This window comes from Nyctereutes procyonoides, unplaced genomic scaffold (genome assembly GCF_905146905.1).
Source record: "Nyctereutes procyonoides isolate TBG_1078 unplaced genomic scaffold, NYPRO_anot_genome, whole genome shotgun sequence".
In the NCBI taxonomy this organism is placed as follows: domain Eukaryota; kingdom Metazoa; phylum Chordata; class Mammalia; order Carnivora; family Canidae; genus Nyctereutes; species Nyctereutes procyonoides.
The window spans coordinates 20,083,969-20,333,732 of record NW_026575141.1 but is presented as its reverse complement, the minus strand read 5'-3'; the positions used below and the strand labels follow the sequence as shown (position 1 = coordinate 20,333,732).

The following is a 249,764-nucleotide window of genomic DNA, read 5'->3' as shown; positions in this document are numbered from 1 at the left end:
TTTTATGAGCCCTACCTCTTGGTCACCACTTTCAGCATAAAAGCCATAAATCTATACTCCTGTTTCTTCAGGAATTTCCTTTCCTTTTTTTTTTTTTAAGATTGTATTTACTCATTTGAAAGAGAGCATGAGCAGAGAGAGATGCAGAGGGAGAAGCAGACTCCCTGGGAGCCTGAGGTGGGGCTTGATCCCAAGACACCTGGGATCATAACTTGAGTGAAAGACAGATGCTTAACCTACTGAGCCACCCAGGCGCCCTTCAGATCTTTCATCAATGGGGTATTCTTTGACTCTCCAACATATTTCCAGCTCCCATCAGTGTTGGCAATGCAGATCTTCCATAGGATAGTCTTAACTTCTAAAAGGTGGGGAGGCGTGGTTGGTACCTAAGAGTAATTATAAGTTATTTTGAATATTGCTTTTAATGCAACACAATTCTCTGAAGATGAAGTCTAGTTGATTTACAAAAATACAATTCATTTATTTCCCCCGGAACCAACTACTCTGTGCTTTGGTTACGTCACTCTGCCCCTTGCCTCAGCTATAAAGGTAGGAGAGTAACTCCTGATGCCCATCCACTCCTTGTAAGCAATGAGCAGTCAAAGGAGACAGTAGCCAAATAGATGTCTCTGAAAAGGGGGAATGTGTGTCAACATTTTGTTCATTGTTTTTCATCCAACTCCCACCTCCTTCTCTTACATTTGTATAGCAAATCTCAGACATAATGTCTTTTCACCTCTAAATACTTCATTATACATCTTTAACACATAAGGATTCCTTTTCTTTTTCTTTCTTTTTTTAACATTTTAACAGATTTAATAGTATAAGTGAGGAAAATAATTTTCCCTCTACCCCTCTGAGTTCTTAGCTGAAACCCATGTATTAAAGGACAGATTAATAAGAGAAAAACAAATAGAAATTTATTAATATGTTTACTTCATGTTTACATGGGAGAGCCCCAATGAAAAATGAATAATTCCCCTAGGTGGCTTAGAATTCAGACTTGAATATCACCTTAATTGGGGAAAGAGGGAAGGAGTATAGGCCTTTTGGGGAGAGTAAAAGGATTTTAGGAAAGATGAATGGGTCATTGGAAAAATAGGTGGGAAGTATAAGTTTGTGAAAGTTTGTCAGAGTGTGGCATGGACTTCCAGTCTCCTCTCCTATAAGAGTCAATCCTCCCTGTTTGATGAAACTCCCAAGATGGAATCTATGACATATGAGTTCCTTTGGGAAGATCTGTACTGAGGCAGATAAGGGGAATTCAGAGAAAGGCCCTCCCAGAATTTGTCATTTTTTAAGGCCTATGTTTCAAAATAATCAATATACCAAAGCAGTATATTTGGGGGTGGCATGTCCTGAACTCATCCAGTCATATTCTGGAGTGGCACGTTCTGTCACCTTTCATCTCATACCCAGTCCATATTCAAGTTTCTGCAATTGTCTCAAAGATGTCTTTTTACAGTTCAGTTTATTTGAATCAGAATCCAAACAAAACCTTCATATTCCTTTTAGTTATTCTCTAACAGTCTCACTGTGGTTATTTGTTTTATAGAAGGTCCCGTATTCTGTGCTGTATAACTTTTTCTTCCATCCATGAAATGGTCAGAAACTGGCGAGTGAGAATCTTGGATTTAGCTTCTAAGACAAGATTTCTTTATTGTTACTCTTGTATACTTTTTATTACAACACCTTAAGAAACGCATAATGTCAGCTTGTCCCTCTTTCAGAAACAGAGTAGCAGACTAAAACTGGCCACAGGCTCTTTGTCACATCCCCCAAGGAGAGGAGGGAGCCCTTTTTCTCCCTTGAATCTGGGTTGACTCCTGTACCCTGCTTGGCCAATAGATGCCACTCTGCCAGTTACAGCCTGGGCTCCAGCAAGCCTGGCAAAGCTATAAAATAAGTTACACTTGGGGAAACTTGCTTTGCTCTCTGGCTCCTCCATCCTATTTTCGTTTTTCTCCTCGCACTGCAGGGAAGCGTTTTTATTACTTTTTAGTTTTTATCCTTCCATTGTTTATGAAAATAGAGATAAAAATGTATATTTTATATATTTATATGTGCCTTTTTTCATACTCAAAAAGGCAGCACACCATAATTAGTATACTATACATAGCTTTTTTCACTTTACAGTATAATCTGGAGGTTACTGCATATCAGAATGCAGAAACTGGTCTCATTTTGAAGGGAGCTGTGTTGTGAAAATAAAATGGAAAAGCTTTGCCCTAGTACAAGTGATTCTACTATTCTTGTTTAGATACAATTTTGTATTTTTGCCAGCACACCTTTGAGGTGGATTTCTAGGAGTGAGATTGATGAGTCAAAGGGTAAATGCATAAACTTTACTAGATGTGGCAAGCTGAAACTCAAGATAATTAAGGAAGTCCATTGGAGGCTTGAGAAGGCAATGGAGAGCGGAGACCCAGAGAGAGTTGTGAGGTAGACTCTTGCAGGGCCACAGTGAGAGCAAACAGTTCTTAGAGCCAGCTGAGTGCCTATGAGTGTTGGATTCCAATCTTAGGTCCAGTCCACCTGTATCCTTGAGAATTATTTTCTCCAGGTAACTTAGGTGGGTCTTTGATCCTTGGAACCAAAAGAATGTAACTAAAGTAGTTAGAAAAGTTCTGTTATTACTATTTTAGAGATCCCTGGGTGGCTCAGTGGTTTAGCATCTGCCTTTGGCCCAGGGTGTGATCCTGGAGTCTCAGGATCAAGTCCCACATCAGGCTCCCTGCATGAAGCCTGCTTCTCCTCCCTCTGCCTGTGTCTCTGCCTTTCTCTCTGTCTGTGCCTCTCATGAATAAATAAATAAAATCTTTAAAAAAAGTTCTGTTATTACTATCTTAATAAATTTCATCTAATCTCCAACATTTTACTAGAAAAATTTCAAACAGAAAAGCTGAGAGAAGAGTGCAATGGACATCACTATGTCCACCACCAAAACTCAACAATTGTTAGCATTTTTCATGTATACTTTTTCTCTGTAAAATAATTTGGAACTAAGTTTCAAAATCATGATACCTCACTCCTTAAAAACTTCAATATGCATCTTCTTAGATATTCTTCTAGATAACCACAACATTGTTATTAGAATAAAGATAATTAACAATAACTTCTTAATAACACCTGATATCTCATCCATCTTCAAATTTCATTATTTGTAAAATGATATTTTCATTCTCCTTTCTCTCGAAGGAGACTCAACAAAGATATATATATATATATATATATACATGAATTCATGTTAAGGAAGTATTTTTCACTGTATCATTTATTAAATTTTTATGAAAGGGTTTTAGCTTTTTGTTGAATAAATTTTAGCATTTATGGAGAAGATCAATTGTCTTTTCTCCCCCAATCCCTTAATATAATTTCATGAATGGATTTTCCAATAATAATATTTCCTTTAATTTCTTAAATAACTCAAATTAATTTTGACATGTTTTTAAAAAGTTGCTGTTGGATTTTGTTTGCTAACATCCTATTTAATATTTTTGCATTGTTAGAGGAGGGAGTGGTCCATGGCTCTGTTTATATGTGTATATGTATAATCTCCAACAGGTTTTGGTGTGACTGTTGTACTCAGTTCAATAAAAGAATTTAGAAGTTTTATTTTTCTTCTTTATCTATATGTTACATATGTTACACTTAAAATTGATCGATATTATCCATCTTTGAAAGCTGATATATTTCCCTTGTGATAACTTGTGCTTTCATGGGGGCAGGAATAGTTCTTCAGTTATTTTTGCTATTTCTTCTGGAGAAGTGATATGCTTAAACATATATTTAAAAAACTTTTTTGAGGTTAGCTTTGCTAAATTAAATTTTCCTAGAAAATTATCTATTTCATCAAGATTTTCAATGTGTTTATTGTTTGTTGGCATAAAATTGTAATCTCCTAAGATTTTTAATTTCCCCTGTTTTTTGATGGTTACTTCCATCTTGCAATTTCTTATTTTAGGCATATGTGCTTGATGTCTCCCCTTTTCCTTGATGAGGTTAGCTAGTGGTTTGTCAACTTATTTGATCTTTTCAAATATCTTTTTCTTCATTTTAAGTGTTCTTTTTAATGACATTAATTTATGCTTTTATTAATTTATTCCTTGTGATTTTTTTGTTTTTTTCCTATTTTTTGAGTTGGATATATTAATTTTTATTATTTCATTTTATTGGTATTTAATGTTATCCATTTCCTTTTCATTGCTGCCTTAATTGAAGCCCATAGATTTTGATAGGTGGTATTTTTCATCAGCATTTCATAAGGATTCTGCAATTTCAGTTTGTACTTTTACCTTGGCCCAAGAATTGTGTCATATTGAATTTTTTATTTCCATGTAGAAGGATCTTTAAAAACTTTATTATGAACTTCTGGTTTATTGCACCATGATTAAATAATACTATTTTTACTTGATGAGACTTGATGAAATTTTCTTTGGGAGTTAACATATGGTCCATTTTTATGAGTGTTCCCTGTTTACTTGGGAAACAACATGATATCATTAAGTTTTTGTTTATTCTGCTTCTCCTTGTGCTTTCTGGGTTTTGAAGTTGGCTGCTCTTTTACTTAAGTACATAGATATATTATGCCTTTGGTAGATGTGGCCTTTAGCATGAAAACTTGCCCATCTTTGTCTTGTTTACTGCTTTTTGGCCTCAATTCTACATTGTCAGGTGTCTGAATCTCAAGTTGTGGTTTGCACTCTCCTAGTGTCCGTTTGCTCACCTTTTTATTGTCAGCCTTTAGGAATCACTCTAAGTTTGTTTTATATTCTGCTGTTAATGTTTTGCTTTTTTTGTGAATTACCTTGAACATTTAAACAAGACTTTTCCTGATTATAAAAGAAATATGTGTTTACCATAAAACAACTGGGAACTAGAGAAAATATCGAGAAGCAAGCAAGCAAGCACTTTAATCCTCTACTCCAAGGACAACTGCTTTTAGCATTGTGCTACATTTCACTTAGTTGTTTTTGGTTCCTTACAAAGCATGTCTTATGCAATATTTCTATTTTATATGTTGCCTATTTTTAAAATAGCATTACTCTTCAATATATGAACTACATTTTCCACTTGTTTTCAGAACTACTAAGTGCAATGTATTCACTTTTTCTGTGCTCCCACATTCAAATATTCAGAATATCCAAGAGGTAGTCATACCTCTGTACATATAGGAGTTTTAAAAAGCTTTCATAGGATTTCTCATTACAAATTTGAATCCTACAAATTTTGTGATTATGTAGAATCTGCTTTTTGCTCTCTGGTCTGACTAGCCTCTTCAATGGTGGGTCACAATGAGTAGTGAGTATGTAAATTATCTACCCTAAGGATGCTTCTAGTCACTCCCCCTGGTAAGCTGCCTACATTCTGATACAGTTGAGAATGATGGGGTTTCAGATCATCTCTGTCTCCTTTTATGCACATGTTCTTTCTTCTCAGCAGTTTGATTCTTGCCTAGCTAACTGCTTTTGTTACACTATTCGAGAATTATCTATTTGTCATCATTATTGATCTTGCCTTGACGTTCTTCAACTTCTTTGCTGGTCTTCATGATGAATGCAAAGATTTAAAGAAGTTCTTGGGGGAACAACCTGTCTCTTCATTCATCTTCCTGGACTATCTGCTCAATATCTTCCTTGCTCCAACGGCCGTTGTCATAATCCTGGCCTCTTTTTTTACATATTCTTGTGTACAGCAGATATAATGAAGGTGCTGGAGAGACCTATATCAGATGTATTTTCATTCTGAGAAGCATCTGTGAGCTCAAACTTCTCTAGCATATTATTATTCTTGGTTATTGCCCACTCAGCTTCATAGACCTGAATGAGAATGTCAGGCTGATCATTAAATTTAGGTAATAACATTTGTGCCTACTTCATAGAATGAAGGGATCATCAGGGAACAGTGAGGGCTGCAATGAGCACCAAACCCTAGACTTAGATTTTTCTTCAACCATGATGGCTGCCTGGACATCTACCATAAGCAATGGCCTCATGAATGTTTAAGGCCCACCTTAAGTTCTTACTTCTTTAAAAAAGATTTTTATTTATTTATTAACTAGAGACAGAGTGAGAGAGGCAGAGACAGGTAGAGGGAGTTGATCCTGGGACTCCAGGATCATGCCTTGTGCTAAAGGCAGATGCACAACCACTGAGCCACCCAGGCATCCCAAGTTCTTACTTTTGAGGCAGTTGTGAAAGAGCTTCTGAGTCTTGGAGATAAGGGCTGAGCCAGGGACCAAAATGATCATGGACCTGTGACTTGTCTTCATTCTACTTCATGAAGGGTTTTCTCTACATAGTCCAGCAAGCTACAACACAGGCAGGCATTTAGACATCAAAATGAAAATATGTAAGGTAGATGTAGATGAAATTAATCTAAATGTTGTCTAGAGTGCTGAAAGAGTATGTGTTTAAAGTTCCACAAGCATTAGAGAAGCATCAGATAGTCCTCTTGTTTTCTCTAATGTCCTTCTAATGTTTCTCTTGACATTAGCATTGAAAAGGTTGACCTTTGGTTAAGGAAGTTTTTCTTCACCCTCTCAGATGTCCCTACTCCCTAGATGAAGACTAGAAATTATGAGTTGACTCTTCAAAAGGGAGGATTAATACAACGAAAATAGCATCTCCTGTGTCCAAGATTAATACATTTCATTTGACAACAACTATCTTCTCTAAGCCATAATCAGTGGCTGTGGCACTTGGCAGTGGCTCACTGACAATACTATGACCAGTGATGTTTCTAGAAGTGTTTGTACCCTAGCACTGGAGTCGTTAAAGCTCTGCGTGACGTGCCAGCTTGCCAAAGTAATCTCCTGCAATTCTGTTAATTTTGTTCAAACCATACTTTAAATAAATAGTTTTTAATCTCCTTATACTTTAGATTTTTGGCCTGTTTGTCTTACTGGAAAATTAAGTAATTAAATCTATGTCCAATTGTACATTTGACACTAAAAATCATGTGGTGGAGTTGGTTCTAACTTGATTACTTGCGGTATCTGGGATCAATCATTCTATGTCTATAAAAGTGACATAGCTATGATAATCTTTTTTCCCTGAGCACTGGCAATGAACTCAGCCATGTCTTCCTGGAAGATACTGTCTTAGGAATCTGTGTTAGAGGAGCAGTGCCCACTGTGTGTTTCTTCAACATAGCTTCTGGGGATGATTAACCTGGCTTGACAAAGAAAGACATAGACAAAGAAAGCATATGCTGCTTATGCATAAACTTACAATTTCAAAGATAAAAACATGAAAATATATAAGAACTATATGATAAGCCTGATTTGAGAATTTGTTCATGTATTTCTTTCTGCTTTACATTCAATAATTTAAAATTTTTAAAAGTTTATATATATTTTTATTGCTTATGGTCTTCAACCTGTTATTCTCACTCAATGTTTTATCTGTAAGATCTATCTATGCTGATGTGTGTACTTCCAATTCTTTCCCTGTTGCATAGCATTTCATTATTTGAATATAGAATATATCTGAATTTATTTGTTCATTTTTCTATTTTCCTGGTGATGTATTAAGTTGTTTTGATTTTTCTCATTATTACAAACAATGCTGCTGTGATTAAGAAAGGATCAATGGATTGAATTATATTAAACACTACATCAAAAGCATTTGAAGAAAGTGGAAAAGACAACCCATTAAATATATTTCCAGTGCATACAGCCAACAGAGGGTTAGTATTCAGGATGCATAAGAACTTTACAAATCAATAAGAAGAAGATTAAAAAACTCAATTGAAAAATGGGAAAAGTTAAGAGACAATTTACAGAGGAGCAAAAGAGTAAAACCTGAGTAACCAAGAGAACATTAAAAGATATTCTGCCTCAGCACAAATCAACAAAAATGTAAAAAAAAAAAAAAATAACAATACTCAACACACTACAAAAATATTAAAAGCATGAAGAAGCCCAAGTGCTAATAAAGATGTGGATTAGTGAAAACCTTTTCACTCAGCTTGAGGAAATTTGAATTGGTATCCTCATTTTGGGGAGCAAATTGGCAATATCTAGTAAACTTCTAGATAGAAAACCCCTGACCAGGTAGCTCCAAGACTGAGACGATAGCCTGGAGAAACTCTTTCCTGAGTATCCAGGGAAATGTATGCAAATGCTCTTTATAGTTTTTCAGTGAGCACAATTTAGGTCATGATGGCCATACAATTTTTTTTTAAGATTTTATTTATTTATTCATGAGAGACACAGAGAGAGAGGCAGAGACACAGGAAGAAGGAGAAGCAGGCTCCCTGCAGGGGAGCATCCTAGCCATACTAATTTCTAAAAAATTAGAATGACTTAGCTATCTCAATATTTAATTCAGCAGTGTATGTTAATATGAAATAAAATAAACTTTGATGGTTAACAAGAATACCCAATGATTCCAAGGCTACTCATTTTCCTTTACTTTTTAATTTTTTGAAAATATTTTATTTATTTATGGGAGAGAGAGAGAGTACAAGCAGGGGGAAAGGCAGAATGAAAGGGAGAAGGAGAAGCAAGCTCCCCACTGAGCAGGGCACCTGACATGGGCTTCCATCCCGGGACCCTGGGATCATGACCTGAGCCAAAGGCAGTCACTTAACAGACAATGTAGCCACCCAGGCGCCCCTACTGTGTGCTAAGTGGTATATTAATCCTTAGGTGAATAAAACATAATAGCTATTGGTTATTAATGTAAGTTAAAAAAATTACTCAAACATCCCATCTCTGCTCTTCTAAGTCTTTCTGTCCCAGAAGGCAAGTTGGAACTTGGCAGGGAGTGTAACATCTTCTGGATTAACCCATCCCAACTTCCCGTCATCTGTCTCCTGTCATGACTGTAGATGACGCTCAGTAATCCCTGGCTGATGGTGATCAGTGAGAGAGGTTTTGCTTACCTATCTCCTGGGCTCTCATCTATAAAGAGACATTAAAGACAACCATTCAGCCACTAGCAGGAAATGAATACCAGACACAGAATGGCTTGTGAAATTACAAAGCACAGACAGGAATAATTCCCTGAAGTTCCATTTTTCACAGCTATTCATTCCATTCTTGACTTCTAGGATGTAGAGGATATAAGAATAATGAAACATGGGACGCCTGGGCGGCTCAGCAGTTGAGCGTCTGCCTTTGGCTCAGGGCGTGATCCTGGGATCTGGGATCAAGTCCCGCATCAAGCTCCTTGTAAGGAGCCTGCTTCTCCCTCTGCCTATGTCTCTGCCTCTCTCTCTGTATCTCTTATGAATAAATAAATAAAATCTTAAAAAAAAGAATAAAAAACCATGATGAAGAAAGAAAAGAAGAGAAAACATTGCTTCAGTCCTCTTAGCACATTAGCTAATATTGTATTTAGAGGGATCCTAAAGTATTTCAGAAGGAAAATTAAATGTATTATTTTAAAGTTTTTTTCCCTTTAATTTAGAGAAAGATACTGACATTTTTTCCTCTTTGTCAAATGCAGTGTCCTATATATTTCAGCCTGACAAACTGATTTTTCTCTTCCACATAGTTACCAAATTGATGAACACTTCTGTCTCAGTTGGCAAATTGGATTTTAATCTGATAAACTTGATTGTGAGGCCTGTAATATTCATCTCATTAAACATGCCAATTGGATGAGGCATTACAGGCAAACAATGTCCTACTTCTGTTTAGAGATGGATACTTTTTTTGTGAATTTTGGGGAAAAATCACCTCAGACTATAGGTAGCATGAAAAATTTTCTGCTTTGACAAAATGATTCCTGCCCATAGCACATGTATCCCAACTGTGTACTTCTGGCTGGATTTCTCCTGCTTTATGTAACAGCAATGAGGAGTGACACATTTTGCTTCTTTTTGTTTTCCCCCCATTCAAACTGGCCAGACTCGGGACGGTCATCAACATCCAGAGCAGAACTTGGTTAGTTTCATAATAACATTGCAGGGCAGAAAGCATGGATAAATTGAATATATCTCCTCTAGTTTTACTAAACACTTTGGAAGAATTTCTGCCCTCGACAGTGACCTCCCTTTACCCTACCACTGCCGAAGGGGCCTACTCTTTGAGATTATGTCTCTTTTATATCAATGTGCTATGTGTTGTTAGTACTCTGCAGAAGTAGAATGGGCCCCCATGTAAAATTTAGTTTTGATGTCAAGACTGATGATGACACACACACACACACACACACACACACACACACACACACTCACGGTATAACAGGTTTATTACTAATATAATGAAACTATCTGGGGAGAGCAGGGCTTGAGGAAGTAAAGAGACCGACTTGGGGTTTTTATAGTGATTAGAGGGTGGGGCTATGGGGAATGTTCTGCACACGGGCAGAAACTTGTGCAGTTCAATTTTCAGAGAGCCAACAGAAGGAGCATCCAGGGTTGCTTCTGAGCATGCCCAGATATGGGACACACCCGAAACAGGCTTAAAAGTTGTCAGCAAACATAAAAATAAGGAGTCAGACTCTTTATTATATGATGTGTGTCCTGTACTTCTATCAGAGCAAAACCATCCCCTACCCCTTAAATAGGGAAATAAGGAACAAGTCTCCATTTAAAGACAATGACACATATTCATTCACACCTGATGTACAGAGCACATCAAGTCACTACTTCATTAACCTTCTTTAACTTGAGCTCATTTTCTCTACTTTTTAAAAAGATTGATTGATTGATTGATTCATTGATTTATAAGAGATAGAGAACACAAGTGAGCTAAAGTGGGGGGAGGGGAGAGGGAGAAGCAGACTCCCCATTGAGCAGGGAGCCTCGTGTGGGTCTCCATCCCAGGACCCTGAGATCATGACCTGAGCTGAAGGCAGTTGCTTAACTAACTGAGCCATCAGGTGCCCCTTCTCTACTTATTTGTAACATCATGCATTATATTAAGTTTTCCTTAAATTTGACATTTACTTACATTATTTTTGGTTGTTCAAATTTCTTAGCACTTAGTGCAGTCAAGTAAAGTTAAAATAAAATACATATTTATTAAAACAATCTAATTAATCAGTTTTAAAATCAGCACTCAATTTTAGGCTAAGCAATAAACCTGTTCCAAATTGTATTATTCACAGACTATTTGAGGAGATAGAGGGAGGTGTTAACAGGAAGGAAGCAGAGAGAATGCAGGGCCTCATTATCTTCTGTAGATTTGTAAGAGAATCCAAAACAGGGGAAAAAAATTGCATGCGCTGAGAAGAACATCTTTCTCTCCTCTTATTAAAGAGGATGAAGGGTTTCGAGACAGGATGGAGGAAATCATTCAAGATGTAAACCAGACAGAAGGGATTCCTGGGATTTGCGGGGAGGTCCAGCCCAGTGGCTATGGTGGGTGGAAAAATCAGTGTGCAGCCACCAGGGACAGGGAGACATGTCTGGAGTCAGTGCAGGTGAAAGATCTGCCTGGGGCTGGAGCAGGCTCTGGGACTGGCTCTTCTTCCTGGAGGAGCGGGAACAGCCCCAACACCGCGGGTGGGAAAGAACAAGCTTCAGCATGAAGATGATGAAAGAAAGCCTGGCAAGGGCTTCTGTGAATTTCATGAGGCTTAGGAAGAATATGATGGATAAGAGATTCACTGCCAAGCTTGTTAAATAAAAATATGAGGAGATAGGGGAAAATGTCCTAGGAAAAAAATATGAAATTGATCCATTGAAGTCTCATTTGATATCAAGTACCAGTAGATGTATAAAAATGAAGATGCCTAGTAATTCTTAGGAGCAAAACAGTAAAATAAATTGGGAACAAAATTCCAGATTATATTCATCTATATGTTTACCCATCCAATCATTCAATGAATCTTTATGGGGTGCCCATTGTGTACCAGGAACTGTTTTAAGTGTGCAGAATAGACAGGTAGGGAAGCTGGAGGATCTTTCTTAAGAAGTTTATGGCCTAGGTCAGTGCTTAGAAGAGGTGAGGGATGAATTCTTGATGAGGGGCAAGTCCCAAGAAGGTGAGGAGGCGGAAAAAACCAAACATACCCTGAGATTTTGTTTATGTAGGTTTTAGGAAGATGGTGTGCCTTTTTATAGGGAGCTGGGTATGGATGTTTTTCTAGAAACAAAATATACTTTATAAATTATAGAAAGGAAACTTAAACGTCAGCTTTCCTACTCCCTCCAGACCTAGGTGAAATGCATATAGAATTTAGTTTCTGGTGAATTCCTAAAGGGAGGAATGAGGATGGAGCTAATTCATTATCTTAAGGTCACTTCATCTACAGAATCTTGGATCCTCATCAGGTCAACCCTCATGTGAAATTCTACTCTTTGTTTACTTTCCACCTCTGCATACCAAGTCCTTTTCATGTTAGAAGGTTTGAGTCCCTGAACTCAACAATGGCAAGGAGAAACAACTGCTATGATTACCTTAGATCAAGGTTTCTCAAGCCTGGCCCTATTGACCTTTGGGGCCAAATACTTGTTGTCCTGTGTACTGTCAGATGTTTAGTGACATCCTAGGCCTCTACCTATGAGTTGCCAGTGGCAGCCCCCTCCCCTGCCCAATTATGACAACCACATGTCCCCTGCATGTCAAAATCACCCAGGTGAGAACCATTGGCTTAGATCACTCATTCTTCCTTTGGAGAAATGTTTTACACAGTGCAGAGGGGAGTGGGGTGGTGTGTAATGGATGTTGAGGGGTGTGCAAACATTGTCAGTTCAGCGCCATCATGTCACACAACTCCAGAGGGCACTCTTTACCGTGTGCTTTATTTGATAGCACTCCTAGCACATCTCCCCTATGAATGGCACTCCCTGAGTTATTCAACACAAAGGTACCATGATTATAACCTATCCAACACACAAAATCCCCTTTTGTCCCTAGTAGCAGACACATACCTCACAGAAGGATTAGCCCAGGCACAATTGGGAATCAGCAAAATTCATCTTTTGTGCTTCCTCCCCATCTATACCTTTTTCTTCAAATTTTCCCACCTCCCACCCTTAGGTTTCCTTGTACTCACTGCCTTCCTCTCAGGAATAAAGTTCTTCTGTGAATGAGTATAATGGGTCTGAGAAGAGGCTGATAAAGGACTGAATCTCTAATAGTGGAAGCACAGTGGTCCTATAACACTTAGTTGTAGTGATAATGGCAGCATTAGCTAATGCACTGACCACTTACTGTATGTGGTTACTATGCCAGGCACAGTCTTTGTCACATTTAAATTTTTTAAAGATTTTATTTATTTATTCAAGAGAGAGAGAGAGAGAGAGAGAGGCAGAAACATAGGCAGAGGGAGATTCAAGCTCCCTGTGGGGAGCCTGATGTGGGACTTGACCCCAGGACCCCCAGATCACAACCTGAGCTGAAGGCAGATGCTCAATCACTGAGCCAACCCAGGTGTCCTGTCACACTTATCTTAACTATCATCTTAGGAGGAAAGTGCCATGGTGACTCCCACAAAGGAAGACTTGGAGAGGTTCAGAAAGTTTTCCAATGTCAAACAGTTAATAGGTAATGCATGTGGCAATCAAACCCAAGTGGTCCAACTCTAGGATGTGGGTTTCTAGCCATTTTTCTATTCAATTGCCCCTCAAATGGTATCAAACACATAATCATTGTGCAGGTAGCCATTTTTTGCACTCATGTCTAAGGCAGGCTTTGCTCATCCTGACCACTAGATCAGAGATGGAAGAACTACAGTTAGAGCTGAGAACTACTGTTGGGGCTCGAGGTGGGGGGCTGGGGAGGGCCAGTGAGAAGCACCAGCTTGATAGATTAATACCAGAGAAGTCTCAGGGCCAGGCATAAATTGGATAGGATAAATACCTGGAGCACCTACATGTGATATGGGCCTGGGGGAGCCTGAGCCATGCTTGAGATGGAAAACAGGATATCAGACCCAAAGTTTTAAAGTCTCAAACAGGAAGCCAAGCAAGAAGTTCACAGCTGGTAGACCACAGGTGTGGTGTGGCCTCAGATGAGCACTCAGAGTCTGGGGCCTGAGTTAAAAGCAGAGTTTTGAAACCAGCTCTATTTGTTCCATCTTGTCCTGTGGCATGGCACAATCCAATTTTTCTTGGGGTGACAACCACAAAAATAGAAGACAAAGTAGGCTTCTGTCCACTCCTGCAAGGTCCACCCACTCCGTAGCCTTGGGAGCAGATGGAGTTATCAGTTACCCAGGGGTGTGATGTAGGGAAACTGAAAAAGCACCTTCAGCTCCTAAATGTCTCCCGATGGTGCCTCTTACAGAAGGTAAAATTTCACCCTCAGAGCTTCAGTTGTCTGGATTACAGCTCATAGACGAGTTCATGGATGCACAATGCGGAGTCATCATCTCTCACTGGTACCTTTAGGGAAGACAAGTTTCCATTGAGAAAGTGGAATGAACCTTTGTGGGTGGGACACAGAAGAGGTGGGTTTGATGGTGGCAAGGAAAGGAAGGACAGATTCTGGGTGTTAAGAAACATTCAGCAAGAGCAAGGCCAGAGGGGCACAACCATGGTAATTCATTTCAGCAGGAGGCAGAACACAGCAGGACAGGACATAGTGAGATGGGGGTTACTGGGAGTGAGAGGAGGAACAGAAGAGGGAGGTGGGTGTGAGGTTGGGGTTGATGATGTACCCAAACCTAACTTTGTCGAGTTTCATTTTCAATTTTTCTCCATTAACATTTTTTTTTGTTATTGTATTTTAAATTGTTTTGTGGTTTTGGGTTACCTTCTCTTTCTCTGTATGCATTGGGTGCGACACATTCCTTAATTTGAGTAACTGAGACCAAAAATTTCCTGTGAAACATCCATGCCAATTTTCTGGAAATTCAGATATTTTCAAAAACCAAAACATCCTTTGGCAGTAGTGGAGGAGTGTTTTGCAGCAAAAAACTTCTTAAAGATGATATATTGCTGTACCATTTTACCCAATGCTACTTCAGCATTGAGTATTGCACACAGAGAGGATGGGATAATAGTTCCAATGGTGGCAATAAAACTTAGAGCATTTTTGCACTTAACCATTAAACACAGAATTGTAGGTATTTAAGCAGAATATCAAGTGGGAAAGCCAGCTGTGTACAGAAACAGGGACTGTTCAAGTAAAACAGTCACTGCACAGATACCACCTGAGGTTCAGTAATGAGAACATTCAGTAAATGCCCATGCTGGGAGGAATGTTTTATTAATGCCATGTCACTGATAGTTTCAGAAATGTCTTTTAAAAATGGCTCCTGCCAGATTCCAGTTGAGATGTACCAGAGAAAAGTGGGAAGGACTGAAGCGGGTCGTGTGGGGTCCCTTTTGGCAGAGACCTGGTCGGGCTGCGGAGATGCTGTGGGGTAGGAGTGGCTGAGTAGAGGTAGGGGCAGTGCACGCTAGGGCTTGTGGTCCTGAGGACAAATGGTTGTCTTCAGGAAGGAGGAGCAGGGCTCTAGGTCCTGGGGGTCGAACACTGTGATGGAAGGCAGGAGCACGGTCACGGCCAAAGGGCTCCATACGGTGTGTGCCATGTACACTGTAGGGGCCTTACTTATTTTTTAGAAGGGGGGGCAGAGGGAAAGGGAGGGAGAGAATCCTAAGTAGGCTCCATGCCCACAGCGGAGCCCCAGGCCAGCTCCATCTCACAACCCTGAGATCATGGCCTGAGCTGAAATCAAGAGTCCCACGGCTGACCTACTGAACCACCCAGGCCCCCCACTTTATCTAGGTTTTTGAAGAAGAGTCTTTTCATCAGAAGTCCTGCCCTCCACACAGCACTCTATTTTAAGTATTCTCTGTTACTTTCTTCCTCTATAGATTTTAAACTTTAATTAAATTAATTATAAATATTTTGAATGTACAAAACGGTGCCAGCTACGTAACTATTAAGAGCTATATATTCGTGGCTCAGCTTAAGAAATGACATAACGCATACTGTGGAGGCCCATCTCCAGAGGTAATCACGATCCTGAAATTCCTGTTCATCATTGCTAGTAATGTTGTTTTATGTCTGTGGCATATGTAGATATCAGTGTACAATATATAGTATTGTTTTGCATATTTTAAAATTTTAATAAAGGGGTATGTACTTTCTCAACATTTAAAAAAGTTTCCAACATTCTCTTAACATTGTGCTTTTGAGATTAATTTGTTTTAACTATTGTATAGTATTCTGTTGATGGAATATTCCACAATTCTTTATTCATCCTCCTGCTGATGGATACACATGAGTTTTTCTAAGTAAATGCCTAAGAATTGAAATTCTAGACCATAGAATTAGTGCATCTAAAGCTTTCTGAGATGATTGCTGGGATGGAGGTGGGGGTTCTTGTTAACTTGTAGGAGTTATTTATTTATTCTAGACACTAACCCTTTATCAGTTATGTGCATAGTAATCAGTGGTTTGTCTTTTAGTTTATGATGTCTTTCAACAAACAGACATTTTTAATGGAGTTGAGTTTATTTACCTTCCTTTTAAATTGTGCTGTTTTTTAAACCTTGTGTAATATATCCTTTGCTTCTTCAGGATCATAAAGATATTCTTTTTAAATTATCTTCTGAAACTTTAATGCTACATTTGGCCCTCAATCCACTTGGAATTTATTGCTGTGTATAATATGAAGAACAAATGAACACTTTTTGTATGAATGGCAAGTCGTACCAAGAAATTTTAAAAGCCCATCCTTGAGCAGCCCAGGTGGCTCAGAGGTTTAGTGCCGCCTTCAGCCCAGGGCCTGGTCCTGGAGGCCTGGGATCGAGTCCCACGTCGGGCTCCCTGCATGGAGCCTGCTTCTCTATGCCTCTCTTTCTCTCTCTGTGTCTCTCATTAATAAATAAATAAAATCTTAAAAAAAATAAAAAAATAAAAGCCCATGCTTTCCTCACTAACCTGCAAAGATAACCTATTTCTATATATGAGTAGACATATTCTCAATATTGGCAGTCTGTGCTCTTTATATACGTATTTATTGCTTTGCCAATATCACAGTAGGTTAATTACTATAGCTTTTTGATAAATCTTGATACTGGATATATTTCTGATATATGAGTAGATTCAGCTAGTTTGGATAGTACTTATACATAAGAAGGCACCAAATTGTATATAAGTATTTTCCTCCCAAAGCTTGCTCTTATTCCATAAAATTATCTTGGTTATTATTATCTTTTGCCTTTTGCTTTCCCATGTAAATTTTATGAGAGTTTCAAAACTCTTTCAAAAATTCTGTGGTGAAAGGTTAGGCAAAGCTTTTTGTCAGAGAATGCAATTACTTCTTCTGAAACAGAAATGTGATTGATCTTAAAACAACGAGATACCACAATGCACCAATTAAAATGGTAAAAATCCAAAATACTGACAACACCAAATGCTGGTGAAGTTGAAGAGTGACAGGAGCTTTCATTCATTGCTGATGGGAATACAAAACGATACAGCCACTTTGGAAGACAGTTGGCAGTTTGTTACAAAACTAAATGTATACTTATCACATGATCCAGCGATAGTGCTCCTTGGAATTTATCCATATGAGTTAGAAATGTATGCCTAAACAAAAACCGGCACACAAACACTGATAGCGACTTTATTCATAATTGCTAAAACTTGGAAGCCAACCAAGATGTCCTTCAATAGGTGAATGGATAAACAAAGCAAAGTACCTCCAGACAATAGAATATTATTCAGCAATAAAAAAAATAGGTCATCAAACCACAAAAAAAGACACATGGAGGAATCTTTAATACATTTTGCTAAGTGAAAGAAACCAGTCTGAGAAGCTACATACTATGTGATTCTAACCTTATGACTTCTGGAAAAGGCAAAACTGGGATACAGCAAAAAGATCATTGGTTGCCAGGGGTTCTGGGAGATGGAGGAATTAAAAAAGCATTATTGGAGAACTTTCAGAATAAGGCAATTAGACTAAGCTGGATGACTCCTATTTGCTTTCGTGACACTTTGTTCTCACATAGAATTGAGATTTATCTTATTGTATTGTTCTCCATCAGGGTGTAAGTTTTTTTTTAAAAGGGTGCCCAATTTTATTTATTATTTTATTATAAGTAATGGCAGGGAACTTGACACTTAGTTGTTGCTCAAAATATTTGTGAATTAATGTGTGACTCTAACGATGCAATGTAATAAACATTTTTAAAGGAACTGAGAGGGGGATCCTTGGGTGGCTCAGCGGATGAGAGCCTGCCTTTAGCCCAGGGAGTGATTGAGCTCCACATCAGGCTTCCCGCAGGGAGCCTGCTTGTCCCTCTGCCTGTGTCTCTGCCTCTCTCTCTCTCTGTGTGTCTCTCATAAATAAATAAATAAATAAAAATAAATAAAAAATCTTAAAAAAATAAAGGAACTGGGAAAAGGCTGATAAAAGATGATAAATAGAAAACTAATGCTCATTACTATGAAGAAATGGGATGAAAATGAAACAATAAAAGTCAAACCCTACGTCACAGGATACTTGCCACTGTCACATTTTAGACATGAGGATTTTGCTTTCATAGGTTTTACCTGCTCCCACAAAAATAAACTTGCAGTTTTAATATGCTGCTATGAATTTTTGAAAGTGTCTTCTAGAAAGGGCTTAAGGTAGAGGCAAACATTCTTCATTTTAGGAGCACCTAAGTGGCTTAGGTCCTGATCTCCAGGTCCTGAGATGGAGCCCTGCATGGTTCCCTGCTCAGTGAAGAGTCTGCTTCTCCCTCTTCTTCCGCCTCTGCCCCTCACCTCTGCACTCTCTCAAATAAATAAATTAAATCTTTACAAAACAACAACATTCTTCCTTTGAGAAAAATATCCCTCCCCTAAAATAGTTAACTTGAAAATATTAATAAGCATCACATTTAATGGAAATTAAATAATGTGGATTAAGCTTTTCCACATTTATTTTTTATTTTATTTTTAAATATTATTTTATTTTATTTTATTTATTTTATTATTATTTTTAAATATTATTTATTCATGAGAGTCACAGAGAAAGAGAGAGAGGCAGAGACACAGGCAGAGGGAGAAGCAGGCTCCATGCCGGGAGCCCGACGTGGGACTCGATCCCGGGACTCCAGGATCATGCCCTGGGCTGAAGGCAGGCGCCAAACCGCTGAGCCACCCAGGCGTCCCTGGATTAAGCTTTTAGAGGAAAACACTTAAGTATAATTTTGTTCCTTCTTTGCTTAAATATAAATGCTGCCTGGTCCAGATTATTTTAACCTTATGTACAAATTGACACTATACTCTACAGTGACTTCTTATTTCGATCCCGGGTCTCCAGGATCGCGCCCTGAGCCAAAGGCAGGCGCTAAACTGCTGCGACACCCAGGGATCCCCTCGAGCCTCTCTTGATTTCTTTCTTCTTTCTTTTTGGTATTCCCGATGAATTACAACCCCCTCACTCCTCACTCCCAAATAGGATTATCTCTCATTTAGAGATGTCAAAAGAGGAACAAGACAAACCACTACATGGGAAAAAATATTTTCAAAACCATGGGTGCCCAACAGAAAGGGCACAGAGTGGCTTCTGGAGACGGTAATATTCTATTTCTTGGCCTGGGGAGTGGGCATATGAGTGTTTATTTTATTATTGCTTTTTAAATTGTACTAGTGTTTTCTATACATGTATATAAGATAGACTTTATAATTTTAACAGAAGGCACCTCTTGGGTAGGGCAGTAATTTTCCTCATATTTTAGGTCAGTTTAACTTGATCTTGATGCCATTAATTTGCTCTTTATGTTTCAGACCCTCCTTTTCCACTCTGCCAGCTCCAGGTTTATGCTCTTTTGGTATTTTGTATTCCACTGTCTCCTTGACTCCCTACTACTTTGCTGTCAATGCACCAGCCAGTGAACCTTGCCTAGTAATGTCCCTCCTTGGTCCTGGCGAGCAGTAAAATGCTATACTCCCTTTTTTTTTTTTTAAGATTTTATTTATTTATTTGACAGAGAAAGAGCACGAGCACGAGGAGCAACAGAAGGAGAAGGAGGGAGAAGCAGATTCCTCGCTGAGCAGGGAGCCCAATGTGGGCCTGGATCCCAGGACCCCGGGATCATAGCCTGAGCCGAGGGCAGTCGCCCAACCAACTGAGCCACCCAGGTACCCCAATAAAACACTATATTCTATGAACAAAGAAACGGTTCATACTTAGGCAAGAATGGAATTATAAATTAATTAATTACCTAAACTCACCTTTATTAAAGACCTGCTGTATGCCAAGCTGCCTGCTAAGTTTTGGGATAGCAGGGAACCTGCTGCCTAGTGCAGTCTGGCAGGCAGGTTTCCCCATCTTGCCGAAGCTGAGCAACAGACGGTGGAGGCCGCCGGCAGGGCTACATGGGAGAGATTTCTCTGCAGTAGGGGAAGAGGTGGAATTGGTGTAATTGAAAGGTGAAAATGACAAGTGTCTCTTCTACAAATGCTATCTGAATATATCAACATGTATATGTGTGTTAAAAATAAAATACATTAACATCACGTAAAAAAAGAGAAATTTTGCTCTCCTGTGGGCTTCTCTGGTGTCCATTCCTACTTATTTGGCATTAGGCCTGAACTGCCCCCTTTTGTCTTTGGGGTCTATTTTGTCTGCTCAACTCAACTATTAGCTCTGTAAGGAACAGAGAACTGGCATCTATATCCACACGGAAATGAACAGCTACTCTTGCATTTTATACAGCTAAATAAGTATTTATTGACTGATTTGCCTAACATGGTTTGGCACCAAATATTTGGTACTATTTAGATAAAACCACTCACAGTGATCCAAATTTACCTTGGTAGTTTATTTCTGAGGGGAGTGGCTTATATTTTTGAAAAGGAAACAGCCTCAGACCTTGAAATTGTAATTTGTAAACTAAGGATAAATTTAATAGCATGAGTGAGACAAGAAATGCTTCATATCTAAATTGCTTCTTCTTTTTTTTTAAAAAAGCCTTTTTAAAAATTCAAAATAATGTAACATTGTACATTGTGCAATGTGCATTGTACAAAAAGAAAAACATTCTTTTTATAGCATCCCACCTACGTAGTATAATTTAAGAGAAGTGTTTTATAGCATATTCCAAATACAGGCTGTCATCGTAAGTATATATCTTGCATTTTGTTGGAGAAGCTGTTAGGTGTTTGTGTGCTATAAAACAAGCATCATAATAATATCCCTCTTCTGTTTCTATTCTATTTCATACATTCCTTTGGATGGTAGTATGTAAACAGGTGATGATAAGAACCTGCCTTAGAGAAAGCATTTCAGTTTAACATAATCATTTTCTTTAATAAGTAGCATAATTACTTCAAGCAATGTTTCTGATATTTGACAGAAGATTAGGATGTTGGGAAAGCCATGCATTTTGATATCAAAAAGGAAATGACAACCTGTAAATAAAACTATGTATTTAGAAACCTGAGCTATTGATAACTTTAACCAAAGGAAACGATGAGTTTTTTCTGTGTTTTAAAACTAAATTTGAGTATAAAAAAGCCGAGTTTATTAAGTACTGGTCTCATTCGGTACATATGTTCTATGGTTTCAGGTCTATCTGGATTGTTCTCATGCTTTCGGAAAACTTTCCCCACTTGTTGGTTGATACTACAAGCGTCTACAACAGTGGACACAGTCCATTCATTGTAGTTTTGGATTTAAGGTTTAAAGTGAAGTTGCCATGGGGGAATATGACATGATGATTTAAATTCAAACTAAGGCCTCTGCTACTGGTACTAGGTCCTTAATTAAGGATTAAGTTTGGTAGATGGATGAGGAAAGAGACTGTAAGAAAGATCATAGCGGCATAAGAAATCCAAACGGAAAATGAAGTTGCATATTGTGATTTTTTTTTCATAAAACGTAAGTGGCAGTTACTTCTCCTTTAAAATGTCAATGTCGTAAGTAAAATTTTTAGTGTGTGTGTGTGTGTGTGTGTGTGTGTGTGTGTGTGTGTAATGTATCATAGCTAAAGTATTTAGGAAAAGCAACTTTGTTCCTGATATTGGCTGTGTATCCAAGATTGGAGATGTGAATACAGGGAGTCACCACTTACCTGGGCAGAGTCATGAGTGGATACTAGGGCAGGACCCAAAGCTGGAGAAGGAAAACCAGAAGTGTAACAGGAATTGCTGGGGGTTCAGTGTAGACAAGTCTAGGAGGGAAAAACTCCAGGGGGCCTAGTTGTGGGGGGCCTCCACAATATTATGAGATTTATCTCCAGGAGCTTGACTAGTTTCCCACAGCAAATAGCAAAAGAAAATCTCCTAATATTTCTACCCGGAAGAGGGGAAAGATGCCATTTTTTAAAAAAGGTTTTATTTATTTATTCATGAGAGACACACACAGACAGAGAGGCAGAGACACAGGCAGAGGGAGAAGAAACAGGCTCCCTGTGGGCAGCCCGATGCGGGCCCCCATCTCGGGAGCCGGCAATCACACCCTGAGCCAAAGGCAGAGGCTCAGCCATTGAGCCTCCCAGGTGCCCCAAACACAACCTAATTTAGTGGGATGTTACCAAAGCCTAATTGACTAAAAGGGAAATAGAGGGAAATAGGCAACTCCAGCCCACTTTAGCCATCTCGTACCATCTAAGGGGGGAGAAAAAAAGTGGAGGAAGTCTTGTGAAGTTCACAGTCCAGATGCACAGGCTCGTTAAAAAGACAGACCTAATCATAGGACCATGGAACACTTCCTTCACTCACACCTCACCAGCACATTGCTAATGACTTATCCCCAGCACTTTCTTTGAACCAATACATCATATCTAGTTATCAAGAAAAAAATTACAAGGCATACCAAACAGACCTTGGAGCACTGCTGAAGGGCTAAGGAAGGGTCCAGGAAAAAGAGAAGATGTGAAATAGCTGTAGCCATGGAAATGGTCAGATGGGACGTCTGCAGCCGCATGCACTATATTTTGTTTCTACAACGAGTGCATCTTTTACTGAGTTAGCTCAGAGAAGAGTCTTAAGATCATCATAGGTGGAGCATTGTCTTTACAATATGCAAAGCCATCATTTGTTATTATTTTTATTTTCATGATGAAGGAGAGAATCAGAACATAGCTCTTTTACAAGGAGAGCATAATTCTGAATAGTTGATTTCTCAAAACAAATTTAAAGCATTCCTGTTTCCCCTGATAATCTCATGTTATTGAGATTAGATACTTTACATAAGTCTGTGAGCTTTTGGATTTTTTTTTTAGATTTGGCAAGTAAGCAAGAATTTGTGGCTCATTAATCTCCATGGCCACAATCTCAGTTGCATTGCCCCTCAGAAATGTGGCATGAGGCATGGATTGCCCCCTTTTCATCTTTGAGACACTCAGCTCAGTGGAGCTCACAGATGGGCCAGTGCTCTGACAGGCTGTTGAATTGCAAGTGTTCCATGGTAGGGAGAATTCTAAGATGTGATCCCCAACCCTTGAGTATGAGAAGGACCTGTAAATATGGTCTGTTATCACTCTCATGATCAAGTTATGCAACATGGCACAGTTGGGTTTTAAAAAGGGAGATTATTCTGGATGACTTAATTAGGTGAGCCCTTAGAAGGAATAGTGCTCTTCCACGGAGCCTGGGTGGCTCAATTGGTTAAGCATCTGACTCTTGGTTTCAGCTCAGGTCATGATCTCAGGGCCGTGGGATAGGGCCCCACCTCAGGCTCAGCACTAAATGGCTAGCCTGCTTGAGATTTTCTCTTCCTCCCCCTACCTGCCCCTCCCCTCTCGCTCACATGCTCTCTCTCTCTGTCTCAAAAATAAATAAATAAAATCTTTTTCAAAAAAAAAAAAAAAGGAATGCAGTTCTTCCTAGAGAGAGGGATTCAAAGTCTGGGAAAGTTGAAATGTGAGAGGGATTGGACATGAGAAAAATTCTTCATTGTTGGCTTTGAACATTAGGTGATCACATGGCAAGGAGTACAGGCAGCTAGCTTCTAGGACTGAGAACATTTCTTAGCTGATGCTTAGCAGGGAAATTTGGACTTCCATACTACAATATCAAGGATCTGAATTCTGCCACAGCCACCTGAGCTCCAGATGAGAATGTAGCTGGTCAAGACCTTTATCTCAGCCTCATGAGAGCCTGAGCAAGGATGCCTCCTCCATGTTGTGCATAGACTTCTGACCCACAGAGCTGTGAGCACTTAATACACTCAGGACTTGTTTTAAAGCCACCAAGTTTGTAGTTGTTTTTAAATGGCAGGAGAAAATAAAGCAGTTTCTAACCTGAGTTTAAGAAAAGTCAATAAATCATGTTCCCACAACTATAACCAAATAATTATCTTGGATATGAAAAGGAAGAGGGCTATTTCCTCACTGTATTGCTGCCACTGAGGAATGATGTGACTTCTCTGGGTGTCAACTTCCTTAGCCCTAAACAAAGCCATGAGTTAAGATCTTATCTGGCTTCTCTAGTTCAAACATTCTATAATTCCCTCCTGGCCACTTCTACCTATAACTGACAAAATGAAAGTCATTGCTAAAAGAGTAATCCATTATCCACCTGCAGTACTGTAGGGGAAGGAGGAAGTGCAATTTCTGGAAATAATGCCATAGTGCTTACTAAAGATATGGTTTTATCTTTCTATTCCTATTTCTGGGCTTCCTGACCTGTGCTACACTCTTGAGGCACACATGGAACCTGGGTTCAGCGTTCTGAATAAACATTAAAACTCTTACGGATAGCTTGGCCCTAGTTGAGGAATTTATTAATATAAGTCCTTTAAAAGTTAAGAGTTTTGTGTTTTAAGTCTATCATCTCAGCAGAATCATCCTCACATTATTTTATTTAAAACAAAATAAACAAGGCCAAACTAGGCAAAACAAGAAAACAAAAACAGATCAGTTGATTCATACAAGACACATTGTCTCTGCTGCATGGCAGACTGAATATACAATTTATTTCCAGTGTAAAGCTCTTCGGCCACTGCTATAGGCACAAAGACATGTGAGATGCTCTTCATACCAATTCAGTGCCAAGGAAGAATAATGACGCCATGGTTATTGTATTGCTTTGGAAGACAGGCTTCCTGATTTACAATAAACTGGTTTTGTGCTACAACTTAATGGATACTAATCATTCATTGCACTCAATGATTCCAGTTTTCCTATAAATGAATAAAATTTCCTAAATAAAATCCTAAATTATAATATCTCTATGCCTGTCACACTGTGATTTGGGGCTTCTAGTAACATAACAATCTTAAGAAGAGTCTTAGTATTTGTTTCATGTACTCCCCTTCTTAGTTTTGAAGACTAAGAGGAAATTTTTTTCTTTTATAAATTGTAGAATTCATTCAGGTTTATTGTGGATTTATTAATAATACAAACAAACATGGAACTAGAGGGTACTATGCTAAGCAAAAGGAGTCTGAGAAAGCCAAATACCACATGATTTCACTCAAATGTGGAATTTAAGAAACAGAACAGATGAGCACAGGGGAAGGGAAAGAAAAGTAAAATACGATAAAAACAGAGAGGGAGGCAAATCATAAGAGACTCTTAACTCTAGGGAACAAGTTGAGGGTTGCTGGAGGGTGGTGGAGGGGAATGGGGTAACTGGGTGATATAATAAGCACTGGATGCTACATGCAACTGATAAATCACTAAATTTTACTCCTGAAACTAATAATACACTGTTAATTAAAGTGAATTTAAATAAAAAATGTAAAAATAATAATACAAACAAAAAAGATATATATATTCCATAGCCCAATTTGCACATTCATTCAAGTGTAATTGGCTCTGATAGTACCTCCTTAAATTTTCCATGCTGAGCATTTCACTCACCTCCCCTAAGTCTGATACTACTGAGGCATGTGTATTCAGACCCCTAGGTTTGATACTACTGAGGCATGTGTCACAAAGAAAAATCTCTGTGGGTCAAGAATGTCTACAAAACGCTGTTGTAGATCATTCAAATTTTAATGTGTACGAGGCACCTGTGTATTTGTTAAACTACAGCTTCCGAATGAGCCTTAGATTCTGCATTCTACCAATGCTGCTGACTCTCAGACTACTGAGGAAATTAATAAGCCCTTTAAAGGATTGTGATATATGCTATCATTTCAGAATCACTTTAGTTCTGTTTAAACATTGATGCTGGCCTCTACTCCCAGAATTACTGATTAAGTTTAGGAAGGGGCTTAGGAATTTGCATTCCTAACATGTTCCCATGTGATGCTGCTGCTGGTCCGGGGACTATACTTTGAGAACCAGTAGGGTGCTCTGGGCCATTGGGCTGGAAACTTATTTCCCAGTCTGGAGTTCCTACTTTCTTACCGGCATCACAAGATTTATCTTAATTTAAAAGCATATTTTACAATATTTTCCCCTGAAAAATGTTTTAAGATGGTTTGAGGCCAGATGATTTGGGCTCTCTAGTATTCAAATAAATTGACCAAAACTCTTATTTCTTTCACTTCAGTGTTTGTCTCAACTCAATTCATTTTACTGAGGAGCAGTAGGGTTCCTTTTTAATTTTTCTTGGTTAGGAAGCTAAGTTAAAATATTATAGTTATATGTCGAATATCCTCTCTTCCCTTAATTTCAGTAGGTTTTGGGGAGAGGAAGAACATACTATATCTGCAAACTGCCATCTTTACCAAAGCTTATGGCTTCGTTTCTGATCCATCTTCTTAAAACCTACAATTTTCTATTCATCCCCTTTATCATACACACAGTGTTCAGTATATGCATATTAAATAAAATAAGGAAGATGTTCAATAATCTTAAAAATTGCAGTGAATTTTGAGTTAAGATAAAAAACACTTAATAACTTGTCATTTGTAGGAGTCTAATATAAAACAGCAATTCAACATTCATGGACATTCAGTAAATCCATCAGTAAGAGACAGACTCCTCATTTGTCTCAATAAGAGGCCGGTGCCCATCAAGGAGCCTCTTTACTTTAAGCTCTTAATTGAATTGCTGGTAACTCAGAAGTTCCAATGGATGGGTTGTTAGTATTTTAGTTCCATTGAGCTTTTTAGAAACACAACATTACAAATTCTCACACACTGTTGGTCAGAATGCAAGATGGTGTAGCACTATCAAAAAAAGTATGGAGTTTCCTCAAAAAATTAAAAATAGAGCTACCATATGGTTCAGCAATCCCATTTCTGGGTATTTATCCAAAAGAATTGAAATCAGGATCTCAAAGAGGTATTAGCACTTTTAGTTTCATTACAGAACTATTCTCAGGAGCCAAGATGTGGAAACAACTTACATGTCTATCAACAGATAAATGGGTAAAGAAAATGTGGTATATTCACACAGTTGATTACTAGCAAGCTTTACAAAAGAAGGAAATTCTGTAATATGCGACAACATGGATGAATCTTAAGGATAAGTATAGAAAGTGAAATAAGCCAGTCACAGAAAGATAAATACTGTGTGATTTCACTTATAGGAGGTATTTAAAATAGTCAAATTTAGGGGCGCCCAGGGTGGCTCAGTTGGTTAGGCATCTGACTCTTGATGTCCACACAGGTCATGACCTCAGGGTCATGAGATGGAGCCCTGCTCCGTGTGGAGTCTGCCCGAGGTTCTCTCTCAACATCTGCCTCTGCCCCTACCCCATCCACTGTCTCTCTCGAGATAATAAAATCTTTAAAAAAACACTCAAATTTATAGAGTCAAAGAGTGGAATGGTGGTGGTTGCCAGGAGCTGTAGGGAGGGAGAAATGGGGAGTTGCTAATCAATGAGCATATAAAGTTTTAGTTAAGCAGGAAGAATAATAAGCCCTAGAGATCTGCCATATAACATACCTATAATCAACAAAAATGTATTTCGCACTTCGAGTTTTGATAAGAGGGTAGATCTTTTTTTAAAAAAATATTTTATTTATTCATGAGAGACACAGAGAGAGAGGCAGAGATGTAGGCAGAGGAAGAAGCAGGCTCCCTGCCAGGAGCCCAATGTGTAACTCATCCCAGGACCCTGGAATCACAACCTGAGCCAAAGGCAGATGCTCAACCACTGAGCCACCCAAGTGTCCCAATAAGAGGGTAGATCTTATGTTAATAAGATAATATTCTTATGATGATATGATAATAAAATAAAATTTAAAAAACCAAATTGTGAAGGAAAAAAAATCATTGCTCTGTTGCTGAAAATAAAAATATGCCATTACCTTATAGTGGGTAGTTGAGATTGAAGATTTTTTTAAATAAGTAGTGTAACCTTGTAACCAGTCTTCTTTTCACTTTATATGCTTTGTCATCATGTAGAAGAAATATTCTGTAATTGTGGTTTCTCTTTAAGATATTCAAGAATCACCTTACTGGATCTATTTGTACACTTAAGTGGAGGAAATATCAGGACTCCCGAATATCAAAACCACAATTAAAGGATAAACACGTAACCATTGTGGCTGTTAAAAAGAGCTGATGCAGATTATGGTGGCAACTGAATGATATTGAATAATGTCAATATCGTGGAACTGAGTGCATAAGCCTCAGGGTGACTCTTTTGAAAAGACAGCGCTCATTTGATGGACCACGGTTCAGCAAATTTTCCCTAGTTTTTGGAGCCCATTTGTCCTTATGTTCATGGGTGACTTTTCATGTGGTTGTGATAGGACGGTGTGGAAAGGGAGATTTGGAGCCACATGGAGGCCCTAACCATCATCTGGGAAAGAACTGATGTAGAGCAATCAGAAGACTCACAAGGGTGATCTTGGTTCTTGAAATCTGCCTTTTTAAGTCTTCCCATAACCAGATCTTTCTATCACTGAAGCTGATGTTCCTTGCCTGCCACCTCCTTTTTCATTCATTCCTTCCTCTCCTCCCCCATTCCCGAATATGGGCGCTTACTCAGCAGTGGGAGCCAGCACTGTCCCAGGTGCAAGGCCTTAGCGCAGAGCCAAAGGGGACCCGTGTCTGCCGTCCCATGCTAACCATACTTTATCTGTATTTCTCTCACGCAATTGCTATACTTTAGTCATTTGGGCTTATCTCAACCTCCTATAAAATAGCGAGTGCTTTGATGTCCGTGCCATTGTCTAATTCACTTATCGCAAGGTTTTACAACTAAAAGACAACTGACATGTGATGAATGAATGAAAGAAAAAGTGGCTGAATAAATGAGCGAGTGAATGAATCAAACTTTTGGACCTATTATGCCCAAGTAATGCAACTTAATTTTTATCTTTCTGAAATGTTGCAGCACAAACCCAACCTCCATCATGATGTATGGGAGTCACATAAAATAGTTGGATGCCAATGGAGCCATTAGAGTGGAATTTTTAAAAAACCATCAGAAGATATTTCTGTGGAGTTATAGAACACATGTTTTATAGCCTAACAGAATTGAATCAGGATCCCATTGGAGGGGGCTGGGTGCTGCAAATGCAGGATGATGTCTTTACCTAACAGACTTAACAGCTGCTTGGAAGAGGCCACTAATGTGTATTATGAAGGAATATCGTTTTAGGAATAGCAGTAGAGGAAGTAGAGGAAGTTTTTATTTTTTCTTAAGATTTTATTTATCTATCTATCTATCTATCTATCTATCTATTTATTTATTTATTTGAGAGCGAGGGACGACGAGAGCGTGTGTGTCAAACACACAGGTGCTGGGAGCAGGGGGGTGGGGTGTGGCGGCAGATGGGGAAGGAGAGGGACATGCAGACTGCCTGTTGAGCACGGAGCCCTAGGAGGGGCTCAATCCCCCCACCCTGAGATCTTGACCTGAGCTGAAATCAAGAGTTGAAGGTTTAACTGACTGAGCCTCCCAGGCACCCCTTCTTTGTTAACTTTTTATCAACTGTAACCACTAAGATATTTGAGAAAAGGTCTGTGTAAGATATTTTTTTTTTTAACTTGGAATGTTTGAAAATATCTTTAGTCTACCATTAAATGTAAATGATAGTATAGCTAATGTTTCAGTCTGGGTTCTTTTGAAAACAGAAAACACAGTATGATACCACCACAGCTTTGCTCCACAGGTACAAGCCCCTCAGAGTAGTCAGACTCGAATGTGTGCGAAAGTGCTGATATTTTGGTATTGACATACAATCAGGCAGTGGCATTAAAAAAGCTATAGAGGCGGCCACCCTTAGGTCCCAAAGCAGAGGCCAAGTTTCTGCCTAGGCCCACAGTGAAAGGCAAACCAGATCCTACTGTGAGAATCTTCAAAGTGCTTTTTCTTTTCTGCTTCATGAGCAGAAAATGTTTTCTTTCTCTTTCTATGTTTAATTCTTCTTTGTTGTTCTAGAAAGATTGTCAATGAAATGCCCATTCTTCAGAGAGCAATTCGGGAGAGGGAGTTGAGGGGGAAATCTTCTATCCCAACCCAAAGGTTTCATGGCTCAGAAAAGCACATCAGGCAATCCTACGTCCTCCCAAGTCTGACTTGTTTTGTAATAATACTACACGTGGGAGAACAATCCCGTTTGCAGTATGTCGAAAACAGACCAGTTCCTCTTCATAGTCTTTGCTGTCCAATGGTATTTTCTAGGCATAGGGCTACCAGAATTGTGGAGAAATTCTAGGGAAAAAAAATGCTAACCTTGAAAGGAAATAGTTCTGCTGAAGGTGTGTTTAATTTGCCTCATTAGAACATAACTTCTTAGTATGAAACGTCTAAGTGCAGCTTAATGGTGACTTCGTAGCCATAGTATGTAAGTACATACACTCTGCTTAAGAAACAGGGAAAAAAAAAGGGAGGGATGAGGGAGAGAAGAAAGGAAGTCAGTTTCTTGTTATTAAAGTGTTAGCAGCTGTACTTAAAGGCTAAAAGTCTATCTATCTATCTATCTATCTATCATCTATCTATCTATCTATCTATCTATCTATCTATCTATCACCAAACCTACTGTTTTCATACCTCTGATTACCAAGAAAAAGACGAAGCCCAATCTTGTTATATTATACCCATAAAGTCACTTTATTTATTATTTCGAATGTTTCAAAACATCATTTAGGTAGATTACCAAAATTATTAAAATAATGCTTATCATACAAATTATTCATGCCTCAACTATTGCAACAGCAGATGTAAATATTCATTGGCGTGCTTGTGAAGTTTTCTCAAGGATGCATTGTGTCCAAAGTCCACAAAAACTTCAATTCGTGTTATATCTATGGTGTAGAGAGCTAAGCTGCTGAAGTAGTATTTCTTAATACAGCAGCTCCTGATGTTTCCCGCATAAAACTCAGTCTAAGAAGCTTTTCCTTTGATACCACTATTTTTCACATGACTTTGACCAAGGTCAGTGCTGCCTAATAGTTCTATGATAGACAACCCATTTTGGTTTTATTTATAAAGCAAAGCAAATTTTCTCCCAAGTTACATTGAGCTTTTCATCTTTAGAAAGATAAATCTAAAAAATAATAATAATAAAAAAATTTAAAAAAATTAAAAAAGAAAAAAAAAAGAAAGAAAAATCTACTTATAATTTTTTTTTCCTCTTCCGGCACCCGCACCTGGGCAGGCTCCTGGGAGAGCAGAAGGGCAGCCTGGAGATGCACTGATACCCAGGGGGCCCCGCATGCCCCCGACTGCGTGCCACCGTCCTTTATTTAGAGAGCTTCAGCAACATTTTTCCACCCCTGAAAATAATTAAAAAACCAACCAGATACTCCATTGGTGTTGATACGAAAGCAAGAAAGACCCTGTGTGGTCTCATCTGAGCCTGTCTCTCCAGACTCGTCTCTTCCTACTTGCTCTGTGCCGTGATCAGACTCAAATATTTGAACTCCTTAGAGCACATCCTCATCCTACTGTGGTGTGGTTTGGAATGGTGGGGTTCGGAGCTGACAGCCAAGAAAGAACTCTTGAGATGTCTTTGGTGCAAAAAGGTGGGTTTATGGGATCCCTGGGTGGCTCTGTGGTTTGGCGCCTGCCTTCAGCCCAGGGTGTGATCCTGGAGTCCTAGGATTGAGCCACACATGGGGCTCCCTGGATGGGGCCTGCTTCTCCCTCTGCCTGTGTCTCTGCCTCCCCCACCCCTGTCTCTCATGAATAAATAAATAAAATCTTAAAAAAAAAAAAAGGTAGGTTTATTAAAAGCAGGGGACAGACCTGTGGGCAGGAAGAGCTGCTCTGGGGTTGTGACCGGTGATTTGATTATATACTTTCCCATTGGGAGGAGGCTAGGGGTAGTGGTGGTCCCTAAGGAAGTTAGGAAGCAAGGTTTCCAGGACCTTGAGGGGGCTAGCTGTTACTAGGAAAAGGTCATTTATTACTGTCTAGTAAAACCATAGTCATGAGACCCTTCAGATGTATATTGGTGGGCCATATGCTTGGGGGAAGATTGCTAACATACATGTTGTGGGGGGCGGGGGGGGGCTAGAAATAAAGGAAGTTTCCAGACGAATTTTTATATGTTAAAGCAGACTCACAGGATCCTGGGGGTGGGGATAACATTTTGCTAAGATGCCTTTTGCCCTTAGCAAAGTTATTAACATGGAGGCAGCTGAGTTCCTAGAGGAATGTCACTGCCTGTTTCAAGGACTTGTCAATGGACTGTAATTTGTAAGGAAATTTAATTTTTTTCTTTTGCCTTTGTCTCTGTTCACATTTATTCCTTGCTTCCAAGTGCTTTTCCTTCCTGATTCTTCTGGCAAACTTCCTGTTTTTCAAGATTCCCCTCTCTCATACCTCTTAGATGATACCCTTTCTGCATTCCTAGGATACTTCTTACTTCTCACTGGTATTGCCTTCTTGCATTTTAATCATTTTTCCACCTGTGTATCCCCCTCCCTCCACTTGCTGTGAGCCTCTTGAGGTTGAGGACTGTGATTCATACATTGTTTAACCATAAATGAATGCAATGATAACATCTAAATAATAACAACAATTCTTTATTGTCATCAAATATCCATTATTCAAACTTCTGGGATTGTCTCATAATTTTTTTAAAAGTTTATTTGTTTAATATAAAACAGCTGATTGATGTATCTTTAAGTTTCTTTTCAAACTTCCTGAACGTCTCTGGCTGGAAACCAGTTTTTTTTTTTTTATGGTGAAAAAAATTATATTTAGATTTATAGCCGGCTGGACTCATTTAGATGATCCCGATTTTGTTGGCAACATCCAAAGCATCATAGTCAGGAGCCAGTCAAACGTATGCTTTCTTCTCTCCATCAGGCCTGAGCAAGGTGTTGACCTTGGCCACATCAATGTCATAGAGCTTCTTCACAGCCTGTTTGATCTGGTGCTTACTGGCCTTGACATCCACAATGAACATGAGTGTGTTGTTGTCTTCTATTTTCTTCATGGCTGACTCAGTAGTTAGGGGGAACTTGATGATGGCACAATGATCAAGCCGGTTTCTCCTGGAGGTGCTCTTTCGAGGATATTTGGGCTGCCTTTGGAGACACAGGGTCTTGGGTCGTTGGAATGTAGGTGACATGTGGATCTTCTTTATTTGTGTGACTGTGCACGCCTTTCAGCACCGCTTTCTTAGCTTTCAAAGCCTTTGCTTTGGCTTCAGCTTTGGGAGGGGCAGGGGCTTCCTTCTTCACCTTAGGTGCCATCTTCCAAGGGCCACGCGGCTCCTATCCTGTACGCTGTCTGGGCTGAGGCCGGCTTCCTGCCCGAGGAGAAGCTGCTGAACCTGAGAAAGATCACCTCTGACTTGGATGGGCACCCCTTGGTGAAACAAGCTTTCACCGACGTGGCCACTGGCTCCCTGGGCCAGGGCCTTGGAGCCGCTTGCGGGATGGCCTACACAGGCAAGTACTTTGACAAAACCAGCTACTGCATCTACTGCGTGATGGGAGACGGGGAGCTGTTGGAGGGTGCCATGTAGGAGGCCGTGGTGTTTGCCAGCATCTGCAAACTGGACAACCTGATTGCCATTCTTGACATCAACCGCCTGGGCCAGAGCGACCCCACCCCACTGCAACACCAGGTGGACATCTACCAGAAGCGTTGTGAGTCCTTCGGCTGGCACGCCGTCATCGTGGACGGACACAGCATGGAAGAGCTGTGCAAGGCCTTCGGCCAGGCCAAGCACCAGCCAACGGCCATCATCGCCAAGACCTTCAAGGGGCGGGGGATCCCAGGGATCGAGGATAAGGATGCTTGGCGTGGGAAGCCCCTCCCCAAAAACATGGCTGATCAGATTGTCCAGGAAATACACAACCAGATCCAGAGCCAAAAGAAGATCCTCGTGACTCCCCCACAAGAGGATGCCCCTTCTGTGAACATTACCAACATCCGCATGCCAAGCCCACCCAGCTATAAAGTTGGGGACAAGATAGCCACCCGCAAGGACTATGGACAGGCCCTGGCCAAGGTGGGCCGTGCCCATGATTGCATCATTGCCCTGGATGGAGACACCAAGAATTCCACCTTCTCAGAGATAGATCTTCAGAAAGAAGCACCCAGACCGCTTCATTGAGTGCTACATTGCTGAGTAGAACATGGTCAGTGTCGCGGTGGGCTGTGCCACACAACAGGATGGTGCCCTTCTGTAGTGCTTTTGGTGCCTTCTTCACACCAGCCTTTGATCAGATTCCCATGGCGGCCATCTCCGAGAGCAACATCAACTTCTGTGGCTCCCACACAGTCCATTGGGGAAGATGGGCCATCTCAGATGGCTCTGGAAGATCTGGCCATGTTTCGGTCCATCCCCACTGGTATGATCTTTTACACAAGCAACGGGGTGTCTACAGAGAAGGCGGTGGAGTTAGCAGCCAATACAAAGGGCATCTGCTTCATCCAGACCAGCCACCCAGAAAACGCCATCATCTATAACAACAATGAAGATTTCCAAATCAAACAAGCCAAGGTGGTCCTGAAGAGCAAGGATGACCAGGTGACTGTGATTGGGGCCGGAGTGACCCTACACGAGGCCTTGGCTGCTGCTGACCTGCTGAAGAAAGAGAAGATCAACATTCGTGTGTTGGACCCCTTCACCATCAAGCCCCTGGACAGAAATCTCATTCTTGAAAGCGCCCGTGCAACCAAGGGCAGGATCGTCACCGTGGAGGACCATTACTATGAAGGTGGCATCGGTGAGGCAGAGTCCTCTGCGGTGGTGGGCGAGCCTGGCATCACCGTCTCCCGCCTTGCAGTTGGCGAGGTACCAAAAAGCTGAGCTGCTGAAGATGTTTGGCATTGACAGGGACGCCATTGCACAAGCTGTGAAGGACTTTGTCGCCAAGGCCTAGGGAGGGTAGAGGGTGTGAGCCTCTAAGTTTTTTTTTTTTTTTTTTTTTTAATCTTTAAACATATCTGTTGAGCTGAGTGCTGTTCTTTAGAGACTTCAACACTCTGGATATTTGTGATTATCTCCATTGTCATGGTCTATTCAGGCTGCTATAATAGAATTCCACAGATTGGCTTAAACAACCAAATTTTATTGCTCACAGTTCTGGAGGTTGGGAAGTCCAAGATCACAGTGCCAGCTGATTTGGTGTCTGGTGTCTGATACATGAATAATATTCCATTATTTATGTACATACTTAATTTTCTTCATTCTTCTGTAAGCAAACACTTAGCTTGTTTCTGTATCTTGGCTGCTGTGAATAATGCCGCAATGAACATGAGAGTGCAGATATCTCTTTCAGATCCTGATTTCATTTCCTTTGGGTATAGACTCAGGAGTGGGATTGCTGGATCATATGATAGTTCACTTTTTAATATTTTGAGGAACTTCCAGCAGCTTTCTATAGTGGCTGCACCAATTTACATTTCTACCAAGGGTACACAAGGGTTTCCTTTTCTTTATATCTTTGCCACTACTTGTTATCTCCTGTCTTTTTGATGATAGCCGTTCTAATAGGTGTGCGGTGGTATCTCATTGTGGTTTTGCTTTGAATTTCCCTGACAGTGATGTTGAACATCTTTTCATGTCCCAATTGGCCATTTGCGTGCCTTGTTTGATAAAATGTCTATTTACGTCCTCCGCTCATTTTTAAATCAGTTTTTTTCTATTTATCTGTATGAATTCCTTATATGTTTTGAATATTAACCCATTATGGGATGTATGACTTGCAAACATCTTCTCCCATTCTGTAAGCTGCTTTTCATTTTACTGCTTATCTCTTTTGCTGTGCAGACACTTTTTAGTTTGATGTAGTTCCACTTGTTGATTTTTTTTCTTTGCTTCTGTTGCTTGAGCTTCTGGTGCCAGATGCAAAAAAAATCATTGTCAAGACCAACGTCAAGGAGCCTTTTCCCCTGTTTTCTTCTAGAATTTTTCTAATTTGGGGTATTGTATTTAAATCTTTAATGCATTACAAAAAATTTTTGTGAGCTATGTAAGATAGGGATCCAATTTTATTCTTTTATATGTGAATATCCAATTTTCCCAGGACGATTTATTGAAGGAACTCATGTTCCCTTGTTGAATATTGTTAGCTTCCTTGTCAAATATGAGTTGACTATATATGTGTGGATTTATTTCTGGGGTCTTGATTCAGTTCCATTGGTCTATGTGTTTGTTTTTGTCTCAATATCATACTGTTTTGATTACTATAACTTTGTAACATAGTTATAGAATCAGGCCATATGATGCCTCCAGCTTTGTTTTTCTCTCTCTAGATGGTTTTGGCTCTTTTGTAGTTTCAAACAAATTTTAGGATTGCTTTTCTATTTCTGTAAAGAATACCATTAAAATGTTGATAGGAGTTGCCTTGAATCTGTGGATCACCTTGGGTAGTATGGACATTTTAACAATATTAATTTTTCCAATCTATGAGCATGGACTATCTTTCCATTTATTTATGTCTTCTTCAATCTCTTTCTTTGATGTCTTACTAATTTTTCATGTATAGGTTGTTCACCTACTTGGTCAAATTTCTTCCTAAGTATTTTATTGTTTTTGATGCTATTATAAATAGGATTATTTTTAAAATTTCTTGTTCAGATACCTCATTGTTAGTGTATACATACATAACTGATTTGAGTATGTTGATTTTGTATCCTGCAACTTTACCGAACTCATTTGTTAGTTCTAACAGTTTGAGTCTTTAGAGTTAGGTTGGTATTATTGAATGAGTTAGGTAGTTTTTTTCAGATGTTAGATCAAACTTGTTAATAGTATTGGATCATTAATCTGCCCTGTTTTCCTAGTTTTGAAACTGTCTGCAAAAGATGAAAAATTTCACTCCTTTATTCCTGTAATTTTAGTTGATATTCTACTTAGTTGATATTTAGTTGATGCACTACAGTCTTTTGAGTATCAGTGTCTGTGTGGGTGGGTGGGGTAGTTAATGAGTTCAGCTATAAATTCTTCCAGCTATAGATAAATTATTTTAACTAATTTCAATATTTATGATTTGTAATATGCAAAAATATCCTTTCACTGATATTTTTGCATTTATTGGTACAGAATTTTATACAATACTATCTTTAAAAATTTCAAACTCCTTCGTACCTATAGCTATTTTCCTGTCAATGTCAAGTTTTACCTTCTGTTCTCTTTTTCTTATAGATTTCCAAAGTTTTATCTTAATTTTTTTTTCCTTTTGAATAACTAGGATTTATGTTATTGATCAAGCTTTTTCTTTTGTGTTTGTTCTTATAATCTTTGTCTTATTAACATCTGGCTTAAACTTAATCCCTTCATTCTGGTTTTATTGGATGTATTTTGTTGTTCTTTTCAGTGTCTTTTGGTGAAATCTTTTTCATTAAATTTCAGCTCCTTTTATTTTGAGGGAGATTCACCTATGGCTATAAATTTCTTCCTGAGAATTTCTCTGGTTCCATACCCAGGTTTTGATACAGAAGTCATATGTGTTTTGCCAAAGCTAGTTCACAAAGCAGGTCTGAGAATGTTATGTTTGAAAAGGGCTGCTTGCGAACTTGGCCCTTGGCTGGTATCTGGCAACTTGATTGGTAAACTCATTCTTTCACTGATATAAAAACTTGCCCTCTATGATAAGTGTAGCTCACAGTGCCTATACTGTGCCTAAACTGTTTGTACAAATAAAGTGCTTTATGCTAAACATTTGCTTTCTTTCTGGGAGCCTGTAATTTTGCAATGTGCTAGGTAGAGGGTACCTATATAACCAGACCCCAGTAAAAACCTTGGATGCTCTGTCTTTAATGGGCCTCCCTGAGTAGAAACATCCCACACTTATTGCTGCATTTTTGTTACTGGGAGAAGCATGCACTCTCTGGGACCTCCCATGGGAGAGAGAGGGCATAAGGAAACCTACACATAGATTCCTCCAGACACCACCTTTTTCACTTATTATTATTTGTTTTTACCTTTTTCACTTATGACCCACTGTGTATCTTTACTAGATTGCTGTAGTAAATCTTAGCCATGGGCGCAACTATCTGCTGAATCCCATGAGTCCTTCTAGCAAACCTCCAAATGTGGGGATAGTCTTGGAAACCCATGTCTCACATGGTTATTCAGTTTAAAGTATTTTGTAAGCTGTCTCTTTATTTTTTTCCTTTATCCCAAGAATTACTTGGGAATCTGTCCCAAACTTGACTGCCATATGGATTTTCTGGCAACATGTTGGTTTTTTATTCTATTGCAATGTCATATGTGTTTATGGCTTATATGAAATGGGTACTTTAGAATGTTTTGAGTTCAGTTGTGTCATGTTGCTCAATTTTCTGAACATTCCATATTTTTTAAAAAGTATATCTATTTTATGAAGATTCTTAATTGTGTGTGTCTACTTGTCTTAATTCTCTGTATGCTTATTTGAGGAAGATTGCTAATTATGCTATTCAGTTCTTCTTACCCTTCTTAACTTCTTGACCACTCTGTTGGTGATCAAAAGAGTGTGATGTCTGTCATGATTATAAAGATGTGTACATTTTTAATCCTCTTAAATATTTGTTGGTTTTGCTTTATATGAACATACTTCATATTCATAAAGGTTCACTACTATTAAAGTTTTTAGTGGATTACTCCTTTTATCATTGTTAAGTATCCTTCTTGATCCCCTGGAAATTTTCACCTTGAATTCTGTTTTGTCTCATGGTATTATAAAATCATTGTATTAGCACTTTGGCAGGTAATTTTTAGAATCTCTTTACTTTCAACAATTCTACTTTTAGATTATTTTTCTCAGGGTTGATTCTGGTAAATAATTATAGCTGGATTTTTTTTTTTACCAACTTGATAGGCTTTGTCGTTTAATAGGTCTGATAAAACTGCTCACATTTATCATAAATATGAATTCTGATTTATTCTTACCATAGTTTTTTGTTTTATTAGATGCTAAATTAAAAAAAATTCAAAGACTCATTCACCCATTCTAGAAAGTGAGCAAGTGAACATGTGCACGAGTGAGGGCAGGGCAGAGGGAGAGAAAGAATCCTCAAGCAGAATCCATGCTGTAGGGAGCGTGATGTGGGACTTGATCCCAGGACCCCAGTCCACAACCTTAGCTGAAACTGAGAGTCCGTTTCTTAACTGACTGAGCCACCCAGGCACCCAGCCTAAAAAAAAAAAAAAAAAAAAAAAAAAATTAAGGCTTTTTTTGCCACTTTTGGTTAGATTTTGTTTTGCAACATTTCCCCTCTTCTGTTTTGATAGTTGTACATTCATCCATTGTTTTTGTTCAGCTTGTGCATTTTTAGCTCATATAAGTAACTTACATTTTCTTTTTCAAAAGTCTGGAGTCAAATGCATCTAAATTCTACTCTATTTCAACAAAACAAGAAATTTAACATGTATTTATTCCCTTTTACACTCTCCTTCTTCCTCCATGGACTCTCATGTTGACATCTTAGGGAGTTTTATTTCCAAATGGTTTAACACACATATTGATTTCAATTCAGCAATGTTGTTTCAAATGATTACTTTGTTGCAATGTTTCTTACTCATTACTCTCTCCCAGATTTATTTTTCTTCTTGCTGAAATAATATCATATAGCAATTCTTTCAAAGAATGTGGATGGTAAATTCTGAGGTCCTCTGTGTTTGAAAATGTCCTTGATTCATGAAAGAAGCCAAATGGCTGAATTTAGCTCTAGCACTGACTCTAGAAAGATCTGGTTCTCTCCTCTTCCTCCTCACCACTCCTACTAAATCCAAACTGCCTAAGAGCTATAAATACTTTAGTTCTACTCTTGCAGTCCCCAAATCCTGTCCCCTGACTAATGCAGCCTAAATTCCCCATACCTTCTGAGACTAATTCTCAGAATATAGACAAAATTTGTACCTTCATAAATTTAATATAAAAATTCCTCAGGCTCTCCAGTAGAATAGCTATCTTGAATTGTCCTGTTGTGATGATTTTATTTTATTTATTTTTTAAAAAGACTGATTATTTATTTATTTATTTATTTATTTATTTATTTATTTATTTAAAGACACAGAGAGAGAGAGAGAAGCAGAGGGAGAAGCAGGCTCCATGCAGGGAGCCTGATGTGGGACTCCGCCTCGGGTCTCCAGGATCACATCCTGGGCTGAAGGCAGGCACTAAACCGCTGAGCCACCCAGGCATCCCTGTTGTGATGATTTTAATAAAGGCTTAAGTTAACAGGGTTTAGCTGGTTTTTCTTCTTTTGCACATTCATTCTTATTGTTAAAGGATAGTTTGGCTAAATATTTTTTTTCCCTTAAGAATTTTTAGATTTTGTTCACTTACCGCATAGCACCCAGTGATGCTGATGAGAAGTTTGTGTTTTGCAGCAGTCCATTTCCTACTCGGGTTGTCACCTTTCTCTGCAGCCTCCGTGATTCCCTGACAGGGCCATGGCTTACCACAGTGGCTCTCTGTGTGCTTTCTTTCGTAAGGATCTGCATAATTTCTGGTCTACCCAAAGTCCTGATGCTGTTTTTCACAAATCCCAATGTCCTTATTAATTTCTTTCAAAATATAACTTAAAAAGTCAAAATGACTTGGTATTAAAACAGGAGATTTTAGCATGTGCTCAAATTAAAATGTTATTTTTGTCTGTTTGGATGGGTCCATATGAAACTATATTCCAAGAGAATAGAACTGACTGTCCAGAGGAAGATTCATTTTTACTTCATAATTTTCTCTATTTGAATATCAGCATATTAGTCTTGCTTTTGGATTCAAAATGATGGTATATATAATCCATTGGACATCTTCCTTTTCTTCATTTAAAAAAATATTTTTATTTATTTGAGAGAGAGAGAGCAGAGCAAGAGAGAGCATGAACAGAGGGAGGGGGAAGAGGAAGAAGCAGGCTCCCCGCTGAGCAGGGACTCATCCGAGGACACAAAATCATGATCTGAGCTGAAGACATTTGCTTAACCAACTGGCACCCAGGCACCTCAGATATCTTCCTTTTCTATGTCCAAATGCACCCATCAGCTTTTCCCACCTGCTCTGATACCCTGTCTATGCTGCTTACTGGTGTGGACAGCATCAAGGGCTCCAAGCCCTCTGTTTCCAGTTGGGTTTGTCCAGCAGGAGTTAGGTAATATTGGAATATTTATTCCCTGGCTTTTCCAATCCACCCCTCCCCATGCCCACCGACATACCTGACCACCCTGTGTTGGTTCTGTTCTCCTATAGAAGACAACAGCTGCCAGGTGGTCCTCTGCACACTGAGACCCTCAATTCCTCATCTTGATCCTTCACACCTAGGGCTAGAAATGGCTCCCAAGGGTGCCAGCCTAGAGACCCACCTTCCATTGCTGGCTTCTCTACAATCTGTCTACTCAGCTTGAGTGTCATTTGTTTTTGCCATCATCCTTAACCCAGAGAAAGCAAAACCAGAAAATAGACAAAAAACCCAAAGCAATAAAGTATTTAGGTAACTTAATTATATAGATTCATCTTTTTGCTGTTTCATACCAGAATAAAATATTTAAGAAAAAATGAAGGTGAAGAAAACTTATTTTTGTTAAAGGAATTGTGCGACAGAGGGGAAATAATAGTAAATATTTCATGAGTACATACGTCAAGAAGTTCCTCTCCTTTTCCTTATTGATGCTGTTGCTGGCTTTGTGGGCCTGGAGGGAAGTAGGCATGAATGAAGTCTCGCTGATCCAGGTCTTTATGCAGCACTGTGAGATCATGCTGCAGAGATTTATAGAATCTGAGAGACAGAAGGGGCCAAGGGAACTATCTGGTGCAGCAGTGAACAGCACAGAGCACAGCAGTTTGTGATACAACCCTGGATTTAATCTGTGTAGCAGTTATATAAAAACGACCCCATGCTGTTGCTGCTTCAGTGTGCCTATTAAAAAATATTTCAGTTGCTAAAAAACTGCTAGTTTTCTCACTGGCATTTGGGAGAGTAGCTAGCAATGGCAACAGGTAACATTCACCGAATACTTGCTGTGTGCTGGAGACTGTGTTCCAAGCTTTACAGGTATCATGTTCCACAATCCTCAGCCCAGCTCCATAGTGGATACTATCCACTGTGCAGAGTAGTGTTTAACGGTAGTGGATCCTATGATTAATCCAATTTTACTGATGAGGATAATAAGGCAGAAAGAAGTTAAGTGACTTCCCCTTCATCACAGCCCATTCAAGTGAAGGAGCCAGAATTCCAACCCATGCAGTTCGACTCTGAACCCCACACGCATCCATTACGTTGTTTCTTCTTGATATAACATCTATGCAGAAATATATATGTATACATACTGCAGGAATATTGCTTTGTGCCTAAAAATATACCATATATGTTGTTCTATGTCACTAAACACATGTCATTTTATTTTTTTAAAAGATTTTATTTATTTATTCATGAGAACACACACACACACACACAGAGAGAGAGAGAGAGAGAGAGAGAGAGAGAGAGAGAGAGTCAGAGACACAGGCAGAGGGAGACGCAGGCTCCAAGCAGGGAACCTGACGTGGGGCTCGATCCCGGGTCTCCAAGATCATGCCCCGAGCTGAAGGCGGCGCTAAACCGCTGAGCCACTTGGGCTGCCCAAACACATGTCATTTTAAATGATGGCATAATATTCAATTGTATCAATATGCCAGTTTGCTTAATCAATCTCATTGTCAGATATTAATTTGTTCTATTTCCCCCTAATAATCTCTAATACTGACTCCTCTCACATTCTCACATTAGAATCTCTTATTAATTTGTATAATTATTAATTACATAATTTATGTATTTATATAATTATATATAATTATATAATTATTAATTTATATAATTTATATATTGCACTTATTCTTAAATAAGGCATTAATCATTACTATTTGGGAGTGGAGCTCTAGATGACTCTGATCTCCATTTTGCTTGTCATTTATAATTTGTAATAGTTCAATGTACTGTGTAACAAGGAAATGAGATTAAGGATTTTCTTTTTAAGTTTATTTATTTAAGTAATCTCTGTACCCAATGTGAGACTCAAACTCACAACCCCAAGACCAAGAATCACTTACTCTTCCAACTGAGGCAGTCTAACCCTGTTAGAGTTTCTTTAAATCAAATTATTTATTTAAAAATATAAAGGTTTTATATGCTTTAGTTCTTCTGTCCCAGAATGGCTTTAACCACTGATCAGCAATATTGATCAAACTCTTGGTCAACAATGGTCACCAATCCAGGCTAAATTCATGGAGTTTTAGTTCACCAAACAATGCTTGTCCTGAGTCTTTGTACTACTTGTCAATATTCCACATCCTCTGTGCAATCTGAAAACAGTTTCAAGGATACTTATCAATCTTTCCCCGTAAACAAATACACAAGAGCTTCCCCCTGATTGTTCTGTGTTTATTCCTGATGCACATGCTTCAGCTGGAGAGAATAATGGGCCTTAGCAATTCACAGGCCTCCTTAGAAATGCTAGAAAGGTGCTCTTGTCTTTGTTATGGGGGAGTGATGCGCTATTAACAGACTCCATCTGTCTATATCATCTTTTAGGTGAGTTTGGCGTCTTAATTCTAGTGTGAATCACACTCTGGTGAATTTATACCTGGGCTCCAAGCAGGGCTTAAATGGTAGTAGGCTAATGTTTTATCCCACAAGGCAATAACCAGTGGAATGCATCTTTAGGACATATCATTATCCTATTTGTAAAAAGAAATCATGGGCATGCATCAACAGGACTTATCCACTGCTCTTTGGACTCCAAAGTGTAATTGTTTTCCTCATGAATGATCTCCTGCCAAATGACTGAGCCTTACCCCCTCAACCCCCCAAAAAAGTGTATTTGTGTGTATGAGAGAGAGAGAGAGGAACTGGGATTATATTGTTGTCATTTACTTCAAGAAAGAGAAATTTAGAAGCTTTATGTTTCACTACTGAGCAGCCAAAATGGCTTTGAATGTATTTCACCTACTAAAAGAAAGTGTGCTGGTTCGACATAAATATTAATGAAAGAATAAAACGCAATTCTCAAGATATTTTTTCTTTTATTTAAAATGTTAACTATCACAACACATTATACAATGAAGTGAAGATCTTAGAATCACATTAAAACTTTTAAAACATCTCTATATAAGTCATAACACATGAAACATGCTGCAGGGATACAGTCTGATATCAAATCTTAGTACATTTCCACCATGAAAACAGATGAAGCACAAGCCTGTCTGTGTTTCCTCTCCTTCAGCAGTGGCTGATGTGACTGCTTCCAAGAAACGAAGATGATTTCTTTCTTTGAAGAACATATTTCAGTTTCACTGAACACTGTGCTTTGTTGAGAAATGACCACTGATTTCTACGTCTGAGGGAGTCATATTAGAATTATAACACACTTTCACAGCACGTATTGGCACAATATGAAAAATAAACAGTTTTTTGAGTTTTCCACTCAAAACAATTATTAATAAATAAATAATTATTCCTCATGGTGCATGTCTCATTTTACCTTTCATTGGCCAGTGACACACACGAAGCTCAATAAATTACACATGAGGTGGTTTATTTGCGTCTTCTTTCATAATTCTGCATTGCGCTCCTTTCATAAGCCACTGAGAACAAAGAGAAGGCAGAGGGTTTTTTAAGATGATTCACTGAGAGAGCTAAATAAACTTCAAGACACACAGTAATGTATTAAAAACTCATGAATGACTTTTTCCCCTTTCATTGAAGTATTTCTAAGAGTTTTCTTTGCACATCCTCCAATCTTGCCTCAGTCTCTGTCCTGATTGGAAGTGATCTAACGACAGAATGCTTGGTTACTCATGCCATCTGCCATATGCTTGGTTCCCCCGCCCCCCCAGCACAGCTCCAATCTTAATTCTCCACAACATTCTCAAGCAGTGGCAGACACCCCCATGGAGATTTATAGAAAGGATGATAGGAATAGGAATAGTAGTAGGATGAAAGCAAAATGTGAGACTCTGATTCTAGGACAGAGTCAACAAACTACAGGCCAAATGGTTGCTACAGAGACTGCATGGCTCATAAAATCCAAAATATTTGCTATCTGGCTCTTCATAGAAGTCTGATGATTCCTGTTATGGGAGTACATAATGGCGTCTTGTGGATATCTTCCAATGACGGACTGTCTTTGAAACTAAAAACAACTTCATTGACAGTAGGGCAATTCTGCTATCCACATACAACAGTGTAACTTACCTCCCAGCACCCTAATAGCCTGTGAAAAGATTAACCACTGCCTCCCAAAGTATTTAACATATAGCTAGCAAGTAATTTAAGTACTTTGACTAGCTAGGCTAGGAAAAAGGCACAGTTCTATATTATTATATTATATTATATTATATTATATTATATTATATTATATTATATTATATTCAACTTCAAAGAGGTCTGTAACCATGAAAGGGTAAGGCTCAGACTGCTGTGATCAGAATACCTGAGTATATTATTCATCATTTTAGTTAACTTATACACTTAGATTGACATTTTAGTGAAACTATGCTGCTTTTTAAAATTCAGTATGTCCTGTATAAAATACTGAATTTAAACAAAAACAGCAGAAAGAACAGTGGAGGATCTGTAGGGATCCTAGCTCAGTGTGAAAGATCTGTTGAGAGAGGAGGTAGGTGAGGGCTGTAGGGTGACCTCTCCGTTTTCTCCACTGCGCAGCCGCCCTTGTTGGCATCCAGCACTGGGTTCACAATAAGCTGAATGCTTTATGCCAATCACCTTTGCGCTTTCAGGGTAAAACAGTTTGAGCCCCAAACTGGGAAGTTCTCAAGGAAGGAAACAGTCTATTTCTCATCCTGCTTTGTTTGTATCAGGAGGAGGATACCTAGCACAAGTTCAGTTCCTGACAAACTTTAGGTTACATGTTCTGCTCCTCAGAGAAGTGAGGTGAATGGTGATGTAAAGTAACCAGAGATTGGTGAGTGTTAGCTGGAACAAAACATCCTCTTCACAGGAAGGAGAGTATTGTATCTGGTCCTTGAACCCTCTGAAACCATATGCAAATTTTTGTGTTTAAAAGCTAATGGGGGGATCCCTGGGTGGCGCAGCGGTTTGGCGCCTGCCTTTGGCCCAGGGCGCGATCCTGGAGACCCAGGATCGAATCCCACATCGGGCTCCCGGTGCATGGAGCCTGCTTCTCCCTCTGCCTGTGTCTCTGCCTCTCTCTCTCTCTGTGACTATCATAAAATAAAAATAAAATTAAAAAAAAAAAAAAAAAAAAGCTAATGGGGGTTTCTCTACAAAGCAGGTTTCTAGATTTCTCAGACCATCAAAGAGGTCTGTGACCACAAAAGGGTAAGAATCAGATAGCTGTAGAACACAATGGTAACCTTGCCTCAGCTGATCATGTGAAAAGATCTGATTGAGTGTATATTAAATTTTTGCCCATTTTTCCTTTCATATTTTCTTAAAATGGAGGAGTGAAGATTTAGTCATAAATGGATTCTAGTTAATTATAGTAATTCTATTTATCTATAATTACATTTTTACCTTGCACAAATTTAAGAGCATTTAGTCTGTATAAATTGCACAGTATCTATATTATTTGTAAAGTTAGCCATGTTCTGAGACCTGTATCAATTCTGGAAATAAAAAGCTGATGACTAATATGATTATCAAGAAGAGTTATATAAGGACTAGTGTACATTTCTACCACACCAGTGTGGTTTAAATTTACATTCCTTTTCCAAAAAGTAGAGGATAATATTATGCTAATAAAATAATTGAAAGTTTTTCATGAGGCACACTGGTAACTTCTTTAAAATTCAAACTTGAAAAAAAAAATTAAACTTGAACAGCCCCCAAATTACTGAAAAAGAAATACAAACGTAGTGTCTAAATTTGGAAGGTAGAGAAACAATGGTAAAATATATCCTTTTCGCATGAATTTTCCAGATAATTAAGCTAACATTTCTTAGTTACAGATTTTCTAGAAACTTGAAATATTCTGAATGGCTAAGGCAACTGGTTACTTTCTAAATATTCTGAATGGCTAAGGCAACTGGTTACTTTCTAATTAATTGCTTGAATAATACTTTAATTCTGTTTTCACTTAAGGTAAAATAAGGAGAGTCTGAATAGCTCTGGTTCCTAAGGAATCTAACTAATCACTATAAAGGCCTGAATGTGCTTTACAAAAGAATCAGTCTCTGAAAATGATAAAGTGTTTATTTAACCTTGAAAATGGTGCGATGAATGGGTTTTCAGATATATCTATGTGGCATTTACACAGAAGATAGGAACTGCAGAGAGGAAAGGAAATATGCTTTATGTCAAGGGAAAGACTTGTTCAGGATTAAGATGGGTTATGAGGATTGTGGCATCCCTTCTCTGTGAGGGTTTTACAGCCAGAACAGATTATAATCCCCAAGATGACTTCATTGTGCTCCTTTTTGAAAGCACTAGAGTGGACTGTGTTACTCTCATACTCTCAAACATCCATCAGGATGTTTCGAGCTCGAGCTTCTATAATTTCATAAAGTATAAATACATTTGCTAGTTTTGTTTGTTTACTTTTGTGCGGGAAGACTGCCAGACATAATGTCTTATAAGCCTTTTGAATTACCTTGGTATTAAGTGAAATTGGTCTTATTTCCCATATACCCTTCCCCACTTAGTTCAGGAACTTTAAGTGTGGCTTATGTAACAAATGTATAACAAATGTAAGGGGAAGAATATTAGACTAGCCTAAGGATTCAGGGGAGGTAATGATTAAACATGGCAGACAGTGATAAGGCTGGTACTTTGAGAAAGTAAGATGCATCCTGGGTGAGATTAGCTTAGTCAGCTATAAATCCATTCTTGGATTTATTTATTGCAATTAGATTTTTTTTTTTTTACCATAAGTACTCATTTTAAATTTATCATTCCTTTTTAGTACTTTGAAAACTATGCCTTAGAAAGAAAATAATAGATTTCAGATACTGTCTATTTTCAGTCATGGTTTTATACATACCAGAATTTAAAGCTCTTTTGCCCATTAGTCCAACAAAGGAATCTGTTTTATGCCCTGGAAAAATACATTTAGGGGTATTTTAATATGTATATCTTCGAGGAAATAAACTGTTATAACTAGTACTGAAGAAAAGCAAGCTTTCAAATATATGCCTATATAATAATTATATAACCATTTCAAGTTTTGGTGAGCCTGAAGAAATTAAGATTTCTAGTAAGTCTTACAAATGACATAAAACAATACAATGAAAGCACTTTCCATCATTCTATATCTACATATTAGCAAGTATACTTTGTGCACATTACATTTTATCTGTTTATATATATAATGTTTTAAATATTGTGGCTTTTTAAGTTAGTTTTGGGTTTTAGGGGGTCAATTTCACATGTGTGACAGAAACATCCAAGTGTATGTCCTCATGTTACTATGTTGTATTGCTCAGGAACTAAACCTTAGTTAAGTCAGATCCCCGCACCTGATGATTATAAACTTCTAGAAGGTCACTATTTTTATTATATTGGATTTTAAAAAATACTTCTGGAAAAGTGTGTTAATTTTGACATTAAAGGAGTGCATTTATTTTCATTACATAGAATTTTGCTATATATAATTCCCTTGAAATTCAAATCTTTAGAATGTAAATATGAATTAGATTTATCTTCAAAGCATTTGAAGGAAAGTTACTATTTCAATTCTTGTGGGGAAAGGTCTCTTGGTTTATACTGTATTACCTGAGAAAAAGACTGTTGTCCCAATGTGACCTCCTCTGCCAACCAGTGAACCAAAAGTGGAGTTGGGGGAGGACACTGGGGTAAATGTGTATGATTGAGATGGACTCATGGGACTTCCCGTCAATTCCAGTTCCATTAACTGGGAAACAGATCTAATAAACATCAAGTGCCATAACTCTGTCATCTCTACTGCCCTAAGGAATATTTCCTTGTGCTTTGATAGATTGAGGGTCCCCATTCAATTATGGAATCAAAAAACTGCATTTCTATTTATCTTTACCCTTACTATGGATTCTCTACTCATTCACTCAATCCTCTTAATTGGCTGCTGGGTTACCCTAATACATGATATCATCAGGAGATTTGGCATACTGAAATGTGAAGAGATGTCTATAAATGCTTGGTTTTTGTTTTGTTTTATTTTTGTTTTTGCAGAAGTGGTGGGAGGTAGGAGATGGTGAGGGGTGAAAAGGGAGAGGAATCTGTGGTGGATTTTTATCCCTGGACTGAAATTCTTATCTAAAAGAGGTAATTTATAGGAGTTAAAAGACTTCTTCTGGCTCTTTTTTTTTTTTTTTTTAGCAGCTCAAAATGACAACAAATATTTATTAACTCACACTTTTTGTGGGTCAGGAATTCAGCAACAGTTTAGAAAGGAATTAAAGGATTTTTAACATAATGCATCCCTTTAAAACAGAGCTTTAAAAAAATCATGCTCTGGATGTAATTAATAGAAGTTTCCTCCATTCTTATACTGTCTTAATTGAAAATATTAAGTCCTAAATTATAACAGAAGATAAGCTATAAAATGAAATTCGATCTAATTTACATTTGCATTTGGTAAATGTCAAAATAATTTGAAACTTACTTTTATGAGAGATCTGGCCATGTCCTAGAAGAAAGAAAGAGAAAGTTAGCAAAGGCAGTAGGTTTGTTTTAAAGATGCTACATTATATTTTTAGAAGAGAATTATAAAATAAGTTGATTTTTAAAACATGTAATATTTCCCATTCATGTACTATCCTGAGGAATATAGCAGAATATACCATAAATGCTAACCAGATTATTAATGATAAAAACAAAATAGCAACCAAAAGGAATATTTTTAAGTGCCTTCTATGGGCCACAGATTCAAACCCTGGACTAGGAGACCCCCGAGGCCTAACATAATTAACTGTTAGGCCACAACACCTATTTTCTTATAAAGCAAAACAAAACAAAACAAAACAAAACAAAAAAACACATCTCCAAGCTGGACCACCATTTGACACTCAGGAAAGAGGGATACAAATCTATTCCTTTACTAAACAGGCATTATCAAGAATCTGTATTTGAGCCCATAAAAGACTTTCTTTACGTTTCCTATATGTGCATTCACAACAGTAAAATAAAGATTTATAGAAATGTTTACCATAAAGAGCTTTTAACAGGGCCACTTGTTTTTCAATTGAGGAATCTGACAAAAGATGAATCGACATTAACTATTTACACATTCCACCGATGGTGTGATAAATTCAAGGAAATTGACTATTTCTATCAGGAGACAATAGGGAGCTCCATCTGATCTAAATCTAATCTAACCCCAAAGGTCTCCAATCGGTTTCCACTGGCACTTGGACCATCCTGACTACTACCCCTGGAGGCCCCGCGCCTCCCCTCCGGCAGTTGGGTCTTCTGTCAAGGCGGCCAGGCGGCCCTCAGCTAAGGCTGCTTCCTGTTCTTGATCTGGGTCACTCTCAGGACCTCTCCCTGCGTCCGAGGGCCTGTGCGTGTGTTAGCAGGGTGAGGGCCAGAGTCGCTCCCCGCGGGTGTATCCATTTTAGCGTGGAGATTTCTACTCAAAGGGCAAGAGAGCCTGGGCGCTCTACGACGCAGCGAGCGAGGAGCCTGGGAGGGTTGCTCAGAGACACAGAGGGGGGATGGCCGCCCATCTCACCAGCATCCCGTTTGCCCATTAATCCGAAGAACTGCTGAGGCTTGGGTCTCCGGGCGATTCTCTGCAGGAGATGCTCAAAGGGCTCGGGCAGCTCCTCCTGCGGGACAGACGCACAGAGAAACGCGGGTGTCGGCAGCCAGCGCGCGGCCCCGGGGCGAACCCGAGTCATTCCAGCGGTGCGCGCCAGCCCGGGGCGAAGCTCGGAGGCGGCCGGTGGCGCCGCAGAAGGCCGGGCTTCCGCAGGCGGGGGCTCGGTGGGGTCCCAGCCCGGGAGCTCCCTTCCTCCCCCCCCGCCCCCCCCTGCGGAACTCGGGTCCCGCGCCGCCCCTCCCCCGAGCCCCGCCCCCGCGGTGAGCAGCCCGCGGCCCCCCCCCCCAGCCCCGCGCGCCCGCAGCTCCTGGCAGAGCCCCGAGCCCCCCACTCCGCTGCCGCGCGGCCACCTGCCGTTCTCTCGATTCTGGCGCCGGCTTTGGGGACGCCCGGCCGCCCTGAGGGCACACACGTGTGTGTCGGCGGCGGGGAAGGAATGACAACGCTTTGCTAGCGACCTGCACCGCGCGACTCTGTTCCCTCGGGGCGCGCTCCCTGGCACCAACAGCCCGCGAGCCAGATAAAGGAGAACTTGCAGCTCCGCCCTCGAGTCGGTAAATAAAAGTCCAAGCAGGAAGTCAGCTCCCACCCGCCTCGCCGCCCGAAGCCCCCTGCAGCTCGCCCTCGGCCCCTGCGTCTCCCGGGGCCCCGCGCGCCCCCTTCTGCCCCTGCCCTGCGTTTCCAAATGCCCGGTCGAAATCCCCGTTACACCGGGATGAAGCCTTGGGAGGTCTCCAGTCCTGGGAGCACCCCGGGCTCACCAAGGAGGGCATCGTTCCTCCAGGAGTTCCCGAGACCCGACGGTGCAGTCCCCGGGAGGAAACTCGCATCGCGCGCACCAGAGCTCGTGCGGGGACCCAGGGCACGGCGTTCCCTTACACTCCGTCCCGCTCCCGGGCTCCTCCCCGCCTCCGGTCGCGGTCGCGGTCGCCGGGCCTGCCAGGCTCACTAGAACGCTATCGCGGGGGCGGTGACAGCTCCCGAGGCCGGGAAGAACGGCGCAGGCCGGCTAGGGGCAGGGTCTCACCTTGATCTGGTCGCTGTCGGACCAGTCGGACCAGTAATTCAGATCATCGTTGGCTCCGATTTCTTCTGCAAACAGTTGAGTGGAGACGAGAAAAAAGACGGCCAAGGCCACGAGGATTTTCATGTTGGATTCCTGGGAGGACTGGGGAAGAAGAGACCGGGGGAGAAATACTGGAGATGGCTCTCCAAGAGTGGCGGTATGATTTTTGGTCCCACAACGCAAGTCGGGGCCGACTGAACCGAGATAAAAAGCCTAACGGGGAGGGGGGGACCCTACAGCACACCGTGCACCCTCTAGGAAAGAGAATCACGCCCCAGCGTTTCTCAAATCCCCTTCCCCCTTGGCTCCCAACTCCCTCAGTCCCCGACCCTCCGATCCGCACCTCCAAGCCGGGAGGCTCTGCAGGTGGAAAACAGAGGGACGCTGGCGTTTGGGGCACCCGTGTCCCCGCTGTCCCCCCTCGCCCCGGCGGCCCCTCCAGCGCTGCCAGCCGCCACCTCGGAGCGCAGCGCGGCGCGGCGCGGCGCGGGCACTTACTGCGGCGGGCGGGCCCGCGGGGTTCCTCGGGCTGCTCGGAGCGCACGCGGGGCGCTCGGCCCTCTAGGTTGCCGCGGCGGTGGAGGAGGCGGTCGCGGCGGCAGCGGCGGCGCGCTCTTTCGCCGGCTCCGTGCCGCGCGGTATTTATCCGAGGCTCGACGAGCCTCGAGGACCACGTGACTCGCTCCCCACGCGACTTTCTGCTCAATATTTAATTAACCGCCTCTTCTCCTTTGCTTGCGTCTGATTGAGAGTTTCCGAGACGGTAACCCCTCGGTGCCCGAAACATCTGGACCCAATTGGGTTCGAAATGACGCAATTTTAGGAAAAACCAAGATCTCGCCATCCAATCCCGAGCGGCCAGTCTTCTTCCGTCTGCAGATCTGACGCCCCCTCCCCTCTCCTTCGGAACGAGGTTCCATGACACCTGAAATTACTCATCAAAATTGAGCGAAGTGACTCATTCCTCGGACTTCCGCAACTTTTTCGTCCCTTGAGACGTCAGGAGAAGTTGCACTTTTAAGGACGGCCAAATAACTTAAGGTACTAAGATATTGTCGTCGGAAATCGTACTAAGAAGAGCATTTCAAGGGGGGGGGGGGCTTCCCCCTTCTCTTTCACCTGCAGAGTGCCTCAGTGTTTCTGAGATCTAGCATCTCCTGTGAGCAGAGCATCCTTCTCCCAAATCAGCTACAGCACGGGCGTTTCTCCAGCGTTACAAAAGGATTAGCAGTCCCATAGCATTGCAGACGATGGAAGCAGATTTATTTTACATTTTTGGAGAAAGGAGAATTTAAACGTGGCGACACACGTAGAACTTTTATATCGGTGTCATTCTAGGATATCTTTTATTCCAAGCTAGCAGAACCCCCTTCCTTCGCACATCCAGGAGCAGGGGTTGGAAGAGGACGTATTTGCTTCTCTCCTACCCTTTCTCGCTGAAGACTAAGAAACCGGCGAGGCAGTGTACAGAAGCCTTCCTGGGTGTCCCCGAAGGACTCTACAGATCACTCGTAGATTTCTCCTGTAAATGGAAATGAGTGTAGTGAAGATGCTAATTGGATGGTCATTGGCAATACGAAAACTATTAGACAAATAGCATCTGTACAGAAATCTCAGCTTTCCATGAGCCCACGGTTTCACCTTGCAGACACATTTCTTTCATCTCTCAATGAATTAAATGAGGTGTCTTGAGGGAGGCAGTTGTTTTCTCCTCCTTGTTAAGTAAGTATTATATTTTTCAATTAACTCTGATTTTTTAGTATACTGCATATAAAAAATAACTTTTTTCAATTCACTTAAACCAGTAATTTTTTCCTCTAGCATTTGCTGTTGTTTCTTAAATAATCCCGAGTTTTGAAATTCCCACATCTCTCATTTCTTTAGGCCCAGCCTTACAAAGTGAGGCTTTCTATTTTTGTTTTTATAACTTCTTTATGTGGAAAATTATATACAAAAGTAGAGAGGATCATTCATTCGAAACGATCTGCAAGTTTTACCTACAAACTGTTCTTATTAGCCCTCCTCTTATATTATTTTGAAGCAAATCCCAGATACCATTTCAACTGTAAATATTTCAATTGTCTATATAAATGGTAAAGGTTTAAAAAAATGAAAAGAGAACCATGCATTATTCTACCTAAAAACAACATAAAGTGAGTCCTTACAATATTAACTATCTGGTTAATGTTCAAATGTTCCTCATTGTTTCAATAAACCCCTCCACTTATTAAGTTGCAATAAGAATACTAATGAAGTCCACTGGTTCATATATATATTTTTAAGATTTTATTTATTTATTTATTTATTTATTTATTTATTTATTCATTCATTCATTCATTTATTTATTTTGAGAGAGAGAGAGAGAATGAGAGAGTGAGCTGGTGGGAGGGGGAAAGAGAACCTGAAGCCGGTTCTACACTGAGCGCAGAACCTCACCACTGCTCCATCTCACAACCCCAGGATCATGACCTGAACGGGAACCAAGAGTCCAATGCTTAACAACTGAGCCACTCAGGTACCCCTGGTTCATCTATATCTTAAATGACCCCTAATCTATAGTTATCCCCTCTCTCTCCCCACTACTCCCTTGCAATTCATGGATAAAACTGGCCAGTAACTTGAACTACATTCTAGAGTTTATGGATTGCCTCCATGGTTTCTTTTACCTTGTTCCTCTGTCCTGTTTCCTGTTACTTGGTAGTTGTACCTAGAAGCTTGATCCCTTGTAGGTTTGGTTTTTCTGACAAGACCATGTATTGTCATGAAGTGCGTGATACCTGGTTGTTTCTCCCTTTGAGATGTTAGCAGATACTGATGATCATTTTCTAGATCCACTAATTCATTAGTACATTCAAATTGTGTTATTCTGATTTTATCATTGATTATTTATTCATTAGCTAGACTATTTCTTCCAAATAAAGGGAAACTTTTTTTCACAACAGCTGTTTAGTTACTACAAGACATAGTCAATATAGGAAAGATGGGATAAATGCTTGATTAAACTTCTCTTTACCAATTTTTAAAATAATGATTTAGTAAGTTAGTATATTCAAATATGGCCTCCTCTCCCCCAAATTTAGGATTATTATGACCTCATGGGTTTAAACACATTTGAACTATTTCACTCTTTCAGAGAAGGATAAATGGAAGCCTCCTGATTGATGCTCAATTTGCTCAACTGACTTCAAATTGGTTCCTGAGACTTTTGATATACCTTAGATGGGCTTTAATGACTTTCTTGATTTTTGGTCAGACAAGGTATTTCAGGTTTAAGTTGTATGTCTCCTGTCTCAGACCTGCAATTTACATTTAAAGGGATCATGTTTCTTTTGAATTAGAAATGATAATTAGAGATTATAACCTGGGCATTATGGGTGCATATTGCCACTGAGTTCCTCATTGTTTCAAGACTTTTTCAATGAATAGAGCTGAAAATGTATATGAGTGTATGGGTGTGTTTAAAATTGTGAAAGAATGTATACCTGATACTTTCTATTCAAATCAGGACATCATATGGTCTTCCTCTGCACCTTTTCTTCTGTTTTGCACCTTTTCTTCCAGACAAAAAAAACTGAGTTCCCAGTGACATCAACATGATTACTCATTTGCTTTATCTCAATACACAATGTCAACATAATTCACAATACTGTTATTAGAAACAGATTAACAGTTTTTATTTGCAAATTTTTTGTCTTTAGAATATGCCACATTATGTCTATTTGGTTAATTTACTGTTTTAAAGTCACTTAAAATTTTTTTATCTGTATGGTTATGCTACCAACTATTATACACATGGTTCATTTGCTCAGTTTGCTCTTGAGTTTTAGGGATTGCTTTTTACATTTAATTTAACTTTAACATTATGATAAATACATAGTTCCAAATGCAAACATTCAAAACATAATGCATTCAAAGGAATGTAGCTTCACTCCCTGTCCCTCTACTTTCTTCCCTCTAGTCACTATGGCTTTTTAGGTTCTTAGTTGATATTTCTATTATTATTGTTATTGTTGTTATTTTAATATAAGCCAATAATGTATTTATATCCCTCTCTAACTTGTAAAATTCTGTACCTAAAGCGGGGCATTTTAATATTAATTTTATGTTCTTTTCTTGGTTGTTGATGTTGTGTATGAGTAACAATAAAGACATCTATTTCACAATTTATTCCCTGTTGGCTCTTTCATAGGATTTAGTAACAAACAATAATGACATAAAAAATTGGTCAAAGAATTAATTTCCCATTTTTTGCATGTCTTCATTAATTGCTAGTTTAGTGTTCCTCATGAAATCATACATACTGACACACTTTCTCCTGGAACATTGCAGGGTTTCAGATATTTGTATTCTTTATTTGTTTTATTTGGGATGTTCATGCTCTTTATTTGTTTTATTTCCCAGAACAGCAAATTTGTGAAAAATACACATATTAATAAGATATATATATATATATATATATATATATGAGAAGTAGAATGGTGAAAAAGTAAGTAGTTAATAAATCCTTATTTGTGTTTGTAAATTAAAAACTTGCAGAAAAGTACAAAGAAAAAATTACAATCATCCATTTTATCACAACCCAGAATGAACCATTGTTAACATCTTAATATACTGCTCACAATTTTTAAAGGGAAAAAAGTTATCTGGTTGTTGTTATAAAATAAGACATACTCTTTATAATAAAGCAATGAAGAAAAGTTCCATCATTTATATTTTGAAAAATTACTCCATACTAAAAATTTTCACTCTAAGCATTAGAAGAACATTGAATATCTTCTATGCACATTATGTTGTTCGAAGAACAGGGCAATAGATAAATAAAAGTTATGAAACTAAGATGAGACTTTCAGAAGTATTTTAATGAAAGTTAGTTGTATTTTATTTGACTTTAATAGACATAAACAAAGTGAAAAAATGTGTTTCTTCAGCCCAAGATATTTTTTCTATAAAAGAATTTATTAATATTAAAAAAAGTTTTAGGAGTTAAGGCTAGCATATAACATTTAAAACAACAGGAATTTAGATAATATTTATTCTCTGTTTTGAAAGATGAGGGTATTAAACTTCCTCCCATCTCCCCCTTCCCCACCACCTCCCAATTTTTTTGTCATACAATTATTTGTACACTATTGAGGTTTCTTACATTCACATTTAGCTTTAGTACAATACTTTCATTAGTTATCTACTGTTCGTTCTATATTTAAACAAATTCATTGTTCACCACCAGCCTTTTAACCTAACTTTGCCATTCTCGAGTTTATTTTTAATCATCTTTTATTTGATTGGATATCACTGTCAAGCACGTTTTTTTCCTCAAGAAGAAATCAAACATATTACATTCCCTGAGTTCTTCCATGCTAGTAAATGTCTGTCAGGGGCTTCTAGGCTTAAACGACATCTTGATTAGTTATATTTTAAAATTACATTTCCCCAGGACTTTGTGGACATTGCTTCACTGTCTTGTGGAATTTGGTGTTATGGAGAGTTCTGAGGTAGTTTTTCTCCCTCGCTTGTATATATTTTGCTCTTTTGCTTGAATATCTGGGGAATTCTTTCTTTATACTTGATGTTCAATAGTTCAATTAGGATATGTCTTGTTGATTATCTTACATCTAATTTTCTTGAGAGTGTCATGAACTCCTTTTGTTCTGCAGATTATTCTCTTTCTTCATTTTAGGGAAATTATATTGTATTATGTCTCTGAATATGTTGTTGAAGTGGAAATTCCACTTTAAGAATATTATATTTTTTTCTTTGGATCCTAATATATATTTATGTAATATTGTAATATAATAATATTTCATGTCTCTAATATTCCTCCAAATTGCTTTAATTCTTTGTCCTTTTCATCTACATTCACTTAGATTATCTTAACCTTTTCTTCCTGGTGTCACTAGTTCACTTTTGTCTATTCTGTACTTGCTGTTTCTAACTTATTATTTCCATAATCACGTTGCATAGTCTCTAATTTCTTCTCTGGGATTAGTAATTTCCTTTTTCATCTCATGTTATTGCTTTATTATTTTTTTGACATGCTCTTATTGTATCATGTTCTTTTTAAGATGTTCTTAGTATGAAATAATTGAGGGAATATCCTTCTGTTTCCTGAGTTCAGTGGTAGAATGCATGAGTTTTGAGCAAGTGTTACCAATTTTAACATTGAATTTAACACCAAGCCACTTTCTAGCCATGTGGCCTTGGACAAGTTACTTAAGGACACTCTGCCTCAATTTTCTAATCTGTCAAAAGGGATAATAACTAGTACTTTACCTCATAAAGTTGCTGTGAGAATTAAATGAGTAAATACATGTGAGCTGTAAAGACCAGTGTCTAGCCCATGCAATGAATGTTAACAATTGCTATTATTCTAGGTGGCTCTGTGTGTGTGTGTTTACTAATGGTTGATTTTATGTGTCAACTTTCTAGGCTGTGTTGACCAGTTGTTTGGTCAAACATCACTCCAAGTGTTGCCATGAAGGTATTTTTAGATGTGACTAATGGTTAAATCTGTAGGCTTTGGGTAAAATCATTATAGTCTTCATTATATGGGTAGGCTGCATCCAAGCAGTTGAGTTTTATTTTTTTAATTTTTTAAAAAGACTTATTTATTTATCCAAGAGAGACACACACACAGAGAGAGAGACAGAGACAGAGACAGAGAGACAGAGACACAGGCAGAGGGAGAAGCAGGCTCTTCGCAGGGAGCCGGATGTAGGACTCGATCCCGGATCCCGGATCACACCCTGAGCTGAAGTCGACACTTAACTGCTGAGCCACCCAGGTGTCCCCAAGTAGTTGAGTTTTAAAAGAAAAAGGCTGGGTATCCCTGGGTGGCTCAGTGGTTTAGTGCCACATTCAGCCCAGGGTGTGATCCTGGAGCCCTGGGGTTGAAACCCACATCGGGCTCCCTGCATGGAGCCTGCTTCTCCCTCTGCCTGTGTCTCTGCCTCTCTCTCTCTCTCTCTCTGTGTCTCATGAATGAATAAACAAATAAAATATTTTTAAAAAATAAATAAAAGAAAAAGGCTGAGGCCCTCAAGGAAGAAGGAATTCTTGCCTCCAGATTGCCTTGGACTCAAGACATCAATTTCTTGTTGTATTTCTGGCCTGCCAGGTTAGCCTGTGGATTTCAGATTTGCCAGCCTCCACAATTATGTGAGCTAATTCCTTAAAATACTTAATTGATTATTTAAAATCTCTCTCTCTCTCCCCCTCCTCTTCTCCTCTCCTCTCCTTCTCCACACAAGCACAACCCTCACCCCCACCTCCATGCCTCCTATTGGTTTAGTTTCTCCAGAGAATCCTAATATAGTATATAATATATTTGCATTTTCTGGGCCATTCTCTCCAACTTGATGTTGCTTGTGTGGCTCAGGGCAGACAAAGTGAAAGTGGAGTGACTACTTAGCTCTGTTCCTATACTACTGGAGATATTTTTTCTACTGAGGACTAGGAATTTTGTGTTCTCACTTTTCTCAGCCTGGGTGAATGACAAAGGGTAGAGAACTTGGGTAAGGGAGAGTGCAATCTGAATACTTAGACTGCTCTTTTCCCTGAGATTTTGTGCAGTGTCTTAGTCCATGTCAGTTCTCTGGTTGGAAGGTCTGTTCCTCTCTTTTTGAGGGACCCTCGTGGACTGTGATCTTTGTGTGACCTGAGAGGCTCTCTGCACACCTCTTGAAGAGTCGGCTCTGTTCTCTTTCTTGGCTTTACCAGTTTCTCTCAGCCACCTGTATTCCTTGTGTTTTGGAGGAAAATAATGACCTGCTTACCCAGTTTTCTTTTCTCCATACATAACATCATTGAGAATTCTCAGAATTTTGTCAGTTTACCAATCTTTGGAAGGTGTTGATGAGGTAAGGAGGACAGGGGCTCTGTGGCTCTGATTTGCTCCAGAATTTTCTGTTTCTTTCACTGGCTATGGATTCTTGAAGATATTGCAATAATTAGATTGTGACTCTTGGTTTGTCTGATTGCTGGATTGTGGATTTTTATTTCTTTTCTTGATGTTAACAATTATTACTTTATTTTGTAGGAGTTAGAGCAATTCTAGAATAGTACCATGTTCATATATCTAACTAGTGTCTGTAGAATTGTTGGATATCGTCTACGCCCAGTGGATGTGCCAGTTCTTTACTGTTTTGTTGCCCCAGACTCCAGTACTTTGGAAAATCCTCGGAAACATAGCTGTTGCTGTGGTGTTACATTGGAAGAATATGTTGTCTTCAGGTCCCTTCCCTCCTCCCTGACACAGTCGCTTACCTTTTACGTGTTATTTACCTGGGAAATCTTGCTGTTGTGATCACTTCTCTTTTCTTATTGCCTCATGGGAGTTCTAACTTGCTTTATTAATCTCAGACATATTTTTTTATTTGAGCACACTTATGCCAATCACTCTTTAGAATCTTTCCAGTCTATAGTTACCAGGCCTTGAGTTATGAAGCACTGGCCACTGAATGAGGAGAGACACCACTATAAAGGCAAAGGTTCTGCACCATCTGAGGTAGGATAGAAGGGATTTTAAACAGTGCTACTCCAGACAGCTAATACAATCGTGGTATCATCAGGGAACCCTAATCCTCTGTGTCTAAATCTATTACTGCCTTCTGTGTTTCATGATGCTCCTTTAAGAGTTTAGTCCTTGTATTGCTGTCCCTTTGTCCAGAAATCCACTCCTTATGGAAAACTAATTTTAGTTTCTGGTATAGTAAAGTCAAAAGTATACATGTTACCAGAAAAAGGACACATCATTTCAACCCTCCAATGTTCTTTACATGTCATTAGGAGAATCAACTCAATAAACATTTATTTAATGTTTGCTATTAACCAAACATATATGGTACTGGGAATTTAGAGATGAAATGAGTCACAATTTTTGCCCCAGCGAGGCCTAAGAAAGGAAGGAAGGGCATTTAATAGATGCTGTAACAGAGGAGTGAGCACTGTATTATGAGACATAGAGTGGAATTTTCTTAAATTGGAGATGATGAGTAGAGAAGGCCTTGTCTAGAAAGAAACTGTAACCAAAGACAGAGACTTAACAATATGCATTGGATACCCATAGAGAAGCCAGAATCACAGTAGCAAATGCTGGAAGGGGGCAGGGATTGGAAGGGGTAAAACAGGATAAAGTCAACTGTCATAAATTCTTTGTTCAGACTAAATATCAGCGATTCTACTGGCAAGCAAAAATAACTTGCTGTGGAAGAAGTGCAGAAGTCACAGATATTGTCTTTCACCTAATAAACTCCTAGTCACCGGTGGTTCTAGAATCAAAAGTTTAGAAGTTGGTGGTTTTTTGAACTACTGACATATAATCAAGATATCAGTCTTTAAAAATATTTAATAAATGTGTTTTCCTTCCATTGCTTCTGGGTGCAATTAAGAAATTCACATCCAATGTACTTGCCAAAAGACTGAAGATAATCTCCTTATTGAACATGACTCTGCATTCTTAAAATAACAAGCCAGACTAAGAAGTCTACTGAAAATACTCCTAATCAAATACCAGTTTGACTCAACTGGATCTGTAAAGGTCAAAAATTCAATTAAAATTAGGTGCAACCAACTCAATTGTCTTAGCAGAATGGTAAGTTTCTAGCACATGCATAGAAACACTAGTTCAAAATCAAGAAATAAATTGTTTTGGATTAGATTCATAATGAAAATATTCACATTTAGATTCATCAGATCCCCTGAAACAGGGAAGTATATTTTGCAAAGTCAAACTCTGAAATCCAGTTGAGAAGCCATACCTTATTCATTTCTTACTCTAGGCAGTAGTTTAATAGTTAATGTAGCAGACAATTGACTTTGAACTCTCTTGCCAGCCAAAAGTACAATCTATACTGGAACTTTTCCAGTCCTGCAAACACCTTGCCATTTGGTATCAATAGTCACTCTAATAACACTGCTTCCATTAATGTCTCTGCTAAATGGGTTTTGAACTCAGGCTGTCTGGTTCCAGAGTCCATGCCGTTAGCTCTTACTCATCATGTTGTCTGTACTGCTGTAGAGTTGATGTCACTATGGTATTTTGTGTTTGAGTGGGGGATGTCTGAGGGAACCACTGATCATCTGTTACTATTTCCCAAGGTTTATTTCTGAATCAAATCAAGTCACCGTAAAACTCATTATTTGGATTCTATTGCTCTTACTTTTTGTAGAAAGTACCATCACAGGTGTACAGTATAATGTCCTCAATTGAATTAGGTATTTGGATGTAAGATATAAGTTTTTCTTGGGAAAAATTATGAGGAGTATATATATTTTATTAAGTAGCTGTCATGGCACAGCTTATGTCAGTCTTTAATTGTTCTTTACATAAAAGACTGGGAGATATATTTTATAATTCTGGGTATGATTTTTATACACAATATACATTCATTCAGTGTATCTTCCCCAAGAAACTGATATCTCCTTATGTCAGTTGGAAACTACATAATCCAACATTTTCACCTCTTTCCATTTGTTTTTATTGTACTTAAAATACAATGTGTTGTATTTTACAGTGTGAGAGAACTCAGAGCTAATTTGAGGACTCAGTTTTACTAACTTCCCGTCTGGCCTAATTACTCAACATTTCCCTTAAAAATGTGGCTTTTATTTTTATGTTTTAATGTTTAAAAATATTTTTTATTGCTTATATTTTTTATTTCTTGTAAATAGTATCAAATGATATATTTTATATATAGGCCATATTTATTTAAATATAAATAGATGTGTGTGTGTGTGTGTGTGTGTGTGTGTGTGTGACTTATTTGGTTTGTATTTCCTATCATTTTTTTTAATATTTTATTTATTTATTTATTTATTTATTTATTTATTTATTTATTTATTTATTTATGAGAGACAGAGAAAGAGATATAGCCAGAGGGAGAAGCAGGCTCCTCGTAGAGAGCCCGATGTGGGCCTCAATCCCGGAACTCTGGGATCACGCCCTGGGCCAAATGCCAGATGCTCAACTGCTGAGCCACCAAGGAAGGCATCCCTCTTTCTTACCGTTTCTAACACTTATTAAGCCTGGACTGGCTCTTTGTTATCTCTTTCAATAAGATTTCAAACATTTATTAACAATTTTCCTTACCTCCTGACATATCCATCCCTCTACCTTGCCCACAGCAACATAGCAAATCTCTAGTTAAGCTCTTCTGCTCTTCAAAATTCTTCAGTAACTTTCTATTTTTTACTAAGACAAATGCAATCTCCATAGCTCATTACTTAAGATATTCCCTAATATAGTTTAAACTTAACTTGCCACACTTTTGTCTCTCCAGTCTAACTTTTTGAAATTTTTTAGCTCAGCTTGAGTACCTATAGTCAATCCAATGGCTCTAGACAGAAACCTGAGCATCACACTTAGTTTTCCCCTCTCTTTCATCATCATGTTCCCACCCCAATACAATCCATCAACTAGGATCCTCACTTTTAAGTGTTTCTTGAGTATATTCACTTCTTCCCATTTTCATTGCCATCGTGTGAATCCAGGCCATGATGGCATCTCCAGAACTACTTCTTCAATAGTTTTCTAGTCCATTCTCCACATAAGAATTATAATGAGCTTTTAAAACACAAAAGGCACCTTGTTATCACCATGCTTAAAACTATAAGTTGCTTAAATAAAATCCAGTCTTTACCCTGGCCTCCAAAGCCATGAATAACCTGAGTCCTGCTTACCTCTTCAAGCTCATTTCATGCTCCCTCCCTTCCACTTTTCTATGTTAGCCATACGGTATCCTATCAGTTCCTTGAATACAGCAATACCTCCCCAGTCATTGCCCATATCATGTGTGACTAGAGTAGAAGTTGACAAATTATAGCCCATTGGCCAAATGTCGCCCACAGCCTGCTTTTGTCAGTAAAGTTTTACTGGAGCACAACCATGCCCATTTGTTTATGTACTGTCAATGGCAGTGGTGAGTAGTTGCAACAGAGAACAAATGGCTCTCAAAACATGAAATAGTCTTTGTCCCATTACCAAATGTTTGTTGACCTCCAGGCTAAAGTATTCCTCCCCCTGCACTTTTCATAGCTACTCTTTTCTCATTGTACAGTTCTCAAATTAAGTATCAGGCTATCCTGATCACCGCATCTAAGGAGGCTATGTCCTGAATTTTCTATCATTGTACCAAGTTTATGATTCCATTACCTTCACTGCAAGTTGTGTTTATATATTGTTTGCCTGTAACTGTATCTTTAATTGGAATATACATTTCTTAATGGCAGAGAACACATAAATTTTGTTCTTCACTTTATAATCCATTCTAAAATAATACCTGATCATAGTAGGTAATAAATGTTAACTGAACAAATGAATGAACATGTCCTATTTCCCACTTCCATTTTAAAAAATCATTTTCCTTTTGCATAGTGACTTTTTTGGAGATATTTTAAGCAATGTCTCCTAATTTATCTTTTCCTGAAAATACCCTTCCTATATAACCACCCTGTGGGCCCTATCTGTGATTGAATATAGTCTCATGGATGAGAGCAGACAACAGTCCTTAAGTCTTCATTTTTGTCTTCAGTTGTTGAGAAAATGCATTTACCTGAGTAGAATAAAGTAGAAGTTCAGAAAACCACTTCCCTTATTGAACAGTTATATCAAAATTAAAGTAACTAATAGAAGAAGAAAATCCATAAAGAATTTGTAGTCAAAACTGTACAAACCACATATGCTTAGAGATGATTTTCTTAAAGAGTACAGAAACATCCAATCTTTAAAGCAAAAAGAAATACATGTATAAACATCCTAATGTGTATTATCTATATTGTGTTATAGATAAAATGCATTACATATAATTATATATTACACATTTACATTTATACTTAAATTCCCTAACAGAGCATGCCTTTAGTATTAGAATTTCATGATCAGTACAGTTTCTTGGGAAGACTCCAGAGATGTTTAATTGTTCTAAAGTCATATGTCCCTATTTACACTGAGAATTTTGATGTTTGAGAACCATTTATAAGCCTAATTAGTTGTGAAATCTTTGAATTCCTTTGATGTTTTAGTAGATTTGTCTGAAAGGAACCAGGAGCAAGGAATACATGAAGGACAGTATTCCAAGATACCTTAGTAAAGTGGTGAAGACTTCAGGGAAAAGGAGGATCAAAAGACAAGGAGGCGGGATCCCCGGGTGGCTCAGCAGTTTGGCTCCTGCCTTCAGCCCAGGGCGTGATCCTGGAGTCCGGGGATTGAGTCCCACAGCGGGCTCCCTGCATGGAGCCTGCTTCTCCCTCTGCCTGTGTCTCTGCTTCTCTGTCTCTCTCTCTCTCTCTCTGTGTGTGTCTCTCGTGAGTGAATGAATAAAGTCTTAAAAAAAAAAAAAGACAAGGAGGCATTCAAATTATTAGTGGGAAGTTTTGCCCAAGACCTTGGATGTTAGGGGATCTGGTTCATAATCTGGAAGAAAGCATGAGAGACTTCCCTAAACTTGGAAAATGGTTTTAACAGTCTTTAACAGGACTTAAAGGAAATCATAAGCTCCTGTTGTGGGAAGTATTTAGCACTATATGATTGTGATCATCTTCGAAGTTTAAGGGAAACCTGAAACCACTGATGCAGCGGCCATAGAGAAGTTTGATATTTCAGCCTCGATGCTCATTCTATAAACAGAAAGTAAAAAGGCCCACAGTCTGCACTCTGCTTGGTTTATATCAGCCATGAATCATTGTTAGTGACATATAAAAATCAGTCATAAAGCCATCCCAGTAATAGAGTTATCCTGGATGCAATTACCTGGATTAACAATTGTATATAAAATAATTTATTATTCTACATCTTTATTAGCCACAAGAATCAATAGAATCATGGGCAAATGAATTTTTAATTATAAGGAAGTAATTTAAGCAGAGGTCTAATAATTTCTCTTCCTCTCTTTTTAGCCAACTGAATTCAAGAGATTTGGAATTGATTCTTCCAAAATTAGCAAATAGCATTACCAGTAATGAGGAATTCAGAGAAACCTTTAAAAGCTATTTTTCGTCCTTTTTCCACTTACTTCCTTGTGGATTCCCCTCTCATCTTTCCAGGGTACCTTATGAAGTAACAGATGATTTCATGGAGGGGAAGGGAGTCCAGGAGTTTTTTATTTTTAAAATTTGTTACAGTGGCAGATTCAGTTTAACCTTGCTTTACCAATGTTTCCTAAGTATGTACTAAATCTACAAAGAAAAATCATTTAAATCACCCCATCCATTCTAATGTCATGGGCTTTTATTACTTTAAGACCCACAATGCATAGCTATTTTAAAATTTTGAGATTCAGAGGTGACTAATACACACATACTTAGAATCAATTAGAGTTTATAAGAACATAGATAATGAAATGAAACACAGATATTATAGTCAGATGGATCTGCCTTATGGTCTGGTTTTTATCATATACTAGCTGTTTGACTTTGGGTGTATAATTTAACACATGATTGTCAGTGTGTGCGTGTGCATGTGCGCATGAGTGTGTGTGTGTGTGTGTGTGTGTGTGTGCGTGTGTAATATGCCTACATCTTAAGGTTTGGAAAACACATAGTATAGTGCCTGGGGAATTGTAGACAGTAAATTACAAATAAGATTATATAAGTATTGTTCACTCTAAATATAGTATTCAGGTTTTTTAAGGGAAACACACTTTGCCCAGAGATGTGTCTTGTTATGAAGAATATTTCCAGGGAGCAGATAGCTCTGTCCATGTAAATGAAATTAGTGTACTCAACATTCACTTTCTTTAAATGCACCCAGTGTATCTCTTATTTTCTTATTTTGTATCTAAGCCTGCAGCACTGGTCTATATTTTATGAACACAGGCTTCATGAGTTAAGATAACACAATTAAGGCATCGCTCACTTTAAGTCTGGGATTTAAAGGCGACAGTAGCCACCGCCCAGAGAGGCTGGGCCACATAAGAATATAAAGAATAGTGTGAAGAATGATAGTTATTTTTTACTGAGTGCTTACCAAATGCCAGATTTGTGCTAAGTGCTTTATTTCATTTAATTATTGCAGTATCCCTATGACATGAATACTGTAATTATCTCTGTCTTGTTGACAAGGCAACTGAGGCTTTGAGAGATTAATTTGACCTAAGCTCACAAAGACAGTGGATGAGGGAGACAGGGTCCATTTAGGATCATTTTATGCATTTATAAGGCACCACTTTCCCAAACTCTGGAACCACAGCCATACCTGTACTGTAATCCTGTCAATAATGGTTTATCTTTGCATCAATATCAAGTCTTTGAGGAATGCTAAAGTGTGAAGTAGTGATGCACAGATGTGAAGCCAGGTTGTCTGACTTTTTTCTTTATGTCTGAAACCTTTTTAAAAAGATTTTATTTATTTATTTGAGAGAGAGCAGAGCATGAGAGCATGAGCAAGGGGAGGGGCAGAGAGACAAGCAAACTCAGAGCTGAGTAGAGGACCCCAGCTCTATCTCAGGACCCTGAGATGCTGACCTGAACCCAAGTCAGATGCTTAATTGACTGAGCCACCCTGATGCCTGTTCATGTTTTAAACTTCTATTCATGTTTTATTTGCACACTTAAAAAACTAAGCATTTCAATAATTAAAATCATTTGAACAACAACAACAACAACAAAGGGTAGTCTGGTTGAATTGCACTTTACAGGCTGTAGGACACCTTGGACTAGCTTGGTTTCTACTTGAAATTCACTGCGGTGCCACCCAGTTGCTGCTTTACCCACATTCAAGGACCTTCCTACCCTGCCAGCCAGACCTGCCTGGAGGAGACAGGCCTTCCTTGTCCATGGTTTTTGATTCTTTGATATGAAAAGGAGCAGCACTGTCATTAAAAATCTGACCCAATCTCTTTGCATCTGAACAAAGTTAAATGGGTAAAAGGAGTAAAAATAAGAAGGCAATGCTTGTGGAAAGTTCAGTGTCTATTGGTAACATGTGTCACTAGGATTCCTGTGTTCGCTTTTCCAGTTCAACTGTTTCTTTGCAGAACAGTGGATTTGTCTCTTCCATCTCTGCCTTCAATTTTGGCTTATTGAATTTCTCAATCTCAGCCAGATTGGGTTTGTCAGATGTGGTTTCAGAGGAAGTAGAGAAGACAGTTAAGGTAAGCAGAGTCCAGAGTCCAGTTTGTGATTCTTATTTGACTTTTAAGCTCTTGCTATCCAGCTGGAAAATGGGAGAGAATAGATATAAGCAATCTTTGGCAGTTTAAAACGATGAGCTCTATTTACTGCCTTCCTTGCTATTAAGTACTGACTCTGTACATGGTCAGGCAGGTACATGTTGTTGTGTAATGATCACAGTTTGTTTTCTTTTTCTTAACACTTGCACATCTCTTCATCTTCACATTGATAGTTGGGGTTTTAGCCCAAATGACCCTCTTCAGTCACAAAGTCCAGAACATGTGTTCTTGTTCTCATCCTGGAGCATGACTAATAGAGACACAGTTAGCAGGTCTTCTGAATACAGCCCAGTGTCTGCAGTCCCTTCCATTTGTTCCTGGTTGGATGAGCAGAAGACAGGGAGGAAGGTGGCATTGAATTCTAACCTCCTGGGCTTTGGTGATTAAAAAGCAACCCTCAAAGAGCAGGCCTTATGTTGTACATGTTAAAGTTATATAGTGCTAAGTATATATCTCAATAAAACTGAAAGGGAAAAAAGCCAAACCAAACAAACAAAAACAACATTCTTTGCCAAAGCTTTGCAAAGTTAGTAACTGTAAAAAACCAAAATAAACCTGCGAATCATCTTTCCTATGAAAGAAAAAAATCCTCAAGGGCAATGAGAATCTTACATGACAAATGAAGATATTTTTCTTTTTTTTTTTAATTTTTATTTATTTATGATAGTCACAGAGAGAGAGAGAGAGAGAGAGAGGCGCAGAGACATAGGCAGAGGGAGAAGCAGGCTCCGTGCACCGGGAGCCCGATGTGGGATTCGATCCTGGGTCTCCAGGATCGAGCCCTGGGCCAAAGGCAGGCGCCAAACCGCTGCGCCACCCTGGGATCCCATGAAGATATTTTTCTTTCCTTTTTAAAAAAAGATTATTTATTTATTTATTTATTTATTTATTTATTTATTTATTTATTTGAGAGAGACAGCAAGCGAGAGAGGGAGCATGAGTGGGGGCAGGGGGCAGGGGAAGAGGGAGATCACCTGAGTTAAAGGCAGTTGCTTAACCGAAGATTTTGTACCTTTTCTAGAACAATGTATTGACAGAACACAGAAGACCAGATGATGGTTACAGAGCAGCATCCATGCTATCAATTTTCTTATACACAGTTAAGCTAAGGATGACAGAAGAAGGTGAAGATGGCAGAGAAGGGCGGATGGCGGGGGAGGGGTAGCTGAGAGACCAGAAAGCCAACAGTTTAACATACTAAATGGCAAGCAAACGCTTGTGTTTGACTACAGCAGCTTCAAAGAGTTATTAATGTGCTATTTGACTTGCCACCAAGGACAAAAATTTCCAGGTATGTAGGCTACTACTACAAACTCCTAGATAGAACAAGGAGTCCGGGTAGTATCAGTAGGCAATAAAGACAAAAGAAAGGCTTACAGACTGGGACAATGAGAGAAGACGGGGAGGGGGGGCAGTACTGTGGGGGATGTTAATAGTGAAGTTCATGTGAGGTATAGGGAATTGATAAAGAGCTCCTGGAGCATCTTGCCTGGAGAGCTCTCTGGAGCTCCAGGAGCAACAGGTAGGGGCTGAGTCTGGGGGCAGAGGGGATGGGCCTGGGGACTGCTGCTTGCAACTGGCATGATTATACAGGTATGACTTTGATAAACAGATATTAAAAATTAGTATTAAAAAACAAATGTTGCAGAAAATATTTTCTCATTATATTCCTTTAAGTCCCCCGACACCTATTTTTTGGTTGTTTTGTTTTGTTGGTGGTAGTTTTGGTATAAAGGCACAGTTGGTGTTTCAGCTTTCTACGTTATTTATATATATGGGCTCAGAGAGATAGTGTACATCTGAGTATGCATAAGAAGAGCAAGGCTGTCACTTTTTTGTTATGATGATACAAAAATGACCAGGACAATGCCACCCTGCCTACAGACAGCCAGGAGAAACTAGCCACAACCCTGAGGGCCACCATATCTGGAGGCCGCTGAGTGGGAGTGCAGACAGCTCAGCGTGGGTCAGCATGGCAGGCCGCTGGAACTGGATGCAGATGAGTTAAGTTATTCCTCCCACGGTGCCAGAGGGGGCTGGTGACAACTGCTGGCACCCCTCCCCAACCTCCCCCAGCACAGATGCAGTGCTAGGAAGCAGCTGTTTTCTGATGGGGGAGGCAGAGAGCCCTGAACTGATTGAGAAAACCTGAAATTGGTTAGATAACTTCTGAATCAGGTGGAGTGAGGCCTTGACACAGATTAAGTTGAATTAAAGAACATTGCGTTCCTTATACCACTCATGGAAAGATTCATACATACCCATGATGCTGGTTGGTCAGGGAGGCCAGGAGTGTGGCTCCAGAGCACTGCCTATGACCATACACTGCACTGCTATCCAAGAGAGGACAGGAGGCTGATGCGCTTAAAGAATCATGAAAATATGTGGCAGAAGGAGCTAAGTACCCGAAGGCAGAGGGAGAAGTATTTTGGAAATTTCAAGAAAGGTATTGTGGATTACTTAGGGCTGTGGGAATGGGAAAGTTTACCTAGAATGATGCTGGTTGAGCTTGGCCTTGAAGAAAGGGTGCAATTTAATCCTATTCTGGTTTTATTTTACACACACACACACACACACACACTCATATATGTAAAATGTATATGTAAATGTATGTATATATATGTATATGTATGTAAATGTATATATATATATATAAAATGACATAAGATGGAAGCCCAGTTGACGCGTGCATTTTAATATTAGGATTAAAAGGAGAAAAATTTAAATTTAGGTAGAAGAATTCTTAGTCGTGTTATTAGATAATACGTGTTTCTTTCAAAGAAATTACTAAGATTACTCTTACCAGAAATAATTAAAATTGGAAAATTGGAAATGTTTGTAGCCTACATACCCCGGAAGCTTTTGTTCTTGGTGGCAAATCAGACGGCACATTAATAATTCTTTGAAGCTTATGTAGTCAAAACAACAAACTAGAAGTTTGTTTTGGCCTCAGAGAGTTCTTAAAATTCATGTTCTGTGTTCCTGTTTGTATCTGTTGTAAAATTTGTGTGCATCAGGAAACTGAATTTTTGAGACAAGAAATTACTATTTCCTTTTATTTTGGGTAGGAGAATGGCTTTTATTTCACTGTTGAGACAAGAAAAGATAAAAATGCTCCATCTACATTCCATTTGGTACACTATCTTCTAATTCACAAAAGAGACAAAGGAGAAAGTTAATGGAGGCTGGAGAGTATGGGAGTCTTCTGTACTTTTTCTGGGCTGCTTCTGCTTGAAGTATGGGTAATTTTAACTAATCTAGCAAAATTATAGGCTGATAAAGCCTTTTTATTGTTAGCTCTCGATCTTAGCCTCTTGTCTTATGTAGTATATCTAAATTGATGACTTCTCTGAGGGTGAAAAGCAGCTGGGCCTATCTGTAGCTAAAATTACCAAATTAAGAAGTGGCAATACTAACCAAACTAATATGTCCTTATCTTTCTGGACTTATTTTTTATTTGGATAACTAATTTAAGTTTTTGAAGATCTACTCAAACAGATTTGGGTAGGTAGATGCAGCTACCTACATGGCTTTGCATGGTTAGTGATTTCTCTTTCAGTGTTTCTTTTCACTCAAGGGATTATTTTGAGAACCTATAATGTGCCAGGCACTAGGGCTATTGCCAGTAGGCAAATGGACATTGCTATTACCTTGATGGGCCTTATATTTTAGTGAGGAAACAGAATATAAACACAGATAAAGAAAAAAATATTTACAGATTATGATAAGGATTTTTTTTCCTTTGGAAATAAAAAGTGTTGGGATGGTTTAGTGCTTAAGGATAGTTTCCTTGAGGGTATTTTGGCTGGCCTGTGAAAGATTAAAAGGAAACTGTATGGAGAATGTTCTAGAAGGAATGGTGGGTGCAAAGGCCCTGTGGTCAGTGAGTTGCTAGTTCACAGTAAGCAGGGGAGCAGTGATACAAGATGTGGCTTGAACAGTTAACAGAGGCTAGATTATTTGGAGTCTGAGGCCATGACATGGACTTGGGCCATGATTTAGGTATTATGAGTAACATGGAAGGATCACTGTAGCACACATGTTAGTGCTCTCCCTCTACTCCAAAAGCTTCCTATCCTCTGGTATCCTTTCCCCACTAAGCCCTAACTGTTGTCAGGTTACTGGAGCAACTTCTTTGCCCTTATGCACAGAGAGCCGGAAGGAAGGGCTTCAGAATGTCCACCTTGTCCATCTCCCAGCCCCTGACCAATGATTGTCAAGGGCCGCTAGGCTCAGCTCCTTGCTTTGGGTCTGATTAGGACTCCTCTGAATTGAGGTGTGACACTTACTCCAGAGGGCCTTAGTGGGATCAGGAAGAAATTATACTCTCCAGGACTGCCTGAGGCCTCTTGACTCCCTCCTCTTCCTTGCCTGTTTCCCCACTCTCTTATAGGCTCCTCCTGGGAATAGTTCCCTAACATGCCTCTTGTAGCAAATCTTGGTGTGCGAGTCTGCCCCTGAGGAATTCAGCCTTAGACACTGTGCTGTTATTTAGTGGTTGGATTATGCAGAGTTGGTTTAAATCCCACTTACCAGCTGTGTGTCCTTACATAAATTTCTCAACTTCTCTGTACCTCACTTTCTTCCATACAAAATTATTCATTGAATATTTACTGAATGTCTACTACATTACAGACACTCTTCTAACACTAGGAATTCAAGGGAACAAAACACAAAAACCCTGATCTGGTGGAGCTTATATTCCAGAGTGAAGGGGATAAAACAATAAATAAAACCCAATAAAGAAAGAAGCCCACAAACAAAAAATATAGTATCTAAATGTTGAGAACTGTTAGGGAAAAAAATAAAATAGAATTAAGGGTACAGGGAATACTGTGGGGGTGGAAATGGATGTTGCAATTTCAAAAGCATGGTCTCTTTGGGAAGATGCCATTGGAGCCTATGAAGTAGAGCAAGGAGAGGTGCCTGCAGTGTTGGAAGATGGGCAAAAAGACCCAAATGGTTGGCATGGAGAAGGGAAGCAAAAAGTAGTAGGAAGTGGAGTCAGAGAGAGAAGGGAGGGCCAGATCCTGGAGGATCTCAAAGGCCATTTATAAACGTTATGGCTTTTACTAGCCAAGAGAGTAGGTACTACTAAGGATTTTGGACAGAGCAGTAGCATAATCTGACTTTGGGTATTAAAAAGTCACTGTGGTTGCTGTGTTGTGAATATATTGGGATGGTGTGGGGCAAAGGTGCATAGGCATTAAAAGTATGATCTGCATTAAAGGGCCAAGAAGATTAAATGAGCTATCATATGCAAAGGCCTAAATAATCTTAGCTGTTATTATTCCATAATGCTACCTTCAATAGGTAATAGAGTGGTTTTGTTGGAAGCTCTGCCTAAGGTTACTGCAGTGTAGATGTGAATGTTTACTATGTTTACTCACTGTTTTCCAAAAAAAAAAAAAAAAAAAAATTTGCTAACTAACTTGGGGCCTGGCAAAGAGAAGGGGATCTCTCCTGATTCTTGGCTCAAGACTACATTCAAGAGAGTGATTTAGTTTACCCAGTCTTTACAGTAGATATTTGTTCTACTTTGAGATCACCAGGAAGAAAAAGTAACTCAAAGTTCAGGTTAAAAAGGAAAGGTGAGATGTACTGCAGGCAAATTCTGCTTATTTTACCATTTCCTAGGGCAAGTTTAGTTTGAATAATTCAATAATTAAGTTCAATCATACTTGGAACAAGGAAAAATGACCTTGAAAAAGGGAGGATAGAGGGTCCTTCACCTTTTAGTTTCTATGTTTCCTGTTGTGCTTTAACAGGTTGAGGACTCATTTTCCTTCTAAAACTTAGGCATGTGTTGGATGAAGTGTTTCTGTGCTATAACATTTTAGTAACTGATTAAGACACTTCCTCACCTTCAAAGAACAGAGGCTGTCAATATCTGGCCAGCCATCAAAATGTGGAGTACAAACAAAAATGCTACAGGGGCATCTGGGTGGCTGAGTCTGTTAAGTGTTTGCCTTTGGCTTGGGTCATGATCCCAGGATCCTGGGATTGAGCCCCACACCAGACTTCCTGCTCAGTGGAGAGTCAGCTTCTCCTTCTTCCTTTCCCCATTGTTCACGTTCGTGCTCTCTCTTGCTCTCCCTCACTCGTTCTATCTCAAATAAACAAAATTATTTAAAAATGCTACAGGAATTCAAAGATTATGGAGGAACCATTGTTAACCTGACCAGGCCTGAGACCTTGGGTCCATGGGGAGAAGTGAGTTAGATCTTGAAGGAAGAGGTGGCATTGAATGTGTAGAGAGGGAGCTTCAAATGCTGGGAGGAACATGGGAAAAGATGGAGACGTTGAGATAGGGGAAACCTATGTAAGGGATGACTAAGCACCATGTTAGGGCTATGAAAAGTATGGTTGGATAGATGACTGGAAACCAATTAAAGCTAGAAATGAGAGTGTTTATACAAATAGCACGTTTGTCTTCACTTCTAGAATTTCTGATTAAACAAACATCAATGAGGACTATCTAGCCTGAGGTTTTAAGCTTCCTTAGTAGACAGACATGATCTAGAGGTTAAGTTCATTGAATTTATGGCAATAAACTCTCAGTAACACTAAAAGAAGTATACGAGATTTAAAATCAGTTCAAGAGGGAGCGTGACTGGGAAGCAGTAGGTGAAGGGTGTCAAGACAACCTGAATGTTTGTAAAGAATATTCTTGTTTTTGCTTATTTCTGATTTTTAAGAGACTTCCTAAGGTATTCACCTATTTTGAAATCTAACATTTAGAATGTAAAATCCTTACAGAGAACAAAGTTCGGTAATTCTTTGTCACCATTGACATTTGTGTGAATGATTTGCCTGAGACTGAATAGGAGATGAATCTCCTTTATATATCTTACAGTTTAAGAAATTTTGTTTTCTAAAATTCTATTCCTTTTTTCCCCTTTTCTACTAAAGAATGGTTTCTGAAATATTTATGAGCAAGGCAAGTTAAAATTAATGGCAGCACACTCTATTACATCAATTTATCACATTCCTAGTGGCACAGAGTCCAATTAACATCCCTGAGGGGTTCATCAAGTGTCTGCTATATTCAACTATTTAATGACAGGACCAAAATATATTATTTCTCCATAATCTCTCTTGGAGCAAAAGCAAAACCCTATTATGTGATGAAAAATATATACCCTGTCGACTGTGTTTGCTTTACTCAGTACAGCATTTCCAGGACTTGGCCTGTAGAGGGCTTTCCCATAAATACTTGCTGAATGAATAGAAGGATACATGGATTAACGGATGAGTGAATCAAAGGACGGATAAATGGATTCCTTGAGAATTGGCTCTCTCCTCACCTCTAGATAGATTGTTTATTTAGAACATCAAATTGTATTCACTGCCTTTCAAATGCAGAGCTTTCCTAAGATCTTTTTTATGTCTCCTATTTCCAAGTTTTCTGGAATGCTAGACCTCTCTGGACAGAGTAGTCTACTTTCAGTCCTCCTTGATGCACTTAGCAGCCAACTAGGAAGGCATAACTCCTTTTCAGCTTTTCTGAAGTTCCTTCATCACAGGTATGGGTAATATTTTAAAAGTTTGTAGACTTTTTCAGAGAGAGTTCAGCCAGTTCAAAATAATTATTAATATAACAGACATGTTGCTGAAACAAAGGCATTCTTGCTCCTAGAAATATTTTATTTTTATAAAGATTTTATTTATTTTTTCATGAGAGAGAGAGAGAGAGAGAGAGAGAGGCAGAGACATAGGCAGAGACATAGGCAGAGAGAGAAGCAGGCTCCTTTCAGGGAACCTGATATGAGATTTGGTCTCGGGACTCCAGGATCATGCCCTGGGCCAAAGGGAGGCACCCTACTGCTGAGCCACCCAGGTGTCCCTCCTAGAAATATTTTAAATGCTTAAAGATACTCTAGGATCTTTCTTTCCTCCTCGTCCTTCTCTCCTCCCCCCACCCCATTGCTCCCTTCTTCTTTGTACAATTAACTACCTATATCTTGTCATAGGGTCTGGTAGCTTTAATTTTAGAACTTGCATATTTCCTCCAAAGACAGATGTCTGGATGTAAATAAGCATATTTCTTGGTAATGGAATTTTTTCAAAAGTAATCCCTTCTATATGGTAACATGATATCATATGCCATACTATTGGAATCTTGGGATTTTATTTTCTAGAATTAAGTGACCAGCTCTGTGGGAGTAATTTCTTATCACATCACTTTATACAACCAGGAAAACCATGACTCAGTAGCCTCCTGGATATAGTCCTGCTACACAACATGAGTGGTGAGGAATAATCTGACACTTTTTATAGCACTTATTTTTCTACTTTGTCATTTTCAATAGTTTCCTAGAAGTAAAAAATTTCAGAATATTATCCATCTTCACTTTCTTCTTTTCCCTGGAATCTTTTGTAAAGAACCTTACCTCCTTCTCATTCTCTCCTTCCCTGTCTCCCTTACCGATATCACCCCAACACTGAAGAGGCTGTCTTCTAGATGGAGAAGAGAAACTTCACTCTTTGTGGAGGAAAGACAGAGGCAGGGAAGTCTAAATATCAGTTCTACCCACTGCCTAATTCCATAGTGGGTTTCATGCAAAGCCAGATAAGGAGGCATCCTATACAGTGTGACTTGAGGTACTCTGAAAAACCTGCTTGCTCCATCAGGCTTTATTCATAGAGATGATACAATTCAATGAATCATTCCTGGATGTTTGAGGAGTATAAAATTTGTTGTAGCTGCCCTCCCATATCTTATAAGCTGAGAGTGGAGATTGACATGCTCATAAATTTTATGAAATAGATTGAAAAATGTTGCATTCAAGTGAGATAATAAAAGTAATAAATGGAGAAACATCACCCAGAGGAATCTGAGAAGACCATATAGAAATTAAGGTATCTCCTTTAGGGATGCAGCTATCCTAGAGAAGCAATTTACCAGAGAATTATTTGTCACTAATAATTGATCTCTCATTAATGTATTAGTTCACCCACTGTTCTAGGAGAGCAGAGAGCAAGGCCCAAAGGGAGCAGTTTGGTTCTAAAGACAGAAAGGGAGGGTACACCTGGGTAGTTCAGTTGATTAAGCGTCTGACTCTTGATTTTGGCTCAGGTCATAATCTCAGGGTCCTGGGATTGAGCCCTATGTGGGGCTCCTCGCTCAGGGGAGTCTGCTTGTCTCCCTCTCCCTCTGCCCCTCCCCCTGGCTACTGCCCTGGTGCTCTCTCCCCCAAATAAATAAATACAAAAAAAAATTAAATACAATCTTAAAAAAAAAAAAAGACAGAAAGGGAAGAGAAGAGTATTGTTGGAGGAACTGACGAGGGAGCAAGTGTTGCTGGAGGAAATGATGAGGGAGCAAGTCAGGATCCAGGGTGGCACTGGGGAGGAAGGACCTGAGTAGGTCATAGGTATCGTGGGAGATGAAGTTAGGAGAAGGGGAGGCTGGAGATGGAAGAGAGTGGTTAGAAGCAAGATGTGAAAAGAACTCTTGGCACATCCTGGTTCTGCTGAGGTCATGGTTTCCATGCAAGCAGTGTGATTAGGAGTGGTAAGTAGCTATGTATAGAGCTGCTCCCCCAGAAGAACAGAAAATAAATGTACCTCTTACTTCTGTAAGTGCTCCCCTGCTTCTCTAGGCTGCTCCCTCATACCTCCTACAGGAAGTCGACCGCCATAAGCAGTAATGGAGGTGTTTATAGGCATTCAAGCGTCATTTCTCAAGTCACATGATGCTCTCAGTGACTTGGGAGTTCTGTTTTAGTGTCTTGATAATCCTTTGAGTTTTAAATTAATTAATGATATTAGAATGGGTGTGAAAACATTTTCCTATAGCTAATGCACTACTTTTTTTTTTTTTTGCACTACCTGTTTTTTAATGTAAAATCTGTAAAATTCAAGTGCGTCAAGCAAATTTACCATGTCATAGAGGGAACTGCCATTACTCCGGTCCTGTAGAGACAGCATACCAAGTGGGTTGAACTTTCGGTCTGATTTAATAATTTACTTTATGAAGCCTTACAATAAAATATGCATTTTCCCATTTTTGTGTTTTTGGTTTCTCTCTTTTTCTAGTGTGCATATATTTACTCATAAACACACCTAAACATTTGAGTCCTTCTGTTATTTCTTGTAGAGTATGAATTTTCCCTAATTCTTGAGTCACCAACTGCAAAGATGTGTTGAACCTTATAGTTATTACCTGTGTCTAAAAACCTTGACTTGGGGCCTGTTTCTATTAATATGGATTTGAAGAAAGCATGAACATGTGGATAATATCTTGAAATGTAATACACTGCGCCCTGAGAAATAATTTAAACCTAAATTTAGACCAACATTTGCGAATCTGAGAAGTGTGGAGGAGAGGGAATCACTGTGGGAAAGAGAGAGAACCTTTTTTTCTTGTTCAAAAGTATGTGGGTTGATGTATTTTTATATCTTTTTTTTTGTCTGTGACAGTGTAGGCTTGATAAATTGGTGAAATTTAATGAAAGAAGTAATACACGTATTCCTATGTGTTAGTGAAAATTATGGACAGAAGGCCCATTTTGTGAAGTTAAAGGCCTAAATAAATGTAGATTCATCACAGTAAGATCTAGATACCATACAAGAACACACATTCCCTGCTTAATTTAACTACTGGGAATAAACATTACTGCTAATATTGCATGTGTATCTCTACATATGTGCAAGACACAGCGTTATGTGCTGTATAGAATACATTTGCCTTTCTGCACACCTGTGCTCTTCTTTTATTTGGTGAATTCTGACTCCAATGAGGCTCCACCTCCCACTATAGAAATAGAAATCTTTCCCCCTTCTTCCATTTCACTAGAGTGGAGGGATTTGACCATTTGATTTAGGCTCTCCCAGTCAGAAGCTGTTAATGAAAGGAAAAGGTACCAAATAAAATCCATTCTGCTTGCATCGCAGTAGATATTACTGCATCTGCAATATCCCAAGGAAGTGCTGGCAGGGCTTTCAGTGGTGACACCTGGTGCCCAGCGTGGCAATGTCTTTGCTGTTCCTGCTTGATGGGGGGAGACTGTGAAGTGACTTCACATTCCAGGGGCAGCATGATGTGGTGATTAAGTGTTAGATTTTGGAACCAGACGATCACTTGGGATTGGATTGAATCCTAGATTAACACTTACCAGCCATGTTGATCTTTGGCCAATTACTTAACTGTTCTTTGCTCCAGTTGCATCCTCTGTAAGTTGGAAGTAATAAGAGTTGCTACTACTTTGTGTTACGGAGATTGACTCAGTTAATATTTGTAACATGCTTAGAATGGTGTCTGAATCCTAGTAAACTCTAGTAATAGGGGAACATTTTTCTAGGAAGTAAATTCTAAAGAATCAGTGAGAGAAAATAAGATTGATTTGTGTTCATGCCCCTGAGACTAGCTGAATTTCTATGCTGGTTATCTCTATAGTTCTTAAACTTTGTACCAAGCACAAGCAGGGGTGTAACAAGATATTTTAAAATTTTGAGGGAAACACAGTGATATTTGACATCTATTAGACATCATGACAACTACTAACTCAGAGTAGCTCAAAGTTTCATTAGTTCTATGTTTTTTTGAGAATGTAATATCTTTGCCAAGCCGAATATTTGGTAGTGCCTATGATAGAAAGCAAGTACAATGTGAAAAATCAATGTGCAAGAGGAAGGGAGACTGGCATTTTGTAACTTGATTCCAAGATTTGAGAAGTTGTGCAATGCCCTATATGAATAGATCCCATTAATAAATGCAATGGCTTGTTTATTCAAGAATAAAAGAAAATATTTTTCCTTCAACAAAGTATACTTTTTTAAAAATTTCAGACAGCCACTTATTTTTTAGGACCTAAATATTTATTAAATTGTTTAAGCTTAACTACTTAACCCACTGAACTGTTAGGTGTTTCTTTTGGCCTAAAGACATTGTAAAAATTACTATACCAACCAGGATGCTGTACACCAAGAAAGTCCAGGAACCTGGAGCAGAGTCACATTTTCAGCACCAAGCGTTACTCTCAGTCTGGCACAGTGGTTGATGGAGTATGGAGAATGTTAAGGGTCAAGTGGAAATTATTAGAGTTCCCCTTTCCTACAGAAATAGAAGCCTAAAAGAATAGCACATCTCTAAGGAGCACCACTTAGAATATTGTCATTTATCTCCCTTGTCTGGCCAGTACAGGAGGCTGATAGGTCATAAAGAATTATAGTTTGGGTTTGGAGAGAATTTGTGTCTGCTTCTGTCGATTTCTTTGGAAATTATTACTTCAAGATTACATTAAATCAGATTTCCAACTATAAGTTTTGTAGGAAAGGAGAGCAAATTTAGGAAAAGATCCATGAGGGCGTGGCTTGAGGTTACAATTCTCCTAGTGCCACTGTTGAGACAGGATTGATGCATTGGACTGGTTGTTGTCAGTTTGGCACCTATATTACCAGTCCCTTCTAACTCCTGAATTGAAGTTTATTGAAGAGAATAATGTGGAAAAATTTTGAATGAGGGGATGAGGCGGACAATTATTACTTGAAGGTTGTGAGGTGATGAGAGGCTACAACTTGGTCAGCACACTTGGTTCCCACCGATACCACAGCTGACCCAGAGCTCTGCACAAATCACAGTTTGGGGGAAGGAGTGCCACAGATATCATCTCAAACTCCAACACCTCAGTGGTTGTGGACTTCACAGATCTCTCCATAATTCTTGCCCAGTAAGTCCTTCTGGTCCTAGGCCCCAAGGCTCCTTAGACTCCTGGCAACCTCATCTTAATTAGGGAAGGTAGGGAGGAAAGGACAGAGAATGGATGTAACCAAGCATCTTCCAAGTGCCTTGAAGTACTCCCAAGCACAGTGCTAAATGTCAGCAGATGACTGGGAAGCTTCATTCAGGCAAGACTCAGATCCATCAGGGGCAGTTTAGTGTCCTCTTGTGGGGTGAAGACTACAACCAGCTGTGTTGCTGGCTCAGGAACAAAAATATGCAATGTACATTGTAGAAGAAAAATCATAAATATCACCTATAGTTTTGTGACTTGAAGAAAAATGGACTGATATGAAAAATATCTGCATTTATGTATACACACTTTCTTCTTTCTTCTTTTAACCCTTTCCTTGTGCCCTGTAAATTTCTATAGTTACGCTAATGGAAATTTCTATAATCAATAGGTTACATCTTATTTAATATGGAACTATAAAGTAAAGGAGAAATAAACTTATCCCAGAGATCCTGACTTAGAGCTGGATACAATAATGGATGTATTTGCTTGAAAGTTTATAGATAAGGAGGAGGAGTATATAAGAAAGTTGAAATGCCAAAGGAATAGACTGTGATGGATATTTTCCATTCTTTTTGCCTTCTCTTTTTTTTTTTTACAACCTTTTAAAGTTTAGGAGCATTGCAACCCAATGAGTGGGCCTCTCATTATAGAAACTAGAAACTCATTTCTCTGACTTCATGTAGCTAAGTACAGGTATGTGACTCAAGTCCTGCCAGTGGGATACATTCCTACAGCCTTTGAAGCTAACTGTGCTAGAAGAAGAGAGCCTACAAAATCTATTCTGGTTTGGATGATAGAAGATACACCCAGTTTCTCAGAAGTAGCAGTGACAGAGGTTCTAATGACAGTATCCTGAGCCCAGGGATTCTGAAGTTGGTGGTGCAAACCATGGTGTCCCTGTCCAGTGGGGATGGCGGTGCTGTCTCTAGCTGCTCTATAGCCTGATGGAAAGCCCTGGCTCTGGCTAAATAGCCTCAGTGTTTGTTCTGGCTCTCTTATAGTTCATGTAGTTACTTAAAAACATTTAACAATTTTTTTCTGCTTAAATTAGCTAGAGTTGACTTCTGTTTTTGGTTTTTGTTTTTGTTTTGTTTTCTTACAACTAAGAAGCTTATAATGCAATTACTTTTCATGCATTGTCTTTGTTTTACAGGTGAGAAAACAGAAATTAAATAACTTGCTCCATACCACAATGCTTGTTAATAAGACTAAGGATATGAACTTATATTTAGTTTCTGTAACTTATGTTTATTAATTTTTACTTATAATTGATTATATAAATATAATTTTTCATTTATATATAGTGATGATATCAATGTCTTGGTTTTTCTGGTTATTTTTACTTATTCTACTTCTGTCTAGTTATGAGTCATGAAAGATAATGAATTTTTTCCATTATATTTAATGTCCTTTGTTCTCTAGGGCTTGAAATGTACTTAAAACTCTCAGTAGTATCCTTGTACAAATAATTAATTGAGCAATATCATTGTGCCTTCACTTTTTTTAAAACCAGGATTCCATTTTAACTATGTTTTACTTGCATCTTTTTTTTTAATTTATTTATTCATGATAGACACACACACACACACAGAGAGAGAGAGAGAGAGAGAGAGAGAGGCAGAGACACAGGCAGAGGGAGAAGCAGGCTCCATGCCAGAGCCTGACACAGGACTCGATCCCGGGACCCCAGGATTTCACCCTGGCCAAAGGCAGGCGCCAAACCGCTGAGCCACCCAGGGATCCCTGCATCTTTTTTTTTCTTAGATGAAATCACAATGTAACTGTGAAGTTGAGCCCATTTGGGAGCAGAGCTGCCTTTGTATAGCTGGAGGCAATAGAGAAGCATTAAAAATAATGTAAAATCAAATGGAATGACAAAACAAGCCCACAAATGTGCTTGTACGAAATCAGAAGCTGGCAACTTCATTCACAATCAGTTGGTTAGGGTATAGAAATGTTTTCAAAATTTAAAATTCTTGGGGTGTCTGGGTGGCTCAGTTGGTTAAGCATCTCCCTTTGGCTCAGGTCATGATCTCAGGGTCCTGGGATCTAGCTCCACATCAGACTCTCTATTTCTATTCACATATCCAATGTTGTCATGAATATTTCACACACAGATATACAATGTGACATATTGTGCAGAGATACATTTCTGATGAGAGTTTAAGAGAATTAGAATGTTCTTTTTAAAAGCCTAATATAGCAGAATTATTATTATTTACTTGAACAACCTTTCTTAGGTCAAGCTATCAAATATTCAAGTGGTATGGAAAAAAGATTGTGTTAGGTATAAAAGACCTCTTCCCAACACAGTCTATCACTGCTGTTTGTCTTATGTTAAAGTAGTGTTTGAGGATCAAACTATGAAGACAATTTAAACTATGATCATATTTACCATTCAAATGCACTTTTAAAATTCATGAGATGAATACAAAGACCAAATATGCTTTAGATTCGTCATTCTTTTAGCACCTTCCGTACATGAGGCACTAAGTCACCATCACTTAGTAAATCAGGCAGCATGCAAATGATTCACTGCAGCACAAATGGCAGGAATCTGGACCCTAGTTAAGCAAGAGGGCTAACAACTTCCTCTAGTTGTACTCTCACATGGACATGGCCGCTCTCAGCCAAAGTCCATGAAATGGGTTTAGCTTTTATTTCTGACAGATATTGGGTTGAAGAAATTTAGCAATATGTTATGATCCATCCTAAGGCAGGCACCGATGACATGTCCTGTTTTATGTTTTGATAGGATTTGCACTGACCCGAATGTGAGCCACCAGCTGATGTATCCTTTGGTCCCATGAACCAGCACAGCCGTTGGTATATTCTTTTCTAGAAGCTGAGTGAAAGGAATGCTTTTCTTCTCTCAGAGTTTCAGTGTCTACCCCCAGGGAGATGACTACTAGGCTTATATTTTTACCTTTGGTCTCTCTCCAGAGTTTCTTATACATACTTCCAACAGGTAGAGCAGAAATCTCTTTGTTGAGCCATGTCTTCGTTCTTCAGGAAGTGCACTAGTAGTCAGAGGAGCGGAATTTCAACGTCTGCCCAGAGGGTAGGTGGCAATGGGAGGAGAGATTTACCCCTTTACCTTTTAACTATTAACTTTCTCTCTTCTTTAGCACTATTCAGATACTCGGTGAGCAGTATGTGTTAGAACAGATTGAATGGTTTGGTGACAAATATGGGACAAAGGCATTCCCTTATTATGAACAAACTTGTGAATTAGAGATGTCGCCTCCATGGCTATGGTTTAAAGGCCTGCAATCCTCCACTGTGAGGTGGAATGTGACAGAGGATGAGAAGTTTCAAAAAGCTTTGAGGAGTCCAAGTGCTGTTGCACAATGATGAGTGACTATTCCCAAGTTGGGCACATCAGCTCTTTATTCTGTTTCTTCCCCCTTTCCTTCTTGTTAGGTGCTGTACAATACTGTGTGTTTGTGTTGCCCACTGTATAAACATTTAATGGAATAGGATAACACTGCTGGGATGTGGAGAGCACAGTAGTCCTCACCACAGGGTGTTCCTCCCATAGGAAGGTTCTCAGTTGATCATAACCGATAAGATCTCTCAGAGCAGAAGGGGCTTCGACTCTTAAATGCACAAGGAGGGGACCACTCATCAAATATTCTCAAGATTTTTCAGCTACTGTGAGCAAAATGAGCATAAGTTATGCCTTTATTGAATAATATGAATTTAAGTGTGGTGTCTCTTATAAAACGTATTTATTAACCATGAGAACATTTTATTACATGGCTACAGCATGCTATGCTGTTTCTGTCCAGTGCCCATGTGTAGGTATTTGCAAATGGTTGTCTCCAGGAAACCACTGAAAGTTAATTCCAAAAAACCTAGCTTCCTTGGCTTCTGGCTTAATTTGCAGGAAATTTAGAGCATCAAACACATTTTAGAACAGCAGTCTTATATGTCAGAAGGTCTGAAAGTCAAAACACTAGTATAAATAGCTTTGTTATTCACATACTGCATATGGAAACTTTTAGGCATAATATATTTGGTAGCCAAAGAACTCTGTTTTCTCCCAATAATATGAAACAAAAGAGTGAAGAACACAAAATGCACCTTGAGGGAAGAAAGAATGATACTTTGTTGCTACTGAATTCACAAATTTATTAGGAAAATTCATTTTAATCTTTAGGTTTAATATGTCCTTTTTATCATGGGTGAAACTTTTCTGTTTCTACAGTAGAAAAATGACACCAATTTAGTTCTGTACTTTGCCAACCCCTGCCTGTCACATTTTTTCAAATGATCACAATTGTCCATCAATTGTGTTACAGCGGAATAGAAGATTGGGCTGTGGGTTGGGTCCTGTTAAGGATATATACAGATTTCCAAACAACATTAATAAGGATGATAACTTTTCTGTAGGATGATAACTTTTTTGTTTGCTTTGTTTTGTTGTTCTTTAACTTTTAGAACAATGTGAACAGTTTTCTAGTCACCAAGACTTTGAGAATATTCTTACTTTCAGAGCCTTTGTGATCTTGGAATGAGGCACTGTTCCTCCCACAGTTCAGTTTGTATTCCTTAAACCGAGCTAATTGTCTGAGGTCACAGGACTCTATTGATGGTTTTGCATGTACGAGTAGGTATTGTGAATCTGCCTGGAGAAATGGATCGAAATAGGCAGTTAATTCAAGGTTTGAAAAATTAATGTAATCTGCAATTTTAATGGTGCAAGGAAATTTAAAGGTCTCTTAGTTCAACACATTTATTTTGCAGATGAGAAAACAAAGGTCCAGAGAGGCCTTAGGTTTTGCCAAGGGTCACTTAGCCAGTTGATGGCAGAGCTGGTTTATCAGAAAAAAGGATTTTTACCTCATAATTCAAAGCTCTTTCTTTTAAATTATGAAATGTTAAGTCACAGTGAAAATCCCAGAGAATAATATGACAAAATACCCACCATCCAGTTTTGTCAAATCTTATCATTTTTGTTAGCTATACTTCCTTTTAAAAGATTTTTTGAAGAGACAACCAGATTCAGTAAAGCCCCTTATAAAATTTTACTATAATATTTCTCATACTGACTTCTAAATTTGCTATTATGTGAAGATGCATAAATAGTATCTATCTATATAATATATGGCTGTTTTACATGGGTGAGAACAGTATCTAAGTAGAATCATATTTTTTATATTCTTCTGAAGCTTGCTTCTTATTGCCTACCATTGTTTTTGAGATTTTTCTTAATGCTGAAGTGTATAGCTATGGTTTATTGATTCTTACTGCTTTCCATACTGTGAACATATTCTAATTTATTTATCCATTTTCCTGTTGTGAATATTTAGATTTTTAAAAAGGCATTAAAAGCAATGCTTTAATAATAATCATTTTTGTATATGTCTCCTTGTACACAAATACATAGATTTCTTGACTATATATTTAGAAGTTATAATGCTTCAACATGACACAGTATTGTCAAATTACTCTCTACAGTGTTGTGCCTCAGCGTTATGCAATGCTAAGCGGATGGATAGGACATGGTTCATTACTGTGGTTTCATTTGTATTTTCCGTATTAACTGTAAAGTTGATTATCTTTATATATATGTATCAATTGGCTATTGCTGAAACACTGTTGGGCAATCAACCACCCTAAAACTTAGAGGCAATCATTTATTTTTGTGGGTGTGCAGGCCAATGGAATGGCTCTGCTTCAGGACTCAGGTCTGTGGATCCATATCTCTTCCCTGTGTCTCTTAACCTCCTTAGGCCAGGGACCTATCTAGTGATTGTCTTATTGCACCAAAGTCAGGAGCACAAGGGTGTAAACCCCATTAGTCAAGGACATTTCAAGTTTTGCTTGTGACATTCTGCTTATGTCCCATTGACCAAAGCAAGGCACTTAACTGAATCTGATATCCATAAAGTGGGGAATACTCTACCCCTTATGAAATTATGGCATAGGCATAAAACTACCACAGAGAAGGAAAGAATTGTCACCAACACATTTATTAGTCATTTGGTTTCATCTTCTTTGAATTGCTGGGATTGCTTGCATTTTACTTATTGTTTTGTAGATATTCTTTATATAAGGTGGATTCTGATTTTTATCAATTATAAGATGATGAAAATCTTTCACTATGTGGCTTATCTCTTCGCTTTTGATATTTTTCTTATAAAGAAGTTTAAAATTTCACTTCAGTCTAAATACTTATCAATATTTCCCTTTATGGTTTGTGTTCATTGTGTTTTGTTCTAGAAAATTATCTCTATTCTGAGGACATTAATATATTCTCCAGTGTTTTCTTCTAAAATTGTTAAAGTTTAAATTTTACACCTAGGTCCATGATTTGCTTGGAACTTTAAAATTTTTTCTAATACATTTTCCTATAAATTATCTTACCTATTCAACATAAATATTCATATTATTTATGAATAATAAAATTTGGGTTCTTTCTTTCTAATTCTTGAATATTTTATTTCTTTTTCTTATGATACTGAACCAAAAAAATGTTGAATAGAAGTTGTGCAGCAGGTGTCCTCTTCCCTCACTGATTTTAAAGGGAATATTTATTTTTATTTTTAAAGTTTTTATTTAAACTCCAGTTAGTTAACATACAGTGTAATATTAGTTTCAGGTGTATAAAATAATGATTCAGCACTTCTGTACAACACCTGGTGCTCATCACAACAAATGCACTCCTTAATCCCCATTACTCATTTAACCCACCCCCCATCTCCTTCCCCTCTCATAACCATCAGTTTGTTCTTTATAGTTAAGAGACTGTTCTCTTCTCTTTATAGTTAAGAGACTGTCAGCTTCTCTCTCTTTTTCCCCTTTGCTCATTTGTTTTGTTTCTTAAATTCCACATGTGAGTGAAATCAATGTGGTATTTGTTTTTCCCTGACTTACTTCACTTGGCATTATACTCTCTAGCTCCATCCATGTCATTGCAAATGGCAAGATTTCATTCCTTCTTATGGATGAATAGTATTTCATTGTATATTTGTACCATATCTTTATGCATTCATCTGTCGATAGATACTTGGACAGCTTCCATAATTTGGCTATTGTAAATAATGCTGTTATAAAATAGAGGTACATGTATTCCTTCAGATTAGAGTTTTTGTATTCCGTGGCTAAATACTTAGTATCTGGTTTCTGGCTCATAGGGTAGTTCTATTTTTAGCTTTTTGAGGAATACTGGATACTATTTTCCAGAGTGACTGTACCGGTTTGCATTCCAACCAACAGTGCACAACAATTCCTCTTTCTTCGCATCCTTGTCAATACCAATCATTTTTTGTGTTGATTTTAGCCATTCTTACAGGTGTGAGGTGATGTCTCATTGTAGTTTTGATTTGCATTCCCCAATGGCCAGTGATGATGAACATCTTTTCATGTGTCTGTTGGCCATCTGGATGTCTTCTTTGTAGAAAAGTCCATTCATGTCTTCTGTCCATTTTTTAATTGTATTATTTGTTTTTAGGGTGTTGAGTTTTATAAGTTCTTTATAGATTTTAGATACTATCCCTTTATCATATATGTCATTTGCAAATATCTTCCCCCATTCAGTAGGTTGCTTTTAAGTTTTGTTGATTGTTTCCCTCACTGTGCACTGTTTTCACTGACATTTATCAAGTTGACTTTCTACTTCAAGTAACCACAGGTAGGCTTGTTTCTTCCTGGCTATGGCTGAAAGGGACACAGGGGGATAATAGACTCTAATGCTATGACTGTGGTCAGACTGATTGAGAGCCTTCCATGATTATAAAATCCTTTTAATAGAAAGGACACTGTTACAAAAGGGAAATGTTGCGGGTACCTGGGTGGCTCAGTGGTTGAGCATCTGCCTTTGACTTAGGTCATGATCCTGGGGTCCTGGGATCAAGTCCCATATCAGGCTCCCTGCAGGGAGCCTGCTTATCCCACTGCCGATGTCTCTGCCTGCCTCTCTCTCTCTCTCTCTCCCATGAATAAATAAATAAAATCTTAAAAGGGAAATGTTGAGAGCAAAAGAAATAAAACTAAGAAAGATGTTGAATATCTTAGTCTCCTTTCCTTCTTTACTCCTTAGATAGTTCAAATCCCAAACTGAAATCATCCTCCTCTCAATGAAACCACACATAACTGTTATAAATCTCATTATTGTCTTTATTCTCACCTAGTTCTTAGTTTTATACAAAATGTATTCTTATCCAGGATTTGTTAGATGTATGTGCGATGTAACAGCCTAGTTAGAGTGCTATCTCCTTGAGGGAAGAAAGCATCTATTTTATTTCTTCTTTCTTTCAAAGTACTTGATACAAATAGTACCCAAATAGGGTACTCACCAGTCCTTGAATAATTACCTAGTGGCTTACTGATAAATTAACTGATTGCATTACTGGTGACTGGAGTTATATATTTCAGTGCTAATATAGTGATGGAAAGAAGTGGAGATGGGAAAAACAGTAATGGGGGTGGGAAAGAAGAGAGAAATGGGAGAGAAAATGAATGAACGAATATAGATATATTCTGGAAAGTACTTTCCTCTGTGAAATGAAGCTTACAAGACTGAGTCTCTTCCCTAACAAAAATATAGTCAACATTTACCAGACATCTCACAGTTCCTTGACTTCCTCACCTCAATGATGTTTCCTTCCAGTCTTCTTTAGTTTCCCAAACTCACAGAAACATTCTGAAACTGGTCAATACCAACCTTTCTCTATTTCAACAATCTTTAACTCCAAGTATAACACTCTGTAGTCATCCTCCATCCTGCCGTACACTCACATCTGTGTTCCCACCTCACCTTTGTTGACTTCAGGGTGTCTTCTAGCCCTTTCATTCTTCAGTCTCCTTCCAATCAATCACCTGCCCTTACCAATCGAGTCAGATCCAAGCCCAATATTCAATACTTAATTTACCACCCACTCACCACCTCAAAAAAACATTGCAGCTCCCTTACCTTACTCTCTTTCTATTATCTGATCTAATAGACCATAAACCTAGATCTGTCCTTTTATTTACCTTCACAGCTCCCAAATCTAGGGAAGTGAATCAGCTGCTGATGAAAATAATGCAGCAATGCAGATTCAAGTTGCAAAAAATTAGAATCTCTGAACCCCCTTCTTTTGTTTCTTCTGCATGTTTTTATATTTTAATTTAATTTAATTTAATTTAATTTTTAAATTTGAGTATAGTTAACACATGATGCTACATTAATTTCTGGTGTATGGCTTAATGATTTAGCTTCTCTGTATATTATGCTGTGCTTATCACAAGTTTAGCTGCCATCTGTCACTGCACAACACTATTACAATATCATTGACTGTATTTTCCAATGGGTCTTCTTACCTCTAGTCTAACTCCCTTTAAATGCATGTGTAGCCTCAGAAGGATGTTGAATGCCCAGCACAATCTGACACAGTATGTACTATAGACATGTGATAATAGATGGAAATCGTCCACATTGCTAAGATAATAATTTCTCTAAACAAGTACCTCTAAACAAATATTTTGCTCTTCTGCTTTAAAAAAATAAAAATAATGGTTCTAAGTAAGAATTGAATCCCTTAGCCTACCATGCAAGACCCTCTGTACTTATTTCAGTCTCTTCTCCTTTGACTTCCAACCCTTAAAACATGCTTATGGAAAACTGAGCACCCCAGAACTCTTCTCTCTCTGTCCTGTTTCACAGATGAGGTACTGATGGGGTTTTGTCACAATAGATTCCATTTCAAAGTCTGGCTAAATGACTGTAAATAGGTCCCTTCATTTCTTTGAATTTCAGAGTTTGGTTCTTAACTTGAAGTGCAGTTGCATTAGAAAAAGTGTATATGGACTGATGAGAACACACTGTATATATCTTATGTTCCTTCATATATTTTCACTTTACTTAAAAGTGATATTTTCATGTGTAGCACATAGTGGGTTCCAGTAATTATCAATATAATTTCATGTATTTTTCCTACTGCTAAGAGTGACCTTTGAAACTTCTCTTTCCTGGTTGACTTTTAATCTTCCTTCAAGATTTTATTTAATGTTTGCCTAATACAGAGAGACTTCTTTTAATGGCAGACCAGGCCAAATGTCTCTTCTATATTGTTTTAAGGCACTCAGACAACTCATACACAGCCTTTTTCACATTATATTAAAATAATCCTTTCCCCTTTATTCCCTTTCTAACTGTTGTGAACATCTGTAAATTCTTTATAAAAAATGTATTTTCCTCTAAAAAAATAAAATAAAATAATCCAAGATGTATATCTGCCTTTCTTACTTGCCTATAAGTTTCTGCAGCCTAGTTTATCTGCCACTGACCTCACATCTGACATACAGAACATACTCAAGACACTTGCTGGACTGATATGTAAAAGTAGAAAGCAAACAGTGTTTGTTTTATTAAAACATTTAAGGATATGAACTGTAACGTGTTGGGAGAAAAAAGGAAGGTAGAAACACAACTATTTATAGGTTGTAGTATTCAAATAACCACTGATAAATTGTTTTAAAAGAATTAGGTTTAATATGGTGTGATGACAGGGAGATAAAAAGCTTAACTTAAAATAGCCTATCCTTCCTTTATCTCAAGTTGACTTTTCAACATCAGAAGAAAGTCCACTGGCTCTTATATAGTAACTAAATAGCTGAGTAGAGCTAGAAATGTGCAGGACCTTGTATTTTTTAAAAAATTCATTTTGGGGGTATTGGGGCTAAATAGAACAGAAACAAAAATATTTTTTGGTTACTCATGGTATTTCATTATTTGGAACAGACCAATTCTTTTTTTGGCCATGTTCTTGCCTAGGAACTCCTGTTGTGTCTTTTTTTTTTATGTGGGACTGTGTGGTGTGATTTTATTTTATTTTTAGACTAATAATTACTCAGGCTCCTGCACATTCCTGGCTCTACTCAGCTATTCAGTTACTAAATAAGAGCCAGTGGACTTTCTTCTGATGTCTCTGTTATGTGCCACTTCTAGCACTGCAATGTACATGGAGCTTAATGATTGCTGAGTTATAATAGAATGTGCCTGGTTTATTAGGTTATAGGATTATTTCTGCATCATCTTCAAAAGAGCAACTGGACTGTTTACTTTTTGGTTTCCTAGTTGATAACCAATTATATTAACTGGAATAGTATTTAATCTCTTTTTTTCTTTAGAACATGAGAGACATAATGATGGAGGAGGATCCCATCCTTGAGGAATATTCTATCTCCTTCAATGTTTCCATTATGGTATTATACACAATGACTAAATCTCACCATGATTGTGTTATTATGTAAACCTTACTGGGAACTTTCCTTCCTGTTTCTTATAAGTATTCTTGCCTAAAGTCAAGAGTACAATTCACTCAAAGTGGCCAATCTATACATCTCATTGACAGTATAAGTTAATCCAAGTATATATCTTAAAAAGAGTGTAATACCAAAATGACTTTCCTTAGCCAAGTATTTTTAGTTAGCAGACAAAAATTTATGATGATAGAATTGATAAATATTTACAGCTTGTGGCCTATTCACCTTTGAGAAGGACCCCCCCCCCTTTTCATAACGTGACATACATCAAAGGATCAATGGATATTCTGTTTTGGAAGTTAAGAAAACTACCAATGTTTTTAATCACATAAAAAAAAAAAATCCCACCTCCAGAACTAAGCTGTAGAAGACCCAGCAAATAGATATAGGAACTTTTATCAAGAGACATCTTTGTACTTTATTTAGCCTTTGTCCAATATTTGATAACCTTTGTAGAATTCTACACTATGAAATGGATAATCTGCTCCTAGAAAACTTTCCAAACCTTTGTGCCTACAACAGAGATGGCAATCCCTTACTATTGTACCCAGATAGGTCATTTATTGTGAGCCCCGTGAGGCACTTGCAAAATTGGCATCCCTATGTAAGCATGATGATTTGCCTTTGATATTTGTTGGTGTTACCCAACTGAATTTGTAAAGTATCTTTTTTAAGGTAGTAATTTCAAATAGCCACTCCAGAGGTAAAATGGTCATAAAAATAGTCAAAAAATTTTAATGGAGATTTAACAGAAGGAATATATAGTTGTTGTTTTTTTTTTAATTTTAAAATAACTGATAAGGGGCACCTGAGTGGCTCAGTTAGTTGAACGTCCTACTCTTAGTTTTGACTCAGGACATGATCTCAGGGCCCTGAGTTGGAGTATCTCATAGGGCTCCACATTTAGTGGGAAGTCTGCTTCAGATTCTCTCTCTCTCCCCCTTTGACTCTCCTCCTTCTTGCTCACTTTCTCTCTAAAATAAAACAAATAAGTAAAACCTTAAAAAAACAACAAAATAAATTTCTTTGAGCAGAAAACTCCTTTCTTCTATCATTGTATTGCTTGTTATAAAATTCAATTTAGGTGTCTTGAACTTACACTTTGGATTACTGACTTAACACACATAATAGAATTAGACTTTTCTGTATTAGGATAACAAAAACTTTAAAATAATTGGGACTTTAAAAACTATAAATGAAAAAACAAACAAAAAAAACCCTATAAATGGCATAAATTACTATTTTATTGTGAGGATCTGAGATTCCTTGATGTTCTCTGTTGACTGAGGGCAGTAGTCTGTTTTTGTAGTCAAGAGCAAGAAAAGGGGAAACTGGCTTAGGGTATGGGGCTAACAGAAAGCAGTCCAAGTAGCAGTCTGAAGTCATGGTGTGCATAGACCTCCATTGCTAGTGTGGGGAGGGGAGTAAACCCTTTCATTTTGAGGACTGAAAAAAGAAGCCTGACCTCTGGATGGATTTCTAAGACTAGAACTAGTGATAGTACTTATGGTTCTGTATGTGACACACTTACAAATCGTGAAGTAATCAGGATCCAGAACCTCTTGGATAGCAGGAGTCTTGGGGAGGAATGGTGGTATATGGGACTCTGCAACTCTGGCAAATTCCATGGGGCTCTGTGTTTCACTGTGGCCCTGAGGGTGTGAGTTGTCTGCATAATAGTCCCTCTTAAAGTTTCTGTCTGCTTGCTAAGAGTTAGGCCATTGAGACATCCCATGGAATGGGCCTATAGTTGTGGTAGCAATACAACTTGATGATAAGAAAACAGTACGGAATGTATGAGACACCAGCACGGTCTTCTTAGTTTTCAAATTCAGATAATTTTAGACAAACAAGGTTTATAAAACCAAGGGAGTGGGGAACTCCATAAGGTAGATACTGTACTTCCTGCTCATCTGACAATGGGAATTTAAGATAGTTTTAATTTAATATAGAAGAAAAAATGCGACTGTATTCGGATCCTGATTATTTGTACAGAAATTCATTCTTAGTTATGATGCAAAGATTTGGTTTCCTCTTCTGTTCTAATTATTTGCTACTGTATAGCCAAGTATCTTTAAACTTAGTAGCATGTAACAAACATTTATTAGCCTCATGGATTCTGTGGGTCAGGAATTTGGGCAGGGAACAGCAAGGATGCTTCTCTGCTGTACAAAACTTGCAGACTGGGTTAAAGAATCAAAGGCTGAATGGGACTCATTAGCGGGCTGGAATCATCTGCGGATTTGTTCACACTCACATGGTTGATACTCAAGACCCAGCCAAGACACCTTCATGTGGCTTCTATTTGTAGCTTAAACTTCCTTATAACATAGTGCTCATTTTCAGGGTAAGAGTCTCAAGAGCTGTAATACCTTTTCTATCCTGACCTTAGAAGTCATACATGTCGGGATCCCTGGGTGGCGCAGCGGTTTGGCGCCTGCCTTTGGCCCAGGGCGCGATCCTGGAGACCAGGGATCGAATCCCACGTCGGGCTCCCGGTGCATGGAGCCTGCTTCTCCCTCTGCCTGTGTCTCTCTCTGTGTGACTATCGTGAATAAATAAATAAAATCTTTAAAAAAAAAAAAAAAAGAAGTCATACATGTCATTTCCACAACTTTCTGTTTTCTGAGGAAACATTGGTTCAGTCAGTTTTAAGGTGATGAGAAATAGGTTTTACTTTTTTTTTGAGAAAGCAGCCAGGCTAGTTGAGAGAATTTGAAACCAGATATATTATTGCAACCATTTTTGGAAAATGTAATCTGTCACAACCTCCTCTACCCTCACCCTAAATCAGGCATCTTAACTAAAAATCTACTTCTTTTAATGATCATTGTTAAGTAAACCAAATGTTGAACTGTATCAATAACATTAATAAGCAGTTTGACATGTTCCGGTCTTCTTTTCATCGTCTAACTTTGGAAACCAATATCTTGTGATAGAATACTTGGTGATACAAAATAATAAATAAATAATTAGTTGCTGTTTTTGAATGCACAGACATTGAAGATAAAATATTGCTAAGCCAATATTTTTTATAGTAGGTAAAATTTTAAGATGTGATAGAATAAAAGATTCCAACTGTTAATACAAGGTAGAGGTTTTTTCTTTTAATTTCTTTCATTTGACATGGGAAAAGTTGATTTTCTTTTACTTTCACTTTCATAGCAATGGAATGTTGAAGTTAGTGTATGGTCTGTGTAAAGTAACAACATCTATGCTGTAGTACTTTAAGATTCAAACAGCATATTTTTCCTCTATTTATAAGTTTTTATTTATTGGTTATAGTTGAAAAAGTCAGACAAGATAGCTCAAACTTCTAGAAAGGATAATAGCATAACTGCTATCCTAATCCAACCAAGAGAATGAAAGAAAGCACACACAGAGAAGAAAATTATTTCAGAGCTAAGACTAAGGGAAAGTCCAACTCTAGATACAAAATTTGAGGAATATGTGTTAGATGCAGCCTGATTTCGATAAATATAAAGACATAAGGAGTCAGCACATAAGCATGGTAAGAGAGAAGTAGAAATGTTATTATAACTCTGAGTCTGAAATGAGACAGTGAGGAATGGATTGTAGGGTGTGTTGGGGATAACTCAATATTTAACAGTCATGTATCAAATTCTGTCCTTCAAAAACAGGAAATAGATCGTTTCAGATATTTACAAAAGAGATTAAGAAGTGGAAAAAAATGTAAGGGTATATATGCTTTCACCCAACTATTCTTTCCCTGCATCTTACCTAAAGAATAATTTGAGATATGATCAATAGATATGCAAAAGATTGTTCATCAGAGTTATTTATTTGGAGAAATATTGAAGATACCCAGAATGTCATTGTTAAGAGATTAGAGATTTATCTTAATTTCTCTCTAATTATGATGAATGAGATATATGTCTTTATTGAAATGCATTGTCCATATTGTAGAATTAAGTGATGTTTATAAGAAAATATGAACTAATTTTTTATGTATATACACACCTTGTTTTTATTTACATTAAATATTAACAGTTGCTAATATTAATGCTAATAGTTGTTTCTCTGAGAGATAGGTGGTTTTTACCTTTTCTTTCCACCATTTTTTCTTCTGTGAATGTTTTGATAATAATCATGTTTTGCTTTTGTCATTAGAAAAGAAGCCATTTTTTTTAAAGTTTTCTTAACTTGTTTATCTAGCTGATAAAACCTGGGGAGACTGATGTAATTAGATCCTGTCAACCCACTGTGTATACATTAGAGAATTATTGGTAGTATGGTTAATGTCTCTCTCTTCCTTACATCCCTGTTTTTTCTTAAATTAGCACATAAAAGTAGACCTTGTTTGTTTTGTTTTGTTTGTTTTAAATCATGTCTACATCCAAAATGGGGCTTGGACTCATGACTCTGAAATTAAGAGTCACATGCTCTACCAACTGAATAAGCCAGGTGCCTCAAAAAGTAGACTTTAATTTTAGTTTGTATCTAGTGACAGGATTCACTCTTCCTTTCATGGCACCCAGGGAATATATGGGCTTGTTTTATGTCACATTAAAACCTTGATTTGCCTGAACCAAAATAACAGATAATGAAAACCAGAATGAGCAAATTCTTCTCATGAAAAAGATATAAATAATAGGCCAACTGTTGGACAGGAGTTATTTTAATGTTTTCCTAACAGCCTCCAGGACATATGATGCCAATACACATCCAGTCCTAGGTCCTCATCCTCTTTTATCTGTGACAACTAACCTGTGTCATTAAAACAGATGTTTCCAATAAGATATCTTTGGTAATCAAGGTTGTTATCCCCAGTCTGCTCTCTTTATTATGGTAAGAAAATGCTTAGTACATTGTATAAATGAACTAGAACAAACTATTTTATAAACATTGTGTTTAACAGCTTTCTGCTTAATAGGATATATCATTCATAAATGTGAATTACACACACACACACACACACACACACACATATATATATCCCCCATACATCTCAAAAAGTATTTCTGGCAGTTTAAAATCAGTGATAGACTTAGCATCTTAAGATACAGGAAAATGGCAAAGGTCATTTTGCTGAATAATAATAGCAACATCTTATTATTTAAGATCTCTATCTAGCAATTTTCACTATCTAGAAAAGACTAAAAATAAAGCAAAAAAAATCCTTATAGGCCAAAGTAGGTGCCCAAAATTCTTATCAGAAAAAGGTCACACTCACTAAGCTCATTTGGTTTATTCACAGGTGAGTCCCCGAATTTCAAAGACTAGTTCTGTTAATTCATATAGATTTCTAACCAATTTGGTTGTGGGGCTATTTCCCATAACACAAATCAGAGCCTACAAGATAAATGTCAGGTGGCAAAAGCATGTATTTTTAAAAACGAGAGTTCTGATGGACACAAGATGAGATGAGTAATAGCTTGACAGTCAGTAGGAGATAAGAACACCTTAAAAAGTCAGTCTCAAGGCTGCAAAACCATCTAACTTGTTCACTTTTCCAGCTCCTTGAGGCATTACTAGATTAGAGCTTGATTTAGATTTTAGGTTTAAAAAGCAAGGTTTTATTGGTTAAGAGTAAGTGACAGTTACCTGAAAACTAATTCTACCATAATGTTGGATAAACCAACTATAACTGTCCTTTATGTGGCCATGGCTCTGTACCTATGAAAATTTCAAAAGACCTTATTTGACTCTTCTGTTATTTTATCATGTGGCTTTGAAAGTCAATAATTTGGCTGCACTGGATATTTCCTAGACAGAAGAAAAACAAGTGGATTTTAATACAGATTAATCTAGTCAGGCCTGTTTTAATTATAGGAAACAGACCTATGCTAAAATTATCTCAAATAAAAAGGTTTTTCTTGGGATCCCTGGGTGGCGCGGCGGTTTGGCACCTGCCTTTGGCCCAGGACGCGATCCTGGAGACCCGGGATCGAATCCCACGTCGGGCTCCCGGTGCATGGAGCCTGCTTCTCCCTCTGCCTGTGTCTCTGCCTCTCTCTCTCTCTCACTGTGTGCCTATCATAAATAAATAAAAAAAGTTAAAAAAATATTTTAAAAAATAAATAAAAAGGTTTTTCTTTTTGTTTTTTGTTTCTTTGTTTTGTTTTGTTTTTGAAGTATGGCAGAGTGAACTGAAAATCTGCAAGTCTGCAACCAACATAAGGGAAGAAACATAACTATTAGAAAAAAAGTCATTTGGCAACATGGATTAAAAGGAAAGTGGACAGGCATGTTATATAATCCAGGGCAGGAAAGCAGTGAAAGTCTTAGCACAGTAAGAGAAGAGTTTTAATTTGCAAGAACTAGAGCCAAATATGTTAATAGGAAGAGGACATGTTTCTCCTGTGCACCATCTAGAGATATGGGAAAGATAATTCGGTCTCATGATGACAAATTTTGTTTCCTTTAGTTCTCTGATAGATAAAACTAGCCTCAGTCTAGAGTGGAACACCCCCACACACACACACCCCATCATCACATCCATACAACCAGAGTTCTCTCCTTTCCATCACTCAAGGAGAGCCAGTAGACACTGAGAAAGAGTGGTGGTGAAACAGAAGAGAGAGAGAGAAAAAAAAACAAAAACAAAAACAAAAAATCAGTGACATGGGGGGCCCAAAGGGTGTGAAATTATCAGGCCTTAAGATGACTCTGAAACAGATAATTCAGTAAGAAGGAGGAATCCCAAAGGGCATGAAGTGGGGCTGGGATGAAGCAAAGGGAAAGGATTAAGGAAGAAAGTTATGAGAAATAAGGGACAAGGAGTTGAAGAAGAACTGAATTGTCACCCCAAAATATGACCCTTTGGCATAAGGATTTTCTTGAGCTGGTTATTTTTTTAAGAAACAGGAAAAGCCCTGAAAACTAACTATAAATTAATCCCTTTGTAAGGCAATTTATATTTATAAGAGGAAATCTCCATTTGAAAGGGCGTCTCTCTTTCTGTACTGGAAGGGAAGGCTGACTCCGCTGACTCAAAGCTCTAACAACTCTTCCCAATGGGGAAAGCAGTGAGTTAAATCTGCACAACCTACCCCTGTTATTGTGCTTTTCCAGGACCATGCTTTTCCTAATATTTTTCTTCTGTCTTTAGTTGGAGATGTTATTTAAGGTGGTGGCTTGAACCATTTTGGAGTTACCCAGTTTTCCTGTCTCTGTCCCATGTATATAGGATGTATACAAGTTATTAAACTTCTGTTTTTTTTTTTTTTTTCCTGTTAATCTGTCTTTTATCATAGGGGAGTCTCAGCCAAGAACCTAGAAAGGAGAGGAGGAAAAGTATTTTTCCTCCCTACAGCATCAATGAATAAGGGAAAAAAAAATAAATTCTTTATCCTGCCCTTCCATTCTCCCCTGCCTGCATGCCCTCCAGTCATGTGTCCTGAATGATTTCAGAACAGTTATCTAAATTTCTTCAGCAAAGGCAGGGAAGGTGATTTTTAAAGACTGAGCATCCTTTCCATGGATGATGAATGTTGGCAGCACCTCACTGTCTACCCACTGATGATGATCCAAGTACAGAAACAAAAAGGTGAGTTATCTGTCACTCTGACTCTTCTCTCCTTTGTAGGGGCCAAGGGCAAGCTGCCCCAAGATGGGCCACTTTGGCATGAAGGTTATTCTGAGCTGAAGACAATTGAGATCCCATAGGCTCAAGAGAAACTCTTGCCCTTTCCTTAACTACATAGAAGAATCTAAATTGGGGTCTTTCCCAGAATAAGGACTTTTATCAAAGGTACATTTTATCTGAGTGACCCATCTGTATGGTAGGGCAAACATCTAATTACCAAATATCTGCTCTTCTTATCACCCTGTGAAGTGCATTCCTTTCTTCTGAAGTCCCAGACCCCTACCACCTTCTCCTTGGTTCAGAATAAGGTATATACCTCATTTTGCCTGACAGTCTGGAATTTCCGTGTCTGCATGGATTTCTCATAAGTATGCTATTAAATTTGATTTTCTTTTGTTATCTGCCTCAAGTCAATTTGATTCTTAGTCTGGACATTGAAGGGCCCAAGAATTCTTGCTCCTCAACACTTTAGAGGGTAGAACTACCTAAAAGAATGTTTTCTTGGCAGCTGGAAAGGAATGGGGGATATATGAAGATACACAGGCAATCAGATTGGCCAACATAATTGCAATATGTGTGGAATGAGTGAGCCTTAGCTTTCATTTCTCTCATCTTTAATCAGTGTTAAGAGGATAATGGAAGAATGGGAAATTTTTGCAGTGGGGATTTTTCAGTTAGCAGTTTGGGGCTAATTCAACATGCATAGGTTACCTTTTGAACCTTTTTCATGTTGTGAAAATCCGGACAAAGAACAAAGTCCTTTGTGTTTTCAAAACTTTTCCAAAGGGAAGAATTTCTAGAGGTCTAGCTTTCCTAATTAGCTGCAAGTGAACCGGTTAGCTGCTCAAAGGAGTTCTCATGTTCTCCTCTCCCTCTCTCTTCCTAGAATACTAAATACTATATTATATGTTGTATTCAGTGCTTTAACTCCTCAGTTTTCAGTAGCCATAAACAATCTTAAGAATTTCTAAAACTCAACCTAATAATATGGGATAACCTGGGGCAGATAATAGATAGTATAAAGCTGTACTATGCAATATGATAGCCATTAATTGTATGTGGCAACTGAGTACTTGAAATATGACTAGTCTGAATTGAGATGTTTTATAATCACAAAATGTATATTGAATTTCAAAAACTTGATATTAAAAAATCTCATTGACAAATATTTGTATGGATTGTATGTGTAAATAATATTTTGGACACATTGGATTAAATACAATTTACAGTTTAAAATAATTTGACTAGTTATTTTTTTTTTGCATTTTTAAATGTTACTTCTAGAAAATTTTAAATTATGTCCGTGGTTTGCATTATAGATCTATTGGACATCTTTGGTCTAGGGACTGGGGTTTAGCCATCAAACCCAAATGAGAAAAATCTAATAGATGCATTAATTTTCTAAGTGATGTTTAAAGTAATTTGTGTTTTCTGTGTAAGTTTCAGCTCTTCTTTGAGACAAAATTCCAAATGATATCCTTTGACCTTGTTCTTACTAAAGGATGTACACCTTGAATGAAGTGCACCTGAAATGTCACAGATATTATGAAATAATTTCCCGTGAAATAGTTTTCAAAAGGATTTTTTAAAAGATGTATTTATTTGCACATACAACAGAGCATGAGCACACAGGGGAGGGGCAGAGAGTCCAAAGCAGACTCTGCTGAATGCAGAGCCTGATGCAGGGCTTGATTACACAACCCTGAGATCACTACCTGAACCAAAACCAAGAGTCTGACACTTAAACAACTCTGCCACCCAGGCACCCCCAAAAGAACTTTGTAAAGACTGTTGCATTTGGAGGTAAAATAGCTCATTACACTCCCTGAAAACCTACAGTGGCTTGCCGTTCTTTAGAATAGTATTCAAGATATGAGGGAATTTGTGATCTGCCCCAGACTTCCATAGCCTGTTCCATCTCCTGTTGCACCTCTGCATGGACCCTAAACCCAAACATTTTCATGCACCATATGTAAGAGCACTTTGAGAATTACCTCATAAACTGAATTTTGGGAAAGGATATAGCTATGTAAAGATGCTGAATAGTTCCCCATTAGAATATTTCACTCTAACCTGGTTAACATTTTTAACATAACCAAAGAAAGAATACAACTTGAAAATACAGCCCAAGGGCATGTGGTCAGCCCTGGAAGCATATAAAAAGGAAGGGCAGGAAGGCAGACTTTGACCTTGCTCATTCTGGGCCAGTCTAGAGGAGAAACTGTCTTGTTAGGAATACAGGACCATGCAGTCCTTCCTGGAGCATGGCCCTTTTGTGAGTCTGGACACATCAAGTTATCAAAGTGACACTTTTTAAAAACATAATTACATTACTAGCTGACCTTTTCTGACTTCTCATATCCCAAGCACGTTTCCCACATATAGGGCTTGTCATTTAGCTTGTCCACGGGGAGAGATGTGTGCTGGTTGGCAACAAGAACATCTGCTCTTCCTAGCAGTTGTAATTCTTATTGCCAATTTATAAATTGGCATTTTGATTTATATTCTTTAGACTTTTGGGAGTTGGTGAGTATGAGTCATTGTCTCTGAATTTGATCAACTCTGGGACATTGATAAAATCAAATTCTGAAGCTGCAAGGGTGAGGGGCTGACCCTAGACCCGTGTGAATTAATCATGACTCTGTGTGCCAAGAGAGGCCTCAGGCAACTCCATAGCACGCTGTTTACACCCCTGTTCTTTAATGTTATCTTGTATGAGATTAATTGCTTGTATGTCTTTCTTCCTTTCCTGTTAGACTATAAACTCTAAAGGCAGAGTATTTGTCTCTGTATTGGCAATAATAACAAGTACGAGGTAACTACTCAAAAGGTGCATAGTAAGCAAATGTTTGCAGTGCGGGGTAGATGGTGCCTGGTTGTTTCTGAAGTTATGTTTTTGAGACGAAGTGTAATATTTTTTTCTCCCTAATGTTGATAGGAGGTATTATGATATTATTAGAATAGTATCTTATGGCACCTTTGGATAAATCTTTTCAGAGGCAATATTATTCCTATAGGGTTTTCATGAAAGTGTCAGTAAACTTGTCAAATTTCACAGATATCTTTGGTTTATTTCAATTAGGTTGTAACAATTCAAATGTGGAAATTGGAACAGGGTCTATTTCCATGCACTTTGCATTCAAAACTGTGTGTGTGTGTGTGTGTGTGTGTTTAAGATTTTATTTATTTATTCATAGAGACACACAAAGAGAGAGAGAGAGAGGCAGAGACACAGGCAGAGAGAGAAGCAGGCTCCATGCGGGGAGCCCGACATGGGACTCGATCCCAGGTCTCTGGGATCATGCCCTGGACTGATGGCAGCGCTAAACTGCTGAACCACCCAGGCTGCCCTCAAAACTGGTTTTATTAAATATTGAGTAATACAAAATATTACAAAATATTCTTTATAAATAAAGATTAGTCCTACAGTGAATATCCATGTACCCAGTACCCAGTTTAAGAAATAATACATTAATAATTATCTTTGAAACTCCTTGTGTGCCTTTCCAGAATTCTATCCCATTCTTGCTTCTCTAAGAGACTCGGTATCATGAATCACATTGTCATTTATTAAAAAGCTAAAATAAAAACAAAATCCAAACACTTCTGACACTTAGGATCATTTTTTAGCAAACTTAGAAGCCAAAGTTAATTTCAGATTGTTATTTATAATTATGAGTCATATTGTATATTTTGAGAGAAACAATTAGAAATTATAATTTTATGGGATTTTTTTTTTTTAAGGATTCATCCCAAAATGTGATGACTGGGAGGGCCCCTGGTGTGTCTACAGGTGATCTGTTTTCTTAAGTGAAATAAAAGAAGCATTTGCCACGTGCTTAAGAAACACAGATCCTAGGAGGTGCCTGGGTGGCTCAGTCAGTTAAGCATTAGCCTTTGGATCAGGTCGTGATCCCAGGGTCCTGAGATAAAGCCCTGCATTGGGCTCCCTGCTCGGTGGGGGACCTGCTTGTGGCTCTTTCGCTCATTCTCTCTCTCTCTCTCTCTCTGTCAAATAAGTAAAATCTTAGAAAGAAAGAAAGAAAGAAAGAAAGAAAGAAAGAAAGAAAGAAAGAAAGAAACACACAGATCCTAGAATGTACTCTGTAGGTTTATATCAAGTAGATAATGAGGTGCATTTTCCTAAAATAGGGAAGTAACCATTAGGACAGAAAATAGGGATACATTTTCCCTGAATTGACGTGATGCTTGTTGATGGATTCTTGTTGGCATCCTGTTAGGCTATAGACAAATGTAGGGGAAAAAAAATGGCTCTAGCTCTGGTTGGGTTTTTGGATACCTTGTTCTAGGAAATAGGAAAACACCTCTAAAACCTAATGTATAGTAACTGGTTATATTATTGTACGACATAACATTGCTTTATGTCTTTTTAAAAAACATATACCATTAATGCTTTCTCTTTAAAAAGGAAGATTAATTCATTAATTAAGTCAGAATTTTTAATGCATTATTTGTGTGTGCCTGCAATAATCTTAAATCCTGGCCCAAGGGATAGCAATCTATACTGGGAGGGTGGTAGGGAAAAACACATTACAGTAATGGATTTCAGTAACCTGCTTCAAAAGGGGGCATTTTAATGGCTCTGTGGGCCATCATAGTGTTATTTTGAAAGTACGATAATGGAAATACGTGGCACTAAAGGGCTGTGGTTGGATACATTAGGCTCCTTGAAAAGGGCTGCTAGTCAGTAAAAAAGTGCCTCGATCAGAGTGTGCTTCCTTCTGTTTTATGCCCCAGAAATTAAGTCAAATTGGTTTAAGACTTTGAAGCAGCAAAGTCTGTTGCACTTCAAACAAGGCTTTGTTTGGGGGGAATTGTTGGCTTGTTACTAATGCATTTACACAGCACCTAGGGAACTTTAAAGAATGGTGAAACCTAGATTTGGAGGGAAAAGGTCTCCGAATAGCAGCAGACTGGGTGAAGTGGTTACTGGGATCAGAATTACGCTCTCTAGAGCTGCTCTTACTTAGCTCAGAAACTGGAGATGATGAATTGGTGACATTTTAAGCAAATTGAATTTCATAACTTATGGATTCATGGACTTGCTTCAGGGATTTTATCTGTGTAATTCCTTTGATTTGTAAGACCTCTGGACTATAATTGTCCTTTACCCTGCATATTACTCATTATTAAAAATGATTTGTGCCTGCAGCAGTAAAATGGACTGGACAATGAGAAGTGACATTTAGAAAATAATGCTTGGATTAAATTTAACTTCCTAAAGTCCAGAAGTATCCTACCCATGGAAAATGACATCTGCCTGATATTTTCTTCAAGAGTATGGCATATTCAGATTTGTACACTTGCTCTTATTCTCAACTTCCTTCCTTCATCACATGGCAGGTACCAGGAATGGAAAGATTGATGCCTCCGATTATAAATCTGCAAATGAAATTTGAGTCTTTTGTGGTAATGACCCCCCCTGCCCCAAAACTTCCAGACAATGACTTTTTCCTGTAAAATAAAGTGTACTCTACTTTTCTACTTTTTAGAACTGTAGGGAATAGCTATGATTTCTGGCTCTTTTACTGCTCACTTTAGTTTGTACAACCTCTTTATCATCTCTCAAAGGTACTCACAGGAACAAATGCCCTGACAGGTTTTTGATTTATCAGAAAAAAAATATATCAGTGATTTTTATTTATTTTTTATTTTTTTAAAAGATTTATTTATTTTAGAGAGGGAGAGGAGGGGTAGAAGGAAAGGGAGAGAAATTCCAGCAGAGTCTCCACTGAGCATGGAGCCTGAGGTGGAGCTCAATTTCACCACCCTGTGAGCTGAAATCAAGAGTCAGATGCTTAACCCACTGAGCCACCCAGGTGCTCCAAATCAGTGATTTTTAAAAAGGAGGTTTGTCTCATTCCTGTTTAACACACTTTACTGCCTTCCTATTAGCATTAGAATAAAATACAGAATCTAAGTGTGCCTCCAAGACTGGACAGTATCTGGCACCAGCCAGTCTCTCCAGCCCCATCAGCCACTGGACATACATTTCCATGTCCTAGAAATCCGACTCTGTCTTACCCCAAGGCTTTCACATATGCCATCTGTTGAAAAGTGTAAAACACCAGTATAGACCATATTGGAAAAGGGAAATGCAAGCTGTGTTCACTGGGTTCATGGGACACACTGGAAAAAATTAGCTAAAATGGGGAAGAGGAGACTATAGAATATTAATGTTTTAGCAACTACCACAGTGAGATGAGCTAGGACCACATCTGGTGCTCAACCCAATGGCACAGAGACTTTTTTTTAATTTTTTTTTAATTTTTTATTTATTTATGATAGAGAGAGAGAGGCAGAGGGAGAAGCAGGCTCCATGCACCGTTGGATTCGATCCCGGGTCTCCAGGATCGTGCCCTGGGCCAAAGGCAGGCGCCAAACCGCTGCGTCACCCAGGGATCCCGGCACAGAGACTTTTGATTGAATGGTCACTTCTGCTTTCTCGGGTTATTGCCTTCTCCTTCTGCAAGTGATATTATAAATAGAAAAGTCATACACATTGCAGAAAGGCAGAAATTGAACAATAAACTTGTAAGGCTGAGACATAACTTCAAAACTGAAAGATATTTTACTGACATGGTAATCAATATGAATAAATCAGTTACTGGGGTATGTTGCCTAACTGGTTCTAATGGTGGCATCACTGGGAAGGGTAACATTGAGCCTAGGAAATACCCAACTTGCTAGTATGATATAACTTTTGTCATTTAGAATGGATTTGTACTTCTGTGACAAGTCTTTTGCTATAACCAAAGGAGTTAGGATTGGTAGGAGGAGGGAAAACATGCATTTTGTCTGGTATGCTTCCTCCACATTTCACCTGGCCAATCCAAGTAAAGTACCAAGCTGAAGAAACACTTTCTCTCTTCCTGATCAAATAATTTCTCATCCATCCATTATTTTTAATAATATCACTCAGTTCTTTACTTTTCTAGAACTATTTATAATTTATACAGATGGTTTTAGTGGGGGTGTTTATTTGTGTGCTATGTCCTTTGCTACACAGGCTAAATCCAAGAGGACTGTCATCATGCCTGTTTCATTGGTCACAGAACCCACAACATTTAGCACAACACCTCTCACAGGAAGTGTTCAATAATAAATAAGCAGATTCTGGTTATATCAGTTCAAAATGTTTCATTTACAAAAGACAAAAAAGTCAACTCAAATTGGCTTAAGCAAAATGGGGGGGGGAGTCACTGGCTTACATAACTGAAAAGTTCATTGGTGATGTTGGCTTTGGGCACTTTTGAATCAGAGATTCAGATGATATCACCAAGAGTCTATTTTGTCGAGGTCTCTCTGTTCTGCTTTCTGTGGTCTTGTCTTTACCTACCAGCTGCCAATGATTGCCCTCTTGCTCTTCCAGGATTTTACTTTATGGAAGTGAGGGGGTGGGACAGCCTGATCAACTCCAGACCACATGCATTTATACTTCATAGTCCAGGCTGTCAAGGGTCCAAAGAAGGGTTTCTTCTACACTGTGTCTGTTTTCCAGAAGCCTCAGCATATAGATATTCAACTCTCACTGACTTTGATTTTGTTAAATGAACATCTGTAAGTTAATCAGTGTAACTAGGAAGATAAGGTATAGTAATTGGATTAAACCAATCTGGGTTCATTCATGGAAACTGGGGTAAGGCTAATCCCACCAAAATTATAAGATTAAGAATGAGAGAGGGATGAATTTTCCAAAGCAAATTCCATGGGACAGTGCTAGGCAGCCAATAAGAGCAGATGTCTGCTATACAGCTAACACATGGAAAGCATCCATTTCATATATCTTTTTTACTTCTTTTTCCCATGCCCGTTTTTCCAACTGATAGTGTGATTCCTGCTTTGCCATTTTACCAAGATATTTGGTGCCTATATATTCCACTGATGTTGAATGCTAGCCTTGTTATAGACTCCTAGCCTTGCATAGACTCTCAGTATATGGTGTTACTATGTCTCTGGCATGCTTGGACTTGGGTTCCACTTGCGTCCATTATCTTGTATCTATTCCTTTCTATGCATCTCCTCCTCTTCTTGTTGAATCTCTTTTGTGGAAGGCTAAACCTGGCCTAACTGAATGTTTACATTTTAAAGGGTTAAATGCATACCTGAAGGAAGTGTGAGGAGATGCAGAATGGCAGGTCAAAGTCAGGGAATTAGGTCAAATGGTAAGCCCAGAAGTCAGTTTCAGTGTTGAAAACTAGATATATGACTCAAAAGGTATCAGAAACAAAGAACAATTTTGAATGGAATTTCTTTTAGTGTCCTACCCTTGGGCTTATGGGCTTTATGTATATGGTTAAAAGGTGATCTGTACTGGCTTAGAAGGAGAGGGCATGGTGAGCATCTAGCTCAATTGGTCATAATGACCTGAATTGTGTACGGGCGTGTGTGTGTGCGTATGTATATGACATACATGCTCGATTTGTTAGGACTTTATATTTCCCACCTTTGGTTAATATGTTGAAAGGTAGATGAACAGTGCTAGGATCTGCCTGATTCTGTTAGGGGTAATCCTTGTCTCAATTTCTATGCCTAGTCTTGACATTAGGCAGGAGGGATTAAGTCCTAGTTTAACACTCAGGGCTCAGCCTTAAATTTTTTTTTTAAGATTATTTATTTATTTATCCATGAGAGACACAGACAGAGAGAGAGAGGCAGAGACACAGGCAGAGGGAGAAGCAGGCTCCATGCAGGGAGCCCGACGTGGGACTCGATTCCCGGACTCCAGTATCACGCCCTGAGCTGAAGGCAGGCTCTAAACTGCTGAGCCACCCAGGCGTCCCAGCCTTAAATTTTTTTTATGGCACTACTGTTACCTTTGGTTCTAGCTCTGGTGAGTGGAGCTTTGTCTTTCTCTTGAGTTGTGGTTTTTCTTTTTGTATTCTTAGTATGGCAACTGCATTTCATATCTTGCCCCAGTGTGCCTTGCCTCTTGCCTAGTTAGCCTGTATAATTCTAGAATGGGGGGGGGGGAGGGCTTGCCTTGCTCTTGTCAGTCCCCTTAAAAGCTGAGTGCATCCCACTGACGTTGAAATGTGGATTTTTGAACCTAAAGCTGAGATTCAGGTTTGGTTAAAAAACAAAGGAAAAAAACCCCATAGGTCACAATAGTATTTGATGAGAGATCTTTGGAGGAAATGAATATGATTATTACTACTTTTAGTGAAATAAGGAACAGACAAGTATGACCTGTATGTCCCAGTGGCCTCTAAAGTACATCAACAAAGAACATCTTAGGAGAGGGATGGGTAAGGTCTTATACAGGTTTAAGTCTGTTCACGGTCTGTTTCTTCTTATCATGAATTATTTCTTTCTTTAAAGTTGATTCATTAATGTTTAATCCCACAAAAATGTAACCTTTAACCATGAAGCTTCTTATAAATAAAAATCTTATAAATGCATTAGTTATAAGATACTGAATATACTTGCACAATCTGTAGCCATGTTTACTATAGGTAAATAAATTTGTTCACTTAAGCTGTAAATAAATCACTTTGTGATAATTATTCCACAACTCCATTGATGAAGTCACCTGTTTTGTGTAAGTTGATTAGCCTGCTACCCTGTAAAGGTATGTAGGCTAGCTCCTTAGGCAGAGCTTATATATACTTCTGGTCAGCTGTTCTTGAGGGATCCTTGAAATATAGGGTTGGTAGATTCTCTCATAAATATAATGTAACACCATGTCCTTCCACATTGATTCCCTGCCTGTTTTATTATTTTTTTTTAAGTTTTATGTGTTTATTTTATTGAGAGTGCTTGCATACATGTGAGGGGGGGAGAATCCTCAAGCAGACTCCCTGCTGAGTGTAGAGCCCACTGAGGGGCTGGATGCCAGGATCTTGAGATCCAGACCTGAGTCTAAATCAAAAGCAGAAAGCTTACAGACAGCCACCCAGGTGCCCCTTCTGCTTGTGTTTCTATCTGTATCTCCAAATAGTTCCTGTTTGCCATTTCCTATCACTAAGCTTTTCTACCTATTGGGACCAGAGACTATTCCATATCACTTCCTGTTGCTTTATGTATTATCCCTTTCTGAAGGGTTCTTTTTTTTTTTTAAGATTTTTTATTTACTCATGACAGACACATAGAAAGAGAGAGACAGGCAGAGGGAGAAACAGGCTCCATGTAGGAAGCATGACACGGGACTCGATCCGGGGTCCTCAGGATCACAGCCTGGCTGAGGCGGCACTAAACCAGTGAGCCACCCGGGCTGCCCCTCTGAAGCATTCTATATCCTGTCTGTTGACCTGCACTTCCTTTGTGCCCTGACACTGGGTGGGTATGTGTCCATCTCCATGTCCCAGCCTCTCCCTGTCTTTCATGTCAACACTGTAATTAATGGGATTAGGTCTAACATGACAGGTGAAAAATGTCATATTTTTCTTTCGTAAAAACTCAGGATGTAACCTAGATTAAGCTACCTTTTGTAGCTCTGTGGTTCTTTTTAAAAATTTATTTAAATTCAATTTAGTTAACATATACTGTCTCATTAGCTTTAGGGGTAGAATTTAGTGACTCATCAGTTACATATAATACCTTGTGCTCATTACAAGTGCCCTCATTAATGCCTATCTCCCAGTTACCCCATCCCTTTCACCCACCTCCCCTCTAGCAACCCTCCGTTTATTTCCTAGAGTTAAAAGTCTCTTATGGTTTGCCTCCCTCTCTGTTTACATCTTATTTTTCATTCCTTTCATTTATGTTCATCTGTTTTGTTTCTTACATTCCACATATGAGTGAAATCATATGGTATTTGTCATTCTCTGACTTATTTCACTTATAATATACTCTAGCTCCATCCACATCATTGCAAATGGCAAGATTTCTTTTTTTATGGTTAAGTAATATTACATTCCAGATATATAGGATATATATATATATATATATATATATATATATATATATATCACATCTTCTTTATCCACTCATCTGTTAATGGACATCTGGGTTCTTTCCATATTTTGGCTATTGTGGGCTTTGATTCTATAAACATTGGGGTGCATGTGCCCCTTCTAATCACTGTGTTTGTATCTTTTGGGTAAATATCTAGTAGTGCAATTGGTGGGTCATAGGGTAGCTCTATTTTTAACCTTTTGAGGAAACTCCATGCTGTTTTCCAGAGTGACTGCACCCGTTTGCATTGCCACTAACAGTGTAAGAGAGTGCCCCTTACTCCATATCCTTGCCAAAATCTGTTGTTTCCTGGGTTTTTTTTTTTTTTTTTAAGATTTTTATTTCTTTATTCATGAGAATACACAGAGAGGAGAGAGAGAGAGAGGCAGAAACACAGGCAGAGGGAGAAGCAGGCTCCATGCAGGGAACCCGATGTGGGACTCGATACCTGGTCTCCAGGATCATGCCCTGGGCAGAAGGCAGCGCCAAACCACTGAGCCCCCGGAGGCCACCCCCTGAGTTGTTAATTTTAGCCATTCTGACAGGTATGAGGTGGTCTCTCGTTGTGGTTTTGATTTGTATTTTTGTGACGCCTAGTGATGTTGAGCATTTTTTCTTGTATCTGTTGGCCATTTGTAAGTCTACTTTGGAGAAATTTCTGTTCATGTCTTCTGCCTGTTTTTTGACTGGATTTTTGGAGTTTTTTTTTTTTAGGTGTTGAATTTGATAAGTTCTTTATAGATTTTGGATACTAGCCCTTTATCTGATAAGACATTTGCAAACCTCTTCTCCCATTGTGTGCCTTTTAGTTTTGTTGACCATTTCCACTGCTGTGCAAAGGTTTTTTGTTTTTGTTTTTGTTTTTGTTTTTTTGTTTTTTGTTTTTTGTTTTTAATCCTGAGGAAGTCCCAATAGTCCAGTTTTTGCTTTTCTTTCTTTTGCGTTTGGAGATGTGTCTAGCACAAGTTGCTGTGGCCATGTCCTCTGTGGTTCTTAAATGATTTTGTTATGATAGGTCAAAAGAAACTGAATTGAGAAGCTGCTCAATTGAAACAAAAATTTTTATATCCTCCTCTGCAGGAACTAACAACCTCCAGGTCACTTGCTCTCAAATTTCTAAGGGCAGAAAGATCACCTGAGAATTTGATAAGATTCCACAGACAGCTGTAGATCTTTGGAGGGGTGTGAGAACTTTCTTTTGTACATATTGTTATTTTGAGGCAGGTAGTCTGGGGTCCACACTGAGATAAATTGGTATGGTGAATTAGAGAGATCCTCCAAAGTTCTTTCTACTGTTTAAGGCAGGAGAGTATGTGATAGAGACTGTATTTTTGATTGATCAAAAGGCTGACCACAGGAGGAAAAAGCAGCTTCCCAGAACCATACTGGGCATTGTTTGGAATGGCATACAATGCAGGCATTTAGCTACTGAGAAAGGGAAATTCCAAATGCTTTTATCACTTGATAGGATGCCCTAATCTCTGTCTGTAGCAGGAAATGAAGAAATTTACTTTGCTGTTCACACCACTAATTTCTGATGGAACTTAGCATAGTGCTTAATAAAAGGAAAGATTCTTGAGAAGAATGGGAAATATATATATATGTGTGTGTGTGTGTGTGTGTATGTGTATACACATACATATACTCAACTCCAATTTCAAATCATTATTTGAAGTTTTTTGAGCCAATTTCTACTTGCTGATTATAAAAATTATAAAAATAGGGGCACCTAGGTGGCTCCGTCAGTTAGGTGTCCAACTCTTGATTTCAGCTCAAGTCATGATCTCCGGGTCATCATATCAAGCCCCGCATCAAGATCAATGCTAGGCATGGAGGCTGTTTAAGATTCTCCCTCTCTCTCTCCCCCTCCTCCCCTACTTCTCAGGACATATATGTACTCTCTCTTTCTGAAAAAAAAAAAAAAAGGAAAAAATTATAAAAATGATACTTAGGAACATAACGCTTTTCATACATAACATACATTCATTCATCATTCAAACTTTATTTTTTTAAAGGTTTTATTTATTCATGAGAGACACAGAGAGAGAGAGGCAGAGACACCGACAGAGGGAGAAGCAGGCTCCCTGCAAGGAGCCTGATGTGGGGCATGATCCGGATCTCAGGATCACCCCCTGAACCGAAGGCAGAGATGCTCAACCACTGAGCCACCCAGACGTTCCTCATTCATCATTCAAACATTTGCTGAGTATATACTTTTTGCCAGTGTACTTATAAACAGGAGAAATATCCCATGAACAAAAATGACAATGTAATTCTGGTGACCGCAAGGAATAAAAAGTTGAAAGTATTCCAAGAGTAGAATCTAATTCAGTAGGGGGTGAGTAGAGTAGAGAAATGAAGACTGGGGAGTATTTTTGTCTGATGAAGAGACATTTAAACTTTTATCTTAAAGATAAGTAGGAGTTAGGTTAACAGCGAGGATGAGATCTTCCCTTGAGTGCTTGAATTGGGAAGCCAGGCCTATTCAAGAATCAAAGAAAGCCGCTGAGGAAATTGGGAGGGGATCTAGAAGAGGCTAGAAGGGTGCATGGAGACAGTTCATCAGAACCATGCTCATTATGCCAACTCATTTGCAGTCTAACACCACTGAGCAGGTTTGCGGTGGGGAATGATAGCTTGATGGTTCGGTTTGGTTTGGTTTCTAAGAAGGACAGAGAAGCTACTAAATGAAGAGCAGCAGAAATGAATACAGGAGATGAGTTAGGAAGCCAATGCAATAGTCCAAGTGAGCAGTGGTTGTGGATGGTCTATGGTGAGATAACAGAATGGAGAGAGTAAATCTGAGTCATATTTTTAAACTTGGTATTTTATTAGACATGGAGGCAAGGACCAGGGAAGTGTGACCAAGTTCTCTAGGTAACTGACTTGAGCAACAGAATGGAGGGCTGTGTGTTTTACTGAGTTTGGCATCACCAATAAGGCAGTGGTATTCATGTAGAATTCACATGTTTAGCTCCTGTTGAGAGTGGGTCGTCCAAGTGGAGCTGTCAAATAAGTAAGTAATCTAGGACTTTAGAAAAGTCCTGCATAGACCCAAGTGTACTGAAGTCATGGGAGTGGATGGACTCACCTTAAAAATGAATAGAGATAGGGAAGCCTAGACAAGTTGCTGAGAAGGGAGGGCCCAGAGAACACAGAGAACTCTGGCCTTTGAGAAGAACATTTTTGTCAATATTAAAGAGGAGAGAGAGAGGGAGGATATATGCAGATGCAAGTAAATTAGAGAGATTTTTCTTTATTTGTAAGAAAATAAGGGCTATCTAATGGCTTCTCTTCTGTGAAGTCAGAGACAAAATTGTCTGCTGAGAGTAAGGATGATGGAAATGAGATCAGAGGTTTGAGGAGAAAAGAGAGGATTGAAATACAGTGGTTTGAAGATGCATGCCAATGTTCCTATTTTGCTTTTTCCTCGTTGGCTGCCAACTCTTCCTGGGGCCAGTCCAGCACTAAGACAGCTGATATTTATGTCTTTTACAGAAGGACTTGAAAAGTATTTCTTGGGGGACACTGGGTGCCTCAGTCAGTTGGGCATCTGACTTGATTTTGGTTCAGGTTATGATCTCAGGGTGTTGGGATTAAGTCCTAGGATGGGCTCCATGCTCAGTGGGAGATCTGCTTGAGATTCTTTCCCTTTTTCTCTGCCCTTCCCCTACTTGTGCTCTTTCTCTCTCTCAAATAAATAAGTCTTTTTTTTAAAAAAAAAAAAAGAAAAAGTATGTGTTTATTTGGTTTTGTAGCCTTACATTTTTACAAGACTCATATTTATTAAAGAAACTCCCAATACACTGTTCTTTCACTGCCTAGAATGCCTTCGATGTGTTTCAGGGTTATAAAACATTGAAGTTTATTCTGAGAATTTTCCATACAGAGGGTGTTACACAGCTCTTTTCTTGCTGAACACACCTGCCCTGAGAAAATGACCTTTGCCTTTAGACCAAACAGAAGGGAGTTGCTAAAGAACACCCACCGAAAGCTTTGAAGTAGGCAATAGAATCAGCCCATCTTTATTGATTGTAATGGTTGATTTTCCATTTAAATAAAGGTGTATGGAGAAACCTATAATGAACTACCTTTGGTGTGAATTTTACCAAAAACTGGTACTGATACCTAAATACACTTATATTCTGGTTCTCCCAGCATCTTACTAAGCTGAAGAGTTTTATAGTGAAACCTCTGATGATTTATGTTTAATAGCAGCTGATAACTAGTCATGATGTGACTTGATTTGAAGCCAAACCCTGTAAGTAGAATTAATGTCCCTGTCTGTTTTTCCATCCCTAGTGCATATTTAACCAAATTATCCTTTTCCCTCTTGATTTTATTTACTCATTAGCTGTGTTGTAATGAAGATTCACAGTGACTAATTCTTCAGGCTCACAAGGAAGTTGAGATATAATCAGTGCTGGTGTGAGGCTGTAGTATGGAACAGTCCTCTTTTACCTTAAGCTGCCACTGGAGAGGTACAGAATCGCAATCTGCCATTTAAACAGTAGGAGGAGCCCTCTTCAGGTTTGTAGAATGAAACACTGTGGAAAGGGTTATGAATAGAATAACACTGGTCCTTTGATGCCATGAGCTCTGTAGCAGTCTAAAGAGAAGTAACAGGACTTCATTTACTGAAGGTGAATTCATGAAACTACTCAGGGATGGTGAACAAACGTGTCTTTTCCTACATAGTTATTTTTCTCCCACTACTCACTTTTCTCCAGCCAAATGTTAAGAGGGAGAATCTAAGTTTTTGTGCTATTTTTCTACTTCTAATATAATTTCCTTTGTTTTTCTTAACTGTGAAGTCCAAAAAGATACCTCTGATATGTGTGTTTCCCCCCCCCCCAAAAAAAAAATTCCAGCGTTTGCTTCCCTTAATACTTTAGGGCTGTATTCTGTTATTCTCTCAGGGCTCACATCACTGTTTTAATTGCTCACACAAGTCTTAAAACTCTCAAATGTCTATCTAGTATTTTTACCAACATCATGGTTCTTCCATAGGAACAAAAACTATCTTAGAATACCTAAGTACAAATTAGCTTAATATGCTAAAATAATATGAGTATTTTCCCTTTTTAAAAAAGAGAACCACACTGAAAAGAACTCATAGCAATCAATATTAGTGGGATTTCATGTCCTTGAATTTGTTCCAGGGGATCTTTCAGGACTGGATACTCTGGCCATATTCAAGGTTAAACTTGACTACATCCAGAAACTAGGTTCTTGTTTTTTTAAACACATGCTGGGCAAACTACCTGAGTCTTATAGCCATTTTGTGTACTCTCTTCCAAGGGGAAGCCCTCCAACTCTTGTCTAGAGTGGAACTCCCGCGATAAGTAGAAGGAACACTGGTCTGAGAGTCTGATGAGCACTCTTCAAGTCCTAACCCACCATGGTTACCATATGATGTCCATCAGCCTGATCTTCCTTGTCTTTAATGGAGAAGATACCTACTACCCTTCTTGTAAGCAGTTGTGATACTCCATGGCACTTTGTATTCAACTCCTTCTACAGTATTTAGTAAAATCTGTTGCCTTTTTTCTTTTAATATGGTTGTCTTTAAACCTTGACTAGAAGCTCAAGAACTGTCACTTTCATCTTTTTATGCACATTTTTCCAGTACATTGTAGAGATGCAAATTTATTTATTTATTTATTTATTTATTTATTTATTTATTTATTTATTTGCCTACCTACCTACCTACCTACCTCTCCCCTTCCAGCATGGAGCCCAATGCAGGGCTTGAACTCATGACCTTGGGATCAAGACCTGAGCTGAGATCAAGAGTTGAATGTTCAACTGATTAAGCCACCCAGGTGCCCCCCAAATATTCCTTTAAATAAGCAAATTCAACTTAACAACATCTGTTAAGATCTATACGTTAAGCCTTTCTTTAGTCGCTATAGAAATGCGAAAATGAATTGGAACTTAAAATCTATTTTGGGAGATGGGAAAACAGCTAACTACATGGATTAGAGTACAAAGGTGAGATCATAGAGATGCTGAATCATTGGAGGGAAAAATTACTTTCAGTGGGAAAAACCTGGGAACTGTTCTTCAAGGAGGGGCATTTCTACTGGCCTGAAGGCTGAGAAGAATTTAAGCAGGTGGAAGCTCACAGGTGGGGTTGTGAGGTACACAAGCTGAACTCAGAGGAGGGAAAATTTCCCTGCCATGTAGAGGAAAAGAATCAAGAGGAATTGGGCTGATTTGTGACATTTAATACTCTTAGAAGAAAGCATGAATGTTTGCCATTCATAATTAATAGAATAAGTATCAGAAGTTTTCTTTGATCAGACTTCAGAGTTCAAGCAAAGATCTAATAAATAATTCATTATTCCTAAGTGTTATGTTCATTTGTAAGTTTTTCCTAGATTTTGTAAACACATAATGGAACAATAATCATTACCCCTTTTTAAAAAAGGGTTTTTATAAGGGAAATAAAGGCAAAGTGGGAAGACTTTTTTGGTTTGTAGAAGTGAAGAGAATACATAATTCAGTTCTTAGAGTCTGACTCATTTTTAAAAACAAAGAATGAAATATGGACATTAAATATCAAACTATGTCCCAGAGGCCAACATCCTTGGATCTTTTCCATTCATGATGGAATTATCATTCTTGGTAATTAGGGAGGAAGACTTATTCTTCCTTCTGTCCTATCTTCCCTGCTAAGTTTGAGCCCACATGGGCCCTAAGCGCTCTGGGAGTCAGGCAAAAAAGTCTCTGTGAGAACTTTTTGAAGCATCTGGATTCTCTTCAAACTCGGCAGTACACAGGTTTAGTTCATCTGGCAAAAGGCCAGTGTGAAGACCACAGACATATCTCCAATCATCTTCTTCCCTCTCAGCCCTACTTCAAGTAAAGCATCTAAAGAGCTTTCATCCTCAAATTGCCCAACTAGCCCCTCACCCTTAGATTAGGGAATACCTTGGCTTTGACACAGGCTGATCATAAAATGCTTCATGTTACAGAACCAGAGATGATGTAATGTGAAAGACTTGGAGTTTAGAGACTATCAAGTAGCAGATCTCAAAAGCAGGGGTCCTCAACAGGACATTATGAATAGGATATAGATCATAGATAGTGATGTAAGAAGAAGGGAAATTTTCTGTTCCAGGTTAAAATAACACAACATGAATACCCTTTACAGCAGATATAAGGTACCTTGCCTAGAGGCCTTTGGATCAATTCTCCAGCTTCCCAATTTGACCCTGCTAACAATCCACTCCTGTACCTTCACAGGATTGCTCATGCAGCCAGAATGAAGAGGTGAAGGAGCCTAGAAGAGTCCCTCCCCATCCCTTCTGGGCATTAGCAACCAACAACTGGGTGATGGAGTATAAAAGCTCAGCTCTCTGCTTCCATATGGAGAAACTGTGAGGTATAATCAATCTCCCCTCAGGATCAGGCCAGGCCTAGGACTTCCTCTTTGAAACATCACCTTTACTTGACTTGGTCCCCTTTCTAATCCTCCTCCTTCTTCTCACTGCCTATTTGAATAGCACATCCTTAATAGATCACTTGTAGCCACATTCTTGGCTCAGGATCTGCTTAAGGGAGAACCTCTTTTAAGCTATCATAATCACATAATCTGGGAGGAAACTACCTCTCCTACCCCCCAACCCTCACTTAGTTTGCAAGAAAGAGAAAGATGTTTCATTTATTAGCAAAATGAGATTTTATGAAAGTCAGATTTATGTCTGCTACTCTATGAAAATTAATCAAAAAAATGATAGCAATATCACCAAGTGGATCTAAAAGAATAGTAAGCATTGGCTGCAATGTTTCTGAAGAAGAATTTTAGAGAACAAATATATCTTACTTCCTGTCTTTCTGTTTTGTTTTGTTTTTCAGTGAAAGTCCTACTTTCTATCTTAGTTATGAAGCACCATATTAGGTTTTTCCAGGTTACATTAGGTTGAAAATGAATGAGCTCAAGAAGAGAATACCTTTCTCTACAGGTAAGTAGCATAAACGTATCTTCTACTGATTTTTGACAGGATAATCTCTATACATCTTGCCAATATTCCATTTAAAATTGGTCTATGTGCCTGCTGCTATTGCCCATAAGGCTAAGACAGCAATGCCCATAGTAACTGGGGCTGTTTCCATTGCCTGTGGAACAATCATGTAACAGTCTAAATACTAGGTAAACCTCAGCTCACTGTTAGGAACAGGGAAAAGAGAAAAATGATTCAGGAGGACAAAATGTCACAGTTGAGACTGAATTAATCTTAAAGAGTTATGTCTAGATTGACCGCCTAATAGTGTATGGGGGATAAAAGAGAGGGATGCTCTCAATTTTTAGATCTTAAATTGGAGCTAAAATGCACACATTTCATCATTTCAGAAGCCCTCGTCATCTTTCCTTAATACTTTTTACAAATAGGATTAACATGTTGTGTTGATTAGTATTTATATGAGCTTTATGTTTCTGTCAGTTGTGGGGATTTTGGTTGCTGCTGATGTGTTTTATTCTGTCCTGTCCTACTGACTAGAGGACTATTTTCTTTTTCTTTCCAAACTTCCCACAGAATGAGCGTTAGGACTGTCTTATTCATTCCTGTGAAACAGATGATTACTGTAAAATCATATTTGCTTCAAGGTTTATAATTTGAATTCTTTCTTATTTATTCTAGAGTATTTTGATATTTAAGGAGCCCTGCAGTGACTTTTGTTTGAAAATATATTGAGTTATGTACAGAAGTTTCAAAGGTTTTCTGAGTAGCAGTTAGTCTTCTTTACGCAGTCTGAATTTCATCAACTGGGAAACTTGATATTTAGATGTACTGCCAACAAATACTGATTTAGTGCAACTATATAGTATCTGAATCCTCCTCACTTTATTTCTACATATCTAGGAATAATTGTCTGGGTCCCAGCCACTTCTTTTACTGTGAAAGCTAAAGGCCACATAACAATTCCAATAACACATTCAGGGAAGGTGAAAATGACAACAAGGAATGTTTTTGATTCTCTGTGATTGACTTGTAAGTTTTATGTCGCCTGCTAACTGCAGCTATGCTCTCCTCTGTGTTCTCCCATGGTTAAAGCAGTCCCTCTTATCCAATTGTGATTGACTGGAATTAGGGTAATCTCTGGGCCTCTATTTGAAAATCCTTGAAATTTTGAGATTTTTACTTTTGTCCAAAACACCTTTGTCCAAAACACAAAACTAAGCATAGGGCCTTGGGTGTCATCTAACAGATCTGCAATTATAATGGATTTAGAGAAAAGCTTTGGACTTCTTCTTGTTCTTCTCTGTAGGATAACCCTGCCTCATTTCTAATCTTTAGGGCAGGCATCTATAATTCAACAAAATAAGGGTAAATTAAAGAGATTTTTTTAAAAAGTGACCCCTTGCTGTTGAGGTGCAGAGATTCAAGATTACCTGGCTTTGAAATTCCCTTTTTTGCCTCTTACTGCTCAGGCCTCTTACTGCTCAAATTGAGAGCTTGCCAGAGTTTTTGCAATGGCTGCAGTGGCTTCTCAGAACTTAATACTTTTAGGTGCTACATCTTTTATTCTTGCTCATTTCATAGTATTGTGGGTTTGAGCTTCTGCTATTGCAAAACTCATAATCCACTCATACTGAAGAATTGCTGAATGTATAAAACTTGAAATTGGACTAACATTCAAGGCCTTTGGACTAATGTTCAAGCATGAGTTGCGGGTTAAACATGGCAGACTGACAAAGCCTTTTGTCTCCACTCCCTTTTTAAACTGGGATATGATTAAAATGGAGAGGATAAAATAATAAATAAGAGATGTCAAGAGAACTTTGGAAGATGAAAGTGTATAAAAGTCTCCTGCCTTGGCACCTAAGTGGCTCAGTGGTTGAGTGTTTGCCTTTGGCTCAGGTCATGATCCTAGGGTCCTGGGATTGAGTCCTGTATCAGGCTACCCTCTGGGAGCCTGCTTCTTCCTCTGTTTATGTCTCTGCCTCTCTCATGAATAAATAAATAAATAATTTTTAAAAAAAGTCTCCCACCATATGCAGCCGGATTCTTCTTCTACTCTAGAGAAGTTAAACCAGGCAAGATATGGTCTCAGGGTAAGTGGGCACAGCTGAGGAAGGGGTGAGGGGCACATCCAGAAAATAGATCAGTGAGTAAAGGTATACATATTGAATGAGGAATGCCTTAGTTCTTCTCTCCTGCTTGGTATTAATATCTCTAGAAGCCAGATTAATACTTAAATAGAAAAAATGAGAAAGAAATGAGTCCAAGAGAAAGATTTTCAGTGATTTGTGGGTGTCCCAGAAAAATGGTGAGTCAGCCTGCAGGAAAAAGAGAGGTCAGGGATCCCTGGGTGGCGCAGCGGTTTAGCGCCTGCCTTTGGCCCAGGGTGCGATCCTGGAGACCCGGGATCGAATCCCACATCGGGCTCCTGGTGCATGGAGCCTGCTTCTCCCTCTGCCTATGTCTCTGCCTCTCTCTCTCTCTCTCTATCATAAATAAATAAAAATTAAAAAAAAATTAAAAAAAAAAAAGAGAGGTCAGCCTTGGTCAGCCTGCAGGAAAGCCCAGAAGTCAGCAAACTCTGCCCCCACCCAGGAACAGATTTTTAATTATCAATGGATCCACCAAGATGACCAGGCATTTGAGGAAAGCCATTAGAATGAAAAACATAAGCCCAAAGCAAAGTGGGGAGGGCAGGACAGAAGGAAATTCATGGGAAATAGAAAAATGCAAGGAGCATAAGAAAACATTAGAAAAAAACCCAACTATCCTAATATTGCCAAAGAGATGAGAGGAGATTGCATTTTTTAAGAGAAGCAGGATAAGAGGAAAAGGGGAACATTAGAAAGGAGAAAAGCTCTTGGAAATTAAAACAGTGATGGAAGATAAAATTGAGGAAATCTCCAAGAAGTTAGAAACAATGCTACCAAGAAAGTGATGAAAAATAGGGAAATTGCTAGTGTTGGACTGGATAGGAAGAAAGACTTATTATTTGAAAGTGATGATTTTTATCTTTTTCTTTCCAGGGATTCTTTCTCTTATTAGTTTTTCTTGTCTTATCCATTGCTTTGGGCTTCCAGAACAACACTGAAGAGTAGACATAGCAGATATCCTTGCTTAGCTCCTGACTTAAATAATAAATACCTCTTACCTGACTAAAGATGACTCCTTATATTCCTGACTTACTTATTATTTTTAATCATGAATGAGTGTTGAGTATTGCAAAATGGAGATTACAGGGGCACCTGGGTGGCACAGTTCATTAAGTGCCCAACTCTTGATCTCAGCTCAGGTCTTGATCTCAGGGTCATGAGTTCAAGCCCCGCATAGAGCCTACTAAATGGAGATTTCTAAAATCTCCATTCAGAAGAGTAAATGGTTTTTCTCCTGAAATTTCAACCAGTATTGTATTGGCCCAGGAATAGAATAGAGGATTGAGAATCAAAGTATAATAAATTGTAATATACGTTTTACTCAATATTTTTAAGATAAAAATTTATGTGGTCTTTATTATGTTGAGGTATGTTCCCTTTAAACCTCCTTTGTTGAGGGTTTTTATCATGAATGGATCTTGTGCTTTGTCAAATGTTTTTTCTGCATTTATTGAAATGATCATATAGTACTTATCCTTTTCTTATTGATGTGATGTATCACATTGATTTGTGAATGTTGAGCCATCCTTGCAACCCAGGAATAAATTCCACTTGATCATGGTATGTGATTTTTTAAAATGTACTGTTGAATTTTGTTTGCTAGTATTTTACTAAATAGGCCTTTTGTTGGCTTTATGACAGAGCAAGGCCAGCGGCATTACGGAGGGCACATGATGGAATGAGCACTGGGCATTATACTATATGTTGGCAAATGGAATTTAATTAAAATAAAAACATTTTTAAAAAATAAAAAAAAAAGACTTTGGGGTCATATCTTTGAAATCTAAACACCAAGGGAGATAGCATCCATGTCCCAGGTCTAGGGGAGACTGTAGGAGCCTCACTTTGGTGACCCCTTTCTTCTAAGTTGTGAAACTACCTCCTTTCATGAATGTATGAGTTTGTTCTTCTTCTGGATAAAGCCAAGTAAAAGATGTGGCGACTGGTTGAACACAAATGCCAAATACAATTAACTCTTTAACATTCCCTATGTGCCACAGAAGCATAATCTAAGAGAGGATTTAGACACCTCATGTTTAATTAAATTCTTCACATCACCCTGGTACAATTCCTTGTTTTGAATATTTTCAGCATGACTGGACATATGTATATCCAGATATGTCCAACCATGCTGAAAATATATTACTTCTATGGTCAGTGATTAGTCTTCTATTGCTTTTTTAGTAGCTATAAGAAAAAACTGACTTTACTTGGCCAGAACAACACCTGTTTGCCACAAAATTGTTCAAGTCCTAAGTCCAAGGTAGGAGCTAACACAGATCAGCGGGGAGAAGCTTTGTTACTATGAGGGATATACCTTGGGGATGTATTGTGCTAATATGCATTTATTAACTGAATTCCATCTGAAGTTTAATCAGTCTTCAAAGTAAGGAAATGGATTAAATGTCATCTTATGATATATGATAGATGATATCAAGGCTTTTTTCATCTCAGACTGATTTTCTACTTTGGCATTTTTTCAGGAAAGAGAAGACCCACTTAGAAGCTAGCCTATATACCTTTGCACATTTTCTGTATTGAAAAGCTCCATCTTTATTTTTGAATAAACCTATTTTTATTAATGTTTATTTGCAATTTGAACAAAATGTTCTTCTTGGCTACATTTCAGGGCCTGAATATTTTCACTGCAAGTTTTCTGAATACACCGATAGATCAAATTATTATGCAAAGTGAAATTGTGTATGTCTGTGTGTGTGTGTGTGTGTGTGTGTGAAATAAAATATAATTCATGATTGACCAGCTCATGGATTATGATGTAACTTTCCCCTCTTGTTATTGTGTGGTTCTGCAATGCCTGTAACTTTAAATTAATTAGAGATTATTTAAATAATTTTTTGAAATAATTTAAAAATGATTTTTAATAATTTTTTGAAAGTGTAGTAAATACTCTGCTCTGGCATCACAACTATGATCAGCATTGAAAAGCCAGTGGAGTATAGTAAAACAACTGAGTTTTTAATCAGTTTTTATATTTAAATTTTAGTTTTATCATTTATCAGCTGTGAGACTTTTTGACTCATCAATATATGGGGAAAAATAATACCTACCTCTTTAGAGTTTTTGTGAAAATAGTATTTATAAAGTATCTATTGTGCCCAGCATATAGTAGCTGCTAAAAAAAGTCAATCTATTGATGTCATTGTTGTTACAGCAGTGGTTGAGATGTATACCATTTATGATTCTCCATAAAGCAAGCCATTTGATTTCAGGATAACCAAATCTGTAGTTAATGTCAATAAAATAGGATTTGGTCAAGGAAGTCTAAAATGTTTTAAATTCTTTTAAGAGCTAACACAATACTTCTCAACTTAAATGTGCCTATGAATCATTGGAGATTTTGTTCAGTGGTGATTCTGATTTAGTAGGTTTGCTTGAAGTTGGAGATTCTTCATTTCAAACAAGCTTCCAATGATAATGATAATGTTGCTGGCCCATGGAACACATTTGGTATAAAATGGCTCAGGTACTAGGCAAGCTCTTGGAATACTTATTATCACATACATGATAGTTCTTTTTAAATTGGTACACATACCACTGAACCTACTTTATTCAGTTATCCACTATTAAAAATAGAACATATTATTTTATATGCCACTCCTTATTTTTAAAGTATTTTCTGCTTGTTATCTACCAACTGCACAGTTACAGAAACATTAAAATGTACCAAATCCAAATATCTTGTCACTTGTCCTAAATATTTGGGGGCTGGTCCTATGATTGATTGATTGATTGATTTTTATCCAACTTTATTGAGATATGATTGACATAACATTATGTAAGTTTAAGGTGTACAACGTGTTAATACGTATATATGGCAAAATGATTACCATCATTGCATTAACTAATACCTTCAATTAGTCGCATAATTACCATTTTGTATGCATATGTGGTGAGGACATTTAAGATTTACTCTTAACAACTTTCAAGTATGTAATTCAATTTTTTTTAAAGATTTTATTTATTAATTCATGAGAGACAGAGAAAGAGGCGGAGACACAGGCAGAGGGAGAAGCAGGCTCCATGCAGGAAGCCTGATGTGAGACTGAATCCCGGGACCCCGAGATCATGCCCTGAGTCAAAGGCAGACGCTCAACCACTGAGCCACCCAGGCATCCCTGTAATAAGATATTGTTAACTATAATCATCATGCTGTACCCAGAGCTTATTCAGCTTATAACTGGAAGTTTATACTCTTTGACTTAACATCTGTCCATTTTCCCCAGCCCTCAGCCCCTGGTTAACCACTCCCTGCTTCTATGAAGTAACTTTTTTAGATTCCGTATATAAGTGAGATTTGTCTTTGATTTATTCCACTTAGCATAATTCTGTCAAGATCTATATATTGTTGCAAATAGCAGGATTTCTTTCTTTTTACATACCCATCAACAGTACACAAGGGATCTCTTTTTTCTATATCTTGGCAAACACTCGGTCAGTATCTCTTATCTTTTTGAAACTAGCCATTCTAACAGATGGGAGGGGATAGGTCATTGTGCTTTGATTTGCATTTCTCTGAGGATTAGTGATACTGAGCATCTTTTCATGTGTCTGTTGGCCCCCTGTATGTCTTTGGAAAAATGTCTATTCAGTTCCTTACCCATTTTTATATATTTTTTTATCACTTCATATTTGTATAGTTCATGCCTACCACAGAACCTGGTGGGCAATAGATGGTCAAGAATTGCGTGCTGATTATCATGAGAGGTAATAAACAGTGTTAGATGAGTGGTTTTCTACCCAGGTTACATGAGAATTGCCTGGGGTTCTTTTAAAACATTTGGCCCTTCCCTAGACCAATTAAATCAGCATCTTTGCCAGTGAGTCTTGTAGATTTTTAAAACTCTCCAGGTAATTCTAATGAGCAGCCAGGACTGAACCACTAAAATGAGTATGAACAAACATCCAGACTTTTCTTTAAACATCCTACCTATGGATTCCTTCAGGTCAATTACATAATTTTCATTATCCTATATCCTGTCTGTGTTCAGCATGAACCTGTTCTAGGGAGCCTCTGCTGCAAATGGTGAGCATAAAATGCCACCTGAGAATTTTAATTTTGTAACTATCTCTTGCTATCACGGGGCTATTTTTGTTTGTTTGTTTGTTTCCTCTCTCTGTGCTATGTAGCTTTTAAGGAACATTTTAGTTTTTTAATGTTCATTGGAAAAGAAATATATGCTTAATTAAAAAAAAAGTCAAGCAAAAATTCTTTACTTACAAGAATTTAAGTAAAACACCTTCCTCTCTGAACATCCTTCATTCCTACTCCATTCCACAAAATCCACCCCCATTATCTGGTAATTATCCATTACGCCATCATATATATTCTTACATAAACACATTATACACGCAAACACTCTAACTCAATCAAATCACATACCGTTGGCAGCTTGCATGTTCATTTAACAACATATCTTGAAGATATTTTGATTAGCACATACAGTTTGACTTTCTTTTTCTTTCTTTTTCTTTCTTTCTTTCTTTCTTTCTTTCTTCTTCTTTCTTTCTTTCTTTCTTTCTCTTTCTTTCTTCTTTCTTTCTTTCTTTCTTTCTTTCTTTCTTTCTTTCTCTCGTTCATTTTAAGATTTTATTTATTCATGATAGACAGAGAGAGAGAGAGAAAGGCAGAGACACAGGCAGAGGGAGAAGCAGGCCCCATGCCGGGAGCCTGACTCAGGACTCGATCCCGGGACTCCAGGATCACATTCCCGGCCAAAGGCAGGCCCTGAACCGCTGAGTCACCCAGGGATCCCCACCTCATTCTTTTTAAAGGATGCATATCATTCCATCATGTGGATATATCATAATTTTTAAGCATAATCATTATATATGTATTATTAAGGTATATATAAAATGTTTCCAGTTTATAAGTACTGTATTAAAATCAAAGCCACAATGATTGTCCTTGCACATGTCCTTACGTAATTTTGCCATTGTATCTGTTAAAAAATGTAGTTATAAAAAAAAATGTCATTACATTGTCCAACTGCCACTTTCAGATGCTCTCATAGGCAGTGCTTCCCCATCTACCCTCCTGGATTAGCTGAATATGTCAGTCTCCCCTTCTATCTTCCCAGTGTCTCAAAGCAGAGCTTGTTAATCCCCCCACCATGGGGAGATGGTTGTAACCCATTTCTTAGATTCATCCTAAGAGAAGATAGAGGAAGAGTAGAGGAGAAAGAAGAAAGAAATGCTGATTATGTTCCAGACACAGTAGTCCAGAAAGCAACTATACAAAATTGCTTTCCATAACAATTATAGTTATTTTTGCCTCCATTTTTCAGGTGATAAACCTGGCCCCAGAAATTAACTGATCAAGGCAAAGAGGGGTGGAATTGAGATTCAAAACCCAGGTTTATTTTGCTCTAAGCACTTAGTCTCAAAGTTTTAATCTCTTCTGTGCTCTTTGAGTGGTACAGGCATTGGGTCCCACTCACTGTGAATGAGACTGGGGTGACCGGGGTGACCTTTGAGCCCCAATGTCATTTTGTGAATTGCAGCCCCTCCTCTAAACTAGCAGTGTCTTTTCTGGTAACTGGCCAGTCTTATACTCTTTCATTATTGTGTCTTGCTCCTATATCCAAGTTTCTCTTCCAGTACCTCACTTAGTGCTCTAAAAGTTCTTTTTTTTTTCTTTTTAAAGATTTTATTTATTTATTCATGAGAGAAAGATTGAGAGAGAGAGAGAGGCAGAGAAACAGGCAGAGAGAGAAGCAGGCTCCATGCAGGGAGCCCAATGTGGGACTCGATCCCGGGTCTCCAGGATCACACCCTGGGCCGACAGTGGCTCTAAACCGCTAAGCCACTGGGGCTGCCCATAGTGCTCTAAGAGTTCTAAGGCAAGGTACCCTCCTTCACCATATATTTCGGCAAGAAGTTATTAAACTGTCATTTAGCTACAGTGCATGATGTGTGTGTGTATGTTGGGAGGGTGTTTGCATTAACTGGAGGTGACATGATGTCTGAGTTTCTGCTCAGTAGAAACTCAGCTTGCTCAAATTTTCAGCTTGCTCAAATTTAGGGGAGTAGCTTATATGTAATTCTTGAAATTCACTGACCTTCATAAAAATGTGGGATTGAAATGCTTGTGCATGTTTTTAAGAGTAGGTAAATTTTCACTCTCTGATTTTATTCCCAACATCAGCATTTTCACACATCCTTGTTGAGTTAACCAAACTCAAGGCCTTTTGTTACTAAGAGAACCTTTGAGGTTACGGTTACATTTGCCAGAGACAACATCCTTAAATTTTAATGAACTACAACTACTGGTCAACCAATAGATATTTGACCTAGTTCCTTCTCCCTTTAGGGCAAATGAGCTTTCCCTGGACATTTGGTCCAACCCCTGAAGACTGAATCTCCTTCAAACACCTCCTTTAAAGTCACTTTAAACAGCCATTTCCGGGATCCCTGGGTGGCGCAGCGGTTTGGCGCCTGCCTTTGGCCCAGGGCGCGATCCTGGAGACCCTCGGGCTCCCGGTGCATGGAGCCTGCTTCTCCATCTGCCTATGTCTCTGCCTCTCTCTCTTTCTCTCTCTGTGACTATCATAAATAAATAAAAAACTTTAAAAAAAAAACCAGCCATTTACATTTTAATAGTCAGGTGAGGACTGTAACCCACGATCTGAAAGTCTTCAGCTTTAAAGTCATGGATAAGCTCAACTTTTTGAAGGATTTTGAGCTTCAGGAAAGGCCTTGGTTCTCACTGAAGCTGCATTTTCAGAGGCTCAACATGATTCAAGTAAATATGTGCATTTTCAAAGTATGTACAAAGTCATCTGGCTTCAGGCCTGTGAGGTATTGATTATATTGGTGAGCCTGGCATGTAGCTGGACACATTGGAGGGCACAGTCAAGCCCATATGTCCTCACCTCCAGGACAGCTGTCCAAACACCTTTTGTAGTTGGTCTACTTTTTGCCCTGAATAATCTGAATCCTTATATTTGTATTCTGCCTCAAAGTGCCTCTCCAGAGAGCCATAAACTGGGCCTAAATCCTCTTCTCTGTTGGAGAATTCCAGGTGTCCCAAGAAGTCTCAGGAGGCTTTGGCATCCCAGATTCGCAATCCCTTGGAAGATAGCTCCTTAGCATTTGTAGATCCCTTGATAAATCACAGCAACTCTTCCAAAACACCTTTTCGGAATGCACATGTTGTCAACAGCAGAGGAAATTCACCTCTCAGGCTACCGTGTGCCTGCATGCTGAGTACCTCCAGCCTGCTGGTGCCAGGGTGCTCTGTCTTCTGGAACCTGCAGCACAGGATGGACAATATCTGCTCAGGGTATTGCAGCTTCCTGTACAGTGGTGGCCAAAGGCTCAGCACCCTGCTTGCGCATGGTAGGCCAGGACAGCTGGCACTGCAGCTTGGAGACAGGGGTGGATAGGCTGCAGGCACCACTGTGGGGCCCTGGAGATGGGCAAGGTGGTGTGACCTTTCTGTGCACTTCTTTTCCCCTCATTTCCTTTTTTTCTGAGAAGCCTGCTTTCTTGGACAGCCACTACATTAACACACATCTGGAGCCTTGAGAATGGTGTATGGTGCAGCAGAGTGAGCAGAGTTTGACTAGAAACAGACTATGCTTGGAATTCTAGATTGGTTGAATAATCATCTATATCAGCTAGTATTTTCAAGGATGACCACAACAGTATCTGTCATCCCACATGTCTTTCTAGAACCTTTCCATTCTCACCTTAAGGGGTGTAGTTGATTTCTCCTCTAGTTGAAAATGGGTGGATTTGTGACTTTGTCGTAACCAAGAATGTGACAGAAGTGACACTATATGACTCAGAAGCTAGATCGGAAAAGGCGATGTAACTCCTCCCCTTGCCTCCCACTTGTGACAAAAATCTGAATCACTGTGTAAGGAATCCAAGTGTGCTGGGGGCCACCATGCTATGAGGGAGCCCAAACTGGCTCATGTGGAGAAGCTCTGAGACTCTCTCTTACTCTAGACAGGTAGGTAAGTAGGTTAAGTAGGTAGATAAATAGACATCTTTTTTTTTTCAATTTGAAAGTAGTCATTTATTAACCGATCAGATTAAAAATCATCATGGTAGATACCTTAGTTTCATCCTTCTAATGATCCTATTGATCCAATCTTCCCTGTTGCCAGCATCTCCACTTTGTACAAAATGAATGGTCTTTTTCTTCATTCCTCCTCCTGGAGAACATAATTTGAAGGGCCACAAGGAGTTTTTGCTTCTTTCAAATATTTTCCAACAGTATAGATCTGAAACAGATCCTCCATGCAGATGAAGGCATATTTATCAAGAGATTGAGTAAGCAGTGTGTTGTCTGTCAAAGCAATTCGCTTCTTGTTGATTTTGTCATAACAACGCTTGTAGATCAATACATTCACCGGCTTCAGGTTTGGGTACCCCTGTGCTACGTGTGGTTCCACAATCCTTAGCATGTCAACTGAAGCTTTGTTGAGCTTAACAAAGATGCTATTGAAGATCTGGCAAAGACAAAGAAGCAGCAACACCTTTCAAACCTTTGGGCTCACACCATTGATACCTGATTCTGATGACAAATGCCAATTTGGATTCCACAGATACATGGAAGTTGCCAGCTTTTCTTAACATCCTGACCATTCAAATTTCAATTCTGTATGCCTTCCTTGTGATAATGCTTAACTTTTTTGTTTTAATCTATAAGCTTCCTTCTTGCTTAAGTGTCTTTTGGGCAAACTTCTTTCTCCAGATGCTTGATTTTCAACTTTGCAAAATATCTCTGCTTTTTCTTAAGGGGTCCTGGCAAAGAAGGAAACTTCTTTTTCTTCTCTTCTGCACCCTACATGGCTCCAGACAGAAAAGAGCTAGAGACAGAGATCTTAATATCAATATCTCTCAAGAGAGAGAAAGGGAGACAGCTTTCAGCTGCTTTAGCCCCCCAAGTGTTTCAATATAGCTGATATCTGACCACAGCCTCATAAGAGACCCCAAGACAGAATTGTCCAGCTGAACCTTTCTCATATATCAAGTTCACATAATTTGGGACCCTAATAACATGATTGTTTTATGCCACTAGGTTATGAAGTAAATTGTTACTATGCAGTTAGTAATTTAGGATTAGCATCTTGTGATCTTCAGTAATTCCCTTGATTTCTAGGAGTCTTGCCTTTCTGACCTGTAAAATAAGGGCAAAGGTAGCAACTAAAAAGGGCAAATATTACACTAGCCCACGTGATGAACTACTGCTGATAGCAAGACCCATTCTCATATGTGGGTCTACTACTTCATAGCCGCTCCTCACTGCCTGCTTCACTGTGAGTAAGCAATCACTCCTTTCTGTTATTGACCTTATAACAAGATCTCAAAACTTCTAGACCCTTTGAAATTAGCAGACAAAATACAACATAGTTTATATGAAGCTAAATAAAGTTAAATAGGCTTCTTCTCACTGGTTCAAGGAGGTAGGGCATGAAAGAGTCTTATGGACATGAAATGTATTACTTAGGAGAAATAATACATTAAAGCACTGTTAACAACTAAGTATAAATTAGGTCACCAGATTAGTCACCAAACAGGTTTCCAAGGACCAAAGAGCAGCACAACAGTTTTGGTTGTAGGTGTAGAGAATTGGGGGTAGGAATTGGACATATGCCAGTGGTGGAAAGCAGCCAAATTGAAGGCTGAATTAAAAGTGCCTTCTTCCCCTTTGCTCATTTGCCCGGAGGATCACTCCAATTTCATAGATCCTACTACATTTACTAACATTTCTTGTTGACTATCGATTGCATAGCCCCTCAGAATATCTTCAATCTAGACCTGCTGTATGTATATGTGTTTATGGATGCACAGACATGTACACAGGTATAAGTACATTAGGGAGGAAAAAAATGTGATTCTATCTTTCTAGGTTCTTTGGCCTTCTAATAATCAACTTAACATAAAGCATTATTAACAGGACGAAACAAATTTAATTTTGTATGTATGGGGGCCAACGAGAATATGAGACCCAAGGACAACCCAGGCAATTGAGGCTTATATGCCATCTTGAGCTAAGGAATGGAATAGGGACCTGGGGTTTTAAAGGAGAGGAGGATGATTCACAGGATGATAAGAAGAGCAGATGTTTGGTAATTAGATTTTTGTCTTGCCATACAGATAGGTCATTCAGATAAAAATGTTATCTCTTGGTAATAGCTTTATTTCTGGGCCAGGCCCCTGTCTAAATTCTTTTAGGTCATTTAAAGGAGAAGTAAAAGTTATTCGTGAGTCCGCTGGGTCTTGATTGCCTTTGGCTCAAAATAGTCCACAGGCCAAAGTAGCAATTTTGGGGAGACTTGTTCTGAACCCCTTCAATATATATAAGAAGGAGGGATAAGGAAAGTAATGTGGTGATAGACACTTAACAGACAGCTCTTTTCTTCCTTTAGAAAGAAAAAGCCCTGGTTTTCAGTATTTTTTGATTTCCCTGGGGAAAATACTTTCATCATGGCCAATTTCAATCTACCATTTTGACATTACTGGAGTTGGGAGGGCCTGAGTAGTAGCACACCATTATGTTGTTTCCATCATATGCATATAATAAGCACAAATAACTTAAAAAACATAGCTAACAATAAAATATAAGAAATTGGTATGCCTAAGTGGCTCAGTTGGTTAAGTGTCTGACTCTTGATTTCAGTTCAAGTCTTGATCTAGGGTCGTGAATTCAAGCTGCACACTGGGCTCCAGGCTGGTTGTGGAGCCCACTTAAAGAGGAAAGAAAATAGAAAGAGAAAAAGAAAGAAAGAAGAAAGAAAGAAAGAAAGAAAGAAAGAAAGAAGAAAAAGAAAGAAAGAAGAAAGAAAGAAAAGATGCAATCGTAAAATGGCAAAATGTAAAGCTTTGAGGATTTATTATACTCATTATTAATATAATTTATTTATAATTTTATATAATTTAATTTTTAACAATGGTTCTATTTAACAATAGTCTGGCAAAATTCCTAACAATTTAGCAATTGGCTCTCACCAGCTGATAGGAGACATATCTATTATATCACTGGAAATTAGTTAATAATTCTACATCAGCAATGATGGCAGATCTCAGAGAAGGCTGTCCAGCAGTTGTGGCACTGCAGGGGAGCACAATTTGTCACTTCAAGATATGTCTGTTTGTTATAAGGCTTATCTTAGACCGATTATTTTTAAGAAACAACAGAAGTTATCCTTTTATAAGAGACATTGACACTAATAAGGAAAATCTTCATTTCTAGGGGTAGCCCCCTCTCTGTACCAGGAAAAGAAATATGACGACATTTCTAGAAACTCTAATCAGTGGAGAAAGCAGCTGACTTAAATTTGCATAACTAGGTGCACCTGGGTGGCTCAGTCAGTTAAGCATCTGCCTTCAACTCAGGTCATGATCCTGGAGTCGCCAGACTGAGCCCCACGTCACGCTCCCTACTCAGCTGAGAGACTACTTCTCCCTCACCTTCTGCCTCCTCTGCACCACCCCTGCTCCTGCTTTCTCACTGTCTCTTTCTGAGATAAATAAATAAAATATTTGAAAAAATCTGCATAACTACTTAACCCTTGTTAACTCTGCTTTGCCTGGTAACTGACTCCCCACCCCTCATGTCCACAACTTCTTTTGTCTTTAGCTGGAGATGGTATTGGAGGTCATAGCTTGGGTCATTTAAGAGTTATTCAGTTTTTTTTTTTTTTCTGGGTGTCTCCCATGTATACCAGAGGTATATATGTTAAACATCTGTTTGTTTTTTCTCCTGTTAATCTTTTATTACAGAGGGGTCTCAGCCAAGAACATAGAAGGTAAATTATTTTTCCTCCTCGAAAATAAAGTATTGTTGAATGGTGTGGTGGGGTCTGAGTCACCTCTGGTTTCAAGCAGCCTGATTCATTTAGCCAAGTGCTGGGCAAATGTGGCCATTTCCTATTGTGCCAGGACATGACTTGAAAAAGATTGAAAAGTCCTGCTTCAGAACACCCACTACTTCCTTTCAAGCCATTTCTCTCTTGAGCCAGTACTCAACTATGTATTAACTAAAGTTTATCTTTTTTCTATATTTTTTATGTATATAATAACTTAAAAGTGTAATCAGACAAATAACCAGGAAATATTAATCACATATCCTGTGCTATAGACTCTGGGAACATTATAAGAAAAAATACAATAAAATCCTAGTCCTGAAAGACTCTATAATCTAGTCATAGAGATAAGACTAACACTTCAAACAATCACAAAAGCAATAAAAGATAGTAGATGTGTGTAATAAAAGGCGAAATGATATGGCACAAACCATAACTGTCACTGAATTTCGGAGGAGTTGAGAAAACAAAAGGAAACTCAACTGATTTTACCCTTTTGGTTTACAAATACAGGACTAATGATGATTATTAACCAGTTAAGTGGAAGTGAGGCAGGGTCCAACTATCCTGAATTCCATGCCATCCATTTAATCCATTCAACAATTGAGCAGCTGCCATGCCCAGGACACTGTTCTCAGGGTGACTTCATTAGGAGATACAGTACCCATGGTTCATAAACAAGTTTTAATTTCTTTTCAATCAGAAGGAAAAAAAATAAATTTTAGGTTCGACAAAAGTTTTTAATATATGATATTAATATATGTCTTTATACCAATAACAATCATAAGATATAATTTTTAATATTTTTATTTGCCACCCCAAAATGTATCTCTTGGCGTGTGGATTATTTTAGGCTGATTATTTCTAAGAAACAGAAGATTCGGGAAGTTTTTTTTTTCCTTGCGCTAATTGCCTAAAAGAATTTAGATAGAGGACCTGTTCCAGATACCTATCAGGTGATTTAAACTAGGTATGGGAGACGAGGAGGAGCCTAGCAAGATCTGTTTGATTAAAGTCATCTCTGTGTACCATAGAGACAAGGTCCAGCAAACATTTGTTTACCAAACATTTACTCTTTTTCATCTTTTTGTGAATTGCTTTTCATTCCTTTAAAGGATGCCTCTACCCAATTCTACTTACTTTAGGTTGAAATATATATCTTATTTTGTCTGATTATCTTTCCAATCTCTCATGTTTATGTAGATTCCTCACATGCACATAATTAGATTTTCTCTTGTTAATCTGTCTTGTGCCAATTTCTTTTTGTTTCAAATTTTTATTTTTTTATTCAAGTATAATTAATGTACATTATAATATGTTCCACTTGTACAATATAATGATTCAACAATTCTATACATTTCTCATTGCTCATCAAGATAGGTATATTCTTAACCCCTTTTATTTTATCCACCCCACCCCCACACTTCCCTCTGGCAAATCAGTTTGTTCCCTATATTTGAATCTGTTTGTCTCTTTTCTTCTTTGTTTTTTTTCATTTGTTTTGTTTCTTAAATTCCACATGAATGAAATAATATGGTATTTTTCTTTCTCTGACTGACATATTTCACTTAGCCTTATACCCTCTAGGATCATATTCATTGTTGCAGATGGAAAGATTTTATTCTTTTTTAGGGTGGAGTAATATTCCCTTGTATATGTATACCACGACGTCTTTATCCATTTTATCAGTGAACACTTAGGTTGCTTCTATATTTTGCAGGATTATGGTAAAAAATACTGCAATAAACATAGGGGTGCATATATTTTTTGAATTAGTGTTTTCATTTTCCCTAGGTAAATACCCAGTAGTGGAATTACTATATCATATGGTATTTCTATTTTTGCTTTTTTAAGGAACATCCACACTGTTTTCCACAGTGGCTGCACCTATTTGCATTCCTGCCAATAGGGCACAAGAATTCCTTTTTCTCCACATCCTCTCCAACACTTGTTTTTTCTCTTTTTGATACTAGTCATTCTGATAATTAGAAGGTGATATCTCACTGTGGTTTTAATTTGCATTTCTCCCTGATGATTAATAAAGCTGAGCATTTTTTCCTGTGTTTATTGGCTACCTGTATGTCCTCTTTGGAAAAATATCTATTCATCTTGTATGTCCATTTTTTATTGAATTCTTTGTGGGGTTTTTTGGTGTTGAGTTGTATAAAATTTTTATGTATTTTAAATTTTGAACCCTTATCACATATATCATTTGCAAATATCTTCTCCCATTCAATAGATTGCCTCTTTGTTTTGTTTATGGTTTCGTTTGCTGTGCCAAAGCTTTTTATTTTGGTGTTCCCAATAGTTTAATTTTGCTTTTGTTTCCCTTGCATGAGGAGACATAACTAGAAAAATGTTTCTGCAGTTGATATCAAAGTAATTACTGCCTATGTTTCTGTCTAGGAATTTTATGTTTACTGGTCTCACATTTAAATCCTTAATCCAGGGACGCCTGGGTGGCTAAGCAGTTGAGCATCTGCTTTCTCCGGGGATCTGGGGTGAAGTCCCACATTGGGCTCCCTGTGAGGAGCCTGCTTCTCCCTCTGCCTACGTCTCTGACTCTCTCTCTCTCTCTGCGTCTCTCATGAGTAAATAAATAAATCTTTTAAAAAATAAATATTTAATCTATTTTGAGTTTATTTTTATGTATGGTGTAAGAAAGTGGTCTAGTTTCATTCTTTTGCATGTGGCTGCCCTGTTTTGCCAACACCATTTGTTGAAGAGACTGTCTTTTCCCCATTGTATATTATTGCATCCTATATCATAGACTAATTGATCATATAAGTGTGTGTTTATTTCCTGACTCATTATCCTTTTTCCTTGATCTATATGTTTATTTTTGTGCCAGTATCATACAGTTTTGATTACTACAGCTTTGTAGTGTATCTTGAAATCTGGGATTGTGATACCTTCAGCTTTGTTCTTTTTAAAGACTACTTTGGCTATCTGGAGTCTTTAGTCATTCTATAGATATTTTAGGATTATTCTAACTTTGTAAAATATGTTGTTGACACTTTAATAGGGATTGCATTGCATTTGTAGATTGCTTTGGGTAGTAGGGACATTTTACCAATATTGGTTGTTCCAATTCATGAGCATTGACTATCTTTCCATTAGTTTGTGCTGTCTTCAATGTTTTATAGCTTTTGGAGTACAGATCTTTTACCTCCAATTATATATATATATATATATATATATATATATATATATATATATTCTGAGAGAGAGGGGGGGGGGAAGCCCAAGAAGGCAAAAGTGACTCTGGCCCATGGAAGTCATAATAAGATTCTGACTATTTTAGGCACTAGGGAAAGACAAAGTGGTGAATAAGGCAGGCAAGAATAAGGCAGACAAGGCCCTGCTTTCAGGGAGCTTTCATTCTTCTAGTGGGGGAAACTATTAGGTTTCAAAACCATTAGGAAGCCAATAAACAAATCAAGAAGCAAAATAAGACAGTGACAAAGGAAAGGCTATAAGAAAATAAAACAGTTTTATACAGAGGGATAAGGTGGGGATGTTTCTAAGAAGACCTTTCTAAGGAAGTTGAGCTCTAAATGATGAGAAAAAGCCAGTTCAATATAAAGATCAAAAGGAAGAGCTTTCCAGACAAAAGGAACAGCATGGGCAAAGGTGCTGAGTCAGGAATGAGCTTGGTGGGATGGAGGACCCAAAAGTCCGGTGGGTTGGAGTTTAGAAGGAAAGGAGAGGAGGAGAATAGAAGAGGTGGAAGTATTAAGAGGGGCTGTTGCATGGAGACTCGAGGCCATTGAAGGACATTAAATATGGTGAAAAGCACAATGGGAAAGCACTGTAGATGTTTAAGCAGAGGAAGAACAGGATCACGATACACACATCACAATAAGATCATTCTAGTTTCAGTGTGAAGAATTGCCTGGAAATGAGGGTGACCAGTTAGGAAGTTTGTGCATTAATGTGGATGAGTGATTGTGGTAACATTGGAGATGGAAAGGAAAGAATTCATCTGGGATATATTTTGAATGTAGAGTAGCGGGAATGGATGCTGGAAGAGTGGGAAAGAGTATCAAGGATGAAGAGAAGCCCTTAGCAGGCTTCATGGAAGAGATGATTATGCAAATGGAAGAATGGACCATTTCATAAAGAAAATAAAAATTGTATTTCAGCAATACAAAAAGAACTTAATTTAGATTATTAGACTGTAAAAATACACCAAAGTTAATGGGCTAAAATGTATGCAATGCCCCAATTATAGTTATTTGTAATATTTTGGTATTCAAAAGCTATTAAAAAAGGGGTAAGCTCTTTAAGTTCATATTGCATATGAATCAGAAGATGCATTGCATTATAACAATTTTAATTATCCTCAGATATATTTTATCGAAAATATTTTGTTGAAAATAAGCCACAAGGGAAAGCCCAATTTGAATTCAGAGTACTCAAAAACAAATGAAAACAATATATAAATAGAAACAAAAGACACTGAAATAATCTTTCTGTATTATAATTTGAATCCACCATATAAATATTAAGCACAATGGAATGGATAAAAATATTTAATAGAATCTTATATATGTGCAACAGAAGCATGGGAATCATGTAGGAGAAGCTCCAGTGAATTTTGGAAATTATTTAACCTTTCTAAGCCCTGTCTTCTAAAATGTAATAATGCTTATAAGGCTCATAGTATAAGATTAAAGAAATAATGTATTTTGTAGTCTGTTGTATCGGTGGATATGTTACTTTTCAGAGATGTGGTCTCTGAAGTTAAAGAAAAGTTAACAAATTAGTTAAAGAGCCAGTTTTAATCCAGTTAGTCTCTTAAATAAATTAATGGGATAAAGCAGATAGCAGGATAAGAATTCTGATTACCTACGAAAGCAAAGGGCTTTATTTTTCCAGCTTTATTGAGGTACAGTTGACAAAATTGTCATATATATTTAAAGTATACATTGTAATGATTTGATAGACATATACTTTGTGAAATGATTACCTCTATCAGGTTAATTAATGTATCCATCACCTCACATAGTTACCTTTTGTTTATATGAGTGGGAATGCTTAAGATTTACTCTCAGCAACTTACAAATATAGAATCCAGGTATCCTTTACTATAGTCACTAAGCTGTACATTAGACCCCCAGAACTTAGCATCTTGTAAGTAAAGGCTTGCACTCTTTGGCCAGCATATTTCCCCCACACCTCAGCCCCTGATAACTACCATTCTATTCTCTGTTTCTATGAGCTCGACTTTTTTTTGACTTTTATATTGCACATATAAATGAGATCATACAGTATGCATCCTTCCCTGTCTGACCTTATTTCACTTAGTGTAATGCCCTTCAGATACATCCACATTGTTGCAAATGGCAGGATTTCCTTCTTCTTCCTGGCTGAATAATATTCCATAGGTGTGTGACATCTATTTGATACATCCACTTGATATCCATTCATCCACTGATGTACAAGTACATGTATTTCTTTTGGATGTACATCCAGAAGTAGGTTTTATGGATCATATGGTAGTTCTATTTTTAATTTCTTGAGGAAAATCCATACTGTTTTCCATAATGGCTGCACCAGTGTACATTCACACTAACAGCACAAGGATTCCCTGTTATCCACATCCTTGTCAGCGCTTATCTTTTTATCATTTTGATGAAAGCTGTCCTAACAGATCTGAGTGATATCTCATTGTGATTTTAATTTGCATTTCCTGATAATTAGTGATACTGAGCACTTTTCATGTACCTCTTATTGGCCATTTAGCAAACAACCTGCAAGGAATGTTAAGACTGCTGTGATATTCTTGGGTTTTACAGAAAAATCCTTCTTACATTTAATATCTAGATATATGCAGTGGTATACTATGAGAAGTAAGAGAAATGATGGAAGTCAGATAATCTAGTGGGTCCCAGATTTTGGGATTTATGGACCAGTAAATTTTCTGAAAAAATGAAATAAAAGTGAGAGACTGGCATAGGATTGGCAACTTTTGATTTATTGATATTATAAGCTAAAAATATCAAATAACTATTATTGTCTACTATTAAATTGAGTTCTTAAAAGAACACATTTTTATGCCAAACTTTTATTAAAAACATATTCAAAAATACAAAACACTGGTTAACTTTTTTTTTTTTACAAATTATAACCAATTACAAAATATTGATTCATATATATTTTTTTGGCTATTGAATATTTGTCATGATCCAGTTGGCAATTGTTGACATCTATGCCCACTGGCAGTTGAAAATTTTTCCAGTTCTCCAATTTTTCAGATGATGGGAAGCTCACCAACAACAAATCACTGGGTGACTCATCAAGTTTAAAAGTAAAAAGAACCAAGATAAGTTTGCTTAATATGGTACAATTTACCATAATATTTCTTATACAGATTGTTATTTTATTCCTCTTGAAAACATGGGTTCCAGAAAACATGGATTCCATTGATATATCCTTCATTTGCATATACGTTTAATTATTCCAAATACACATAGTTCGGTTTATTCAAATGGTTTTTAGCAGAATCTTAGTGATCTTTTACTGTGTGTATAACTATGTTAAAGTTACACCTTAAAAATCAGTGGATTTTTCCATAGTTCAGATTAGTCTCCTCTTGAGAATATTTTGTATTCAATTATTCTTTTGACAAGCATCAATCCATATTATTTCATGTCTCCTGGGCTGCCCAGGGCTGACATAAGTAGTCAATAGTGTAGAAGAAGTTTTGAGTGGCAAGGAGAGGATACCCAGAGGGCTCAGAATCAGGGAAAGTAATGAGGGGTTAGCTGGGTACCACAAAATACAATGGGAGGTGGCATTTTATCCAAATGCAAGACAAAAAGGAATTATGCTGACTTTGACAATAGTATTAATAGTTTACTCTCATAATTCTTCTCTTCTTTAAGATAAGAATCAGGTAATAATGAGGTCATGAAAGGAGAGGTTTCTGGGAATGGCTTTGAAGGGGGCCATTTAATCCTTTGCTATAATAAGTTCATAACTGAAACAGATTCTGAGCTCTATTTTCCCTCTTTTCTCTCACTTGTGATGCTTCAACTCCTCAGTTCACTTCAGCCAAGAAAAATGTATTGGTTTCCTGATATAAATTTGAGAGCTGACAAGGGAGGTTTTGGAAACCATGATTGCTCTAAATAATGTATGTGAAACCTTGTAAAATGATAGGCAATTAAAGTAAGAAGTATACCAGAATGTCAAAATTTATTATCTCTGGGCAGAGGAATTACAAGCACTTTTTATTACTTTCTCTTTTCTGTAGTTTTCAAATGTTCTATACATATGTATCACTTTACAAGCCCAAGAAACATGTTATATATGGAGAAGAAAAACGAAACAAAACAAAAAGCCCTGCCAGTGTGGACAACTGATTCAATTGAATATAGAGAATGTTGGATGGGCACCTGGGTGGCTCAGTCAGTTAAACATCTGCCTTCAACTCAGGTCATGATCCCAGGGTCCTGGGATGGAGTCCGCATTGGGCTCCCTGCTCAACAGGAAGTCTGCTTCTCCCTCTCCCTCTACTCTTCCCCCTTGCTTGTGCTCTCTCTCTCTCTCTCTTGCACACACGCATGTGTGCACTTTCTCTCTCTCGAATAAATAATATATACATATTTTTTAAAAGGAACCTTAAGTGCTTAAATTAAGTACTTCTATTTATCTCTATGTAATTCTGTGAAAATATGACTGGTTGACTCTTGTTTAGGTACAAACTCAGCAAAAACCCAACAGTCTCAAATTTAAGGGCCAAGAAAGAATAATTATGCAAGTCAGAAACATACATGGTAATTCTTCACAGAAAAGATTTAGAGAATAATTAAACTCACAGGACTTCACTCCAGATGGAAAATCACACAGCCTCCCTTCCACATGCCAAGGGAATGCCTTCATCTCTAAGTATTACCTGCTCCCCTGTTATTCTAAGGTCTAGATGAGAATTTTAAAGTTTGGAGTTATTACATCATCAGCTCAGGAGATGCAGAGCTGAGACAGATGTTATGAAACCTCTAATCCAACTTCCTTGTTTTGATATTTTTGGGGGAATGAAGACCAATAGGAGGGAGAAAAACTTGAGACGTTCCCCTAGGTCACACAGAAAGGCAATTTGCTAATTACATAACAGTTACTTACATGGTTTAATTGTTTTTATGACAACCTGTAAAGCCTTATGTTTCTCTCTCCTTCACTGAATTTTTTTCCTTTGGAGACCATCTTGATTAGTGTAGAATACTGAGGTAATCACCGTGTATCCACAGACCCATTCTGATTGCTAGCCAGTGTCTAGCATTCACAGATTCTCTACTGCTGAGTTCTACCCTATAAAACACATGTTCTCATTTTTCTCTAAAATGAACACAAGTATGCAGATGAGTATGCGTACACCTGACACACTCCTGACCATGAGTCCACAGCGCCAATGGACTGTAACCACACTGCTTTCTTTTTCTACTCAAGAAAGAACAATTGACTACAGTAGTGACATTCTTCACAGAAAAATATCTTAAATATACTAAAAAATGTTTATTAATGAAATCATTCACATATTTTCATACTTTAAGACATTTCTAGCCATATCTCTAAATTGATTATAACTATGGGCACTAATATTCCTATTGAGAAGTGTTGGTTTGTGAAGTCACTTTATTTGATTTAATCCTTTGCACACTCTTATATGGTAAGTGCTAATTTTATCTCCATTTTATACACGAGAAATCTGAAGTCCAGAGAAATTAAGTAACTTGCCCAAAGTAGCACTGGCCAGGGAAGGAAAAGCCAGTATCCTAACCCTGGTGTCACTAACTATAGAGTACATGACCTTTCTCCTATGTTGTGATTCCTTCTTTAAGAACTGAGTCTCAGATACAGGAGTGATTCCATACTTAGTTGGAATAAGAAGCTGCACATATTGCAGAGTGTCTGACTCCCAGAGAAATGTATATATACTGTCCTCTCTACTATATTTTATCCCCCTACTTAGAAGTAACTTTTATATTACCTTTCAACTTAAAATGTGTGTAAAAACAAATGTATGTATTCCTCTCCCTTTCTTTCATAAACAGAAGTAAAATTCACTACTATGTATTTCCCCCCACTTTGCTTTTTTACTTAGCAATACTTTCTGTAAATTGCTCCCAGGACATGCATAGACATATTCTCTATTCCTTTTAAAATGGCTCCATAGTACTCTACTCAATGCATGTACTATATAGTTCATTTAAGCAGCTCCATTGGATAGATATTTGGGTTGTTTTTGGTTTTATTTTGTTAAAAATACTATTTCACAGAATAGATAGCCTTATGTATTACTGTATTTTTTGTATACATCTTTTTGTCATGTATCTTTAGGATAGATTCATAGAAGTAGATAATATTGCTAAGAAGATAAATGCACATATTAACTTTGCTACATATTGTTAAATTCTATTCTGTAATAGTTGTATTAGTTCACAACCCTACTCAGCAATTCAAGGGTGTCTTTCCCTCACAGTGCTGCTAACACTGTGGTGGAAAGGGAGGTGGTGGAAAGGGAGGTGGGCAGGGGGATGGGGTGACTAGGTGACAGGCACTGAGGGGGGCACCTGACGAGATGAGCACTGGGTGTTTTACCATTTGTTGGCAAATTGAACTCCAATAAAAAAATATACAAACAAAAACAAAAAACAAAACAAAACAAAAATTTCCCACAAAGAAAATTCCAAGCTTATAAGGTTATACTAATAGTTATCAAACATTCAAGAAATATTAATATTATATAAATTCGTAGAGAAAATAGAGGAGGAAGGAACATTCCTCAATTAGTTTTATGAGGCTAGACTAACATTGATAAAACTTACAAAGACAATACCAAAAAAATGATGTTACAGACCAATAACTCTCATAAGCATAGGCCAATCCTCAATAATTTTAGTAAATAAAATCCAACAATTTATAAACAAGGTTAATACTACTTAAGTCAGGTTTATCCCAGATATTCAAGATCTGCTTCTTCATTCAAAACTCAGTGTAATTCATGACATGTTTTGATCTCAACAGATTAAAAAAGATATATTTGACAAAATTTAAAACTTATGTATAGTAAAAATTCTCAGTAAAATATAAGAATAGAAGAAAACTATCTCATGTTGATAAAAGGCATTTCTGAAAATTCTGCAACAAACTTCGTACTTAATGGTGACATTCTGAGTTCCTTCTCCCTAAGATCAGGAACGTTGAGAGGATGCCCTCTCTGCCCTCTCTCACTATTCTCATTCGATATTTACCAGCTATTCTAGCTGTTGCAATAAGGCAAGATAAATAAATAAAAGGTATACACACTGGAAGGGAAGAAATAAAACTATTTACAGACAGCATAAGTGGCTAAATAAAAAATCCTGAGGACACTAAAAAACTGTTGGAACAATAAATGAATTTGCACTACTAAATGGATCTTAGGATATACAACATATAAAATTTCAATTGTATTTCTATATAGTTGCAACAAAAAATGGAAAAAATTTGAATGCTACAATTTATTTTGATATCAAAATAATCATAAAATAATTAGGCATAAATGTAGCAAATTATGTAAAGGACCAGTACATTGTAAACTATAAAACATTGCTGAAAGAAATTAAAGATGTCCAAAATCATTGGCAAAATACACTATATTCATGGATTAAAAGAGTCAGTAATGTTGGGCAGTCTGGGTGGCTCAGCGGTTTAGTGCTGCCTTCAGCCCAGGGCAGGATCCTGGAGACCTTGGGATCGAGTCCTGCATTGGGCTCCCTGCATGGAGCCTGTTTCTCCCTCTGCCTGTGTCTCTGCCTCTCTCTCTCTCTCTGTGTCTCTCATGAATAAATAAATAAAATCTTAAAAAAATAGTCTGTAATGTTATGATGTATATTCTTCCAAATTTATATATGATTACAGTGCAAACCCAATAAAAATCTCAGTAGGCTTTTTTAAAGAAATTGATGTTAATTCTAAAAATTACATACATATGCAAATGACAGGATAGCCAATACATTTTTTTTTTAAGAAAACAAGGTGGGAGGAATTAGGTTAACTGATTTTAAGGCTTACTATGAAGCTGCGATTATCAGAGTGTAAAATTATATCTCTTATGATAGACATAAGTGAATGGAACAGAATACAGAGTACAAAAATAGAGCTACACACACACACACACACACATAGAGACTGCTGATGACACAAGAGTAATGTAAGAGAATTCTACTAATAAATATGCGACTATATATATGCAACTAATATATATGCAACAAGACTTCATTCCACAGATGTTTGACTAAACATGCCATTTTATGAACTTACAGAATAGACAACTCTAGTCCTGATAAAAATCAGATCAACTCTTGTTAGGAGTAAGTAATGGTTGGAGGAGGTTTATGACAAAGGGATATGAGGAATCATTTTTGGAAGGATGTAAATGTTCTATATCTTGGTTGGTATGGTGTTGACAAGGTTGTATACAGTTGTCAAATGCCACCAATCTGTACACTTAACTGCAATGTTAGCTTTATTATGAGTATATATACCTCAATAATTTTATTTTAAAACATCTTTCATGTAACTGTTACCTCTCAGTAATGAATGTTTATTACAATATTGTTTATAATAGTAAAAAAATGGACATAAGATAATCTAACAATAGAGAAAGAGTTAACCTGTAGCCACAAAAGTTGGGAGGTAGGAATAATTGAAATTACTACAAGTCAGTAAAAATACCTACTTATTAGTTTGCAGCCAATAGACATAAACTGTATGCTGGTTATTCCACATTTGCTTCCTTCACACTCATTTTCTATCCTTCTATTCCCAGATTGTTGCCCTGTATGGGGCCAGCATTACCCAGATCCCCTCAATAGCTAGATAAACCTGTTGAACTTAGCCAGTGAAAACCATCAACAGAAAGTTGAAATGAAAAAGGAAGACAAGATAGAAATATTTCTTTACCATGTCTTCCCTGCTTTGTTTCAGGGTTCTGGCAGTGGCTCTGGACACTCAAGTCTGTAGATTCCTCCTCTGTTGGGCAGCCTCTCCCCCATGACTTCATTTCTTCTTGGGCTCTAATAACATTATTTACTTCCTTATTTCCAGGTTAGGATAGTAATAGCTTCCTGCTCTGCTATCTCTAGGTACCTCAACATCTCTTACTGTTTTTATTAACTCTGCCCACACTTCTGTAAATAGTCCCTTTATTAAGATCTCTTGAATTGCTCCATCTTAACAAAATGCTGTTTCCCACCGAGAGATCCACCCTGGTCTTTCTGCAATATTCCTAATTGCACATAACAGTTTTCCCTTACTACTATTAAAGCAACCAAAATGAAATTAGTCCAACACATCTGAAAACAGAGTTTTCAGTTGCTATCATTTGACCATTTTCCATCAAGTAATTTGTATAGACTTGTTTTAGACATTTTTATTCTGCTCTTTGTGAGGGTATCTTTAGAATGATAACCACATTTCTAATATTAAATGGAATTTACTTAATCATTCAAATATATTTTTTACAGCTTTTTGACCTGTTTTAAAATGTGACTTGGACTTCTCTACGATTTCTTTTGCTTATTTTACCAAATGTAATAGAGAATTCAGGTTTTGGATCCAAGAACCCCTGTAGGTTTATGTACTTATCATTTAACACTTTCACAAAATTTAGGATAGCTTGACAAGTACACCAGTATTTTTATTTATTAGGTATAAATATGCCTTCGCTAGCTTGGTCAGATTTCCTCAAGCCTTTCTTACATGATTTTGCACTGTTAAAACCTCTTGTGCTCAGTAAACAATTGATTTAGATATTATTAAATCATTAAACTGCCAGCTTTCTCTCCTTTCTTTGCTGAATAGCACAGTTATGTGTTTGCTGTTCTCTGTTAGCTCTGAGCTAAAATTCAGAAGGAAGCAATGCTAAGAATTGTGATCAGTGATTTCAAGAGAAGCGGCTGCTATTCTCAAACATTTCTTCCTTGACTACTAGGAAAGATGAGAAATCGACCTTGTTTAATCTGATCTTCCTAATGATGCTACTCTGGATAATGAAAAATTTTGGTTTATTTGGAATCAGAACTTCTACCAATATTAATAGGAGCCAGATATTTTTCCAGGACCAAACATTGGAATAACCTTGGTCCAGGAACACTATTACTTGTGCAGAGGCTGACAACACAGAGCTGCTTGTCATTTATGAAAATTAGAATCAGTTTAGTATTAAGTCAAGAACCCATGAAGGCTTTACTTCAGTTGGTGATTTCTTTGATTAGCTACAACTTTAGTTTTGTGAATACAGGAGGTGATTATCTTTGCTCATGAAAGACAAATTCCTATTGCAAAAGGACAAGAAATGTATCCCCCTTTTGACTATGACACCAATCAGTTCTAATGTGAACTATAATTCTTCAGTGCCCTGTAATTTTCCTAAAAGCTTCCAGATTGAAAAATGCTGTTCAAACTGATGGCTTCTTTTTCTCTTTATGTACTTGCACAGCAGGCGGATATAGAAGTGACAGAAATGTGTCCTGTTTCATTACTTAATCTTTTCAATGGATATCATGCTATCTCTTTATTGTACAACTGGAGAAAGGGCTTCTTTGCTGTCATGGTTACAATATATCAGTGCTGGAATTTTAAATTGAGATATGTTGTAGTTGATGAGAGCTTTTCTGCAATCTCTAACATTGTCCCTGTCATTGATAATTCTGCAGGAGAAAGTCTTTGTTTCAAAGTGTCTAATCCAGTTTTCTCAGTGATTACGAAGTCACTGGATGATCAAAAGGAGTAAAACATTCAATAGTTCGAGAATGAAATTGTCTTTGTGGGTTCTCTTTAGCAAATACCACATTTTTGTATTATTATTCAGGAAACATTAAATATTTCCATAAATATTTCCCCAGGGGTGTTCATTGATACTCAATTATCATTATTTTAAACCCTAATATTCTTTAGGAAAATGTAAAAAATTTTCTATTTCACTGAAACTATTTCACTGAAATAGAGCATTTTATGTACAATTAGCCTATTTACATGGTTTTTATATAATGATGTTCCTTAGATAATGGGTGCTTTCTCTGCTTATTACCTAGAATTCAACAAAATTTATCTACATGGAGTATCTACAGAGGTGTTTAACAAAATTAAAAATACAATCTGTTTTGATTTTATTAGTCTGTTTGAATTAATGCATCAGGAAGCATGAATTAAGCCAAACTTATATTAAAGTATTTCTGAAAAGCTATGCTCGTTGCATCACCTATAACTTAGTATTCAGCATCTATAAACTCCTACTAAACAATCACAATATTCTTTCTAACTTTTAATATTCCTCATCATGTCCCTTTGAAAATGATTGCATTAACTCAATTTTTAAAAAGGAGGAATGATCTTTAAAAAAAGGCGGGGGGATGCCTGGGTGGTTCAGCAGTTGAGCGTCTGCCTTTAGCTCAGGGCATGATCCTGGGATCCAGTATTGAATCCCACATCGGGCTCCCTGCATGGAGCCTGCTTCCCCCTCTGCCTAAGTCTCTGCTTCTCTCTGTGTCTCTCATGAATAAATAAATAAAATCTTTAAAAAAAGAAAAAAAGAAGAGAAGAATGAGTCAGAAAGATGGAAGAAAGCTGTAGGTTCAAATAGGTGTTTGTATTTTTCTACTTATATTTTCACTGTGATGATTATAGCATTTTATTTTGAAAAATGAAGTTTCTGAGAGGAAAAAATAATATAATCTCAGTTATAACCACTGTTCCTTTGCAAATGGACCATATGATTGTTTTATGACAAACATATTGCAACATTAAGAATTTATGTTTTGCTTGAGCCACATAAAATATGATTTAAAAATCAATGTTGTTTTGGTAATCTGTAAACAAAGTTTTCTAAACTTAAATATACATATGTATATTTTCTCTTCTAAGATACAAATGCTTCCAGAGAATCATTTCCATTTCCATTTCCATTATTAGTTGTTAAAGACAGTGCTATACTCTTTTTTTCTAGTACTTTAAGACACCTTTGGGGGGGGGGGGAAGAAAGACACCTGCGTAGTCAGGGTAGTCATTGCATCATTCAGGATTCATGATTTCGGGGAGTCTCAGAGATTCCTGCACCCCTTTCCCTGCCAGCTGCTCTCTCGTAGCTAACTAGGGCTGCCCAGGGAAACAAGCTGGCAGTCCTTGCCCCATTTCCCTGGATGTCACAGTCTTGACTGCTTTGGAAAATTTCCTTCTGATTCTCGTGGAAGGGTGGGTGAAGTGGGGGTGGGGGAGGAAGCTTATCAACAAGCTTTATAAGCTTCAAGTAGAACCATTTCTGTCATCTCTCTTCAGTGGATTGCTTCTAAGGATAACCAAATAATGATCATTCCAAAACGTGTGTGTGTGTGTGTGTGTGTGTATTAAACCCCATAACATATCATTGTAACAGATTTATTATAACAGGTTTATTTATAACAGGCTAATTTCAATTTAGTTTACCCTCCTATTTACAATTTTCATTAGTTTTTATTTCATCCTGCTTTTGTAAGATTTATCTAGGATCATGTCCTTCTGCATGGAGAGTATTTATTATTTCCTTTGTAGTTTTACCAGTAATGAATTTCCTAATTCTTTTTTAGTCTGTGGATTTAGCTTAAATTGGAATGATATTTTCAATAGTATAAGAATCAATTATTTTCTTTCAGTTCATTGAAAATATCCCTGTATTTTTTCTGGTAAGAAGTCATCTCTTTTCCTAATGATTACTCATTTGCATATAGTATCTCTTTTTTCTCTGGCTGCTTTTAAGATTGTCTCTTGATAATTGGTTGTCTGAGATTTTGCTTTGATATGTATAGGTGTGCGTTTCTGTATTTTTCATGCTCGGAATTCTTAAATTTGTGGAAGATGTCTTTCATTAGTTTTGGAAAGTTGATAGCCATTATTTTTTAATCTTTTTTTTCATAGCCATTATTTTGAAAATATTGCTTCTGCTATATATTGTCTTTTCTTCTGAGAAAGGAAATAGATACACATTTGCATTACCTATGTCTTTTACACTCTTTTTTGGCACATAACATTCATTTATCTCTCTGTTCTTACTCTGCATAATTTCTTTTGATCTACCTCCCCAGTTAACTGATTCATTTTAGCTGTATCTAATCAGTTGTTATACTCATCTGTTGAGTTCTCATTTTTGTTAGGATCTTTAGCTCTAAAATTTCCATTTTGTTCCTTTTCAAGTATGTAATTATTTTGTGTGTTCCAGTTTTCTGTTCAAATTTTCAATTACATCATTATCTCATTGAACATAACCAACATAGTTATTTTAAAGTCTATTTAAAGTCTGTGTCCATTAGTTCAAATACATGGGCAAGTCTCAATGGGTCTCCCTAACTATTTATTGTTTCTGCTGGTTCATACCCATTTTTTTCCTGCCTCTGTGTTATCATTGGTTGCATTATCATTGCCTGGTTATCACTGATTGTGTTCCAGATACTTTATCTGAAAAACTGCTTGTAGAAATAATTTGAGGCCTAGCTAATGTTACCTTCCAATCAAAAGTTTTTTTGTTTTTTGTTTTGTTTTGTTTTTTGGCTTCTGCTGTGCCTCTGTGGTCAGTGTAATCTCTTGCTGGTGTTACCTTATCTAATTTCAGAATTTTGTCAAACTTGATCATTTGACATTGGGCCATAGTCCATGTAGGTGAGAGTTTACCTCTGATTCTTCCTTACTTCTATGATTAAGCCATTTGGGGGACCAACCCAAACACAGGGTTGTACCAGATTCCTCAGTTGTTGGGGATATTGCTTTTTTTCCTGTTTCCCATGCTAAGTAAGTCTGGCAAAAGTGCTGCTGATGAAGCAGCCTCTTTAGCAATCAACAGATGCTCCTGGAAATCAGTTCCAAATGCTTATGTCTCTGTTTTCTCATCTTCTCCTAAATCTTGGCCTGAGAATTCTTCAGTATCTTAAAATCTATATGATGCCAACATGTATTTTTTTTAATTGTGTTAATTTTTAAAAATGTCATCAGAGTGAGTGCTGGTCTGAATTGTGTGGCTTTCCATTAGTTCAAGTGGAAGGCTCATTATGTTTTTAGTTTTCATCTAGATCTTACAGTTCATATCAACTAACGTAGAAAATATAGATATAGATAATATGCAAATGTGCTTTTCTATACTTGTTTCACCTTGGAAACTTTTATTTCCCCACTGAAACTAAGCTTTTTGCAAGCAAAGGCTATTTTATGTATTTTTCCATATACTTATCTATGCCAGCACTCATCCTTACCCCAATTTCTAAGAGCTGAAATGTGAATGAACACAATTATATCTTACTAGCTGATATAATAAATCCAAGTCAATTAAAATAGGAAGGAATTGGTTTTATTTTTATTTAAAATAAATTATTATGGTAGAAGTTAGGATTAAGAAAGTAATGCTCTTCTGGCAGTGATAAGGTGGCTTAGACTGTTAATCATCTGACTCTTGATTTCAGTTTAGGTCATGATCTCAAGGTCCTGGGATTGAGCCTTGCATTGGGCTCAGTACAGAGTCTGCTTGTTCCTCTCTCTCTGTTCCTCCACATTATCTCTCTTTCTCAAATAAATAAATAACTAAATAAATAATTTTTTTAAAGAAAGTAATGCTTTTCTCTTATTACTGTTATTTTTATTATTGTTATTCTTAGGTGTTTCATAGATTATAATCACCATCCCCTCATGCCCTTTGTCCATACCACATCTCTCTGGCATCTTCTGTTGATGAGTCATTTATATTGGTCACACTGACTGTCCTGTGTTTCTTTTTGGTGAGTCTACAATTATACCTCTGGCAGAACTAGAAAGCCGAACTCTTGGCCATCTTCTAAGCAGTGGCCATTGCTCATTGTGCCTCCAGACACCTAAGGACAAATGGAACGAATTGAGCCAATGAGGGGATCCCTCGGTGGCTCAGCGGTTTTGCGCCTGCTTTTGGCCCGGGGCGCAATCCTGGAGTCCCAGGATCGAGTCCCGCGTTGGGCTCCCGGCATGGAGCCTGCTTCTCCCTCTGCCTGTGTCTCTGCCTCTCTCTCTCTCTCTCTCTCTCTCTCTCTATCATAAATAAATAAAAATAAATCTTTAAAAAAAATTGAGCCAATGAGATGCTTTCTCTAGAGAGTTAGGAATCAGGTTCTAATTCATTTTAAGTTGTGGAATTGAAAAAATGACATGAAAAGTACTGAAGCAGCCATGTCTATAGTAGACGTAAAAAGTCAGTCTGCAGAAAAAAAAAATGGGACAGATATCATGAGATAAGCAAAGAAGACAGGTGATGCCACACCTGAGATGGAGTCTCCTTTTCACTTTCTGAGCTTGATCGTGTCTCTGTTAACTGCAACACCTAACTGCACAAGGCAATGAGATATTTTTTAGTCCTTCTATTAAATCTCCTCCCCTGTCTTTTTTTTTTTTTTTAAACAAAGGCTAGTACAGATGTGTTCTACTTCTTGTAATCTAAATAATTTTTCACCAGGGCAGGAGTATTTTATGACATTACTTTCTGATCATTTGGTTTATTTTTATCTCTATCTGAATGAGTAACTGATAGTTTATGACATCTTCCTTTTTGTTCCCCAATTTTAATTTATTTGAGATCTAAGCAATTGGAAGTACAAACATAGAAAACAGTTTATACATTCCTATAATATAGTGGGTTAGGGTACTTAATAAATCGGTGAATACCTTGAACTAGGGAGAAAAATAAAACAAAATGCTTGAGTCAACAACTCATTGGATTTCAGAAAATCCTTTCCAGATATTTGCTGTTATGTGACCTTTTTTTCTAAGATAAACTTTCAGATAGAGGCCCCAAATGAGGCAATAAAATGCCTTTGAAGAATCTCAAGGAAAAGAAGCATCATAAATCTACCCAATGCTTGATTCATACTACAATGTTTATAATTAACCACACAAGGAACTAAGTCACAGAGACCATAATGGACTTACCTCCTTGAAAGAACCTTTTCAGAATGACCCACTGAGAGATTTTACAGATCACTCTACAGCCAAGTTTTCCTGACTTGTGAAAATGTCCTTAAAAACAAAAGCACAATACTGAGAGATTTTTATTTTACGTGGGTACAGAATAAATCAGCTGTATTTTAAAAAAAAAGTGTTTTCTTAGAAATGGCAGGATTCATACAGCAACCTTTAATGCCTGTAAAAAAGCTGAAAATTGTGTGCTTCTAAGTAACAATTTCAGAAAATAATTCCTTTTTCCTTGTTTACTTGCAAAACCAATGGTAATTAAACGTCAATAGGCAGGGGAAATTCAACTTCAGGGTTTTTAAGAAGTAAAATTTACAGGGATACAACCCCTTCTTGACTTTGTAGAACAATGAGTTAGCAGACAAACAGCTTAACATCTACTTTGAAAGACAAAGCAAAACCACATGAAAGAATAATAGCAAAGACAGTTATTTTTATTTATTTATTTTACAAAGGCAGTTTTTATGCATTTAGAAGCATGTGCTCCTATGACAAATTCTAAACTGCACCCAAAGGACTGAGAACACAAGTGCTAATCATAGTAAGACCAAGACCATGAAGAGCTGTGATGGGAGAGGATCATTGTGATCTGGAGGCTTTTCAAAGGGAAATGTCCTCTGGTAAGAGGAATCAGGAATTAAGTCAGATGTGTTTCCCTCTGAAGATGAAATATAAGTAAATACTTCAACCATTTTTTAAATTAAAAATAATGGCAAATAAAACATAAAGCATCAGTGGATTTCAAAAAAGTATAAATTGGGAAGACTAATTTCCAGGATGGGAATAGCCTATGGAAGAAACCCTCTAAAGGATTTGAATGTAAAATCATAGAAAGTGTGTTGTCTCCTACAATAAATGTCATGGAAGTAGCTGGAGATCCTTTTGATAGGGAACAGAAGGTTAGCTGAGCTCACACCCTGCAAACCACACCCCCCCTCCCCACGGCCCCACTCCATGAGCTATATGTGACATTCCTCCAGGAAGCTCCCAATGTCTTAATGTTAAATGCCTTGCAATTGGGAAGAACAACCCTAACTTGACAATGGCAAGGCCTCCAGTATCCTGTAGGTACTCTTTAGCAAATGAAAATCCTTTGAAACCTCCCTTTTCCTTATGTGCCCCAACTCTGCAGGTGTATAATCAGCCACCCCTCACAAGCCCAGGGCAGCATCTCTTCCTGCCCATGGGCCCTGTTCCTGTGCTTTAATAAAACCACAACTTTGTACCAAAGACATCTCAAGAATTTTTTCTTAGTCATCATCTCTGGACCTCACCCCACCAAACCTCACCTATATTCCAAAACTACATCACTTTTATCAGATTGTGACAGAGCAAAAGCAAACTAAGATCTGATGTTGCAACATTTGTCCTTTAATCAGATTTCTCTGGGCCACTTGTGCTGTAGTCTGAATTTTTATCTTCTCCTGATCTTCTTGACCATCAGGATCATTAGCATTCAAGGGAGACTTGGATTCGGGAAACAAACCCAATCTTCCAAGTGTGAAAGATGGTTTGTCAAGTAGCTCTTCCACCTTGCTCACACTGAACTTGGTGATGAAGCCTTTGAAGAAGGGAGAGGATAAAGAGAAATTAAGATTCCTTTCCCAACTGCTTGCTTGGACCAGTGGTTCTCAACACCCATAATATACCATGACAGTTGTCGCAACGTGTGTTTGTGTGTTTGTTTATAAATCTTCTACTCTCTGTGGAAGGCTGCTCCCAACTCCTCTGCCACTCTGGTTATGCTGATGAGGCAGCTCTGGACGGGGAAGAGATGACTGTCAGGACTGAAACAAACAACTTCCTACATAGTTCTTGTGAGCAGCCCAAATTAAGACCTACAGGTTAGGTTCAGGAAAGTGGAGAGCTACACATTCCAAACATGGTTAATTTTTCATAGATATCTCTTTTCTTATGCTTACCATTAATTGTAATTGTTTAATTGTAATCTGGTGCCATTTTGACCACTTGTACTTTTAGCATTTAACAGTGTGCCTCAAACATAGTAGTTAACCAGTAAGTGTTTGCTAAATGCATCTTTTAAAACTGATGTCAATGTGGATGAATATTGCTGCTTTCAACTTAAAGTTAGTAAACCTGAAAGCTTGAAACCCACTTAAGTTACTCAAAGAATTATCAGAAATAGCCCTCAGGACTTTGTGTTGATGTGAATATAATATTTCAGGTCAGTTTACTTATTTTAAGTAGGAGTCCTCCAGCAATCAAAATAGTGGTGACAGCATCTGTCACCTCAACCTTCAGACTACTTAAAGGGAAGTTGGAAAGCCAGCCCTAACAAACTATAGTCCATACTTTGTCACAGACTGGCCCTGAAGAAGGTGCTCCAGATGGATACATCAGGCGTTTGCTCATTGTCTTCTTCCACCATCCTCTTTATACACATCACAGCACAATGTAATAAAGTAGTTTAGTAGTTTTGAAACAAATGCATACAATTTAGGCAACTAATAGAGTAAGAATAAACATGGAATAGCTCCATCTCTCTTCTGTTTCTACAGTTTCTAAATCAACTTTGATTCTCTTCACAGCTTTCCAACCTCATGCCCTGGAAAATAAGTAAACCATCACTTTCTTTGCTTCTGTGAGAAAAATCTAATAAGAAAAATCAATAATACTTAAAATATGGATTTAATTAAGCTTTCAAGTCATCTCCTGATATGAGAGCACTTTGCTGAGAGCACTGGGTTATCTTCAGTGTTAATTTCTTCTATAATTTTTGGCTTAATTATTCATTGCTATACTAGCATGAATTTGGGTTTGCAAATTTGTAAGGCATTTGCTACTAAAGGTAGCTTTTAGAAATTTGTCAGGAAGGGGAAAACTGCACAATCTAGGGACAATACAAAATTTAGACTGGGACATGGTATTCTGCTACTGTTTTTGAGATGAGGACTTGTGCTTTGAAATGAACTAAATCATGTATTTCCACTATTCACAGTTGTCCCAACGTGTGTTTGTGTGTTTGTTTATAAATGTAGGTATCCTCTACTACATAGAAGTAATTAATGACTGTAGGTCTTTCCACCCACAATTTTCCTACTAGATAGCATGTTTCAATGAAAGCAAGTTCTAGACCAAATTTTGTAATAGTGTAAACATTTACTATCAGTGAGGCTAATAATGGGCCTCAGAGCCAATACCTTTTCTATAAGCTCTGTGAATTTCTGTTCTATGTCCTTCTAAGTACTCCATTATGCACTGTGACTGACATTGTAAAGTGGTGATGTTTTAAGACAGCTCAAGCGAAGGGGCTCCTGGGTGGCTCAGATGTGTAAGTGTCTGACTCTTGATTTTGGCTCACGGTTCTGAGATTGAGCACCATGTGGGACTCTGTGCTGGGTGTGGAGTCTGTTTAAGATTCTCTCTCCCTCTCCTGTCTCTCCCTCTAGCTAGCATGCTCTTATACTTACACTATCCCTCAAAAAATAAAAATAGCTCAAGCGAATTTTTGATTGGCTCAGGTAACAAAACACTTCATTAAGGGGTTGACATTGGACCAAATGGAATTCTAACCTAAAGAATTACTCTTTAGGAAGAAGGCTGATATAGACTCCTCAGTTTCTTATGCTCCCTTCATGCAATGGAGAAAGTATCAGTACAGTATTTTAAACCAACCCATTTACTGTAAACAAGTTCATTGCACCAATGAAATATTAATTCTTACATTTGCACTGATTTATAAACTTGATAGTGAGGACCCAGATAGCAGTAATTGAAGCACTAATGGTAGTTGGGTTAGGACTTCTGATGTGAGCATTTCAAAGGCTTGTTAACCACCTCTGGTATGTGTATTTGTGATTAGAATATCTCAAAGGTTAACCAGCTTTCCACAGTTATATATATATTATATAATTATATAATATATAATTATATATATATATATATATATATATCTCATGCTTTCTACGCTGAAGTGATTTTAAGCCAATTACATTCAAATTTCAATGTAGTAAGAGAGTTTATCAGACAGGATTTAGAGTTGCCTTTAGATCAGTATGTAGTTTGAATATTTACCTCAAAATGGTCCCTCCTCTGTTAGAAACACCTGTAGAAGACTCAAATGCTGCACTCATGCCCAATGCAATTTGCTTGTTGTCTCTACCCAACAGAGGCTAAAGATTATCCTGCTACCATTAGTTACTTTCTCATGTAAACTTACCATGTGCTTTGGTCTGAATGTTGGTGTCCCCTCAAAATTCATGTTTAAATCCTAACTCCCAAGGTGATAGAATTAGGTAATGGGGGCTTTGGGAAATGATTGTGTCATGAGGGCAGAGTACTTTGAATGGAATGAATACCCTTATAAAAGAGACCCCGAGAGCTTGCTTACCCCTTTTGCCATGTGTGTTTAGACTGAAAAGACATCCAACAGTGAGGAAGCAGTTCTCACCAAACACTGAATCTGCCAGTGCTATGATCTAAGGCTTCTAGCCTCCAAAACTATGGGAAGTCAATTTCTGTTGTTTAGAAGTTACCCTCCCTATGGTATTTTATTTTATCAACCAGAATGGACTAAGACACTGTGGGATATTGAAAAAGGGATTTTACTTGGTGTTCTGTCATCCAAAGTATCATGAGGTTCATGTATCACGATCATCAGTAAAACATGAAAAGGAAGATTTCCTTCGATAACTGGGACCCCTGTTAGAAGCCTTGTCTGAAATAAGATATAAACTCTTTGTTCTTCATCGGTCAGAAGTGTTTTTGGAAGCCCTGGATTAAAGTGGATCAATTCACCACTAGTCACTAGCAGTTAATCAGTTTTTTGGACATGGAGACATGCTTCCTGGAATCAATCTAAATGTTTACCCAGTCTCCTGCCAAATGATTCAAAACTACCATATTGCTGTTCTGTTTTGTTTTCAAACTGCAACTCACTAGACAATCTTTAAGTGCAACAGCTTTTATTGTCTCTAAAATATTTACCAAAAACAATATGAGCAAAGGTGTGAACCACAGGTGGTAGAGAAGCGGACTGATACCATCCCCACTGCCCATGTCCCCATGACTCCTCCTGGGACATGCATTGCCTCTCAGTCTCTTGCTTCAACTGTAAACAGTTCCTGTCCTGGCGGAGATTTCCTCAGCACCCCTTCTGCCCACAAACAGTAAGGAGTGGACTAGAAATTACAAAGTCATATCTAATTCAAAGGCTCTCTGTGGGACAGAGTGATGTCTTGCAGTCCCATGGTGCCCCCAGAAGGAGGCAGAAGAGCAGTCAGATTTTTACATGCCCCACAAATTGGCTATGGATAAAACCTTGGGGACAGAGAGAACTTGCTGGAATCAAGTAGAGCTCTAGGGAAATGACTGAAAAGAGGGGACTGGGTGGACCACTCAGCCAGCCTCAGTGCAGCAGATGGTCAGCTCAGAAGAGGACCTGGAGGCCAGCACAAAATGGGCAGAAGCTATGCAGAGGTGTTCAGTAAACCTCCTGTCCAGCATCAACACCAGTGGAAGAGAGCATGAAGGCAGCTTGGAAGGACTGAATTTTAAGGCTACATTGCCTGAAAAAACAGAAATTGATAGAGTTCACCTAGGAGTGACTGCATTAAATTTTCTGCATTAGGCAAAAGAAATGTTTCAGCCAAAAATAAAGTCAGGTGGAAATATTTTACAAAATAGACATATATAAATATAACTATATATATACATATATAACTATATATACCTGATATGTCAGGTATGACTATGAAATTATATAAATTTAAGAGCTATATGTCAATTATAAGATTATATATTATAAATACATATCATAAGTTATTATAATCACAAATTATAAGATAATCATAATTATAAGATAAGATAATCATAGGATATACATATAAGATATATATCACAGATTTTACATATATATAATTTTATAATCATGTAGTCCATAAACTCATGTAGATATTAGTTATACATTATTGATCATATATAATTATATTATATATTATAAATTATATTTATAATTGTATGTTATAAATATGTAATAAATTGTTATATTACTATATATAGTAATTGTATTACTATATATTATATTACTATATTATAAATTACATATCAATATTAATATAGATATATCATACCAAGGTTTGTGAACTGTATGACTGAATTTGAACTCATGACTATTAAAAAATCTTCTTCAGATGAGTTATTCATCCAGTTGGCTTTTATTTAACAGTTTTTACTTTATGCAAAGTTGGGCTTATATGGAATGAAAGCAGTCCAAAAAATAGGCTATTTGAAGAACTGTATAAGGCATGACATTTTTATAGATCAAAGTGAGCAGGAAATAGGCACTTACTCATTGGTTAAAGCAACATTACTTTCCTTATATTGAGCAAAGGGAAGTCTTGGAGCCAGGGTGGTTAACTGGTGCTGAATTACCAAGTGCTCATTGGTTGACCTAGGTCTTCTTCTTCCAGGAGACCTGAACAAAGAAACTTGTGTTGGATTGCTGACAGATACATACAGATCTATTATCTATCTATTTACCTACAGATATATGCATGCAGATCATTGCATTCCATTGCTTCCCATCTTTTTTTTTTTTTTTTTTTTTAGAGAGAGAGAGTGTGTGAACAGGAGGGCAGGGAGTGGCTGGGAGTGGCTGGCAGAGAGAGAGAGAGAGAGAGAGAGAGATTCCTAAGCAGACTCCATGCCCAGCTTGGAGCCTGTTATTGAGCTAGATCTCATGACCCTGAGAGCATGACCTAAGGCAAGATCAAGAGTCCAATGCTTAATCAGTGGAGCCACCCAGGCACCCCTTCCCACCTTTTTGTGTCACTTCCCCTTATTTCCTGACCTGACCTTGCACCTCAGGCTCTGTTCTTGGGAGAATTCAGGCTAAGGCACTCAGTCAAGCCCTCAGGACTGGCTCCGTACTTGCATATGAAGATAAATTCTCTCTGGAAGAACTCTTCAGCTTTCCACCTCCCATATGTCTGCAAATAGACCTAAGTCAGGTGATTCCATCTTGAACAATTCTGTTTAAATTTGGGCAAGACAAGAGTTCATTCTGAGGAAGGCTATGATTCAAAATGAAATACTGGCCATAATGAGCCCTTAAAAAAGGTAGATACAAAGTTAAGTCTGTGGAGGCCGAGAAAAATTAAGGCCATCTCACCTCAAGTTTAGCATTAGCACAAGTACAGCCATCTTAGGCCCCTGTGAATAAGAGCTGAACTTTACAGGAAAAACTGCAGAATGTCCTCGGCAGAAAATCCCATATCAGAAAGACAACAGAGCCCACGCCCATGGTAGAAAGTCTCATATTAGAATGAGAACAGAGCTCAATGCTCTTGAAAGCCCCATATCAGAATGTAAACAGAACTTGAGAAATTCCTCCACCCCTTCTGAAAATCCCCTAGACCAACCTATAAAAAACCCAGCTGTAACCCACCTCGGGGTCCAAGTCCCTGCTCCGCTGTGTCGGGTATACTTGGACCCAATCTCGAGCTTGCTAATAAACCCTCATGCGCTTGCATCGGTGTCAGCTCCTTGGTGGTTTCTTGGATTCGCAATCTTGGGCACAACATTGTCAAGTGGGTGCTTGGCTGGCTCAGTCAGTAAAGAATCCTACACTTAATTTTGGGGTCATGAGTTGAAGCCCCATTTTGGATGTAGAGATTACTTAAAAAAAATGAGTCAATAACAAAGATGAGAGAAAGGGAAAACAAAAACTTTGCATAAAACATGTAAAATGAAAGGGTATATTTACCTCAAACCTATTAGATCTAGCTCAAGGATGGTTTAGATTTTTAGTGTACTTGGGATGCCTTGGTGGCTCAGTGGTTGAGCACCTGCCTCTGACTCATGGCGTGATCCTGGGGTCCTGGGTTCAAGTCCTTCATCAGGCTCCCAGTAGGGAGCCTGGTTCTCCCTCTGCCTGTGTCTCTGCCTCTCTCTCTGTGTCTCTCATGAATAAATAAATAAAATCTTTTTTTTAGAAAAGATTTTCAGTGTACTCTATTAATATAAAGCAATTCCAATAGTGCTATATCTTCCAAGATGGAATTTCATTAATATTAATTAAACATTTTTTCAAATGTTTTGGCACTTTTGAAATTTTTATTGGTTATTTCCCACCAATAATTTCTACATACTGTCACCACTGACAGTGGTGGATTATGTTTGGAAAATACAAAATCAGAGACTCAGTGCCCCAGGCTGCATCCATTCTGAATCCAATTGCAGTTATAGTGGACAGTTCCTAGGTACTAAGAATCATCCCACTTCAGGATGCCACAACTCTTTTTTTATGCCTTATTGTTCTCTGGAGGTTCCCTCAGTTCACAGGTAGACATGGTCTAGGCATTAGGAGGGTTCATTCTTCTAGAGGTATCCCCAAACTGTGCATAAATGGTCAGCATCCTGTCCTTCAGAGGAATGGTTCCTAGAGTGGTAACTACCCAATCCCATGCCCACTAAGGGCTTCTGCCTTCTCGGTCTCTATCTCAATCTTTTGGGCCCCACATAGCTACTTTCTGGTATCATTCTCCCCAAATACCTGTACCTACATCCCTGCCCTAGGCTCTGTTTGTGTGGGAACCCAAACTCCGACATATGGAAACAAGTGAGGGCCAGCAATTTCCTGAATTTTTGCACAATTAAGGCAGTTAAAACTTTTTATAACTAAAAATCAGGAATCCACTTAAAAAAAAAAAACAGTGTTGGGGTGCCTGGGTGGTGATTCAGTTGGTTAAGTGACTGACTGGGGCTCATGTCATGATCTCAGGGTCCTGGGATTGAGCCCCAAGTCATGTTCTCATTGAGGAATCTGCTTGTGCCTCTTCCCCTCCCCCTCATTTGTGCTTTCTCACTCACTCCCTTTCTCTCTCAAATAAAATAAATCTTAAAAAAAAAAAAGAAAAAGAAAAAAGCTACTGTTGGTAATGTAGAGAGTAGTCTTTCATTAATAGTGCATGGTCTATTAATGATGTTGAACCAGAAAATGATAGTAAAGTCTTGAGGTTTAGTATCAGGTGTTCAATTGTAGGCAAATCTTACCTAATGATCCTCAAGAGATTTGTCTTCCTTGGAACATATAGCATCACAAAGTTTGCAGCTTTGTAGGTTACAGACAAGATGAAAAGAAAGTAATTTAGTAGCAATTTATATGGCTTAAATGCTTGACTATAGAAAACAGAGGCTATAATATAGAAAATAGAGTAAATATGTTTGAGCTTGAATACAGAAATAAGGATCAGAGCTGGACAGTAAAGTACGAATTCAATGGAGAAACTGATGCATGCAGTTTAACCATTAATTATGACATTATAAACAAGAGATTTGGAGATTTTTAGGACAGATTTGGAAATTTCTTTAGTCCTTTGGTCTAGTCTACCATGCTTGGAACATTATTCTTGGGACTGGGTGCTTCTGTGACATATAAAGCCGCTAAGATAGAGCCATCCACATCATGAGGAGACTTGGAATCAGGCTAAACAAAAATATCAAATAGGATTACATCAGTGGCATGTAATCCACACCCTGCTCTCCTGTCCTTGATGTGTACCTTTTGTTTTCTTGGCCAGAAGATGGCTGCTCCATCTGTAGCATTGTGACTGTGTTTCAGTCAGTAAGAAGGTGTGCGAATGGTGAAAGGAAAAGGTGCATACTAGCTCGATCTATCCCTTTTTAAACAGAGAAGGAAAGTTTTCTCTTAGATCCACCTAATAGATAATTGCTTAAATCTCATTGGTCAGAACTGAGGACCATAGGAAACACTTGCCTGCAAGTTCTAAATGCACAACTCAAATTAAACCTCAAGACTACTATGAATTCTGGCTCAATCTGTAAGGAGGTGTGAGGAGTGAGGTATTGTGGACTGGGCTTATCGTTGCCCTGCACAAAACCAGAGTTCTGATAAGAAGGAAAAGAGAGAGAGTGTTTACTGGGCTGGGAACTTTCCTTAAGTACCACAATGAAAAACTAGTGAAAATTTGAGAAATTCAACTTAAAAAGACAAGAATGAGAGACCATCATGTTTCAAAGTATCATGAGCAGTCGAGACTTAGGTGGATAGATTTTATTCACTGGGTCCCTCTTGCCTGTTTTGCATCTGTCCTTCCCTTTATGCTCCAACTTCTACCCCTGGTTCTAGAAAGGAAAACCAGAATAAGATGGAAATAAAAGGAGAATACATGTAAAAACAACTTTATTAAAATGCTTCACTACCCCACCTAGATGTATCTGTTTTGGGCTGTCATTTGTTGTTCATACCCATGATCATCTAACAGTAGGCTTAGCTATAGTTTCTTGAGCATCTATTATAAGATACAGATATAATTGTCCCAGTTTTGTGATTAGGAAATTAAGATTTACAGAGGATAAGTCCCTTCGTGAAACAAGACTTCGTGAGTCTGGGATTTGAATTAACATCTGAACTATTTCAAACACTCCAGCAGTGCTCATATTAATCACCTCATGCCCAAAGCTCTGAGATGGGCATTTCAGACAACTTGAGAGCTGTAACTTTATTATTGTGAGTGTTCTGTACCAAAAGAGAATTTCTAAAAGAATCCCATGTTTCTGAACCTCTGGTCTTAATATTAATTTCATTATTTAAAAGAAAACAAAAATTTTATATATATCAATAATAAAACTATGAAGGTAAACAAAGTTAATACATTTCTTTCCTCTCCTTTTGATATAAATTTAATCAGTTTTACCTGTTAACATGTGTTCTGACCAGAAAGGCCTTGCTATTATATATTGTTGTCTAATTCAAAATGGACAATGAAAGTGTTGTTATTTAATCAATGTAATTTATTTCATTGAAAAAATAGTCGTTTAAAACTGAGACTCCTGGCAAAAACAATAAAGAAAAAGTTTGAGAGCCTCATATCAATGAAACATGAAATTCCATTGAGGCAATGTGAGTCATTCAGGGGTCTATCTATATATTCTCCTTTTTGTCCTTCTCTTTACTTCTTTTTTTTGTTCCAAGTTCTCTATTCCCTGTCAACATCCTTCACTGGCCTTCTGGAGCTGGGCCAAGTTCACCTACATCATAACAGGGATTTGATTGGTGGTAGCCATGGATTTCGACAAGCAGCTAGCTTGCTCTCCCTGGTTCCCTGCAGACACAGAGCATCTGCTACATGGTTTTCTGAAATAATTTAATATATACTTTTCTAAGAAGCCAACAATGTAGTAGCCAGGCATGCTGACCGTGGAAACAGGAATCATGACAGGTAGTAATGAAACAGTATTTTCCTCTATCCAGCTTCATGTAGGTAGTTGTTGACTACCTGCTATCCCAGCTGAGATTGCTTTGTTCCTATGATGAAAATCAGCATAGGAAGTGATCCCATGTATATATGAATGAGGAATGCGCACCTCCAGGGGACTCTTCATGTTGTATAAAGACCATGGTTTGATTTCACCTTCTTTTTCAAACTCAGGTATCAGTTTTCAGTAGCAATAGCTATGCTATTATTACTCTTTAGGCAGACAGTAATTTGGAAAATGGGCTTGGAATTTCCTATAAGGTGTACGAGCCTACTGGGAATCAATCTACCAAGGATAGAGTTAATGTGGGAAGTGTGTTAAAGGCCTTGGAGTTTGACTTTTGACTTCTTTTCACTTCTATTGGTTGTAAAAGTCAAATAAAACATAAAAAGATCAGAATTCTAGGATTTTGAAGCCAAAAGAGTCTAAAGAGGTCTCTACTAGATAACCTTCAAACAATCCTGAAAATTTACGAATTCGGCCTGAGATGTAAAGAGAGACCAGCTGGAATGCTACAGTGAGAAGAGTCCGCGCTTCTATCAAGGTAGGAAGACGGGGAAAGAGAAATAAAGGAACAAAAGGCCTCCGAGGGGGAGGGGCCCCGGAGGAGCCGGGCTGAGGCCGGGGCGAGTGTCCCCAGGGCAGGAGAGCCCCGTCCCGGAGGAGCAGGAGCTGCACCAACCTTCCCGGGCGGGCGGAAAGGGGCTCGCAGGGAGTTGGAGCAGGACCCAGGAGGGCGGGGATGCCCTCGGGCTCCCGGGGACACTAACAGACACCTGCGCCCCGGGAGAGTGCTCCGAGCTCCCTAAGGGCTGCAGCGCGCACGGCGGGGCCGGAGCAGCTCGGAGGGGCTCGGGAGCGGCTCCAGGGAGGGGGCTGCGGGGCGGGAGCGCGAATCCCACAGCGCAGGCCCCGGAGCACAGGGCGCCGGGACACAGCCCAGGATCCGGCCTCCCCCGGGACAGGCAGAGGCCGGGAGGGCCCAGGACAGCGAGGACGCTCCTGCCCCGAGCTGAGCAGATCAGCGGCCCCGCCCCGGAGCCTCCAGGCCCTGCGGACGGAGAGCAGAGAGCCCCGAGCCCCGTAGTTCCTGCGGAGGCTAAATCCAGGCTTCCAGAGTTGCCATAGCAACTGCTGCTGTTCCTCCTGGAGCCCCACGGGGGTAAACAACCCCCGCTGAGCCCGGCAGCAGGCAGGGGCAGAGCAGCTCCCCCAAGTGCTAACACCTGAAAATCAGCACAGCAGGCCCCTCCCCCAGAAGACCAGCTGGACGGACCAGGACCAGTGATACTCCCCCGTTTTCCAATACAACTTGTTTTTGGCCACTCTGCACTGAGCAAAATGACTAGAAGGAAAACCTCACCTCAAAAGAAAGAATCAGAAACAGCCCTCTCTCCCACAGAGTTACAAAATCTGGATTACACTTCAATGTCAGAAAGCCAATTCAGAAGCACTATTCTACAGCTACTGGTGGCTCTAGAAAAAAGCATTAAAGACTCACGAGACTTCATGACTGCAGAATTTAGATCCAATCAGGCAGAAATTAAAAATCAATTGAATGAGATGCAATCCAAACTAGAAGTCCTAACGATGAGGGTTAACGAGGTGGAAGAACGAGTGAGTGACATAGAAGACAAGTTAATGGCAAAGAGGGAAACTGAGGAAAAAAGAGACAATCAATTAAGGGACCATGAAGACAGATTAAGGCAAATAAATGACACTCTAAGGAAGAAAAACCTACGTTTAATTGGGGTTCCCGAGGGCGCCGAAAGGGACAGAGGGACAGAATATGTATTTGAACAAATCCTAGCTGAAAACTTTCCCAATCTGGGAAGGGAAACAGGCATTCAGATCCAGGAAATAGAGAGATCCCCCCCTAAAATCAATAAAAACCGTTCAACACCTCGACATTTAATAGTGAAGCTTGCAAATTCCAAAGATAAAGAGAAGATCCTTAAAGCAGCAAGAGACAAGAAATCCCTGACTTTTATGGGGAGGAGTATTAGGGTAACAGCAGACCTCTCCACAGAGACGTGGCAGGCCAGAAAGGGCTGGCAGGATATATTCAGGGTCCTAAATGAGAAGAACATGCAACCAAGAATACTTTATCCAGCAAGGCTCTCATTCAGGATGGAAGGAGAGATAAAGAGCTTCCAAGACAGGCAGGAACTGAAAGAATATATGACCTCCAAACCAGCTCTGCAAGAAATTTTAAGGGGGACTCTTAAAACTCCCCTTTAAGAAGAAGTTCAGTGGAACAATCCACAAAAACAAGGACTAAATAGATATCATGATGACACTAAACTCATATCTGTCAATAGTAACTCTGAACGTGAATGGGCTTAATGACCCCATCAAAAGGCGCAGGGTTTCAGACTGGATAAAAAAGCAGGACCCATCTATTTGCTGTCTACAATAGCAATAGAGACTCATTTTAGACAGAAGGACACCTACAACCTGAAAATAAAAGGTTGGAGAACCATTTGCCATTCAAATGGTTCTCAAAATATACCCTAAAAACTATAGAACACTTCTGAAAGAAATTGAGGAAGACACAAAGAGATGGAAAAATATTCCATGCTCATGGATTGGCTGAATTAATATTGTGAAAATGTCAATGTTACCCAGGGCAATTTACACGTATAATGCAATCCCTATCAAAATACCATGGACTTTCTTCAGAGACTTAGAACAAATTATTTTAAGATTTGTGTGGAATCAGAAAAGACCCCAAACAGCCAGGGGAATTTTAAAAAAGAAAACCATATCTGGGGGCATCACAATGCCAGATTTCAGGTTGTACTACAAAGCTGTGTTCATCAAGACAGTGTGGTACTGGCACAAAAACAGACATATAGATCAATGGAACAGAACAGAGAACCCAGAAGTGGACCCTGATCTTTATGGTCAACTAATATACGATAAAGGAGGAAAGACGATCCACTGGAAGAAAGACACTCTCTTCAATAGCTCTAAGACCTCTTATATTATAGCTGATTCACAGAGACCCAGGAAGGAAAAGTGAGCCAAGACCATAAAGGTATTCAGTGTCCACACCAGCTTCTGCCCAGTGCAGATCACATAGGTCAGAAGTTACACAAGGAATGGGGGAATGAGTCACTTGTTGGAGAAGATACAAGGTGACCACTTTAGGAATCACCAAAAGTGGTGAAAATGATTTGTAAAAATGTGAAAGGATCCAGAGAGATCATTTAGTTCAGGCTCTGCCTTTATCATCCTCCAAAGGTTTATTGTTCTAATTATTTAATTAAACTTTTATTTTGAAAAGATTATAGATATGAAATAATACAGTGAGATCCTGTGTATCTTTGGTTGATTTCCCACAATGGTAACATCTTGCAAAACTTCAATACAATATCATAATCAGGATATTGACATTGGTACAGTGAAGATGAACAGTTCCATCACTGTGAGGATTCCTCCTCTTGTCCTTTTTTATAGACACACCCCTCTCCCTCCCCCAACTCCATCTCTGCCACTAACCCCTTACCTATACAACTTTGCTTTTCAAGGATGTTACATAAATAGATCAAAAAATATATAAATGAAACAATGAAATCCTAATATTTTGGGATTCACTTTTTTACTCAGTATCATTGCTTCAAAATTCAACCCAAGTTGTTGCATGTATCAATAGTTTGTTTCTTTTTATTGCTGAATAGTTATTGCAAAGTACGAATGTACCATGGTCCATTTAACTGTTTATCTACTGAAGGACATCTGAGTTATTTCCCATTTTTGGAATTTATGAATAAATCTGCTGTGAACATTTGTACATACAATTTTTTGTGAACATGTCTTCATTCTTTTGGGATAACTGTCCAGAAATACAATTGCTGAGTCATACAGTAGTTCCAGGTTTAGTTTTAAAAGAAATTGCTAAACTCTTTTCCAGAGAGTGCACCATCTTACATTCCCACAGATAATGTACTAGAGATCCAGTTTCTCTGCATCTTCACCAGCATTTAATGTTGCCATTAATTTTTTGTTTTAGCCATTCCATGTGTAGTGATATCTCATTGTGGTTTTAATATAATTTCCCTAAGTGAAATGATATTGTACATATTTTCTTGTGCTTATTTTCTATCTTTATATCCTTTGAGTAGAAATGTCTATTCATATATTTTACCATTTTTTATTGAATTTTTTGTTTGTTTTACTGCTGAGTTTTGAGTTTTTTATGTATTCTAGATAATAGTCCTTTGTCAGATATATGATTGGCAAATATTTTCTGCCAGTCTGTAGCTTGTCTTTATATACACCTCACAGAGTCTTTTGTAGCACAAAAGTTTTGAATTTTACTGAAATCCAATTTATAACTTTTTCCTTTAATGCATTATGCTTTTGGCATCAGACCGAACTCTTTCTTGGTCCAGTCCTTTCTAGTCCTATGTCCCGAAGATTATCTTCTGTGTTTTTTTCTAATTGTCTTATACTTTTACATTTACATTTATGACCACAACACATTTTGAATTTATCTTCATATAAGGTGTGAGGTTTAGGTAAATATTTTTGTTGTTACTGTCTGTTGTTTTTTTCTGTTTTTCAGTTTTGTTTGGGTTTGGAATTTTGTTTGTTTTTATTTTTATTTTGTTACATTTTATTTTACTTTACTTTTGTCTATGGATATTCAATAGCTTCAACATCATTTGTTGAAAAAGCTATTCTTTGTCCATTGAATTGTTTTTGCACTTTTGCAAAAAATCAGTTAGACATATTCATGTGCATCTATCTCTATTCTATTCCATTGATCTGTCTGTCCATTTCTCTGCTATCACTACATGCCCTTGCCCTTGGTTTCCATAGCTATATGATGAATCTTCAAATCAGGTACAGTAATTCTTCTCACGTTGTTATTTTTTTAATAGTGCTTTAACTATTATAGGGCCTGTTCCTTCCAAATAAATTTTAGAATAGACCTATCTATTTCTACAAAAAATCTTGCTGGTATTTTGATGAGAATTGCCTTAAACCTGTAGATTTTTTTGGGGAAAACATCATTATGTTGAGTCTTGCAATTCGTGAACACACTATGCCTCTCCATTTACTTAGGTGTTCTTTGATTTTTTTTTTCTTAAATTGGTGTTTTGTAATTTTTCTCATACAGATTCTGTACATGTTTTAAGTTCATACCTATATAAATATTTCACTTTCTTTTAAGTGATTATAAACAGAAGTATATTTTTAATACTGATTTCCTTATAATCTTTGTTAGTATATAGAAATGCTGTTGATTTTTGTATGTTGATTTTGTATCCTGAGAATTTACTGGCCTCAGTTTTTAATTTTAGGAGTTTTTGTTAGATTCTTTAAGATTCTACATAGAGAATCATGTTGTCTGCTAATAATGACAATTTTATTTGTTCCTTCCCAATATACATACCTTTTCTTTCCTTTTCTTGTCTTATTTCAGTTGCCAGATTTTTCAATATCTTATTGAATGGAAGCGATAAGAGTGGACATCCTTGCCTTATTCCTAATATTAGAGAAGTATTTAGCTTTCGCCATTAAATATTATGTGTTGTAAAACTTTTATAGTTCTTTATATTCAGTTGAAATGTTCCTCTCTGTTTCTAACCTCCTGAGTGTTCTTATCATAAATGGGCATCAGATTCTGTGAAGTGCTTTTCTTGTGTCAATTAATATGATCATGTTATTTTTTTCCTTTATCTGTTTGCTAGAATAGTTTACACTGAATGATTTTCAAATGTTGAACCAACGTTTTATGCCTAGAATAAGTCCCACTTGATCATGGTGTATCATTCTTCTTATATATTATTGGATTTAATTTGCTAACATCTTGTTGAGGATTTTGGCTTCTATGTTCATGAGAGATACTGGTTTTTTAGTTGTCTTTTTTTCTATTGTCTTTTTCTGTTTTTGGTAGCAAAGCAATGCTGACCTTATAAAATGAGTTGGGGAGTATTATCTCTTCTTTTACTTTCTGGAAGATATGGCACAAAATTCATTTTAATTCTTTATTTTTTTTAAATTTTATTTATTTATTCATGAGAGAGAAAGAGAGAGGCAGAGACATAGGCAGAAGGAGAAGCAGGCTCCATGCAGGGAGCCCAATACAGGACTCATCCCAGGACTCTGGGTTCACGCCCTGAGACTAAGGCAAATGGTCAACCACTGAGCCACTCAGGTGTCCCCATTTTTTTAAAAAAATTTTTTTAATTTATTTACGATAGTCACAGAGAGACAGAGAGAGAGAGAGAGAGAGAGACAGAGACACAGGCAGATGGAGAAGCAGGCTCCATGCACCGGGAGCCCGATGTGGGATTTAATCCTGGGTCTCCAGGATCGCGCCCTGGGCCAAAGTCAGGCGCTAAACCGCTGCGCCACCCAGGGATCCCAGGTGTCCCCATTTTAATTCTTTAAATGTTTGAGAGAATTCTCCATTGAAACTATCTGGTCCTAGAGATTTCTTTTCAGGAGATTTTTAGTTATAAATTAAATTTAATTATTAGGCTAATATTATATAGGCTAATATAGCTATATTAGGCTATTATATAGCCTAATATAGGCTAATCAGATTATTTCTTTCCTATTGCTTGAGTTTTGCTAGTTTGTGGTTTTTTAATGAATTGTTCCATTTCTTTTAAGCTTTTAAATTTATAAACATAAAGTTATTTATAGTATTCTTTTTTTTTAATGGCTACGGGGTCTATAGTGATCTCCCTTGTTTTAGGCTTGATATCAATGATTTGTGTCTTTCTCTTTTTGTATTTGTCAGTTTGGGTGAAATTTTATCAATTGTATTTATTTTTTTCAAGGAACCAGCTTCTTTTTCTTCATTGATTTGTTTTATTGTTTCCTATTTTCAAGTTCATTGATATCTGCTCTTATTATTTCTTTCTATCTGCTTGCTTTGGATTTAATTTTTTTCTAGGTTTTTCTCCCCTAGTTTCTTAAAGTAGTGACTTAGATTTTTTTCTTTTAGATCTTTGCTCTTTTCTAAATTGTACACTTAATATTATGACTTTTCCTTTCAGTACTGCTTTAGATGTATCCCATATATTTTGATATGTTGTATATTCATATTCATTCAATTATATGCATATTTTTATTTTCTCTCAGGCTTCTTCTTTGACATACGAGTTACTTAGAAGTATTTTGCTTAAGATATAAATGTTTAGATATTCTTCTATCATCTTTCCAATATTGATTTCTAGTTTGATTTTACCTTTGTTGGAGAACATACACTGCACAATTTCAATTATTTGAAACCTGTTGAGATTTGTTTTCATGGACCAGGATATGACTTATCATAGGATATGTTTATGAATGCTTGAAAAAAAAATGTATGCCTGTGGTTGGCTGGGATATTCTATATATGTCATTTAGATCCTGTTGGTTGATTATGTTATTCAGTTCTTCTATATCCTTATGGATTTTCTGTCTGGTAGTTCTATCAGTTACTAGAGAGGGAATGTAACTGTGAATTTTATTTCCCTTTAATTCTAAATGATCTTATGGGTATCAAATTCATAGTTGACAGTTATTTTCTTTTAACACTTAGGAGGCATGCTACTTCTGTCCAGCTGCTAAGTTTTCAGATTATAAATCCACTATGATTTGAATTTGTATTTCTTTTTTTTTTTAAAGAGAAAGCCTTTTTTTTTCCCCCAAGATTCTATTTATTTATCCATGAGAGACACACACAGAGAGAGAGGCACAGACACAGGCAGAGGGAGAAGCAGGCTCCATTCCATGCAGGGGGCCTGACGTGGGACTTGATCCCAGATGCCCAGGACCACACCCTGGACTGAAGGTGGCTTTAAGCCGCTGAGTGAGTCACCCGGGCTGCCCTGAATTTGTATTTCTTATAAGTAATATGCTATTTCTCTCTGGCTGTTTTAAAGCTCTTTTTTTAATCTTTAGTTTTCAGAAGTATAATTTTGATATGCTTTGGTATAGATTTCTTTATGTTTGTCTTATTTAGGGTTTGTTCAGCTTTTTTAAATCTATGATTTTTATCTTTAACCAAATTTGGAAAGTTTCACCTATTATTTAATTGAATACTCTTTCAGCACCACTTTTCTCTTCTCCTTCTAAGACTCCAATAATATGAATGATGGATCTTTCACTATTGTCTCACAGGTCCCTAAGTCTTGGTTCTTTTTTGTAAATTTATTTTCTTACTGCTGTTTGGATTGGGTAAAATTTATTGATCTTTCCTCACATTCACCAATTCTATCTTCTGTCATTTTTACTATTGCAAGGATTATCCACAGAGGATTCAAAAAATTTCCATTAGAGTACTTTTTGATTCTACAATTTTGTTCTTTTTAAAAAAAATTTCATTTCTTTCCTGAGACTTTCCATTCATTGATTTATTTCAAGAGAATTTGTAATTGCTTGTTGAATCATTTTTATAATTGTTGTTTTAATGTTCTTATTGGATAATTTGAATATCAAATTCATTTTCATGTTGGTGTTAGTTGATTGTCTTTTCATATTCAGGTTGTGATTTTTTTTTTTTTTTTGGTTCTTGGTATAATGGAAGATGTTTTATTATATCCAGTACATTTTAGTTATTATGGCAGGAGGCTCTGGACACTGTTTAAAATATCAATTTTATCAGGCAGTTTCCTGTTTACATTTATCATGCAGATCCTATCATACATTTGCAGACTGTAATTCCAAAGACAATCTTATTTTCAGAGATTTTGCAGTTAGTGCCATTTTGGTTTAATGCATACCACTGGGGGTCCCACTGATTCCTGCCTGTTTCCCCATTCCAGGCTACCCTAGGCTGGGGAAGGGAATTTCCAATCCACATAGATGAAGAGTGTCCTGAGATCTTCCTTGTGGGTTAGTGCTTTCAGCTGTATGGTATCTCTGGGTGGGGGTGGAGAGTCCCAGGACCAGCAGAGGAGTGTACTCCAAGATGGGATTATTCATGGTGTGATTTCCCTTTACAGTTCCTTCTTTTCTTTTAGTTTCAACTTAGGCAAATTGCTGTTTTTTCTTTTGTACACTTCACATTTTACTACCAAATTCTGTCACTAGATTTGAGTTTTAACATGAGATGTTTAAAAATGAATATCATATTAATAATCTATTCAGCATGACTTGGGGATCAGATAGAAGCTAAGAGTTTATTTTTTATATTGTAACAAGATTTTCAACCACAGAGGAACATTCATTTTTAGGCATTATCCAAGAAAAAAGTCCAATAAAAATTCTTACAAGGATGGTATTATAAAATGAGCTATAGTTTCATTGATTATATATTATTAATTTAGGAGCGACAAATTTTCTAGAAAATTAGATTTACTAACATATAAATCCAAGATATTTGTTTTTCAAAATATCTGTAGGGAAATTATTTTTTTTGAACATTATAAAAAGCAACTCATTAATATTAGATGAAGATTTAAAGTTATTACTGATTTTAATAGTGTTGAGCCAAGATGAATAAGCCTGCTCAGATTTCGCATGTATCCATCCATTCTACTAAGGATCTGAACATTAATTATAAATTAGGCATTGTGTTCAGTGCTTTGGAGAATTCAGAGATCAATAAGATTTCCAAGCCAACCTTTCCAGCTGTATTTCTGCCACTTCTGGTAATGTCTATACCTCAGCCACACCATACTCATGACACATTGGTTCCCAATCTATCCATATTTTTACAGCTATACGTTTTGAATCAGGCTGTTCTTTTTCTTTTTCTCCCCCTTCTTCTGCTCCTCTTCCCCTTCCCTCGCCACTCCCCTTCCTCCTCCTTCTTCCTCTTCTTCCTCTTCTTTTCTTTGAATGCCTTTCCTTTCCTATTTTGCCTAGCAAATTCTTTAGCAGCACATTAATGAATATATCTCCTGAGGCAAAGGAAACAAATGCAAAAGTAAACTATTTGGAACTATACCAAAATTAAAAACTTTTGCATATAAAAAGGAACCATAAACAAAAGGCAACCCAGTGAATGGGGGAAGATGTTTACAAATGATATAACTAAGAAGTTGTTAATATCCAAAGTGTATAAAGAACTTATACAATTCAACACAAAAAAAACAAATTATCCAATTAAAAATTGGGCAGGGGACCTGAATAGACATTTTCCCAAAAGACATACAGATGGCCAACAGACATGAAAAAATGCTCAACATCGTTAATCATCAGGGAAATGCAAATCAAAATCACAATGATTATTATTATTTTTATACCAATCAGAATGGCTGCTATCCAAAAAGCAAGAAATAACATATTGGAAGGATATGGAGAAAAAAGAACTCTTGTTATTGTTGGTGGCATTGGAAATTGGTGCAACCAGTGTGGAAAACAGTATGGAGCTTTCTTTAAAAAATAGAAACAAAAATACCAGATGACCTAGTAATTCCACTACTGGGTATTTACCCAAGGAAAACAAAGACACTAATTTGGGAATATTTACATATATATATATATATATATATATATATATATATATATATATATATAATGAAGTATTACTCAGCCATAGAAAAAAGAATAAAGTCTTGTCTTTTAGTGACAATATGGATAGATGCAGAGGGTATTATATAAGTGAAATAAGTCAGACAGAGAGAGACAAGTACCATTGTGGAGGCCGAGAAAAATCAAGGCCATTCCACCTCAAGTTTAGCATTAGCACAAGTACAGCCATCTTGGGCCCCTGTGAATAAGAGCTGAACTTTACAGGAAAAACTGCAGAATGTCTCGGCAGAGAATCCCACCTCAGAAAGACAACAGAGCCCACGCCCATGGTAGAAAGTCCCATATTAGAATGAGAACAGAGCTCAATGCCCTTGAAAGCCCCATATCAGAATGTTAACAGAACCTGAGAAATTCCTCCACCCCTTCCGAAAATCCCCTAGACCAGCCCATAAAAAACCCAGCTGTAACCCACTTTGGGGTCCAAGTCCCTGCTCCGCTGTGTCGGGCATACTTGGACCCAAGCTCGAGCTTGCAAATAAACCCTCGTGCGCTTGCATCCGGGTCGGCTCCTTGGTGGTTTCTCGGATTCGCAATCTTGGGCACAACACCATATGATTTCACTTCTATGTGTAATCTAAAAAACAAAACAAAGAAAGAAACAAAAAGCAGACTCTTAAATACAGAGAACAAACTGGTGATTGCCAGACAGGAGGTGGATGGGGGGGATGGGCAAAAATGGATTAAGAGTTACAAACTTCCAGTTGTAAAATAAACAAGTCATGGAGATGAAAAGTACAGGGAGCATAGGGAATATAGTTAATAATATTGTAATAATGTTGTATGGTGACAGATGTGACTAGACTTACCGTGGTGAGCAGTGAATAATGGGTAGAATTGTTAAATCAATATGTTGTACACCTGAAGCTAATATAACATTGTATGTTAATTACACTTCAGTAAAAAAAGAAAAAAAAAACCCTTTCTGTTTTTGTAATATTCTGAACAGATGGTTGCCTACTTGGTGATAATCTATATAAGCTATTAAAAGTCATTTTTCTGGGGGTGCCAGGGTGGCTCAGTGATTGAGCATCTGCCTTTGGCTCAGTTTGTGATCCTGGAGTTCCAGAATCAAGTCCCACATCAGGCTCCCGGTGGGGAACCTGCCTCTGCCTATGTCTTTGCTTCTCTCTGTGTGCTGTCTTTGTGTCTCTCATGAGTAAATGAATAAAATATTTCTTTTAGAAAGCTATTTTTCTGACTTGAACTTGTGTCAGTTCAGTGTGAAAATATTATCTCATGCACTGTGTATATTGCTATCAAGTAGATGATAATGACATGTTTTTTAGAATGAAAAACAGGATTAATGATTTGGTTCCTCTAGCTTCTACATGTAGATTTATTTTTATTTCTTAAAAGTTACTCTCTCATTTGTAGAGACCAAGGAATAAACTGATAAAAATACAAATGTGCTGATCAGAACCAACAGAACGCACTGCCTATTCTTCCAGTGTGCATTGCAGGGATAGTCCAATTACATTTCCAGCACATTGCATTGCCATTCATTGTTTTGAATATGAAATTAAAACTAATTATTAGTTTCAAAACAGAACCCACAAGTAATCACAAATATATATTTACCTATCTACATCTATACATGATTTGTGTTCTCAAAAATTACCCTTTGCACTAAATAATACATACACGCACAAAATCTCTTGTGGTTCTTTTTCAAGAGCAGTAATTAGTTTCCAATTCTAACAGGAGTCTTAGACTCTCCTTTTGATTTAATTTTATTAATTTAATTTTCTTCAACAGCAACACATTTGAAAGAAAAAGGCATTAATTAGCCATTTCCACCAGGCACAGAATAGGAAACAGGCCCAAACTATAACTGGAGAAATGAAATCTTTTAACTTATGCATTGTGTCCTATTTGAGGGCTGACTTAGGCTTTGTGGGAACTGAAACTTAGTAATTTCAGGCATTCTCTTTAAGAGAAATAATACAAAGTTAGACATAAACATGAATATTCAGATTGAGAAAAGAAATCATAACAAAATAGAATTTTAAAAAACTGACAAATGCCACAACAAAAACAGCACACCAAAAACCTCCAAATAATAGCTTCTCAACGTTTCCCTATAAATGACCCAACATTTTTTTGGTCACCTTGTCTTAGGACTATGACTATAATATTTTCTTCAGAAAAAATAGAAATGTAATTCAGTCTTTCCTATACATGGGTTTACCAAAGTTTATTTAGGTTTTTTTGAGAGAGAGGGAGAGAGCAAGAGAGAGGGCACAAGCAGGGGGGAGGGGCAGAAAGAGAGGGGAGAGAGAATCTTAAGAAGGCTCCACCTTGGAGCCTGAAGCCCAGCTCCATCTCATGACCCTGAGATCATGACCTGAGCAGAAATCAACAGTCAGATGCTTAACCTACTGAGCCACCCAGGCACTCCTACCAAAGTTTGTTTTTTAAATTGTTGATAATTAAGATGCACAGACACATGACCTCTCTTATAGGTCTACTCACTTTTTTGTATGGGAAATGCAAATTTATGCCTTACAAAGGGATTCTAATCCGTCTTATATCTTGCAATTTCCATCCAAAAAGAAGAAAAATCTTGTGTGTTTATGCTACCTTACTGTGTGTATTCTTACCTAATAGGAGAGAACTTCCACTCTGATTAGGTATCAAAGACATTCTGCTTACAATTTTTCATATGTGCTAATTTAAAAAATTCCACATAGATTAACTTCTGATTCTGATGCTTTAAACCTATTTCTTCTCCTTTCCATGTACTCTAGATACTGTGGAGTGTATTATTATCCCCACATGACCTAACGCCTCGCTTCTGTCACAGCATTCCACGTAAGGGGGCAGGAGAGCAGCATTCCTGAAAGCCAGACTATGTGTGGAAGAGATTGTGAATCGTGAGCATATTTCACCACAGGCAAACTCATATCCCCAACTCAGCTTCCCCCCAGCTGGATCCCAAAAGTGTTCATGGCCGCTAGAGGGGAAGAAAAAGTTTTCCTCAACTCTCTTAAAGCCCTTGGCCAGTGGTGCCTGGGTGGTTCAATCAGTTAAGCGTCTGCCTTCAGCTCAGGTCATGATCCCAGAGTCCTGGGATCAAGCACCACATTGGACTCTGCTCAGTGGAGAACCTACTTCTCCCTCTCCCTCTGCCACAACTCCCCCTGCTTGTGCTCTGTCTCTCTGTCAAATTAAAATAAAATAAAATAAAATAAAATAAAATAAATAAATAAAATAAATAAAATGAATAAAGTTTCTGGCTAGACCCAAAAATTAAACTGACAAAGACAGGTTAATAGGAGAAAAACATAAAAATATATTTATGAATAAGTTTTGTAAGACACAGGAGTCATAAAATGAAGACCTGAAGAAACAGACCTGAATATTTTATGCTAGGTTTGATGAGGAGTGGACAGTCACGGAAGAATATGATAGATTAAAGAGTATGAAGTAATTGTAATAAACTGAGGGAAATTTAGCAAGCCCTGTTAGGATTTTTTGTCAGTGTCCCTTTGTTTTCAGAGATAAGGATTCTCCTTTCTTCCAGGTATATGGAAAGCACCTCTCACATGAGGGTTTTATGAACTGTTTCAGGGAAAAAAGGCAGGAGAAGGTCAGAGCAACATCCCTGTTTCCATCATTTGCTCAAACTACTTCAGCTTAATATATTCAATACGTGTAGGTGGCATATTTTGGGGTAGTGTGACCTGAACCCCATCACCACCTCAATGCCACCTCACACTGTGGAAAGGGAAAGCAGTGTTAAATAAATGCAGTTACAATATCACACCATTGCTATGTTTGCAAAAATGTATGGCTGTGCAAACACATCGAGAGGACCCCTCCCAGAGTTTTGAAGATACTTATGCAAATATAGGGCCCTAAATTTAGCGTCATTAGTTTCAGGGTAAAAGTGCTATCCTCCTGGCTTTCCTAAAGGAAATGATGGCTCATGAAATACGACCCTCTGAAAATCCAGACAAATGACTCCTGCTATTTGGTCCTAAAGTCTTTAGTGTATGAACTTACTCTCTCCTTTTAATGTCCAAATACAATTACTTGAGTCTCTATTGAAAGTAACTGAGTGCACTGGATATGCTTTCCTGGGATTCTGGAATTCCTAAGGAAGAGAGAGTGCTTTCTGTCTCCTGGTGATGATCAAATTTTGCTTCAAATTTCTCGTTGCTTGACTTAGTTTTTGATCACCTTGTATCAACTTGACACTGCTCTCTGACTCAATTGTGGATACAGCCTCATCCCTATTTCATTCCTTAACAATCACAACAACAAAAAGCACTGCTACAACAGTAAAGGGATATACAGACTTTCTTATCTCACAGTAAAAAATAAGTTGATAAAAAACAATTCAGATTTTCTAAATTCATTGAAACCATGCTAAGGTACTCCTCTGCAATGGGTCCACCTGGGGTCCAGTCTTTCTTCAATTTTTGGGAGAGTATAGGTTAACTAGATGGGAGATCTAAAAATCTAGCAACTGTTTATGTGAGCAACATAACTGTTACCTTGGCATTTCTAATGTAACTGTAAGAAGCATGGTGACTTCCCCTTTTTGAAGATGGAGAAAATCTTCCATGACTAATACAACCAGTGTTTTGGGAGTACTCTGGCAAAAAGACTCCATTAGAGTTGAAAATGAGAAGATGAAAATAATGATAGTGGTTAACAATTATTGTGTGCATGCTATATGCCATGGGCTAAGTAAGCACTTGGTATTTGGTATCTTATTTAATTCTAACAGTAATTTTTTTATTATAGTTTGCAGAGAAGACACTTAAGGCAAAAGGTGTTAAGTGTCCAAATTTAAATAGCTAGGAATCAAGCATGTAAGTGAAGACCCTCCTACAGTAAGTTAAAGAAATAAACCTAAACCTACTTCAAAAGAAAGAAAGAGAAGAAGGAGTTCAGGTTACCAATGTAACCCATTGATAAGAATGAGACTAGAAGAGTTTCAGTCTCTAACTCTGGTCCTCATTTCTTTTCTTTTTGTGTGGGTCTCTTGTGTGTGTGTGTGTGTGTGTGTGTGTGTGTTTATTTAGAGGGAGAGAACACACGTGCAGGAGGAAGGGCAGAGGGACAGAAACTCAGGCAGACTCCATGCTAAGCATGGAGCTTGACATGGGATTCAATCTGATGACCTTGAGATCATGACCTGAGCCATAATCAAGAGTCAGAGGCTCAAATGACTGAGCCATTCAGGTGCCCTTGCATGTCAGCTTTTTCCCCTCTTCTTCTTTAGCAGTTCTGGGCTCCTTTCCTTAGAACTGGCAAGGTAATAGCAAAGTATAGTGGGTAAAATACTGGTATGAGTGCCAGACATGAACTTTGGGAAGAACTTAGCAAGTAGCTTTGAGTGGGTCACTGAAGCTATACTTGTAGTAGTTCTTGCAGTTGACTGGTTTTGTCGTGATCTGAAGTGGAGATAAAGTTCAGATAATTATGTCCATAATTAAACAGTCTCTATAATTTCCCCTATACACATAATAGCTTTTTGAATTATGTATCAGGAAGACCTTCCAAGTTTATCTGCCAGCATAACTCTAATGCTGCCCTGATTCTTCTTGGAAAAGAATTGGATGAGCACATGCCCTTGAATGTGCAAAGATTTGATAATTTATATATTATTTTCCCAGAGTTTTATACTTTATTTAATTCTTTATTAAAAAAAATTCTTCCAATTATTCTGTACTGTTATTACCCACACTCTGGGTATTCCTGAAGATGTCAATCACTTGAATAGAGAATATTATTATTTAAGTTAGATATCCAGATAATTGCCTGCTTTCTGCATTACTCAGGATAGAAAAGGTTATACTGTGTAACAAACTCCCCCAAATGCCAGTGGCTTAAAAAGACAAAGGTTTGTCTTCTGCTCATGTAACAGATGTCTCTCAGGGCAGCAGGGAGGCTCTGCTCACTTTAACCACTCCAGTCCTCAAAACTTCCTAGTTGTCATGGTAGAGGAGAAAGGGTACTCTGGAGAATTTCATATTGCCATTTAAATACTCTAATTCATTGATTAGTTCATTTGCCAGAGATAGAAACATGGCCCTACTCAGTCATAAGGATGGGAGGGAGTACATTGTGTTAGAAGGAAAGAGAGTTCTATTTGATTGATAGCACAAATTACTGTCATGCATTCCAATAGTTGTTCTGTATAGGCACAATTCCAGAATAGAATAAAAGCAGACATTTCAACGGTATTTACTAAGAGTCAGGTACTGATTTAATCATTTTATGTGTATCATATCTTGTTTAGTCCTTACAAGTACCCTTTTGTTATTCTCATTTTAAAGTTGAGAGAACTGAGGCATAAGGGATTTAATAGTAACTTGTCTAAGATCAGCCTAAGATTTGACCCCACCCAGAAGAGCCTGTGCTCTGAACCACAAAATCATGTGCTGTATATGAATTATTTATAAATAATGTGGTTTCCTTGAGATGTGATTAATTAGTGGCACATTTGCTAGGGGAATTCTGAGTTGATAGGCATATCAGAGGTGTAAAATCTAACAATTGCTAGTATTTTATAATCTACAAAAGTAGAATTAGCCCAACCCTGAGAACATTTATTACAGGAAGTATTTTTTCTAATTTCATATACTTTGAAATTCAAACGTAAAACTGGTATCCTGTGGCAAGCTCTAATTTGAACTGATTTATTTAGTAGAAATAAATGAGAGTTTATTTATAGAGATCAATGTGCAATCTGACTTTTAAACACATTTGCTTAAAAATTAATGAAAGTAGCATATAGAGCTGTTAACTATTAGTGATGAGAAATAATGAGGATGAAACCTAGGTGAAGGACTCAGGTAGAGCAGTTTTTTGTAGGTAATTTTGTAGTATCTCTCTATGAGAGTATGGATTTTCCAAAGTTATAAAAGTTATAAACACTGCACGTATAGTCTGCTCAGGCTTTTATAACCAAATATCATAGACCAGATAGCTTAAACAAAAGGGATTTATATCTCACAGTTCTGAAGATGAAAAAAATCCAAGATCAGGGTTTTAACTGATTCAGTTTCTAGTGAGAACTCTCTTCCTGGGTTTGCAGCTGACTACCTCCTTGCTTCATCTTCACATGGTGGAAAGAGCTCCGGTGTCTCTTCCTCTCATTATAAGGGTACAAATCCCATCATAAAATCTTGGCCTTATTCACAATTTATGAATTCGCCTCCTCATTTGCTAATCAACCCTTCTATTCTTCTTGAGTGAGAAATGTCCTAAGTCATCAAGCATTTTTCATTCCTCAGTAATCATGGCATAAACATTATGTTCCAAGGCTTTGAAGCTCTGCCCATATTATGAAGAACCAATTTGTTGAAAACCCCAACTCTTTTCTCTCTCTAAACCTCACTCTTGTATTAGTGGTACAGATTATTGCCCATGTTCTCTTAATATGCATAATACATAATAGTTCAGCTGTGCTAATTGGACTCTGATATAGGGGCACTTGCTCTTTCCTTTTATTGTATCTCTCATATGGAAACCTACCTTATTGAGATATATATGGCTAAAAACTGAAGATGTTACTCCTTCTAAAAGTAATGATATTTTAACAATATGTTAAATAAATAATTTAGAAAATTCATTGAATGAATAATCTACATGTATATGAAGCTTTATATATCTCTCACTCTGCCCAAGATTACAAAGACATCTTGATTAGGACCCTTAACTTCTTTGGACATTAGACTGAGTTCTGTCATAGATAAAATGAGAATAACATAGTGTGTTGGTTACAGACAGGAAATAAAAGTTCTAGTCTCAATTCTGCCACAAAGTAGTTGTGTACTGCTATACAAATCACTTAAATTATATGAGCTTTGCTTCTACACTTTAAAAATGTAGACGTTGGCCTAGATTAGTGGTCATCAAATTGGTGTATGCATGGCTCTGCAGATATACAAAGACATTTTAAGGGGTATGTGGGCTCTGAAGTTTTAAGAGAACTGATTTGCTTTTCTTCAATTTCCACTTGTACACTTTCCCGGCTTCATGTAGATATACTTTTCCACTTTTATTGCACAACTGGCTTTCTCTATATAAAAAAAGGCATCCTCTTTACCTACTCTAAATCTTACTATAACATATTTCCCTGGGATATAAAGATACCCAGACCCTCAAAGAAAGGGCAATTTTGGAATGATTTTTTGAGTAAGTCTTTTTTATTGACTTATCAACATATTATAGGGCATCCTGGTTTTGCTGGCTTTATGGTTTTTCTGATAATGGTGAAAAATAGCATTAGAATTGGGTTGCTGTGGTGCTCACTTTGGCAGCACATATACTAGAATTGGGGTGCTGTGGCCCTTGTTGGGAAGTTCTGAAATCAAATATATTATAGAATATAGGCAAAGAAAGAAATGGCAAACTTATTTACTAATCCTACCTCTGCCATCCTTTCCCCCACTGCAAGAGAATGCAGTGCCTTTGCAGTACTAGGTAATTTGTCAAATTGGTAAGGCATTGGTAAGACATATAAAATTCCATAAATGAATTTCAAAAAAAATTTTCCTTATACCACTTCATCTTGTATCTTGTATTCAAATGCAAAAAGGTTTATTTCAACTTTTCTCTATATTCATATTTCGTTTTATTAGCTAGAAAGAAAAGCAGCTTCAAACAGCCAAAATGGCAGGGATTAATGATGCTATTTCTTAATTGCAATTGTAATGTTTAATAGATTATTAGATTTTTCAAACTGTACTGGATAAAACTACAGATACAAATTCTAGGTAATTTAGCTATACTGTGAATTATTCAGTGAAGTCCTTGAAACCTGTTATTGAACCATATCATAAAATATTTACACCAATCACAATCAATCCTCTTATATTACCTTATAAAATGTTTAATATTTTCTATTTCTTGTTAACACAAAATATTTGTAAAACTGATTAGTTTTTAGTAATATTTTTTCATTTTTTTGTTAAATATGTAACATTTTATCCTTTGTGTCTAAAAATTAATGGAGCTTTGAATTATTTTCAAAAGCTGAACTCATGCACACACATTTACTGAAGAAAAGCTATGACTTTTACCAAACTTCTTGCTTCATACTAACTTATAATTTTAGCTATACAGTATCTGCGTTGAAATGAATAAAATAAAAAAAATAGGAAATTATTTCAAGGGCTTCCCGTTTCTAGTCCAACATGTAAACAGCTTAGAAGTTATTACAGTAAGGAAAGCAAATAAAAACCAACAACTCTTCTTAGACCCATCAGAGAATTAAGGTCTAGGACAAGCCATTGCCTCCCAAAACCTGAGATATAGAATCACAGCTTATAGGGAGCGGAAACTGCCTGCTGAAGCTCAGTATTGACAGAGGCACTTTAATCTGTAATTGATGAATTGCTAGATGCTCAGCATGGACCTGCTTCAGAGTTAAAAGCTTTGAGGGTGCCCAGTATTAGGAAGGCCCTCCATTATTTGTTTTACCTCTAGGAGTCCTACTAGATTCTCACAGTAAATATCCAGCAGGAGGAAGGGAAATACATTTTGAAAATACATCCAGAACTCTATATTTTCCTTAATAAGTTCTTCCATCAAGGGAAATTATTTTACCAGAATGTAAGTGGGTTTTTTTCCAAAGCCTAGCCAACCTGATAGAAAGAAATTGTCTCACGCAGGTTCATTAAAATACAAGATCTAGGGGATCCCTGGTGGCTCAGCGGTTTGGCACCTGCCTTTGGCCCAGGGCGTGATCCTGAATCCCCGGAATCGAGTCCTGCATCAGGCTCCTGGCATGGAGCCTGCTTCTCCCTCTGCCTGTGTCTCTGCCTCTCTTTCTCTCTCTGTGTCTGTCATGAATAAATAAATAAAATCTTTAAAAAAATAAAATAAAATACAAGATCTAATCATGGGCTGTAGAGCACTCTGCCACCCCCAAACCTTGCCACCACATCAATGGAATGCCTTTGTAACAAGAGGACTATAGCTCAAAGAACTGCAACCTCAGATCCTATTTAAGGAGTCTCTGAGGACACTACAAGACAACAGGTGAAACAAAGAAGAGACCAGAGGACATTTTAGCCTGTGACACCACAAGTATAAGAAACAGTAAGGCACCTTATCTCTAGCCAGAGAAACACAGAACCTCATACTAAAGGCCTCTCTAGCTCAGTTCATTTACCCAGTATATTACGGACAGCTATCAAGAAAAAATTGCAAGGCATCCCAAAAGACAAAAAACACAATTTGAAGAAACGCACCAATCATCAGAAATAGAAATAGCAGGAATGCTGGAATGATCAGACCAGGAGTTTAAAACAACTGTGATTAATATGCTAAGGGCTCTGATGGATAAAAGTAGACAACATTCAGAATGGATGGGCAATGTAAGCAGAGAGATGGGAACCCCCCAAACCAAAAAGAAATGCTAGAGATCCAATTCACAGTAACAGAAATAAGGAATACCTTTGAGAGCTTATCAGAAGACTAGACATGGCTCAAGAAAGAATTTCTGAGCTTGAGGCTATCAAAATAGAAATTTTCAAAACTGAAGATCAAGGAGAAAAAGTGCAAAAAAAGCAGCACAAAATACCCAAGAACTGTGGGACAACTACACAAGATGTCATACATGTATAATGGAAATACTGAAAGGAGAGGAAGAGAAAGGAATGGAAGAAATATTTGAAATAATAATAGCTGAGAATTTTCCAAATGTAGTAACAGGCACCAAACCACAGATCTAGGAAGCTCAGAGATCATCAATCAGGGTAAATACAAAAGAACAACAACAACAACAACAACAACAAATCAACACCTAAACAATCAACCTAAGCAATCAAAGACAAAGAGAAAATCTTGACAGATCTAGAAGAGGAAAAAATCCTTACCTGTGGAGGAGCAAGGATAAGAATTACATCAGACTTCTCTTTAAAAACTATGCAATTTTGCAGAAGAATAGAGTGGAATATTTAGTATTCAAAGGATATTATTTTCACATCAATTTCAATTTTCTTGATTAACTTTTCTATCTTAAAAGATGCTTTGGTGTGGGGAACTAGCTGCAGAGCCTATCTGAGAACTGAATCTTGTTGTCCTCGGCACACTGGGGATACAGGAGGTCCTGAGTCAGCACACTAATTCTTGACCACATTGTTCTCCAGATACAGCTCCTCTGCTCCCCCTCCTTGAACCAGTAGCCTATTCTTTTACCTTTTGAAGTAAACATGTTTTTCACTGCTTCCCAAAGTTTATCATTCCTCTAGCCAATCTGCTAGCTCTCTTTATGAACACTAGAGGAGACAAAGCCTCAGGGTCTTAGTCCAGTCTAAGGCGGAGTCAGAGTCTCAGTCCCCTTGTCCCCCAGATTAATTTTCAGTGAGACTCCTAGTCTTTCTTCATGTTGTTGCCTCTCATGTCGTTGACTCTCCTGGCTCCGTGGCACCATGGTACATTGTTTCTTTGGTGTTCTCCAATAGGCCCTCAATACCTCCCAGTATTATCACTATTCTAGAGTCCCCTTCCACATTGACTTGAGGTTTGACCACTGGTTTTAATGATGGCTTTTAAGTGATGCTTGGTTTTTAGTGACTAGTTTTAGCCGCTGAAACAGTAAGCATAATACAAGGTTTAATAAGTGCTTGCGCACTGGGCCTTGTTTTCTTGAAGGTTCCTTCTTTGTTGTAAGAAGTCCAAATAGACGCACAGAGAAGCCCACATTAGGAACTGACATGGCCAACAACCATGTCTGAGCTCCCAGCCTGTAACTAGTACAAACTGCCTGTCATGTGGGTGAGGCCATTTTGGTCTTTTTAGCCATCCCAGTGCCTCATGTGAAGCAAAAAAACCACTTGATTAATCCACAGAATCATAGAAAATGAGAAATTGTTATTTTGAGCCACTAAGTTTTGAGGTGGTTTCATATGCAGTAATAGATAACCAAAATAAATATTTTCATAATTTATTTCTTAGTAGATTTTATATAATTCTTTGAAGCATATTATAAAGTCAGCTTTTTTCTGAGAAGATTTAAGTCTGATTTGGCTAACTGCCTTGACCATGAAGACTGGCATGCTTCTGATTTTTCAAAAAGGTGTAATTAATAAACATTTCATAAGTCTTAGCAAAGTCTCCTTGGTAATCTTCCCAGAAACTGAGAAAATGGATGACTCAAATCACGAAGTAACAAGATCCTTTTGAAAGTCAGGTGGCTCCTAATTCTTTTCTTTCAATTAAGGTGGAGAAGGATAGGATTAAATTGTTTTGTAGAGTGGATCATTTTGTGATTTTTAGTATTCAACTCAAAAGGAATTCATTTACTTAAATAACACTGCTGTAACAAAACTTCCATTCTCATCTACCAACAAATGTGAACAATATTTGTTAATCTACTTATAAAAACAAAATAGTTGGTATTGAGATCTGTATCATTTTAGCAATAAGCAATATTCATCCATGGAGAGGAGCTAATTGGAATAATGGAGTCTTATTTATCTCATTAAATAATTTATTTCCGGAAAATTTTATTTTGTTTCAATCTATTATATAATAATTTTAGTGATAACTGAATCTGGGAGATTATTTTAATATTTAGAGATTTTGGGGGGTTAAAGAAAAAATCTTATTTTAGTTTATAAACATGTTTTGGAGAGAAAGATAACGAGTGGTCAATTAGATATTGTAAATCATAAAAGTATAATGCTTTAAGAAAAATTTCTGTGGGGAAATGAAATAGAAGCACAAGTTTCAGAAGAAAAACAAGTTTAGCATACAATTCCCCAGCCCAATATAATGCTTGCTCATGTTTTTTAATAAGTTCTTTCAATTACATAATCTGTAAATTTCAAACGTCTAGAAGTAATTAAAAAATAGTACAAAGAGCCTCTTAAATAAATTCACCAACTGTTAAAATTGTGCTACACTTGCTTTTTGCTGTGTATGTGTGTGTGTGTGTATAAATTTTTCATCTCCACCATTTAAAAGTAAGTTTCAGACCTTTTACTTTTAAGTACGTTAGCATGGACAATGCCATTGTCACATCTAAAAAAAATTGGAAAACTAACAACTTTTTCCACACTTTCATCTAATATATAGTGTATATTCAAACATCCCTAGTTGAGAAATATCTTATATTAGTGAATTTTTTCCCAGTTTAAGCTAGTATCCAATGTGTTGCATTTGCTCCTTATGTTCCTTTAGTCTCTTTTAATTTAAAATTGTTGCTCTCCTTCACCACCATTCTTTTGTTGTTTTTGTTTTGCTTGGTTGTGTTGTTCATGTTATTCACATATGTATTTAAATAGACCTCTGGAAAACCATGAGGAGGTTCCTCAAAGGGTTAAAAATAGAACTACCCTACAACCCAGCAATTGCACTGCTGGGGATTTACCCCAAAGATACAGATGCAGTGAAAGACTGAGACACCTGCACCCCAGTGTTTCTAGCAGCAATGCCCACAATAGCCAAACTGTGAAAGGAGCCTCGGTGTCCATCGAAAGATGAATGGATAAAGAAGATGTGGTTTATGTATACAATGGAATATTCCTCAGCCATCAGAAACGACAAATACCCACCATTTGCTTCGACGTGGATGGAACTGGAGGGTATTATGCTGAGTGAAGTAAGTCAATCAGAGAAGGACCAAATATTATATGGTTTCACTCATTTGAAGAAAATAAAAAATAGTGAAGGGGAATAAAGGGGAAAGGAGGGGAAATGAGTGGGAAATATCAGTGAGGGTGACAAAACATGAGAGACTCCTAACTCTGGGAAACGAACAAGGGGTAGTGGAAAGGAGGTGGGTTGGGGGATGGGGTGACTGGGTGAGGGGCACTGAAGGGGGCACTTGACGGGATGCACACTGGGTGTTGAGCTATATGTTGGCAAATCAAACTCCAATAAAAAATATACAAAAAATAAAATAAAATATTGATGTGCTGGCTTTTTGTTTGGAGGTTTTAATTTAAAAGGTATTAGAGGACTTAGATTTTTTTTAACTGAGTCCTCAAATTATTCTGATGCTTAACAGTATTTCAAAACTGTTGGTACATCAGTATACTTTACTGGTATTGTCATAAAATTTTGTTAAATTCAACCACTTTTCAATTATTTGCAAGGAGAGTTCCCATGAAACCTTCCTTTAAATAAAGGATGATAATTTGACAAAAAAAGACAATGATAGGTATTAGAATGAATTAGTATTTAGATTCCAAGAAGTATGATTTAATTATTTTATATTTTTAATATCTTATTTATTTGAGAAAGAGACAGAGTTAGTGAGAGAGCATGAGCAGAGGAGGAGAGGGAGAAGTAAGCTCTCTGCTAAGCAGGAAGGACAGGGAGACTGATGGGGGGGGTGGGCTCCATCCCAGGACCCGAGATCATGACCTGAGCTGAAGGCAGACTGAGCTACACAGGAGCCCCAATGATTTTATTTTCAAATGTCAGTTTTTACACTATGACAAAAAGCCTAATTTTGTGACTATTTAACCTAAGGCTTAACTAGTTAAACTTGAAAAATGTTAGATGCCAACTTCAAATGAATGAGAGTACAGCATTTTTAAAAAAATATTTTTGGGCATAGCGAGTAAAAAACATTTGAAAGGCATTGGCAATATGATTTTGAGATTATTCTAAAACTTAGATATTTATATCTAACTTCTCTTATATAACTCACATGAAGTTCTGTGCATGACTATTACTGACCCATTTCCTGAAGGGAGAATCCTGTGTGCCAGACAAGTTAAATAATTTACCCAAGTCCATGCAGTTGCAAAGTGCCAGAGCCAAGGTTTTAATTGCACTGTCTCCAAATTTCCTGCTCTTTCCTCTCTGCCTTTCATTCATGGAAGAGCTAGGGTTCAGGGTAGAGAAATTAGAAAGAACAACATCCAATGGAAATCAAAGACCAGTTTTTTCAAGGGGCAATATGGAGCAAGAGGCTGAAGGTGCCAAGGACTTATCAGACATTAGTACATTTTAGAAAATAATTAAAGGGAGGTCACTCCCTGTTCCTTGAGGTTCTGTGCACTCAACACAGGTGTGCATGTGCCTGTGTGCACGCACACACACACACACACACACGTACACACACACACACAGTTCTCTTTTCAGAACCATTCTACCCTGTTCTGTTCTTTTCTCTCCAGGTGCTTAGTCTGGAATACAATTCTCATCCTACCTTTTTTTACAATTTTTTTTTTTTTACAAAATTTTAAGTGTAAAATATAGCATTGTGAGCTATAAGCACAATATTATAGAGTATAGCTCTAAAACCTTAAGTTGCATGATACAAAATTTATACCCGTTGAACAGTGTGTTTATACCCAACAAACTCTTCATCTCTCCCTTCTCCTAGCCCCTGGCAAAAACTGTTCTACTTTCTGGTTCAATGTGTTTGACTACTTTAGGTACCTCATATAAGTAAAATCGGGCAACATATGTCCTTCTATGACTGGCTTATTTTGCTAAGATTAATGTCCTCAAGGCTCATCCATGTTGTACTCTATGACAGGATTGTCTTTTAATTATAACTGAATAATATCCCTTCATATACATTTTTAATTTATTCATTTATTCATGAACATTTAGGTTGTTTCCATCTCTTGGATATTATGAATAATACAATGAATATGAGAGTGAAATATTTCTTTGGGAACCTGAATTCATTTCTTTTGGATAAAAATTTAAAGGTGGGATTACTGTATCATATGGTAGTTCAAGTTTTAATTTTTTCAGTAAACTTCGTACTGTTTTACATAGTGCCTGTTCCATTTTACATTCCTATCAACAATGCACAAGAATTTCAATTTCTCCACATCCATGCCAACTCTTTATTTTCCGATTTTTGGTTTTGTTTTATGATGATGGCCATTCTAACAGATGTGAGGTGATATCTCATTGTGGTTTTGACTTCCATTTCCCTTTTGATTAGTGATGTAGAACATTTTTTCATGTATTTGCACATTTGATGTCTTCTTTGAGGGAAATATCCATTTAAGTCCTTTGCCCATTTTTAACTGAGTTATTTGTTTTTGTTTTATATTTGCTATTGAGTTGTAAGAGTTCCTAATATATTTTGGATATTTACTCTTTATCACTTTTACATGGCTTGCAAATATTTTCCATTCTGTAGAGTGCCTTTTCACTCTGTTGTTTCCTTTGTTGTGCAGAAGCTTTTTAGTTTGATAAAGTCCAATTTGTCTATACTTGTTATTGTTGCCTGTGTTTTTGATGTCGTATCCAAGAAATTATTTTCAAGAAAATATCATGAAGTTCCCCATTTCCTTCTACGAGTTTTATAGTTTCACGTTTATGTTTAAGTCCGTTTTGAGGGTGGCTCAGCAGTTGAGCATCTGTCTTCGGCTCAGGGCATGATCCCAGGGTCTAGTCCCACATCGGGTTCCCTGCATGGAGCCTGCTTCTCTCTCTGCCTGTGTCTTGCCTCTCTCTCTGTGTGTCTCTCATGAATAAATAAATAAATTTTTTTTAAAAAAGTCCATTATGAGTTGATTTTTTTGCATGATTAAGATGAGTCCAATTTTATCCTTTTTCATGTGGATATTCAACTTTCCCAATGCTCTTGTTGAAGAAAGTATCTTTTCCCCAATATGTATTCTTGGCATCTTTGCTGAAGATCAGATGACTGTGTAACACGGGTTTATTTCTGGGCTCTCTCTTCTGTTCCACTGATTAATATGTCTGTCTTTGTACCAATAACATACTGTTTTGATTACTCAAACTTGTTAATATAAAGTCAGGAAATGTGATGCCTATGGCTTTGTTCTTCTATCTCAAGCTTATTTTGACTATTTGTGTCTTGATCCCATGTGGATTTTGGGATTAAAAAAAACTGCAAATGGGATTTTGATATGGATTGCATTGAATCATTAGATAACTTTGGGGAATGTAAGCATTTTAATAATATTAAGTCTTCTAGTCCATGAATATGGGATGTCTTTCCATTTATTTATGTCTAATTTTTTTCAGCAATGCTTTGTAGTTTTCAGTGAGCAAGTCTTTGCCTCCTTGGTTATGTTTATTCTAAGTATTTTGTTCTTTTCAATGCTATTTTTAAAAAATATTTCATTTATTTATTCATGAGAGACACAGAGAGAAAGAGAGAGAGGCAGAGACACAGGCAGAGGGAGAAGCAGGTTCCATGCAGGGAGCCCGATGTGGGACTTGATCCCAGGACTCCAAGATCATGCTCTGTGCTGAAGGCGGCACTAAACTGCTGAGCCACCCAGGGATTCCCCTTCAATGCTATTATTAATGGTATTGTTTTCTTAATTTTCTTCTAGGATTATTTGTTAATAGTGTATAGAAACATAACTGATTTTTGTATTTTAATTTTATATTTTACAACTATACTGAGTTTTTTATTAGTTCTAAGTTTTTAAAGATTATGTCATCTGTGAACAGAATCACTTTATTTTTTTTCCTGTCCAATTTGGATGTCTTTTGCTTGTCTAATTGTCCTGGCTGAGACTTCTGACATCTTTCTGACATCATATTACAGTCATACTTTTTATCAAAACATTTGTGTGCTATTTTATGAGATTTTCCCTAAGAGAATGAGTGACTCTAACCTGTATGTGAGACCAGTGGGGAGACAGGCTAGATCCTTAGGCCACACTCTACAGGTTATATCTTGAATCACTAGATTAACTCCATCTTTATAACTCCATGAGGACAGCCTGTTAAGTATCTCAGGGTGTCATCCAGATTTTAAAATATTTATAGGAAAGAATGGGGAATTGTATATGTGCATCTGAAACTGAAATTTAGTGATTCTCAGATAAACTTCTAATTTTTTTAAAGTGACACTACATGTTTTTTTTTTTTCAGAAGAATGCTAAAGGCATTCCAGAGATATTTTAACAATGAAAGGAAGGAGACCTCAAACTTGAGAGTAATGTTAGCATCTTATGATGGAGTCCTAACTCTTTCAGAGTTGTAGTAAGCATATACTCTTGGGATAGCCATCTCCAGTAAGCCCAATAATGTAATTCTTTATTCCATTTAAATGTTAGGGGATGACACATAAAAAATTTCCACCCTTCACTTAACTTATGTCCTTGGGAAAACTGGGCTGGAGTTGTGGTAGTACTTTGTAATTTTAATTTAAATGTTTTGTAAATAGGGGCTATTTGTTTACACCCCTATAGCTTGTATAACATTCTCTCCTGTAAGGCGATAAATTCTAGTTCATCAATTGTCTTCTTTGAACTAGCTCTACTACCTTCTATTTTCACTTAAATTCAAAATTCCTTAATGGATTCATGTTTTTATTTGTATTTGCTAGATTAATCCCTTAGGACTCTGTATCTACCTCTTTTAAAAAACTGTTTTCTTTTTTGTTGGCTCACAGTACTCTTTTTGAGAACAGTAATGCATTTATCATGTCTCCTAGCACCTTGCTATGCAGAGAGTGAAAATTCTATAAATGTTTGCAAAATGGAATTGTTTCTTTATTATGAACACAGCCAGTCTGGTTTACTTGTCCTCAGAGATATGCAGAACAGCTTTTCCAACTAGCAACAACTTATAATTCCTGGTCTTTTTCCACATTCAAAATAGCCATTACAAGTCTGTACACATTGTGCTGCATGTTCTACAAAGGAAGAAATATAGATTTCATCTATAGTCCAGCGACACAATTATATGACAATTATACTCAGGCTAAAATATCAAGTAAAATAGTACTGGTAGTTTTAGGATTTACTTTTGAGCCACTAATAAACTAACTGGTTGGGATAATTGACAGGAAATCTAGTAGACAAGGACAATTATTAACATTGGAGAACTACTCATGAATGCTCATATTCTATCAGCTACTCAATAGTCTGTAAGAGTGGGCTTTATTATAGGCTGCAAAAGTGAAACCAAGCTTTTAAAGTATCAATTGCTGGGATCCCTGGGCGGCTCAGCAGTTTGGCGCCTGCCTTTGGCCCAGGGCGCGATCCTGGAGTCCCGGGATCGAGTCCCACGTTGGGCTCCCGGCATGGAGCCTGCTTCTCCCTCCTCCTGTGTCTGCCTCTCTCTCTCTCTAGGTCTATAAGAAATAAATAAATAAATAAATAAATAAATAAATAAATAAATAAATAAATAAATAAAATAAAGTATCAATTGCTGTTGTTTTGCAGTTTCCAAGTCTCAAACACTTATTTTCTTCATATCCTCCTGAAAATCTCTTCCATTTTTTCCCCCTATTTCTCATGCCTACAGCTATTGCTACAGGAGAGTATTACAGTAATCAGTCAATATCTGATTAAAAGTATAAAGCTCTTTCATTATCTCCACCAGGTCATTGAATTTCTTCTGCCTGAGCAGCAAGATTCTCCTTTAAATTGCTATGGCAGAAACGGAGGCTGCATGCAGATTCCAGGCTGTATTTATTTGGTGTGAATGAGCATGTTCTCTATTTCTTTTGTACCAGACTACAGAGAAAAGGCGACTCAGTACACATCAGGAAAAGGGTTGACTTCCAATTATCAGTGCTAAAGGAGATGCGTTAAGAACAAGAACACTTGAAAATGTCAAGTAATAGAACAGTTTCCCATTGAAAATCGATAGATTACATTGATATATCTTCACCCAACTTTTTAGCAGAATGAATAATTAATAAATTAATAAATTCACATCATGGGTCTTCTGTATACTCTCTGGTGGACAAGCTTATAATCAATTAGTGAAGATAGCCAGAAATGTAATAAGAAAAGAAAACTGACAAATAAAGCACATGGATAATTTGCCTCTGAATAATCATCAATTAACTATAGATCAAAGCTTTTAACCTAAATGCAAGGAAGCCAATTTGCAAGATTGGCTTTTTTGCATAATGAAGAAAAAATAGAAATCAGATAAAAAGACAAAACGCTTTCTATTGTATTTATTGAAACCTGATGAGTATTCTTAAGTCTGGGGGTGTCAGGGACAGTTTTAGAAGTCTGATGGAAGCTATGGACCCTCTTCCTAGAAAAATACACAATTATAGGCCCACTATAAGAATAGCGCATCAATATAAGAATAAATGGATATAAGAATACGACTGGTGCCCCCTGGACTTGTGCAATGATGCCATATAAGTAATATTTTCCTATCCTAGGGACTCCAAAATAGGATATCCTGCCATGCTTACTCTCTACTGTGATGTTTAGCAGAATTGACTTGAAAATCAAGTAGGCAAGATTCTATTCTTATCTAGGCCAGTATATCCACCATTCTTATGGAAAGTCAGTCACTTGAAGCCCATCCAAATCCATAGAGTGGTAGTATTACCAGGGAGCACTAATCCTAGGAGAAATTCAGCGGCTTTATTCAGAATGTTACATTTCCTTACAGAAGGAACAATGAGGAACAAATCAGTTACAAAATGCTGTTACCACAGATGACCATTCCAAGCAAAACAAATCTCTCTTTTTTTAAAATTTTATTTATTTATGTATTCATGAGAGACACAGAGAGAGAGAGGCAGAGGCAGAGGGAGAAGCAGGCTCCATGCAGGGAGCCCGATGTGGGACTAGACCCCGGGATTCCAGGATCTCGCCCTGAGCTGAAGGCAGATGCTTTAACCGCTGAGCCACCCAGGCATCCCCAAAATAAATCTCTTATGCCTTGATAAGGTTTTCAGCTGACTTTCAGTCTTCTGCAGCTGGCTTTATTGCATGTTCAAAATTTTTATGCATATGAAATATTTTGAAAGTGTAATTCAATTGTTAGTAGCACAGGAATGACAAAAAAAAAGCAAGGAAATGGATCTTCATTGAGTTTTGGCTTGTTTCTGGATTAGATGAGCCAGCAGCTGTTGAGCAATAAGTCTACCAAAATGGCAATTCAAGTGAGCCAAATAAAACACAATTATGTAAAACTGTTAACTTCAGTCAAGCTTCTTGGAATACTTAAGACCATATCAGGGACAAGGAAAGCATCCTAAAAGTGTCATTGCCTCTGAACAAATTATTTACTTTCCTCTCTCATGCTTCCAAGCTAGCGCCATTTGCTCACATTTTTCACATTTTCTGAATGACTTATTCTATGCTTTGATGTACAAATGCAGGTGGAACCAAAAAGAATGATCTTTTTGAAGGTTGTTGATGCAGGAATGGAGAAAAACTTAAGCATATCCAATCCAATCTATATATGTTCTCTACTTAAAAAAACATCTTTGAAAGTCTACTGTAAATAAGATACCTGTTTGGTATCTATCTCTGTGTCTGAATTTTTATTTTTCTCTAGAGCCTCAGAGAAACCTATTGAGGTGAATGGGCCATTTTACAATTGAGGAGGCTTAGCAAAGTGACCTGCAAACAGTAGAAAGATGACTTTGAACACAAGTCTCTTGGTACTCTTCCATGCATCTCCATATGACATGGAGCCTTCTTGAAAGACTTAGGGATCTTGTTTGAGAAATGCATAATGATGCCTGGGATGATTTTGAAGGAAAAACTAAATATTACTAAGCTTCAGAAGATGGCGCTCTCAAATTCATTCCCACCAATGCAGCTAATAATCTAGAAATACTTTTTAACAGAAACCCCAAACTTTCCATCTGTAGGGATGATGATAAATTTGATTTCTGACTCCTGATTTCTCATGATACCCATAAGCATTCCCTTCCACCTTCTTATAATGTCATGAGGAGAAAACAAAACTATGCTGATAATTCCTTTGGTTTTTTTTATCCCCATTACAGAGAGCAATGATTTATTTATAGACCAGTTTTGCCAAAACATTTTGGGGAGGTTAGGATTTCTTTAAAATGGAAAAAGAGAGTGGGAATTGGTTTGAGGACCATGTATATTTAGTCCAAAGCAGAGGGATCTATTTTTTTTCCTGCTGCTATAGCATTGTGTCATGCAGTAATATCAGGTTTTATTTTTAACCTTAAATTCGGAAAATGCCTGAGTCATTAAATTCTTGGGATGCAAACACATTTACATAAAGTAACAATTCATTTGGTAAAATTGTCCAGTCAGTTCAATCTATTGAGAGATATATAATACACACACAAGGAACATAGAAAGGTTAGAGCTGACATTTGGAAAGCATGGGAGGATTCAGAATATGAAGTGCAGTGATCCTAGTGCAGTTTCCAGTTCGTTGGTCTGAGACTGTCCCCAGCCACTAATGAAAAAATAATTTCTATTGTTTAAGCCACTTAATATGTGGTATTTTGTTATGGCAGCCTGAGAAGACTAATACAATCACATGTCTTTAAATAACTTAAACTGATAATTTAAGATACTCTCAGTTTCACTAAGAAAAGAATATATTCAGATTTTTATTTTCTGTTTCTTTCGCCAGCTTCTTTCCAAGTATTACCTGGACAAATGCGAGTGTGTGTAGCACTGCAAACTCGTGGTAGGGGGAAACACTTTGGGTCCTTGTGGATAGTGTCCTCTGGCATCTTGGGGCTCTGTACAATGTAATCTATCTACCTGGCAAGTACTAGTCCTGCTCACATTTATAGTTGATGTCTGTGGCTGTCATAATTCAATATCTAGTCTCTCTTTTAGACCCTTCCTTGCTGTCCCAGCCTCACTGTGGCTCTCAATTGTGCTATAGATTTCCCCTCATTCTGCTATGACAGACCATAGCTGCCAACTCCACTGTCACTGCTTCCACTCTGGGGCTGCAGGAATTTCTGCATCCCGTCCCTGCCATATACAAACCATGAGTCAGGTAGAAAAGTCAAATATCAGGTTATCCTTTCCTGGTTTCAAACTATACTTTACCAACCTGGTTTACTTTGATGTGATTTGCTCCTGGTAAACAGACTCATCCGTCAATCACATAGTGAGAGCCAGGCCAGGAGGTCCCCATTGCCCTCACTTTTTCCTCACTTCTGAGGACAGTGTCCAGTCATTTCCTCATCTTATCTTATTGTATCTTATCTCTTCTCATCTCATCTACTTTTTCTAATTTCCCTCAATCTCTCAGGAGTAGAAAAAAAAAAAGGTAGTCTTGCTCTATCACTGCAAGTCCTATTTCTTTTTTGTCATTGAAAAGCAAGCTTCTATGTCTTAGAGATGAGATGAATATATTCTCCACACTCTTGGCTAGGCAAAGTTTATGAGTGGAGTCCTGGACCTTGATATGCTAAAGGAGGATGTAAAGGAATCTAGCAAATACATTCTCTGTCTCTGTCTCTCCCCAAAATTTCTCTTGCTCAGAGGACATAAACATTAGAAATACAAAGCTTCAAATGGACAAAAATTTATAGGAAGAATGAAAATGAATGGCTTTATCTTCACAAAGATATTATCCTTGCCTGTGAATGGGATTGTTTTCCCAATCCTCTAAGGTTGGATCCTCTTCTGCCAGCTTGTCCAACTTCATTTGTTTTACTTGTCAGTCTTCTTTTATAAAGGGCACACATAAGGAAACTCACCCAACTGTGATTTTGTATGAATAGTTGATTCTTTGCACTTTTGAAAGAATAATTTAATTGGCTAAAGTGTCTTTCAGTTACAACTCTATTTTGTCCTTCCAGGATACTGCATATTTCAGTCTTTTGTGTCAATGAACATCCTGGTAGTCATCTCTTAAACAAGTGTTCCTTCATATTGCATTTTTACTTCTTATCAGCATCCTAGATGGAAGAGCTACTCATGACAAAGCTCCAATTTGAGTGCTAAATTTGTGCTTGCAACTTACCACCTCCCAGGCAAGTTCAGTTAAGGATGCTCAGATTTCTTAAGTCCAGAGCCATTTATACATGCACAATTTCTGATGTTTAAATAATCATTAGTTCAATGATTTAGAACTTGGAAGAACAAGAGATATTTCTTATGTTTATTGGCTTTCATTAATTTGTTTTATTAAAGTTATTATTAAAGCTTTTTCTAGGCTTGCAATAAACTGAGAAAGTAAGACACAAAACTTAAAAAATACATATTCTTTAATACATAACTAAAATAGGTTTCATTTATTCCTATGTTTGTGGTTAAGTTCTCTTTTCTTGAAGATCAGTTTTTCATCAATGATCAAAGTGATGTAGAGCAATGATATATAGACATGTACTTCTAGACAAGTAATTTGGGGTTCTATCATGTGGTGGTGACAGGAAATCCCATATAAAGATATAAGTGGAAAATGATACCTGACTAATGGATTTGGGGGGCAGGCTGATTGGCACTGTAAAGATAAGACTATTTTGTTCCTTGATGGGAGATTAGTACAGAAATAGATGTGTGAGTCAAACCTCAGCACAGTAATGATTTCCTGACAGGTACTTTCTCCAAACCCAAAGTACACTAAGTTTAAATCCAAAGAGCCATTACACTTTAAATATTTTTCTCAATTTTTCTATAAAGTCGAGGCAAAAGCAATTTGTACTTTAAGTGGAGACCACAGTAATTGGTTGGTATATAACATATTGCCCACTATAGACCATGACAGAAGTTAAATAATAAGGATGAGCCAATTGATTGGCTCATGGTAAAGAACTGTATGATTGACTCAAAAAACAATGCATTGGGGATGTGCATTAGCTTCAGAGTAGTTGAGATTCGGTGCTAATGCAATTTGGAAGAATTCCCAGCACAAATAAAAAGAGATATGTATCTGTCCCTTCAATGACTCAGGAAAACCAGAACCATCTTTGATACATTTCATGTTTTCCCAACTTTGAATGTTTTGTCTTTTATAAGTTTTGGAGAAAAGACTTTTTTCAACTCAAGTAGCTATCAAGCTGTTGAAGTAGAATACAATGAACTGATTTCAAGTGTATGTTAGTTATATCCACAGAATCCATGTGGATAATGTTATCCATGGCTTAGATACTGCCTAGCTGGCATCTAACTATATCTAAGACTCTTCTCCCTAAGAAAAAGATAGAAGGCATCATTAATTGAGTACCTAGTAAATGTAGAACAATGTTCTGGGCACTTTCACATCTTAATCCTCACAACCTCCATGTGAACTTTGATGCCCTTTTAAAGATGTGGGAAGTGGAGTTTATGAAAGTTAAATAAATTATCCTCTGACCCCTAATTGAAAATTGGAAGACCTATCGTCTGAGAACTGGTCTGCCAAAATTTACTTTAGCTTCACTCTATCATGCTTCCTTTCTGAATGACTTTTTCAGAAATTTCTGTATGTCAATCCGATAATAGTAGGTCCTGTAAACAATGTCAGATTCACTCCCTAATGCACAGCATTAGATTGCGAGGGCTGCCATAACAAAATACCACTGACTGGGTAGCTTACACGACATAACTTGATTTTCTCACACTTCTGGAGGCTGAAAGTACAAAATCAAGGTATCAGTGTGTTTGAGCCCTTCTGAGGCCTTTCTCCTTGGCTTGCAGTGGCTGTCTCCTTGCTATGTCCTCACATGGCCTTTTCTCTGTGCATGCACATCTTTGGTGTGTCCTTGTATATTCAAATTTTGTCTTTTTCTAAGAATACCAGACAGATTGGATTAGAATCTAGCCTAAAATGGCCTCATTTTAATCTTTATAGTTGGTTCTATAAGTATAGTTACATTCTGAGGTACTAGGAGTTAGGCTTCAACTTATGAGTTTGGAGTAAGGGACACAATTCAGCCCATAATACCTGCTCAGATAATAATCAAAAGCATTAGATCATTTCCTCCTGGGCTTTTCAGGGTGCTCCCCTACACAACTCAGGAAAGAGCCCTAAGCAATGCCACAAAAGATAGATACAACACTTAGAGTGCCAGTTCTTATTTTGAGCTTTATCTACACAGTTCAAACCTTTATGTCAATCAATCCTTACTCTTGTGGTGGGTTTTGTGCTGACTCTAAGTTGAACGGATACAGCAGATTTAAATTCATGTGGACACAATATTAAAATAGGCCTTTTTATGCCTGACTGAAGATACACTGCCTACTTTTGTGTAGAAATGGGTATAGATCATCCATATGATGAGAAGAGATCCAAGCTCTATTGACAACAGGACAAAGGAGATCAGTGAGGGCCTTACTGAACCCAAAGCAGGAGATAAATTGCACTTGGCTAGGACTTTGCAGGGTATCTTAGAAGGTGGGAAGAGCAAGCACCGAGGAGGAAATGGACAAGACTGGGAGAGTGAGACAATTGGGAGATGTCGAGGAGTACATAGTCAGCAGTCAAAGGTCAGCTGTGGGAATTTCTTGTACAGGGCTCCTGGGGCTAAGGGGACTCGTCATACTCAAAATAGTAAGATAATAAAGAGAATGATCATTATACTGGTTAATGATTATTGCATACCTACTATTTACTAGGCATATAGGGCTGTACATACATGAGGGCTCTACAAGGACTTACATATCCTCTTTGATTTTCTGCATGCTATGTGGGTCTCGTAACCAAAGGTTTCCCTTCCCCTTCCCATTGCAAGCTTCTTTCTATTCTTACTCATCTGAGCAGCCACTGAGCATGTTCATTCTCCATCCTCCAGTCTCAGACTTCTCTGGTTTCTGGGAAGAGCATCTAAGGATCTTTATTCAGCTGGTAGGTCAGGGATTTCTTCCAATCTTGGTTTTTGCTTTGTCATGGCTATGAGGAGGAAAATGAGCATTTGAGGTACCATGAGACAGGAGGTGGGATTGGGGAGTGAATACAGAGTTATTAAAAAAAAAAGATAGAGGGATCCCTGGGTGGCGCTGCGGTTTGGCGCCTGCCTTTGGCCCAGGGCGTGGTCCTGGAGACCTGGGATCGAATCCCACGTCGGGCTCCCGGTGCATGGAGCCTGCTTCTCCCTCTGCCTATGTCTCTGCCTCTCTCTCTCTCTCTCTCTCTCTGTGACCATAATAAATAAATTAATTAATTAAAAAAAAAAGAAACTTCAGCATAAAACCTAGCAACAGATCTATGGTTACTGTCTGATTCTTGCAATTAGACTGTAAGTTCCATCAGAGTAGAGACCTCCTGCAGGCTCATGACATCAGCACTCACAGAGGCAGCCAATACATATTTGTTGAGTGAATAAGTGAGAAACATATGAAAATTTGATCAGATGAAGGAATCAGGATGAGAATTATCTCTGGTGCTCATTTGCCACAGCCTTGCTTAACTTCCAGGGCTACTTTCTTGAGTATGTTTGCTCAAAATCTTAAGTATAGAAAGCTGTAATATCTCTTTGGGTTATATAATACCATCCCATAACAGAACCTCCTACACATTAACAAACACTTGGAAGGATGAAGGTAAGCCCTGTGGGATATGAGGCTTCCTATACTTAAAACTATTTCTTCAGACATGTCCTCACATAGAAACAAAGGCTAAATAATGTATTTTGCATTGAATTGAGGCAAAGTTTTGGAAAATAAATTCTATAATTTTTCTAGCCTTATTTTTCCAGAATGCATTAGGATCAGCAGCAGATGTTATACTCTCTGGACTATATCTTGTGCATTTTGCTTACAAAATCAGAGCATAGCTTCTGAATCAAAACCACAGACTCCTACCTGCTGCAGTACAGGGTCTTGGCAAGTTGGTCAACATCTCTCATTGGGTCTCATCATCTATAAAACAGGGGTCACGATAATGCCTGCCTCAGAGTGAGCTATGAGAATTATATAGCTACATACGTAAAACACTTAAAACAGGGTTTGGTGCACAGAAGAGCAACACGAGTATCAGTTATATTACTGTCATAAAGTGAGGAGCCCTTTGTTTAGCGTTCAATGAGAATGTGCTTTTTAAAGGACCTCGTGTATTAAATGGTGTATATGTGGGAGGCAGAGGACAAGGGCCATAATAAAGATATCTTAGGCTAGATATTTCAGATACGTTATCTCACTTAATCTTCATATCATACCCATACCCAAAATAAGAGAAAAGAAAACAAAAAATGAATCTTAAGTTTAATATATGTGCTAAATTCCCCTGCCTAGGAAGTGACAGAGCCAGACGTCAAATTTGGCCTTGTCAGATTCCAAAGCCTGTTTTGTTTGAATAGGTTAAGTGCAGAACTACTTCGAGACAGAAAGTTGAAGTTTAGAAAATGTTCAGTTACAGGGCTCTGTGCTAAAAATATTAAAGTGGCTGTAGAATACCTAATTTGGTTTCCCAAAATAAGTAGATGATCTCTCTGGAGAAAAGAGTAATTTCCCATGTAGGATACTGTAAAATCTTATCAACTTTTACTGAGGCAGATAAAGGCCTGACATATGGATTTAGAAATACAATTTTGGTTTCAAAGAATTTTTTTTCAGCAGAATGAGTACTGGTTAAGGGATGCAAAATCATATCAATTGTGATTTAAATTCATTCAGCTATGTTTATTTGTGCCCATAGTTTAAAAAACCAATAACCCTACTTTAAGTGTTTAGTGGCCATATACTAGAAAACAAGGTCCCCATCATATTATCCATGATCTCCCATGTGCTTTTCTTAGTTTTAATGTGTCTTCCTCCCCATCTCATTTTACTCCTGTGGGAGTCCTGAACATGTGATGCGTTCTAATGTAAGGGTGGGCATTTTACTTTCTTCTGTCTTGTCCTTCAATCACAATTTAATAATATCACTACCTTTTACCTTTCTCTCTCTCCTTATTTCCCCCTTATTTCTCGTTGCCTTCTTGACTTTGACCACCATAGAGACCTGCAGTCTTTTTTGTTTATATCTGATAAAGTTATGTGTTCTCCACTCTTACTTTAGCATATGAAAAGAATAGTTGATATTTCTCTCTATTTAAAAAGCTAACCCAGGTGGCCTTATGTTATTTTTTTTTTCTTGGTAGTATAAAAGGGTTTTCCATCTGAGTTTTGTTTTATTTTTTTAAAGATTTTATTTATTTATTCATGAGAGACACACGGAGAGAGGCAAAGACATAGGAAGAGGGAGAAGCAGGCTCCATGCAGGGAGCCCAATGTGGATTCTATCCTGGAACTCTATGATCATGCCCTGAGCCCAAGGCAGACGCTCAACCGCTGAGCCACCCAGGTGTCCCTCCATTCCTCCATCTGATTTTAAGTAACTATTGAATAAACTGGGCAACCCATATTCACTAGAATCACTGAAACTATGACTGAAGTAGCATGTCTACCTAAATACAACTTCCATCTTAAGAGATCTGAAGATGGAAAACTGCCCTTTAAGAGAGTACAGGATATTTAGATATTTCAGAGTTGATGCTGGAATTCACCCTTGGAGAATCTTTTATTATTCAGCCCTTCTTATCATGCAGACATAAAGAAGTACCTATTCACTGTTCTTGGGAATTAACCTGAAAGTAGATGCTGGTATTCAATATTCTGTTTAGTAAGGAAGTTGATTTAATGCAGTGAATGGATCTTCCCCGTGTCAGTCACCCGAGGACAGAATATAAGCAGAGCCTGAAGAATGAGACTGCCTGCTTGTCTCTGCATAGGAGGAGGTTTGGCCAATGTATGGAAATGCCTAAAGCCTCCTTTTGGCAAGAAGGGAGCTGAGCCCCATCATATAGAGGATGCCAGGAAAGTGGTCTTGTGGTCTCTTAGAATAAACAATTCTAGCAGCAGTCTAAGTTGTATTTCTCCAGTCTCTGGGCTTTCAGGAGTCTCTTAACAGTAAGGTTTAGTCTCAGTTGTATGTGGGATACAGGGAAACTGAAATTGTCACTGAGGATCCGGAGAAACCAGATGGGCCCAGAATGAGTTCCTAACATGGAGTTCATCTTTCCCAGAGGAGGTAGCTTAGCAGCAAGAGGAGAAACCAAAGTAGAGAAAAAAGGGGGAACTTTCAGGGTATTACCCTGGAAAACTTCTGGAAATTAGTGAGTCAGATGACCATTTAAGAGGGCTAATTTCTGCCAGGAAGATAATGATAGTTTGAGTCATGAAATTTTGCATATAAAAGGAAGTCTAATCATATTTGATAGACATAGACTAAGAGGCCAATAATATATAGGATTTATGTGAAGTATTTAAAAATAGTGATTTAAAATGCATGCTAAACTAACCACAATCTCAGATAAACATAAATTAACATAAATAGCAAATTTTAGTGTGCTCTCAATAAAACAACCTGTATTAATGAGAGGCAATGGATTATTTCTGTTTGAGGGCTGCCATCATTTTTTGACCGATTATTATTTTAATGTTGTAATTATTTGATGTGATTAATCAGCCAGTCAGCAAAGCAAATATTTTCCACCTATATTAAATGTGTTGGCAGAATGATTTATTCCTTTTATACATTTGATATGATTCTATTTTAAATTTTTTTTTAGAAATAAATTGATTACAATCATGTTATCTTGTCTCAGTGTCAGCATTCCATCCCTGATAGTACTATTTTATGCTGGAATATTTGACAAAGTCTTTCTGAATATAGACTAGGAAGAGAAAAAAAATCTTAAAGACCTAAATACTAGGTGAAATCCATGCACTTCAAGAAAAACACAATCACAAAGCATTGAAAGAGGACCAGCATGGGGGTTTCTAGCTCTGCCACGAGGTGTGGACATTAATCAGAAACTGAGCCTCAATTTCCCCATCTGTGACCCCACAGGATCATCTAGAAAATGCAATGATAAAATGTATATGGGAAGGATCCATTCGATGCATCCAGTGGATGGAACTGGAGGGTATTATGCTGAGTGAAATAAGTCAATTGGAGAAGGACAAACATATGGTCTCATTCATTTGGGGAATATAAAAAATAGTGAAAGGGAATAAAGGGGAAAGGAGAAAAAATAAATGGGAAATATCAGAAAGAGAAACAGAACATGAAAGACTCCTAACTGGGAAACGAACTGGGGGTGGTGGAAGGGGAGGTGGGCGGGGGTTGGGGGTGACTGGTTGACGGGCACTGAGGGGGGCACTTGATGGGATGAGCACTGGGTGTTATTCTATATGTTGGTAAATTGAACACCAATAAAAAACAAATTTATTAAAAAAATGTACATGGGAAGTGCTGTGAAGGATTAAAGTAGTTATTACTACTTAAGTAGGTTTTTGGTTATCTGTTGATTTATTTATTTATTTATTTATTTATTTATTTATTTATTTATACCTTTATATTTATAGTATATGTACTCAGTGTGCACAAAACTTAAAAGAGTTCACTCACTCTGTACTATCAGAAATGGGTAAAGTGGAATGTTTCTAGAAGGCTAGGTGGATGGTGAATGGCTTGATATAAATACAAACAGATATAACCCCTCACAGTATACTTTTTTTTTTAAAGATCTTATTTATCTATTCATGACAGATACATAGAGAGAGAGAGCAAAACAGAGACACAGGCAGAGGGAGAAGCAGGCTCCATGCAGGGAGCCTGATGTGGGACTCCATCCCAGGTCCCCAGGATCACACCCTGGGCCAAAGGTGGCACTAAGCCACCAAGCCACTGGGGCTGCTGCACAATGTACTTCTATATAATCTCTCATTCCATTTTACATACCATATGAGATAAATTTTCTTTTCTTATTTTTCAGATGAAGTTCAAAGTTAAATAAAGTCTCCAAAATAGTCCAGCTAGTAAGGGACAGAGATGAGACTGAAATCCAGGTCTCCTCTATAGCAAAATCCTGTGTTCATTCTCCTTTATCCCACTGTCTTCTCCTTGTCAGTGTTTGGAATCCACCTGGCCATACATCTGCTGTGTACTTTGCCTTACCATTTGCCTCCTTTCTCAGAGACGGGGTTGGTCCTAGCATCTAAGGTAAGAAAGGAAAAATAGGGAGACCCTTGTTTGTCGCATACTGACCAAAGGATATTAGGTAAATATTTCTGGTTTTACATAGGAAAACATGAAGACAGTAATGGAATCAAATGTAGATTTGAAATGTAGATTTGAAATGTAGATTTTTAGATGAGTTTGTGGGTCAACACTACAAACCCGGATTATATTTCAAAAATTTATCTAGAATCTCAATCAAGCTGTAAGGCCGAGGAACATCTCTGAGTATGATCTAAAATAGCTCTCACATTGGTGAACATTCAAATACACATTGATGTTCACTCATCAGTCACACATGCACGTGCAATCTCAGTTTTATGTAAAAAGATGAATCTTTTTAAAGAGGCACATTGAATTTTAAATCATCAAACCCAGGCTCTCAAATTTCAGTATAAAAATCTTTCTAAGTGAAGAGTGTTCTGGCTTTCAAATATATGTATATATACACATATATATTTATATATACACACATATATGTATATACACAGAGATATTCTTTTTATTGCCAGAAAGATCCTTTTATTGCCATTTGCTTCATATTTCAAAATTATCTCCATTCCATACACAATTATGCTGTCTTTTATATACAGTTCATCTCAATGAGATTCAGAGAATAAAATGAGCAATGAGAAGAATCGGGAGTAATTATAGAAAATGAGTTTAGGCACGTGGATAAATTAAAGTATTCAGTCACAGGGCCACTTGTGAAGAAAGGAAATTAAGAGACATAAGTAAAACAATATCCTGGTATTGAGTTTTAAAGAGTAGTCAGGAGAGAGGAATGCAAGATTTTACAATCATGTAAATACAGGAATACAGAATATAGAAGGTTAATCAAGAATTAAGGTGCATTCTGAAGAGAGGCTAGATATCTCAGATTTTAAATATTAGGTGGAGTGTGGACTGGATGAGACAGACACCAGTCAATGGTATATATGGTATGGTATAGTAATGATATTTAAAGCCTAGGAGCTCATAGACCTAGAGAAGAGATTCCAGATCTACAACTGGGATGTTTGGGAGCACTGGGACAGAAGGATCTCCCAAAGAGAAGAGAGAAGAGCAGATCAAGCATTAAGAAAAAACAGATGAGGGCACAAATTGCATCAAACACTGCTGGGAGATTGAGTAAAATGAGAAGTGAAAACAAATCATAGACCTGGCAATACAGAGGTGGTGGGGGAGTGAAGATCATAAAGAGAGGGAACTCCTGGTAGTGAAAACAGGAAAAGTCAACTCTTTCCTGTAATTAGCTGTAAAGGGAAAGGGAGAAACTGAATGTAAGCAGGTCAGAGATTGTGTGTGTGTGTGCGTGTGTTTTAAATAGGAGCTTCTGGGGTGCCTGGGTGGCTCAGTTAAGCATTGGATTCTTGATTTCAGCTCAGGTCATGATCTCAGAGTTCTGGGATCGAGCCCCACATTGGGCTCTGCTTATTGAGGAATCTGTTTGTGGATTCTCTCTCGCCCTCTCCCTCTGCCCCTCCCCTTGCCCATGCTCATGCGCTTGCACTCACTCGAATAAATGAATCTTTAAAAAAATAAAATGTAGAAGCTTTTATAACACACTTATTTTGCTGAGAGTAAAGATCCACTAAAAAAATAAAATTTGAAGTTCTAGAAACACACAGTCCTAGATATACACAGAATAATTTACAGTCCTAGAGAGCCAATGCACACAGCTTCGGCTTCAGCACTAACTTGACCAGCACTCCCTCTCATGGCCAACAGATGAACAAATCCAGGCTTCTTCCCCCAAACCCCTACCCATCCCTGACTTTGCCTCTCTTCTCACTCAAATGGAATGATGTAGACAAGTGTATGGCATGAGATATATTGGGGTGACTGTCTTAATAATATGTATATCACTGAATTCCATTCAGAGAGATATGTTCTAAAGATTTAAAAACATGAAAGGGACAGGTAATAATATCACATGGGATAACTTGTGTAGGGTTCTCAAGTAAGTTTCCTACAGCAGCTTCATCAGCACCACCTGAGAATTTGTTAGAAATGCAAATTGTCAGGCCCACCCCAATCCTTAATGGATCAGAAGCCCAGAAAACCTTGTGTTGACAAACCCGGCAGGTGTCCTGATCTTCACTCAAGTTTGAGAAGCACAGATCTATACCAATTTCAAGGAAATATTTGAAGGGAAGTTTAGGTTTTATCATGCTTTGGGGAACAAGAATTTCCCCAGACTGCGCATCTGTTTTTGAGTCAATTTTCTGGTGTTTGAGTAAAAATTTTTGACGGAGAGCTTTTAAGCCCACTTTCCTCAAGCTTATGTTACATAATTAAACTCACCGTAAGGGCAAAAACAGTTTGTGCTTTTATGGTAAATTTCTTTCTATGAATAATTTTTCACTTTTTTTTGGTCTCTTAGCTTCCCCAATTCTAGGTCTGGAGCAGATAAAGCACAAAATGAGTTTAGAAAAGTTTGTGTTCAGGAGGCGCATCTAAGGTAGTCTTATGGGAAGGACACAGCAGCTGGCTTGAAGGGGACTGCTCAGATCAGATTGGAGACGACTACGCATCAGAAAGATAATGGCAAAAATGGATCATATCACATTCAGGAGGGAAATTTCATATATATACATATACATTTATATATATCTTTATCTATAAATATTATATATAATACTAAAAGAGGAGGCAGAGGAGAGGAAAAACAAAAACTCTTCTTAATAGAAGAATAGCAGTTAATAGAAGTAGAGGAAAGGACAGAATTAAAATATTACATTTGTGCATCCAATAATAAAATAATAGATGTAAGCAAAAATCATTAATGACTTTCAAAACAAACAATTCAAAGGTCATTAAGGAGAGGACGTTCAAAGGGTCTCATATTATTGCCACACAGAATACATTAATTACAAATGCAGAAGAGTTCCTTTACATAGAAGAAATTTGGTGGACATTACGCGATCAAATCAATATTTGGAAGTGTGCCATTACTGATGAATTCTACTTTCTTTTTTCTTTTGTTTTTAAATCCTACTTTCTTAAGCAAGTTTTTACTAACATCTCCTATAAGCCAAATACTCTTTAAGATGTTGGGATTCCATAGGGAATGCAGATGTGGTGGGAATCAATTTAGATCGGATGAGGGTCTTTCTTAGAAAGTGGCATTTGAAAGCAGAGAGCTGGGACACCTGGGTGGCTCAAGGATTGAACATCCACCTCCGGCTCAGGACGTGATCCCCAGGGTCCGGGATGGAGTCCCATATCAGGCTCCTTGCAGGAAGCCTACTCTGCCTATGTCTCTGCCTCTCTGTGTGTGTGTGTGTCTTTCATAAATAAATAAATAAAATCTTTAAAAAAAAAAAAAAAGAAAGAAAAAGTGCTGAAGGAGTCTTCCATGCAAAGGCATGGTGCTGGATGGATCAGGACCACTTAGATGTAAGAGCACAAGCCAAGACCCTAATGCTGGAGGGTACCTGACGCATTGGAAAAACTGAAAGAGAATTCATGTGCCTAAAAGAGCTGTGTATTAGTTTCCTATAAATGCTGTAATCACTGACTGCAAACTTTGTGGCTTATACACAAATTTATTATACAGTTTTGTCTATCAGAAAGCCAGTACAGATGAACTGTACTTTACCAGGCTAAAACTAGTTTGCCTAGAGCTGCATTCCTTTTCAAAAGCTCTAGGGAAGAATCTGTTTCTTGCTCATTGGAATTGTTGGCAAAATTTAGTTTCTTGAAGCTCTAGGACTGAGATCTTCATTTTCATGACATTAGAGGGCTACTGTAAGCTCTAGAGGCAACAGCATTCCTTGGGTGCATAGCCCAGCTTTCTCTGTTTTCAAAGGTAGCAACAAAGGTGGAATCTTTCACAAGTCATACCTCTCTGATCTCTCCCAAGTCAAGTCCTATCATTCTCTGACTGCAGCTGGGAAAGGCACTCTACTTTTAAGGACTCCTGTGATTACATTGGGCTCACATGGATAATCCAGGACTATCTCCTCATCTGAAGATTTATAACTTCACCCACATCTGCAAAATCCCTTTTCCGCGTGAAGGTAAGATATTTATAGGTTCCAGAGACTAGGGCATGGGCATCTTTAGGAGCCACTTATTCTACTCACCAAGAGAAGAGATGAGAAGAATAGCTCCAGATGGAATATTTTCACCTCTGTGATTATTCCAGTCAGGTTGCCCCTCTTTACAAGAAACTATTAATAACTCACTATTACCTAAAGAATTAAATTCAAACACATTTGCTTGTCAGGTAGACTTTTCCTGCTCTAGGCAAAATCCTGATGTCTATTCTTTATGCACCTATTTAGCCAACTTGGACTATCCAGGACGTCCTAGCAAAGCTACCATGATTTCTTGCCTTCACAAATTTTTTAGGTTGCCCTTGCATTCTGGAATGTCCTTCTTTCCATCTCCATCTCATGATATTTCATCCGTTGTTTGAGGCTTTCTCCTCCATACCCATACTTACACCTCTCCAGTGTGCACATGCACACACACACACACACACACACACACCCTGCTAGCCCTTCACAGTATTTTGACACACATCACCTCCTGGGTTGCATCACAGTTAGTGTGTTTATTATTCTTTCTAATACCTCACCAGTTTCATGAGGGTGGGGACTTTGGCGGGGATGAGTGTACTGATGGTTTGCTTCCATTCTAATTGGTTGGTGCTAGTGCCATGTCAGCGATTAAATATTTTTAATATCATCCCTGGCAGTGACTACACATTTCTCTTTCTATCTTCCATAGAACACAAAAATGTGCCCCACTGCCACCCACTCACCAACATAGCAACGAGAGTGAGTTCTCCTTGACAAATAGTATCGTGTTAGTTTTTAGCTTGTTAAGATCTTTGTAAATTTTGTTCCTGGCACATGACACATTAATTATGCCTTTCATATTTGTTTTCTTATACACCTTTAATGGGTTTCAAATGCTTGATTTTATTTCCATTTTCTGTGAACCCACACTATATGCAACCATATTCCTTCTCTGATCTTTCTTCAAAGTAGAAAACACACACAGATACTCTCTCACACATACAACAAACAAAACTTAAAAAGCAAACAAAGTAATCAGACTAATTTATTTTTACATGTTTATTACCATCCCATGTTTGCTTGTGCTACCAATTATTTGAACACTAGAAAGTTTGTCACTCTCCTTTTGTATTCCTCCAGCATATGCATCTCTTAAAACAGGATGTGTGAGGTTTGAAAAGATGAGCTCATCAGAAACCTCTTCTTTTTTTTTTTTGCACTGCTGTTCTCCTACATTCTTTCCTTTATCTCTTCCTCTTCCTCCTTATTCTTAATGGTTCATATGTCTTTTTTTTTTACATTTGGAAAGTTGAAAATCATAGAATAAAGTAAGGGGAATATAACCGTCACCTATCTACAAACCACATAGAATAAATTATTAAAAGCACTTGAACTATTTGATTTTCACCTTTTTATGTTAATAGTTATTAAATTACATATATGATATATATGAATTTTCCTTGTAGTTTTTCATGGAAAGAAATCCACACATTGCAAATAAAATCATGTTGACTGTCAGTTTCATGACAGTCTTCTAATCTTGTTTTTAATCTTTTTCTTTTACTGATAGATTCACATATGCATTATTTCATTAAAAATTATGTTATCAAATTTTACATACATTTCCATTTCATCCTGAACCTTGGGTTTTTTTTAGATCTATCCACATTGTCACATGTACTAGTTAATCTTTAAGCAAAAACATTACTCTGACCCATTTCATTTACCTAATATCCTATTAAGGGGCATTTCTGGGGTCTTCTCTCATTTCTTTCAATGAAGCTATGTCAAATCTCTCCCTGAAGATCTTCTCCTTTTTTTGTTTCTTTGACTGTTTGTTTTAAAATTTTTTGGACATAATAAGGGTAATCTTTAAGATCTTTGGTTTCCGATTTGCTGCATTATGGTCAGGGAAATTTTGTATATTAACTATTTTTTAAAATATTTAATTTGAGAGACAGAGCACAAATGGGGGGTGAGGGGGGCACAGCAGACAGAAGGAGAGGGAGAGGGAGAAGCAGACTTTCCACTGAGCAGGGAGCCCGATGTGGGGGCTGATCCCAGGATCCTGGGATCATGACCTGAGCTGAAGGCAGGTGCTTAACCAACTGAGTTACCCAGGTGCCTCTATATTAACTCTAAAGTGTGTCAGGACTTCCTTTGTGAGATCAGTTTTTGTTAAGTGTTACATGTGCTTGACAATTATGTGTATTCACTGTCATTCGGTTGTACAGTTCTGTATATATTTATGATATGAAGCTTCTGTAATTCAGTTCTTCCATGTGCTTGATGATTTTCATCTACTTGATTTATGAGTGTCTGAGCAATGCATGTTTAAGTCTCTCATTATATGCTTTCATGTCACCTTTTTAAAAAATGTTCTCCTTTGCTGTATTATTGGAGTTTTTCATCATTGTGTAGTTAAAACTGCATTTCTTAGAAGTTCTTTATTTCTTTGAATGTTTGATTCTTCCATCTTAAAGTTTGAATCTACCTTGTATTCTCTTCCTTATTACAAACTTCCTAATCACTTGGCCATTTCCCCTTTCACCTCCCCAAGTTTCCATTAATTCCACTTAACCAGATAGGTTTTGTTTTGTAACACTACATCCATATCAATAGTCAGTCCTATCGTTTACCTCCTGAGTGGCCAATTTCTTAAGCCCAGCAGATATTTAATAAAATGGTCTGCTTCGTCAGTTACCTTTTCTTTAGGAAACCTATAAACTAGAAGGTAGAAAGCATGGTATATGTATGAGAAGAAAGGGTGAGAGATAAGTAAAAATAAATGCAGTTGACTCTTAACACATGTTTGAACTGTGTGGGTCCACTTATATGCAGATTTTTTACAATATTATACCAGAAATATATTTTCTCTTATGATTTTCTTTATTTTTAAGATTTTATTTAATTACTTACCAGAGAGAGAGAGAGAATACTAGCAGGAGGAGGAGCAGAAAGGATGGCAGTTGGAGGGGAAAAGAACCTTAAGCAGACTCCGGGCTGAGCATGGAGCTCCTCATGGGGCCTGGAGCCTGATGTGGGGCTTGATCTCACAACCCTGAGATCATCACCTGAGCTGAAACCAAGAGTTGGACACAACCAACTGGGCCACCCAGGCACCCATCCCTTCCTTATGATTTTCATAATAACATTTTCTTTTTTCCAACTTACTTTATTGCAAAAATATAACATGTACTACATATAACATAAAAATACATGTTGATCACCTGCTTATGTTTTTGGTAGGCTTACACATCTTTACACATCTTTAAAAATAAATAAATAAAATGTTTCCTAAGCAGAGTTAAATCCTCACACCTAATCACTAAAGACTCTGGTTCTCAAAACATTAGTAGTAGTTTTGAGAAGAAGTAGGCTATTAGTAGTTAAGTTTTGAGGAGTCCAAGTTATAAAGGGATTTTTGACCTTACAGTGTAGGGATCAGTGCCCCTAACCCTTGTATTGTTCAAGGGTCAACTATATAGACACTCTCCAACTTATGTATAACCTGTATGCCAAGATTTCACTTATGAATTGATCATGTGGAATCTAGAGGATGCTTGTTCTCCCGAGCCATAATTTATATGCTCAACTGTTTTCAACTGATAATTATAAAGCCCTTTCTCCTCTGCACTATTACTTTTTCTTTCCACCTTTTTCCTGTATATTATTCTTTCATTTCTTATACATTATTCAGAGCTTGTCAATGATGAATTTATTTTAAAGCTCTATTAAGTTTCAGAGTTCATAGCCAAGCACACTTTTTTCTTACTTTAATTCCCTCTGCTCTTTGCTAGAATAGAAGTCTTATTTTTATATAGCCAAAGTCTAGGACATCACATTTGCCTTTTCAATACCAACAAAGTAGATAGTTGTTCTTTTCCAATTTTTTCTCTTTCAAAGGTAGGCTGAAGCCTAAGGATGTAGGTAATATGATAAAGGGTAATTATACTCAATTGGAATCTGCATCTAAAATACTGCATGTGCTACTTCACCTTTCAGCTTTATACAGACAAAGCCAAAGACTTTAGAGATATATTTAAAGATTGTCTGACTTTGCCAATCAGTTACATGTTAATTAGACATAGTGAGTAGTAGTTGTTGACTTTAGTGAGTCTAAGCAGTGCTTTTGCATATATAGGAAGCAAGCTTTGGAAGACAGGTTCTGTATGTTAAGTAAGGTCTACACATAGATTTCACCATAAGTGTTCAGTGGCATCCTTAGGCAGCCTTATTTAATTCTTCTTACAAGAGATAAAGGGATAATCTAAATCTACAGGATTCCCTCCATTAATTAATTTCTATAAATCTTCTGATTCTATATAATATAGAAATCCATATGATGACTATATCAGCTTGCTAGGTCTGTCATAACCATAACCATACTACAGACTGGGTGGCTCTAGCAGTAGAAATTCATTTATTTATTATTTATTTATTTATTTATTTATTTATTTATTTATTTATTTATAAATTTATTTTTTATTGGTGTTCAATTTGCCAACATACAGAATAATACCCAGTGCTCATCCCGTCAAGTGCTCCCCTCAGTGAGCAGTAGAAATTTATTTACTCAGGGCTCTGGAGGCTAGAAGTCTAAATATGAAGGTGTTGTCAAGCCATCTCCTTGGCTTGCAGATGGCCATCTTTTCACTATGTCTTCACACGGTCTTTCCTCTGTATGTATGTGTCCCTGGTATCCCTTTGTGAATCCAAATTTCCTCTTGTTAGGACATCGGTCAAATTGAATTAGGCCCACCCTAATGACCTCATTTTTATTTTATTTTATTTCATTTTATATTTTATTTTTAGATTTTATTTACATTCAAATTAGTTAATAAATAATGTATTACTAGTTTCAGGAGTAGAATTTAGTGATTTGTCAGTTGCATATAATGCCCAGTGCTCATTACATCAAGTGCCCTCCTTAATGCCAATTATCCAGTTATCCCATCCCCCTCACCCACCTGCCCTCCAGCAACCCTCAGAGTGTTTCTTATAGTTAAGAGTCTCTTATAGTTAGCCTCTCTTTGTCTTTTTATCTTATTTTTCCTTCCCTACCCCTATGTTCATCAGTTTTGTTTCTTAAATTCCACATATGAGTGAAATCATATGTTGTCTTTCTCTGACTTATTTCACTTAGCATAATAAATATACTCTAGTTCATCCACATCATTGCAGATGGCAAAGTTTCATTCATTTTAATGACTGAGTAATGTTCCATCATACACACACACACACACACACACACACACACACACTGCGTTTTTTCTTTTTCCATTCATCCATTGATGGACATCTGGACTCTCCATATTTTGGCTATTGTGGGCATTGCTGCTATAAACATTGTGGTGCATGTGCCCCTTTCTGTATCCTTTGGATAAATATCTAGTAGTGCATTTGCTGGGTCATAAGGTAGCTCTATTTTAACTTTTTAAGGAACTTCTGTACTGTTTTTCAGAGTGGCTGCACCAGTTTGCAATTTACCAACAGTGGAAGAGGATTCCTCTTTCTCTACATTCTTACCAAAATCTGTTGTTTCCTGTGTTGTTAGTTTTAACCATTCTGACTAGTATGAGGTGGTATCTCATTGTGGTTTTGATTTGTATTTCCCTGATGAGGAGTGATGTTGAACATTTTTTTTATGTGTCTGTTAGCCATTTTGTGCCTTTTTTGGAGAAATATCTGTTCATTTCTTCTGCCTATTTCTCATCTGGATTTTTTATTTTTTGAGTGTTGAGTTTGTTAAGTTCTTTATAGATCTTAGATACCAGCCCTTTATCTGTTATGTCATTTGCAAGTATCTTCTCCCATTCAGTAGGTTGCCTTTTAGTTTTGTTGACTGTTTCCTTTCTGTGCAGATGCTTTTTATCCTGATGAAGTCCCAAGAGTTCATTTTTCTTTTGTTTCCCTTGCCTTTGGAGACATGTCTTGCAAGAAGTTGTGGCCGAGGTCAAAGAGGCTGCTGCCTGCATTCTCCTCTGGGATTTTGATGGATTCCTATCTTTCATCCATTTTGAATTTATTTTTATGTATGGTGTAAAAAAGTGGTCCAGTTTCATTTTTCTGCATGTGGCTGTCCAATTTTCTCAACTACTTGTTGAAGAGACTGTCTTTTTTCAATTGGATATTCTTTCCTGCTTTTTGGAGGATTAGTTGACCATAGAGTGGAGGGTCCGCTTCTGGATTTTCTATTCTGTTCCATCGATCTATGTGTCTGTTTTTTTTGTGTGCCAGTACCATACTGTCTTCATGATTATAGGTTTGTACAGTTTGAAGTCCAGAATTCTGATGTCACCAGCTTTGGTTTTCTTTTTCAACATTGCTTTGGCTATTCAGTCTTTTCTGGTTCCATACAAATTTTAGAATTGTTTGTTCCAGTTCTGTGAAAAATGTTGATGGTATTTTGGTAGGGATTGCATTGAATATATAGATTGCTTGGGATAGTATAGACATTTTAACAATATTTGTTATTCCATTCCATAAGCATGGAACATTTTTCCATTTTTTTGTGTGTCTTCCTCAATTTCTTTCATAAGGGTTCTACAACTTTCAGAGTACAGACCTTTTACCTCTTTGGTTAAGCTTACTCCTAAGTATCTTATGGTTTTTGGTGCAATTATAAACAGAATCAGTTCTTTGATTTCTCTTTCTGTTGCTTCATTTTTGGTATATAGAAATACAATAGGCTTCTGTGTGTTGATTTTATATCCTTCAACTTTGCTGAATTCCTGTATCAGTTCTAGCAATTTTTTTTGGTGGAGTCTTTTGGGTTTTCTACATAGAGTATCATGTCATCTCCCAAGAGTGAAAGTTTACCTTCTTCCTTGTTAATTCAGATGCCTTTCATTTCTTTTTGTTGTTGAATCCTGAGGCTAGGACTTCTAGTACTATGTTGCACCACAGTGGTGAAAATGGACAGCCCTGTCATGTTCCTGATCACAGGGGAAAAGCTCTTAGTTTTTCCCCATTGAGAATGATATTTGCTGTGGGTCTTTCAGATATGGCCTTTATTATGTTGAGGTCTATTCCCTCTATCCCTACTTTATTGAGGGTTTTTATCAAGAAAAGATGCTCTATTTTGTCAAATGCTTTTTCTGCATCTATTGAGAGGATCACATGGTTCTTATCCTTTCTTTTATTAATGTGGTGTATCATTTGATTGATTTGTGGATGTTGAATCCCCACTGCAGCCCAGGAATAAATTTCACTCGTTGTGGTGCATAATCCTTTTTGTGTACTGTTGGATCCCATTAGCTAGTTCTTGTTGAGAATTTTTTTATTTTTTTATTTTTAAAGATTTTATTTATTTATTCATGAGAGACACAGAGAGAGAGAGAGAGAGAGAGAGAGAGAGAGAGAGAAAGGCAGAGACACAGGCAGAGGGAGAAGCAGGCTCCATGCAGGGAGGCTGATGTGGGACTCGATTCCGGGTCTCCAGTATCACACCCCCGCTGCAGGCAGTGCTAAACCACTGCGCCACTGGGGCTGCATCTTGTTGAGAATTTTTGCATCCATATTCATCAGGGATATTGGTCTGTAATTCTCCTTTTTAGTGGGGTACCTAATGGCCTCATTTTAACTGAAACATCTTAAAGGCCATGTTTCTAACTATGGTCACATTCTGAGGTATTGGAAGTTAGGACTTCCACATATATATTTTGGAGAAGACACAATTCACCCCAAGAAATAATAGCAACTTCAAGATGTAATAGGAAGATTGCTCCACAAAGAGCCATGAGAAGTAAAGGAAAGCTAGTCACATTACTTGATATGTACAGTGAGTCTTACTAGGTCCTTTCAATATGTATGGGCAGGACCAACATGATTCTTACCCAGCCTTAGGCTGCATGTCCACTTCTAACTGTCCATTAATGCTCTAGCTCTTGTATATGTTCTTCCTTAACCCTAACCTCCTCACACTTCCCATCTCTAACTTTGAATTTCCATTCCATATTGGTACACAGGTTCATCTTTACAGCTACTGCTTCTCAGACATTCCTTCTCTGGTTTCATATCTTTTCTCCTTTGCTTAGCAACTTGGCATTGGCAGCTCCAGCCTTGAGACTGCAGTCCCAGCCCTTCTGGTGCTCTTTCTGTCAGCCCACCAGGGCCTTGAACCTCTATTAGCAAGGTAGTTCCACCTAATAATGTATAATTATGCACTTCCTCAACACATTATATAAAATCCAACTCATTACTCTAGGCATCACTTCCCTCATCTTCCTTACTTGTAGGATGAAGATTCAGCATCTGTTTCATTTTATAGGCAAAAAAAGGGGGGGGGATTATAAAATTATTCAGCAGCTAGGCTGCACCCAAAGTGAAAAAGAAAATAGACCATGAATTATTTTTATATACATCAAGGCTTAGGTCTAAGAGACTTCATCTAGAAAATTGGGCTTAGTCTCACGTTTTTGAAAAAGATACTACTGATGATGCAATAAAAGATAGCTCAGAATGTTTAGTAGTCTTCTTAGTAAAGCAAAACTGAAAAATAAAAGTGTGCTTTTCATCTGAAAGATAAATGTTGATTCTCAAGAAATATTAAAAATTCCCACTCAAATGGAATAATTTCTTGCATTAGGATGAAATCAGGACAAACTTCTAATAATTTAAAAATTGAGGGCAGCCCAGGTGGCTCAGCGGTTTAGCATTGCCTTCAGCCCAGGGTGTGATCCTGGAGACCCGGGATCGAGTCCCACATCGGGCTCCCGATGTGGAACCTGCTTCTCCCTCTGCCCCTCTCTCTCTCTCTCTCTCTCTCTCTCTGTGTGTGTAAATAAATAAAATCTTTTTAAAAAAATTACAAATTGAATTCAAATAGCTTGTACTTGAGATTTTGGTCATCAAATTCTAGAGAAAGAGCTTTTCCACACACGCTTCTCATACTGGGGTTTTTGATAGTTGCTTATTGTTGTTAGAGGTGATTCCCAGGAAGTCATTAACAGAAGAAAAATTGAAGAGGATGAAGTTGAATTGTAATCCTTCTGCCCTTGAGCAGATCCATAACTTGTTCTCTTTGGACTCTTTGCCATTAGAGTCCAAAGAGCAACATCAGTTCAATAATTAAAAGGCCACACAGTTAATCACCAAAACTCTAAATATGATTCAGAGGGAAAGCTTTTTCCTCTGCCATTTTGGTGCTGCTTCAGACCAGATAGTCTACAGCAGGGTGGGCATAAGGATAAACTTCCTCTACCCAACATTGACTTATCTCCTTCTCTCTTCTATCCGACACTGGGCTGCCTTCAACTCCTCTTAGATTTTTCTGGGAAAGGAAGGTCGCATCTGACAACAGTACTTGTGAATATGGCAGATCCTCACTGAGAGGTGTTTTCATGGGAAGATATTATCAAGAATTTCCTGAAATTTCCCTCACAAAGGAAGATGTGGCTACAGCTTCCTTACTCAAAGAAATATTCTTCTTCTAGCTATCTCCCACTTGTTCCAAACCCTAGCCTGTGCTTCTAATGGTATATCTTCCATCTCTCCCTCCCCATCCTCACCCCTCCAAGCAAGGCCAAGGGAGGGGAGGAAAAATGATCTCTTGTCCCTTTTGGTCAACCAATTTATACCCTCAAAGAAGGAAAGGACTAAGGTTGAATGAACTAATCTCAAAATACTCTATCATGTCTTAAGTAGCACCTTACTTTGAAAGGTACATTCTTGGCTTTATTGCTTATCCATTTGTTAAAATGGGACTATTTCTGCCTCAGCTCAAATTGAGAATGAGTCCCATTTTTATGCAAATGGCATGAGGTAATAGCAAAAATCATGGATAAGAGATAGAGATGACTGAAGAATGAGAAACATTTAATCAGTTTAATGAGAATGAGAAAACTTTTTAGAATGATTTTGAAGGACTGAGAATGTGTCCCCAAAGCTTTCAGTGAAAAGGTCTTGGGGAGGGTAGCAATGAGATACAGAATGGCCAAGCAGTGAGTGGTTTAAAGGCAAAGAGAAGATGGTGGCCCGACTGGCCTGTTATGTAGATTATTTTTTTTTATGTAGATTATTTTTGAAAAGAGGGAAGGCACTCATATGTTGAGGTGGGGAGAGCAGAACCAGAGTACATACAACTTCAATCTTGCCATAACCAAACTGCACAAGTTTGCTCCGTAGTGCTTGACATAAGCGGATACTTGTATTTGGGTCTAGTGACAGAGATGGCCATGGGAGATGGTAAATAGTGGAGACAGGTCAGCTATGCAAGAAGAATTGGTTCAAAATTATTTTCAGGCCAAAGAGGTATTTCAAAGACTAGCAGTTTTAGAAAATGATTATTTGCAAGTCTTACTTGGAGCCCTCACTATCTCCTGAAACTCTGAAGAAATCAGTGCAGGGTTACCTTGAGGGAAGCAGTGGAGTCCTTCACCTAGGTCACTTTAAGTTGGACTGAGCTTTGTGCATCAAGCATATCTTGGTGAAAAGAGAGTGGACCAACCCACGAGGTCTCTTCCACTTCTAATTCCTGATTAATATGCTCTTGCTCTTGTATTTTCTAACAATTTTGAGAATTTCTACTTGTGGAAAAATATTTTATGAGGAGATTGAAAGTAATTACAGTGTGAGTTTTTTTCCTTTTCTTTTCTTTTTTTCTGCTAAGAATATATAATCAATTTCATTTATTTTCCTAGTAAAACAGTCACTGCAGGTTCAGTCTTTGAAAGACAACTTGATTATCTGTTCCACAGAGCAAGTCAGAAGATATCATTCAATCATAACTTTCTATTATGAAATGTTTATGCCCTAATCATTTTCATATTGAACAGGGGTCTGATTAACCTGTAACATTTAGTGTGTGTGTTTTTTGAAAAACAATCTGAATAGGCAGCATGTAATGCCATTGGAAATAAATTGTCATATTTAAAACCTTTGCTTTAAAAAAAAATCTTTTTTTCTTCTAGAGCTACATAATGTTCTGAACATTTAAAATGAAGTGTACTGTTCCACACTTCAAAACCAAATTATAAAAGCTCTTTGAAGGCAGATTAAATAACTTCCCACATACAGTTAATGTCATGGTAGTCTTAAATAAAAGGTAGGGAGGGGACAAAGGATGGAAAATTAAAATGTACGTTCCCATCTGGAAAGTCACCTTAAATTAACTTTATGCTAAAAAAAAAAAAAAGAAGAAGAATCCTAAGTTTTGTGTATGTTAAAGTCCTTTAATAAAAGTATAAATAAAGATTTCTAACTAAATTAATACCTAATGTATGTGACCTACATTTCCCCAGGTCTCCTCAGCCAGGACTTACACTAGAGTAATAGTAAAAAACATCAAACCCCAAATCTCTGCTTTAGGGTTTGGTCTCTTCCTGCCAGTGAAACTACTTGAACAACAGCCCCAAGATCCCCTTACTTCTGATTAAAAAGTGCTCTTGAAAGATCATGAAACTACCAGTGCCCCATCCCATTCAGAATCTTTGTGCAAATTAGGAAAAGGAGCCCTTTCTCCAGGCAGATGAAAAGTAGAGCTGGAGCTGGATTTCTACACTGCTCTAATTACCTTGACTGGATGTCTTTGTGCATAAATGACCAGCACACTGAATGTGGCGGCCCTTCTAAGTCACCTCTTCTTTCAACCAAAGGCGTCTCTCTACTCTCTCTCCCCTGGGACTGTGTGACCTTCACTTTGGGTCACACTTAGTGTTGAGTTCCCCCATGAAGACTCCTGCTGCTGTCTTCCACTATGGTGATCATAAGTGCTCTCCTATTCAATGTCAATAGTTTCCATGCAAGAGTGATTTTCCCACAATTCATGTTATATGCTCTTTCAGGCTACCCAGGAGAGAAAACCTGCATCCTACATATCTAGTGGACTTCAAGAGGTGTAGCTCTTTTGGGGAGGATCAATGTGTTTGTTTTGTTTTATAAGAAATTGCCAAACTGTCTTCCAAAGTTGCTGTTTTACTTTTCGTTTCTACCAGCGATGAAGGAGAGTTGGTGTTGCTCCACATCCATGTCAGTATTTGGTGTTGTCTATGTTCTGGATTTGGGCCATTCTAATAGGTGTATAGAATATCCCATATCATCAGCATTTCTCTGAAGCATCTTTTCATATCCTTATTTGCCATCTATGTATCTTCTTTGGTAAGGTGTCTGTTAAATTATTTTTAAGTGAGTTTTTTGTTTTCTTACTGTTGACTTTTAAGAGAATTGTTTGTATATTTTGGATAACAGTTCAGTATTGGATAGGTCTTTTGCAAATATTTTTACCCAGTCTGTGGCTTATCTTCTCATTCTCTTAATCAGTGCACTTGTTATAACTCCATTTCCTTAAAAAATCGGCATATGTTCCTCATGGCCAAATAAAGAGAAAATCTGACTGAATATAGCTGTTTAACTCAACTTTGTTACCTTATAATCCAACTGAGAAACTATGGCTTGCCTCTCCCACTCCAGTTACTGAGGGATATTGCTTCAGATAGTTAAGACTCAACTTGTTCAGTCATTGTCTTCCCCAGGAAGTTCAGGAAGTCCTCAGGCAAAGAAAATCCGTTCCCTCCTTTTACACCAGCTGTCAGGACATTCTCAAAGCTGTTGAAATTAAAAGGCATACATAGTGTAGTCCTCTGCTCTGGAGTCCTACCTAAAAATGCACTTTTAAAAGGCTGCAGAAGCAAATTAAATAAACCACAAAACCTGTACAACACAAGAATGTATGTTACCCAATTATGAAGTGAGGTCATCCTGGATTTGAAGAACAAGGTAAAATTGCCTCAGTGCTCCAATTCCATGACTTAAGTTAATCCAACTTTCTTGCCCAACATTTTTTTTAATGGGGCTTATGTTCTTCTCACCCTTCTGCCTCCCAAATTCTAAGCCTCATGTGTTCCATGTGCTGTAGGTTTTGCTCCACATCAACCAAGACATGAAAATCAACATTTTCTCTGTTTTCTAGGCCAAAAATAAAACTAATCACATAAAGATTTTCATTGTTGCTATTCTATTTTTTACTTCTAAACATCTTTTTTTCCTCTGAATTTTTCTATTTCAGCATTTCTAATCATATTCTTGGGCTGAAATACATTCTTTAGTCACTCAGAGAATATTAAAGATAGTTGTTTTCTGTTTGCTTTATGACCTGACTCTCTGCTTATTTCCAAGTGTTAACACTTAAAAACTAATCAAGGGCTGTGTGGTTATTCTCCATGTGTCTCTCCAGAACCATCCTCTGCCCTTTCAATGACCTGGGGGCTGATTTCTATGGACAACATCACCTAGGATCCTTGGGTGCCTGTTAACTTCCCGTTAGTTTCAACCAATGGAGGCACTGACAAGAGATCAAAATACTATAATGGAAGAGGGAATGTTTCATTTCATCTTTATTTATTTATGATATTCTTGCTGTGAGCTGTGCCTGGCATTTTCAAGTCCAGCCACCTTTTGTTTTCACTTTCACCAGGAGGTAAAGTTCAAGGCTTCTGCTCTAACCTTTTTTATTTTAGTCCTACCTTTACACACTTTTCCAAGAATAATTAATTCTGGCTAGCTGCTTTAGGGCTCAGTTTGGAGATGTCTTCCTCTAGGAGCTTTTCCTGACCATCTAATCCAGTGCTAGGGACCACTTTTGCCACCAGAACGCCCTCTGCTTACCCTTTCTTTATATTCTTTCCTGTTTGCTGCACCAGCATTACACACATTCTAAACACTTACAGAAGTGTGTCACATTTCTCTGCTTTCAGGAAGAAAAAGAATTGAGAACTACCTCTCTACATAATACTTAGGACAGTGTATTATTATGGCTCATTTAGACTGTCTCCTTAAATAAACTGGGGCTCCTTGAAAGCAAGGACTGTGTCCTGGTCACCACTGGATCCCCAGAATTTAACACAGTGCCTTTCACATAAATATATGCGAATGGATGAATGTTCACTATTGACTTCTTGTTGATTATTCACTTAGCATGCAGCATGTTATGATTAGATTATGGGTCAGATTTTTCTGTGAGCTGATCAGATGATTGAGCTTCCACAAGTGCAAGCCTGAGCCAGGTGCTTCCCCTGAGGTTGGAGAAGCTTTCAGCCATCCTTTTTAGGTCTGCCATCTCTGGGACTGCTCCATGCTTTTTGCATAATTGCTTGCCTGTTTGGATCAACAGATGAGGAGAAAAAAGCTTACATAACATGCAGTGAATGAAAGAAGTAATTTACTGAGTACTATCATCCCATTTTTGTCCAATGTTGCAAATGAAGAATTATGACTAATCTGTTTTGAGACAGTTTTGTGTGGCTTGTAGTTAAGGGTAAATCAAGGCCTACACAGATTACATCTCTTTCTTTTGCTCTATTTCCTGTGAATTGCTGTCAGTGAGGTGATCGGGAGAGATTAGACGATTAGTATCGACACATATTAGACAAGAAGTTTGGAATGCAGGCATTATTCAACATAGCTCCATATTCTAGTTGGCTTTTCTAGGTGGAAAGTGTTATTTTCAACATTTTGATCAATGCAACCGACTCTGGAAAGCCAGCCTTGAGGACATTTACATGAGGGCTGAACCCTTACCGGCACCATTTGTCGTGGAGATTTTCCCCCATCCCTAGTTTAGGGACCAAGGCCACCTATCACCTTCTAGACTGTAGACTTTATAGTGTCATTACCCCAAATTAACCATTTTTCAAATGACAGATTGTATGTTCAGCTTTCTTACATTGGAAATTCTGTGCTTACCCCAACCACAATGATCATCTCTCCTACTAAGTCCACACAGGACGATCTCATCCCTATTGGAAGAAGGACCCATATTTTTCTTCCTTTTAGCCAAAAGCCACTCCTCCCATGGTGTCCTTTTCCATCTTTGTTACTAACTTTGCTGGAGATGGCTCTGGCTTAGCCTCTTTAATGACATTTCTGTCACTATATCTGTAGGGCTATATGCCAAGACCTTTCAGAGAAAGAAAGGACTAAGAGAAAATATCTTGTTTTCAAAATACAACCCTCTTCACCACTTTGGAAGGATTTCCAGGACAGATGGTCCATTCGTGAGATATTTATCTTTCCACTTTCATGCTCCCATTCTTTTCACAGTCATGAAGTCTATCTTGAGTCTTCAGCATAGCTTTTTCCCATCACCCTCCCTACATAGCTCATCTGAATCACTTGTGTTTCTTATCCTCCACACCAAACTGTTACTGTGTACTTGCTGCCTTTTGAGAGTAACCACAGCAACACAGCCCCTTGTGTCTGCTGCTCATCTGGTTGCAACAAGCTGCTGTAACATGAGTTCCATATGGCTTCTCCCTCTGTTCCACCTTATCCTTCGCAGAACATGCAGGCAGGACAAGAGCCCCATAGACTGCACAGCTGGAAAGACCCATTTTAGGGACATCAATCTCTATGAAGTCTTCACTGTAAATTTAAAATAAAAGAAATTAAGAAATGTAATTATCTTTTGCCATAGATTCTCTAGAACTTACAAATAAATAAAAGAAGGAAATTAAATAACCTATTTTCATTAAAAATGACCAAATCTACAACACTTGATTTAAATTTAAGTCCCCCAAGTGACACCAGGACAGGATGGCAAAGTAATCTTTCCAGAGCCAGAAAACCGTCCCAGATATTTGGACTTAATTTCTTTGCAAAAAGATTGGGACTCACCAATCTGAATAGCATCAAAAGTAAACTTGTAATTTTAGGATACAAATCAAGTACAAAGCTTCTTCCTGGGTGATCCCAGCCAAACTCTGTTTTCAGTACAAATCTTTACAAACTGGATAAAGAACTGAAGTTCAGCATCCTCACAATTGGCTAAAAGTGAAACTCTTTTAACGGGCTAGCTACCACCACCAACTTCCACTAGTCCCTAGAGTCTACTTCATACTAGGAACATGTATGTGTTGCTCTTCTTTATGGCCCTGCTTAATACACTTAACTCTGAAAGGCAAGTTAAATCGCCAAGGAGAATATAGGAAATGTATCCCCAGGAGAAGTAGGTGGTCAGATTTTAGGCTTTCCTCAGCAAAAACAGCAACTTCTTAAATGAGAAACTTTTTGCAACGCAGGAATAAATGTAAAAATAGACCCAGTTTTAAAAAGGTAATACAGTTTATTAATTGTGCTGTTAACTTTCTCTTGTTCTGCTTAGCATTCTTAGGCCAAAACCACCCCCACACCCAGGTGAAAGTAACTGCTAGTGGCACCTCAGGAGGTCACACAGAATCCCTTTGGAACTGCAAGCCCACACACTGGGGTCTCAGGGAGCAAGATAAGCAATCTTCCTGTCCAACCCAGATGTCAGTAATTTTCAAAGCAGCCTACAAACAACCCTGAACATGGGATTCTCCTTGAGCACAGTGCTGGGAAAGGGTGATTGATTGAGCATTTTACCTATTCCTGTTACCACAGAGGGACAGGTGTGTTGTATTTAATATCCTATAAGACAAAAATTCCAGGGCAAGAATCATGTTGGAAAAAAGCATTGGCCTTCATGGAATTAAGATAGTCCTAAAGGAAAACCAGCACTTGAACTTAATAACAAAGCAGATGTTTGTATTTTTCATTCTACTTTCATTGCGTTTTCCTGGAATTCTTTGGTAATCAGGAAACTCAGTACATTTGCCCAATGTTACCTCTATCATATAGAGGAAGAGCAGGCTGGAAGGCAGTTGACAGGAACATCGCCAGTATTATAGCTCAAAACTGCTGGAAAATTGTTTACCAGAGGAGGAGTCAGCCTTTTTGTTAGAATTCCCCAATTATATTTGCTTTTCTGGAAAGCCTATGAACTTCTTACATGTATGAAGAATTTTCACTGCTAGAATGTTTAAGCCATTAGGTTCTGCTGCCTAAGTCTCCATCCAAGTGAATAGAACACATGTGGCAATAGTGAGCCAGTGCAGCAGCGGTTAGGAGGGCAGGCTCTGAAGCACACATACCTGGGCTTAGTCTCCCTGTGCTGCTCCCTATCTAGCTGTGTAACTTTGAACAATCTCCTTAAAGCTCTATTATCTCATCTATAATGTGAAGGAAATAGTGCCTATCTCATAGGGAGGCACTATGTTGTGCAGATTAATTTTTCCTCCAAAGATGCCTGGCTCCCACATTTCTTTTCATCTTAGCAAACATGCAGTGTGCCCTATCCAGTAAGTTGTTCAACAAGCTAGAAGCCAGGAAGTCACCCTTAATCAGTGTGTCATTCACACTCCCTAACCAACTCGTGACTAAGTGTTTCAAGTCTACCTCCATAGCAATCCAATATCTCCCCACAGCTCTTGCATCTTAGCCAGGAGTGCCTGAATTTTATCCCTCCTACTCCTCTCCAGCTCCGCCACCACTGCCCTAATCTAGGCTCTGTGACCTCTGGCCTGGTCTCTGCAGGCCCCAGATTTACATGTGGCTTTGCTTCTATTCTTGCCCCCTGTAAGTTGGTTGCCATAAAGCAGCCTGAATGATGGTTTGGAAATGGGAATCACGTCACTACCTTGTTTAGAAACTGCCTGTAACTACTACTGCTCTGAATACCCATGCTAAGCTCTTTGCCATGACCCTTGTCCCTTGTCTAACCTTTCCATGTTATCATTTCTCCCTAGTTCCTGGAGCATGCAGGGTTTACTCTTCTGAAGAAGGGCCTCTGCACCAGTGTTTCCCTCTGCCTTTAACTTTGTTCCCTGTCTTAGGCCATCAAGCTGCTATAACAAAAATGCCATAAAATAAGCTACCATGGACTAAGTGTCTTATAAACAACATATATTCATTCTCACTATTCTGGAATCTGGGAAGTCCAAGACCAAGGTATCGATAGAATCAGTTTGGTGAGAGCTCATTTCCTGGTTCATGGATGGCTGGTTTTCTGCCATATTGTCACATGATGGAGGATCATCATGGGGTCTTTTTGAGAAAGCACAAATCCCATTCATGAGGGCGTTGCCCCATGACCTAATCATCCACCAAATTCTCCATCTCCAAATACTATCACATTAGGGATTAGGTTTCGACACGTGAATGGGGGTGGGGCACAGACATTCAATAAGTAGCAGTCCCTCAGACTTGACATGTCACTGCATAATTCAGATCTCAGCTCATAATTTAAGTTTAAGAGAAGCCTTGCCTCCCCCCACCCCTGCCCCGAGTAATAAAGCCTTCTCGGGGCGGGGGGAGCTTGCCTGACTGCACCATCCAAAGTAGAGCATTGTAATTTCACTTGCTTTATTTGCTTCATGGTATTTACCAGAATCTAAATTCATCTTGTTTACTTATTCTATTCCTCATTATCTGCTCCCCCAGTAGAAGACCGCGCTCTGTAAGAGCAGCAATCCAGTCACTAGTGTTAAGTAGCATCCCTTACAAAGCTCAGAACAGCACCTAGAGGCCATCAATAAATATTTGTTGAATGAAAGAATAGAAAGTGGTTTGCATACAAGAAGCACTTACCAAATGTGAGTTGATTTTATGATGATTAAAAATGAATATGTCTTTTATTCTGGTCATTTGTATTGGCAAATTTTACATTTAAATCAATTTTGTGTTTTTTCTAATAGTAATATTAGTGGTTTGGGGAGAGGAGAAAGCAAGTCCCAGCAAGTCCTCTGCAGCAGGTCCCAGAGGCTCCAGTGTCACTGTTTTGCAAAGAGAATTTATAGCAGGACCTGTCACTTGAGAAATGGGGCAACATACCAGTCTTGGGGGGGGGCGTGTCAGACCAGAAGTATGTACAAGGTTAGCCTAAATTTTAGAAACAATAACCAGAAGAATTATCATGTACAGCTGTTGATCTGTATGAGTATTTCATTAGCAAACATCTGTCATCTTGGCCACAAGCTCAAGATTTTCTCTAATTTTGGCAGCTCAAGACACTTAGGTGCCTGTTGAAGTTCTAGCCTATCTTTATCCTTAGCTCTTGGGTCTTAAAAAGAGGCAATTTGATTAGTTGTGTTTGTTTGCCAATCATCATGTTAGCCTTTCTCCTGACCATCACATAAGTTTCCCTGTTCTGATTGGCACTGCAAGTCCCTCAAGGCACATATTTTCTCTTGTGAACTTCACTTCCCAGTGGGGAAATCCATAGTCCCATTATGGGATTCTCCAGGCTTTGTGTGCTTTCATAGACTCTGTCCATTAGTTGGCCTACTTCCCTTAGATAGGTGTCCAAGATCTTGAATTCAAATTGGCCTTTTTTTTTTTTTAAGATTTATTTATTATTTATTTATTTATTTATTTATTTATTTATTCATGAGAGACAGAGAGAGGGAGGCAGAGACATAGGCAGAGGGACAAGCAGGCTCCATGCAGGGAACCTGATGTGGGACTTGATCCTGGATCTCCAGGATCACGCCCTGGGCTGAAGGCAGGCGCTAAACCACTGAGCCATGCAACCACCCCTCAAATTGGCCTTTTTAAAAAAGGATTTCATTTATTTATTTGAGAGAAAAAGCACACAGCGGGGGGGTGGGTAGAGAGAGAAGAAAAGAGAGAATCCCAAGCAGACTCCATGCTGAGTGCAGAGCCCAATTCAGGGCTTCCCCCAGGGCTGAATATTACGACCCTGATATGACCTGAGCTGAAACCAAGAGTCAGATGCTTAACTGACTGAGCCACCCACGTGTCCCTCAGATTGGCCTTTTGTTTAGTGATGTTTGCTTGTCACTATTCTATACTCTACTTGGAGCATCAGTGGTGTTCAATAGGGGCTGCCATTTATGGAGCAATTCTTACATAATGTACTGTACTGTGTGTTTACGTGTATCATCATTAATCCTTCAAACAACACTCCAAGCTGTTTATTATCTGTCCCTCTGCTAAAAGGGGTCTCAGGCATTATGCCTTTTTTCAGGCATTTGCTAACTTTCTCTTTCCTTAGATTTGGTCCTTGCCCTCCCTCTCAAAAAATGTTATACTTCAAATCTTTACTTGGAGACTCTGGAAATTTGATCTTTAAAATCTAATGAGATAGGAATAATTAATCACTTTTTCTAGAAAAAAGTAAAATGACACCTACTTCAGATTAACCAAATTCTTTCATTTGTACCCTTGATTTACTTAAAAGGGACCCTGCATAATATCAAAATGCCTTTACATTACAGAGTTTAAAGACAATAAAATTGAACTCTTCATAACTAGTATTATCACTTTTGTTTACATCCTTCCAGACATTTTCCTATAGACTGGAGATAGAATGGAGATGTTATTATTTTAGTAGTATACAATATGTTGTAATGGAACATAATTATATTTTTTAAGTTCATCCATGTAAATTTCAAGACTTTGAAGATGGTCATATGGGAGCGAGAGGAGGGGAAAGGGTTCTTCATCTTCTGCTCTTTTGCTTTTGCTTCCTCTACATTACATCATACAATGACAATGAAAGACCAACAGTAGGCAAACTCTGGTGATATATGGAATTTAATGTGTGTGAACAGCTGTCTTACAGTCTCTGCTATTAGCTGGTTACTTGATTTTTCCTCTAAGAAAAATTCTTTTCTTATCTTCAAAAATCTTATACATCACTTTCTAAATTCATCTAAGCCCCAAAGTATAATGTATAAATAGACAGGTTACTGTCTTGTGAGGAAATGTGGAGTGGATGATGAAATTTTGCTTTCAGCTTCATATTTGTCTTCAAATCCCACCTCTGGCATTTTTACAACAGTGTGGTATTGCATGAGTTACTTTCCTTTCCTGAGCCTCAGTTTTATCATGTGAAAATGGAGGTGATAGCACCTACATCAAAGACAATTTGTGAAGATTAGTGAGATGTATAATGAGGCATCTAGCAAAGGGCCAGCCCACATGAGAGGCCTCCAATAAAAAGCAGGTATTATTTTTATACAATTCCATTTATTTCAAATTAAAATAAGAAGCAAATCCAGTATGAAATATGATATTGAGCAAGTTCAATCTTTCAACACTTAGTTGTAAATTCTGGATATTTCAAGGTAAATTTCACGGATATAAAGAAAATCAACAACCATTACTCCACATTCTCAAGTATATAACATCCTGTTTCTTATAAAAATTAGCCATGAAAATATCATTTGTTAGAGATTAAGGATTTTACCACGATTTCTTGGCGAGTTACACTGATATTTGCATTACTAAATTAAACTAGGTGGCTCTGCATGGATGAGGAAGCAATTTGATCAACAAAGTAGAGAATTGAGCCCTACTAAGTGTTTTATTTGGAAATTTTTCCTGATACATTTTCTGTATGACTACTCTATAAAGTTATATCCATGGCACAAAACTTACCTTTCTATGTAGTTAGAAACATAGTGATCTAGTTAGTGGTTCTATGTCAACAGATTTTTCTGAAAAGAATTACAATTTGCTGTATGTATAATTCTATCTTTTCCTCAGAATCCAAACTCATATCCCATAAGTGATTGGGTAGCCTCTTGGAAGAATTGTACTTTACCAACTCCAAAGATGGAACAATCCATTTGGAAAGAATTCTAAGGAAAGAGATTTAGAATATTTCTCAACACTTTATGGTACTTGAATAGTCAATTCATTCAATTAAAAAATACATTGTATATATATGTATATATTCAAATATACACGTACATATATATGTATGTAGTGTATGTAGGTATATGTATGTAGGACGTGTTCCTTTCATCAAGGTATTTACAAGCCACTGAAAGACAAATGTTCAAACATACAATAAGAGTAAAAAATGCTAATTAAAGACAATTAGCATAACTCTCACTAAAAGGGGAAGAGTATTGAAGGCTTCACAGAGAACACAATAGGAGCCATGACTTGGATGATGAATGGCAGGGCAGGAGCAGGGAATGAGGATGGGGGTCCAGCAATGGAGTGTTTGATGCTGTTTGATGGATGGTGACACTAAACAGTGCTAAGGACCAGCACACATAGGAGCTATATCATCTACAAAAGTGTATTTTCTTCTTGGCAAATAGAAAAATTAAACAGGGAAGTAGATACTTTACTAGATTTCCATTTAAGAACAGGGCTGTCCAATAAAACTTTCTGTGATAATGAAAATTATTTTATATATGCATTGTTCAGTATGGTGGCCACCAAACATGTGTGGTTATTGAGTGCTTATAACATGACTGATGAGGCTGAGAAAATGAGTTTTTAATTTTTATGAAATATATGTTTACATAGCTGCTTGTGGTTAGGAGCTATCATATTAGACAGTGCCATTTTTGAAAGACATGCTTTAGCCATAATTAAGGAGAGATTGCAGATACGACCTGAGTAAAGAAAGCTGGAAAGGAGGTTATCTTGAAAGTCCAGGAGGCTGGACTACTGAAGGCTAGAGAAAAGTCATGGCATCTAAGAAGTAAAAGATGGGATGCCTTGAGAGATAGCCTTGTACCCCCAGTTCCTGGTTCAATGACCAACCCAGGTGATAAAGATATTGGTATTGAATGGATTGATTGGATGTAGATTTTAAAATCACTCAATATTAAATCTCTACTGGGCTGATTAATATCACATTTTCTTCCCTTTAAAATATACACGTAAGGGAGAGGAAAGGGTCCACTCTCCCCTACAGATATGCACGCTTAGTCTCCAAAGGTTGGGAGAGGGAAGAAAAAGAGCCTTTGAAAGAAGAGAACAGTCAATAGCTTCCTCTGAGATTGTGAAGGGAACTAGGAGAGACGTTGTATGGGTCCCACAGTAAAGGCCTTCGATTCTGATCTTTCAAAGTGCTCTGGAGAACAACAGGGGCTCAGATGGGGAGATGGTAAGTGTGTACAGGGATGTGGACATACCCTCTAGTGCCCTCAGCTTCAATAAGGATTCCTGTCCCCAAGTTTGGCATGGAGGTCCATAGTGGGTTGGCTGTATTCTTTCTGGAGGCCTTAGGGGAGATTCCTTGGCCTTTTCTGGACTTTAGAGGCCACCTTCATTCCTTGGTTTGGCCAGCATCTTGCTTAACATCTTCAAATCTCTCTCTTTCTCTTATCTCTGCTACTGTTGTCATATCTTCTCTTCTGACTTTTACTCCCTTGCTTCTTTCTTATGAGGATTCTTGTGATTACATTGGGCCCACACACATAATTATTTCCAAGATAACCTCCTCATTTCAAGATCCTTAACTTTTGCAATGTTCTTTTTACCACGTAAGGTAACATCACAGATTCTGGTTTCAGGACGTAAATATCTTTAGGGTGCCATTATTCTGTCCAACACACCAACCTGCACAGGTAAAAGCTCATTTTAATTGCCTAAATTAAATTTTGTAAATTTTGCATTGTATTAAAATTAGATATATCAGTATAACTTGCAGTAAATAAACCATTTTCTAGGACTTAAATATCATTTTAGAGCAAAAGCTTTAGTTTCATCAATATTTGTTATATCTGCATTCACTTATAGTAGCTGATTATCTCTCTTTCCTTCATTGTTACATAAGTTGTGTGCCTCAGAAGAGGTCAGACTTCTCAGAGGCAATTTTCTCATGAGATGAAGATAAGAGAGGTAAGAGTTGAATTGATCAGTCTCCAAGGTTCCATTCAGCTAAAATCTTATCTGTGCTATTTTCTATTATTCTACTTTACATTCAGAATTGCATTTTACAAAACAACAGAAGTTCTGGTTTCTCCCCAGAGCAGCAAAAGCCAGACTGTTTTTTGTTTGGTTTTTGCTCTGTTCTATGTGCCTAAAGCAGCCTAGCAGAGTTTGTCATTTGGGACTAGAAAAACAATGCCTAACTCAATCTTTCCCAAATACATTCACAAATAATTGACACAAGCTTTGTAACTACGCTAATAAATAACTGCTCTCTGGGGCTGTATTCATAGCAAGAATGTTACACCTGTCACTTATGGTGGGTAATCAGAGATGCTATATTTGCATAAATCCTAAGGATATGAATCATCATCTAAAATGCTTTATTGCTTCCTTGTTTTCCATAATGTCATATTTCATTGGAAATATTAAGTTCCAGTGAATGTTCAGTATCTTACACTTCTGGAAATCACTCAAAATGAAATGCTAAAGGAGACAAACTTTAAAAATGTTTTTTGTTTGTTTTATGGGGCAAGGGACTCGAGTGGAAAAAAAAATACCATCATGGGGCTCTTGCTGTTTGAAATTTCAAGCTATTAGTTTAAAACTGGTAAGTAGACATCAGAATTCATTACATCAACTTAATTTATTCTTTTAGTTTTCTTGTGCACTATTCTCAACTTCAGTTTATCAAGAATATGTCTAAAACGATATGATTATATGGTGCAAGAAAAACCAAATTGTGAATTTGAAACAGCTGCCCTGAAGTGCCTGGGTGGCTCAGTCAGTTAAGCATCTGCCTTTGGCTCAGGTCATGATCTCATAGTCCTGGTTTGGAGGCCTAGTGGGGCTTCATCTGTGCTAGCAGGGAGTCTGCTTCTCCTTCTGCACAGCCATCACCCCTCCTCCTGATCACTCTCTCTTTTTCTCTTTCTCAAATAAATAAAATCTTAAAATAATAATAATAATAATAAAATACTGCCCTGAGCACTGGTCAGTGTGATGATATTGGAACTCTAATGCACCTTCTTCTTTCTCATTTATGTTACTACCTATTGGCAGTCATGGGTCATTGTGATATTGTGACTTATGATAGCAGATATATATTTGGTCTTCACTCATTGTTCTTGGCACAGAGTTCCTAATACAGTTGGAGTTTTCTGAGTAATGAGAGCTGCTTCTGTTATGTTAATAAGGTGGGTTTGGGACCTTACCTCAGGAGAGGGGCTGGTACCAGGATAACCTTGTAAATAGAGCGGTGACACTTTCAGTCCTGCCCTCTGACTTCAGGGTGATGGTGAGGGGCTGGAGGTTGATTGAATTGCCAATGGCCAGTGATTTAATAAATCATGCTTAGGTAATGAAGCCTCCATAAAAACCCAAAAGGACAGGGTTCAGAGAGCTTCCAGGTTGGGGAACCAACACTTCCTTCTACCAGACTCTACTGGGATACAAGTGGCTTTTTTCCGGACTTCAGCTTTTACATCTGTTCATCTGACTGTTGATTTGTATCCTTTATATGATTTAACTTGTAATACATCTTTGTAATAATATTAAATTTGTAATAAACCATAATCTGGCAAATAAACTGGTTTCCTGAGTTCTGTGAGCTACTCTTGCAAATTAACCAAATCTAAGAAGGTGATCATGGGAACCTCTTCCAGCTGGTCAGAAGTAAGAAGTACAGGTAATAATGAGGTACGGGCAGTTTTGTGGACTGTTATGGGACAGTTAAGGACTGAGTCCTTGACCTGTGAAATCTGAGGCGATCTCTGTTTAGAGTGTCAGAATTGAGTTGAATTGTAGGACACCCAACTGGTGTTGGAGAACTCTTTGGATGTGTAGGGTAAGACCTGCACACATTGGAATTGGTGACCAGAATCTTAGCCATTAACTGCTTTCTAAAGTTATTGTGTTCACCTAGAGTTTTACAACTTAAACAACCAAACTGTGGCAATTCTTTCTCTCTAGCAAGACCCAACAGCAGATATCTTGTTTGTCTTGCCTTCTATGAAGGGGAAGAAATGGGAGAGGAGAGGGGATGAGTAGGAGTATATGTCTAGATGATCATCACTTAGCAAATCATTAACAGTTCCCTCTCAGTAGTTTCATTACAGATTACCAATTTACATTGCTGTATTTAAAGATCTTTAATATTTATTGCCTGTGATTACCTTCTCATCAGATTATCTTAATACATATTTATTGAATACCTAGTTTGTGTCAGTTACTATGCTAAGGATGCAATGACAGATAAACTGGATAAAGTCCTATTCTCATAGTTACACTTTAGTGGGAGAGACAGAGATATTAATCCTGAAATTACACAATTGCATTATCATCTAAGAACAATGCATTGAATCAAGACAACAATGAAAGAAACAGGATTTTTGTATCAATTTATATAGTAACAGAACACGTTTTAAACACATCAGGTCTTATGTGAATTTGGGTATCCATGTGACTTTACTGAATTATTCAATTGCAAAGGGAATTTTGTATAACAGGAAAAATTCAACAGCTTTAGAAGCAGCACAGGAAAATAATGATTAGAAAAACAACCTTTGCCCGAGATTTCAGATCCATTAAGTAGTGATATGGAGCACCTTCTAATTTACATCCTGAAATTGAAACTTCTAATCAGGTATAACAGAATAGGAAATGTTAAATGATGCCAGACATTGCATTGTACATACAGAGCAATTACAGAGATGTCTCATTTTCCTACCTACAAGTTCGTTTAATTAAAGTGTTTATACCTCTTACCAAAGAAGCCTTTGTCTAAATTTATTTGGCTAACTCCAGACAGCATGGTAAATAATTTTTGTTGGGACTGCTATTCTTTCTCTCTATATGTGAAAAATAAAAAAGGCAAGGGAGGGGATCCCTGGGTGGTGCAGCGGTTTAGTGCCTGCCTTTGGCCCAGGGCGCGATCCTGGAGATCTGGGATCGAATCCCACATCGGGCTCCCGGTGCATGGAGCCTGCTTCTCCCTCTGCCTGTGTCTCTGCCTCTCTCTCTCTCTCTCTCTCTCTCTCTGTGACTATCATAAATAAATAAAAACAAGAAAACATTAAAAAAAAAGGCAAGGGAGTTATTATTTGAACAATGTCAAACTTACAAATACAAGTTATCAAAAAGACCTCCTGCATTCTAGGAGAAAAATAATTGTATTTTTTAGAGCCCAAACTAAATTATTAATAATTTATATACATACACACACACATATATATACATATATATAAACCCATCATAGGTAGAATGTTTATTTTCATTATGAGTCCATTTTTAGTCTCTTCTTAGATTCTTAGAACTTTAAGGCCTCATTCCTCTCTGTTCACAAATTACCAGCCTTTCACTTCCAACTATGAGCTCTACCTATCATCCCTTTAACCTTATCGACTTCTTTCAGAAAATAAGAGGAAGAGGAGGAAGTCCTGAAAGTTTTATTCAAGTTTCTCAAGAATCTTCACTCCAAGCATATAGATCCTAAATAGATAACTGTGAAGGAAACTATCACATCTTCTTTCTGCACACCCTCCTCTCTTTCAAAGCTAATCTCAAATTCTACTTCCTTCAAGAAACATTTTCTCACTACTACAACAAGGGCATAGACCTGTCTTCTGAACTTCTGTATCATTCATGTCTTTTATGGGTACACAGTGTGTGCTGCTTATGCTTTCCTTTTAAAAAAAAAATGGTTCCTACTTCACTTGGTTGTGAATGGAACAAAATTTGGCCCTCGCCTAAAGCATTAGCTACTATGACTACTACTACTACTCTATTCCAACTACTACCACCATTGGCATCCCTGTTCCATTTCTCATGATTCATTATATTTGATGAGACTTTCAAGGGTAGGGCCATACCTTATACCTCTCTGAATACCATTCACTTTTTCTCATTTGCCCTCCTCCAGATGATCTCTTTCCTGAGAAATTCACAGTCTGTTGGAGTTAATTCTCACCATCATTGTGCTATACCTTAGAAGCATGTGCAAGTGCTCTGAAAATTCATGCTGTATGCTCTACTCACACCCCTTGGTTCCCTGCTCTGTTCATTTGTTAAAAGCTATCTCCCGAGGAGGATTACCGTGCTGAGAGCCATGGTTTTACAACCCCAGTTGCACGTTTGGATGACCTAGGTTGCTTTTTAAATATCCATGCCCGGGGATCACTGGGTAGCTCAGTGGTTTGGTGCCTGCCTTTGGCCCAGGGCTCAATCCTGGAGTCCTGGGATCAAGTCCTGCATCAGGCTCCCTACATGGAGCCTGCTTCTCCCTCTGCCTGTCTCTCTCTCTCTCTCTCTCTCTCTCCCTATGTCTATCATGAATAAATTTAAAAAAATAATAATAAAATAAATGTCCATGCCCAAGCCTCACCCACAAAGCTCCTCAGTTCATCAATGAGCAGCCAAGGTTGAGAATTATCTATGGTACAGGGCAGGAATATCATAGACTGAAAAGATAACCTGTGTGTAAAAGACATAGAAGTTATAGCAGAGATATTTATCGTTACCATTCATAATCCCACCTGCTGAGGACTAGGTTGTGATTTTCCTGTATTGATCTGCCTTTGTGCAGCCACATTTTTACCTCCATTGGCAGCCACATCCCCTAAGTCATGGTGTTTTTTAAATGTTGATTATTCACCCAGTTTGTGCTACTGATTCTTTCTAGAAACACTTCAAATATCAAAATTGGTTTTACCTATTTTTCAGGTGCAAAATTCTGATGCTGATTTATGTAGATAGTCCACCTTGAAGCAGGTGATGCGTATCTGCCCTCTGAATAACTCCCATAGTTATTTACTTCCAAAGGAAATAGTATGTAAAAGGGGCAAAAAGAATATGGTGGTGAAAACAGACAAACACTACCCCAGCCAAGTGATCAAAGGTAATGTCATCAATCATAAGTCATGTTGATAGTTTGTACCCTTGTACAAAGTGACGTTCACTTGTATACTTTACCTCTGGTCTCTCTTCTCCAAAATGTGTAACCCCAGTGTATTCATGGGTAAAACATCAGACAAATCCTAATTTGAGGGGAATTCTACAAATACCTAACCAAGACCCCTCAAAATAGTCAAGTCCATAAAAAACAAGGAGAAAGTTTGAGAGAATATCACAACCAAGAGAAGCTTAAGGAGACACGATGACTAAATGTAATGTATCTAGGGTGGAAATCATAAAACGGAAAAAAAATCATTAGGCAAAATCTAAGGAAATCTGGACTAAGTATAGGCTGTATTGATTAATAATGTGTCAAAATAGGTTTATTAATTATGACAATGGTTCTATACTAATGCAAGATATTATTAGGTGAAACTGGGGATGGAGTGTATGGGAACTTTCTACCATCTTTGCAACATGTAAATGTGAAACTGTTCTAAAATTTAAAATTTCATTGAAAAAAAATCTGGTGTTGTTCTGAAAGTCATGGAATGGTCCAATTTTAAGCAGCAGATGTTTCTACTTAGCTCCAGTTTCAACCCATCACGGTTATACCAGTGGTTTCAAATTGCTGCAGGTATCATTCATCTGGAGGGCTTGTTAAGCAGGTTGCTGGACAGCACCCCATTCCCCAGGGGTCCTGACTCAGGTGGGTGGTGTTTGAGCATTTACATTTCTACAAGTTCCCAAATGCCTGTTCTCAGAGCAAACCCACTGCTATATAAAGTCTGTTTCTGAATTCAAACATGAGTTTTCCCTCATCCCGCTTGGTCTGCAAGCAAGTGAGGTAAGGTCGTTTTGAATGTTTTTCCTCCATGATACTCAGAGTTGATGTTCTAATAACTGGTGTGTAACCATTTTAGTATAATTCCAGTTGCTTTTGTCTTATTGTGCTGTACACATTTTTAGTAACCAGTAAATGCTGCCTGTAATATGTTTGGTTTTTGAGTTAGTTACAACAGACAAATGAGAACTTCCAAATGAAGCGCAGCTCTACCTGCAAGTCTTCAAGAATGCCCTAAATAAAACAAATAAAAATCCTAAAAGCGGTTTGGAATTTGCTGTGAAGTTACTCAACTGGAGAGCACAGGCCCTCAAACTACAGAGATGGGAGGAAGTCCATGTTTGGATGTTTTTACTTGCAATTCTTATCTGTCAGGCTTAATTTGGAAAGAGGAGTGTGGGAGGGCTTATCCATTTGATAGATGTTGGAGAGTTCATAGCAAAGACCTGGATTTGTCTTGCTCGTTATTTGCCTTGTGATGGTGGGTCAGGATGAAGACCTGTAAAAGCAAGCTTAAGATAGCTACCATAAAGTTATTGATGTCTTGATTTGAAGCATCATCCAGAGCTGTTTACTCAAAGACTTAGCAGGAAATGACATCCATATCATTTCCTTACATGGATTGTACAGTGTGAGCAGATAGTCTTAAAAAGGGAATTTCAGGTTAAATGAAAAACAAAACAAAACAAAATCTAGGCTTATCACACTTCAAAAATACACTGTATTTTAACAAGGATAGATCATTGAAAACTTTTGACAGGTTGATAAGTTCTTTTATGTGCACGGTATCATTCCACTTTAGATCCTTACTAAAATGTTTTGAAACTTAGTGACTTTCGTAATGATAGGATAGAACCCAGTATGTCACTGTTGGGTGTTACACTGATCTAGATCGTTTATTAAGGGAAAAAAACCTTAAGCCCACAAGGCAGATCGTTTATTAAGGGAAAAAAACCTTAAGCCCACAAGGCAGCCCACAACGACTCCCTAGTCGTTGCCCTCAAAACCCAGGTAGTAAAGAGTTCCCACCTTGTTTGATTCTAGGGTTTGTTGCCAATTTCTGCAATGATTATCTGCATTCCAACACCATATCACTCTTGGCTGCAGCCACGTGAAACTCTGGCCCTGGCTTGTCTTTGGGCAGGACTTGGGTTTTTCTCGGCCAGAGCTACAGCAGTGGCTTCCCAGGAGCAGCAGCTCAGGTGTGAGGAGGGAGCAGCCACACTGCAGGGGTGGAAGCACTCAGCTCATTCACCTAGGAGATGAGATGCAGCGAAGGAATGAAATAGCAATAGGAAAAAATAGCAACTGTCGACAGAGGGACTGACAGCTCCGATTGTCAAAAGTCCTCCCCCGGCCCTTCAGACCAAGTTTATTTAAAAATAATAATACAGAAAGCAGTGGAGAAAGATGCCTTCTCTTTTCAGGAGAGTTGCTCTTTCGTACTGAACACCTTGTTTTCTCCTGAGCCTCCCGGGTTCAACTCTGTGTCCCACTCGTCCCTCTCTGCTTGGCTGCTTCTCCTCTTTGGTGCCCTATCCCGAAAGCAGGAGACTAACAGGCTTATAAAATGGCATGTATTTAGAGACTTCTTTTCTTTTCTTTTTTTTTTTTTCTTATTTTCTTTTCTTACACAATGTTGCTATGATTCATGATCCAGATTCAATTTTTGTTACCTGTTTGTTTCCTTTGGGTTTTTATCATCCTTTTAAATTTCATGTACAACTGTATGTGTTTACCACTCTTATTTGTCCTTCCTGGCTTTCATTTAGTTTTCTCTGACCCTAGTTTACAATAAATATCACCTTACTCCTGTGCAGGGACTCTGGCTAACCCTTCTACATTTCTCCTCCCTCTTTTTTTTTTTTTCTTATGCTATTTGTTCTTATAGTATTAGTTACTGATTTTACACAGAGTCAGATTTACCACTTTTGTTTAACTTCAGCAATTAATTCCCGCTGTTGCTTACTAGTGAAGAACAGTTTTATACTTACTTTTTTCAAGTTGTACTAATTGCTCTGGAAATAGGTCTATAAGACTGGTAAAGACAACCTCTCAGACACCAGAGGAAAAAACTGAGAAGTTTCTTTGCAGGCCTATTAAGTAAGCAACACATAGAACAGAAGCATCCTTGTAAGAGAGGGAAGTGTAGGCTCAGAACCAGAAAAAGGTTTCTAATCCAGGTGTCTGCATTTACCAGCTGTGTCACAGTAGGTATATTTCCTAATATTCTTGAAACTTCGTGTGTGGTGGGGGAGGGTGGTAAGGGGTTTATCTGAAAAATGAAAGTGGTCCCTTGTCTGCCCTTCCGAAGGCTGCTAAGCAGAGCAAATGAGGTTTTGTACATGAAAGCAACTTGCAAACAACAAGTGCTTTACCTCAGTGCATACTGCACATATGCAAACTATTCTTTTTTTTTAACCAAGAGTAAGCTAGTGCTATTGAATTATGAATGTTGTAACACTTCTTCATGACACCTGCCTTCTTTACTGCCATGATGCCAGAGTTCCCAGCTGGGTCCCTTTGGGTGCACACACTGGTCTTTCCCTTCCTGGGAGGAGTCTTCAAGCAGCCCATCTTTAGATGAGAGCACAGGGTTTGGGGCCGGACACACCTGAGCTTGAATTCCAAGCCAATACAGCTGTGTGATTTCAGGCAAGTGTCCCAACTTCCCTAAGTTCAAATTCTCCCCTCTGCAAAACTGGGGCAATTGTTCCCTTAGGGCTCATGAGAGACAGTGTGTGTCCAACTCCTTATAAGTGTTCCATTGTCCTAACATTGAACAAACCGTAACAGTGCTGCTGTATTTTATACATGACAACAACCATATAATAGAAGTGAGGTCAAGAGTAATACCCAGAAGGCAAGGAAGTGTTATTTGCTGCAAACCTTGTGCATCTAATCTGGAAATACACCTCAAACCCCAATGTATAAGCTTCCGATAGTTTCTATCTTAGGCTATTTGTCATGGTTCCTGGTCTTCCCTTGAGATGGATGTTCCCAGGTCTTAAGCTTAAAGTACCCCACTGATGAAGCAGGAAACCTAAAAAGTGTGGTGTTGTGGCATTGAACAATTCTGGGGTCCTAAGCTTGGATTTTTGCATTTCTCTCAATGCAGAGGCAACTCTGAAAATCTCTACCTGATCTCTACAACTGCTGTTATCACAGAAAGTGCAAACACCATTTCGTAACAGGTGGAGTTAAGATCGAAATTGTTACTCCGTGAAACAGATGATTTGGGGTGACAAATGTATAAGAACTGTATTCCACACTGCTCTTAATCAACAGGGACAAAAGGCGGAATGACGGAAATCCTCTCAGGGAGAGACTGACAGTGCCAAATAAGCCTCTTTGACAAGTCTTGCTCTGTCAGTTTTAGGCAAATTAGCAAGTTCAAATAGGTGGCAACTATTCTTGTCTTTCCAGCCATGGTGATTCTCTGGCTCAGTGTGATACTTTTAACTGCTTCCCTGATCAAAATGCCTGAAATCTGTGTCCATTCCTCCAGAGGATCATTAAAAGGTAATGGAAGTGTACCCACCAGGGCCTGCCAATCTTCCTCCTCCAAGACGATGTTTGACTGGCATGTGACAGTCTTCTTCACAGTATGTGGGAAGCCCAGAACCAGCTTTGGGTTCTGATAGGAAATGCGAAGAGCCCAAGTCATTTTTAAAAAGAAGCCAGTTTTTGAAATGAGTGAACCTGATGCTTGTTCTTCTCAATTTCCTCATGTTATTGGAAGACTTGGTATCAGATATCTTTTGAAACTTTGGAGATACTGTTGTGGAAATAGCATCCTATGTTTCCTCTGCCTTGGAGACCTCTGCATCCAAGACTACAGAAAGAAACTAGAGAATTAGATTTCTTTGACAACCTTGGCTCTTATTGCTGGTAATTTGATGGCTGAGAAATCTTCATTAGTTTATTTAGTACCTCATGGTTTCCTCTTTGGGTCCCAGCCAGTGCTTGATTGCTTATCTCATAAATATGGTGCCTGGGTTTGTGGGGATGTGGGTTGTGGACACATGTGGGACATGTGAATAGAAACAAATCCCTTCTTTTTTGGACTTTATGATAGTAAGTTGTCAGTATACTGAAATCATGGCTTAATCTTTGCATTTAGGTTATATAACACACATATAGAACTTTTGAGAACTAGCCAAGCCTCAGATTAGTGGGGTTTGTTTGTTTTCATTTTGTTTTTTTAAATAGACTTTCTCTTACTCTGGTACCCATAGTGTTGACTGGCTCTGTTTAAGAATTCAGACTGCTTTTCTGGGTGTTCCCGCCCTAGTTAACCCCAGGGTGACTGTTCTAAGGTCTATTTCCTTCTGCCCTCCACCTGCATTTCTTAACAGATACCCTAGCCTCCTCCTTGACCGAAAAGACAAAGGCATTAGTTTCTCTTATCTCTAACAAACAATACTGTAGTATTATTCTTCCTTGCTGAGCCTCTGGGGCGGGGGGGGGGGGGGTAAAAAAAAAAGGTCCAGCAAATGATGGCCCATGGGCCAAACAAATCTGGTCTGCCTCCCATTTTTTGTAAATAAAGTTTTATTGGAACAGTCATGTTTGTTCATTTATGTATTGTCTGGGGTGGTTTTTTGTTTTGTTTTTGTTTTTGTTTTGGTGATATAATGGTGGAATTGAGTAGTAGGAACAGAGAATGTGTGACTTGCAAAGTCTAAGATATTTACCATCCAGCTTTGGACAGAAAAATGTTTGCCAACCTCTGCTCTGAGGAAATGGTGTTGATCTTCCTCCCAGGAATCGCTGTTCCAGTCCCTGGTTCCCACCTCCTCTCTACTCCTCTCTTACCTGTCTCCACCAATCCCCTCTCCTCTCATGTCACCAGTTTCTTCTTTTTCTGGTCCTTCTTCCAGGATTCAACCTGGGTTAATTTAATTAAAGATGGTTTAATTCCTAGCTGATGTAAAGTCCTGGAGGAACAGTGTCTGCAGATTTAATAAACTTCAGACTGTCTCTCCGAGCCAGTGCTCTGCTGAGTACCTCCAATCCAGATATTCAGCCATCTTGATCCTACCATGGAGCCAAGTGGGATGATACTCCCATACTTCCAGGCCTTCGCTTTTGCCAGTTACTGAAGTAGCCTCTTGCCCTTCACTTGTTTGCTGCCCTAATCCTACCTCTCTCAAAACTGAGGTGAAACACCTTTTGCCACAAAAATCTTTTCTTTTCCCCTCCCCAAATTTAATCTCCCTCTTCCAATACAATTGCCAAATGTTGGTACCTCTTATGATCTTTATTACGTTCTACTGTGTATTTCACGTGTCTGTTTTTTCCTTCTCCCTGCATCAAAGGCAGAATCTTTGCCTTATTTATCTTCAATGTCTTTATGATATGTAGTGCCATGTAAATACTGCCTAGGTTCTGTTGAAATGGTTTGGGTTTCCCTTACCATGAAAGTGAGACCTTTGTGAATAGAGGGCGTGGGGTTTCCTAAGCTATTTTCCCTGAAGTGTGTGTGAAAACCTAAAAAATAGATGCCATGCATATCTCACGTTTTGCCTTTTGAATATTGTCCGCTTTTATAAATCTCAGAAATCATTTATGGTATTTGAAAAATATGATCGCCTTGTCTGATTTTTTTTTCATAAGTCCTTTTGTTCTATAAATCTGTGTCTTACGTGGAAATGCCAAGATGGTTATATACAACTGAACATTTCTTACAACTGCAGAGCTTTAAGACTGAATTTGCATGATAATGTCTATGGAATTTCATTTATCCTTCCTGGTGAGTACATCAGTTTAAATTTTGAATTGATAATGAGCACTGCCTCTTGAAGGGAATTAGCTGGAGAAAATATCATCCTATGTCAGGGTGGGTTTTTTTTAAATGATTTCAGAAAGATGGTTATAAATGCCCTCTAGGAGTTATTCTTGAAGGCATATTTTGTATGGAACTTAGCTCATCAGCTTAAATCTTTTTTAGATATGCCATCCCTGCTGTTGGATTAAGTAATTTAACTCCTCTTAATGGCTAGGCTTCATTTTAGCAGGTGACAATCTGGTGCTTAGAAAGCCAGAGTTCATGGTTTTGGTGCTCAAAGAGGTCTGTGTGCTTCTGTTGCATGGCCACAGCCTGCAGCCAAAACCCTGACCAAGTGTCTAGAAATGTGTGGAGTCTGGAACAAAGGAAACTTCAGGCCTACTCAGGACCCTATAAACATCATTAAAGAAGGTGGAAGACAAAGATCTGGTATCTTAAGAGAAATATTTGTCGAATTCTTTGTGTCAGTTTACCTTTTGGGGGATTCTTGAATTTTTTATGTGGGTCTATGTTCTTAAGTATGAGTAAAGGAGTTTAGAGGACTTAAATAAGAGAATGGGAGCTTAGGGGCCCAAAGTGTTACTTCTTTCTTAAAATACTGGTATGCACCTAATCGAAGAAGTGATGTTGCTGGGTAGACTGGGGTGACTGTGGGCCCTGGGGCCTTGACCCAGCCATCCCAAGGGAGTTGGGGAAAAATTCTTAGTCTCCTTGTAAGAAAAGAACTCAAGGACAGACCGGATAATAGTTGAGGGGTGCAAGTGAAGAGTTTATTATAAAGAGCGAGATATTCTTGAGATGAAAGAGCTGCCTGCCCAGGGTTTAGGTCTCTTTTATTGACAGTTGCTTACTTGGGGAGGGGAATTTTTGGGGGAGTGGAGTTTCAGGCCATTCTCCATTGCTTGGTCAGGGTCTTCGGCTTTGTCTTGGGCCTGTCTAGTTTGATCTGGACTCCTTGTGGCCTTGTTTGTGGAACACTTCCAAGGTGGGCAGGTTGTTAACTTCCCTGATAATGGGCCGTGACTCCCCCTTTGCTGGTCTCTGGGCATCCTGTTAAAATCTAACTAGCTACTCACTCTAACAGTGATATAAGCACTATTTGGTATCAAATCCTAGTTTTAAGCCAGAGGCAACCATAAATATCAACTTTCCTTACCAAAGAGATGTTTCTTGATCTCAAGTCACAAAGCCATGACCAGGACTTAAACCCAGGCCTTCTTGTTCTAAGTCCATTGCTTTTTCTATCATGCCATGCAACTCTTCCCCCGACATTTAAGATGTTCTCTTTATGCTCCATTAAAATGAGTTCTGAGCTGCAAATTGAAGATGTGACTTTACCACGGTATCCTAAAATTTTACTTTTTTAACTTCTTTGAATTCAACTAGTTAACATATAGTATATATCTATCATTCATTTCTGATGTAGGGTTCAGTAATTCATCAGTTGTGTGTAATACCCAGTGCTCATTGTATCACATGATTTCCTTGATGCCCATCACCCAGATACCCCATCCCCTCCAGCAACCCTCAGTTTGTTTCTTAAAGTTAAGAATCTCTTATGGTTTGTCTCTTTCCTTATTTTATTTTTCCCTCCCTTACCCTATTGGTCTTTTTTGTTTAAATTCCATATATGACAGACTCTTCCTTCAAATAACTATTAAGAAGTATACCACGATCATTATTCTTGGATATTTACACCCTGCACTCAAAATGGCTGACATTTACTGTATGTTGACTATGAGGCAGGAGGCCCTATCCTAAGAGCTTATACTAACTCACTGAATCCTTGTAGAAGCCAGTGCCACCAGCACTGTTATTAGTTAGCAGATTCTGGCTGTCTGACCAGAACCCATGCCCTGAACACTCCCCTATACTGCCTGTCACATGAAACTACCATGTATATCTATTTCATCAAGAGTTACATGGAACTGTACGGGCTGATCACACCCATTTTTGTGGTCATGCACTGAGCCCTGACTCTTGTCCCTAGTCCAATAAAAGTGTCACTTTAGACCGTCATCACCTCGCTTGCATGTCCCAAGCTGTCATCACCTTGCCTGCACGTCCCAAACTGAGTTTGGGAAACTCAGATTGTCCCAAAGCACAGCTGATGACCATCAAATGAGAATTTCTTTACCTTCAAATGGGAGTCTTTTGACTCAATGGGACATGAATGTGGGGTCAGATGTCTTTCAAATCTGCTGCTTTGTCTATAACCATTGGATTATTCCCGGACACCAGCACCTCTGCATGAAAGCTTGACTATGAATAGTACAAATGTGCATAAACACTCAAGAATCTTAGGACTGTCTTCCTTTTTTCTCAGTTCCTGAGACTCTTTGGAAAATTTTTCTGCTTTGCAATTATTTCTATCCAGATTTTGTAAAGGTGAATGAATTTCTTCAAAGAATTTTGTGGTTACCTAAACTGGTGCCTTGTTTGAATTAGGAAAAAAAAATTTTTTGTAACTTCCCAGGGGGAGGCTGGGAGGAGTGAGGGATACAGTCTTAGCAGGAGGAAGACCTCAGGGCAGTGGGAACAGATGGCTATGTTGATGTTCATTCAGAAAGGATCTCCATAAAAAAAAAAAAAGAAAGGATCTCCATAAATGATGGTGATCTGGAGGGTGGGGAAGCAGAAGTGTGTATGGCTGAGATGGGTTGTGGACCTCATCTAGACTGGAATAGAACTGAAGGCTCCCTGCTGAATGAGTGGCTGTCAGAGTGACACTGGGACAGAAAATGCTAAGCTGAGGTGATACAGTGCATGTAGTTTAGGTTCATACAACCAGAGTCCAGAGTTTCATAAAAGTTGATAAAATGTTTTAATTTCCCCCAAATCACATCTGTTTATTAATTCCTAAATCAAAGTGAATTTGTGTGCTTTGTTTCTAAGCTGAGAATGTATGCTTTGAGACCAATTCAAGTAAATTATCCCATACCACCTCCATTCCTAGAAAACAAATAAAATCTCATTTAGATGAATGCTTTACCTCCATTCTATTTGCTATTTTAGGCCTGTTTGTTGTTGTTCTTATGTGACCAGCTCTTCATAGAAATTTCCAATTAGTCCATAGACTCTTCTTAAGTGCTTTGTTTTCCTTCCTCCTTCTGCAAATCCATAACTTCTCAGGAAATTTCAAAAACATAGCCAGTATGGAGAGGATTAAAGACTCCCAAATAGATGCACTCTCAGAACTGGGAACAGTTTCAAAGATCATTTTCTGACAAAAAAGTTTGAAGAATCTTTCTGAAATGGTATAGATTAGTGGTCAGTAAAAGTCCACACTGGGGAAAATTTAACAACTATATTCCTGATGCTATTAACAATTATTCTCAGAAAATTCTCTAGTCAAAAGATGAGAGTATCTTACAAATCCTACCTATTCACAAATATTTGGGGAAAGAGGGAAAGCAAGAGAATGAGAATGAAAAAAAGGAATAAATGAATGAATGAATAATATGGGAATTTTTTTTCTTAGCAATTGGAATCGGACTTTCCTTTCTGGAAAAGGCCCATCTCTGTTGATTACTTTTCTAAACTTCTGTTGGAGGCTAAGCCCTCAAAGGGACCTGCAGGATGAGTTGGTGCTCAGATTAAGAGCACAAGTGAGCTGTTTTGCAGAAAGGAAATGAAGCGGTCTAATCTTTAAAGATGGGAATATAGTAAGCAATGAAAGACCCAAGGCTATGCAGAGAGAGGGAATTGGACAAAGAGGTGACTAAAGAGCTTCTACAATCTGTAAGAAAATTTTTGAATACATATGAATAGATTAATGTACCCTCATGTAACCATCACTTGTCTTCAACAATTAACACATGGCCAATCTAAACTCTAACTCCCTCCCCATCTTCCACCCTCACTTTTTAAAGCAAATCTCAAGCATCACATTTCATTTATAAGTATTTCCATATGTATTTTTAAAATAGACTTTTTGATAAAACCCCAGTATTATCAACAAAGAAACACCCCCCAGCAATTCCCAAGTCTCATAAATGTGACTATCCTATTGTGTAACAGAGAGATGCACAAATCTTGTTTATAGCTTGATGAAAACTTAAGAATGAATGTATCTATGAAACTAGGACACCAATGGAAAAAGCAGATTATCAGCACCTGAGAAACACTACCCCACTCCAGTGACTATTCCATCGAAAGGTAACCACTATCTTGACTTTGAATTTTATGTAAGTGGAATCATATAGTATGTATGATGTTTGACCTAACATTGTTCATAAGAATATTTTAAAGCATATTTGAAAATGTTTCATGTGCATTTAAGATGAATATGTATTCAGCTTCTAACAGAACATTCTAGAAATATCTACTTGATCCATTTGGTCTAATGTATGGTTAAAGTTCATGGTTCACTTAGTAATTTTTTTTTTCTGGATGATCTATTTGTTTCTGAAAATAGGGTATCAATGTCCTCTGCTATTGTCCACTATTCCACTATTCCCTTTAGATCTGTTACTGTTTGCCTAATATATGTTTAGGTGTACCACTGTGTGTATATATTTATGATTGTTATACTTTCTTGATGAGTTGACCCCTTCATTTTAGGACCTTTCACCATATAGTGTTTTTGTCTTGTACCTTCAGCCACTTTGTAACTTTTGATAAGTTCCACCCATTTACATTTAGAGCTATTGATACCTTAAGACTTAGTGATGCCATGTTAATTGCTTCCTGGTTGTTTTGTATTTCCATTATTTTTCCCCCTTTTTCTGCCTACCTTCATAAACAGGTGATTTCCCCTCCCCTCTTGGAGGTATGTTCTGTTTCCTCTTTATCTTATGAGCATCTGCTCTGGGTTTTTGCTTTGCAGATAATTAGGCATAATGTATTTGAAACAAGATCTCTGCATTGCACTTGGTTGATATACCCTTTAAGTTGCTTTTCGTTTATGTTCCTCTCTCTTTTTTTTTTTAATTTGCTATTTGTTGGGACTGAGACATCTGTCTTAGAGAATTTTTACATGCTGAAATTTGCTGATTCCTTCCCTAGTATTGAACATGTCTACATCTACA

The 249,764-nt window shown here is 37.9% G+C and overlaps 2 protein-coding genes and 3 pseudogenes across 5 annotated transcripts; 1 reads left to right on the top strand and 4 right to left on the bottom strand.

Moving 5' to 3' along the window:
- The first annotated feature begins 11,237 nt into the window (after positions 1-11,237).
- LOC129498167 (transketolase-like) lies at positions 11,238-35,001 on the top strand (annotated as a pseudogene).
- Positions 35,002-44,092: 9,091 nt separating this feature from the next.
- Positions 44,093-52,499, bottom strand: TAC1 (tachykinin precursor 1). 4 transcript variants are annotated; one of them, XM_055307545.1, is made up of 7 exons: positions 52,363-52,499; positions 51,826-51,966; positions 50,709-50,805; positions 50,184-50,228; positions 49,641-49,664; positions 48,042-48,095; positions 44,093-44,664 (listed from the first exon to the last, which is right to left on the bottom strand). In XM_055307545.1, the coding sequence occupies exons 2-7, from the start codon at positions 51,946-51,948 to the stop codon at positions 44,615-44,617; spliced, it is 393 nt and encodes a 130-aa protein (XP_055163520.1). In that variant the 5' UTR covers positions 51,949-51,966; positions 52,363-52,499; the 3' UTR covers positions 44,093-44,614. The 4 variants fall into 4 exon arrangements, with proteins under 4 accessions (XP_055163520.1, XP_055163522.1, XP_055163521.1 ...); XM_055307547.1 differs by lacking the exon at positions 48,042-48,095; XM_055307546.1 differs by lacking the exon at positions 50,184-50,228.
- Positions 52,500-67,786: 15,287 nt separating this feature from the next.
- Positions 67,787-89,496, bottom strand: LOC129498166 (thymosin beta-4-like). Its single transcript, XM_055307370.1, has 2 exons — positions 89,439-89,496; positions 67,787-67,980 (listed from the first exon to the last, which is right to left on the bottom strand). The coding sequence occupies exons 1-2, from the start codon at positions 89,494-89,496 to the stop codon at positions 67,787-67,789; spliced, it is 252 nt and encodes an 83-aa protein (XP_055163345.1).
- A 25,452-nt stretch (positions 89,497-114,948) lies between these two features.
- LOC129498165 (thymidylate synthase-like) lies at positions 114,949-128,830 on the bottom strand (annotated as a pseudogene).
- Positions 128,831-129,678: 848 nt separating this feature from the next.
- Positions 129,679-157,494, bottom strand: LOC129498164 (60S ribosomal protein L7-like; annotated as a pseudogene).
- Positions 157,495-249,764: the final 92,270 nt, after the last annotated feature.

Excerpts from the sequence above, each read along its gene's own strand:
- LOC129498166 (XM_055307370.1), bottom strand. The coding sequence starts at position 89,496 with ATGGAGGATGACTACAGAGTGTTATACTTGGAGTTAAAGATTGTTGAA. Across the intron at positions 67,981-89,438 it reads GATTGTTGAAATAGAGAAAG|AATCACAAACTGGACTCTGG; the intron begins GTTGGTATTGAC and ends AAGTCAAATAAG.
- TAC1 (XM_055307545.1), bottom strand. The coding sequence starts at position 51,948 with ATGAAAATCCTCGTGGCCTTGGCCGTCTTTTTTCTCGTCTCCACTCAA. Across the intron at positions 50,806-51,825 it reads CCGACAGCGACCAGATCAAG|GAGGAGCTGCCCGAGCCCTT; the intron begins GTGAGACCCTGC and ends TCTGTCCCGCAG. Across the intron at positions 44,665-48,041 it reads CAAAAGAGCTTTAAATTCTG|TGGCTTATGAAAGGAGCGCA; the intron begins GTATGTATAAAA and ends CTTTGTTCTCAG.